This window comes from Furipterus horrens, unplaced genomic scaffold, assembly GCF_987537825.1.
Source record: "Furipterus horrens unplaced genomic scaffold, mFurHor1.1.pri manual_scaffold_6, whole genome shotgun sequence".
Lineage (NCBI taxonomy): Eukaryota > Metazoa > Chordata > Mammalia > Chiroptera > Furipteridae > Furipterus > Furipterus horrens.
Genome location: NW_028327176.1, coordinates 45800503 through 46088860, shown reverse-complemented (window position 1 = coordinate 46088860; position 288358 = coordinate 45800503). Strand labels below are relative to the sequence as shown.

At 41.9% G+C, this 288358-nt stretch overlaps 2 protein-coding genes, 1 long non-coding RNA gene and 2 pseudogenes across 8 annotated transcripts; 3 read left to right on the top strand and 2 right to left on the bottom strand.

Annotated features, from left to right (window-relative positions):
- Window positions 1-81548: 81548 nt before the first annotated feature.
- LOC150006083 (uncharacterized) lies at window positions 81549-84559 on the bottom strand. 4 transcript variants are annotated; one of them, XR_016511910.1, is made up of 4 exons: window positions 84398-84559; window positions 83975-84021; window positions 83331-83449; window positions 81549-81778 (listed from the first exon to the last, which is right to left on the bottom strand). It is a non-coding gene; the product is annotated as an uncharacterized LOC150006083 (long non-coding RNA). The 4 variants fall into 4 exon arrangements; XR_016511909.1 differs by lacking the exon at window positions 84398-84559 and having other exon boundaries at window positions 83975-84193; XR_016511911.1 differs by lacking the exons at window positions 83975-84021; window positions 84398-84559 and adding an exon at window positions 83689-83900.
- On the top strand, window positions 83918-203302 carry SPRED2 (sprouty related EVH1 domain containing 2). 2 transcript variants are annotated; one of them, XM_090281403.1, is made up of 6 exons: window positions 83918-84606; window positions 171351-171528; window positions 179628-179796; window positions 182212-182276; window positions 197580-197729; window positions 200115-203302. In XM_090281403.1, the coding sequence occupies exons 1-6, from the start codon at window positions 84581-84583 to the stop codon at window positions 200778-200780; spliced, it is 1254 nt and encodes a 417-aa protein (XP_090137529.1). In that variant the 5' UTR covers window positions 83918-84580; the 3' UTR covers window positions 200781-203302. The 2 variants fall into 2 exon arrangements, with proteins under 2 accessions (XP_090137529.1, XP_090137530.1); XM_090281404.1 differs by lacking the exon at window positions 83918-84606 and adding an exon at window positions 149005-149152.
- An 8976-nt stretch (window positions 203303-212278) lies between these two features.
- Window positions 212279-213710, top strand: LOC150006081 (cytochrome c oxidase subunit 6B1 pseudogene; annotated as a pseudogene).
- A 24587-nt stretch (window positions 213711-238297) lies between these two features.
- ACTR2 (actin related protein 2) lies at window positions 238298-272562 on the bottom strand. 2 transcript variants are annotated; one of them, XM_090281405.1, is made up of 10 exons: window positions 272377-272562; window positions 265452-265562; window positions 263401-263415; window positions 259427-259642; window positions 256324-256396; window positions 252694-252830; window positions 250419-250568; window positions 247727-247872; window positions 244200-244332; window positions 238298-240945 (listed from the first exon to the last, which is right to left on the bottom strand). In XM_090281405.1, exons 1-10 carry the CDS (start codon window positions 272422-272424, stop codon window positions 240775-240777), a joined length of 1200 nt encoding a protein of 399 aa, XP_090137531.1. In that variant the 5' UTR covers window positions 272425-272562; the 3' UTR covers window positions 238298-240774. The 2 variants fall into 2 exon arrangements, with proteins under 2 accessions (XP_090137531.1, XP_090137532.1); XM_090281406.1 differs by lacking the exon at window positions 263401-263415.
- Window positions 269998-270463, top strand: LOC150006080 (small ribosomal subunit protein eS25 pseudogene; annotated as a pseudogene).
- Window positions 272563-288358: the final 15796 nt, after the last annotated feature.

The window sequence follows — 288358 nt, the reverse complement described above, 5'->3', positions numbered from 1 at the left end:
CAACACAGAGCTGGTTAGGGACAGAATGGCACCTAAATGAAGAGGCTGGGTTTGGAATCTAAGAGAGGTGAGTCTCGTTCTGCTATTTATCATCTGTGTGCCCTTGGGCCACTAATTTCACCTTTCTGAGCCTTAATTTGTCTGTAAGATGAGAATAGGAACAATACCCACTTAACAAAGTTCTTGTTAAGATTAAATAATGTGTGTAAACTGCCTAACACAGTGCATGACACAACATAAGATTGTAACATCACTGTAGGTAAGCTGAAATTGGGTATGGTTTGACAAGCTTCTTTATCTCCCCAACAGTAAGTGCAGACAGAATGATATGGATTAAGCAGTGCTTTTCAAGTGTTTTGAGTACAATCTTCATAAGAAATACTTTTATATTGCAGCCCAGAACACATAAACAGATACATGACTTAAAACAAGTTTTACCAAACAATAATTACCCTTACTGCATGTAAGAGAGGACACACGCTGAGACGTGATTCTTCATCCATCTATTTTGTTTCCTTTATTTATTTCCTTTTGAAACTTTTCAAACCTCCAGAAAAGCTGAAAGAAATGATATGATAACACTCTGCAACAAGAGCAGGGTTTCTCAGCCTCAGCAATATTGATATTTTGGGCTATATAATTCTTTTTTGGAGGGGCTGTTCTCTGCATTGTGCAATATTTAACAGCATCTCTGGCCTCTACCTACTAGATGCCATTAGTACCCCACACATATACCTAGTGTGACAATTAAAATGTCTCAAGACATTGGCAAATGTCCTCTGATAGGCAAAATCACTCCCATTGAGAACTGTTGACCTAGACCCACCAACAGTTAACATTTTCCCGTATTACTTCATCTTTCTCTCCATACACATTCATGCATGCACACACACGGAGACAGAAATTTTGGTTGAACTTTTGAAAGTAAATTATAGACATCATGACACTTTACACCTAACTAGTTCAGCATGCATCTCCTAAGAATAAAGCGATTATCTTATACAACCACAATTCCATATTGCACCTAAACAATTAATGCTAATTCGATATATTTTTCTTCCTTTTTCTTTTATGTTATTTGTAATCCACTAAATGGATTTCATGCTCCACTTACGGGTCATGACTTACAGTTTGAAGATTAGAGGAGGATTACAGAAGTGAGCATAACTGTGTCCAAAAGACCTTTAAAAACCAGAACAGAAGGCCATCCTCATCAGCAGGAGAGTTGCACATGAAGTCACAGAGCCAAGTGCATGTTTACAGAAGTTTTACCAACACTGCTGTTTTTCCCTTCCTGGATGCTTCCACCTCACAGAGCATAACACCCATGGCAGCCCAGGGAGCAGATGACCCAGCCAGCCCCACCCGGCAGGGGACCCACGAGCTCTCCCAGGCGCCTGCGGTGTGTGCCCTGGCCTGTCTGCCCAGGGTTGGCAGGGCCTGCAGAGTTGGGCGCACAGCGACCTGACCACATCACAGGCTCAGGCTCAGGTTCAGGCGCAGCCAGGCCGCCCACCCCTTCCCTGTTTGCTAAGCTCCTTTCCTTAACCTGCACTGGATCCAGAAGAGTGGTTACAAGTTGATCCAGAAACTGCCAACAGGCAAAGGCTGAGACGCATGAAAGTGTATGAGTCATTGACCGTCTTTGATTTTCCTGACCTTATAAATCTGGCCTTTGAATCTAGCACCAGATCCAAAGAACAGTGAAACTTGAAAACTTAATACTATGCAACACAGAGAGAGAACTTGCCACCAGACTCCACTGTGAATCCCCCAGGAGGTCTGCAAAAATCAGTGAGGGACAAGAGTAAAGGAAAGCTTCTCAGACAGGCCCTGTGGAACACCTTCCATTGTCCTGGCAAAGTAGCTCCTTCTGTGTTTGGTCTTGCTTTTGTTTCTCACAAACACTTGAAACCTGTGCAGGCCTGACTTCCTTGAAAGTCAAAGCTTTCCACACCTTCAAGCTGAGAAGTAAAGGAGTTAGATCAGCTCTGGGTTTTGAAGAGAAGAAAAAAATTAATTACAGTCTGAAAAGCCAATGAAAAACCTCCAGGGGAACAGATCGTTGAGTCTAGGAGGCGGTTGCTATGGCAATAGCCCATTATCCCTAAGAAGACCCTAGAATACATGCTCTGTACCCCCAAGCCAAGAGTGTTGGAGAACATGTTACCTGACCAGGACAAAGATACAAATGGGGAAGTTCAGTGAGGGGCCGCAAAAGGAAACGATTATCCCAGAAACGAAGAAATGCCATCTCCTTGGCTTCTCCTACACTGCTCCACTGAATCAGGACAAAGGCAAAGAAGACATTTCCAAAGTGGGCAACAGAGCAAGAATGTTGATCAGAAGCTGCTTTGGGCCACAATGCCCCAGATATTTACTAATTACAAATTGCTTTCGCCTACTGTTGTTATGCGCACAGTATCTCCAAGGCAATTTCACAAAATTATCTCATTTATTTCGTTTTCTGTCTCCCCCACTGATTATAGGGATGTGAGAGACTTGTCTATTTTCCTATCCTCCTTTCTGAAAACAATGCTCAGAACACAAAGATATTTGAACAATGAGTGAGTGAGTGAGTGAACACTGTCTCTATCAAGTCAAGTGCAGTTCCCCACTTAAGAGAAAAAGGTAAAGCACAGAGATGTCAGATACACCCAGCTAAGCAGTGGTAAGTCTGGGCCTCAGAACCAGAACTCCTGACTCCAATTTCCACACTGCCTAAAACCAGCAGTGATATGAAAATCAACTGTGTCACTTATTTCTCCCATCCTCTTTGTCCTACAGTTTGGTAGGATTCACAGGACAGTCCCAGGGATGACAGCTTTGCTTTCATCAGCTTGAGTCCAAAGTCAACAGGACTCTTTCTCTAACTGTGGGGGACTTTCTTTGCACCTCTCTCTTAAAGGCTCTCCACAGGGAGCCCAGGGTCAGCTTTAGGATGTCTTGATGTCATCTTCATCATCCCCCACAACACTTTCCCCACCCACAGAGGTGGGCACTGAGCACCCTGTGATTGCTGAAGATGCCCACCCAGAGCCAACACCCAGATTGGTAACAATCTTCTACATTCAGAACAGAAAAGCTGGTTGGTGCTGCAGGTTAATTAGATAAATAACTAATCATAGGAGGCCCAGAGGGATAAAGTGACTCAAACAGGTCACAAGCAAGTTGGCCAGGGTGAATGACCTGGATGTGTAGTTAAATGGAAAGCAAAAAGGAAGGAAGGAAGGAAGAAAGGAAGGACGGAAGGAAGGAAGGAAGGAAGGAAGGAAGGAAGGAAACCAGAGGCAGGGAAAAAATACCCTGTGTTCTTTCATGCATTTCAGATTAGTACATGAGAGAAGAAACATTTAGGGACATTTAGGGACATGGGGCTCTTCCCAGAACCTCACCCACTACTGGCACAAGTGATCATTTCCCTACCTCCCCACATCCAGTTATGACATTTTATCAATTGATCTCATTCCATCCCTTTAAAACACTGAGTACTATGCTGATTTATCATTACAGAACCCAAGTCTCTGATATCACAATGCTGTACAAGAACAAACTTAGAAATAAATTCTGTGACTTCCCTCCAAATCCCTAAAATTTGATATGCACACACACACACACACACACACACACACACACCTCAGGGACTTCCACCAGTAATTCTCCTAGCCCAGCTAGAGAGTCATCTGCAAATGAGGGTCCCTGAGAGTTTACAATCCGAGGTGTTAACCTCCCTGCCACTGAGCCCTGTGCTGCTCTGGAGCACCTTTCCAGACACAGAGAAGAAGGGCATCCTCTGTTGATGTTGGCTGATCAAGCCCATGCTGGTGCTTTACAAATGGTATTTAATCTATCCAAGAACCCTACAAAAAATCCCTTTTAACAGATGAGGAAATTAAGTCTCAGAAAGGCAAAGTACTATATTGAGAACACAGCTAAAAATCTGACTCTGAAACTATTTCTTTTATTAAGCCAAACTCCCAACTCATCACTCTAATTTATTTCAAGCTGAAAATACACAGCTTTGTAGTCTCCAAAATAAAACTGAATAATTTACTTTAGACTAGAAAATAAAAACTTTTTAAAATAAATTAACTACAAATAAAATTAAAATTGCAAATTAGGGTGAAAAGTCAAGGGCAAATGCTAAGATTTTTATCTCAGTGTAAAGTGGACTCACATAGACAAAAGACGACTTCAGGACTTCCGGCCAAGATGGAGGCCTAGACTGACATGCTCTGTCTCCCTCGGCAACTAAGAAGGACTACAACTACTGCAAAACCAGAAGTAACCAGAAGTTCCAGAAAATAAAGCTACATGGAAGCCCAACGTATGAAGTTATAAACAAATGGTGCTCGTCCAGATGGGTAGGAGGGGCGAAGCTGGGGCGGAGAGGTCAAGCTGTGCTAGCCACGGCAGCTGCAGCGATGGGCGGCAGGACTGCGGTAAGCACAGGCACCCATATTTAAGGAGAGGAGAAAAGCGCCCAGGGAGCACCCCTGGCTGCAGACTGAACCCATCAGCTCTCGATTCCAATGCTAGGGAAGGCAGACCCCCATTGCCTCAGACTGTGAGGCCCAGAGGGCATGGGGAGGGGAGGAGAATGCTCCCAGTCTCTCAGCAGAGAGTGAATGGCAGGAATCCATCTTGGACCCCTGCCCCCATGCAAAGCACCACAGTGTGGTGAGAAGGGTCACCCAGTAATGAAGAGTGCACTGGGCTCTGCCCCCATAGTGTAGAAGGTATGGCAACTCCACCCAGGAAGCAAAGGTAAACACAAAACTGTCAGGATGGCGGGAATCATGATAGAGATCCCAATCATGCAGCTGACCAGACAGCAAATATATGATCTATCGGACCAGCAGATAGATAATCTTTCTGAGGCTCAGTTCAGAGCTCTGATTATAAGAAATCTTACAGACCTAACAGCGGATCTTAAACAAGACAGGGAAGGAAGGAAGGCTAGTCCTGCTGAAATTAATGAAAACACGTACAAAACAAGTGGTGAAGGAAGGAAATCCAGGGACCAAATCAACAAATTTGAACATAGGAAAGGAACAGTCAACCAGTGCAGAAAGAAGAAATGAAAAGTGAGGAAAATGAGAAGAGGCTCAAAAACCTATGGGACAGCTAAACACAGGCCAACATCTGAATCATAGGGTTGCCAGAAGGTGAAGAAGAAGAACTAGAAATTGAAAAATTATGTGAAAAAATAATGAAGCAGAACTTCCCGAACTTGGGGAAGGAATAGACTTACAGGTCCAGGAAGCACAGAGAGTTCCAGAAAAACTGGACCCAGGGAGAACCACTCCAAGACACATTATAATCAAAATGCCAGAAATTAAGGATAAAGAGAGAATCTTAAAAACAACAAGAGAAAAGAAGAGAATTGTGTACAAAGGGGTCCCAACAAGACTATCAGCTGATTTCTCATAAGAAACTCTGCAGGCAAGAAGGGACTGGCAAGAAATTTTCAAAGTAATGAAAATCAAAAACCTATAGCCATGATTACTCTATCCAGTGAAGCTGTCATTCAGAATAGAAGGACAGAGAAAGTGCTCCCAGGACAAAGTAAAACTGAAGAAGTTCATCAGATCCAAACCACTGTTATATGAAATGTTAAAGGGACTTGTTCAGGTGAAAGAGGATCAAAACTATGAACATTAAAATGAAAATTGTATCACAATAACCAACAACAGAAGCTAGGGAATTGAAACAAAGGCAAACTACGTAGGCAACGAGAGTGGAAAAAGAACTATAGGTATCGGGAACATATTGGGGGGAGGTCAGCGGAGGGGGGAATGGGAGAAAGGGAGGGAGATGGAATTAAGAAGCATAGTAGGAGGGAGTAGAGTAGACAGGAAGATGTTGAAAAGAACTACATGCACAACCAATGGACATGGACTAAGAGGGGGGGACAACTGAGGGGAGGGGGGTCACTGGGTGGAAGGGAACAAAGGGAAAAAAATTGGGACAACTATAACAGCATAATCAATAAAGCATTTTTTTTAAAGACTTACTTCAGCATACTCTCAGAAAGAGCCAGAATGTTATTCATTACCAAATCTGGCAGTTTCCCTGGCTATAGCTGTGTAGGGTTAGATACTTCAGGGGCTATAACTGTAGCTTTCCCACACTGGGCTGTGACAGCAAGACAGAAAGAATATATACAAGGGGGGACCCCCGAAAATGGCATTTATTTATTGAAAATTGTTATTTATTCTTACATGTTTAAATTCAGTCACCTTCAAAGTACTCTCAATTTGATGGAATACACCTATAAAGGTGTTTTTTCCAATGGTTCAAAACAGTTCTTCAACGCACTGATTTTGATGCCTTTTAGTACTTCTGCCGTTTTTTTCTCACCTCTTCGACATCAGCAAAACATTTCCCTTTGAGGATTTTCTTCATCCAGGGGGGGAAAAAAAATGTCGCTTGGGGTGAGATTGGGTGAATAGGGAGGGTGGGGCACAGGGGTCATGCTGTTTTTGATCAAAAACTACTGAACACTCAGCACGATGTGGGCAGGTGTGTTGGTAGACATGCATTATGAAATGGGCAAAAGCATTGAAAAGAGTCTTCAAAAAAAAAAAATTCACTGAAGCTGAATGCAGCCTCTCACAACAATACCAGCTGGTAACACTGTCACAGATGAGTTCCTAGGACACTGACCTAGTGGGGGAAGCCTGTACTACAAGGTAGGTGCCCATCCTTCAAAAGATAATTTCAGTTTTGGGGGGGGGGTCCTCCCTTGTAATTTATAAAGATTGACCTTTTTCATTACAAAATAGAGAGGACTCAAGATTTTCCTCTGTCTGGAAAGCATTCTTACACTCAGTATGCTGTTTGGGTGAAAGAAGAAAAAGTCACGGGGTAAGGGCAAGTGTGCCAGAGTTGAATATATCTCACAGAACATGCATGGGGCTGGCTCATCTTAATCAGAGGTCTCATTCATTAAAAATAAAAAGTTACCGACTGGGACAACTGTAATAGAAAAACAAACAAACAAACAAAAAGTTACAGACCATTAGTTTAGTATGGAAGTTCCTCAAAAAATTAAAAATAGAACTACTATATGACCCAACAATCCCACTTTTGGGGCATTTAGGAGAAGAAATTGAAAATATTAACTTGTAAAAGTAATGTACTCTTACGTTCATTGCAGAATTACTTACAATAGCCAAGATACAGAAGCAACCCAGGTATCCACTGATAGGTGAATTAATAAAGACGATGTGATACTTATGTAATGGTGAAATACTACTCAGCCATAGAAGAGAATGAAATCTTTCCACTTGCAACAACATGGATGGACCTAGAGGGTATTGTGCTAAGTGAAATAAGTCAGACAGAAAAGGACAAATACCATATGATTTCACTTATATGTGGAATCTGAAAACAATATAAATGAACAAGCAAAAACAAAAACAATAAACTCATAAATACAGAGAAAAACCAAAGGTTTCCAGATAGGAGAGGGCTGGGGGATAAGCAAAAAAGGTGAAAGGGATTAAGAAACACAAAATTCCAGTTATAAAATAACTCACAGAGATGTTAAGCACAGCATAGAAAATATAAGCAATAATGTTGTAATAGTTATGTATAGTGCCAAATGGGAACTAGACTTAACTGTGGTGATCATTTATAAATGTCTAATCCATTGTTTTCCTTTTAAAGTCAGGTTGTTCCTCAGCCCTTTAATAACAGTTATAGCCTAGTGTATAAAATTAGGTTACAAACATGCCGCCCTGGCTGGTGTAGTTCAGTGGATTCTGTGCCAGTCTGCAAACCAAAGGATCACCAGTTCGATTCCCAGTCAGGGCACATGCCTGGGTTACCGGCCAGGTCTCCAGTTGGGGGCGCTAGAGAGGCAACCACACATTGATGTTTCTCTCCCTCTCTTCTTCCCTCCCTTCCCCACTCTCTCTAAAAATAAAAAATAAAATCTTAAAAAAAAAAAAAGAAATATGCCAACTTACTGAGTGAGAGTAAATATACTACATGGATTCAAACACCATATTAACAAATCAAAATGCAGCCTCTGCACAATATCATTCTAAATTTCAGGACTAGGAGTATTCTTCAATTAATAGGTGGATGCAGAAAGCAAGTTTGCTGAGATGGTTTCATGTGGGAGAAGAGTGGTAAATAAGATTGAAAGAGGAATTTGGGGTTCCATTGAGGAGAGGCCTAAAGAGGATGTTCTTTCTCCCTTCATGCTAGATTTCCATTTTTGTACACATATGCAGGTTTATAGATCTTATTGTGCTTATTTATAAATAACTAGGGGTTGCATAGCATTTTGTTTTCTTAGACAATAATCTTCAGACAGTATTTGTTCCTGGATGAGGGTCAGTTCTATGCTCAGCTGTCATGGACCAAAGTCTATATCCTGATTGTCTCCTACAAGGCAACTCCATTATCATTCTTCCTCCTCCCTCCCTCCCTCTATTATCAATGAAATGGCCTGTCCTGGTTTTAGCTAAAAGAGAAATCTCTGAGCTGTTGAAAAATAAATAAAAATGAGATATAATTATGTATGGTTACAACCACAATCATAGGATTGGTTGGTGGTATAAATGTTGCAATATTTTATTGGTCAGCTTCTGATCCACCACATGAAACATCTTTTTATTTTTATTTTTTAATTTCAAGAACTTCTTCCCATCTCCACTGACTACATCATCATTCCAATCATTGTTTCCAATGGACAAGACAACATTTTTTTCTCAGCATCCCAATAGACGGGAGTGGTTTCGTTAGCATAGTGCTGCCTTTTGTTTTAAGAGAGGGAGCATTATGGTCGACTGCTTTAATATTAGTTCCAACTCATTTTCAGGCCTAGAACACCTCAGTTAATAATTAGTTTAGACTCAGTCCGGCCAAGATGGAGACTTAGACTGACATGCTCGGTCTCCCTCCACAACTAAGTAGGAATACAACTACCTCAAAACCAAAGATAAGGGACTTCCGGCCAAGATGGAGGCTTAGACGGACACGCTAAGTCTCCCTCTACAACTAGAGAGGAATACAACTACCTCAAAACAAAGGATAACTAGAAATTCCAGAAAATAAAACTACACGGAAGCCCAACATATGAAGTTATAAACCAGCGGTGCCATTCGGGCAGGTAAGAGTTAAAGAGGGCAAAGCTGTTGGCGGAGCGGCAGGGGGCGAAAAATCCCTGCGGCAGTCAAGCCCCTGGCAGTGCGCGACCCCAGCGCTGGGGAGAGCAGCCACCGCATGGCCTTGAACAGTGAGGCCCAGGGGGGCGGGAGGACGGATCCCGGTCTCCTAGCTGAATAACTGTGTGAATCCATTTTGGACCCCCGCCCCCAAAGAAAGAAAGCACCACAGGGCTGCGAAATAGGTCGCAGACAGGCGCCGGTCGCTGACTTGTGACGCCAAACGGCGCTGGTCGCTGGGTCATTACGAGTACACAGGCACTGCCCCCGACAGCCGGCCCAAGAAAACAAAACGCATCTGTCAAAATGAGGCAGACAACTATAGAAATCCCGGTGACACAGCTCACCAGGCAGCAGATAGAGAACCTGACAGATGAACAGATAAGAAACCTGTCAGAGGCTCAGTTCTGGGCCATTGTTATCAGGTGGCTTACAGAATTCACAAAAGAGCAGGAAAAAGATAAGAAAGAAGCGAAAAACTTCCATAACGAAAGGAACAAAACCGCATACGAGACAGATGGTGAGGAAAAAAAATCCAGAGTTCATTTCAACAAACTGGAATATGGAGAAGGAACAAGCAGTCAACCAATGCAGCGAGAGGAAATGGGAAGCAACAATGAGAGGATCAGAAACCTCTGGGACAGCTATAAAAGGCCCAACATAAGAATCATTGGTTTGCCAGAGAATGAGGAAGATGAACTAGAACTTGAAAAATTGAGTGAAAATATAATAAAGGAGAACTTCCCAGACTTGGGGAAGGGAATAGACTTGCAGGTCCAGGAAGCAAGGAGAGTTCCCAAGAGACTGGACCCAGGGAGAACCACTCCAAGACACATTATAATCAAAATGTCAAAAATTAAAGATAAAGAGAGAATCTTAAAAGCAGCAAGAGAGAAGAAAAGAATTATGTACAAAGGGGTCCCAATTAGACTATCAGCAGACTTCTCAAGGGAAACCCTACAGGCAAGAAGGGACTGGCAAGAAATATTCAAAGTAATGAAAATCCAAAACCTACAACCACGAATACTCTATCCAGCGAAATTGTCATTCAGAATAGAAGGACAGAGAAAGTGTTTCCAGGACAAAATAAAACTGAAAGAGTTCATTAGATCCAAACCACTGTTATATGAGATGTTAAAGGGACTGGTTTAAAAAAACAGAAGCTAAGGAGATGAAACAAAGGCAAACTAAATAGGCAACGAGAGTGGAAAAGGAACCGTGGGTACGGGAAGCATATTGGGGGGAGGTCAACAGGGAGGGGGAATGGGGAAAGGGAGGGAGATGATATAGGAATTGGGGATCAAGGTAGGAGGGAATGGAATAGACGGAGAGAGGTTGGGAGGAACTGTATGCACAACTAATGGACATAATCTAAAAGGGGGGGACAACTGGAGGGAGGGGGGCCACCGGGTGGAGGGGAGCAGAGGGAAGGGAAATTGGCACAAATGTAATATTTTAATCAATAAAACACATTAAATCTGAAAAAAAAAAAAAAAAAAAAACAAAGATAACCAGAAATTCCAGAAAATAAAACCACATGGAAGCCCAACGTATGAAATCATAAACCAGCGGTGCTCATCTGGACGGGTAGGAGGGGCGAAAATCTGAACGGAAAGGTCGGGCGGTGCTGTTTGTGGTAGCAGCGGGGATAGCGGCAGGACTGCGAGAAACACCAGGGGAGCAATCCCGGCTGCAGTTGAGACCCATCAGCTCTGGATTACAACACTGGGGAAGGCAGAACCCCCATTGCCTTGGACTCTGAGGCCCGATGGGGGGTGGGGACAGAGAAAGAAGATCCCGGTCTCTCAACAGAGAGTAACAGCAGGAATCCATGTTGGACCCCCGCCCCCACACAAAGCGCCACAGTGCGGCGAAAAAGGTCACCGATCGCTGCCTGTCGCTGATGGCCGCCGGTCACCAGGTAGTGACAAGTGCATGGGGCTCTGCCTCCTATTGCCTGCCCAGGAAGCAAAGCTAAACACAGAACTGTCAGGATGAAGCAGACCACAATTGAAATCCCGGTGATGCAGCTCACCAGGCAGCAGATGCGGGACCTGACCGATGAACAAATAGGAAATCTTTCTGAGGCTCAGTTCAGAGCTATAGTCATAAGGTAACTTACAGAATTAACAAGAGATTTGGAACAAGACGGGAAAGAAATAAAAGCTAGTCATACTGAAACAAATGAAAACACATACGAGACAAGTGGTGAGAAAATAAAATCCAGAGATCAAATCAACAAACCAGAACAAAGGGAAGGAACAAACAGTCAACCAGTGCAGAAAGAGGAAACAAAAGCAAAGAATGTGAGGAGAGGCTCAGAAACTGCTGGGACAGCTATAACCAAACAAATATTCGAATTACAGGATTGCTAGAGGGCGAAGAAGAAGAACTAGAAATTGAAAACTTATGTGAAAAAATGATGAAGCAGAACTTTCCGAACTTGGGGAAGGAAATAGACTTACAGGTCCGGGAAGCACAGAGAGTTCCAGAAAAACTGGACCCAGGGAGAACCACTCCAAGACACATTATAATCAAATTGTCAAAAATTAAAGATAAAGAGAGAATCTGAAAAGCAGCAAGAGAGAAGTAAAGAATTATGAACAAAGGGGTCCCAATTAGACTATCAGCTGATTTCTCAAAGAAGACCCTGCAGGCAAGAAGGGACTGGCAAGAAATATTCAAAGCAATGAAAATCAAAAACCTACAGCCACGAATACTCTATCCAGCGAAACTGTCATTCAAAATAGAAGGGCAGAGAAAGTGCTTCCAGGACAAAGTAAAACTGAAGGAATTCATTAGATCCAAACTGCTATTATATGAGATGTTAAAGGGACTGATTTAGAAGGAGAATCAAAACTATGAACATTAAAATGAAAACTGCATCACAATAACCAACAACAGAAGCTAGGGAATCGAAACAAAGGCAAACTAAGTAGGCAACGAGAGTGGAAAAAGAACTACAGGTATGGGGAACATATTGGGGGAGGTCAGCGGGGAGGGGCAATTGGGGAGAGGGAGGGAGATGGTACAGGAACTAAGAAGCATAGTAGGAGGGAATGGAGTAGACAGGAAGAGGTTGAGAAGAACTATATGCACAATCAATGGACACAGACTAAAAGGTAGGGACAACTGGAGGGAGGGGTGTCGCCAGGTGGAGGGGAGCAAAGGGAAAAGAAATTGGGACAACTGTAACAGCATAATCAATAAAACATATTTAAAAAATAATAATAATTAGTTCAACTCTTTCTGTGGCTTCATATACATGCCATATTTTAAAGTACATGAAACAAGGACTGTAAAGTATCTGTACAGTTTAAGGAAATTGAATTCCCAAATTTTTTTCCCTAGACCCAATTAGATTCCAGTAGCCTGAGATGTTCTTTCAACAAACAAAACTTTTTCCTCCCTGTTATAAATTCCATTCAATAAAAATGTTTGTCCAAAGAACGAAGAAAACTAGCTCTGGAAGGAAGGAAGGAAGGAAGGGAGGGAGGGAGGGAGAGAGGGAGGGAAGGAGGGAGGAAGAAAGGGAGGGAGGGAAGGAGGGAGGAAAGGAGAGAAGGGAGGAGAGGAGGAAGGAAATAATTGAGGTTCCCCACAAAAACCCAGAGGGAAGACTCTCCATGTGAGTGCAAAAATAACCCCCTCCCAGAGTAGCTTCTGAAAATAGACTACCCTCTTGCAAATGAAAGCTGTGCAGCTTGTCTTTCAAAAAATACCCCTTCGTGAAATAACACATGTGCCTAGGGTTGGTCAAAAAAAGAAAAAGACCATTTCTGGATTAGTCAACCCATATTTTGAAGACTCTGTAGACTGAAAAGACTGGAGACCTAACGGGGGAACTTCTGCCCCCAAGGAAAGATGGAATCCAAGCCAGGGATTCTTGGCCTCGTTTTAATAGCATATAGAAACCTCAGAGTTGGGAAGGAAAAGAAAACAAACAGCTGAAAAATCAGCTTTTTCTTTCCCCCTACTTAGATTTTTTTGAGCTAAAAAAGGAAAATATATCCTCCAATGTTTTTCAAGGTGTTTAGACCTCTAAACATACTGATTAATAGTTTTAGAAGCAAATCAACTTGTTCGTCACATAGAAATATATTCTTAAACTAACAATGACATTTTGAAGCTGTAATGATACATTGAGTTTTATGTTGTATACATTCAGATTTTCCCAAATTTTACACATCTAGCAATACCTCACATTGTTTCCAGTCATGCACTTATTCATTCAATAAACACTCATTGGGTTTCTGCTATGTGTCAGGTGCCTGTGCTAGAATCTGAAGATCAAATGGCGATCAGATAAAGGCACAGCCTCTGCCTTCATACACTGCACAGTCAAACAGAAGACATGGACTTTAAGCAATAATTATACAAAGAATTTGTTTTTTCTCCATTGATCTTAAACCCCGAGTCAATTTGAACCCACCTTGCTGTAAACACGTCACCGCCGTGTGATGCTCTGATGATGGACGTGGTGCCTCACACAGGTACGCAGACAGAGGGCATGTGGTAAGTGTACTCTAGCAGAAGCTGGGGTTGTCACACCTATTTCCTTCCCCCTTTTATTTTAGGGCCACTGCCCAGACTCCAGCTGCCAACCTGCCTCTCTTTGCTTAAAGGCTTTCACTGCCTGCTGGAGCTCACTCTACCAGCTCATTTACCCACCACTATCATCACCAGCAGCCCTCAACCAACAAGTGACAGCCTATGTCCATTGTAGCCTAAAAACCCCAAGGAACCAATCATCGGCCAAAACCATCAGGTGCCACCAGGTAGCAGAGTCATGGGTACATATGGCTGCTTCTGAGGGAAGCGTGTATATAAAGCGGTAGGGGATGAACAAGGGGGGGTGGCAGGCATACAAGATAATAAGTCATCACAAGATTCGTTGAAGACTATTTAGCTAATTGTTGGAGGATGCATATTAAAAAAATGTTTCAGTAAGCTGGGTGTCAACAAATATGGATCTCCCAAATAAGGGTGAATGTGGGGGAGTAGCTGGGACAAGCTTGGTACAGTAGCATAGTGTTTTTAGTATCAGACAGAATTAATATCTTTACTTCTCCACTTACTAACTATGTGATCACGGACAAGCCTTCTAACCACTCAGAGGTCAGTATTCTCTTTCACAAAATAATGATCATACCTACCCACAGCATTGTTGTGGAGCAAAAGGAGAGAAGACATGTAAAATGCAGCACAAGACGTGGCCCACAGTAGGTATGCAACATTGCTACTTCCCTCCTGCCTGCCTTCCTTGGGTAAGTAGAATGGGGCTAAATCATGGTAATGGTTTAGCTCATAGCAGCTTTATTCATAATAATCATAACTGAAAAGAACCCAAATGCCCACCAGCTGGTGAAAAAAATAAATAATTGTACATCCACACAGTGGAATACGACTCAGCAATAAAAAGGAATGGATTGTGATATACTGCAACATAGGTAAAGTTCAGATACATTATGCATATGGAAGAAGCCAAATTCAAAAGGCTATAAACTGTCTTTCCTTTATATAAAATTCCTTTTTAAAGGCCAAAGTAGGTGATAGAACCAGCTCAGTGTTGTCAGAGGCCAAGAGGTACAGAGGGGATTGACTATAAATGGGAAGAAAGGAACTTCTTTTTTTTAAAGATTTTATTTATTCTACATATTATTTTTAAGATTTTATTTTTTTAGAGCGAGGAAAGGGGAGGGAGAAAGAAAGGGACAGAAACACCAATGTGTGGTTGCTTCTTGTTCACTCCCAATTGAGGACCTAGCCTGCAACCCAGGCATGTGCCCAAACTGGGAATCGAACCAGCGACCCTTTGGTTCACAGGCCGCTGCTCAATCCACTGAACCACACCAGACAGGGCCTATTTATTTATTTTAGAAAGAGGTGAAGGGAGGGAGAAAGGGAAGGAGAGAATGATCGATCTGTTGCCTTTCACATGTGTTCCAGCCTGGGCAAGGCCCACACGCAGGCCTGTGCCCTGAACTGGCAACCTTTGACTTTAAGGGACCATGCTCAACGCACTGAGCCATACCACTCAGGACTGGAAAGGAACTTCTGAGGACGATGGACATGTTCTCTATCTTAATCATGATGGCAGTTACACAAACGTATATTCCTTTGTCAAAACTCATCAAGTCATGCACTTGAGATTGGTGAGGTTTTCATTATGTAAATTACACCTCAATAAAGCTGACAAAAATAAAGAAAAACAAAAAACCCTGCTCACTCTTTCCTGCCCTCTCTGAAGCCCTCTTGTTTCTGCATGTGCATTGTATGAAGAATGGGGTGTCCCCTTTTGAGTTGTGTTTTTTTCCAATTGTTATTCTACTCATTAACCTTTCTGACAAAAATTCAAATTCTCTGCTGGGAGAGAGTTCTTGAAAACTGACCTAAGGTAATTTGGTTATACACAACATTGCTTTTCTTTTGATGAAAATAGTAGCCACTGAAAAAGTTGAAAATGGGAGGGGATTAGGTGCTTCCCCACATCCTCCCTACCCCATTACATTAATGGGAAACCTCAGACCAAATTCTGCCACATATACAAACTTTTACTAAAAAACAACTTATTAAGAAGCAAACACAAAGCCATTCATAAAGCCTGTTCCATAAGTCCCATGAAATCTAAGCTGTCTACCTTGTAATCTTTCGCCCCCCCACCTCATATGAGACAGACAGGACAACATTCCAGAAACAATATTCTGTTGCCTACACAGGTGGCATTAGATAACCAGACATCCTTCTAAACCAGTGACTGTATATGAAATTATTTAGACATCAAGTGTCTGTTGCCTGCCTTAAGGGTGCAGGCTACCTACAAGAATCTTGTCAGATTCTTCTACCCTCCTGCAAGTGGCTCTGAAATTTTAGCCCATCCATACATGTTATATATGTTCAATATCATCAACTTGAGAGCCCACTTTCATTATACAGGCTACTGGCTTCCACTTTTAGCAATAAACCCTCTTTTGGCTTCACTATGCTAATTAGCAAAGCATAAGGTATTGACCAAGATATGAGTGTCATTAGTGCTTGCAGTGGCTGCTTGAACTTCCTGATGAGAATGAAGCTGGCCACACCCTGGACTCTATGTTCTTGGCAACAGCTGCTGTTGCCCTTGGAGTTGGAGCTTAAACCAAATAGTTCAAACTTAAGAGTCTCTGTCTATGTTGAATGTTTTGAAAGTGAAATAAAGGTCTTTATAAGAACATATCTTCTCTTCTTTTAACTCTTCATAGAATGTTTTACTTCTAATAGATGTTCAGTAACTATTAATGACTATAAGCCAAGCAAATTAAGAATGGAGGGTTTTTAAACAGAAAGGAAGGGACAGAGGGAGGCAGGGGTGGAAGGAAAAGGGAAGGGAAAGGAAGGGAAGGGAAGGGAAGGGAAGGGAAGGGAAGGGAAGGGAAGGGAAGGGAAGGGAAGGGAAGGGAAGGGAAGGGAAGGGAAGGGAAGGGAAGGGAAGGGAAGGAGGAAGAAGAATGGATAAGGCTTCTGGCCTCTAGCACCTCCTTGTCTCTGAAGGTGTAGACATTCAGCCCTGGGCTATGCCTCAGCTTCCAGCACAGCTTTTTGGGAGGTTTTGGGGGCTGGTGGTTTTTAAAAACAGATCCAAAAATAAGGAGATGATGTGGTCTGTGAAAAGGCTAAGTCACTCTGTAAATAAAACTGGGGAATTTCTGTAGTGAAAAATAATTGCCAGAGGCTAATTAACAACCTAAAATTAATCATATTAGCCCACAGAGACAAGGCTCCTCTACGTCAGAGTTTGCCATTTCAAGGAAGCTTACTCTCCGACCCATCCCAGTCACTCTCTAAGTCCTTTCTTCTATAGGACCAGTCCTAGTGGTTGATCACGGAGTTGGAGTCACTTGGGGCCAAGATCAAAGACAGGAAGAAGAAGTGATGGTGTGGCTACATAGAAGGCAAACCATTAAACCAAGCCTCTGTGAGAAGGTGAGCTTTGAGCATTTGGAGGAGTAGAGAGCATTAGACTTGAAAAATCTATGGGAAGTTTCCTGGGAACAGGGAACAGCCCATGCAGAGGTCCTGCCAGGCATTTCGGAGGAGCAGCTGGATTAGAGTGAGCAAAGTGGATTACTATGGGAGATGAGGGCCGAGGGGTAAACCAAGCCAGCCACAGGGGAGCCATGAGCCATGGTGAAGACTTCACTTTTTACTCTGCATGAAGCAAGGACCTAAAGCAGGGTTTCAAGCAAAGGAGTGACATCTGACTTTCGTTTTTCAAGATCACTCAAATTCTTGTGTTAAAGGCAGACATCAGTGAACAAAGGTAAGAAGCAGGGAGACAAGTCAGGAAGTTGTTCAGTATCCAGGGGAGAAATAATGCATCTTACTTTATGCTCTCAGACCAGCTTCCTGCTGATGAAGAAACAATGTCTGCTGTGGGCTTCAAAGCTCACATCCTCATAGTTTATAACCAGAGGACAAAGGCCTGCTTCCCTTTAATTCTCTTGAATTCCCTTAACAATAAATAAGTAAAGACCAGAGAAAGGTATGCTACTATGCTATGCTACATGCCGCTCACCACCCTGACATAGGCCTAGCACACAGTTAACACTCATTGAACGAGTTTGGAAATTAAATAAGTAGCATATAAACACAAAGACCTGCTACCTGGCTGTTATGTGGGATGGATTATAATGCATTGTTTACATCCTCTTGCCTTTTTAACTTCATGATCAATGGCCATATGTGCAAAGTGACGAGATGAATTCCATCAGGATGGCCAATGGCTACAAGAAGCATATGATCATACCCAGATAATTAAATTTCTTGCCTCATAATCATCATCTTCTTGTTGAATTATTCTTTCCTAGATAATGAGAAGAAATATAAAGGTTGAATCTTAGGCAATGTATTTTGATTGACGGGCAATAACATGATACCAATGAAAATAGGAAGCCACTCTCAAATATTTCATAATTTTTATTCAAAAGAAAAAGGGAGAATCAAGCAAAGCACAGAAGAGAACAAGAAGAATATGGAGAAAAGTGGAGCATTTAAATCAGACCCTGAAACCAGCAGCCCAAGAATCAGACCTATAGACATGCGTTGTTTGACCTGCACAGTAGTGACCAATTCATTTGTTTTAATTGTTTAAATTAGGGAATAATATGTAAAAATCAGGATTCTTCAAATGAACTCAGATCTTTAGTTTCTCATTAAAATACTGTATTATGCTGTATAGCAATGTTGAGCAATAGTTTCTCTGAAGCCCTGATTAGCTGCATTTCCTTTTAACAGGAATGGCTATCACTCCCAACACGTGTTCTGCTTCTGAAATTTATAATAGCTCTCTAGCCCCCACTAAAAAAAAAAAAAAAATGAAGTTGCAATCTCTAACATTCTGAGACACTATACAAATAAAATCCAGAGTAGTGCTCTAAAACTATTATGATAAAAGAAATCTCAAACCATGGAAATGTAAAACATGAGTAAGAACAAGGAAGTTTTAAATTGGGTGCATTTATATTGTAAAACAAGAATGAAACAGATGAATGTGTTGATTTTGGCATATCTATCATAAGTGAGACATTTAGCCATGCCAAGTCACAGAGATAAATTTAGAATCACTCAAACCATTAGGATTATTAGTTTCTACATATGAAAAACAGGATTAATAAACTCCTGCCTAGTGCCGGCTGGTATGGCTCGGTGGATTGAGTGCCGGTCTGCTAATGGAAAGGTCGTAGGTTTAATTCCCAGTCAGGGCACATGTCTGGGTTGCAGTCTGGGTCCCCAGTTGGGTGTGTGTGAGAGGCAACCAGTCGATATATCTCTCACACATCAATGTTTCTCTCCCTCTCTACCTCCCTTCCCTTCTCTCTAAAAATAAAAAAACAAAAAACAGTAGAAACCTCCTGCCTAAATGCAAATCAGCTCTTTGGCCTATGTGTGCTACTCTAAATGATAGCTGCAAAATTCCTAGTGTAGATACATTATAACCAGACCAAGCTATGAACCAAAAATTGGAAAGGGTCACACTAATTTGTGAAACCCAGTACTGAAGTGAAACCAAACATTTTCAAATTGTGGACATACCCAAAAAGATTTCTATGCAAACCAATAAAACCCTATTGAACTACTATTAACTATAATCAAAGCAATGTTTTCTAAAACAATTGAGCCAGAACTATAGAATATTATCATAACCAAACCAGTATGTTTTCTGTCTGTACCTCTTTTGATAAGTATTTTTAAAGACCTTCATATTTTTGTTCTGGTTATTGGGCAATTCAAAACTATAGGAAACATTTCAATTAGTTAGTTCTTTTTAATTCTGACAGAGTTAGATGTCTACCAAATACCCATTTCATCCTATTTCTTTAATAAAACCCAGATTTATTCAAGGAGACAATGCATCCAACATCCTTTTCCTAGTCTCTCTTGGAACCAAGTATAGCCACATGTCTGGTTTCAAACTATGAGATATAAGCAAAGTTGGGTGAAACTTCCAGAAAATCTTTTTGCCATAGACCCATTTTATATTCCTCCATCCCGGAATTCAAGTGTGTGACTTGGTCTCCAGTACCAAAAACAAATTTAGAGACAAAAGCTGTGTACTAAGGATGACAAAACAGGAATCAGGAGATAGAGATATTGTTGACATCCTACAGGTCCAACCCAGCTCCAGCCTTCTTTCACGTGAGAACTAAATAAGCATTTATTGTGTATGAGCTATTGTCTTGAGTATTTTCTATTATAAGTAGTTAAACCTAACCTAACTTATAAAGAAAATGGGCTAATGTTAAAGAAAACAACTCATTACATCATTTTATTCAACAAGTATTTATTTAGCAGAACAGTTCATATTCTGGGCCACAAAATAAGTTTCAATAAATTTAAAAGGACTCAAGCCATACAAAGTATGTTCCGAGACCAAAAGGAAATTAAATTAGAAGCCAATAAGAAAAATATATCTTAAAAATTCCAAATGTTTGTTTGCCCTGACCAGGTATCTCAGTTGGTTAGAGCATTATCCCAATACACCAATGTTGTTGGTTCAGTCCCTAGTCAAGGACATGCAAGAAACAGTCAATGAATGCATAAGTAATTGGAACAACAAATTGATCTCTTTCTCTCCCTTTCTCTAAAAGTCAATAAAAATTTTAAAATAATAATGAAATATAATACCATTTAAAGATATGAAATACCTAGGGATAAATCTGACAGAAGATGTGTAAGTTCTGTACAATAAAAACTACAAAACAGCATGGAGAGAAATGAAGGAATAGTTAAATAAATAGATATACTGTATTTTTGTGTTGAAATACTCAATATTGCTAAGATATAAATTTTCCCCAATGTGATCAATAAATACAATTTCAGTCAAAATCCAAGTAGGCTTTTTACATTATACATAATATAATTTTACATCATATTTTAAATTTTATACTAACAATATAAATGGTATTTTTTAATTGACAGGCTGATTCTATAATTCATTTGGAAATGCAAAATATCTAGAATAGCCAATTCACTTTGAAATGTGAAGGACTTATATTACCTAACTTCAAGATTTAGTATAAAACTACAATAATAAAGACAATGTAGTACTGAATTCAAGATAGAGAAGTAGAACAATGAAATAGAATAGAAAATACAAAAGTAAATCTTGCAAAAGTACAAAAACAACTTGATAGGAGCAAACACAGTCTTTCTCACAAATGGTGCTGAAACACTCGGATATCCACATACAAAATACAGACCTTTAACCCCTACCTCATACCACATAGGAAAATTTAACTCAAAATGGATCACAGAACTAAGTCTAAACCTAAATATATAAAATTTCTAGATGAAACAGTAGAAAATCTTTGCGGCCTTGGCTGTTGTTCTTATATACAACACCAAAAGCACAATTAATTTTAAAAATTCATAAGTTGGACTTCATCAAAATTAAGAGCATTTGCTCTTTGAATGACTTTGTTAAGAGAATGAAAAGACAAGCCACAAACTGGGAGTAAATATATACAAGTCACATATTTGATAAAGGATTCATATTCAGAACATGTAAATAAATCTTTAAACTTAATAAGAAAACAAAATAATCAAAATTTTTAAATGGGCAAGAGATATGAACAAACCATTGACCGAAGAAGATATACAAATGGCAAATAGCACATGAAGATGCTCAACATCATTAGCCCTTAAGAAATGCAAAGTACAATAAAATTATAATGAGATACTACTCTACACTTGCCAGAATGTCTAAAATGTAAAATGACTGAACAAATCCTGTGTTGGCAAGGATGTTGAGCAAATGGAATTTTCTCATCCATTGCTGGCAGGAATGTAAAACAGTACAACCACTTAGGAAAACAGTGTGGCAGTTTCATTAAGTTAGAACAAACATCTTCTATATGGCCCAGCCATTCCACTCCTAGGTGTTCACCCCCAAAACATGACAAACTTTATCCACACAACAACTTGCACATGAATGTTCATAACAGCTTTATTTGTAATAACCAGAAACTGGAAACAACCCTAATGCCCATGAACAAATGAATGGATTAAAAAATTATGGTATATCATTAGAATGGATACTACTTAGCAATAAAAATATATCATCTATTTATACACTCAACAACATGAGTGAATCTCAAAATAATTATATGGAGTGAACATAGCCAGAACTCCTCTCCCTAAAAAAAGAATACATAACATATGATTCTATTCACACAAAATTTTAGAAAATGCAAACTCATCTATAGTGACAGACAGCAAATCAGTAGTTGCCTGGAGGTGAAGAGGAAACTCTGGGGGGCGGTTAATATGCTCATTATCATGACTGTGGTGTTGACTTCACAGATGTATACAGATGTCAAAACTTACCTAATTGTATATTGTAATGAGGTGCTATTTATTTTATGTCAATTGTACCTAAATAAAGCTGTTTCAAATATATATAACAGTTTGATCCGTAGGTTCCTTCCCCAACTCTGTACAGCTGGGCTACTGCCCTTTCATAATCCTGCTATTAGACTCAGGTTTATTCTCCAGAGGAAGTTACAGAAGGTCTGTGGGCTGGAGGACTGCAGGCACAGTTGATGGCAAGAGAATTATAACAAAAACAGTAAAGTCCACATGATAAATGCTGAAACTCAAAGCCTTCTAGCCCCACTTGGCTCCTGGAACCCCGCACCCTCCAGGCATAACACTGGAAAACTCTTCTCTGAGCAATTTTATTGGATTGAAGAGAAAGACTTAAACATTCTGACACTGGGGTTCCTTAAAGGAAGAGCACAGCCAGACATAATTGCAGTGAAGCTGCAGCCAACAAGCCCTACTCGTGAGCTCAGAGCTTCTAATGGGCTTTTTAATGTCCTGCCCTTAAACATGAGCAGAGAGTGAAAATTAGCATTTATTCTGAGAATGTAAAGAGATAGAAAAGATGTTTGGAGAAATAGAGAAATTATCATATTCTTTAGGGAGAAGTCATTTTTAAAATGCCCAAAACTTAATTGCCCAAAAAGTAGCAATTTAAGCCCACCATTAAGATACACAAAGATAAATATTAAAAGAACCAGGTTAAAAATATTGGAAATGGTTGCGACTTGTGAGGAAAAAACGGGGAGGAACAAGGAAATTGCTATAGCAACAAGTCTAGGAGAATTATGGGACACTTTAAATTACGTATCCATGTAACTTTTTATAAAGCTGGGGGAAATATCAAAGAAAATCAATTAGAGCTGAATAAAGCTCTTAAAAAAAGTCAATGGATAGGATGATCACATGTCCCTGTTTGCCAAAGACATTCTCATTTTTTTGTTTTTGTTTTTGTTTTTTTGTTTTTGTTTTATGGTCTGTTAATAATGCTCTCCATTACTCTCTAAATATTTCAGTTTGGCTAACTTTATAATGGATGTCAAGTGGACACCTCCTGAACCCACCGATTAACCTTAACATCAGGGTTACTAAAAAGTCACATCTTGGGACATATAATTCCTTCTTGTGTGTCTAGGATGTCTAGCAGCATCCCTGGCCTCGACCCACTAGATGCTAACAGCACCACCCAGCTGTGACCATTAAAAATGTCTCCAACCCTGGTCGTGTTGCTCAGGTGGTTGGAGCAACCTCCAGTACACCAAAACATTGTTGATTCGATCCCTAGTCAGAGAAAGTCCGGGAGCCAATCAATTGATTTTTCTTTCTCATATTGATGTTTCTCTCTCAAGAGGATATTTTTTAATAAAAAATAAAATGTTCCCCACACATTGTCAGGTCCGGGGAGCAGTGGGGGGGGGGCAATGAATTTTCCCCAGGTAGTGTGTGTGGGGGGGGGCATGAATTTTCCCCAGGTGTGAACCACTGCTCTACAACTAAGTATCAATTTACAGGAAATAGGACGTAGAAATACGTTAAAAGACACCAGCAGGATACAATCAGCCAAATCCAGAATATGGGAAATTCTAAAGGGCAGATGAGCAGTTTTTCCAACAAACATGGCATGGGAGAAGAATGGGAGGAGGGACTCTTAGAGTTTAAAAGCCTTTAAAAATAAAAATTCAACAAATGCAGTGCATGGACTTTGTTTGGAATGCTGATGTAAATAAGCTACAAAAAGACCCTTTTTGACACAACTGGAGAAAATTGAGTATGGGTTATATATTATGATACTAAGAAACATTGTTAATTGTGTGAGTATGATAATGGAACTGTGGTTGCATTCTTTTTCAAAGCTTTCTGTTAAAGAAACATATTGCTATATTAACAGAATGGTGTGAAGTCTGTATGGTTGCAAAGGGCCAAGGTGTGGGGACAGGTAAAACAAGAATGTCAGGACAAGGATGATTACTGCCATGGAGTGATGGGTGCATAGGTCTTCACTATACTCTTCTCTCTACTTTTGTGTATGTTTACATTTTCCCATAATAAAAACATGAATGAAAGAAAATCCAAAAATTAATATAGCCTAGTTTAATGGGAGAGGATTGGGAATCCAGTTTTCAGGGTTACAGTCTCCATCCCTCCGCTAACCAGTCTGGTCCTGTTAAGCAGCAGAGTCGCTTGACCTATAGAATGGAGGTCTTGAGTTCCACGATCCCTTGCAGGTGAGGTTTTCAATGACTCCACAACACTACTTAAGGACCAGCAGTTTCAAAAGCCTGAATTGGTAGTGGAGACGCTGAATTGGTGCTGGCGTTCTGGCGTAGGCTTCCCGGATTCCCTCCTCGGCCCCTCGACTAGTTTAGAAGGAGCATGATGCAGACACTCAAACAGAAGGTGTAGATGAGGTTTTCATTCCCTCGTCTCTTTAGAATTAGAAAGCGCCTGCTGAAGAGGGCTGGTGTCAAATCCCTTTTTCAGCGGCTGTGGCTGCAGCTTGAGTGACTTGTCAGGAAAGTGTGAATTACAAGTCAGTATTACAAAAGTGCTTATTTTCAGTCTTTTCAAAAAACAGTGAGAAAGAGGGAAGCATGCATAATAAAGCAGCCGGTATCTGAGGCAAAAGTTTGCTTTCCTTATCCCCTCCCTCCCTCCTCGCTGCCTCTGAACTGAGTCTTTAACTACAGGTATCCCTTTCCTGCAAACCTGAATGCAGCTCTCTGTAAGCTTGGAGAGGAAGAGCGAACTGAAAGAGGGCAGGTAGAGGGGGGCAGAGGAAGGAGGTACCTACCACTCGCAGTGGGGGTGCAGAGCTCACAGCAGCAAAGGAACGACAGAGTCCTGTTCTCCCATCCCCCTGCCCAGACCTGCTGCAAAGAATGATTAACAGGAGACTGATTGCCAAATGCCACAAAGGAAACCCTTATTAGAGAGAGCTCCCTGAGACACCCTCAGAAAGAGCATCCCAAGGATCAGCACCCTTGCTTTGCAGAATGCATAAAACTTGCTTTCCCACCATGTGTAAAGCTTCACCCATGGTGAAGGGAAGAGGGGAACTCACACCCGTTCCCTCCCCCTGTACCCGCATCCTGGGTCCCAACTAAAACCTCAGCTTCTCTCCCTCAGCCTATCACAGGGGCCTCACAACCGTCTCCAGCCTCCAGGGTCACCTCACACAAATGCAAATCTGCCCAAACCATTCACTCTCCCCTTGAAGATATTTTCACAAGCCCCCATCACCATGGGGATCAAATCCAGTGTACAGAACCTCCAGCAGAAGCAGTGAACACGAGTGATTTTAAAACATCCTCAGATATCACCAGAGCTGCAAGACTTCCCTGGATAAACCTAGAAGGAGCTTCTTTATAGTCAATAATACACATACACCAGGCTTAGGGGCAGAATAAATCCTACTCTTGGCTTTAGGCCTCTCCCACTTGGCACGCACCTCTCCAGTCTCCCCAAACCTCCTGTTACCAAGTGGCAGGCCCCTCCCTGCAAAGAGTGCTGTGGGAAGGGCAACCCCAGTTAGTGTGCCCCCCAGCCTGAGGAGGCACAGGGGCTGCGGCAGCCCCAGGAGCTATAGAGGGTGTATTCCAAAAGTCTTGTTCACCTGAGTCATCAATCAAGCAGCTCAGCAGGCAACCCTGAGACAGGGGCAAACAAGGACCTGAAAGGTAGAGAGAGCCTTGGCAAACAGTGGTTTAAGCAATACGGGCATTTAATTATCTCCGGCAACAGGAGGTTTGAAGGAAAATGGCTTCTGCGTTGGAACAGCAAGATTTCAGGGTGCCGGAGTGATGTCTCTACAGTTTCCTGGCCTTTCCCTCATTGTTATAAGATGGTTGCCTTAGCTCCAAGCACCACACTTTCAAACATCACCCCAAGACAGAAAGAAAAGGGCGAGGCAGAACTCCTTGTCCACTATACTCTGTTATTACAGAAAAAAAAAAAAAAAAAAGACTAGATGTTGCCAGCAGTCCAGGTCACATGACTACCCCTAGACAAATCACAGGCAAAGAGGGATGATGTCAGTATACTTGGCTTAAAGCAATTATGATCTGACACCTGGACCCACTTTTCCTGAGCACAGTGCTCTCCTTTGATACTGGGATAAAAGTTGAATTGTTAGTATGGAAGAATAGGGGGAAGGTAGGGAATGGCTGCTATTAGGGAATTAATGGTATCTACCACACCTAAAGTCCCCTTTGACTATCACCTCAATCTTGGGCCTCCTCCACCTCTTTGGTGCAAACCACTATTATCATTCCAGATTGTACATGCATACGTATACTGTACACACACATATACACAATATACCATAATAGACAATAGACTTTAGGTATTTAATAGACTTATGGTAATGTGTGTGTGTGTGCACTCATGCGTGCTAAACACGCCATCGTATACTAGGCATCTTTCTGCAGTTTGCTTCGCCATCCAACAACATGTCTCAGTGATCCATCCACACCGGTACGTATTGATCTAGTCTGTCTTCGCAGCTGCTGCAGTGTTCTTTAGTGTGGATGTTGTATAGTTTATTTAGATACTTCCCTACTGCTAGCCTCTTGGTTTTTTTGGAGTAGCTTCTAAGCACTTCCGTGGACAAAGGCACTGGGTAGTCTCCATCTGGTCCTCCAGATCCATCTTTCTCGGCTCATAGAACGAGCTGGCTGTCCTACTCTCTGGCATTTGGTTGCATGAAACTTATGTGAGAGGCAGGAAGTCAGAGGGTACAAGAGAGCGAAGTTGGGATGTTAATCTTTTGGCTCACTTCCTGCCAAGCTGCAGGTTGGCAGTGGCTGTGTTTCTCCACCCTAGGCCATAGCTCCTCTCAAGGGGCCTGACCTCCAGCTAAAGGTCCCAGGGTGACCCAGTATCTGCCGTTGCTCCTTGCTGCTCCAGGCCAGGGATGCTAGCCTTGCCCTTACTGTGCTTCACCATCCAGTGTTGGTTTTCCTGATGTTTTAGTTGGAAAATAGCCCCTTTACTAAGCCCTCTTTGACCATCCCTGTCCAGGCACTGTCTGTTTCCTGCTCAGTTCTGACTGATGGAACTAATAACACTCATTTAGAAGCACAAGAACAATGAAGACCTGATCCTTCAATTCAAAGCTCCATTTGCACCCCAACCCCCAAGTCCACCTATTTTGCCCAGCATCTCCTGTCCTCAGGTGTGGAACCCTCAGTGATCTTTAAGTGGCTATTGCTAAATGAGAGCTGAAAAGTACTCTCAGTGCAAGATCAGAAAAAATGCACGTGGTCCCCAAATACAGGAACATCCCACAGGGACATGACAGGAGTCCAAAGGCCCCTGATCACTTCTCTGAGTACTCCCCATACTTCACCTCATGCCTTCTCTTAAACTCAACACTAAGTAGTTCTCTACTTTAGACCCCAAGATAAGTATGGCAATCAGTCAACAAGTTTCCTGAGTTCCCAGCATAGCACCTAAAGATGAGCTGTGAAGTCACTTAAATCAAGGCTCAAATTCGGACTCTACCACTCAACAGCCGAGAGAGTTTATGGGGGTTATTTAACTGCTCTGTGCCTCAATTCCCTCATTGTAAAATTCAAATTATAGCACTCCCTACCTCCTGGGGTTGTTTGAAATATCAGATAAGATATGTCTAAATATATATCTAAAACACCTCAACCCCAGAGAGAGTCCTCCATATATGGTAATAGATATGACTCATTTAACACCACAGAAGTTGCAATGCAAGGGAAGAGAAGCCTCGTCCTATCATCAGAGAGCCTACAGTCTACTTTGGAAGATGAGAAGAACATTCTTGTAATTATGAACCACATAGATGATGCTCTATTGTTAAGTGGCAAATTATCTGGTATGAGTTCCAGTGCAATAGTCATAGGATGATTCTTTCACATATCTGACTTTTTATATTGCCTGACAGGTTCTTGAGGGTAAGCACCAAGCGTTGTTGTTCCCTGTATGCCCAGAGCTCAGCACACAGTAGGCATTCAGACACAATGTGTCTAAACACCCAAGAAATGCTTGGATAGCATGTTAGAACAAGTGCTCTGTTCTTACAAAGCACTTAGAAAGTGAAGCATCATTTAATTCTCATAGCAACCCTCTGAGATAGTTACTATTATTATCATCTGCATTTTCCAAAAATAAGAAAATTGTGACTCAAAAAAGCTTAACATCTTTTTCAAGTCACACAGTCATCTTATGATCTGGTACCCCAGGCTTTTGACCATAAATGTGGAGCGTCCTCCTACGAGAGCCACAGAAGTCCATCAGCCAAAGGAATCTATCCTCTGCCAAATGGCTTTTTCTGGCCTCCAGTATGCTCTCTTTTTTTAGGCTTTTCCTTTGCTCTCTTGAGTTGAAACAAATGACTTCAGTTTTTTCTTTTAGCCAAAGGGAATTCAATTCATTAGCTTTTTTTTTTTTTTTCAGGGAGGCAGAGACTCTCCTGTTTATCCAAGCCCCTATCAGACACATTAATGTATGAATAGGTATTAAACTCTGGAGTACATGACACAGTCATAACCACACGCAAGCTATTAAAAAATGTGTTACCCCCAGTGGGAGATATATATTCACTATGCTTACTGCTCTCTCCTCTTCCCAGGGCAGAACATGGGTCTCTGGTTAGGGAAAATCTTTCATTTTTGCCTAGGAATCTTTCTATCAGCAGTTGTATTATTTGTATGCTTCTGAATGCATTGGAAGGCAATGTTTTAAAATATATTTTTAATCACACAAAGCACTGCATGCCCTTTTGGGGGAAAAACAAACAAAACTGATATGTATAAAATAAAAAGTGAAAATTCTCAAGAGAATGAGAAAACAAACCACAGACTGGGAAAAAAATACATGCAAGACATTTAATGAAGGATTACTACCCAAAATACATAAAGAATTTTTCTAACTCAACAATAAGAAAATAAACAGATTTTAAAATGGGCAAAAGCCTTGAGCAGACCCCTCATCAAAGAAGGTACACAGGAAGATGGAAGTGTAGGTAGACACTCTTCACCTCCTCACACAATGTGGAAATAATTACAACTAGATCTCAAAACAAATAACACTCAGAACTGTCAGAAAATCAAGCTGAATGGAAGTCTGACAACCAAGGATTTAAAGAAGCCACAGTCATCCAGACAGGTAGTAGGGGCAGAGTTGCAGAGAAGGATGGAGAGGCGCAAGGCATGGTGTGGCATGGAGAGGCGGTGGTGATGACAGTGGAATGGACAGTCCCACATTCACATATGGTGGATAAAAATTGGGAGGGATACCTTGGGAGCCAGTGATCCCAGCCCCAAGCCAGACTGCACAGCCCAGGGTTCCAGCACCATGAAAATAAATCCCCATAACTTCTATCTATAAAAACCAATGGGGGTTAGAGTGGTGGAAGAAAGTGCCAGATTTTCAGGAAACTTGACTTAAAGGGCCCGCATGGACTTAGAACATGAGCAAACCCATCTACTCTGGGAATCACCACAAAGGAATAGCTGGAAGGGTGCCAGCTGCATACAGGAAATGGGTGAAGTGGCTGGAAACAAGGCAAGTGCTGGGCAAACCTCCAGAAGCCAAGTATGGCACTGTCCCCTCTCCAAGCCCTCCCCATACACAGAACCACAAAGTGGTGAAGCTGGTTGCCCGGCCCTGGCAATTGCCTAAGGCTCAGCTCACACAATTTACAGGTACCCTTTCTATAATAGGCCATGCTACTAAGACAGGAAGTCAAAGCAGCTCTACCTAATACACAGAAACAAACACAGGGAGGCTGCCAAATTGAGGAAATAATGAAGTATGGCCCAAATGAAAGAACAGAACAAATCCCCAGAAAAAGAACTAAAAAAAATTAAAATAATCAACCCATCAGATGCAAAGTTCAAAACACTGGTGATCAGGATGCTCATAGAAATGCTTGAGTTTGGCCACAAAATAAAGGAGGAAGTGAAGGTTACACTATGTGAAATAAAGAAATACCTACAGGGAACCATCAGTGGAGGGGAGGAAGCCAGGATTCATATCAACAATTTGGAACTTAAGGAAGAAATAAGCATTCAACCAGAATGGCAAGAATAAAAAAAAATCAAAGCAATGAGGACAGTATAAGGATTCTCCGGGACATCTCCAAAAATACCAACATCCAAGTCGTTGGGACTCCAGAAGGAGAAGAGAAAGTGCAAGAAGTTGAAAACTTATTTGAAAAAATAATGAAAGAAAACTTCTCTAACTTGCTGAAGGAAATAGACATATAAGTCCAGGAAGCACAGAGAGTCCCAATCAAGTTGAACCCAAAGAGGACCACACCAAGACTCATCATAATTAAAATGCTAAAGGTTAACGATAAAGAGAGAATCTTAAATGCAACAAGAGAAAAGTGGAGAGTTGCCTACAAAGGAGTTCCCATAAGACTATCAGCTGATTTCTCAGAAGAAACTTTTCCGGCAAGAAGGGACTGGCAAGAAGTATTAAAGTGATGAAAGGCAAGGACCTACAACCAAGATTATTCTATCCAGCAAAGCTCTCATTTAGAGTGGAAGGGCAGATAAAGTACTTCTAAGACAAGGTAAAGCTGAAGGAGTTCATCACCACCAAGCACTTATTATATGAAATGTGAAAGGGACTTATTTAAGAAAAAGAAGATCAAAACTATGAACAGTAAAATGACAACAAACTCACAACTATCAACAACTGAATCTAAAAAACAAAAACAAACTAAGCAAACAATCAGAACAGAAACATAATCATAGGTATGGGGACCATTTGGAGGGTTATCAGTGGCAGGGGGAAGGGGGAGAATGGGGGAGTTGTTCAGGGATCAAAAAGCATATTAGTAGGAACAAAATAGACAGGGGGACACTAACAATAGTATAGGAAAAGGTGAAGCCAAAGAACTTATATGCGGGACCCATGGACGTGAACTAAGGTTGGGGGATTGCTGGAGGGAAAAGGGTACAAGGCAGAGAGGGGCAAAGTGGGGGGAAATTGGGACAACTGTAATAGAACAATCAATACATTTTTTTTTAAAGAAGGTACACAGATGGAAAATAAGCAGAGAGCATGACAGCATCACAAAGAACAACACATGCCCAGGGCAGTGGGGAGGGCAGGTCAGCATCACTGGAAGCCCCTTGGGAATTACCTCTTTGGTGCTGCAGGCAGCTGAGTTACCTGCGATGGTCCTTGCCCATTGCACAGGCCAGCTGAGGCTTCCCTGACCATCCACTGCGGTGGCAGCCTCTCACTCTCTCTAAATACATCTCATCCTGCTTGAAATCCCAAACTCTACACCATGTAGCTAAATATTTATTTTAAAAAGTTATAACGTTCTACTTCAGTTCAACTCAGCCAATGTTTATTTGACTGTACTTTTTTTCAGGTACTAAGTTAAGCTGCTGGGAAGCAATGATCACCAAGACAAGGTCTACCTTCGAGAAGGGTTCGTGGCTGACAGACTACCTATGAGGTGCCAGGCACTTTGCTGAGATCTCTCATTTAACCAACACAGCAAACCTTTGGGCAAGCACTAGTATTTTCGTGGTACAGGTGAAAAATTAAGATTTGGAGAGTGCTCACTACTTGTTTAAGTAGCAAGATGGGATATCAAATCTAGTTTTGTCTGACTCTATTCACTACTACTACTACTATTCTACTCTAACTACTTTGGAGTCCAAAGTACTTTCCATTATACAGTTCTCAGTTAGCACTATATCACAGTTTATTCTAACTATTCCTTATTTTGAACAACTGTATATGAAGGTCTGTCTGGAAAAAGACCAGCCATTATTAAAATAACGAGAACAGTTTGAACGACAGTGATATAACCTGGCAGCCAGGGAGAGTGGACTGGAATGCACATGTATGACAATGACAGCTTCACTGTACTCGTCAGTGGGGCGGTACATGCCACTGAGTGAGCATGTGTACTGTGTGGCTGTTGCATTCAAAATGACTGAGTGAGTAGAGCAATGAATTTGCATCAAATTTTGCATTAAGCTTGAACATTCCTCCACGGAAACTATTCGGATGACTCAGAAGGCCACAGCTATGGGCAACTGGTGATTGGCAGCTAAATCATGACAATGTGTCCACTCACGCATCACATCTCCTGCAGAGTTTTTCAGGCAAAACATCAAATCTCCCGGGTGACTCAGGCCCCCTACAGCCCAGATTTGGCGCCCTGTGACTTCTGGCTTTTCCCAAAACTAAAATCATCTTTGAAAGGGAAGAGATTTCAGATGGTCGATGAGATTCAGAAAAATGCAATGGGGCAGCTGATGGCAATTGGGAGAACTGTTTGAGGTCCCAAGGTACCTACTTTGAAGGGGACTGAGGTGTCATTGTCCTGTGTACAATATTTCTTGTATCTTCTTCAATAAATGTCTCTTTTTTGTATTACGTGGCTGGATACCTTCTGGACAAACCTCATACTTTTAAATATTTCTGCTATTATAAAGAGACACTGCTATAATTATGTGCATGTACATAGCTTTCACTGACCTTTAAAATAAAAATAAAGCTTACATATACACACACATTACGTTTGTGAGAAAAAAAGGCTGAAAGAAAATGTACTGAACATTTAACAGTTACACAGGGGGAGTGAGATAGAGCATGGGAGGCATAGGGAAAATAACTTTAAAAACTTAAGGCAATAGACCTTATTTTTTTAGACAAGTTTTAGGTTAACAACAAAAGTAAGGGGAAGGTGCAGAGTTTCCATATATCCCTCCTTCACACCTCCAGCCTCCACTACTATCAACATCTCCCACCAGAGGTACATTTGTTACAACTGATGAGTCCATTAATGAGTCCATTAACACATCATCACCCACATTCTACAGGTTTTGACAAATGTGTAATGATGTGTATCCATCATTGTAGTATCATACAAATTAGCTTCACCGTCCTGAAACTCCTCTGAGCTCTTCCTATTCATCCTTCCCCTCCCCCAACAATCCTTGGCAATCATCTTTTTACTGTCTCCAAAGTTTTGCCTTTTCCAAAATGTCCTAGAGTTGGAATTATACAGTATGTAGCTTTTTCTGATTGACTTCACTCACTTAGCAATATGCATATAAGTTTCCTCTGTGTCTTTTCATGGCTTGACAGCTCATTTATTTTTAGATCAGAATAATATTCCATTGCCTGGATCTATCACGGTCTATTTATCCATTCACTACTGAAGGACATCTCAGTTGCTTCCAAGTTCTGGCAAGGACATCTTGGTTTACTTCCAAGTTTAAATAAAGCTGCTATAAACATCCATGTGCAGGTTTTGTGCAAACATAAGTTTTAAACTCAATTAGGTAAATGTCAAGGGGTGCAGTTTCTGGATTGTATGGCGAGAGTATAATTTTGTAAGAAACTATCAAACTGCTTTCCAAATCTGCTGTACCATTTTTATATTCATCAGCACTGAATGAGAGTTTGTGTTGCTCCAGATCCCCGCCAACATTTGGTGCTGTTATCATTTTGGATTTGGCCATTCTAATCAGTGTGTAGTGCTATTTCATGGTTTTAATTTGCAGTTTCCTAATGACATATCGTGTTTTCATATGCTTATGTTTCATCTGTATACCTTCTTTGATGAGGTGTCTGTCTGTTCAGGTCGTTTGCCCATTTTGAAGTCAGCTCATGTTCAATCTATAACACTGCAAGGGCATTTTTGAAAAGTAAAAACAACTTTAGTTTTGTATTACAAACAAATATGTGCCCATAATCTCACGAGTCAGAGAAAACCTCTGTTGAAACCTCAATCTTACTTCTGTATGGGTCTTTTTCTATGCCTGCATGCATGTGTCATGCTTGTATCACATATGTAATGTATTCTATATCTGGGTATATTTTCCATATACAATATCCTTTTATTGTGTCAATAAACAATCATCTGTGATATCATTTTTAATGGCTGACTAGAATACCGTGTCTGGCTAAACCATACTTTATCTAACACAATCATCTAATGTCAGACATCTGGGTCATTTCCAAAATCTCACTATTATAAACAGAGCTGCCAGGAACTTCCTGAGAGCCATGCAGTGACCTTCTGCTCCTCTTTCACAGAAGGTTGAAAGAGAACAATGGGCTATTTGCTAAAGTTGACTGCAACCCCAAACCACCGCCCCCTGTTCCCCAGCCGTAGTGACACCCATCCTCTGGAGTCCAGCTGGAGGAATCCACGGTCAGGACCTCGGATTCTTGAGGATTTGCTCCTCTCCCGGGAGTATCGGAGCCTTTTTGAACCCACATAATTAGATATGAGGGCCTGGAACCAGGCCAGCTCTGGCCAAAACTGGGAAGCAGATGAAGGCAGTCTTAGCTCATTCTCAACCCCCTCTTAAGTTTTTCCCTTCCCTCGTGCTGACCAGTCATCCCAAGAGGCAACTGTCCAGTGCCCCAAACCCCTAATTTCTGCAGCTGTGACAGCAGCCAGGTGGTAAAGGGCCAGGTCTGCCAGTAATCTATACTTTTCAAAAAGTTCCCTTTAACATCTTGAGTCAACCAACATGTTTTGAACTAAAAACACTGAAGGAGGGCACAGGTGAGTAAGACATTATCCCTACCCTCCAGTAGTTTATACTCTGCATTATTTTCCTAAGGCTGCCATAACACAGTGCCACAAACTGGGTGGCTGCAAATAACAGAAATGTATTGTCTCACAGCTCCAGAGACTACAAGTCAAAAATCAAGGTGTTGGCAGGGCCCTGCTCTCTCTGATGACTTCAGGAAGATTCCTTCCTTGCCTCTTTCTGGCCTCTAACGGTGGTCAGCAATCCTTGGCTTGCAGCTTCACCACTCCTATCTCTTCCTCTGCCTTCCCATGGCTTTCTTCCCTGTGTATCTGTGTCTCTGTATTCCAATTTCTTTCCTTTTATTAGACACCAGTCATATTGGATTTAGGGCCACCCTAATCCCACATGACTTCATCTTAACAAATTGTATCTGCAAAGACCCTGTTTCCGAATAAGGTTGCATGCTGAGTTTTTTGGTAGACATGCAATTGGGGGTGGGGGGGTGGGCACTATTTAACCCAGTATACACTGATAGAGGCAACGGTGAAGATAAAAAATCAAAACCACAGACATGAAATTACTATTACAGTTTGAATGGAACCCTCAGGGATAAGATGTGGGGGCAAATATAGGATGCCAGGAATTATGAACCCAGGGGTATCCTAGGAGCACCTTTAAGTCCCCTGTCTCGCACCCCCTAGTCTAGCTGTGCCTTTGAGCTAGACTTGCTGTGAGCCCCCAATGGGACCACTGAAACTCCCTGTGGAATAAGAAGTACTTCTCGATTTCTCTCCAGCTCTACTCACAACCCCATTTCCTTTCAGCCACAACTCCTGCAGACAATCACCGCAGGGAGAAGACAAACGTAATGAGGAACGTTTAAAGGCAGAACTGCAACACCTTTACCTGACATTTGTTGTGCTTTTTGCACATTTTCCCTCTTTCCTCTACTATCTCAGGTTTAAAAGGCAGGAGAAGGTGCCAGAACAGAGCTATCCCTTTCGAATCCATGAGGTTGCTCTGTCCTGCCCACCCTGCTAACACAGCAGGGTGGGAAAGTCCCGGCAAGACAGGGCTGAACCCTTCTCTGGAGCACAGGCAGCGGTCTCTGCCTTTCCAGAGCTGACCATCAGTCCGGAAGAGCATGGTAGATGCTGGCATCTGACAGTCACCACCTCACAACAGTTCTTTGCAGAGGCAGCAGGTTCTCTTCAGAGGCATTTGTCCTGTATCTAAAGGCCCTTGCACCACTTCAAGGAGGTTTGTTCTTTCCTCACCAGCTCACACAGGTGACAGAAATAACTCATAACATGTGCTTTCATGGTTGATGCTCTACCCATAATCCCCTGGCACATTGTCCAGCAGAGCCTATGACCCTGACCCTGAGGTATCTTCTTTTAAAAAAAAAAAATTATTTATTTATTTGTTTGTTTGTTTGTTTGTTTTTAGAGAGACGGGAAGGAAAGGAGGGAGATAAACATCAATATGTGAGAGATACATCCATCGGTTGCCTCCCGCACACCCCCAGCCAGGGACCTGGCCTGTAACCCAGGCATGTGCCCTGACTGGGAATCACAGCCAACACTCAATCCACTGAGTCACACTAGCCAGGGCCCAGGGTGTCTTCTGAAGGCGCCTTTCACTCTTGGCCTGAGAACTGTCTCTGACTGCTGGTGGAGAGCAAGTTGAAAGTACAGGGGAGGTGAGTCTTTGGGAGCAGCCTTTAAGCAATGAATGATAGGGAATGATGTAAAACATCCCAACTCTTCTGCCCTTGGGGGCAGGGGAGACAACCTGAGTCTGCTTTCTGTCATCTCCCAGAGGTCCCAGCAGGACTGAACCCCAGTTCCCACAGTAGTAACTTGCTCATTCAAGGACCGTGTACTGTCTCCCTTCCCCACACCCCTCCCCATGCTCCCTAGGCTCACTTCCCAGATGGACTAGTTGCACTCCAACCCAAGTCTCCTGGTCAGCTTCTGGGCACCCACCTTAAAACACAGTTTTACATCCTGTGCATTTCTCTGTTTGGCAGCAAGCTCCCCAAGGACAGGTACCAAATTGTATTCCTCAGAGCACTCACTGTTTGGTCCCTGGCAAGTGCTTCATATGCATTATGTATGCACAACAGCCCTTAGAGATCACCTCTGTTACTATTCTCATTTCACAAATGAGAAAAATGAAGCTCTGAGAGCTTAAGTCACTTGTCCAAGGTCACACAGCCAGGATTTGCACAAAGGTAGACTCTCTTTGAAGCTGGCACTATTGATGATTACCATTAGGGCCATTAGGAATGGTACTCAATAAATGTTTATGGAAGGAAGCAATATACTAGCAAGCACACTCAACAGGCACTGTGAAGCGTTTGTTATTTGGATGCTGGCGATAGGGCCCAAGACCAGTCAATTTCTCAAACACATTCAAGACCTAGTGGAGAAGGAGGCCATCAGAGTGCCCTTCCTCAAATTTTCACACAAGTCCCTTTTTCTGTTCACTGATTGACTTAAATATTTATTGATCTTTACTGTGTCTAAGACATCCATCTAACCCTGTGGAGGTTACAAAGAAATTTAAAGCAAATTCAAGGAGCTTACAGTCTCCTGGGGAGAAGTTGTGGGAAGGGAGTGTAAGAAAGGGATAAAGATAAGACAGAAGTATCTGAAAAGATAAATTACAAAACCAGAGCTGTCATCAGGCAGAAGTGACGCAGGGCCCAGTGAGTTCAGCAGAAAAGCACTGTTTTCAGAGGAGAAGGTGACCTCTGGGAATGAATAGACAGACAACCTGGAGGAAGTAGGGCTTAAAGAATGCGGACAACTTTGTGACTAGCAGCAGGGACAGGGAAGGAGGATGAAAGGAAAAACGTGAGCAATGTGACAAAGCAAGGGAATTCCAGAGGATTCTCTTCATCATTCTACCCTGCCCCCTTCCTTAAGTCACAGCTATTGACAAGAAAAAAGGAGATGTTTACCAAGAGCAAAACCAAAGTTTAAAAGATAATCGTGGAGGATTATAGACACATACATAGTTATTCATAACTGCTTTTCAAGCCAAGACATGCATAAAGGAATCCAAGTCACATACTAACGAGGTCACCTTTCCTTCAGGTCTAAGGGCTGATTGAGCAAGATGACGCATGTGAACAATTGGCACCGGAGGACACTGCATAGCTGCCAGCTCTCACTGTTGTGCTTGGATCACACCACCTAGAGCCTGGGCGTCCCAGACTTCAGGGGTTGAGGATATTTCCCTGGAGGCTTGGCAACAGTGGCCTCATTTACAGTTCCTTTGCTGGGAGAGGATTTCTCCTTTGCTCGCCTTCACCTTCTCCCCAGTGTGGGAGTGGGCAGGCCAGACTGGAGGAGAAAGGAAAGGAGCACAGCCGAGCTTTCTGCACAGTTTTGTACAGAGATCAGGAATGGAAAGGCTGAAGACTCTGGACTATGTGGGCAGCACTTACCTTGGTGGCTGTGTCCTGAGCTAAGAGTCCCCATTATCTTTCAATCACCCCAGAATAAACCTACGGTCTAAATAAAAACAATGCCTGCTATGCAAACACAGTGTTAAGACCACCCCCAAGTCCCAACCAGACCGCCGCCCCCCAGGCCTCTCCCAAGTAAAAATTCCACAGCCACCATCTTGCCAGCTTTCTCAGAGGAACTACAGTTTTATAGCCAGCCTATAGGAAGACAATGGCTGGATTCAAGTCCTGGTCGGCTCCAAATAGCTTTTCCATCTACTCAGCAAGAGAGTCTGAAGTCCAACTAACACCAAGGGTTGTTGGAGCAATATTGTGTAGCCAACAGGCCTATGCGACGATCGTGCCCCTGGCTTTCCCCACATTTCATCACAGACCAGGTGAGTGCAGGGCTGGTGATGCCCATGGGGCAGCCATTGCCCACTAGGGCTGAGAGCAGGAGGATTAATGCTTCCCCATTACCTCTCCCCTACCCCTGGATGTTCCTGAGATGCATTTCACAAAGCTTCTTAGAAGGTCCAGCTTAGTGATGGCCAATTCAGTATTCATCACTGTATTGGCTCTCCTTCTTTCCTTGTTTCACTCTCAAACAGACTACTCACAGGTAAGCATTCCTATCAGGCTCTGCTTTGGGGAGAACCCAGTCTAAGGCACTCAGGAACCTCAAGAAATATCACTTGGCTTCTGAAAATGAGGGTACAGCGGTGAGGGTTTTCTGAATGCTTGCTTATATTTGTATTGAATGTGGACCTTCCTAGGGGAACCAGTCAGGCACGAATGAGAGAGGTTCTCAATACATCTAGCCCAAAGAAGAAGGACAACATGATCCCTCTACTTACCTTGGGGAGGTGTGGCAGGTGATTCTTCTTACCAAGTCCTATATTTTAGGGTCCATTCACTAGAACCCATCTTGTACCGGGCCAGTGAGTGCCTCACCTTGTAAAAATGGGAAGAACAGTTTCATTAGAAGTGAGATGTTTTGTACACTTCTTACAAGCTCACATCAGAACACAAAGTGGGTGGTGTGGTTTGGCTGATGTGTGGGTGCCCTCCACTTGATATAGAGATTTTAACAAATATAGCAAGGAGGCTTTTGTTTGAGAATCTAGCTTCCTCATCCAAAGAAACAGGTGATGGGTGAGGATAAGTGAGGGGACTGGAATTGTGGAGAAGAATGAAATTGGAGTTAAAATAAACCTAAAAGGAAAGAGCAGAATTCTAAAGAGAGGAGGGAATGAAAACCTCATCTACACCTTCTGTTTGAGTGTCTGGCTCTGGTCATAATGGCTCTCAAAGTGATATAAGAAACATCCAGAAATGTCATGGGGTAGGGTGTGGGGTATGTTTTGTTTGGGATGTAAAAATAAAGATTACAAATAGGAAAAAAAACAGAGTAGTGTTTAGTTATAGTACTCATCACAAATCAAAACGTATGTTTTAAGCTTTAGACTTTATTGTGATTATAACATTATTATTTCTTTCTACATTAAGAATGTGAAAACTAAGTTCCTGGCTGGGTAGCTCAGTTGGTTAGAGCATCATTCTTACATGCCAAGGTTGCAGGTTCAATCTCTGGTCAGGGCACAAACAAGAATCAACCAATAAATGCATAAATAAGTGGAACAACATAACGATGTTATTTTTTTCTCTCTTTTTCTCCCTTCCATTCTCTCTCTCTCTCTAAAATAAATACATAAAATTTTTTAAATGTGAAAACTACAACAAAAAAAATATTTCTGAGGTTTTTTGGAAGGGAGTAAATCAGAAAAACATATTTTCTCTGTACCCAGGGTTGTTAACATCTCTAGGGTCCTGAATATCCACTCCATAGCATCTTAGAACCTGGATAGACATATGAGATATGCAATCTCACTCCTAGATATTTATTTACCCAAGAGAAAATGAAAACTTATACTCATGAAAACCTGTACACAAATGTTCATGCATCTTTATTCATAATCCCCTCAAACTGGGCACCACCCAAATGTCCATGAACTAGAGAATGAAAATAAACTGTGGTACATCTATACAATGCAATTGTACTCACCAACAAAAAGGAACAAATGATAGCTGTGTGCAGCAACAAAAGAATGAATCTCAAATGCATTTTGCTAAGTGAAAGGAGCCAGTCTCAAAAGTCTGTGTGATTCCATTTATAGGACATTCTGGAAAAGGCAAAATAGACAGAAAGGGATTACTAGAAGTCCAGGGCTGAGGGTGAATGAAAGGAGGGGATTCATTACAAAGGGACAGCAGTGGACTTTTTAAGGTGATAAAACTGTTCTATGTGTTGACCGTGTTGGTGATTGTACAACTGTGTGCATTTGTCAATTCTTATGAATTATACTCCACTAAAAAAGGTAAATTTTGGACTTCCAGCCAAGATGGAGGCCTAGACAGACACACTGCATCTCCCTCCACAACTAAGAAGGAATACAACGACCTCATAACTAGAGACAACCAGAAGTTCCAGAAAATTGAGCTGCATGAAAGTCCAACAAACAAAGATATAAAGAAGAAATACTCATCCAGACAGGTAGGAGGGGCAGAGCCAGGGTAGAGAGGACACGATGTGGTGGTGGTGGCAGCAGCGGCAGTGGCAGGCCAGTAGAAAGCACAGTCAAACATTTTAAAAAGTCAAGAGGGACACCTGGGGATTGCAGAGCTCATGGTCCCAGCACCAGGGAAAATAAAGTCTCATCGCTTCTGACTGTGTAAACCAGTGGCGGTTGGGGTAGAGGCAGAAACTGTCAGTTTCTCAGCGGAGTCCACTTGTTTAAAGGGCCCCCACGATCCTACAACATCTGCAGACCCACCACTCCAGCAATAGCTAGAGGGGCACAGGTCCCATACAAAAGTGGGAAAAGTGCCTGGAAGAGGGGCAAGCGCTGAGCAAGCAGCATTGTTCCCTCTCAGACCACCCCCTCAAACACAGCACCACAACGTGGTGAAGGAGGTCACCCTGTACTGACCAATACCTAAGGCTCCTCCCCTTACAACGTAACAGGTGCAACAGCTCTATCTAAGACACAGAGGCAAACACAGGAACCTGTCAAGATGAAGAGACAGAGAAGTATGGCCCAAAATAGGGAACAGATCATGGATCCAGTGGGAGAGCTAAGCGACAAGGAGATAGCCAACCTAACAAATGAGGAGGTAGCCAACCTAACAGACAAGAAGATAGCCAACCTATCAGACATAGAGTTCAAACAGATATGCTTGACAGATATGCTTGAGTATGGCAGATGCATAAAGAAAGAAGTGAAGACTATGCTAAACAAAACGAAAGAAAATCCACACAAAACCAATGGTGAAGGGAAGGAAACAGGGCTTCAAATCAATGATTTGGAACATAAGGAAGAAAAAAACAGTCAACCAGTACAGAACGAGGAAACAAGAATTGGAAAAAATGAGGAGAGGCTTAGAAACCCGTGGGATAATTTTAAACGTGCCAACACCCAGATCATATGGGTGCCAGAAGGAGATGAGGAAGAGCAAGAAATCGAAAGCTTATGTGAGAAAATAATAAAGGAAAACTTCCCAAATGTGGTGAAGGAAATAGACATACAAGTCCAGGAAGCACAGAGAGTCCCAAACAAGCTAGACCCAAAGAGGACCACAACAAGACACATCATAATTAAAATGCCAAAGGTTCAAGATAAAGAAAGAATCTTAAAAGCAGCAAGAGAAAAGAAGACAGTTACATACAAAGAGTTGTCTATAAGACTATCAGCTGATTTCTCAGAAGAAACTTTTCAGACAAGAAGGGACTGGCAAGGAGTATTCAAAGTGATGAAAAGCAACCTACAACCAAGATTATTCTATCCAGCAAAGCTCTCATTTAGACTGGAAAGGCAGATTAAGTGCTTCCAAGACAAGGTAAAGCTAAAGGAATTCATAATCACCAAGCCATTATTATATGAAATATTAAAGGGACTTATTTAAGAAAAAGAAGATCAAAACTATGAACATTAAAATGACAACACACTCACAACTATCAACAATTGAATTTAAAAAATAAAAACAAAAACAAACTAAGCAAACAACCAGAACAGGAACAGAATCATAAGTATGGGGATCATTTGGAGGGTTATCAGCTGGGAGTGTGGAGGGGGTGAAATGGGGAAATGCTTCAGGGACTAAGAACCATAATTGGTTGGTACAAAATAGATAGGGGAAAGTTAAGAATAATATAGAAAATGGTGAGGCCAAAGAATTTATATGCATGACCCATGGACATGAACTAAGGGGGGTGGAATTGCTGGACGGAAGGGGCATACTGGGAAGAGAGGAGCAAAGGGAAAAGAAATTGGGACAGCTGTAACTACATAATCAATAAAATACTTTTTAAAAAAAGGATAAATTTTACTGTATGTAAATTATACCTCAATGTAAAAAGGAAAGGAAAAAAAAAAAAAAAAAAAAGACATGAGCTTTGGAGTCACCAGTCTGGGAAAGAACCTCAGCTCCACCACCTCCTTTTGTGTGACCTTGGGCAGTTGCTGAGGCTTTCAGGGCCAGCGCCTTGGTTTCCGCTTCTGTACATGAGGGTTTAATAGCTTCTACTTGGCAGGATTGTACAAGGATTTAGTGAGTAATGCAGTGCCTGCCACCCACTCAGCATTAGATCTCATTATGACCATCTACCAGGAGTCCTTCCTCAGGTGGTCCTGGTATTTGTGTGCCCTGCACCCCAGGCCTTCTGCCGCTTGTCCCCTGCCCAGCCTGGATCCTTGAGGAGAAATTCATGCCATACCCTGAGAACTCTGGGAAGCAGTCTGGGCTGGATTAGAGCTTGGTGTCCCTGAAACCTGGCTTTGAGCCCCAACCAATAAGCTGTTTCTGTTTTTGTTTTTAATATTAAAGTACAATTGGCGTACAATATTATATTAGTGTCAGGTGTACAATATAGTGATTCAACATTTCTATGCCTAATTAATACAGAGAGATCTGATCAGATCACTGTGGAGAAGTAGGAGGGCCGTAGGGGGAGTTTGCCGAGGCAATAGAAAGCAGTCTAGGACAGAATTGGCTGAAGAACTGAAAGCCTCCAGAGTGTATGGAATTATGGGAGAGAAGATTTGAAATAAAAGAAGCACTCTCAGCCTCTGGGGCAGGGGGAGGTTTGGCTCTCAGACTCTTCTTCCTAGAGGTTGCCTGGATGATGGTGCTGCAGCTGCCTGTGTTTTCCAACAGAGTATTTGGGATGGGAAGGAATTCTCTGCCTAGGATTGGGCTGGCCTGGCAGAGGGTGGCAGGGTTATTCTTCTTTGGGTGTTCTAGAGGGAACGACCTCTAAGGCAAAAACCTGCCATTCTTCCAAAACTGGTAGTTTTTGTATCTGATGTTGTTTTAGTTTCTAAACTAACTCCATAGAAATAATTTAATTAAAACTAACAGGGGGAGTGATAGAACTCAGGTCTTGAGAGTTTTGCCTTAACTGATAGGCTTAAGTGATTAAAGCTGTAACTGAAGAGTTAAAGAATTTCGTCTTAATTGATAAGCCTAAGTGACTACTTCGTGTGGAAAGCTGTTATTCCAGAATTGTGAGGCTTTTGAATAAAGACTCCTTTCCTTTATCACCAAAACTTTGCCTCTGGAATTTTGCCTGAAGGGTGGTGGGGGGCAGTGGGACCCCAACTGCTGTTCAGTAACATTAAGACATGATCACAATAAGTCTAGTAACCATCTGGGGGTTTTAAATCTTTCCTGTAACTACCAGCTGTGCCCCTCAGCCAAGCCAGTAACTCATAAATGCCCCACCAGGCAAAGACTGTGTGTTCACTCTCCCCTTCCCCTGTAGGGCTATGAGTTATCTATTCTTTATATTCTGGCACATAGTAAAATAGACACTGGATAAATGAAGAGGATGTACCTACCATCCCATGGCAACTAGCTTCTGGGCATTTCTTTGGACTATGCTAAACATAGTCTGAATGCAGGTTCTAATATGTTTCTTTCTTTCTTGTGTGTGCATGTGCATGTGTTTCTACTAGCTAACACCTTCTCTTGCAAATTAATTAAAACCTATCGCCCAACTAAATTGTTTCAAAGGTCCCAAGCAGACTTTTCTCTAGTTAGGAAGTTTTGTAAAACATACCATTCACTATATTAAGTAACAAGATGAACCCCCTCCTACATATTTTCATGGATTAGGATGAAGTTTAAAGCCATAACCATACGTGCACTGTGGGCAGGATTTGACTGCTTGTTCATTTATTAACAGAGGCACTCAAGCAATGAGCATTTATGGGGAGCCTGCTCTGTGCAGAGGTCTGTGCTAGGGGTGCTGGGCACTAGGAAGAGTCACGTGGCTCCTTCTCAGCTTCTGCACCTGAGGATGCACACTGTCAACATAGAGACTCCTGGCCTCTAAGAGTCTTGGTTTTCTCGACTGCAGTTTTTGAGGCCATCCCAGGCCCATTCCAGAACCAACGATCTATGACTTGGAGGTTGTATTGTAATCTATGGTGGGTATCAGAAATGATGACGATGATGGTGGAGTTGATGACCTTACTGACCTAAGAAGAGGAAGAAGTTAAAAGAATATTTTCGATGATAGTAGCTAATTTATAAGTTTTCATGTCTCTTACTGCTTTGAAATTGCTTATGATGGGCTAAAAGGATACACAGCCCCTCAGGTGGAGTAGGGTAGTGGGGAGGGCACAGGAGTGCTTCAACTGATATTTGTAATGCTTCATTTCTTAAAATTAATTAAAAAGGAATTCAGGACTTCCAGCCAAGATGGAGGCCTAGACTGACATACTCCGTCTCTCTCCACAACTAAGAAATACAAGTACTGCAAAACCAGAAATAATCAGAAGTTCCAGAAAATAAAGCTACATTGAAGTGCAACCTATGGAGTTATAAACAAGTGGTGCTTGTCTGGACAGGTAGGAGGGGTGAAGCTGGGGCGGAGAGGTCAAGCTGTGCTGGTGGCGGCAGCTGCAGTGATGGGCAGTGGGATGGCAGTAAGCACAGACACCCGTATTTAAAAAGATGCAAGAAACACCTGGGGAACACCCTCGGCTGCAATCCAGACCCGTCAGCTCACAATTTCAATGCCAGGGAAGGCAGACCCACATTGCCTTGGACTGTGAAGACCGGAGGAGATGGGGATGAAAGAAAAAGCTCCCAGTCTCCCAGTGGAGAGTAAACAGCAAGAATCCACGTTGGACCCCCACCCCCACACAAAACAGCACAGCATGGTGAGAAGGGTCATCCAGTAGTGACGAGTGCATGGGGCTCTGCCCCCTATAGCATAGGAAGTATGACAGCCCCACCCAAGAAGCAAAGGTAAACACAAAATTGTCAGGATGGCAGAGATCATGATAGAGATCCCAGTGATGCAACTGACTAGCCAGCAAATATCTGATCTAACAGATCAGTGGATAGAAAATCTTTCTGAGGCTCAGTTCAGAGTTTTGGTTATAAGAATGCTTACAGACCTGACAGCAAATCTTTAACAAGACAGGGAAGGAATGAAGGCTAGTCCTGCTGAAATGAATGAAAACACATACGAAACTAGTGGTGAGGGAAGGAAAACTAGGGATCAAATCAACAAATTGGAACATAGGCAAGGAACAAACAGTCAACCAGTGCAGAAAGAGGAATCAAAAAGTGAGGAAAATGAGTAGAGGCTCAGAAACCTATGGGACAGCTATAAGCGGGTCAACATTTGAATCATAGGGTTGCCAGAAGTTGAAGAAGAAGAACAAGAAATTGAAAAATTATGTGAAAAAATAATGAAGCAGAACTTCCCAAACTTGGGGAAGGAAATAGATTTACAGGTCCAGGAAGCACAGATAGGTCCAAAAAACTGGACCCAGGGAGAATCACACCAAGACACATTAGAATCAAAATGTCAAAAATTAAGGATAAAGAGAGAATCTTAAAAGCAGCAAGAGAGAAGAAGAGAATTACATACAAAGGGGTCCCAATAAGACCGTCAGCTGATTTCTCAAAAGAAACTCTGAAGGCAAGAAGGGACTGGCAAGAAATATTCAAAATAATGAAAAGCAAAAACCTACAACCGCGATTACTCTATCCAGCGAAGCTGTCATTCAGAGTAAAAGGGCAGAGAAAGTGCTTCCAGGACAAAGTAAAACTGAAGGAGTTCATCAGACCCAAACCACTGTTGTATAAAATGTAAAGGAACTTGTTTGGGAGAAAGATGATCAAAACTATGAACATTAAAATGAAAACTGTATCACAACAACCAACAACAGAAGCTAGGGAATCGAAACAAAGGCAAACTAAGTAGACAACAAGAGTGGGAAAAGAATTATAGGTATGGGGAACATATTGGTGGGAGGTCAGAAGGGAGGGGGAACGGGGGAGAGGGAGGGAGATGGTACAGGAATTAAGAAGCGTAGTAGGAGGGAGTAGAGTAGACAGGAAGATGCTGAGAAGAACTAATGCACAACCAATGGGCATGGACTAAAGTGGGGGGGGGCAACTGGAGAGAGGGGGGTCGCTGGGTAGAGAGCAACAAAGGGAAAAGAAATTGGGACAACTGTAACAGTATAATCAATAAAGCACATTAAAAAATAAAAATAAAAAGGAATTCATTAGCGCTAAATGGTAAATCAAGATATTAGAAGTTTATACTCATGAGTTGTAATATATGCTGTTTTTTCATGTTTGAAATATTTCTTGATAATTTTTAAAAGCTTTTATTTTTAGAAAGAGAGAGGAATGGGGAGAGAAAGAAATATCTATTTGATTTGGTGCTCCACACACTTATGCATTCATTGGTTAATTCTTCTATGTGCCCTGACTGTGGATCAAACTAGCAACCTTGGCGTAGGGGTCAGACACTCTAACTTACTGACCTACCCGGCCAAGGTCTTTCTTCATAATTTTTAAAAGGCATGCTTTTTTTTTTTTTTTTTTTTTTTTAAGTGTAGAAAAGCAAACAAACAAAAACCTGTGGCTGGGGGCATATTTTGTCATAGAAAGTGTATTGCTACGCTTACCTGAATAATGCATACTTCCTTTGAAATAATATCCTGCTACTGATCCTCTCTCTCTTTCTCCCCTCTCCCTTCTAAATGTTCTACGGGATCCTGCCTGTACTGCTCGGATGAACAAATGGAGCTCCCAGTTAAACCATGACAGCCAGAAGCCCCCGCAGCTCCACGCTCCCGCCTGCCGGACCTGGGCCCCCACATCCTGCTCACAGAGCAGCTTTGAGCTCATTTTGCTCAAGGACAGCTTGGTGAGAGCTCAGCGACCTAGCCCGCCTGGGAGCAAAAAGGACTCGGCATTTCAAAGGAAGGGGTGAGGGGAGGGGTGAATCAGCCTTTCCTCAAAAGCTAAAAATAATCTGCCTTTGTAGACCTCTTCCTAGGATAAATCCGGAAAAGGGGAGGGGGGAGGAGTGGGGAGAATCTTTGCTTAAGTCCTGACTGTGAAGCCTGTGCTGGCCAGAAAAGAGTTAACCTGGGAGTCTCTCTCCTAGGCTCTCTCCTAAGTCAACTTCTGACTAGAGTACATCACTCATCTCTTTGATAATAAATGTGATTGGAGCCAGGTAGGGATTCTGCCCTCTGCCCCAATGTTTAGAGGAAAACCCAGGTGGGCTGGGACGCAGGGCAGCCTCCCGGAGCTCTGTCCTCAGTGCACCTGAGCATGGGCACTAGGCCTCTCTGGATAGAGTCCCAGCTCCCTATAAAGGCTGCCAGGGCTGATGGGAAACCTCCCTCTTCCCCTAGATGGTTTCATAACAAAGGAATAATAGACAGGAAGTGCTTTTAGCCTCCTTGTGGAAACCCAAGTGATGTTCCAGCCTTCTTGTGGTCAGATGCAAGGTGTCCCCTGTGTCAGGGATGGATTTTTCTCTTCACTAGGTTCCCTTCACTCCTAGCCTGCCAATTTTTTCTTTCCTTTCTTTTCTCTTTAAAAAAAAAAAAAAAAAAAAAGTTTATCGATTTTAGAAAGAGAGAAACATCAATGAGAGATAAACGTTGATTGGTTACCTCCTACAAGCACCCTGACCAGGGATTGAAACACAACCTAGGTATGTGCTCTGACAGAGAATCGAACCCGCAGCCCTTTGGTATATGGGACGGTTCTCCAACCAACTGAGCCACATCTGCCAGGGCCTGGCCTGCCAATTTTCTCCCCAATCCAAACCTGTCCAGAGCAATGACTTCCTTTACAGAGAAAGATTAGAGGGGTACAAGAAGCCCACTAGCTGGACAGCACTGCAGAATGGGGGTGCTACAGTCTCGACAAAGATTCTTTGTTTGGCCAAATCTAGATTCCCGTACCTTCTCTTCAGCCCATCTGTTCACTTCCTTGTGAAATTCAGTTTTAGCAAGAACCCTGTTAATTCAGTTTAACCAGAATCCCCCCACCTTCAATATCTGATCACCCTCAATATCTGATCAGCTTCCTCATCCTCCATCATCCCTCAGGTGATGCCTGATCACCCTAAATAAAGTCTGCCTTACCATCGTTAACAAGTGTCCTTTTTTCTTTAATAACGTCCTCCCAGGTCTCTGGGGTGGGAGCAAGGATCGATTGAGGTTCTGCTCCTTTCAATCCATTGAGTTAAACCTTTTACCTACAAACAAGTTCTTCAGTGCAATGACCTGAGTGTGAAACCTCACACCAGCACTGTTCCAGTAATTCATCCTTCAAGGCGGAAATCTCACTCAGCGGGGCACAAAGCTGCCACAGAGCCAATTTCCTTTTTCAGGAAGAATATGCCACCCCCACTGATTTTAAAGGTATACATGAGGACCCCAGCTCCCACAACCCAGGTGTTCATTGCTAAATATTTACCAGGACTTCCTATGCTTTAGAAACATTTCTAGCCCTGGCTGATGTGGCTCAGTGAGTTGAACCTGCAAATCATAAGGGTCCCTGGTTCGATTCCCAGCCAGGGCATGTGCCTGGGTTTCCGGCCTGGTCCCCAGCTTGGGGCATGCGAGAGGCAACCAATCAATGCTTTTCTCTCACATTGAGGTTTCTCTCCCCCTCTTTCTCCCTTCCTTTCCCTCTCTCTAAAAATAAATAAATAAAATCTTTTAAAAAAAAGAAAGAAAGAAGCACTTCCACTTCATGGGGATAGTTCTGAATAAGGACAGTTTGTGCAGCTTCCCAGTGAGGTAAGAAGTTCAATGCATACCACCCTGAACATGCCCAATCTCTGATCTCAGAAGCTAAGCAGAGTCTGGCCTGCTCAGTACTTGGGTGAAAGAAGTTCATCACTGCCCAGATACAAATTTGAAAAACTGTGAGGTTCAGGTTCCTTAAATCCCCATATTCACTTCATTGAATTACTTCTAAGAGTGTGGTGATTGCTGGGTATAAGGGGACTAAATGGTAATGGGGGGAAAAATACAATAAAAATTAAATTAAAAAAAAGAATTACTTATTAGAAAGAATATTAATAGCTAATTTCTTCTGAGGGCTTACTCTCTGCCTGTCCCTGTGCTCAGCCTTTAAACAGGTCATTTAATCCCTGTATTTACAGGGGTGGGAACTGAAGCATAAACAGGGTCATGAAATGTCCCACTGACACACAGCTGGTAAGAGGTAGGGCTGGGATTCGAACTCCGTTCCGTCTAATTGAGACACTGTGGAGACAGTTAGCCTGTGGCTTCACCCCTCTTGAGCGTTATGGATGAGTGTCTTACCTTAGTTAAGGTTGTATGAACGTCTTTATTATTGTGCTTTTTAAAATATAAAAGTACATAATAAATATTATGGTAAATATAATTTCCTCATACTCTATACTTTTCTAAGACTGAGAAGTCCATCCCACCTCTCTGAGAATGCCTGAACCAGGAATTTATTTGCCTTGGATGTTGCATTATTTCAGATGAAGACTCAGTTTAAGTGGTCATTAAGCTGCTTGGACTCAAAGTGTGGGCTCAGGAGTTACAAATCCCCAAAAAGCCACTTCCCCCTCATGTGGTCCTGGACTGATCATTTACTCTCTCAGCCTCAGCCACTCACCTGAAGTTGGGGTTAATACAGGCAGACCTCATTTTATTGTGCTTCACTCTATTGCACTTCACAGATGTTGTGTTTTTTGCAAATGGAAGGCAAGACCCTTTACCAACAAAAAGATTATGACTCATTTATTGCTGTGGTCTGGAACCAACCCCAAAATATCTCCGAGGTGTGCCTTTAATAGGACCTGCCCATAGGGTTGTTGGGAGGATTCAGTGAATTAATACATACATAGCACCTGTCACAAAGTAAGTGATTGATAAGTATCAAATGTTTTTCTTATTTAAGAGATTTTGGGTGGAGATTGCTTTAAACAAGAACTTTTAGGCAACGATGCCTAAAACCACACTTCCAAAGTTGGGAAAAATATTGCCATTGATTTCAAATTCATCTTCAGATATCAGACCAGGTACAATGACATTTGGTTGTGGAAATGTGAGCCCTGAAACAATGTCTTTGATTCTGAGCACGGGAAGTGGTGTGACATAAAGTCTACTGACTCCTGCAAGATGGCTGCATTTCTTTAGGAACCTAAAAGCCATTTGAAAGGAAGAATGAGTCCATAGGGGACCAGTTCACTTCGAGAGTGATCCCTCTGAGACCATGCCAGCACTGAGTCTTAATGGCTGCAGATATAATGAGATCACAGCCCTGCCCTGAGAGGCAACCCTAATCACCCTCCACCCCGCCGCCACTCCGAGCTGACAGTGCCTCCTCTAACCCTGGGCTCCACCTCCCCTTCAGCCCCCACATTCTCATCTCTTTGTTGGACCAAGAACACACAGAGAGCGGGCCATGCAGGCTTCATATTTGTACACCCACCCCTGGCACACAGTTCACGTCCTATAAACCTTTCTAGAATGAATTCATGGGAGACTATAAAATTTCCTGTTCACTTTCCAGGATGTATCAGTGTAACTAGTGCTAGTTCTATGGCCTGCATACATGGCTCAAAACAAGTGCTTTTCAGTCCTTGCAACCTTCTGTTCCAGGACCTGGTACATATGGCTGCCCTTCTGCTAAGCGTCACCTCAAAGAGCTAGGTCACTCAGGCACAATCTTTATGTTCTTTAAATTTAACTGCATAAGGACCTTGGTCTCTCTGGTATCATCTTTCCCAAACATTTCTTAAGCTGGACAACTCAAGCCAGTGAAAGAGCTAGCCTGGTTTATGTTAATTCCCTTAGCTTTACTTTCTCGACCTACTTCCTGAATTGGGAGAAAGATGGGGAAGGGGTACCTTTCCATAGCCTTCTAGACCCTGCCTAAGGAGAGGACCTAGGTAGGATCTGTGATTCCTCTCCCATATTCTCATTTGATTGTGTCCTGTCTCTCCACCCCAATCCTGTATATGACGATAGCAGAGAGGTAACATACCTGGATAAACTTGGTGAGAACTTCTCTCCATAGACCTCATGGAGTCTGGATCAATAATCATTGGCCCTTTCTCTTGCTGGCTGTGATAGTTTGGATAATCACTTAACCTCTTTTAGCTCAGTTCTTCATTTATAAAAGCGGGACTGACCTAGAACTTTTTAATGTTCTCTGTAACACTGAAGACTAGACAGCCCTCTACAAACATGAGGAATGATTCCTCTCCCTGGAAAATGCCTTCCTTCCCCCAACATGAACCAATGGAAGGTTCTGAGAGCAAAGGTCACAGGTCCCATTCAGAACAAGAAAGAAGCAGCAAAACTCCTCAAACAACTCAGATTTAGGCAAAACATCTCCCAGAACCTTTTTTTGAGACATGAGACTCTCTGAAAGGCACCGTCCCATGGGAATGAATATAAGCATCAATTGTCCTCTAGTCATATCAATGGAAACCTTTGGCTTGAACCAGAAACTCCTAATATATTAACTGGCCCTTTTAGAGATCAGAATGTGCCAAGAGTTGCCTAAAGAACTAATAGTGCAATCTGTGTTCTATTGCCCAAGACTATTTTGGGTCTTATAAACCGTAAGTGCAATTAAAAAAACAAAAATCAATGCCCTCAACAACTGAAAGTCAATTGAGTTACTTAAGCTTTCCCCCAACATACAGAGCCATTGCCTCTCCAGGAGTCTGGCTACAGCATTTTAGCTTTATGCAGACACCGAACTACTTAGCTGGCAGATGAAAATGTAGGGAGCTCCAATCATCCAAACAAGAGCCTATTAAAATATGGGCCATAAATCTCTAGTTCTGCCATAGTTCACCTGAGACAAAGTCTGGCAACCTTCCAGCCTTGCTGAAAGGTAACTCCATGGGGTTGGGCTGGCTGAGGGTCCCGTTTGCTCCTCCTCTTTCTCTCAGGTGTATCCTAATCGTCGTCGGCAGCCGTCCGTCTCGAGAGACGATGGTGTAGCTTCTTAAGAGTCTATCTGCACTGCCGAGAATGGCTGTGCAGTCCGACTCGGGAGTGACACGGTATCTGTCTCCTCCCGTGTTGAATCGACATCTTGCGATGACGCTGGAGTGTCCTCTCCAGTGAAGCTGAAGCTACAGAGCCTGGGCAGGGTGATATGGAGGGTCTGCTGTTGCCCGTGCAGCAGACCCCCCCTCTCTTCGCAGCTGAAGGGTCCAAGGGAAAGACGGAGTCAATACAGCTTGGCTTCAGGTGCGCCGCAGGAGTTGCCGGTGTTGACTACGACGTCAAACCGCCTTAGGGACTCCGGCTCCGGATTTTCTGTCGGGGTTTACTCCCTTAGCCTTTCCCCTGAAGAGGTATGCCGCAAGGCAGCGGAGGTTTTTTGGAGTCAGAGTGTATCCTAATATGGTGGTGCTAAGTATCATCCAGGACCTTTTGTTTTGCTTACCAGAAGGGACTCTGTTCTTCCCAAAGTTACCTGACAGGTTTTTAGCCATTTAAGGCCTCAGCCTTAATTCTGGTACCTCTCCACTTCCAGGCACTCTGCAGTCAGTCCTTCGTCCTGCCCCTGCCCTCCAGAGCTGTATCAGAAGATGGAGGAGCAGTGTCAGCCGCTGGATCTGAGGTCACTGGAAGTCAGCCCTGCGTGCACAGCAACTTGGGGTGACCTGATGGGGCTGGAGGGAGGGGAGGTCTCTTCAGGAGGTGACTGAGGTACCTCAGGCTCCATGCTGGCGCCATTGGTGCTGGGGGCATTGATAACTCGGCGCACAGAACCCATTCCAGCACACTGATTGGGAAGCTCTGCTGTACACCCTCTGCCCTCTAAGCCAAGGTTTCCTCCAATACAAAATGGGGAAATAACATCACTCACACTGGGTGATTGACTCTCAGTGAAGACCAAGTGCTCGGTACAGGGCTTGGCACACAGCAGGCACTCCCCAATGGTAGAGGTTTTCCTTTCCTTCACCTCGATTCTGAGTCCAACTGCTGAGGCCCAGAAGAGCCAACCAGTTTTCCAACTCTAGGGTGGTATGACCTATCAATATCCAACCCTTGACAGAGAACTGTGTGCACGAGTTCCTTTCCACCTTTCCTCTCTTGAGGAGAAAATTATCCAGTGCCCTTTCAATGCTACACAAGAGCATTTCTAACAAGCTCACCTGAGGGTTATGGGACACTCTACAACAGACGTTCTCAAAGTATGACGCCGGCAACACCTGCACCTGTTAGAAAAGCAAAGTCTCAGGTCCCCCTCAGCCCTACTGAATTAACAGCTCTGGAGTTGGGGTCCTGCCATTTGTGCTGTTCAAGCTGCCCAGGACTGATATACTACTCTAAGGAAACACAATTTTGTGCTTACCAAAGTGCCTGACATCGCCCTGGCCAGATGGCTCAGTTGGTTACAGCATCGCCTCATACACCAAAAGGTTGAGAAAGTTCGATCCTCAGTCAGAGCAAGAGCAAGAGGCAAATGACTTAATATTTCTTGGATGTTTCTCCCTCAGACCAATACCTCTCTTTCTCTCTCATCAATAAACATATGCTCAGGTAAAGATTTTTTTTTAAGTGCCTGACAGAAAGTGAACACTATACAAGTGTTGACTCTTACCATAAGTTAGCATGTGTAAATATAAGATTGTGATGGTATACACATCACATACATATGCCTTGGAGCAAAAGTACAGTCAGAGGACTGGAGAACTCAGTACATGTTTCAGGGCTGACCAAGAACGGGCTGTTATCAGGAAGGCAGGCAGCAACCAGGAAGGCAGAAGGCAGCTCCGGTCATGTGTCCACAAGTGGTTGAATAGCAGAGGGAAATTAGAGGTAGGGTCTGGACAAGACAGACTCAACTGAGATGAGGTCTTAAGAGCATACCTGGGAGGCTCCGACCTGTCTGGGGACAACTTTAGCCTTTTAAGACTTTGGTCTCCATTAGCTGACACATTTAAGTTTTAAAGTTTCCAGACCTCCCTATCTGTCCTGCTCTGTTTTCCCCAGGTTTCTGGCTGTGTCCCATTTTCCACAGCCCTCCAAGTGACTCATGGTGGTGGCACTGTTGTGTCTGGGGTATGGGGAACGCGGCCCAGAGCAGCCGAGGCCTGATCCTGGAGCCACCCCCATCCTTCTCAGATCTACCTTTCTGGCTCCCACGGCTTCAGTTTCACTGCGTTGAGGCCAGTTCCTTCTGAGATCTGGGGCCAGAGAACTCCATCAGAGCATCCTCATTTATGTCAGAAATAGCTAACTAAATGATTATTCTGGACAATAGAAATACAAACATGAGGCTAGTTATACATCTGCTAGTTTTTCATGTGATAATATGCCAGGCTCTTGCAAAAAATTTAGCCCATTCACAACTGGGTCAATCCATTTACAAATTGCTGCATAGACAATTAAAACTGAATTTGGATCTTTACAATATAAGTTATTTTAGAAATATTTAAATTCCATTTGAAACATAAAATTTAGCCCTCACCGGTATGACTCAGTGAATTGGACGTGATCCCACAAACCAAAGGGTTGCCGGTTCTATTCCTGGTCAGGACACATGCCTGGATTGGTGCGAGAGGCAGCCAATCAATGTTTCTCTCCCTCTCTTTCTCACTCCCTTCCCCTCTCTCTAAAAATAAATAAATAAAATCTTTAAAAAAATAAAATAAACATCTATTTAAAGAGAAATCATGTTAAAAGAATCACTTTCTTAATGTTATGAAGTTTTTGTTTGTCATATTTTAAATCACTGCCAACTAAAGCAATAATGACAATGGTGTTACTTTTAAATGACTTTGCTGTTTTGTAACCACTGACAAGCATTTTTTAAAGTTTTTAATTATTTTTTAAAGCATTGACTGGGCCAAGCTGGTAATGTGAAAATATGTTCCACTTGGAGAGAAATGCAAGGGAAGAAAGGCAGAGAGGAGTGAGTGCATGAGCAAGTTGAGAATTTCCAGGCACAGTACCCAGGTACATCCTGCTATGGCCTCCCTAGGGGTCACCGAGGAGTAATTAACAAAGCTCTGTGGGTGAAGACTGTCTGTACAAAGCATGTATGATATATATAGTGAGAAAGAAGGAAACAGTAGAAATACTGATATAGGCGGTTCTTACTGGCATAGCGATGTGGATATAATGAGCATTTGTAACACGATTTTAGAGTGTTTCAGAGTTTTCCAAATACCCGTGCAGAACACTCAAGGAACACTTAGTGAGCTTTTACTATGTGAGAGGTGTTATGTCTACAAGAAAGACATAGAGAAAGGTCCCCAAGCACCTCACATTCTAGGTATTAGTAGGCAACATCCCCTATATCTGTCCTGTGGAATCCAAATGAAATGTTTGCTGTGGTCACTGTGAGAACATGCTGTATAATGGATAAACTTGTAGTGGAGAAGATAGGAAGATCCATTCATTTTAACCTATAAAGGGGATAACTGGGGGGATGTGACCGAGCGCACACAGTCTGAAATCAAATTATCCAAATTCCATTTGTATCGCTTATTAGCTATGTGATTCTGGGAAAGTAGCCTAACCTTTCTGTGCCTCAGTTTCCTCATCTGTAAAATGGGGGTAGTAATAGTACCTACCTGAGAGGGTAATTGTAAGGATTAAATGAGTTAATAATATAAGTAAGACACTTTGAAGAGGTCTTGCCATGTAATAAGCTCTACATGTGTTTTTTATTGCTATTTTTAGCTTATTTAAATTTGGAGCTCAACTTGAAAGGATATTTCATCCATCCCTAGTTAATAGAGACATAATATGTTGAGAAAATCCTGGCTGGTTTGGCTCAGTGAATTGAGCGTCGGCCTGCGAGCTAAGTGTCGCTGGTTCGATCTTCCAGTCAGGGCACATCAGAGAAGGAAAACTCTGACTCCAAAAAAACCTCCGCTGCCTTGCGGCATACCTCTTCAGGGGAAAGGCTAAGGGAGTAAACCCCGACAGAAAATCCGGAGCCGGAGTCCCTAAGGCGGTTTGACGTCGTAGTCAACACTGGCAACTCCTGCGGCGCACCTGAAGCCAAGCTGTATTGACTCCGTCTTTCCCTTGGACCCTTCAGCTGCGAAGAGAGGGGGGGTCTGCTGCATGGGCAACAGCAGACCCTCCATATCACCCTGCCCAGGCTCTGTAGCTTCAGCTTCACTGGAGAGGACACTCCAGCGTCATTGCAAGATGTCGATTCAACGCGGGAGGAGACAGATACCGTGTCACTCCCGAGTCGGACTGCACAGTCGGCGGTGCAGATACTCTTAAGAAGCTACACCATCGTCTCTCGAGATGGACGGCTGCCGACGACGATGTTGAGAAAATGGAAATGAAAAGGAGATAGATCTGCAAGGTCTTTCAGCCAATTCATTGCCCTAGAAAAATACACTGGCACCTTAAACTTAAAGAATCATAGGGCATTATTTCTTGGTGAGTCAGAAACTGGTCTTGACTGGCACCATTCATAATTTATGTTCTGGCATGGTGCCCACACCTTTACCCCTACATGGCACAACACCCCAGAGAGTAGTGGATGAATGCCATTATTTAGGCCAACCAAACTAGTTGGGAGTTATGTGAGGGAAAAATAAACAACAAAACTATAGGGTGGACCTGCAAATGGAACTTTTAACCTTGACAGCTATCTAGGGTAAGTGAGTTCCATGGCTGGAAACCATCACTCCTGTCTAATAAGTCATTCAAAGAAGTTTACCATCTTCAGGACTTGAAAGAGGAATGCCTATCAGCCCTAATGGCCCCAGCTGTGTGCAGAAGTCCCTCATCCCTGACTTCCCTTCCTGGTTCAGATGCCCCTTCTAAAAAGTCATCCAAGGAAGTCACTTAACCATTCAGTTTTCTTATCTGCAAAAAGGAGAAACCTTTCAGTGCCTTTGTTCCTATCTCCCTAGGGACTTTACGGTACCTGTGTAACTCAAAATCCTATCTAAAGTGTCCAATATTACAGAGACTAGCAAAATGCCTGATTCATTCACTTTGGACTCACTGATGTTTCAGGAATTTGACTCACTGGATGATGTGAAGGTGGACTTTAGGTCTGGCCCTGTCTTTTCAAGTAGTGTATTACTACTACCTTCTTGTGGGTGGACCTATTCATTTGCACAGTAAGTAGTAAGTGATGCTGCCACCGGAAGTGACAACTGCCTTATTGTAAACCAAGTCTGTCCAGCTTTGAAGCCATAGGGTGTGTTAAGAGGCACCCGCCTTCTTTACCACTTCAATAGGAGGAGGGTTTAGCCAGAATGAGTAGATTTGAAGCAATCAAAGAAAGTTAAAGCCAAAGAAGGACACAAATGGAATTATTTCTGTGGTCTGCTTTTTGGCTTTATCTCTTTACTTCCTGTTTGATCCAGCAGTGCTCAGGTTGACAGTGATTCTGACTTTGTCTGGTATCGGAGTCACCTGGAGAGCTTGCTATAATAAGGATTGCTGGGCCCACCCCCATAATGTTGGATTCAGTAGGACTAGGAAGGGGCCTGAAAGTTTTCCTGTTCCCTACACATGTTCTCCAGGAACTGCTGATGCTGCTGGTCTGGGGATCACACTTTGATAACCAACGGGTTGAAAGGTACATTCTTACAGGTGCAAGTCATATGTTCTGTGTCTAATTAGAGTGACCAGTTGTCAAGGTCTTCTTGAGATTAAAGGTTGTTTGTTAGTTTTTTTTTGGATACAGGACTTTTCAGTGCTCAGACAAGAACAGTCTTGAGCCAAAGAGGACAAGAGATGGTGACACCCTTAATCTTTTTAAAGTTTGGACTAATTCAGCAGGCTTACTAGTTAGTTAAGAATTTACTAAATTCCAAAAAGAAAAAAAGAATTTACTAAGTTCCAGAGGACACAGAAGAGGATATCAGACAAATTAAGACATATTTAAAAAGAATGTTTCTTTAAAAAAAAATTATAGTTCTTATTTTCAATTAATTTTCTATCTGAGTTAGTCTTCTATTCATTCATTTATTGACTCGACACATTTTTATTGACTACCTACTTATGCTAAGCACTAGGTATCGGGGGTATATCAATGAGTAAGATGGATGTAGAACTTGCCCTCAGGAAGTTATCTAATGGCGAAGGCGTTAAACCTGAGTGAAAAAAGGTGAAATGGAAAGAATTTTCACCTTGAAGTAGAGTTGTGAGGTTTAATAGAGTTAATGTCTGGAGACTCTATGAAAGGGAATAGTATGTTACAATTATAATAATCACATGACCAGAATCTTCTGAAAAGTCCCGATTTATGAGATCATATTTCCCAGTTTTTGCATGAGGGAAAAAAAATGCCATAAAATCAGAAGTCAGGAGAACTGAGACTCAGTTCTGGTTTGGCTACCAACGTCTGTTTGACCTTAAGGGAATCATTAATGTCTTTGTTCCTCAATTTCCTCACAATATCACTGTAAGAATCAAATCAAATATTATTATGGAAACACTTTAAATATCAGCAAACTGATTTATTTGGAAGGCAATTTATTTGGGAAGGTATCACAGAATTCTAACATCACAAATTCCCTACTGCAACAGAAGTGTTCAAATCAGAAATATGTCTGTGACCTGTGGTTCTTTTATGGAAATGTTTTCTAAAAAATAAACAGCCTCGGTGAGTATAAGATTTTCATTTTAAAGGGAGGAGTTTCCATTATTTAGGGCGAGAGATTTTTTAGGGCAAATGGAAAATTATCTGAAGTCTTGGAATTTAAATTAGCACCACTCTATTTGAATTCAAATGTCTAATGCTAGAGATTCTAACAAATACCTAAGTAACACTAGAGAAAAATGCACTATTATTGCCTCTATCTTTTCATCTTAAAAAAAAAATGTTGTTATTATAAACTTGAAAGCTATTTAATACTTTTTAAAAGACTTTTTTTTCTTCACTGGGTATACATATATACAGGCATCCTAGAGACACAAGATGTGTATCTGAATGTGTCATCCCTGTTATCAACAACTGAGTAGCTTCCCATAGACCTTAGATTAAGGATCAAATAACTTAGGCTAATGGTTCTCAATCCTGGCTGCATTACCTGGGAGACTTTTAAAAAATAGCTATATTTAATCCCTCCTTCTCTAAGTGAATCAGAATCTTTGTGGGTGAGGCGTGGCTTATAATTTTATAGGGTCTGACACTGGCCTCTCCAGTCTCGCCTGCCACTACCTTCCCTCTCTCACTGCCTCTGCTCAGTCTCAGTGGCGGAGTGCTTGGTACTGTAAACAGTCCAGGGCATTTGCACATGCTGTGCCCCCTCTTGGCTTAAGCATGACTTCCCTGACCTCCCAGGATATCCCAAATGGCTCTAGCACACACTCCCTGAGCACCTGACCCTACCTCCTTAGAGCATCTCACAGCTACATTGTACATTTATTTGTGAGATCCTTGGATTATCATCTACCTCCCCACTGGGCTGGGAGGTCTTTGAGCTCAGAGACCAGTTAGTTTCTGCTCACTGTTGTATATTTTCAGCTCCAGGGAAGGGCCTGGCAAAAAAAAAAGAGGCGCTCAATACTTATATCAAATGTGGGAAATGAATGACAGAATGGAAGATGATCCAATATTTTGTGTCACAGATTTTAAGAGATCAAAAAATATATATTTTTAAAAGGCATGTGTAAATCTAAGGAAGTATTATCACAAAACATTGAACCCCCTTTTATCTTAGCTGCAGCTCCCCCAGCCATGCTTCAAAGGCAAGCATCATTTGGAAAATAAAATTACAGAACTAATATAATGAGCCATATCCTGTTCAGAGTTATTTTGGGAGGTGCCTACAAAAGGAGGGTTGTATGCTGCCTCTTCAATGCCTGGATGGGAACCCATAGTTTGAGGCCTCCTTTCCAGAGAGATATTTTCTGAAAAAAAGAGGCCACTGCAAAGCCTGGCTTGCTCTCTCACCCTGCTCCCACTGGGGCCTCTCTGCCAGTCAGTCAGCTTGTTCAAAAATAATATCTTTTTAAATCCAGAAGTGCAAATCTACCGTGACTTTGGTTCACATATTTGTAGCTTGAAACATCAGACAGCTTGAATCTGCCAGAGTCACCTATTCGGAAAAGAGCCGAAGCTGGAAATCTCGAGGAGAGAAGTTTCCAGCCTAAACTGACAGACACAACAGATAAAGTTAATTCACAAAAAACAAAGAATGGATGTAAACAAGGAATAAACTAACAGTAACAAAGGGGGAGATGGGAGGGAGAGAAGGGGTAAGAAGGGGAAGGGTCTAGTCAAAGAACATGTATGAATGACCCATGGACATGGACAACTGGGTGGGGACTGACTGTCGGGGGGGGCAGGGTGCAGGGAAGCAAGAGGGGGAAAAAAAGTGAGACAACTGTAGTGGAAAAACAAACAAACAGAAAATTTTTTAGTGGGGGGGGAATAAAAATATAAAGAATAGAAATGCAAGTTCAGTGAATATTAGAAGGACAAGGATTTTCCTTCCGATAAGACAGTCCTACAGATTTAGAGACTTGTATGTGGGTTATGTTACATAAATTAACATGTGTTTTCTGTTTTCAAAGGGCATAAGCCTACAATCTCATTACCTGAGTGATTATCTGTATGCATAGGCCTCACTTAATCCTGTCTGCATTTCTGCCTCCTGAGACTCAATGGTTTGGCTGAACTAAGTGGCTGGGTTGGTGAAGAACGGGGTGGTCTGTGGGCTTCACTTTAAAACTGGTTTCTCTTTTCTATCCTAATGGCTTGGACAGAAAAAGCCCAGAGGCCTGAGATGGGGGAAACCTAAAATATTTCCCTCAGTCCAAAATAAGTATAATGGGCAAAAGGGTTTTGGACAGGTGAGATGTACCTGGCACACCTTCCTCCAAAGAAGCCCTTCTTTTCCCTAATGTGGGACATTGAAAAATTAATACCTGTCTTTTGTCATCTAGTGGTTACGGATTAAATGATGTCCTTTAACCCTGTTGCCCCCAGAATACAACAAGGATGCCAGCCTGTCAAACCAAGCATGCCGTTGTCCAGAGACAGCCAACCAACCTGGAGTCTGCACGATCCTTCCCCTTGTGGGAAGGCCACCCTCCCCTCCACATCCCCACTCTTATTAGGGATTTCTTGACCCACGGGTAGGTAGGACGACGACCATGTCCAGCTTGAAGCAGCTAGAGGAGCTCGAGACCTTCATCCATTGTCCTTTATAAGATTGTAAAGGGTCTTAAGTCTGAGAGGGAGGAATTGTTATTTTTTATTGTTAAAATATTTAACTAATTAATTAATTAATTTTAAAAAAAGAAGAAGAAGAATATATGAAAGGGTGAGGCGGGAGAGCTTGTATGTACGACCCATGGGCATGGACTTGGAGAGGGGATTGTTGGGGAAGGGGGGTGCTGGGCGGAGGGGAGCAAAGGGGAAAAAAAAAATTGGAACTATTGTAACAATATAATCAATAAAATATACTTAAAAAAAAAAAAAAAAACAAAGAATGGTCTGTGTAGGATGTGGTGGGCCTTAGATTTCAGATTCCAGATGCATATAAATTGACACATTCAGGATATTTGTATTCAAAAGACTAGAGGCCCTTTGACTTGTGTGGCTCAGTGGTTTGAGTGCTGGCCTGCGAGCCAAAGGGCCTGTGAGCTGAAAGGTCACTGGTTCGATTCCCAGTCAGGGCACATTCCCTGGTTGTGGGCCAGGCCCCTGGCAACTGATTATTGTTTCTCTCACACATCGATATTTCTCTCCCTCTCTTTCTCCCTTCCTTCTTCTCTTTCTAGAGATAAATAAAATCTAAAAAAAAAGAAGAAGACTGGAGGCAAATAACAAAAGTAATGACACATTTTAAAGTTATAAATTAGCTCCCGTCCTGTTTTCTCTGTCCTCAATCACTAAAATACCCCTGCTCAGAGGTGCAGGGTTCAGGTGGCCTGTGGCACTAATTTGCGATTACAGAGCACACTGCCATATCCTTTTCCTCCACCCTGGCACAAAAGCCGAGAGGTGGGGAGGTACTGGCTTGTCCCAATTGTTACCAATTAATAAAACCAGCTGTGTCTTCTAGGCCCAGAGCTACACAGAATGAGCATCCTGCTGCTCCCTTCCAGCAGGCTTTTCTGTTCTTCTAATCAGCCAAAGTGGGCCAGACAGGTCCTGTGCAGCCGCTGGGAATGCCCAGGGACCAAGCTTTGCTCCCACCTCGGAGTCCCCCACTTCCCTTCAATCTTAAAAGCAGGAAAATTCTCACCCGCCAGGGACACTTGGAGGGTTCTTTAAGTAACATATGCTGAATCCCAGTCAGTGCCCTGTAAATGTTAAATCCGTGTGTGAAGTGCTTCCTCCTTGATGTCAAAATGTCTAGTGTCTTGGGGATCTGCTCTCGTTCTCAAGTGGACAGGAAATCATCTAAGAATCTAAGTTACACAGCAGTGTGAATGATTGAAAAAGGATTTCCTATCAGTTTCTCAGTGTAGGTGGCTCCACTTAAGAGAAAAAAAAAAGATATTTAGAGAAGTAAATCTTAAATGCAGTGTCTAATTACCAGGGACAGAATAATGTAGCAAACACTGGCCTGGGCCCTAAAGCCAGACTTCCTGGGTTCAGATCCTGCTTCTGCCCCTGATTACCAGTGAGAGACCTTAGGCAAGTTACTTAATCTTTCTGTACCTAGTTTTCCTATTCCTAAAAAGGGTCTGATAGTAATAGTATCATACCTCATAGGATGGTTGGCAGGCTAAATGAATGACTGCTTGTATTCTAATAATACTTAGAACAGTGCCTGGCACGTAGTAACTACTCAGTGAACATTAGTTATTGTGATTGATAAGGGCATGTCAAGCACAGCTGTAGGCAAGGTGAGATTCCTGGGTGGGTGCTTTCTTTGCCAAGTGCAAGCCGAGTGCCGACACACTGGCTGGCCTCATGCGTACAGGGAGGGAGAACAATCTGCTTTGTCTGGAATCACAGGAGCATGGCTCACATTGAATGAGAAGCACCCCTGCCTTTGAAAAAGGGAAAAGTAGATACCAGAAGAAATATATTTTCACTTGTATTATTGCTGCCAGAAAGAAAACGATGGAGGGGGATGATGTGACCTACAGATGCCCTTATCTTTTAATCAAGGTGAATTTTGAAAGGGAACTAAGAAGCCATTTCCTGAAGCTCAAGCAACACTGATACCTAGCATTTGTATCCCGCTTTATACAGAGCAGAGGTCTCCTATATTCTTTACCTCTGTCTTCTTGGTTAGAGCAGAGGAAACACAATACCACATAAAAGAGGAAAGATCGCTGAAAGAAAATGGGAGGCTTGGGTCCTAGGTCTGGCATTATACCCTACTTCAATTTTCTTACGTGTAAAGTGCAGAAGACAGACTAAATACTCTTCAGGATTCCTTGAAAGAACACGACAAGAAAAAGTACTGTAAGACTTGGAAACTTTCCAGAAAGGGAAATTAAGGCATAGAGTAATTAAGTGGTTTGCACAGTGTTCAGTGACAGAGCCATTACAAATCCAAGGGTGTCCAAGACAACACTTGATCTTCCCCTACTCGGATGTACAGTCTGAGTCCCAGTCACACGCAAATCCATCCTCCCAGTCACTTTGCTTGAAAACCGGGGAGTTACCCTCATGCCTTTAGTTCTCTCATACTTGCCTCTCCATGTGTCAGCAAGTCCTGGTGACTCTGCCTTCAAAATACATCTGGTGTCTGAACACTTCTCACCACCTCAGTGCCACCGATATTGTGCTTCCATTTGCTAAACTGAGGAGCAAGGGGAAGCAGAAACATTCCTGCTGCAACCTCTTGGAGCCCCGGTGCCCCCACATATAAAATAAACATAGTTCTGGTCTTGCTGTTTTCCTGTTGAGGTAGCTGTCTTTCCCTTGTTGATTTTGTAGGAATTCGTTGTCCATTCTAGATATTAATCTCTGGTTTGCTTTTGACATTGCAGGTGATATCATCTTCCCTTCTGTCAGCTGTTTACTAATTTTGTCCTTGGTGCCCTTCACTGAACAGAAATTCTCTATATTAAGATGATACAATTTTTTGGATTGTTTTTTCTCAGGAGTTGTGCTTTTTACAAGTTGTTTAAGTAGTCTGTCCTTAACTCTAGGTCAAAAATGATCTATTACATTTTTTTTTCCTATTAACTTTCAAATACTACCATTCAGACCAAGATTTTTGATTTCTATAAATTAATGTGTATATGGAATTAAATACGAATTTAGCTTGATTTTCCTTCTATAAGGTAAAACAACTCCACCTAGGAGATTATTCATCCTTTGCCTACTTTGTGTGTCCAACTTTTAAGGTCGGTATACTGAGGAGCTGACCAAATGGGGTGCTGGCTCCCCTCCCTGCACCTTCCCCCAGCCTGGAGATTAGGATGATTATTTGCAGCTGGCTTTCATAGACAAGCAAATATTCCTGAGTTGCTGGGAGAGACTGGGAAGGAGATGAGGGGGCTGAGAGATGGGTTGTTTGCAGCCCAGAAACAACTCAGGGAATGTGTGGGAAATGTGGAGGAGGGGAGTCTGGGAAAGGGTGAAGGAGCAGGACCTTATCTAAAAACCTTTAATGCAAAAACAACAGGGGAAGGCTTATTTGGTCTTGTTTATTTACCTATCACAGGTTCCCACTGCGAGATAGGCTGACAGCATTTACCTGCATTTCCTTTCTTCCATATGCTTTCAGCCTAAGGTAGGAACTAAGAATTTTAGAGCTGGAGTGTGTGCAGAGACAGATTGTAGAGGGCAAGGGTACAAACGAGAAGATCAGTTTGGAAACTTTTACAATTGTTCCAGTGACTGATAATGGTGGCCTAGAACAGAGAGTTACAGAGGACATGGTAAAAAGCAGTCAGATTCTAGATGCCTTTGAAGGCAGAATTCAAGAATGTTCCATTCCTGCCTTTCCTACAACATCACTGGCCTCTCAGATTTCACTTTGGCATTCCCTCTCTTGGTGGTTTATATTCTTCTTTAACTGGAGGGTTCAGTTTCTTAGAGCCACAAGGCACGCTGGAGTATGCATAAATAAAGGCAAGTCCATCCCTGATCCTCAAAACACCTGATAAAGATTGGTCAGCAACATCAAAGGAAGTTGGAACCAGCTCAACATTCTACCTGTTCTAGGAAGGCTTCCTCCGCACACTATGATGTCTTGTGATGTCTGTCTCCTGTGAATTCAAGGGCAGTCTCCTTTCTGGTAATAGTATCCTACCAGACATGATTATTTTCCAAATGTCTCACACCATTTGGAGAGGTCTTTATTGACCCGTAGACTAGATTATGTACCCACCCCCCGTTCTATGTTCCCATGGTATCTTGTTTTCCCCAGTTATAATTCTCACTATATTTTATTGTAGATACTTGTTTAATTATCTGTCTTTCTTGCTAAATTGAAAAACTTTATGAGGAAAAGACAATGTTATATCCCTGGTACCTAACACGATGCCTGGTTAGTAAAAGTCATTCGGCACATCCCTGCAATTGAACAAATATATGGTCAGGAACTATTTTAATTTTTAGAACTATTCTTCCAAAGTGTGTGTTATTGTCTCCACTCATTGATAATGTGAAGGAGCTGTTGAGAGATTGTGGTCACAAAGTTAGTGGAAGAATGATACCCAGGTCTCAGCTCTTTTCCACTGTGCTTCACCTGAAACCTAGAAGGAACATCTATTTATTTAATCAGTCAGCAGACATTTATTGATTCTTCCCCATATGTCAGGCTCTACTACATGCTCATGAGAGACATACAAAAAGAAGTAAGATTTGCCTTCAGATGCTAGAAACCAAATGCAGGGAAATAGACATGCAAATACATAATTGCACTATAATGTGTCAATGGGAACTCCTAGGACGAATGTCTAACTCTGCCTGGGTAAGAGAAGGCTTAAATGGGTCCATTTGATCTGGATTTTGGGGGCAGGGGGAGAGTATTTAGCTAGGAACAGAACAGGGAAGATTACTAAAGGACAAGACTGATGGTTGGTGCCTCCAAAGCTGGATAACCTTGTTTGTTTCTCTGTTGCTTTAAGAAATCACCCATCTTCCAAGTTCTGGTTTTAAGAAATGGAAGAATCAGTCCCAGAAACCCATGCTTGCTTAACTCAAAGCAGTCAATGCAACAAAAGACCCACAGTGTGGTCAGGTTGTGTTATAAACACTCCTAGAGCTCACCTACCTGGGCCACCATGTACAGACTGAAATATCATCTATATGAACGGTGTTCAATGTGACCCCAATATCTCATTTCAGTCAACATATAATACCTATTTTTGCTACAAACGTAAGAACACTGCAGGTCATCTGACATGCAATAAAGTGAGGTATGACTTGCTGTGAGTAAGAGAGCATTGGAGCAAGGGAAGACCATTGGTTTACTGGAAACTGGGAGAAGTTGTCTCTTAAAAATATTACAAACCAGCCACAGTAGTCAGCAGTCCTTCTCTTGTAGACACATGGTGCTGAAGGACAGCCAAAATTATCTGTGGGCATTGTCATACCATATTAGGAATTTGGGGAGGCTATTACTATAAGCAGTTGAAGTGACAGGAAATTCTGAAGTAGGAAGTATGGTTATCATATTCACATTTTAGATAAGAGACAGCAGTATGTATTAGAGGAACAGATAAAAGAGACAGAGAGATTTGTTAGAAGGCTAATGAAAAAAAATACCAGTGAGAGATGATGAGGCATCTACCCAGATGATAAGAATGAAGAAAAGGAAATGGATTCAGAAACTTTAGGAGACAGAGTCATCAAGGTCTGGATGAGTAATTGCATGTAGTGGGTGAGAAAGTAGGAAGAGGAAAGAATGACTTCCGAGTTTCTGACTTGGGCAAGTGGTTGAATGGTGGTTGGACAGAGAGAGAGAGAGAGAGAGAGGAAGAGAGAGAGAGAGTCTGAAAAGTGAGTTCAGCTTTTAACTGTTTAAGTGGCTATGGACCATAGGCATAGGTTTCCAGTAGGTAGCTGGACATGTGGTCTTTCGTTCAGAAGAAAATTCCAGGCCGGAGATAGTAATTTGAGAGTCATCAGAGTTTAAATGGTAAGTAGGAGTAGGTGAGGTAACCCAAGGAGACCATGTAAAGAGAGGAGAAGGCTGAGAACCCAAAGTTAGGGAACATGAACATTTAAGGGACATTGGAAGCAGTTGCCTGTGAAGAAGACTGAGGAGCAAAGCCATACAAAATCTAAACACCATGGGAGGCTTAGATGTTCTAGCTCATTTGGAATTCCATTGGCTGCTTATAACAGAAACCCGAGTACAGCGGATTAATCAACTTCTTACTCAGAGGGCGTTCCAGGCAGGGTTTACTGGAGCCGTCAAGACTCAGCTCCTTCAGCTCCTTTATTCCTCGCGACTGGAGATGGCTGCTCCACATCCAGGCCTTCAGCTCTCATACCAAGCAGGAAGAAGGGGAAGGGCAAAGGCAAAATGCATTTACCAAATGCCTCCCTTTTCATCAGAAAAAACAATAGTTTTCTGAGAAGCCCCATCCATTAGACCAGAGATTTTCAACCTTTTTCATCTCATGGCTCACATATGCTAATTACTAAAATTCTGTAGCACACCAAAAAACATATTGTTTGCCTATCTAGAAAAAAATATATAATTTTGATTTTGTCACAGCAAATAGCTATTGTGTTGGCTGTTGTCATTTTTTTATTTGACAGTCTAAGGGAAAAGAGGTCAGTGCCCCTGACTAAATAGTCAGGTATTGCATGTTTTAAAAATTCTTGCAGCACACCAACTGAAAATCTCTGTATCAGACTAAAAACTACAACTCATTAGCCAGGATTAGGGATTCGAATATCTCACCACACTGGTATCTGGGGGAGATGAGTTTTATTTTTTAACTTTTTGTTTTGGAGTAATCTAAAACTGATAGAAAAATTGCAAAAATAATACAAAGAAGTCCTGTATACCCTTTACTCTAAATTTCCAAATATTGACATTTACCACATTTATTTTATCATTCACCATCTCTCTGTCAGGCACATTTACTCCTACATACTTCAGTGTGTGCTTCCTAAAAATAAGAATCTTCTCTTATGTAATCATAGTATAATGATCAAAATCCAAATATTAACATTGATACAATGCTATTATTTAGCCCACAACTCTTGCCAGTTGTCTCACTAATGTCTTTTATTGCAAAGAAAACAATTTCTTTCTGGTCCAGTAGCTGGTCCAGGATCACACATTGCATTTTGTTGTCATGTTGCTTTAGTCTACATTAATCTGGAAAGCTATGTCTTTATCTTTCATGTCATTGACATTTTTGAAGACCATATTGTAGAGCATCCTTTATTTGCATTTATCCAATATTTCCTCCAATTTTCAACTGGAACACTACAGAAATGATGTGGTATCCTCAGTACATCATATGGGGAGGCACCAATTTTCATTTGTCCTATTACTAGCGATATTAACTTTGATCACTTAGTTAAAGTGGTAGTACTGGTCAGGTTTCCCTACTACAAAGTTACTATTGGGTTGGCCAATAAGTCTGTATGGCTTTTTCCATAAAAGACACATTTTTCATTTTCACCAATAACTGTATTGATTTGGATATTTTGGGTGTGTCGGCTCTCTCCTGCATGGGATAATGTTGATAGTTCTCAATTAATGTCTCAATTTGATTGCTATCAACTTCAACTGATCTACCCAACCAGGCAGCATCATCCAACGAGAAATCTCCACACTAAACTTCACAAACCACTTTTGACATGGTCAGTCAGTCATAGCACCTTCTCCATTTGCTGCACAAATCTTTATTTGCTTTTTAGTTGTATTTTTACCTTTCTTGAAATAATAAAGCATAATATGCTAAAAATGGTATGTATTTTCTTCCATCTTCAATATTAAAATTGCTACACAAAAATACACCAATTTTGATGAGTTCTTCTAGATGCATGGTGATATACAGCTGTCAAAGTACAGTCTAACAAAATGATTTGAATAAAGTTAAAGACAACTAAGCACTACTAGAGCCATTTTATGGGGAAAAAATAAACGAATTTTCTGGCCAAGCCAATATTTTACACTTGGAAACTAAATTAAGAATCTGTGGGAGATGCATCAAGGCAATATAAACATCCTGTTTTTCATCAAAATTTCACCTGCTAGTTTTAGCATCTATTGATGATTCTTGCCTGAAATAATAATATGGTAATTGCAAAATGGTGATTTTCTAGTTCTGTCACTCATTCTATAATTTATTAGTTTGTCTTCCATCATACAGAAGAATTTTTCTTTCTCCTCTATTTACTTATCTGTTTGCTCATTTCAATGTGGACTCATAGATTCCTATTCTATTCAGTGGGTTATAGTGCACTCCTATTATATTTTACTTGGATGCTCAAATTGTCACAGATTGGCCACTAGGAGCCCCTTTAAGCAAGCTTCTGTGTACTTTTGACATGTCCCCATCATTCTTTGAGTACATATTTGAGATTATTATTATTTTTAATAGGGCACATCACCATCTTGATAAAATCAGCCTCCCATTAGTAAGAAACAGAGGAGAAATAGACTGTGTGGGCAACCAGCAGTGTCCACCACACCTATCTCTCCACCAGCCATGAAGAGCTTGTGGCTTGAATCCAGGCTGACAGCCTTGTTTTGTTCTAACAAAACAACTTTGTGTCCATATTCCAAAAAAGCCCGGAGGCCATGTAATTCCATCCATGCCTCTCCTCATCCTAATCCTTTATCTCTGTCCAAAATGAGTGCCCCTAGGGCCAGGTACCCCTATATTGCACAATTCCAGAGGGTGCCATTGTAGATTATGAATGATGTACTAGAGCAGGGGCTCGTAAACGTTTTCTATAAAGGACCAGATAGTAAATATTTTCAGCTGTGTGGGCCATTTGGCCTTTGTTGCAACTATTTAACTCTGCCACTTTAGTGACAAAGTAGCCATAGACCATATGTAAATGAATTGGCATAACTATGATCCAATAAACCTTTATTTATGGATACTGACATTGAATTTCATATCATTTTTGTGTCTTCTGAAATATTATTCTTACTTTCAATGTTAAAAAAAAACACATTTGAAAATGTAAAAACTGTTCTTAGCTCATGGACTTTACAAAACGAGGTAGCTGGCTGGATATGGCCAGTTTCCCACTACCTATCATGCTGAGCCTGAGTTGGCATGGTGGCCCCATCTCCAGCCAGGTCTTTTCTCCCCTGATCCTAGTCTTCAATATGCCATCTGCTCTGGGCTTTCTCTCCATCTTCTACCCTCTTCTTTCCCAGTGTTTCCTCTGTGCCCAAGGACCTCCATTCAATGATAAATAAATGTCTTTCTGTCTTTCCACCTCTAAGGTCCTTCTTGGCCTTAACTGCAAAATGAATGCATTACTTAAGAAACAGTTTTTTTTGCTGAATTCTAAAAAGGATGCTACTCATTATCCTATGCATCCCAACCCATGGGCATAGACGTGCTATTGACATTCTCCACATTCCTGAATCCTACATCCAAACCTTTACTCTTCCACCCTCTTGCAAAATCCTCTCCTCCTTTGAAGATCTTATCATCCACTCTTTGAACAATAGCCAACACACACTGAGGGATATTCTCACAATCACTGGGAGATAGGTATCATTATTATGCATCCCCATTTTGTGGAGAGGCACAGAGGTTAGGTTCAAAAAGCTAGTAAGTGGCAGAGGCAGGATTCTAATTCCAGCAGTGCATGCTTATTACCAAAATGGTACACTGCCCTTTCTCTATGACCATGAACAATCTAACTATCCTCCACCCAATCCTCACTATCCATTATCCTTTAGGCACCTGGGAAGAAACAGATGCACAGTCAACTTGAATCATATTAAAAGGATTTAAGAGAGGAACTATTTGTAAAGGTATAGGGCAATCATTCCCAACCTGTTTTCGTTATCATCCACCCTGAGGACAAAAATTAAATCGATTTACTAATTAATTTTACTAGTTAGATTAATTTAAATTAAGTAGTAAGGCATACAGCACTCCTCAACCCAATTCATTCTTCTCACTCTAAGTGAAAGTTGCCTTTCTGACTGGAAGCAGTGAGCACCCAGCGACAGGGAACTAGATGGCTGGAGGCCAATAGGAAGGCCTCAGATTTTGAATGTTGTACAATATGCATGCGTCACATAATTTTAAAATAAAATGCAACTTTAAAAATTGATCTAAAATGCAAATATGGTCATTCTTTCCCATGCTCAAAACACTTCTGTAGCCCATCTGCCACCAAGTTGAATTCAAATTGATCCAAATACCACACAAGGCCCCTGCATACATCTTTAGCCTCATCTTCACCACTTTTCACCTCAAATCCTGTGTCCAGAGGTGTAAATCACTGAGAAATGAACGCATTCTTCCTTTGCTGCCAGTTTGCTCACAATGCCATTTTGTATCAGGTGCCTGTTTTGGTATACCTGCAGTTTCCACATGCTAGAATACAAAGCCTCTCGCTCCCCTGTTCTTCCTGGTGAATTCTTCATTCTTCATGATGCAGTTGAAACAACCTCTCCAGGCTCCTCTGTGCCACCACTGTAGAGTGTGGGTGATTAAGAGCATAGGCTCTGATGCCAGAATCCATGGGTTTAGATCCTGAGTTTGTAACATACCAGTTGGTGACCTTGGGCATGTTATTTAACCTTTGTGCTTCATTTTCCTTGTTTGTAAAATGAAGATTAGAATAGTTCCTATTTTAGAAGAGTATTCATTTACCAAATATTTACTATTTCATATCAAAATAGACAAAAATTTCTACCCTGGTGGAACTTAGATTAGAATTTAGAGCAGGGGTTAGTAAACCACAACCCCTTGGCCAAATTTACCCACCTGCTTTATAAATCAAGAATATTTTTAATTAATTATTTATTTATTTATTAGAGAAAGGGGAAAGGAGTGAGAAAGATGAAGAGAAACATTGACATGAGAGAGAAACATCAGTGGATTGCCTCTTGTACTCCCCCAACTGGGGACCTGGCCCGCAACCCAGACATGTGCCTTGACCAGGAATCAAACCGATAACCTTTTGGTCTGCAGGCTGGTGCTCAATTCACACCAGCCAGAGCAATAAATAAAGTCTTATTGGAAAACAGCCACACTCATTTGTTTGTATATTGTCCATGGCCATGTCCATGTTACAATGGTAGAGTTGAGTGATTGCACAAAGACCACAGGGCCTGCAGAGTAAATAATATTTACCTTAAGAAAATTTTTGAAAAGAAAAAGTTTGCTAGCTCCTGCTCTGGTGAGATTAAATTCATACATGTAAAGTGTTTAAAATTTAAGAACATTGCCTGGTACTCGGTAAGCAAGCACTCAATAGATGTAGCTTTGTAATCTTATTGTATACCCTTATGATAACACTTAACACACGTATTCAATAACATTTTGCTGGATAAATGAATAAACAGATTGGTAAAAAGGAACCAGAAGTTGGGGTCATGGGAGCCACTAAAGAAAGAGTTTCAAGAAGGTGGAAGCGGTCAGCTATGTTAAGTGACATATCAATACTGAAGAAAGACTGCCAGATTTAGCAATCAGATGAAGTGAGCTAACCAAGGAGCAGCTTGTGTATGGTGGTGAGGACAAAAAGTAGACCATGGTGGGTTTGGGAGGGAACAGTCATAAAGAAGAAGAGATAGGAAAATAAAGATTACACATCTATTGACAGCAAGTATCAAGATAAAAGTGAATACAAAATAATATCGAATGTCAACTGTAATTGAAAAAAATAAAAATATTTGGTCTATTACCTGAATTTTAAAAATCTACTACCCAAAAATACCAGGGTTGTTAAAATACGAGGTATCTGATGGATTTTCCACTTATCTTTGAGCTGTTTGATGCTGGCTAAAATGCCAATAATTAAAATTTAAGTCTGGAACTAGCAGATAAACTTCATGTGGAATCTTCAAGTCCAGAACCATTAAACAACCTCATGATGGTGAAGCAGATGATGATGTTTCTTTTGAGATCATAATCACTATGTGATCTTAGATGAGAATTTCAATACAAACACCAGTGTAAATTTGCCTACAGAATATTTATTATAATCACAAAATAAAAGCTATACATTTTTTTATTTATTCCATAAACTTTTATGAGTAATTTGAATACACTATGCATTGTTTGATATAAATATGTGTGTATGGAACTTAGTTAATTTGGTCACTACCTTTCCCATCACCTCCAGGAACTTATGATTTAGTTGGTGAAGAAAGTTGGATGGGCAAATAGGTTCAATATTTGTTGTAGATGCAAAGGTAGAAGTTTAGATGTGTTATAACAGGGGCACGAAAGAATACAATAATTTACATGAAACTATGTTGCCATATTTCAACTATTTGCCAATATTTTTTGCCTCTATACATTTGTATATTAAGACTAAAGAGATTAATAGCAATTCACAGCTGGTTTCTGGAGAATGTGAATGAGACATTCAGGACTCTGATTACATTCATATCACTGCTGAGAGTTTTTTTTTTAAGGGCTATAAAAGGGTACTTGTTGTGATCTTATTTTATTAAAACATAAGCTATATAACTTTTTGTTAATTATATACTATAAATAGAAAGGTCTATAAAAATACAAATTTAAAATATTAACGGGGGGGAGATTATTTTCCTCCCTATACTCTTTTATACTTTAAACATTTGTTCAATAAAGAGGCCTTATTCTTATAATCACAAATAACAGTGTAACAAAACCATTGAGTTTCAACCACAAAATGTTACAAGCATACATGTTTGCTTGTAAGCACAGAGGCTGGAGATTTTTACATTTTTGTAAGTTCCAATATTTAGTTATTATATGAATAGCAACAAAATTTCTCAGCCTACAAATGTCAGAAGATGACATCACAAAGAGATGTGTCTAGAAGTCAGTCCTATTGGTCCTCTTCTGCAAGGTAGTAAATGAATCAGGCACCTGCTATTGAAACACTGGAATTTATTAAAAACAGGGAATGCTGTGCACACAACAAATGAATATGACAGGAATCACTTAGTTCGGCCATAAGTAACAGGACACTGGTCAAGTGTGGCTTAAGTAATAAATATTTACTATCTCACATAAGATGAAGTTCAGAAGTAGGTGGATTCCAATTCTGGTTAACTCAGTAGCTCAGCAAATGTAGAATTCTAGGTCAGCTTTTCTTTGACTTGCTTGGCTCTCCCCTCTTGGTAGCGCTGAACATCACTGCCTCACCCAAGAACATCTAAAGGCAGAAATGGGTGGGGGGCATCCCTCTCACCCCATCTTTTTATTTTTTAGGGATTCAGATCTTTCCCAGAATTTCCCTAGCAGACATCTTCCTGCATTTTATTGTTTACACTGTGACAGTTTAGTGTAAGGAAAAACAGGGGAGAAAACTATACTCAGTCGAAATTAAAAGCCACAGCCACTCCTAAACCAAGAACTGGGGATAGGCATTACCACTACTGCCCTAGATCAGTAGTGTCCAGTAGAATTTAAGGTGAGCCATGGTACAAGACTATATATAGCCCTGAATAGTCTTTGTTAAGCTAAAAGTCTTCATTTTCTCCTTCATGAATGAGCTACAATATTGATAAGCAACATTGCTTCCCACCAGCATAATTAGAAGTGCCAAGTGGCATTCCCCAAGTGCCAAGGGACCATCCAGTATTATTTCAGCAAAGGCACCTTGGTTATGGAATTTGAACTTCTAGTCTCTGAGTTATGGCTCTGGGTCTTAATCCATGTCATCTTAATTGAGTCACTTAGCTTACCTGGGCCCCAATTTCCTCATCTTAAAACAGGCGGTTCTTTAATGTCCTTTGAACTCTAGTACTCCATGATTTTATATAAATTGTTCAACTGGGGGGACCTTCCCAGCCATTATCTGACACTAGCAAGCTGGGGCAGCAAAACATGAGAAGTCATGCAGAAGGGTACTTTCTCTAATGCCATGGGGCAAAATGCACTTTTAGAGGAAAAGGAAGAAGGGAGCCATGGTGGCTTGTCATTCATATACTCAGGAAGTATTACAGGACATTCGCTATGTGCCACAGTGGTTGTAGATTGAATTAAAAATAAATAAGATGCGGTCCCTGCTCTCAGTGAGTTTACAGTCTGGTCGGAAGAGACTGTAGATAAGCAGACATACAATTACAAAAGGTGTAGAAAAAAACTCATTCGCCCTCCCAGCATTGTGGAAAATTGCTTGGCCTATAGGGCATCTCCTCCCACATTTTATCTTTTCTTTCTTAATTGCTTTTCTGTTCCTTTCTTCAGTGCATTTGCTCAGCTGTCTATACAGTCTGGAATCTGGTAAGAGAACACAGGGAAACACTTGTAGCAAATGGAAGGTTTCTATCTCAGATCCTTCTACCACCTTGTACACCACCATTTCCATAACCACCATCACCACCTCCACAACCTTCATAACCACTTCTCAATACCTCCATCCTCACAACTATCATTGTCATCACTACCACCTCTCAAACACCTCCATCATCACCACAAGCACCACCTTTGTCACCGACTAAAAAGTATACAAGTGAGGCTTGCTTTAATTAATCCCAAAACTATGTATAATCTCTGAGTTGATATAGTGAACAAATTAAGAGATAATTATTTGCTTTTCCAAATTACAGCAACCTTAGATAAAGTTTCCCTAGTATTTTTGTTCGTTTTGTTTTGTTTCATTTTTTAATATGTGCTTTAGTTTACAAACATTTTAATTACCCAGATCTTTTCAGGGATATACCGGTTTTAAGAACAGGGCATATTTGAGAATTTTCATGCTGAGAAAGAAAGGCAAGCATAATAAGAAGCTCATAAGATCTCTTTCTTTATTCATTAAATTAATTGTGAAGAGTTGTACAGCATGCACAAAGCTACTAACCATTAAGTAGATTTAGGTACCTAGCCATAAATCAATAATTGTAAAGGTAGAATTTTATCAATAGTACTCCTATATCTAAATGGTATACCTATATATAAATATATGATATTTATATATAAATATATGATCATTATATAAAATATGATACATACATTTATGTGCTTAGTGTATTTTATTAAAGTTATTATACATTTGTATACAGAAATATACAATACCTATCAAATATATGTGATCAATGTATATTATATCCTTCTCTGTGAAATGTGGGTTAGAGACTAAAGTCGATTGCAAAAATGCTCACAAAGTCCTCTCATCTTTGTATGCATATCCCTTGCCATGTGACTTTGCCACTCTTCTCATCAAGAAGGAGAGTCTATTGCACTGCTCCTTGACTCTTGACCCTGGGTTGGCCATGTGATTACTTTGGCTAATGAGATATTAACAAATGTGATGGAAAGCAGAGGCATGCACTTTGGGTTTTGCCTTCTCTTGCTGATCTGGGACACAGATGAGCTAGCACGGCTCAGGCCCTGCTAGACCGATTAGCCTGCCAATCACCAGATATGTGAGAGACCGTCCTAGATCATCCTGCCCCAGTTGAGCTGGCAGAAGCCAGAAGAGCCACCAAGTCGACCAGAGACTCATGAGAAATAATAAAGTGTTCATTCTTTTAAGCCACAGAATTCGGTGGTAGCTTGTTATACAGCAAAAGCTAACTGATACAAGGACCACATTGTAATGAGCTTTGTTCTCTTCTTTACTCTTTATCCATCCCAAAAAACTTGGGTAAAACATTTGGTTTACTGGAGCCATAGTTGCCACAAACATGTCTTTCGTTTTCTTCTAATTCTAAAAGTTCTGATTCTCTTACATTATTAAGCTTCCTTTCTCAGTTATGGTCTTTACAAAAGAAAGGGGCTGGGGAATAAAGGCAATAAAAATGAAGCATGATGGTAAAAGTGAGAAGGGAGCCGAAAATGTGAATGAAGGTGGTGATGGTGGGATGCTGAGGCGAAAAAGGGCCATCAGTACGGCTTGTAGTGTGTTGACTAACTTCCTGGGAGAAATTTGCTCTATTAAATCAAAATCTTTTATGCAACTCCCTAGCACTGACCCTAGATGTCCCTATCTTAAATTACAAACACACATTCTAAAATTCGTCTTATGTTCCATTCCTTAGTTCCTCTCAATGTTTTTTACTATCCACAATATGGCTTTCTATTTTGGTCGTTAGAATTACTTGAGCTGTAACTGACAGAAGCCCAACTTGATCTTAAAAATGCAGATCATCTCCAGGCTTCAGGCAAGACTGAATCCAATTGCTCAACTGATATCCACAGGACACCGTTTCTCCTGTCTCTCCATCTCTATCTTTAGGTACTGCTTTCCTCTGTTTTGGCCTCCCTAGATTCCTTGATCCCTGACCTATTTTGTGAGTCCCAGAGTTGAGTGGTGGCAACTATCTATAATGTCTTCATCTTGAGTGACCAAGCCCTTCTCCCTCTCCCCACCTGTTACGCTGTCATGTTAAAGGCACTAAGATCCATTCAATTTCCCAAGTCAAAAATTTGGAAGTCATCCCAGACCTCTCTATTAGTCCCCATATCTAATAGATCATAAAGCCAAGTCATTTCTACCCCATCTGTGTCTTTGGAATTGGTTTTCCTCCTACACAGCCAATGCGTCTGTGCTTTGTCATTCATTGTTATTCCTGTCATGAAAGAAAAAAATTTCTTTCTAACCAGTCTTTGCTTTGCTTCCTACAAACTATCCCCCATACCTGGAGTAATCTGTTAAAAAGGAAAACCGGAGTCTAGTATTTCCTGCTTAAAATCTTTGGTTATATAATTTGTATGAGCAGATCCACAAATTTGGGGTACATACATGATCCTATTTGGTGATTTTTCCAGTTGATCACTTGAACTCCCAGCTATCCTGTTGGCAGAGAGCCAAGTTATCTTAGGTTGAGTTCCCTAGAAACAGAGCCTAAACTGAGAATCAGTGTTAGCTGTTGTTTTAGAGGCCTCATTGCTCCTGCTACTGGCCTGGGGCTCAGCCCACTTTAATCCACCCTGCCTGGCTGGCCTAGCTAAGTGTAATACATAATCTTGGAGCAGAAGATTGGCAATTGTTTTTTTTCCTCCTAAGAAGCCCAGGGCCCCTCCAGCAAATTGTTGTACCCAGTGACAAGCTCTACCTACCTGGGTCTCAGAGGTCTTGATCTGGTCACAAAACTGGTCACAAAAGATTCTTTTATGCCAGAGGTCAAAAACTCAAATACCTACGGCAGCCTGATGACTGACAGACAGGCCAGCCACCGTTCAGCAACAATCAATTGTTATGGAACAGGAGCTTGGCACTCACAGTAGCCACATCTGTAGAGTTTTTTCAAGAGAAGTCCAAAATCTTGATTTTTATGTGAAATATTTGGATTTTAAACTGTTGGCTAGATTTTTAAAATAATAATAAAAGAGACAGCAAACAAAACTTGTCTTGGGGGCTTTATCTGTCCTAGGGGCTGTCAGTCTTGAATCTGGTTTTATGCCTTAATCCCATAACAATGGATGCCCACTTGCCCTACATTTACATAACTATGGGGCCACTGCAAAGAACTGGGACTAGACAAAGATCAGCTGTGAACTGGCTGCAAAAGTTTCCACGATTTCAACATAGTCTAACCTCCTTTAGGGTGGCCTGTGTGGCCTCCCTCACCCGGCTCCTACCCTCCTCCTTGACCCTTCTGTTACCTCCCTTGCCCCTACTGTTTCACACCTCCAGTATTTTTGTTTGCTGCGCTATCTCAGAGGACCTTCCACTTGCAGTTATATATCAGCACTCACCTTCCTTCAAGATTTGGCTCAAACACCCCTTCCTCTTCTGCTTACCCCATGTTTTAGAGCAGTTATCCCATTGCCCTAAAGCAGCGATTTTCAACCCGTGTGCCACAAGAATTTCTAAAACATGCAATATTTTATTACTTATAGGCACTGACCTCTTTTCCCTTAGACCGTCAAATAAAAAAATGACAACAGCCAACACAACAATAGACATCCGGTGTGAATGAATCAAAATTATACCTTTGTTGTTGCTGTTGTTAGATCAGTAATATATATATATATTTTTGGCACGGTGCAGTCTTTTAGTAATTAGTTTAAGTGTGCCATGAGATGAAAAAGGTGGAAAATTGCTGCCCTAAAGTTTTCTTTACAGGCCTGTTCCCCACCTGAGAGAACCCACGGAGGACAGGAACATGGCCTCAAAGAGTACCTGGTGCTTTAAATACAGATTAAAGGAATGGGTATTCAATTTGAAAAATAATGAGCCTGACAGTCTTTCACACACCAGAAAGCCATTTGTGAAGAACTACTAATTTTATTTTGAGAAATTAAGTTGAAGCTCGGTGTTTAAGAGAAGGGGGGAAAAACCCTCTGTATACTTTCATTTTTAAAAGGAGCACAAATTTGCGAAATACAGTAGGAAAGAATAAGTTTTTAGATTTTCTCAGCTTTGAACACAGTTGAGGCTTTTAAGAAGAGTTCTAGAACTAGAAAATGACTACACTGGCCATGCTAGTTTTACTCCCCAACCTCGAACGTCCCTACGGCTCTTAGCGTTGGGGGTGTTTGCTGCCTCCGAAAAGAGGGAACCAGCTCCTGTAAATGAAACGATACTTGCACAGAATCTGCGGCCCACCGGGGTTGGGGCGAGGCAAGCAACCACAGGCAAAAGACCCTTTGCATAATCTATTCTTAAATTGAATGAGGCTTGTAGAGTTACACACTGAAACTCTAGCGGCAAACCCTAAGCGGTTACATTTTCTCGACAAGGTTTCCCAGCCCTGTCAATCATTTCCTGCTTTCTCCCCCTCCCCAGCGTGTGCACACACACAAGCTTGGGTGGACAGCTGCCTTGACATTGAGCCTCTCTCCTACCTGAAGTGGAGCACCTCAGGAAGCCGCGAAGTTGGCATTTCATTCATAATATATGAACTCAAGGGAGGAGGGAGGGAGGGACAAGAGCCTTTCATCTCTGCTATTTAAAATCCCATCATTGCAGCTGGAAGGGAAAATGACCTGGGAGTGAATTGCATCGGGGCTGAAGTATTGCACGATAACGGTACGAGCTAGCGCGTCAGCGGCCCGCCCGCCGGCTATTTATACCCGGCAGATTATGCAATCTGGCTCCAGCCATTCATGCCCGGACTGGAACGATGTGCGCCGGGTGGGGGAGGGCACCATTCCCGGGCTTCGGGTCAGTTTCTAAGTTTGCATCATCCCCTTCATTACGAGACAGCTTCGGTTTCAATTCGTGCCAGCGGGTCTTGGGGGAGACAGCTGGGCTACAACCTCACTTGGCACACACGACTGCTTATTTAAACATAATAATAAAGTCGCCGGAGCGCCCGAGGCGCAGCCCGGCAGCGCGCAGGGCAGGGCTCCCGGCAGACCGGAAGGAACTGATAAACTGAGCGCTAATGACACCTTCTCCCTCCCCCGTCGGAAGTGTCCTCCAAGCGCCTGTCATTGAGAAATACCAAAGGGGCAGAATGGGGTGAGCTGAGGACAGGCCCCGACGCAACTGCGCGCGCCTCCCGTGCAGCGTCTGTGGGTGGCTGGGGAGGGGGTCGTCTGCAGACCGAGCCGCACAGTAGGGTCCTCTCCAAATCATTCCTCTCCCCAAGGGCGCCCCTGGTCGGGGGTGTTTTGGGGCGAGAGCATAAGGGTGAATGATTTGTTGGATTCCACCCTGCCACCTCACACCGGGGAGATCTACATTTCCAGCAGTAGTGGACCCCGACGGGCTAGAAGTGGGAGGACGCAGAGAGGGGACGAAGGGCACAAAGGAGAGAGCAGATTGCCAAGACGGATAAAATGTCCTCTTCTCCTGGCGCCCGTGCGGACTGGGAGGAGGCGGGGGCTGCGGCCCGCTTCCGAGTAGAACAAGACCTGCGGATCTACTGAGCATGCCCATCTCGGAGCCACCGAGGGTCGCTCCTGTTCTGCGCTCCGGGTTTTCTCGGCGGCCTGGGTGGGGGTGCTGCCCTTCTCTCCCTACTCCACTTGAGAGGCTGGGGGCCGGAGCGGGAGCAGGGGCAGGGGCAGGAATGGGGGTAGCGGGATCTTGCTGGGGGCTCCGCTAGGTTTGCGTGAAGTTGTGAGTAGATTGACATTACTTTTGAAGCTGTACGATCTCACTCTGAGTCAACAACCTTGATTTGATCCTGTACAGAGCTGCCTTCTCCCGTTTTGCAGGTTGTAGGGGATAGCCAGGGACGTAGGTGTTTAGCTCTTTCAGTAATGCCATTAAATTAAAGCCCTAAATCCATGATAGCCCCGATTCTGGTAACAATCTAGTAGACTTGATAACACCGTGATATTCAGATCAATAAACACATCTGAGTTATTAGCCCGATGTGTCATTTATTCCATGGAGTGGCACGAGTACAGTTAGTAATTGATGGGGGAGGACCAAGAGGTGACCTGCTAGGAACTTCCATCAGAAGGTCCCTTTTGGGTAATGAACAAGGCAGAAGAAAAGTGAAAGGTTGTCTTGAAAGGAACATGAAGTACTGAAGTGGAGGGGGTAGCATTTAGTAATCCAGTTGCCTAGAAAGAAGGGTTGCCATTAATTTTATATTTGCAGTATGGTTAACACAGTACCCTCACCTTATAGCCATCTAATCTTCCCAGCAACCCTATTTGTAGGTATTATCCTGACTCTACAGACTCCAAACCAGAGGCTCAGAGAACCTAAAAACCTGCTGGAGTCTGGCACAAGGGCAGGGCATCCACATGGGAACCTGGTGAATTCTGGACCTTGAATATTTTTCTTAGCTCCTCTGGCTACCTGGTCCAAGGGTGAGGGCCAGTCATTCGCTGCTATTAGCAGGGAGCCGGATGAAGAAGTAGTGATGGCACCACTTCTGCTTGCCTACCTATAGAAGTTAGTAATCACCTCAACTGCCATCTTGCCCTTTGGGCTCTCTGAAACTGGCTGATGGAGCCAAAGATGTGCCCACTGGGTGAGATAATTCTGATACGGGCAAATGTCTTTGTTCCCAGAAGTCCAGGAATGACTGAGTGGAATCTCTTTTGGTACCTCTAGGAGAAAAGCAACAATGGCCAAATGTGAGAGCTTGGTAGACATATTAGCTTTATGGAGTTAGAGACCAATGAGAACTTGCTCTGTTCAGTGCTTTCTCATAGACTCTCAATGGCCTCAAAAACTGAGAAAGACAACCTTGCCCCTTGTTCTCCCTGTTTTATAAAGAAACTGAAAAATTGCTAAAAACTTCACTCAGGGTCTCTAGACTGCTAGGGGAAAACAAGAACCCAGGTATTGCTTCCATCTAGTGCCCTTTTCACCACCATATAACATCACTCAGCATCAAAGGTGGGTCAAGCCCAATGCATAGCCACAACATTCATAGTTGTGATCAGCACGAAGCTAGAGTAAACCACTAGTTTCTCCTTGACTCGAGGTGAAACTCCTACTTTCTTTGGAGCACCTGTGGCTCTCCAATGTGTGTGTGTGTGTGTGTGTGTGTGTACCCTTTAAGTGAACTACATTTGAGATTGTGTTTAATCTACTTTTAATTTGTTCAATGATTACTATTTAGTTAAAATATCTGTGTAGTCTCTTAGCACACTCAAGAGAATGGAAAAGTCTACTGTGTTTGGAAGCAGAAGGGGCAGGGACTGTATCTCTTGCTTTCTAGCAAGATCCCAGAAGGAAATACCCAACACTTTGTAATCTGTGGGACCCACTGCAAAGTAAAAAATGTAGATCCCCTTGTTTGTTCAAACACTGTAAAGAATTTCAAGACTGCAATAGCAGAGCAAAGATCCCTGTGCAACTGTGCAGGATGCATGCCCAGGAAGCAAGCCCTGCCCATTGCCCAAATAGTACTGCTTTGGAGACTGTGCGCCCACCTAGACCACGGTCCTAGGCCAAGGCAGGAAAAATAATTTAAGGACAAAGGGTAGTGAGAGGGGGACTCGAGGAGCTCTCCATCTCCCCATTTCACTGTACCAAAGCTCAGTGGGCTGGCAACCTCTACCCCAGTAATAATGGCCTTCAAGGGCTGGGGACAGGGCCATCCTCCATCTAGATGAGAGAGATTTACTGAATAATTTTTTAAAATATATTTGGACTTACCTTTTAACCAGAAAAAGCCCATCATTTCTACTGAAATGCAAACGTTTCTGGGCTGCGTTGGACTTAACCTTTTCTTCTTTTTATGTACAAATAACGATTCCTTAAAAATGCCTGTCCTCCTACCAAGACAAAAAAAGATAAGATTCACGTGAAACTGAAAAGCTTCCGCCATTCAGAACCTTGGCAAAGGCACCTGTGCCGCCCTCACCCCCCTACCCCACGGTGTGGGGGTAGTTGGTCCGCAGATCCCGAGTGCCCCTCCGGCCCTAACCGGTGCTCCCAGTCTCCACCCTTCCTCCCCCTCCCCCCACCCCCCGATTTTTAATCCAGGGGTTTGATAGGAGGGAGGGAACTAAACGGGAGCCAGATGTGTGCGAGTCCCCCCGCTCTCGCCTCCTTCCTCCTTTCGGGCATATTAAAACCCGGAGCTCTGAGGAGAGAGGATCTGGAGCCACACAAACGCAGCGCAAACAACTCCGCTCCGCGGCTCCCCGGGGAGTGGAAGCCAGGAGGGAGGGCGATAGGAAGCCGGGCATGCTCAGTAGACGCGACAAAGTTGGTTTTGTTTTTTTTTTTCCCCCTCTCTTCTCGCTCTCTTTTTTTTTTTCTCGGTCGCAAGTAGGAAGCTTTTTGCACTCCACCACCTCTGGCCGCTGGGAAGACGTCATCGCTTCCGCCCTACTTCCTCCTCCTGTTGGCGGTGGTGAGAATCCAATATGGAGTAAATCGGTAGAGTCGAGAGATGGGGCTCGGACGGGGCGCCCTGCACCGCCTCCCAGGCGCACCTCCCCCGGCCTCCGACCGCTCCCCGGAACCGTGATTGGCCCGGCCCCCGGTGGCGACCCCGGACCGAGCCCCAACCCGCGGCCGGCCCTCCTCTCTTAGCAGTCCCCGCCGCTCCACGGCGCGCTTGTTTTTCTCCTCGTCTCCCTCACTGCCGTCCCCTGCCCAAACCTCTCCCCCGCCTTCTGCTCCCTAGCCCCTGGAGCCCCCGCCCGCCTCGCCCCTCGGCGCTGCGGCGCTCCTTAACCCCGCATCTTGCCTTTGCACCCCTTCCCCCAAACCACCCTGCGCCTTGGTTGTCCGGCTTCCCCTTCTGCCTTGTGCGGCGTCCCCTTCATCTCTAGCCGTCCCCCCTCCCCAACCAAATCAGGCGATCTCCGGAGATGTGAAGAAGGGGGGTGAGCGGACAGGAAGATGAAGGGAGCAAAGCTGCCCGCCGCGGGACAGGCGTCTAGGTGAACAGGAAAATGACCGAAGAAACACACCCGGACGAGTAAGTTTGGTAGCGGGGTGGGACGCGTGTGCCCCGCGGGGGTAGCGTGGGGGTCGGGACTGAGGACGCAGACGGGGACGCTGGTTGGGTGAACTTGGCGTGGGGTGCAGCGACTCGCTGGCCTGTGGGGTTTGGGACGCGAAATTTCCCCTCCCTTGTTGTTGAAGTGAGGAAGGGGCAAAAACTGCTGTGTGCCGGCGGGGGTGCGCCTGGGGTCGGCGGGCTGGTGGCTGCTGCGGGGACCAAGGGCGCACTGCTGACCTCGGGGAGGTCCCCGCTCCCTCTCCGGAGAGTTACAAACGTCCACCACCACCCCGAAGTCCTTGGCACCCTGAGCGGAAGACCTGACACCCCCGCTTCTGTTTCCTGGGTCGGTGGGTTTTTACAGGATGATTTTGTGACTCTTCCGCCCCGTTCCTCGCCCTGCGGTCTTGTTGGGAGCCCTCTTGGACCTAGGCTCCGCCATTTCGTTTTCTTGAATCGCTCTCATTTGCATACCACATTTTCATTCATAAAAAACACGGCCGAGCAAGGGGAGCACTAGGCGCGGGCTTGTGCGGGGGTCTGCGTGCGCCCGGGTCCCCACGCGAGCCGGCGTGCTGTAGCAGCCCCCGGGGTCCCGCGGCGCGTGCCAGTGTGTGTGCACGCGCTTGTGGGCCCAGGATGGGCGCCCCGCGGGGTCTGGATGGCTCGGGGGGCGGGTCCGAGGCGTGCGCAGCGGGGGCGGAGATCGTGCGGGGCAGTGTGCTGCTGGCGTGTGTGTGAGCGCGCGCGCGTGCGCGCGTTGTGTGTGTGTACAGGCGTGCGGGGCAATGCGCTGCGGGTGCACGCGCTAGTGTGTGTGTACAAGCGGCACTGGCGTGCGGGCCTGAGGGTAACAATGCTCGAGGTGCTCCGCCCTAAGAGCTCTTGCGCCAGACCCGGGGCCCACGGGGAACTTGGGACCCGTGCGGTTCTCCATCCCTGGGCCAAGCTATAGCTCCCTCCAGCTTCATGGTCCCAGAATCAGATTTGTTTTTTTTCCCACCCCCGCCGGAGGCAGTTCCAATCGCGGGCGCAATGGAACGTAGGCCGCTGGGCCCGGTGCCTGAGGTCGTCAGCCTCGGGGCCGAGCAATCACCGCACAGCGGCCACCGCTTCTCAGTTGCTGTGCTAGCCACCAGCCACTTTTTTTTTTTTTTTTTTTTTTTTTTTTGTGAATTAGACGCTCTCCTTTATTGTCACATGATAGCCTTCCCCTCCTCCCCTGCACATTCATAAATCCGGAGCCTGCCTCGGCTCTTTTCATTCAGAACTGCCTGCCATTAGCCAAGGTATTGGTGGCGCTGGCTTGGGCGCAAAGACCCTGTCCGCAGCGGCTGAGACTAGAGCTGGAGGGAGGCCCAGGGAGTGTCTGCGGGGGCGTGGGGCCTGCGGGTAGACAGCTCCTCCGGAGTCTTTTGCCTCCGTGAGCATTGAGACTCGGTGCAGAGAGGGGAAGTGACTCAGGGCTTGGGCGACTGAGAGGGCTTCTCTTGTAGCAGGTGACAGAATGCTGTGCTCTACTCTAAGAATCTGCTCACTTCTTTTTTTAATGCCCCTTTATCCTTTGGCGTCTACTGTTGCCAGGCTGGGCGGGAGGGGGTTTTCAGAGGGTTGGTCTTTGGGAAAGGGAATTTCCTTCCTGTGGGTCCCCAGGGAGCTTGATTGTAGTAACCCCTAGTCTGCCAGATACCCCTTCTATTTTAGACATTTTCCTTGGCCTTTGTAGACTATTTTGAAATGGGAAAGTGAAAAAAACTTGGATTTCTAGGGCTGAAATGTAGAGGTGGTATATGCTTCTGGGCCTTACCCCTTTAGGACTTGATCAGTAACAGGTATTTCTATGGGTCCTCTTTTGTCCCTGAACACACAAATAACAATAGTACCAGAGTGGAGTGGGGAGGGACACTTGCCTGGGCTTCAGAATCCCAAAGATTGGTTCAACCATCCTACATTGGGTTCCTGGGCTCCATCTCTTTTGAATACTTGCCTGGCCTCTCTTCATGGCAATATGTTATCCGGTATCCAAAGCAAAAGGACTTAGTGTGGGATCACCAGCAAGAAATAAATACCTCTATTCCAGGCTTTCAGAGTAGTTCAGCGTGGAACCGGCTACCCCCACTGCTGTCAGAAGCCCATTTGAGACAATGGATATTTGAGGACACGTTCTGGTTTCAGTTAGAGAATCAGAAGGCTGTGGCGCCTTAGCCCACTGCAGAAACAGCTTTCTCAGGATTGCTTTTAATATAATGACCTTGGCAGGAGACATGAAATGCCTGGTAAGAAGGCAGGCTGCATGGGCTGTAAGCTGGCATTTGTGGACACTGTCCATTTATTGTTCAAAGTTCTTATTTAATGATCCATCTGAAAAATTTCTTTTAAATATCCGTGCCAGGAAAAAGGTTTCTCTCTGAGTTACAGAGGTTCTTACTGCCCCCACTTTTTTTCCCTACTGCTGTCTGGAAGCTCAGAGCCAACATTATTGCTTGGTTAGGGTAGCCATATTAGCCTAGGTTTCTGCTAGACTTATTTACTTCTCTTTATGAATTTTGATCTTCTATTTTCTCTTCTTATGGTTTCAGGTTTGAGGTCCCTCAGATACCTTTGGAAAGTAGGCAAAGCGTGCAGTACTTATAAAGAGAAATAGTGATATTAAATGGAGACCTAGAGGAGTTACATTTCACATCAAAATACAATAAATCAGAATTTTACAACTCATAAAATTATGCTTAATTAAAAAAAATAAGTTTTGCCTTCTAATGTACCATGTCAATATAAAACTCCTCTCTAATATATAGTAATTAAGAAAAGTTTGCTTTTCACTGATCATCTTGAAAAATAGCTGTTGTATAGAAAATACATTGACTGATCCCACTCATTAGAGATGCATGTTAAGATTTATAATTCTACAAATTTTAAAAATAATTTAAAAAGTAAAGAGCATCAACTATTGAAAGTGGTCTTTGTATATAGGAATAGAAAAATTTTTAAAAAGTCATACTGTATTTTTAAAGTCTTTGATCATGGCTATGAATGGTTTGGAAATTTGCAGAAAAAAATAAAGAAATCCTTCTCAAGTGAGCTATAACCACAGAAACATCAGGTCGTCATTCAGTTTTTTTTTTTTTTTGGTTCCTCTCATAAATTATTCTCTGCAACACGTATCTTGCTGAGAGAATGGATTTGCAGCTTTGCTTGCAGTCATATTCCTAATGTTGAAAGGTTTCTTATTTAAAAGGGAGGGGGCTTAAATATTTTTGCAAAACCATTTTAGAATTAGATAGACATCAGAACTCTTAGATCTAAATACTTGAGCTTACTTCCCAAAAGATGAGAATATTCTTGGGTGAAATCACAATACCATCATCACACTTAACAAAATTAAGAATAATTCCCTAATGTCTTTAACACTCAGTCTCAGTTGTCTGAAAAATGTCTTTTATAAATGTCTTTTTCAGCCAGGATCCAGTCAAAGATCCTGCGTTAAATGCCATTTGTAAAACATACTTAAAGCTCAAGGCTTATCCATTTGCTCACTTTCTGATCTAAGGCAAGTTACTTATGTATAGCACCAAGGTTTTACCTGAGTGTGAATAAAATGGGAATAAATATTAGTGATTTTATGGAGCTGCTGTGAGAATTAAATGAGATAGCTTATGTAAAGCTTACAGTCCAGCACCAAACATAAAACAAGCGCTAGTGTGGCTCTTTAGGAATCAGTGAAGTAGGTTTTTTTAAAGGTTAGCTTGTTAATTTTCAAATAATCCTGGGGAAGATGTATAAAGTTACTTGCCTAAGGCAGCAAACATGTTTGTTTTTTTTTAAGCACGTTACTTAATTTAATCTTAACAATCATATGAGAGATGGGGAAACTGAGGCACAGCCCCACTAAGTAATGTGCCCAAGGTCATATCCTTAGTAACTGAAGGAACTGGGATATGAGCCTGCCAGCAGCCTGGCTCAGGAAAAACTGTGTTTTTAACCACTGTGTGATACTGTCTCAGAAGGCGAAAGAGTGGCCAACCTTGGTCATTCTGACTTCAGAGCTCATGCTATTTCTGCCAGTCATGCTGTTCCTAATTCTGTATTGGTGATAATCTGTCATTGCCATAATTTCTTGCACTTTCCTTATCGTTCCTGAAAATTCAATGAGGCACATACTGAATTAAAGTGAATTTAAGTAAACATGGGTTCAAGAATTCTGAGATGCACCTTAAGATAATAGGAGTGTGAATTCTCATCTACATTCCTTGAAATAACAGTTGTGGGAATTAGACCTGATAAAACAAACACTGACCCATTTTCTTTGCCTTAGCCTCAAAAAGAGGAGGTGTTTCACCCCTATGTTCATAGCAGCACTGTTTACAATAGCTAAGTGCTGGAAACAACCTAAGTGCCCATCTGTAGATGAGTGGATCAAAAAACTGTGGTACATTTACACAATGGAATACTATGTAGCAGAAAGAAAGAAGGAACTCCTACCATTTGCAACAACATGGATGGAACTAGAGAGAATTATGCTTAGTGAAATAAGCCAGGCAAAGAAAGAAAAATACCATATGATATCACCTAATACAGGAAACTAAAGAACAACACAAACAAAGGAACTAAATAGAACAAAGAGCAGAATAGCAGTCAATAGGGGGGAGGGGAGAGGGAGAGAAGGGGGATAAGTAAGGGAAGGGTTTAATTAAAGAGCCTGTATGGAAGACTCATGGACATGGACAACGGGGAGGGATGTGATTGCGGGAGGGGGGGTGGGCTGGGTGGGGGAGAGAAATTGGGGGAAGAGGGGACAACTGTAATTGAAAAACCAAAATAAAAAAAAAAAAAAAAAAAAGAGGAGGTGTTTCTGCTGTGTATGAGTAAAAGTCCTTAAATATTAAAAACATGGATTTCACTTTGCAGAATTGAAATCTTGGTTCATTTATCAGAAAATCTTGAAAGCCAGACAAAAATAATTTGGAATGACCTTAGCAAGCTTGTAATCGAGCACGTTATCAGTGTAGTCATTGTCATTGCATAAAGTCATTGTATAAAGTTAAGTTCCTACTACGAGGCCTTATGTCTCAGTAGGTGGTGGGCCTGGACTAATCTCCACCTGCTGAGTTTGTTTCCATAGGGATATTAGCAAATGCAACCCCCTTTCTAGCTATAGTTGATTCCCTCTGCTTTCCAGTTCCTTTAACCAATAAAATATATAAAAAGTGAATCAGTACAAATATCAAAGCTATTCTGCTTTAACCTGTTTACTCATGCACTTTATTCTGGAATTCTCTTCTTCCTTGCCGTCTCCAACAAGTGAAATTCTCATTCACCCAAACCAGCTTGGTCCTTTCATGAGATCCTCTTAGACTTTCCCCACCCCCATTTTCCAAGGCATAATTGAGGACTCTAGCATTTCTGCCCACACTGTATGGCAGCTACCACAATTTAGATTTGGGCTTAAACCCAGCTAAAGTCTGTCCCAGAATATGAGCTTTTTGGATTCAGGGTTACCTCTCAACTGCCTAGTTTTCTAGTTGTTGGACCAATACCATTAGGCACATTGTGGTTGCTGGATAAATCTACTGATTAAAAAAAAAAAAATGTTTAATTGTCTTAAAATGCTCTTTTGTCCCTGTCGACTAATGCAATAATTACAATTGTATTTGGTTAACTAAGGGCATGTAGAAGCCTCCTTCTGAGAAACCCCCATGTTCACATGAAGCCCTTGGAGTGCATTGTGGAAATCGGGTGCAGAATTTTCTGCTGGTGGTGAAATGTGACTGACAACTCAAAGCCATTTTGATTCCAATCACTGTTGTAGTAGGAACTGGGAATAGAATCAATAGAACTGGGAAATAGAGCACAATAGGCCAGGGCCTGTGTTTCTGCCTTTGCAGGAGAATCTCTGCAGAAATCACAATATTAACAATTTGCAGTAGCTGCAGGGTTCTGGTGGAGTCTTAATGCTTGAAGCTGGAGACAGCTGTGCTGATGAACTCCATTATTGGCATAGTTCCTCTGTTAACTGGACTGAACGAACACAAAAGCACAATCTAACAGTAAAATCCTCCCAAACTGAACAAGATGATAATAGAGGCAGAGCAGGAAGTTTTGGTGTGTGTGGTTGTTTGTTTTGGCTTATTTTCTCTTAAGTAAATTGGGCTGACTTTTTCTTTAAAGAGCCAGTCATATTGATAAACTTTATTTATTTTATTTTTATTTTTATTTTTTTTTAGATTTTATTGATTTTACTTTTCAGAGAGAGGAAAAGGGAGGGAGAAAAAAATCAATGGGTGAGAGAAAAATTCATCAGTTGCCTCTCTCACACTCTCAACCGGGTGCCTGGTCCACAACTCAGGCAAGTGCCCTGGCTAGGATCGAACTGGCAACTTTTTGGTTCGCAAGCTGGCACTCAGTCCACTGAGCCACACGAGCCAAGGTGATGGCTATTTTTTTTTTTTTAAGGAATATTTTATTGATTATGTTATTACAGTTGTCCCTTTTGCCCCAGTCTGCCTGGTGCCACCTTCCCTCCAGAAGTCCCCCCACTTAGTTCATGTCCATGTGTTGTGCATATAAGTTCTTTGGCTTCTCCATTTCCTTTGCTGTTCTTAACATCCCTCTGTCTATTTTGTGCCTACCAATTATGCTTCTTAGTCCCTGTACCTTTTCCCCCATTCTTTCCCTTCCTCCTCCCCACTGATAACCCTCCATATGATTTCCTTATCTATGATTCTGATCCTATTCTAGTTGTTTGCTTAGTTTGTTTTTTAGATTCAGTTTTTGATAGTTGGTGAGTTTCCTATTTTAACGTTCATAGTTTTGATCTTCTTCTTTTTCCTAAATAAGTCTCTTTAACATTTCATATAATAAGGGCTTGGTGATGATGAACTCTTTTAGCTTTACCTTGTCTGGGAAGCACTTTATCTGCCCTTCCATTCTAAACAATAGCTTTGCTGGATAGAGTAATTTTGGTTGTAGGTCCTTGCTTTTCATCACATTGAATACTTCTTGCCAGTCCCTTATTGCCTGCAAAGTTTCTTTTGAAAAATCAGCTGATAGTCTTATGATCACTCCTTTGTAGGTAAGTCTCTGTTTTTTCTTGCTGCTTTTAAGATTCTCTCTTTATCTTTAGCCTTTGGCACTTTAATTATGATGAGTCTTGGTGTGGTCCTCTTTGGGTCCAACTTGTTTGGGACTCTGCTTCCTGGACCTATATCTCTATTTCCTTTGCCAAATTAGGGAAGTTTCCTCCATTATTTTTTCAAGTAAGTTTTCAATTTCTTGCTTTTCCTGTTCTTCTTCTGGCATCCCTTTGATTTGGAAGTTGGCACTTTTGGAGACATCCTAGAATCTTCTTAAACTCTCCTTGCTATTTTGAATTCTTGTATCTTCATTTTGTTCTGGTTGAATGTTTATTTCTTCCTTATGTTCCAAATTATTGTTTTGAAGCCTGACTTCCTTCCCTTAACTGTTGGTTCCCTGTTTATTCTTCTTTATTTCACTTTGTATAACCTTCACTTTGTGGCCATACCCAATCATTTCTCTGAGCACCCTTATCACCAGTGTTTTGAACTCTGCATCTGGTAGGTTGTCTATTTTCTTTTCACTTAGTTCTCTTTCTTGAGTTTTGATCTGTCCTTTTTTTTTGGTTATACTTCTTTATCTCCTCAATTTGGCAGCCTCCCTGTGTTTGCTTCTGTGTATTAGGTAGAGCTGCCGCACCTGTTACATTGTAAGGGGCAGAGCCTTAGTTATTTGTCAGTGCAGGACAACCCATTTTACTGCTTTTTGACGCTATATGTGGGAGAGGAGTCTGAGAGGGAACAATGCCACTTGCTTGGCACTCTCCCACCTTTTCCAGTCGCTTTCGGTATGCAACTGGCGCTTCTCTAGCTGTGGCCCTGGTAATGGTTCCCAGAGTGGGTAGGTTTGCAGATGTTTTAGAACCGTGGGAGGCTCTAAATGGACTCTCCTGAGAGACTGGAAGTTTGTTCCGCTGCCCCAACCCCCACTGGTTTTCATGGTCAGAAGCAATGAGGCTTTATTTTCCTGGCACTGGAAACTTGAGCTGCGTGGTCTAGCCTGCGACTGTATTTGCACCCCAGGTGTCCCTCCCAGCTTTTATCCACCACACATGAATGCTGAAACACTCATGCCTTGCCACAGCTGCCTCGCCTCCGCCACACCGCATCCTCTCCACCTGGCTCCCTGGCTATGCCTCTCCTATGCGTCTCGATGAATATTTCTTCTTTAAATCTTTGGTTGTCCGACTTCCATACAGTTCGATTTTCTGGCAGTTCTGGTTTTATTTTGTTCTGCGGTAGTTGTTATCCTTCTTATGGTTCTGCAAGGAGGTGAGGAGTGTTTACTTCCATCTTGGCTGAAAGTTAATAAATATTTCGTTTTAATCAATATTTAAGGCTAGAACATTGATTTTTTTAGGCATTTTCTAGGTCTGTTAGTCACTGTAGTAGGAGGAATATTTTGCAGGGGTGTGTACAGTGCTCTGTAGAGCAAAATGCATTTTCTTGTGCTTGCCCTAGGTAGGCCTGAAGGATTGTTATCACAGTTTGACATGTCCCATGTGATGGGAAGGAAGTCTGGCCAGGGTCTTAGTAAAATCCTTGATAATAACTGGTATAAGAGTTAAGAACAACTGTTTCATAACTACTCGTTTCTCAGGTAATCTTTGTAAACAATATGTTCGTCGGCAGCCGTCCGTCTCGAGAGACGATGGTGTAGCTTCTTAAGAGTCTATCTGCACCCCCGAGAATGGCTGTGCAGTCCGACTCGGGAGTGACACGGTATCTGTCTCCTCCCGTGTTGAATCGACATCTTGCGATGACGCTGGAGTGTCCTCTCCAGTGAAGCTGAAGCTACAGAGCCTGGGCAGGGTGATAAGGAGGGTCTGCTGTTGCCCATGCAGCAGACCCCCCCTCTCTTCGCAGCTGAAGGATCCAAGGGAAAGACGGAGTCAATACAGCTTGGCTTCAGGTACGCCGCAGGAGTTGCCGGTGTTGACTACAACGTCAAACCGCCTTAGGGACTCCGGCTCCGGATTTTCTGTCGGGGTTTACTCCCTTAGCTTTTCCCCTGAAGAGCTATGCCGCAAGGCAGCGGAGGTTTTTTGGAATCAGAGTTTTCCTTCTCTGATGTGCCCTGACTGGAAGATCGAACCAGCGACACTTAGCTCGCAGGCCGACGCTCAATCCACTGAGCCAAACCAGCCAGGGTAAAACAATATGTTCACATGTGGCATATTACACCACACGTGATAGCAGATTGTGTTTACTTTATGCTACTCTCAAAGGGTAGTCAAATACTTATTCAGAAACAAAATTTCTGTTTACTTGCACTTAGAGTGTAGAGGTAAAGCCATAGATTTCAACTTGAACATTTGGCACTTGAGATTGAAGCACTTAGAATATGGACAGCCTCTAAAATGTATGGCTTTGGCTCCTCTGAGTACTGAAATAATGATTTTTGTAATCTGGTTGTTTTCATTCTTAGATACATTTATTCCCTGTGGGTCCATTTGTAAATGCTTAAAACTTAATTAGCAGGTTAAGTTTTTAAATTGTCTTTCAAAGTTCATCTAGGAATGACATCTTTGTCTTTTCATTTTCATTATTTATTTCTCTTATTTCTTCATCTCTTTGCATTGCTTAGGCTCTGGCCTCCAGCATTGATTTTTCAGATAAGCACTTTTTATTTTGTATTTGTATCCCACTCCGAGAACTACTTGAAAGCTTGATCTACCTGCCCTTCTAGGTGTGGGAATAATAGCTTATTAATCCTTTTAGGCTTGCTGAGCCCATAGTAGGCTTTCTGCAAACGTTTACTGATTGGTTAAAGTCAATAGTCATTAATTTAAAAGTCTTTTTACCTTATATAAAATTTTCAACAGTTATTCCTATTGTACTTACATCCAAAAACACATTGAGATTGCTTTTCAAAATTGCCATGATGGATAGCGACCTTTTGAGGCAAGAAATGGAGCTCTCACTTTATGCCTTAAAGAAAGAAAGGGACTTGCTCAAGGGGGTTTGTGCGAGAATCAGAGCCTAGAAGTCACATTCTGCTTTTCATTTGGTTTTCCAATGCTGTGCTGGTAGGCTCCTCTAGAACAACAGCTTAGTTTTTGTACTTAATCAGTAATGCCCAGCTTTGCCCCTTCATTCAATGATCCTAGATGGCTGTGCTTTTTGAGTGTTTTATGTCTTTCAGTAGCTTGTCTCTTTTCTTATTGTCAGTATTCTTACCTATAGTAGCTCCTTGGCTCTCTTGCCATCTTTGTCTGTGATCTAGAAATCATATTACCAGTGGCGTTCAAAGTATTTCTAAAATAGGAGTCAATAGTCTTGGTAGGAATGAGTGGGGCTTGGGGTTCTCTTAAGGAGTAAGGTGGCTTATGACTCGTTTTGTCTACTTGCATGCTCTATTGGTGTTTGCAATTAATATTTTCAGCCAAGGAATAAAAAATGGATGCTGTACCAGAGGTTTAATTTAATCAACAACATCTCAATAGTTTTACTCATTTTTCCAGACCTTTTAAAGCCACACAAGTGTGAATATAATCTTTATATAGTAATATAATTTCTCTCCTTTGCTTGATATGCTAAATCAAATCTGTGTCTTTCCTCAGGTTCAAAATTCCAAAACAAGTCTGCTCTGCCAGGATGGTGTGCACTCATTCAATGTTACTTCTGGCCCTGAAGGGCCTAATGGTTGCCTTCTCATTAATCTATGTGTGCACAAGTTTTAGATCAGGAGTCTGCTGTTCGTAAACCAGCTTTGCATCTTGCACCACGCATTCTTAGATGTCTTTTACGCTAAGGAAAATCAGAGGGTACTAAATTACAGTTGTCTGCTCGCAGTGTAGTAGATTCTGAATCTAAAGAACTTGATGTTAGAACTTAATTGGACTGTTAATTGCAAAGCCCCCAGGGAGCTTACTCTCTAGGGTTCTCTGCACTTTCATATGCCTTAAGGGTAGGAGAAGATAGCATCGCCTCCATGCTTGACTGATTGACTGCCAGAGTTGTTTTCCCCATCATTCTCCTCTTTCAGCAGTGTTCCTCCTAGAGCTGCAGGCATTGGAGTTCCTAGATTTGGGTCAAGGGTTAGAGTCCCCTAACAAGTTATATTTATGTTGAGTGTATGTTGTGTGGACATCTCGTCGGCAGCCGTCCGTCTCGAGAGACGATGGTGTAGCTTCTTAAGAGTCTATCTGCACCGCCGAGAATGGCTGTGCAGTCCGACTCGGGAATGACACGGTATCTGTCTCCTCCCATGTTGAATCGACATCTTGCGATGTCGCTGGAGTGTCCTCTCCAGTGAAGCTGAAGCTACAGAGCCTGGGCAGGGTGATATGGAGGGTCTGCTGTTGCCCATGCAGCAGACCCCCCCTCTCTTTGCAGCTGAAGGATCCAAGGGAAAGACGGAGTCAATACAGCTTGGCTTCAGGTGCGCCACAGGAGTTGCCGGTGTTGACTACAACGTCAAACCGCCTTAGGGACTCCGGCTCCGGATTTTCTGTCGGGGTTTACTCCCCTAGCCTTTCCCCTGAAGAGGTATGCCGCAAGGCAGCGGAGGTTTTTTGGAATCAGAGTTTTCCTTCTCTGGTTGTGTGGACAAGTACTTGCACATTTACACATGATGGGATATGTCTGCCACCCAAGCCTCCACAAACTACAGGCAAGGAAAAGATTCATCACAGAGCAGGATTTGTTATTTTTAACCCAGATCCTTTGACTTCAAATCCCATGTCTGAAGAACAACATTACGTATTATAATGTCACAGAGACTCTGTTTTCTCATTTAAAAAATTGTATTGTGTACAGGTTGATTTATATTGCTGTTGAGTGAGTGAAATTAGAACTCAGAATCCTGTAAATGTTTCAGAACCGTGAGGTGACATTTCTTCCTCATGTTCCTGTTTAGCATGGTGAGCAGGGAACCAGTGCCCACTGAGGTGGCCTTTTCTGTACCGAAACAAAGAGCAGCTCTACGGACACCTCTTTGGGAAAGAGCTCTAATCACCTTTTCCTTCATGGAAGAAGCGTGTATGAGCAGAAAGCTAACAAAGCACAATATTCTCCTGGACCTGCGATTCAGCCTACCTGTTTTGAGAGGAGGATCCAACTTGAACACACACAGGGGATCACCTGGGAATCTTGTAGAATGAGGGTTACAGTTTGGTAAGGCCTGAGATTCTGCATTTTTAACAGACTTGCTGGTGCTGCTGACCCTTGCAGCACACTTTGAATAGCAAGGGCCTATCTGTGGTTGTGATGATAGTGAGCTCACAGCTGCCAGGTTTGTGTCTTCAAAGGCGACTTCACATACCTGGCACTTGGGAGTCTGTCGAGGAAGCTCATTGGACAATATCAAGCTCTTGTCCTTCCCTGTCCCTGGCAGGACTTCCAGCTTTGAGGTACAGCTTGAATTTGGATGGGAATGTACTGGCGGGTTTTTGGTTTTTTTCCTTATGGCTTAAAAAAAGTTCCTGGTGAATGCCAGGAGACCCAAAAGTTCCATCACTTAAAAAGAAATATGACATCCCAGCACTTTGTGATGTCTGATAGTCAGCTGGCACTCTGTACCCTCCAGACAAATCAGCCTTGTGTGGAAAGCCTGCTGCCCTGGGAAGCAGGCACGCTCAGCCCTAGAAGAAATCACAGGAAGTAATTAAACAGAGAAGGTCAGAGAAAGAGGAAGCGGTTGTGTTGTTTCTGATGGGAATTGCATTGTTGTTCCTGGGGATCAAGATCGTGATGTTTAAGTCTTCTGGAATGTGGCTGCTTGGGGATTTGATTGTATTTAAATTGCAGTCCTTTTAGTTTATTCTTTTAGACAGCAATCTAGTTCGGAAATGAATTGCTTTTGGGTCTTATCAAGAATCCCCACGTGCCTAAGCAGAAGCCTGAAGCAGGGAGTTGCTTATAGCTTGGCAAATTGCACTTAAATGAAGTGAATGTCAAGACTATTAGAGGTTAATTTTAGGTGTCTGGAGTTCTTCCTAATTCTCCTGATTAAACACTTTAACATAATAGTTTTCCTAATTGGAATAATGATAGAATATTAGCACGCATATTAAACCATTTGCCCAATTTTGAATAGGGTTAAAATGCAAATGATCCATCACTTGTCAGTGGTTCCTCTTTAGTGATAATTCCTGGTGAAGGATGGGAAGAGACTGGAATACGAACCTGGAATAGGGCGTTGTTAGGGAAGCTAAGAATAGACCAGAGGACTGAAGTAAGAGATCCTTTGTTTCCCCCCAAAAGACATCCTAAAAATGCTAACGCCTGTGATAGTAATATCTCCAACATGGAGGTTGATGGCAGTGGGAAATCCAAAATGAGTTGACTGGACACTCTTTCTGGTTGTGTCTTCATTAGCCCGTAGTATTTTTCTTTCAGAGGAAGGTAATAGGAGACTTACAGCCCCTCCCCAGCATTTAGATACCCCCTCTGAAGTCTTGCACTGATGCCACCCACCACTCAGCAGTACCCAAACAAGTGGTTAGGAACACATAAGCACCCCAACTATTGTTTGTGAACCCAATACTTAAAGTCACCCAAATATATGTTATTATCTTTCGATGTATTTATGAAATAATAAAATATTACTGAATTCACCATGGATGTTTGTCATATTTTTCTCAGCTAACAGTTATTAAAAAGCACAACTATAATCCCTGGGGAGAAGAGGCTAGTCCCTGAATTTTCTCCCTTGGAGTACCTATGCTTAGAAAGTTGGAACTCATTGCTGTGATCCTCATTCTGGATGTAAGGAAAGTGTGGTCGTTCTGTAGGGGAGGTTGTGCAGGGTTGTATTCCTACTGCTGGGTGGATGGGGTAGAAGGTTGGAAGGAAAGCAGAGGACCGGTTTAGTTGGAGGTGGGTGCAGGGGACTTGAAAATGAGTCAGGACATCTCCCCTAGAGACTAGGCATCAGGCTGAGTCTTCTCATAAAAGGATGAAGAGCTGGAGGAGTGAGTCTTGGGACTGACCTTAGCAAGGTGTCGAGCTTTTTAGTTTTCTCATCTCTAAATTAAGGAGATTGAATAATATAACATTGAAGAACTCTTGTAGTTCCAAATATTATAAGTTAAAAAACTTATTTTTAGTATAATATTATTTTTTAAAATAGAAACAAATACAAAGAAGAAATTAAAATGGCTCTTGCTACATCAGCTCAGAGAATGTTCACTTTTAACACGGTGGACCTGAGTTTGGAAGGACTCATCTGATGATGGTATCTGTGGGAAGAGGAACAGATCAGGCAAGTTGGGGAGGAGGCATCTTGTGGCCGAAGGTTTCTTCCATGGACAGGGAAACTCCACCTCTGGGTTTATACTGGGGAAGTTCAGAGAAAGAGTTGGTCCAGTTGGCTGAAGTTATACTTGGGAGGCTAATCCATGCCAAGTTAACAGAGTAGGTGTTTGGATTTTTGTTCTTTGAATGGAGCTGTTTAAGGTTTTCAAGCTAAGAAATGATAAAGGGACATGTTGGTAAATTTGAACTAGTTAAAGGGTAGGGTGCAGACGAGGCTGGAGTCAGGAAGGCCACTAATAGCTGTGGCTCTGCCATATCTGGGCAGGACTTTTCTCTCTGGCTTTAGTGAAATGCAGTAGGCATTACTGTAGAAACTTTTGTTCCAAAGGTTGTCATTCTGTTTATTAGAAGATGGTCAAGGGGGCTGTGAAATTAGCCAACTTACTTTGTAGTTCAGACCAAATAGCTTGGTAATAACCCAAGTGAGATTTTTTGTTTGTTTTTGGTATTGTTAACTTCTGCAGGAACCAGCACTGGTCAACTGCAATTGCCCTTGTGAAGAAGAGGATACATTGCCCTTTCTCAGTAGAGTCAGATGGTTGCAACTTGACTATCAAATTGTAGAACTGGAAAACACCAGCTTAGCTCCCTTTTTTAACACATAAATTGCAGTCCAAAGAGGCTGAGTCATGAAGCCAGGTCACACGCTAGTTGGTGGTTTGGGATACATCAGTAAGCAGATGTCATCTGACTTTGGTCCCAGTCCTGTTGAAGGTACTGTGGTAAACATTTGTGACAATTGGTATCCTCAAGTTATTGAACCCTCAAGAGATGAGAAAAAGATGGTGGTAACTTACTCAATTCAGGTAAATGCGGCCCATGTTGACAGTGAATCGTCAACATTGAACAGAATGCTAGCCCTGGTGTGACACTGAGATGGCTCGCCTGTGGATGGCAGGTAGGTATGGCTTCCACGCATAATGTTTCAGGGACAGGAGGGTAGGGAGTGGAGGCAGAGTAGGGCCTCCTTCAGCTCACTAAGCTGGGGGAGAGATGAGTCCTTAGATGAAAAGTTGAAACACATGTGACATTCCCAGGTTTTTGCACCTGGGCACCAGCAAAAAAAAGTTTATGAAATATCTATGCTTGTTCTCCTCCTCAGCTCCCGCACCTTCTGTTCTCCCCTTGTGTTTGTTTTTGATGTTAACTGCCAAGGTGGTGTGGTCATAGATGGCAGGAAGTAATACTTGATATTCAGGTCTCTGTGGGTGGGGGTCGGTGGATGTCAGGATGGGAAGGGTGGTGGTTTTGGCACATTCATGTGAGAACTCTGAGCACTTCTAGGCAAACAGGTGCTTTTACAGCAAAGAGAGAAAGGGAAGAGTTGACTGGGTGGTCATACAATGAGCATTTTTTATGGTAGCTTTTTTCTTAAAGTATATTTTATTGGTTATGCTATTACAGTTGTCCCAATTTTTCCCTCTTTGTCCCATACCCCCCTTCCCTCCAGCAGTTCCTCCCTTAGTTCATGTCCATGGGTTGTGCATATAACTTCTTTGGCTTCTCCATTTCCTATACTATTCTTAACATCCCCCTGTCTATTCTGTATCTACCAGTTATGCTTCTTAGTCTCTGTACCCTTCCCCCCATCCTCCCCCTTCTCACCCCCAGCTGATAATCTTCCAAATGATCCCCATACCTATGATTCTGTTCCTGTTCTAGCTGTTGTTTTGTTTTTGTTTTTTAGATTCAGTTGTTGATAATTCTGAGTTTATTGTCATTTTACTGTTCATAGTTTTGATCTTTTTCTTAAATATGTCCCTTCAACATTTCATATAATAAGGGCTTGCTGATGATGAACTCCTTTAGCTTTACCTTGTCTGGGAAGCACTTTATCTGCCCTTCCATTCTAAATGAGAGCTTTGCTGGATAGAGTAATCTTGGTTATAGGTCCTTGCTTTTCTTCACTTTGAATACTTCTTGCCAGTCCCTTCTTGCCTGCAAAGTTTCTTTTGAGAAATCAGCTGATAGTCTTATGGGAACTCCTTTGTAGGAAGGTAACTCTCTGCTTTTTCTCTTGCTGTTTTTAAGATTCTCTCTTTATCTTAGCCTTTGGCATTTTAATTATGACGTGTTTTTGTGTGGTCCTCTTTGGGTCCAACTTGCTTGGAACTTTGCTTCCTGGACTTGTATGTCTGTTTCCTTTGCCAGATTAGAGAAGTTTTCTTTCATTATTATTTTCAAATATGTTTTCAATTTCTTGCTCTTCCTGTTCTCCTGGCATCTCTATGATTTGGACATTGGCACTTTTGGAGATGTCTCAGGATATTCTTAAACTCTCCTCTTTTTTTTTTTTTTTTTTTGCTTTCTTGTCTCTTCATTTTGTTCTGGTTGAATGTTTATTTCTTCCTTATGTTCCAAATTGTTTATCTTAATCCTGGCTTCCTTCCTTTCACTGTTGGTTCCCTGTGGTTTTAAAAAAAAAATTCACTTAATGTAGCCTTTATTTCTTCCTTTATGCTTTTGCAGTACTCAGTGAGTTCTCTGAGCATCCTTATTATCAGTGTTTTGAACTCTGTATCTGACAGGCTGGCTATCTCCATTTCATTTAATTCTTTTTCTGGGGTTTTGTTCTGTTCTTTCATTTGGACCATATTTCTTTGTCTCCTAAATTTGGCAGCCTCCCTGTGTTTGTTTCTGTGTATGTATTAGGTAGAGCTGTTTGACTCCCTGTCCTAGTGCATCTGTTAAGTTGTATGGGGTGGAGCCTTAGGTATTTGCCAGGGCAGAGCAACCCTCTTTATTGCTTTGTGGTTCTGTGTTGGGGAAGAGCTTGAGAGGGAACAATGCCGCTGTCTGGCTGCTGGAGGCCTGTTTGGCTCTCATCCTGTTTCTAGTCACCTTCCCCGCTTCCTGTATGTGACCGGTGCCCTTCTGGCTGTTGACGTGGTGGTGGTTCCCAGAGTGGGTGGGTTTGCATATGTTCTAGGACCATGTGAGCCTTTTAAACAGACTCTCCCGAGAGTCCAGCAGTTTCTTTTGCCGCCCCAACCTCCACTGTTTTTTTTTAAATTATATTTTATTGATTATGTTGTTACAGTTGTCCCAATATTTTCTTGCCTTTGCTCCCCTCTGCCCAGTACCCACCTTCCCTCCAGTAACACCCGCCCCCCCTTAGTTCATGTCCATGGATCATGCATATAAGTTCTTTGGCTTCACCCTTTCCTATATTATTCTTAACTTTCCTCTGTCTTATTTTGTACCAACCAATTATGCTTCTTAATCCCTGCATCATTTCCCCATTTCTCCCCTTTCCCCCTTCCAGCTGATAACCCTCCAAATGATCTCCATACCTGTGATTCTGTTCCTATTCTGGTTTGCTTAGTTGGATTTTGTTTTTATTTTTTCAGATTCAGTTGTTGATAGTTGTGAGTTTGTTATCATTTTAATGTTCATAATTTTTATCTTTTTCTTAAGTAAGTCCCTTAGACATTTCATATAACAATAGCTTGGTGATGATGAACTCCTTCAGCTTTACCTTGTCTGGGAAGCACTTTATCTGCCCTTCCATTCTAAATGAGAGCTTTGCTGGATAGAGTAATCTTGATTGTAGGTCCTTGCTTTTTATTAACTTGAATACTTCTTGCCAATCAGTCCCTTTTTGCCTGCAAAGTTTCTTTTTTTTTTATGTTTTTTATTGATTATATTGTTACAACAGTTCCAATTTTCTCCCCCTTGCTCCCCTCCACCCAGCACCCCCCTCCCCCAGCAAAGTTTCTTTTGAGAAATCAGCTGATAGTTTTGTAGGCACCCCTTTGTAGGAAACTCTCTGCTTTTTGCTTGCTGCTTTTAAGATTCTCTCTTTATCTTTAACCTTTGGCATTTTAATTATGATGTGTCTTGGTGTGGTCCTCTTTGGGTCTAGGTTGTTTGGGACTCTCTGTGCTTCCTGGACTTTTATGTCTATTTCCTTTGCCAAATTTGGAGAGTTTCCTCTCATTATTTTCTCACATAAATTTTCAATTTCTTGCTCCTCCTCTTCTTTTTCTGGCACCCTCTGTGGTTTGGATGTTTGCATGTTTAAAGTTGTCCCAGAGGTTCCTAAGCCTCTCCTCATTTTTTCCAATTCTTGTTTCCTCATTCTGCACTGGTTGATTGTTTTTTTTTCTTATGTTCCAAATCATTGATTTGAAGCCCTGTTTCCTTCCCTTCACCATTGGTTTTGTGTGGATTTTCCTTCATTTCATTTAACATAGCCTTCGATTCTTCCCTTATGCGTTTGCTGTACTTCAGCATATCTGTCAAGCCTGTGAGCATCTTTATCACCAGTGTTCTGAACTATGCATCTGTTAGGTTGGCTATCTCCGCGTTTGTGAGGTTGGCTATCTCTTTGTCACTTAGTTCTCCCACTAGAACCTTGACCCATTCCTTCTTTTGGGCCATACTTCTCTGTCTCCTCATCTTGACAGGCTCCTGTGTTTGTTTGCCTCTGTGTCTTAGGTAGAGCTTTTGCACCTCTCTGGATGAGTATTTCTTCTTTATATCTTTGTTTGTTGGACTTCCATGCAGTTCAATTTTCTGGAACTTCTGATTGTTTCTAATTTTGAGGTGGTTGTACTCCTTCTTAGTTGTTGGAGGGAGATGTAGTGTGTCTGTCTAGACTTCCATCTTGGCCGGATATTGCTGTATATCCCCCCACTGGTTTTTACAGTCAGAAGTTATGAGGCTTTATTTTCCTGGTGCTAGAACCCTGGGCTGCGTGGTCTATCCTGTGGCTGGGATCACTTGCTCCCAAATTATGTCTCCTGATTTTTATATACCACACATGAATGTGGGACTGCCCGTTCTGCCAGCTGGAACCTTGCCCCGACATACCACTTCCTTTCCACCCTGGCTCCCGATCTTCGTCTCTCCTACCCATCGGGATAAATATGGCTACTTTAAATCCTTGGTGACTGGACTTCCATATAGTTTGATGTCTCTCAACTCTGGGTGTTTTTAGTTTTGAGCTTAGTTGTGATCCTTCTTATGGTTGCTCAAGGAGGCGAAGTGTGTCTACCTACACTTCTATCTTGACCAGAACTCTAGGGTAGGTTTTTACTTTTAAGCTTTTATAAGGCTGCTGCCCTATAGGTTAACTCCAGATAAAGAATCACGATCATCCTCTATACTAAATCACCCAGCTTAGTAAGTTTTGTCGCCAAGGACATGTGGAAATCTAGGCTTGAGGGAGAATGAAAACAGCCTCCAGATCAAGACACAGTATCCCTGAGATCCAGCACACAGGCTGGGAGGACACACCTCACTTTGCTGTGGCGAGACTTGATCCATTTTCCAGTCCTGCTTTGACACTATAGTTCTCAGTCAGGACTTCTTGGGAGAACAAGATTCATACTGCTTGTGTAGGATAGGACACTCATAAAGAATTTTGCTTTTCTTGGCGTTCTACACCCCTTGCCTTTTGTTTCCCCTTGCTAATCCCCACCAGTTGGGCAACTCTCTTACTCATAGAGTAAAAGGGTCCTTTGGGAGCTTAAAGATTCCATTGTGGAATCTTTAGTACTTCTGGATCATCCACATGATCAGGGTGGTTTGGTTATAAATGGTTTACCTGCATATCCCCCCTTCCCCATTCCTTCTGTTCTGCATTCCACTGTGACCAGGAGAATTAGATAGGTAAGGTCAACCCCGCTCCTCTGACATTACAGCCTGAAATGGAAACCCTTCCTTCCAACTGTCCCCACAAGGACAATTTATCAATATTAACAGAAGGCCCTGAGAGAGGGCATGTTGGGGTTAGTTTGGGATGCTAACTAGGCCACCACACCCTTCTTTCTTTGCACATTTACCTTCCTCCTCCCTAGACCAGTTGAATTAGAATTTTGTTCCATTCCGTGTTAGTTTTTTTTTTAAAGATTTTATTTTTTATTTATTTTTAGAAAGAGGGGAAGGGAGGGAGAGAAACATTAATGAACCAAGCCCGCAACCCACACATGTGCCCTGACTGGGAATCAGAATTGAACCAGTGACCTTTCAGTTTGCAGGCTGGTGTTCAGTCCACTGAGCCATACCAACCAGGGTCTGTGTTTGTATTTTATAGTTCCAGGGGATTCTAATGTACCTTAGACTAATCAGAGTTTGCAAGAAGGTCGTATCCAACCAAGATGGCACTGACCAGGGAGCATTGACTGTTGTTTTTTAATCCTCACCCAAGGATATGTTTCATGATTTGAGAGAGAGAGAAACATTGATATGTGATAGAGAAACATTAATCAGTTGTCTCCCGCACTCACCCAGACTAGGGATCGAACCCACAACCTAGGTATGTGCCCTGACCAGGAATTAAACCCACAACCTTATGGCATATGGGATGATGCTCCAACCAACTGAGCCATCCAGCCAGGGTGGAGCATTGACTCTTTTTAAAGATCCCCCTGGGTGACGGATGTTAATTATACTTACTATGGTGGTCATTTCACAATACAGTATTCCCTCCCTTATCGCGGGTATTACTTTTTAGACCCCGCCCCCCCCCCGCCCCTGCGATAGATGAAAATCTGCAAAGTAGGAGCCTTACATTTATTTTAGTATTTATATATATTTTAAGGCTTTATAAACCCTTCCCATACACTTATAAACCGTTCCTATCCCTTATTCACCTTTTCCACACTTTTATAAACACTACTTATGTTCTTAAACATATTCTACACTCTTAAACCTACATAACTTTAACAACATACATATACGGTACTGCAAAATCCCGCGCTATAGTGAAAAATCCGCGATAAGTAATTAAATATAATATTTTTAAAAATCCCACGATACAGTGAGGCCGCGATAAGTGAACCGCAATATAGAGAGGGACTACTGTATACAAATAGTGAGTCATGTTCTACACCTGAAACTAATATAATGTTATATGTCAATTCTGATTAGTTTGTCATGTCAGAGGATGTTCTGAAGGCCACACACATTCATATCAGTGACTGGGAATGTTCTGGGGAATGTTGGTCCTTCCCTTCCCAGCCTTTCCTCTGGGTTCCATTTCATTCCAGTTAGCAAATAATCTCTTAGGGAGGAAGATACCAAATTGATGTTAACATGAAGTGAGATCATAAGAGATGATAAAAAATAAATTCTAACTGTTGATCCAAGATGTCTTTTATATTGAATTAAAAAAATCCTAAAGCACACCAAAAAATTGCCTACAGTTGTCCAAATTTATAACTTTTATTATAGTTTTAAAAGGTTTGGCTGAAACCTTGAAGGCCCTTTAATTTTTTTCAGAAGGTTTTCTTGGTGATCTAACACAGATGCCTTTAAGATACTAATTTAGCTATTTTAATGTGGGACTGGTATTTACTTGAATTTGAAGGAAAGCAGAGTTATAGAATCACATGCTTTTACCTAGAAATGAAAATACATTGACTTAAAACAGATGTCTTTAACAAAAACTGATGCCAGGTTTTAAAATTGTTACTTGCCACCCGGAAGTGTGGCACCTCATGCAAATGTGAGAAAGGCAGAAAAATTATTTTAATATCTTAGAAACTGTAAAGGACACACTTTAAAATGGGACAGTCTTGCACAACATTGTGACTACGCTAATCTCACTGAACCAAAGACATAAAAAAATGGTTAAAATGGCAAATTTTATATTATGTATAGTCTGCCATAATTAAAAACAAAAACAACATCAAATCAAAGAAATGAGACCAAAGTCAACTAATTATTTTTTAAGAACTTAAAGACTTCTTTGCAGGAAAATTGCATCCCACACACAACTGCCTGGGCCTATGTGCCTCAGATACCAAATCTGTTTCAAAATACATCTTCACCTGTAGATTGCTAGTTTCTTGAGGCAGAAGGACTTTGAGATAAGGCAGGAGTGCCCCAAAGTCATTTATCTCCTAAAGTTTCCTGCAATTGACCGAGTATGTGTGTTTCTCTACTAATGTGCCTTTTTTTTTTTTTTTTTTAAATTATTGATTTAAGAGAAAGAGAGAGAGGGAGGGAGGGTGGAAAAGAGAGAGAGGAACATCCATTTGTGTTCCATTTATTTATACATACATTCATTGGTTACTTCTTGGGTGTGCCCTGACCCAGCATAAAACCCGCAACCTTGGCATATTGGGATGATGCTCTAATCAACTGAGCTACCTGGCCAGGGCTACACCAAGTGTCTTGACAAGGGGTCAGAATCCCTTGAGAAAGTTCTAGAAGTCTGAACAGCTTCTTAGAGCTCACAGCGGAGCTGGTTGAGGGGACGTTTGCTCACTGGTGAACAACTGATGGCCTTGAGCAAACATTCATATCCACAGATCTCAGAAGTTCTCAGAGAAAGCAAAACACTGACTTCAGAGGTCAAGACTACTATGTTTTGTACTCACCTGTAAAAAAAAAAAAGACAAGCAAGTCAGCCCTTCCTCCCATTTGGAGCATTCATAATCTGACAGGTGAAATTAAGAATCAATTCAAACTAAGATGTAAGAATGAATATTTGCTGTAATGCGTGCCTGTGAGAAAAATACCAGCTTGTTTGAGAATCTCCTATTTCATATCCGTGTTTTTGTTTTTGAGACGTGATGTTTCTCTAAGTAGTTTTATGGATTGTTAGAGTGTCTGAAGTGGCATACCTTTAGAGTGGGAATATTAGCAACTTCTTATGTAGCTTTTGGTGAGTTTTTCAATACAACTACACAATAACTCTTACCAACAAGTAGTCATTCTTGAGTGTTGAAAATCTGTATTCATTCACAAACTGTTTATGGAGTTGACACTTTCTGGCCTTGGGCATACTTAAATCACCACATTTGATACTTAATTTCGCGATCTCTAGATGCAGTAGAAAAAAACATGTGGAAATGAACCTCTCTGGTAAGTTTTAGGAACAGGATTATTCATGACCGAGGGCGCATTTGTTCATGTGAAAGCACACAGGTGCCCACCCCACCCCATTGAAACACAGGATTTGAAGATTTTACAAATTCCGGAAGCTGAGACGTATGCCCTGTTCTGCCTCTCCGGATGGTCCTTCACTCTCTGCTTGGACAATTCTGCGATAAGGAACCCACGTCGTGCTGTGCAGCTCTGATTGTCAACAAGTTCTTCTAATAACCCACTGTTCTCTGCAGCAGTGACAACTGGTTCCCTGTTCTGACCTCCCTGCTGATATAAGAAGGCAGTGCTCCCTTTCTTCCTCAGGCCAGTCATCATCTTGGTCTCCTTATCAGTGTTCACATTCAACCATGTCTTTTGTCAAGTGGGGGCCCAGAACTGGAGGTGCTTTTCCAGATGCCAGACTCTTAGATACTGTGGGTATTTGCCTCTTCTCAGTGATGTCTAGGGTGGCTTCGGGTCTATGGCCAGTGCGAAGGCACCAGGTTGTCTGCATGGATAATATATGCTGCGTGTGCTGAGCCTGCACCTTTGTGTTTCCTTTTAATCTCTATGGCAGTTACCATCAGCTGCAATGGGCTGTAGAGGGCATCGTGTTGGCTCTTGGTGTGCTGGGCAGGGATGTTGAAGGGCATTCCTCCTGCTCCAGAGGAACTCTCCACTTGTAGGTGAAGGGCTCTAGTCTTCTGTATTCCTTGGAGGTAGTCTTTGGTAGGGTCACAGGAGGTCAGGCAAGAAGGTGAGTGAGCTGCTTGTGTCACTGAAATCGTCGTTTTAAGTTGTTTCTGGGCCACCTACTCAGAGTCAGTAGTCTGGAGAGCTTGTTAAAACACACGTCTGTGGCCCACCCAGGCCTCCTGGATCAGCCTCTCTGGCTGTGTGGCCCAGGGAATCTGCATTTTTGAAAAGCTCCCCAGGTGATTCCTCTGCCTGCAAGCCAGAGGTTGAGATCTGCTCCCTAAATTGTAATTACCTCTTTGATGTTCATTTTCTTAAATGTCCAAGGACTCAGTACTCAGGAATCTTAAAGGCCACCTTTGTGCCTTGCTCCAGCCACCCAGTGCTTTTAATAGTTCCTGAGTATGCGTTTACACAATCTGCATTTTATGAAGTCCATAAAGGCATATTTACACAACAAGTCACCAGCCCTCCAAAGGTCAGCTTTCCTCTATTTGTATGAAAGGCACTTAACTCAAAGTCAATTAACACCAAGATAGAAGCTAATTAAGGCGTGGAAGTGAGCTGTGCACGCCTATATTCCAGCTGTAATTTTTGTCCCCAGATGTAGCTTAGTTTTACAAGTCCCTTCAAGCTAGTTGCTTCACGTAACCTTTGCATGTGTGGCCCGGTACAGCATACAGGTAAAAGTGCCGTTTGTCATGTTATCATGTAAGAGTGCTGTTTAAAAGCATGTAATTTAAGTGGTGCCATGGTGGCCCTTTTGTAACGACCAAATTCCCCTCCCCACTGCAAGCACCAGGGATATCATAGGAAGGCTAGAGAAAGAGCAGGGGGACTGGGTCCCCCTCAGTGTTGCTTTCAGAGCCTGCTCTTGAATGAGCCTTTCCTGGGTCCAGAGCTGTGATTTCCTCCTCCACAGAGAGTAGTTCCTCCAAGAACTGCTGGAGGGTTAAGTGAGGGAATGTGGGTCACGTGCTCAAAGCCCAGCACCCGGCACACAGAAAACAGTTTTAAAAAGCGGATCTCCTGCAGCTGATGAGAATTATCACATAATATTGAAAACCCTGGGAGAGCACTAACCCTTAGGTTACCAGTTGCTGGAGGTCAGAAGCCTCAGTGGTAGGTGTCCTGGGGCAAACAGCGTCAGGTCCTCCAGCACTGCCGGTACCCACCCAGCCAGATGCCAGCGGATGCCCTGCGCTGAGAACCACTGCTGCCAGGAAAGGTATGGCAGCGCTGCACAGGCTCTTTCTGGTGTCACTGTACGGAGATCCAGCGATGACATCTTTCTGTCTATAAATGCCTCGTCCTTAGGGGAAAAAAGCGAGGCTCTCTTTTGATTTGGGAACCATGTTTTAATCTAGGGAGGTTAAGAACTGGGATGGTTAGTACAGTTAGTGATTCAAAAAAAAGAAACTCTGCCTGAGAAGTTTGGTCACATGCTGTGACTATGCTGAAGACCCCCCGCTGGCGTGAGCTGCGGAGAGGGAGTGCCCTGCCCTGTTTAGGCTCCTCTTGGGTCCTTTGGCATCAGCACATGAAGTTACACTTCTTTCATTTAAAACTATTCTTGAAGTCTTTATCGGGAAACTAAATTCTTGTTACTTGAAGTAAGGCTGTCAAGGTGGCTTTATTCTTTTTTAGTGTTACTGTAGGGAGGTAGTAGGGCTTCTTGGGGAAAACCATAGGATTTAGACCAGTGCTGTCCCATGGAAATACAATCCGAGCCACATATTATAAATGTTAAATGTTCTGGTAGTAGTTTTTTTAATAGAAACAAGTAAAAACAAACAAACAAACAAACTTGGAACAACTGTATTAGCATAAGCAATTTAAAAAACAAAGGTGAAATTAATTTTAACATTTTCATTTAAGTATATCCCAAAATTATCATTTCAACATGTAATCAGTATCAAAAAGTATTAAATATTCTGCATGGTTTTTGTACTACACCTTGGAATGTAGTGTGTGTTTACACTTAGGACATCCCATTCCAACCAGGTGTGCGTCCCGTGTTTGGTAGCCATGTGCTGCTAGTGCCCGCCATATTATACAGCACACCTCTAGACTGAGACAGACCTGGGTGTGAACTTCACTCTGCTGCTTATTGGTTGTGCAGTCAGGGGTAAATGACCAGAACAGTGCAAATGGGAAAAAAGGTCCCATAGCCCTGGCCGGCATGGCTCAGTGGGTTGAGTGTCATCCTGTAACAGAAAGGTCACTGGTTTGATTCCCAGTCAGTGCACATACCTGGGTTTTGGGCCCAATTCTCAGTTGGAGCGTGTGCAGGAGGCAGACCATAGGTATTTCTCTTTTGCATCAATGTTTCTCTCTGTATTAGTGATGAGTGTACGTAAGTGCATGGCTCCATGAAGAGGTCCTCTGTAAAGGACAGCTGTGATTTTTGAGATCACCATTGTTAATTATGTAGAGTATGGATTCAGGGATAAGAGTTATGAAGAAAGCCAATAATATTTTGACAATATTAAGACAATATTTATGGGCTAAAGAAGAATTTCAAGAAAACCTGACAATCCCAGGGACTGGTGACAAGGATCTTGTACAGAAGCGTTGGGCTCTGGTTCTGTTCAGAGCAATTTGCTTGGAGCTCTGACCAATTCAGAAAAGAAGGTGTACAGGGAATTCTATAGGACTCACGTGGCATTATCACAGAATCTGAGGTATGGGGAAGCTGGTTTCAGATTTGGACTCTACCCCTTCTATTGCATATTTCTCTTCCCAAACTAGTTATCTCGTCTGTCAAGTGGAACTAATAATAGGAGGTTTATGAGGATTCAATTAGACACAACCCCTGAAAGTGCCTGCTGCAGCATCTGGCCCGTTGTAGGTGCTTAATCCACACCAGGTGGCTGTTACTGGCACCTGGAAAGCAGTTTCAACTTAGGGCTTTGTTGAGAGGGCCTGAGGTCTAGACAGGAGGGGAGGATTGTGCCCCTCTGATAAGCAGCTTGAAATGGAACCAGAAAGAAAGGAGAGGAGCTCAAAAGACTGGTTTTGTGAGGAACTATCTTTGGAGCTGAAAACAGACTGATAAATCCTGTCTAAGCCAAGTGAAACGGAGGCTCTAGGGCCATTTACCCATTGTTCATTGAATACCAAGCTTCTCTTAGACTGTACTAAGGATTTGTGACTGAACTGGGTGCCAGAGGGGGCTCTTGAAGAGAAGGAAGAAAGGGGCATGGCCTGGGTGGGTGGACTATACCCCTGCACACAGGCTGTGTCATTAGCATTTTGATAACATTCTTTTTTCTTGAGTCCCTTTAGTCCTCTGGCTTCCTTGCCCAGCTTTCGATATTTTTGATTATTTATTCTGGAAGGTAAAATTATTTTTAAGAGTATCATACTCTCTTGTGTTAGTACTTTAAGACAGCCCCAAGAGCCAAGGGAGAACTGTCCTCAAAACGGAGTTCTGGGGAGTTACCTGTGCTCCGGAGGTGAAGCATGAGTGGATACAGTGTCTTCACAGGTAAAAGGACAAAAGGATCTAGCCAGAGCGAATTAATACAAGTTGGTCTTTTGATTTAAGCAAACCAGACACCAAACTCGAGCTTTGCAAAGCATGTGAATGAGGGTGTGACAGTCACTGTACACAAAGACAGCGTAGAATTGCTTTGAGGAGGCAGCATCCCCTCTCCTTACCCCCGCAAAGAGAAGCTTTGCACGCCACGCATCACCTCTTGGATTTACTCACAGTTCTGCGTCTGTGGCCCCCTAGCAACAGATGAGAGCCCCCTTGTGCTGAGTATTTACTACTTGATGAGGACAATTGAATGACCCTAAAGATTGTCATTTGATGGGTTTTCACTGCCTATAGTGTTTTCCTAGAATTCAGTCAGAGGTATTAATCATCCGCCAACACGTACACGCACATGGAGATGGCTAGCCATCTTTGAATTCCTGTTAAGAAGTTGTGATTTGAGGGTTTTCTTAAATTGTTAATTCACATTAGCTATGAGGTTATAGACTTTCTGTCGTGGGACTTTTAGCTATAAATGAAGGAGCTGAATGCCCCATTTGAAAAGGAAATGAAACTTTGTATTGCCCCAAGAAATGTCCAGTGACTTGGACCAGAAGCCCAGGCCGGTGGCTTGGTGTAGGGCCCTGCCTCACTGTGTGTCTCAGCTCTGGGTGGGGGCACAGGAAGTGGATCTCTAAGGAAGTGGTGGCTTTCTTTATCAGGCCATTCTAATGGAACAGATCCTCTCCCTGGTGTTAACTATTTCTAGCCTGTCTTTCACTTGCAGCAGGGAGGGTTGATTTGCCAAGCAGAAGGAAAGGGAAATAAGAAATTCTAAAGTGTGTTTCTACCTGCCCCTAACATTCCATTCTCCCCTCCCTAAAAAAAAAAAAAAAAAAAAAAAAAATTCCTCCCGGAGATAAAAAGTCAGAACATCCCAGGTGTGGTGCACAGAGATAAGGCCCCTTATCACTCACTGCCTCTGTAAAAGCTCCTTGCAATCTTGGAGACAAACTTGTCCACAGACAGGAGCTGATGAAATGCTGGGTTCACCTAGCAAAACTGGGCTCTTTGATTTGGGGGAGGATGGGAGGAGGTGAACCTGGTGTGGCTTTCTTTTTGACATTTCGATTCATTATTCTTGACTGCTGTGAGGAGTGAATTATAAGAAGGGGGTTAAAGGATTAGAAAGTTTGTGGGTGGAGAAGATTCGGAAATCCTGGTTTCTCATTTTTTTCTGGGGGCACAGGCTGTGGGATTTTCTGCTTCTGGGGTGGTTTGTGGCTCTGACATTTCCCCGGGCTCTGGAGGACTTGCTGGCTTGGTGTGGTTGATTTTCTGACCCCAGCGCAGCAATATTGGCAACACCGAGGCCAGAAAGAAGCACCATTTTACAGATGAGGACACTGGGGCCTGGGAATTAAACCCAAGCCACACGGTTGGGGAGCAGGTGGTTTTTTCTTCCCCCAGGGATCATCCAAATGAAGTCCAGGAAGAAAGAGGGGTGGTGCTGCTGTTGCAGGAGGGTCCCCTTGGAGAATTCATTTGTAATCTCCAAGAGTGCCTGAAGGAAAGAGGGCACCACTCAGCAATGAGGCCCTGGGTCTTCTTCAGCAGACATGCGCTGGGTGGGAGGGGGGTGGAGGACTTGCGGAGGAGCTCAGATAGAGCTGCTTAAATTAGTTCAAAGTGAGAGATGTAATTACTATACTTGCTCAAACCAAATGTCTGAACATTGTTATAAAATGAGGTGTAATCACAGAAAAGAAGATTGCAGCGCAGCATTACTCCCACAAAATAGCCTTTGTGTTCTCAGGAGCCTGTGGTGCTGATTAATCTTCTGGGGGTGTTGAAGTCCCATTAAGTTCAGGTGTGTGGATTGGACTTAATTGGGGAAGTTTTCGACCTGCTCATTTGGATAATTATTCACAGTTACTTCGTGTTTGTAACAAATTTGTGATGAAGGAGAAAAGAATCATTTAAAACATTTTAGCTAGAAATATTAGGGGTCAGAATAAACTAAAATCTAAGCCAAGAGGGAAAACTAAGGATGATTTGTGGCAACTGGCTCTTGTTAACTGCTATTTGAATGATAAAAGGAAAGATGAAAAAGCATGTTTCAGTAACTCCATGGAAAATGACTTCCTATAATATTTTTATGTTGGCTCCAGTTTCTTTCTCCACCAAGCTGAAGCAGTTTAAACTCTAAGCCTTAGTTTTCTCTTCTGGAAAATGGGCTAATGTAGATACACTTAAATGAGGTGTAACACCAGGCACAGAAGAAAGCAGATGGTAAATATTAGCAAGCTGCTATTATCATCGTTGTTTCTGATCATGTTCATAGCATTGTACTGCACCAAAGACAGCCACAGGACAGAAGGGAAAGTTGGGGAATGAAAGGTCTGTTGGGAAACAGATGCCAGGATCTAAGTGAGGTTGGTCCAAGAAAGGTTTCCTGTGCCAGTTGTTGCGGAGGGGGGAGTTGTTGGCGGAAGAGCAAGGTGATGTCTAAGCTGGGGGTGTGGTACATGGGATGACTGAACTGTGCCCACATTTGGAAGGGATGGACACACAGTTTTGTACGTGTGCAGCGTGTACCCTGAACCCTTTTGCTTCTCCCTAAGCTTGTGTACCAAACTTGGCGGGGGGAGGGTATGTCAACTCTCCAGTTCCCAGAAGCCCCAGGTCTATTTATCTGTGAACAGTAGGGTTTAGTTACAGAAGGGCAGGACATTTGCCTATTTTGTTTAATGCTGTTTCCAAAACCTGGCATAATAGGGATTCGAGTAGTACCTGCCGAATGAATGAATAGAGGTACTGTATAAATGATGAATATCTACAATCAATTATATGTGCTTCTTGAGAAAACTTATCAAGAAAACTATCATGACTGAGACTGTCAGGCCATGCAATAAAGAGAAGAGGGGACCTTTTAAAACAACTTGGTTTGATCATAGACAAGTTGTTTATACTTGTGTTTATACTTAGTTACCGTACAGTTCATTAATATGCTTAATATATTTGATTACAGATTTTAACTTTATTTTACATTAAAACAATTAAGGGTACGTTATTAGTATGAATGTTCCTTTTTCAAAAACTGAATATGCTGCTGCTTAAGGAGTGAAGTGTTTGAGTATTGTATTCACCTGATTATCTCTGTGACCAGTGACAATGAGCAAGTGTCCTGAGGTCCAGAGCTTTGAGGTGCATGCGAATTACCTGGCCTCTTGCAAAATTGCAGAGTAGGTGGAGGAGCAGAGAGCATGCATTTCTAAGAAGTTTGCTGCTGCTGCTGCTCTTTGGGCCACATTTTGAGTGGCAAGACTTCATTTTGTCTTAGTATGTTGGTATTTTTCTTTGTCTTCTAAAGATGCCTAGCCATATCTATTCTAAGTGTTGACTTTTCTTAATCCCTTAATAGTTACCTTGGGCTGCAGATGGTTAATACAGTATTGCCAAGTACAGCCGCTCCTTAGAAGCTTGGACATTTAAGGATTCACTGTAGACCTTGAGTGAAGTCTGATGCTTTATATTTGGGTTTTGGGAATGTATTTGGGCTTTTGGATGTTAATCAAATGTAATTGGGTTGAGTGTTGGCTAAAAGTATGGGTTGCGCCAATAAGTTCTTTGGCAGAAGCGTAAAATGCCCCAAACCTCGTAGATTCGTTTCTATTTATTACTCAATTTGACTATATGTGCTCATCATTGTCTAATCCTTTTTTGGTGAATACTAAAACAAGCCTTCTGTAGTCTTGCAAAATAAAAATCTTATGATTGTTTGCATGTCTGTACAATGCCTATTGATTTTAATAATGTAATTATAGAGCATTTCTTCAGATGCAGCTGCTTTACATTACTGTAATTCAGGCAATAACTGTAGGTGTGAGTTTACCTTCTAGTTTGTATTAAGATGCCGGAATTGCATACTTCACTAAGGCTTCACCTCCTTAGGTGCTAGAGCACCCCACCGGTTCAAATGCTTCTCTCTCTCTCTCTCTCTCTCTCTCTCTCTCTCTCTCTCTCTCTCTCTCTCTCTCTCTCTCCCTCTCCCCACCCCCCGCTCCCCCCCATCCCCTACTTCCTCCCTACCTCTCCCTTCCTCCCTCCCTCCTCCCTCCTCCCTCCCTCCCTGCCTGCCTGGGTACCATCTAGCCCCATGGCTTTCCTTGCCATCTGTGTGCAGATGACTCACAGATTGATTTCTCCAGGCGTGTATCAGCATTGCCACATGGACGTCTTAACATGCACCTAAACTTAAATGTCCAAAACAGAACTTTGAATCTTAATCCTCTAAAGTGGGCGGCCCCCTTCTCCAACCTCCCCTGTCCTGACACATGGCATTACCATTCACTCAGTGGTCCAGATCCCACATCTCACTGTATCTTTGATCCCACTTTCCTACACTGCCTGTCCGCATCTAATCCATCAACAAGGTTGTCTGTTGTTCCTCCCCAGGAATATAAAATTGTCCTTCTTTTCCCTCTTGGCAGTTCCCTCCCTTGGGCAGGCTGTCACAATCTCTCACCTGAAGCATTGCCATAGCCCTCTGGCACCCTCCCTCACTCTTGCTCCTGTGTAATACATTTTCGGCAGAGTAGCCAAATAATCTTTACAGAAACCACATCACTTCACATCTCTCATTGCTTAAAACCTTCTAGCAGTTTTATGTTGGAAACTCCTGACCTGGTTTACCAATCCCGTATTCTTGCCTTGGCCTGGATCACACCATCTGCTCATCCGGTGCCATCCTCCTGTGTGCCAGGAAAGCTCTTTCTTGTCTCAGGGTCTTTGTATTGGCCATTCCCTCTGACTGAAATGCTGTTCCTCCTGCTCTTCCTATCACTGCCTCCTTGGTAAGTGTATCTGAGTTTATTTATATATCTATTTTTAGGATTTGGTTTATTTTTAGAGGGAGAGGGCAAAGAGAGGGAGAAAGGGAGAGAACAAGAAACATTGATGTGTGAGAGAAACATTGATTGGTTGCCTCTCTAATGCACCCCAACTGGGGACCCGCCCACAACCCAGGCATGTGCCCTGACTGGACTTGAACTAGTGACCTCTTGCCTTGCAGGACGATGCTCAATCAACTGAACCGTGTCAGTCAGAGCAAGTGTATCTGAGTTTAAATGTCAGCTCCTGGGATGCCTTCCCTGACCCTAGTCACCTCCTATTATACATCACCTGACTTTAAATCTGTATAGGACTTACTACTTACTGTCTGTTGATTTATATATATGTTCTGTCTCCCTGTTTGTGAGCAGGAATCTCATCTGTCTTTTTTCTAGTGTATACTAGTGCCTAGAAAGTACCTGAACATAGTAGAATCTTAAGTACTGTGTTGAATAAATGAATGACTTTATCTGAAATGTGAAGAAATTGAGTTCTACCAGCATTAGTATTTATTTGCTGCTGCTTGAGCAAAAAGTAAAATCATAAAATAAACTATGTTATTCCTAAAGATTTTTTTGCTTTGTTTTGTTGTAAAGAAGCAACTTCCAGACTATGTTGAAAGGTAAGGTCCTGCAACTACAGGCTTGCATAAAGCACCTGATCCTCCTGGTGCTGTTTGGATTCCTCGGAAGCCCATGTGTCTTTAGAGTTACCTAAGAAAAATTAACAGATGTTTGTGTGTTTTAATATTCTTATTGTTTTACATTTTATAATCTGTGCATGCTCTAAAAATATTAGCGTTTAATTAGTTAAAACATTGACCCACCATTATTGACAAAGCCTTCTTGAGCTTTCAGGACATACTAAAGTTTTTGTACTTGAGGCTAGAAGGGAAAAAAAATGGTACAAGACATGGTGACTAACCTTGTAATTATGTTTATAAACGTTCAGTCCTTAACTTCTGGTTAAACATAGTAAACCGGACAAGTGTATATATCTCTGCTTCCTCCCAAAACTCAAATAAAAGGACAGTAAGGAATAAAAACAGTATAAACCCAGAAACCTCACAGAGAGAGATAGCAACCAAACTTTGCAAGATGGAATGCCAGTGTGTGAACACTGATTTAACAGAGCAGAGAAAGCTGAAACCAGACTGCCTGCCAGGGTGGCTGGTGCAAAGTTGGGGGTGGGGTGGATGTTAGTTTCTATTACAGAATCCTAGAGGCTGGGGTTGTAGATGCCGTTCTCCACCAAAAATGGGGTGTGTAAGAATGTTTTATCAGCAAGGGATAAAGAGAGAAGACCTTGAAGTTCAAGAAACGGGGTCCAGCACAGAACAGAAATGAAGGGAGGAAGCCCCAGCAATGCAGCCACACATTTAAACCCTGAGAACAGCCAGTCTATGCACGGCGCAGGATGGATGGTTCCAGAAGAGATGGCACTAAGACTAAAAGTGCTTTTGATCCTATTGAGAGAATGTTTTTCAGCTCTGGCCTAGTCTGTAGATGAAATAGTAATTAATGCATAAGAAAACCAAGCAAAAATTGTTACAGGAGGTCATTTTTAAGTGTAGGAATAAAACAAAAAGCTGTAAGAAGGAAAATATGACCATCAAATTTTACAAGATCAGCGCTAAGGATTTATATAATCATAGCTGTGTATCACCAAATCTTGATTTAATTAAAATGTCATATAACTATTTAAGAAGGAGGGATGAGGAGATATGTGGAGGAGCCAGAGTGATTTAAGAGTGCTAAACCTGAGCGAGCCAATAGATAATCGAGAAAATTGATGCCAGAAGGGTTTTCTTCAGTGGCCTCACTGGAGAAGTATTCACGCCTGTATATCCTCTACAATGCTGAGAACAGCCCTGTCAGGTGCTTCAGAGGAAGTGACATGTGTGAAGAAGTCTAGCCAAGACTCCTGTCTTCAAGAAGTTGTCAGTCTAGCAATACCTGACTATTTAGTCAGGGGCACTGACCTGTCTTCCCTTAGACTGTCAAAAAAAAAAAAAGAAAGAAAGAAAGAAAAAGAAAAGAAACAACAGCCAACACAACAATAGCTGTCTGGTATGACTGAATCAAAATCATACTTTTTTCGTGTGTGTCATATTGGAAAAATATATTTTTGGGTGTGCTGCAAATTTTAGTAATTAGTTTATTATGTGTGTCATGAGATGAAAAACATTGAAAATCGCTGGTGTAGGCAGTGGAGAGTAGCTTCACAGAAGATAAAGAAATTGAGTTTTGCCTGGATAGCTTGGTAATAGGATGAGTAAATGAGGAAAGAGAGATCATGTCCTAAGCCACAAACTAAGTCAATGAGCAAAGTTAATACTGCTTATTTGTTCAAGATGGTGGCAGTGAGGGCTGGGTTTATTTGGCTGATTTCTAGCAGGCCTAGGTCATCTCTGGGATGTGTGCCAGTATTAGGGTGAGGGTCTCAGAGGCCAGGCCATGCAGATCGCATAAGCCTGGCAAATGAGGGTGCCAGGATGTAGTGTGTATCTATTTCAATATTGAAATTATTCTACTTTGGTATTTCATTCAAAATAAAGAGAAAAGTCAAGTCTGTTTCCTTTTCTGATGGTCATGACTAAATTTTTCTTGCATGAACGGTTCTTGTGTTCTTATTTCAAAGAAGAATTTGGCATATGGCAGACCTCCTCACACTATATTTAGTGCTTGTGGGGTGTAAGTGATTAAGAATGCAGCTGTACTTGCTACCAACACATACTTTTAGGGAGTGAACTGCTAAGCAGACAGCCCTGGTTAGAAGTTTAGAATACCCTCTTGGGATCAAAAATATAACTTTTCAAGAACATGATATACATGAGTCCCTCTCCTCGGGGTTGAAGCATTGAGAGCTGTTTGTGCCCAGAGGCAGTGTGATGCGTTTAAAATGGTGGCCACTTTTGGCTCTGGAGGGAGCAGGTACACTTCACTTGGAGCAGACAGAAGGAGACTGACTTCACTTTGTGTAGTTCGGCTCCAGTGCCCCTTTGGAACAAAACTTTCTTTACTTCTCCAGCGTGTCCCAGGACAAATCCATCTCTGTCCTGTTGCTCAGTTACACTGCAGTGCTGGGTCCTTAGTCTTCAAAGCTTGGAACTCCCTCTTGCCTTTCCTCCAAAAATTTGTTCTTTCAGCAAATATTTACCAACTTTCTGCCATACGCAGGACTGTGTGGAGAGCACAAAGATGAATCAGACATGAGGCCTGTCCATACATGCTGTCAGTCAAGTCAAAGCAGGAGTCCCCAACCCCCCCCCACACACACGCATGCGCGCGCACGCACGTGCGCCCCATTAAGAACTTGACACCACAGCGGGAGGTGAGTGGTAAACCTCGCTAACATTACCTTCTAAGCTCTGCCTCTTGTTCCCCATCCTAACCTCCTGCCTCTGTCCCTGGTAAAGTTTTCCCTGGTGCCAAAAAGGTTGGGGACCACTTAAGTAAAGGACATCTTGCAGCAGGGCAAGCTTACAGAGCTCTTACCACGAAGTACACCAGAGTAGTGCCATGTACTGTAGGTAATTAGAAGGGGAAAATTAGTTAGAGGGGTGCGTTTCAGGTTCACCCTCACAGAGAAGGTGCTGTCTGAGTTGAGCCTTGAAGCATAGGCTCTGCTGTGCAGAGAGGGAGGTGTTTTAGACCGAGGTAGATAACACATGGGCTCTGTAAGGCAAAAGGGTGGATGGAGACTCGTAAGAAAGAGTACTCAATGCTTATTGAGTTTTCACTATGCCCCAGGCACCTGGCTAAGGTGGTACCCTGCTTATCTCATTTAATCCTCATAGCAACTTCTTTCCTGCTAAGAAAAATAAGGCCTGGAGCATTTAAATAACTTGCCCAAGGAAGCTCATAAGTGGTGAGAGTGGGGATTTTAACCCAAGACAGTCTGATTCCAAATCTTAAACTGTTGGCCTTTGAAACAGCAGGTGTCGGCCACAGCAAAAGCTATTCGAAGGGAAGTGGAGTATTACAGTTTCAAAGGTGAGGTTTAGAGAAACGTGATTTGTGGGCGGAGGGAAGAAAGAAACTTGAATGCCGACTAAGTACTCTGTAAGCAGCAAGGGGCCATTGAAGGTTCTTAATAGGGTGTGACATGGCCACAGCAGTGCTTCCGACTTAAGTTAAAAACATTTGAATTTATTACTGTGTGCCAGGCACCTGACACCCTGATGTCATTTAATCCTCTTAACAGCCCTATGAGGTAGGTGCTATCAATGCCCCCTTCTACTAATAAGGAAACTGAGTAAATGTGTAGAGAAGTTGACTTGCTAGAAGAGGAATTGAATATGATATGGGAGATGCAGTTGAGGTCAGAGGCAAAAAGGTCATCAGGCCACTGTAGGAGCCCATGAGACATAGCCACATGGTGACACAGAGAGGTGAGGAAAGGTAGTAGTGGATGTGAGAGAATTGGGGTGCAGATAAGGAGGTGAGAGATTCCATGTGGCAGAGCTTTCTGACTTCCGTCTTGTAGGGTGCAGGTGCTGGGGAGGGTAAGCAGTGCAGGGGGCAAGTCACCTTCCTTTCCAACCCCACAAACAAACTTGAAGGGACAGATCCGGACATTCCCCCCACAAGTGGGAAGAAGGCCTCTAAGGGTGAACTTCATGATGGGCATTCCAATTGGTAAGTGAAGGGTGTGTGGAGACAGCGGGGCTGGGGCCACAGGTGGAGCAACACTGAACACTTAGCTCTGAGACTGGAGAGGAAGCTGGGATGGAATGAGGATGGGCAGCCAGTGGGCTGGGTACGTACCTCAGGAGGAGCTGGCAAGGGAGAGAAATTGCTAGATATAGCAAGTCCTGGTCACTGTGCGTGTCTTGGACCCTTCAGGTGTGCTCCTTATTTCAAGTTCAAGTGGGTCAGGTGACTGTTTGATTCGTGTCTGTGAAACATACAGTGATAAGAAATCCGTCTTCAGGTAGTGCGTGTTCTTCAATCAGATTTGGCCCAGAGGTAATTATTGGTTTGGGGGTTTATTGAGGCTGCTTTGAAACAGAAGGTCCATTAAGCCCTTGTGTGTGTCATTCACAGCAGCAGCCTGGTTTCCGTCAGATGGGAGGCCTGTGCTGGGCGCCAGACCTCCAAAAGCAGCACCCTTTGCCAGATGCCTGTGAATTTTAAAAGCAGGGATTCATCTGCGGAATCATGTTTCTGAACCTAATGATGTGTAATTGCTTAGTAGTTGAGCTGTTATTGATCTGTTTCTAGCGGATAAGCTACCTGAGAGGAAATGAAAATTTAAATTGTTTGCTGGACTTTTAAAAATTTACTTATGAGGAGACGTCTCATCCACAGATGCACATGACATAGGGAAAGGTTTTATTCCCAAGCAGCAGACACTCTTGATTGACATTTTACAATTTTCTTGCCTGGATACTTTTCACACATTCTTAGTGGTTCTTAACAACAGTTTTTACTGTTTTGAACCTATTTTAGAGATGAGGAGCCCAAGGTCAGAGGGTAAGTAGCTTCCTCAAGATTTCCCAGCTGGTAAGTACCACATCTGGGATTGGAACCTGGATCTCTGATGCACCGTGGTTTTCTGCTCCCACTATCAGGAGTAGCCTAACAACTGGCAGTAACGATTACTGAATTCATTCATTCATTCTCCAAAAAGAATAGTCCATATTGTTCCCTAATAATAAAGAATAGCTGACATGGTTTTTTGGAGAAGGGGGCCACGAACCAAGAGACACTAAAAATCTTCCTTATAGCTGGTAATTCCCATTATTATTATTAATTATTATTACAAAGAAAAATATATAATTAGTCAGCACATAGATATTAGTTCAGTTGGACACTTCGCTCTAGATTTGGGAAAGAGTGTTTAGAGATGGATGTGAGGGGGCAGACTGGGGAGAGGTGCCACATTTCCCACATAAGGCGCTCCCCACAATAGCACCCCATCTGTGTGCAGGTGTCTAGAAGGTGGTTGAATGCTGCACTCAGGATTATTTTGAATTAAGTGCTGCCCTGTCTTTCTCTCTGTAGCAATAACCTTGTGTAGGAAAAATAGCTGGTGGCGAGATCTTTTGCCTTTTGATAAGGAGGCAGAGAAAGACATCTACGTATTCTGAACTCTTGACAGGCTCCTCTCGCAGTTCCTTTTTCCTGTTATGTATTGGCAGGTAGAATCTCATTCACTGAGGTCTGGGCCCAAGGGGCCCGCCAGACCACCAGTCCCCCTTCTCATTTTGCATTACACTCTTGCTTCTGTCCCTCATCCTCTAAAGCAGCACTCATGAAAGCTAGGGCCTGGGGAAGGAGGAGGATTGTGTGTCCCTGGCACAGTTCTGATTAATCCTATTCATTGTCAAGTACAGCTTTTTAATGAGCTGATTCATTACTGAGAGTAGGTCTCATGCAAATCCCCAGTTTATATCCTGCGGATTTAACTTCTAACAATTTCCTCATTTCAGCACAACTCCATTGTACCATGGGTTTTATGATTTCCGTCAAATGTAGAACCTCGCCTCACATTTTATTTCAAAACAATGAGGTAAATATTAACAAAATGAAAACCTTCAAAAAATAAGCTAGAACACATAGGTAAAGAAGCTCATCTCTCAAGGAAGGACTGTCGGGCACATAAAAGTATTGGAAGAAATTAGAGAGGAAATCACTGTTAAGTTTCTAAACTTCTGTTTGTGTAATATCACAGACAAATTTAACAAATAGGCAAAAAAAGTTTGCCTCAATTATGATATATAGACTTAATATAAAACTGTGAAGAGTTCAGGAAATTACAAAAGGAGACACTAAGATAGCCAGTAGAGATACAGACAACTTATACTTCAAAAAAGTGCTGAGCTAACTACTTAAGAGAAAAATATAGTTGGCTAAACATGGAACAAAATAGTTAACACAAAAATTATTAAAGCAATGCAATGGAAACATAATAGTAGTTTTACAGCAGTTATTCACAGATTATTAAAGTAATGCAAATGAAACAATAGCATTTTTTTTGGTTGTTATCAAATAGGAAAATATTTTTAAATGCTGATATGACTTTGGCAAGGGGACTGTTTTCATATTCCGCAGTTGGGAATAGAATTTAATGGGCCCTTTCTGGAAAGCAATTTGGTAATATAGATTACTTCTTTAAGTTCATCTTTATCTAAAACTTTCTCTTCTAGAAATATAAAGATAACAATTAGATGAAAACATTTTATGAGCAGTGGTGTTTAAAGTTATGCAAGTTGAAAATGTTGATGAGAGAACCTAAAGAGCAGTAACAGTTAAGCCGTATGGAACATCCATGTGACCAGATAGTGTGCAGCCTTAGCAAACAGTACTTTGAAGGAATTATTAATAATATGGAGAACATAGCATTGGGTGAAAACAGTATACAGAGCTCTGTACCTCAGAAACATGATCCAAACTTTGCCTAAAACATATGCATAGCAGAAGGACCAAGAGGAGCTCCACCAGACTGTTGGCACTGGTCGTGGTCATTTCTGAGCAGTGATGTTAAAGACAGGGCTCTTGTTTTCTTTATTCCTTTATGTATTAAGTTGACCAGCTGTTCCACTTTGCCTAGCACTGCCCTGGTTTTAGTGCTGAAATGCCTACCCTACACTATTGATTACTCTTGTGCCGTGATTTTCAGCCTTTTTCAGCTCATGGCACACGTAAACTAATTACTAAAGTTCTGTGGCACACCAGAAAATATATTTTTTGCCAATCTGGCAAAAAAAATAGGTATAATTTTGATTGATTTACAAAAAATAACAGTAATTATCTACCCTTTTTGCTCCAAGGTGACTTTTTGAAAAATCAGGTGCCTAGAGTTGTATATAAGCATTTCTGGTAACAAAAATTAACCAATCAGATGCAAACTAATCATGCAATGTGACCAATTAGATGCAGTTATATTATATGACCTATATATTTATGATTCAAGACAGGGCATTCACACCAGATGCTATAGTTGTGTTGGCTGTTGTCTTTGTTTTTTAACTTGACAATCTAAGGGAAAAGAGGTCAGTGTCCTGACTAAACAGTAAGGTATTGCATGTTTTAAAACTTCTTGCGGCACACCAGTTGAAAATCGCTGCTCTAGTGTATATGCATGCATATTGAGATGAGTTTGTACCATTTGGCAGAAAGGGCCAAAGATAGTGAGTGATAAGTGACAGGCTGATGGGGCCTGTGTGGGAGGAAAGCAGTCAATTTTCTGGTGATAAAATTAATATGGCTTATTTTAGAAAACAAAAAACAAATATGCAAAAACTTAAATAGTGCTTACATGTGCCCGATATTATTCAAAATGCTGTTGGTGCTTAACACTTTCTAATCATCCTAACCCTGTAAAGTAAGTACTGTTCCCGAATCCCCATTTACAGAGGCATAGAGAGATTAAGTAATTTGCCCAGGCGGTACTGCTCTCCAAAAAGAGTCTGAATTTGAACTCAGACAGTGTGGATCCAGATTCTGGACTGTAACCCCCACCTGCATCTCCATAGGTCCCCCACTCTAGCCACTCTTCTCGCTGCCCCTCCTGACAGCTTTGTCTTTATTGCCCACATGTGGGGCCACACCCCGCTGACTGCTGCTTCACTCCAGGCCCTGTCTGTCTGTGACCTTGAACAGAGGAAACAGAGTCCAGAGCCTGGGGTGGGGATTTCCATAGCGGAGTTGCTGGCCTCTGGTGATCGAGTTCTTTCAGTTTTACCACATGATCTTGTGGCAAAGGGCTGGGTCCAGGTGCAGCCTTGGTTATTTCTGGAAACACTTCTCCTTTTCCTTTATTTTGCCTAATCTGGCTCATCAGCCATCCTGCTCTCTGAACCTGATTTTGGCTCCTCTGCTCAGACCATCGGACATCTGTAGTTGTTGGAATCTTCCATGAGGGTTCTGGACTCGGTGCAAATTTCAGGATGCATCTTAACAGTGGGAGGTGATGTATATCAGGGTATTCATCCTCAGCTTTGCTCAACCAGTACCCCCCAGATCGCACGTTTCTTCGTTAGCAGTGGTGACCTCTCGTATTTATTCTTTTTGCTCGCCTGTTTTAAACATTTCTTCAAACTTCTTTACTTTCCAGATTTAAAAAATGTATTTCAGTTTTTTTCCCTTGTAATGCAATTTTCCTCTGGCAGAATTTCCAGCCTCCAAATCTGTGCATTCAAGTTCGAGCAACTCCATTTCTGTACCAAAAAGAAATACCTTCAGCTATTGTCTGAACTTGTAGCTTGCTGAGAACTCTGCCAGACTTTCTGGTTAATTGTTTGTTTTGTCACATTAGTTGAACAATGAGAGGGCACTGGCATTCCGCTCCCATGAGGTGGAGACACAAAATCTACATTTCTTTTTAGGTGTGTGTTAGGGAGGGCGGGGAATGTCCTACGCTTTTAAATCTCAGAAATTTGTTATTTGACAAGTAAAACAAAGTTTTAGATACTTCTTTATGAGACTGTGATGTTTACACTAGAACAGAGTTTAAATTTGGACTTTGTTCCTTATGTTTTCAAAGAATCTGTATTTCTTGATCCTTTTCCTTCCAAAAAGTTCTAAACTATGAGTCACCTTCCCTCCCCTTAACACACTTTTTTTTGAGAGGTAAGAGGGAAGTAATGTAGCAAAATTTGTTCTTAATTTTGAACATAGGGTGTCTTCAGAATATTTAGTGTTCAAAGGAAAGACTGCTTCCCAAGGCAAAATATTCCCTTGCAGGGAAATAAAAAAAGACTAATACATCATTTACAGTTTCTTGTCTGGAAGGGGAATGAGGCATCTGCCGGGGAGAAACTGAAGAGTTCCCAGGTGGATTCCTGAGGCTGGCCAAGGGTCTCCACCCTTAAGAGGAAAGATGAGGAATGGGATGGGATCCTGAGCAGCTAGAGCGAGGGGACAAGCCTGGACAGCCAGGATTCCTTGAGCCTGGGTGCTCACACCTGCCTCTGAAGGGCCAGCATCCCCGGGGAGTTGTTAGAAATGCAGTATCTCCACCCTCCACCTACTGAGCCAGAATCAGCTTCCCCAGGTGGTTTGCTCACACAGCCTGGAGGTGCAGGCTGAGCTGGAAAGCAGTTTACTCCTAAGCCAAGGAGAATGGGGAGAGGGTGGGCTAATATATTCTACATAAGTAATATAAATATATTCTAAACAATATTATAATGTGTAAATTTATAATAATGGATTACATGCTCAGTGTTTAGGTTTTGCTTTGGGTACCTAAGAAATCATCAAGAATAACAGGAACGTGTGTATGTGTTTTGAGGGGAAGAACTGCTTTCTTACCCTCAACTCCTAGATTTGGTCCCTCCCTCGTCTACACTGGTAGAGTCTTTGGAGGGGATGGAGGGACTTCCAGACCCATTCAAAACAGGCCCTAAGAGTATGTGGTAAACACCCCAGTGAGCAGACCAGGCTAGGTCCCTCTCCCAGTCACCCTCACCAAGGCAAACAATAGAGCTATTTGTGAGGGTCCTTGCTGCGGGCTCAAGAAATCACCAAATACGGAGTCACCAGTCCATGGGCCCTGGCTGATTTGGGCACTGCCTAGGACAGAGTAGGAACAGGTACCTTAGCTGGAAGGCAGGCGTGGGCCGGGCGGGGCAGCCTGCCCACGTGGCGCCCTGGGCTGGCATGACCTCATCCACCCATCAGCCATTTGTTGGGCACTGATAATGTCTTTGGCTCTGCCCCTAATGGAAGACACGCGATCCTTACCTTGAGGGCTCAGATTCAGAGTTTCATAAGCTCTGGATTCACTCAGGTTGAACTTCTCCCCCAGACATGTTGTAAGGGACTGAACACAGCTTGTGGGTGAGGCACTGGCCTGGTTCTTTCATCCTAGGTAATGCACTAAAACCTCCTGGTGTCCATAAGACCAGAGCCTTGTTGCTAACTCATGGTGGCTTATAGATATTTGCTCTCCCTCATTCTTCAGTGTTTATAAATTCCCCCCCTTTATATAAACTTTTATATATATATGTTTAGATTAAAATTTGCATTCTTAGTGAACAGTCTAAACTGTTAGATCTAAGTTGGAGAAAATATGCATTCTGTGTTGCATAGCGTTAAAATTTCTGATTTTGTTTAACCAAACGCTATAGTATTGATGCTCTGGAGTTCACATGTATACATTACCTAACCTTTCCAACAGCCTTACTTCAGAAATAAGGTTGAAGCATTTACCAACATGTTTTGAACCTTTTGTATTGTTTTTTACTTACTGGTATCAGAATTGAATATATTTAGCTGTAGCTCTTTGTTGAGTAAACTGAAACCTGTATGTGCTTACCATTATTTAGTGCAAAAACTAACCAGTCAGGGTTACAGATTATTAGATGTGAAAATTAGAATTCTGTCTTAGAGGGAGTTCATACTACTTATAGCTGGAGAACAGTGACTATACTTCTTAAAGAGAAAGCACGACCCAGGGGGTAAACAGAGACTAAGGAAGAGATTGTTCCGCAGCCGTTTGTGGAATTTCTGTCTTCAGTTCTGTGACTAAAACCGAGGGAGCCACCATACCACATACCCCACACCACACAAGGCATTTAGGGTTCTCCCCACAAAATCACCTTGTCACAGTGGGAGGGTCCCCTGAACCCCTCTTTGAGGTTTTAGGTGTTTATGGTATTGGCTAAATACTTCACGAAGTATTTTTATGTAACATTAAAACCAGCTTCAACTAAAAAGAAAAAAGTTCCTTAAAAGCCATATATGGGAATTGTTTGCTCCGTGACAGGTGGCAGGGAAAGCAGGTTTCTAAAGTGGACATTTTAAAAGATGCTTTTATGCCTGGGACTTCTGAAACAACAGAGTTCCCTAAACATACAGAGTGAGACCTGAAAAGTTTGTCCTTAGCCAGCCAGAGCCTGTTACTTGATTTCTCTTCCTCTCTAAAATGAAGACCATACTGTACAGATGGAGATAACATATTTTTGACAAGTTCATGATGACATTAAGACCGTCCTAGGTTGGCAGCACTGTTCTGGGTCTTGGGTGATCACAGGTGACCTTTCATTCTTAAGTGGGAGCTGCACAATTAAGCAGTAAAACCGGTCGACAGGAAAGGTACAGACAACCCCAGTGCCAGGAGAGGTGCGATGAAGAATAACTGATCCAGCCCTTACCTAGTGAGGACTGGCTCAGGAAATGTTAGCTGCTGCTATCACCATTGTTGTTACTGTTTATGAATGGTCTGTTGCAGGAGGAAGGTTCATTGACTAAGTTCAGTGAAGATCTAGTAGATAACAACTGTGCTTTCTGATACAATATCACCTCCCTCTTTGTATCACTGTCTCCCATGAGCATGATCAGTAGACAATTGCTGGAAAAATCAACTGTGCTGGAACATTTAGGAAGCTATTTGGGATTTCCAATGTTTTCCTTCCTCTTAAAGAATAATAAAGCAGGTCCTCGTTTCGAAGGTAGCCATACTCATCATTTATCCCTTTTGCTTCCTGCTGCATTCTGCTTCTTGCTCAAAAGGCACTTAAAGGGAAATGAGATCTCATTTAAAGTTTTTAGGTAAGAAAACCCAGGGTACTTATCTTTATCCTACATCCTTGAGGCAGGGATAGAGAATGAAAGAAGCATGGATCACCATCTTCCTCTCTGGGTTCTGCCCACTCCTGTGTCAGAGTAAGGAAGGTGAAAGAGGGTAATGTGGGCTCTCTCATTCCCCAGCCCTCTACCATCCCCCCCTTGGTGCAGGCAGCATCCAGGAAGATGGTGAAATTTCTGCCACTGCCAGCTAGGCCACCTGTGAAGTCACTGCCAAAGTCAACATGTGCAGCCTTTGTGTCTGGCCAGTAGGTTTCATAATGGCAGTTAATGGAGGTTCCTGTTCAGGTGGCCCTCTAGTTTCCGCAGGACTTGGGGTTCTCTTTTTATGCAAAAGCAAGACCTTCAGGGAATTTTTAATTTTGCCTTTATCTGGCTACTTGGCAGGATTGTAGGAGGCTTTATAAAGTGGCCACTGGAGGTGAAGAGCAATATTCTTAGCTGCCATTGAGAAGAAAATTACAGCAGAACTAATGTGTGCCAAGTTTTACTCCCAAAAGGTGGGAGGGGAGGGCACAGAATGACTTAAGCAATGGACACAAGGCCTTGGGACTCTTGGTCTGATTAAGGCGTGGAGAGCTAGGTAAATAACCGTACAGCAAATCAGGAGCAGAGAGGTCAGTGGGAGGGATAGCTGAATGGGCCATGCGAAAGGGAGGAAGCTGACTTCTTGTCTTGAAGTCCTCTTTGAGGGGCGGAATGAGTTTCAGTGAGGGTGAGGACAGGTGAGAAGAGTTCCTCCCAGTAGGAGCAGCATCTGTTGCCTTCTGTGGTCAGTCTGAGGGAGGCTAACGGAAAGGGCCTGCCTCAGCTGCACACAACCTCTGCAGTGGCATAGGGCCTCATGCTTAGAAGGGCTCCTTGAAATTCTCCGTTTTTGAGCAAAGTGCCCATAAGTTATTTTCATTTTATACTGGGTCCTGCAAATCACGTAGCCACTTCTGCCTGTGGTGATGGGGCTGTATAGGTGGATTGGGCCAGATTGTGAAGAGCTCTGTCACACTGTAGAACATCTGATTTTATTCTAGAAGCAGTGGGGAGCCACAGAAGGTATGGCGGCGCCAGGGGTTGCGAGAGGCTGGCGAGACCAGGGAGGCTGCAGTCCTTGGAGGGAGGCTCATCAAATCATGCTGGAACAGACAAGGCGGATTCCCAAGAGCTACTGTTGACACTCCTGGTGGAGGCGGGCTGGCTTTGGGCCCTGGGGGTGAAGGTGGAGAGAGGGTGGTTGGAGATGCCTGAGGTTTCTAGCTGGGCTGGAGATTCTGCTCAGCAACAGGAATGCAGGAGAAAGGAGTGCCCAAGCCAGGGACAGCGAGGCAGATGTTTTGCAGGAGTGGGACAAGGCCCTTTCCAAAAAGACCCGGAAATCTCTGGTGGGACAGCTTGTGGAAACATGCGCTGCAGCTGCTCAGCTGCAACAAATGACCTGCAGATCAAGGTTTTTGTCAGTATCGAGAGCTTCACTAGAACAAATATTCATCCAAAAATAAACTTCCCGTTCTTCCTGTTTTTATAACTTGCCTATTTCCTCCGAGTTTGAGGCTGGTCTTCAGTTCCGTGGGTTATTAATCTTCAGAGGATCAAGACCTCTATAGAAGTATTTCCTGTACATGTTTATCTACCCAGCCCTAAATTATTTTCTCCAAATGATAAGAGAATTTTTCCATACTGGTGTGTCAGACTTTTCCTTTGAGAGATTTCGGTTAGGCACCCCAATCAGGAAGGCTAAACCAGACAGACTTATTATCCCAGAGCATGGGAACCCAGGTAGTAGTGGGGAGCAGCCTGCAGGGGTCTGGTTGGGCACTTTCAGCCGCCACCTCCAGGTTAAAGGTGGCTGCTTCCTGGCCAGAGTCTGAGGGAGATAGAGTGACAGCTGCAAAAGGCCCTATGTGAGGAAATTTTAAACTCCCTACTGAATAACCACAGGGGAATAATAGCTCCAGAAATGTCTGCTCCTCTGACGAGCTCAAAATACACTTTTTGGGACCATAATTTGTCCTTGTATAATCTTTCAGGTGGAAACAGGGTCCCTTCCCTTCTCTCTTCCTCTCATAAATGGGGCAATTAGAGTACATTTGGTGCTCATGACTGTGCACAAAGCAAAAGGGAAAAGCCGTGTTGACGCTTGGACCAGATAGACAAATAGACTAGCTCGAGTAAGTAGGCCAGGGCGTTCTCCTCCGCGGCCCAGTAAGGCCACCTGCCTCTGGGAGACTTCCCTGGATCTCCTACTTGTTGTGCTTACAAATCCCAAGCTAGCACGCTGCTGGGTTATTTTTTAAATGTGAGCCTTCTGGTATGACTCTTGCAGAGAGGCGGTGGGGACCGGCTGCGTGGGTGGCGGCTTGTGCCGCAGCGGAACTTGGAAGGAAGCCAGCTGCCTTTTACTGAGGCCTTTTGAGGTGGGGCCGGGATGTCATATTTTGCAGGAGGCACCGTCCCTCCGCCCTTGGCAACTCAGGTGACTGGATTGGAAATGACCGCGCCGGAGCGTAGCTGCTGCTCTGACACCTGCACTGTCCAGTACCTCAGCCACTGGCCGTCTGGGCTGCTGTGCACCTGAAGTGAGGCTCCTGTGAGCCGAGATTGCTCTAACTGTAAAATGCATGTCGGATTTTGAAGCCTTGTTACGAAGGAAAAAGAACGTAAAATATCTCATTAGTAATTCTTTTCATTGGATGACTTGTTGACATGAAAATATTGTAGATATATTGGATTATGTCAGCTATATTATTCTAATTAATGTCGCCTGGTTTTTATTACTTTTTAAATGTGACTACTAAAATAATTAGGGCATCTGCATGTGGGGCTCGCGTTACATTTCTATAGGACAGAGCTGCTAGTCTCTGCTGCGAGATCAGCTGCCAGTTGTGGCTTTGAAGCAAAACACATTCCCAGAGGCAGAGGAGGTGGGGGAGGCCCCTTTCCCAGGTGGCCTGTTAGAGGGGGTGACCCAGCCTAACTGAAGACTGCCTGCGGCAAAGGGTGGGACAGCCTGCTTCTAGGCAAGAGTTAATAAACTTCGTAAGCAACAGCAGGAATTTTTAAAAATGCTTTCAGAAGCACCCCTCCTGGCTTAATTTTTTCCCGCATAGCCTGCTATGTGGCGCCGCCTCCTTCCTGGAAGCCTTTTTTTTTCAAATTCAGAGCTCTGTTCTGTCAGCATGGGACCTGCAGGCGTGGGGTTGTCCAGAGGGGCTTTTCATTCTGTTTTGTTTTCCTGTTTCCATCGTTCTTCTGCCCCCAGATCAGGCTGCGGTGGCTGTCAGCCTAGGAGCTATGCAGATAAGCCCAGAAAGCCAGGATTTCAGACAAGCCCTGGGTTCCCCCACCCTTTGGAGTGGTTACTCCAGTGTAAATAAATCTTGAGAAAACTTGAGGTGGATGTGAAGCTTAGGAAACTCCTGCTCTGAGAAGTGCAGGGGCACAGAACCACAGTCCACCTCCTGATGTTGGGGCGGCATTTCAGAAAAAAAGGGGCAACATTCCACTGGTATTTGGAAGCCCCTGTTGCAAGGAGGAGTTTCAGAGGTCCAGGAAGAACCTACTGGATTGTTACCATTTGCCACAGGATATTATGTGGTAGAATTTCCCTGCTTGGGCACCTGTGCTGGAGATTGGGGGTGGGGGTGATAGGGTTCTGTCGTCAGTGGCAGAGCAGCTCTGCTCCAAGGCACTTGGTACTTTGGCACATTATGCCCACACTGCTGTCTGTGGTATACTGAATCTTTACTGGAATAATCCACATGAGAACCAGCATTTATGAAGTGCTTACTTTGTGCCATGTTCTTTATTTATTACATGTACAGTTAATTGGCATCACAAACTCCAAGATGCCCCAGAGCAGGTGCCATTGTTTTTCTGTTCCGCAGACGGAGAAACTGCAGTTTAAAAAGATAAACTGGTAGATAGAAATTGGTGGGGCACAGAGTGCAACTTAGGGTGCGACTCCAGAGCCCAGTGTTTACCAGGTGTTATTCTGCGCTGCCCAGAAGACAGTCCGCGTGCGTATTGTTCATTCTGCACAGGCATTTGTTATCGGCACGTCTGCTGGTGCAGGCTGCAGCACGACGCCAGGGAGGGTTTGCTCCTGGGCTGCTGAACCATCTGAGCCAAGAGCTGAGACTTACGAGCACCTCTGAGCTGTGCTGGAAGGACACCCTCTCACAGGACTTCTAAAGTGCTATGGGCTACAGAACCTTCTTCCCGTGTGGCTGTTGTGTCCAGGGCTGTCTCCAAAGATGTCCCATTTGCCTGTGCAGAGTGCCTGCAGCTGTTGGGTTGATGCAGAACGCACAGGTGCGGAGGTGGCAGGCTTAGCTGGTGAGGTTTGGGAGTGAGCAGAGGGGTTAAGAGCTGTGTGCTCTGGAGTCAGAATGTCCTTTTGTTACAGAGGGAAAGGGGGTTCTTTCACGTGGTGCCTTGGTGTAAAACCCAAAAACTAGTGTTGAGGAAAACAGGTCTTTCTTTAGAATATTCCAGCCTGGGGAGGGCAGTGAGCACTTCAGCTTGGAGCCCTGTTCTCCCACGGGACCCAGCACTTCTCTTGTTCCCTAAAAGGCTAAAAGCCGAAAACATGCCCAGAAGTTCCCCACCCCGTAGCTGTCAGCTCTTTCTTTAAGGATCTGGGGTGCGATATCATAAGCCTCCGTATAGCAGTCCAGGAAAACATGTGCCATGTTGCATTGGTCACACATGGTTCTCTGCCCTTTCAAAGCTGCATGGGTCTTTCTTCTGTCTCCTTGCAAACTGCGTGGATCTCTTTCTCTCTCTTCCCTCTCTCCAAAAAAATGGTTGCTGCCTTATTTTTAAATCCCTGACCATGACCTGTGAGGCAGTGGGTGTAGTAACTGGTTCTGACCATTCACAGAACCTTGCGCAAGCCCTGTATGCCCTTTCCTCACCATTTTATGGTCAAAATCCCTCCCACCTCCTGGGCCCTTGGAAGAACCAAATCTATTTGCATAACTGAGATACTAGCTACCAGCCATAGATATGCAAAGGTATCTTGAAAGCTGTTCCCTTCCCCATCCCCCAACTGCAGGCTCTGGGGATTTGGGAGGTGAGGGGGCTGCTCTGTAACACTTTGGTTCTACCTCTTGATGGCTGCACAGGTGGGATTCTTGGTGCTCTGGACTGTAAAATGGGGATACTCATAGTTCCTGTCTCAGAGAACTGCAGTGGGAATTAAAGAGGACACATGAAGGCATAGTGTACTTGGCACATTGGGTAAATGTCAGCTGGTATTTCATTATGATTACCATTAATGCCATTTAATGCTACTTGATGGATTATAGTCGTACACAAAATGTACTGGAAGATCTGATCACGTGGCCTGAGTTTTTTGTTATTTAAAGGCAAACATATCAGAACACATCCCTTTGTATCTGAACATGTTCCTTTGTACTAGAGTGTTGTATCTTTCAAAGTCATGACCTCACTTCAGGAGGCACCATGCACACTTGCTCTCCAACCATCTGCTCGAAACATTCTCAGAAGCCTTTTTGGAGCTCTTCAGAAGGAAAAGGGTGGTCATGTTAACTATTTAAATTGTGAAGGTAGACTTTAAGTTTGGAAATGACCTTAAGGTCATTAGAGCTGAGTTTGATGAGTAAGTCAAAAACAAGCTTTGGTGATGGGTCCACTGTAAGTTAAAAATGAGTGCTTGCTTCACTAAAAAGTAGGCATTGATTTTCGTTTTTCAATTTTCATGGCTGGCTCGTTTATTGTAAGACTAGGCCTGTGGCAGATGCAGAAGAAGGGTCCCAGGCAGCTTTTCACTTGGGACAGCAACTTTGAAACACTAGTCAAGTCTCCCAGGGCAAAAGCTTCAGAGGCAGGAGTTTGGGGGTGAGTGGGCAACATTTACTAAGACATACGGTTCTGTTTCTAAAGTAAAAAATTAGTGTTATTTGCACCTACTGTATGAGTAACACCTGCAGCTGAGTTGGCCTTGGGGTTTGGGGTTTGTGTACGTGCTGGTAGGGCTCACAGCAGCAACAGGTTTTGTGCACCCAAGGAGTAGAGGCCAAACCTGGCTTTGGACCTAGGCTGACTTGCATTCCGGGTCTGTGTCTGCGCCTTGTGATGCACAGAGTTCAGATCCAAACGTGTGAGTGTGTTGAGGGAGGGGCCCTCAGGTTGGTGTCCTCAGCCAAGACTTTAAAGCTGGGCGTGTGAGAAGTACTCCCCCTTCCGCGTGGACTGCTGAGTGGCTAGAAAGCAGCAGTCAGCTTACAGGGGGTGGAGGAAAAATGCATGTCCTCGTGGAAAATGATGGTAGAAAGTTCAAGGGTTTTGTATCTTCAGGCTCTGGATGACTAATAGAGTCATCCAGGAGGGTTGGGCCCCCAAGAAACCTTTGGCTTCTTTCCGACAGGTGGAAACGAGAGGTGCTGTGTTCCGTATATCCTAATGTTTATCTTGGAGGACGTGACTGCGGAAAGCATGGGGCTTTGGATTTTGGTCGAACTCTAGTTCTGCTTTCTATTGCCTGGCTGGCTGTGGTGTCATAACTAGGATTGCCTGGGCCTCGTTTCTGTTACCTGTAAAATGGGAACACAATTACACTTTGGGGGGGTTGTGAGGGAAAGTCATAGGAGCTACATACAGAGGGAGGGCCTCAACAGATGTAAACTCTTTACCCCTCCCAAGGCCCTGTGAATGACATCAAAATGAACCCTAAAGCCACAAGAAAGTGGGCAGAGTCCCACAGTTGTACATCAGAAAATGTCACCTGCTCCAGGAAAACTTCCCGTGTCCCTTTGTGAGGTGAGGCTTGTGCTCCTAAGAGGATGTTAGCCAGTTGCTCTGTGCTCTGAATAAAGCCAGCTGGTAGGGCTCCAGCACTCCACAGCTATGACAAATTAGGTGGCCCAAGACCCCTCAGCCTCTTAAAACAGGAGCTTTTCTGTGTGGTTAACACAGGTGAGATGCACATTGGCACCTAATGCTCGAGTGGGTGAGCGGGAACCGCCAATGAAGTGCTTGATGTGAACTGCAGTCCTGATATTGATAACAGGTCATCTCCCATCTGGATTTTAAGCAGGACCACTTCTGGTTTTAATCTATTTGCCAAGTTCCTCGTTTCTGGTGTCATCCTTGATTGTACCAGTAGTTCAAGGGAGCTCGGCCTTTACCCCAAGACAGGTTGAGATAGGTTGTTGGGCCAACGGGGTTACAGGCAGGAGCACAGAACAATCCAGCTGCCACTGTCCTCTCACACTTACCCCTGACTCGTTCCTGAACCACTCTATTAGGTTCCTGGAGCACTGATTCTCAGGCCTTGCTGTACATTAGAATTACCTAGGGAACTTTGAAAAGATCCAGAAATTCAGGCTGCACCTCAGACAATTAAATCAGGAACCAATTTAAACACACAACACTCTCTCTCTCTCTCTCTCTCTCTCTCTCTCTCTCTCTCTCTCTCTCTCTCTCTCTCTCTCTCTCTCTCTCTCTTTTTATTGGTGAGAAAAGGTGGACGGGAGTGTTTTAAAACAAATCCCAGACATCGTTTCATCCATAAAGACTTCAATATGTACCCCTTAAGTGTTAAGGACCTTAAAAAATAACCACAATACCATTATCACATCTAAGAAAATTAACAGTAATTCCTTAATCTCATCTAATACCAAATCCATGTTCAGTTTTCTCCAATTTGTTTCAAAAATGCTTTGATACATTTGTTCCAATTAGGGTCCCAACAAGTATAATTTATTTTTAATAGTTTAACTTTAACCCCAATTTAATTAAGCTGGTCATTGTGCACACACAGGTAATGATGCATATGCAGGGCTGAAAAGAGGCATCAGTGGCATTTGACTCAGCTGATACTTATTTACAGGATGCTCTCTCTTCCTTACCTTAGCCCTTCTGTTCGGACCTTGACCTGTCATGGAGGAAATGTTCACTGAGGCCCCAGCCTCAACATTTGGCTGTGCTGCTGGCTTCTGCCTGCCTGAAGGCATGTTCCCTTTGGTAAACCTAGAACAGAACCATCAGGATGCTTGTGGAAAGGGTATGAGTCAGCTTAGTGGACAGCTTTGAATTTCCTGCTCCTTTGCTGGAGTGGCCTACTAGGCTCCACCCTGGGCTCTGCTGAGGTGTCCTGCTTTGCTGCTTACCTCTGGGCATTCACTGGGGGTTTGTGCTCTGACTGAGGCATCAGAGGGGCCAGCCAGTCCAGCAAACAGCAGCTCAGCCCTGCTTCCCTAAGGGCGCAGATGGCTCTGTGTGGCTTTACCTCCAGCTGGACCTCTGGGTTCAGGTCCAGAAAATGACCAGAGAAGGAGAGGGTTACTTTCTGTCCTGAGTGGCACCGGACAGTGTCACCATTTTGCCACAATGTCCCTTCTCTGTGGGATAGAATGCTGTCAGAATTTCATAATCGGGCAGATGCCTGAATGGTCCCTACAATGAATAGGGGGTGAGACTTCTGGGAGGTGAGCAGGAGGAAGACTGGGAGGTGAGCAGGAGGAAGACAAGGATGGGGAAAGAACAACCTAAATAATTGAACTCTGTCTCACTCCTTCCAGATATGTATCATACAAAATCAAAATCTCATTTTTCCATAACCATATTTTTGTATTAGTAGGGCTTTGTCTTGATTTCAGGTTGGATCTGCAGTTCTGAGGTTTTCTTCCTTCTTTCTCTGTATAATGGTCAGGTAAATTACAAAGCAGTAAGCACACATCTTAATATGTGAAGGCAATTCTGACATATAAAGTTGTTTACCACAGGTTTTCAATAGCAAAAAGTTTGGCAAAACCTAAATGTTCATTAAGACCAGTTACATAGATCATGCTATATCCTTATAGTGGAATATTGTACAAGTGTAAAAGGTAATGAATTAGTTGTGTGTTCCAATATGGAAAGATCTGAGGGGTAAACAGCAAGGTCCAGAACGTGAATAATATACTACCATTTTTGTGAGAAAGGGTGAGATGAGAGTGCATATTTATATTTGCATAAATCCTGGAAGGATACACAGAAAACTTTTAAAGGATGGTTACAGTTGGCTCATTGGCTGGGAGAAGGAACAGGGCAGATGGGATGTAGTGGGAGTATACCTTTTTATATTTTGATTACGAATCATGAAAGTATTACCTATGTAGAACAATTAAATGAAGAAGAACAAATGCATCTATATATGTATGTTGTGCAGATAAATTGGTGATCTGTTATGCTCAATCTGTTTTATAAGCTCCTGACCACTGCTTATCTGTACTTCAACACCCCAGGATCTGTTCTGAGTTGGACCAGTGAGGCTGTGACCAGCCCATGGAATGTGTGCCATGTTCTTCCCATGAAGCCTTGCTCAGCAGCAGATTATAAATACTTGGTTCTATTCTGAAGCCCGTGGGCTTTTCTCCTTGCTCACCCCGAAATATCAACTGAGCTGACAACATCTAAAGTTTAATGCAGGGGACAGGGAAGGTGGGCTGCCTCCAGCACAGCTAGCTGCTGTGTCTGTGGAGGAGGCCTGATGGAAGGCTGTGGCAGGAGGCATGGCCTCCCTTCCCATTCTTGTCTTTCTGGGCAGTCTTTTGCTTGCCCGCTGGCATCCTGTGAGCCATATTGTCTGTATGTTTGTATTTATTTCCAGCTTCTACAGAGTGGTAGTAAAATCCCTTTGAACTGAACTGGTCCCACCCTGGGAGCTTGGAATGTTCTAATGTTAAGACTTGCTCTTCACAATTTGGCACATTCTTAGTATCAGGGACAATTCCTCCAGGGCTCACAGGAAACAAACAAATGAAATCCATGGAACAGTTTTCTTCCCCTTGAGCAGAGAAAGTGGGGCAGAGAGGATCCTTGGAGAGACTTGAATTAAAGAGCATGTGAGAGTGAACCTTGTTTAAAAGTATTCTGAAAGATTAATTTTCAAGCGCACTTGGGACGTGTTCTTGACTCTGCCGCAAATACACCTTTTGTATTTGATTCGTTTGTACATTTGGAGCTTGTCTTTGCTTTTTAAGTCTACGAAATAGGTGGAGTCAGCATTCATTGTCTGTCGTCCTCTCCCCCCCACCCCACCCCCTTACCTCATAGCCATCTGATACTTATTGTAATAAAACTTGAAGAGTTTCTTTTGAAGTGGCAACCCAAGCCTTCCTCTTTCCCTCTTCTTCCTTGAATGAGGACTACAGTGAGTACTGATTAGGTTGGGGTTTGTTTGGAGACTTGTTATCTCCCACAGGTCTCTTCCTCTTTTGAGTAGAGCCGTACACACGGTGAAAATTGCATGTGGTTATACTTACCGTAGAGAGTTCTGTTGGAGACCAGCATACAGCCTTTCTCCTCTCCCTCCAGTCTTGGGAAGGATCACTCTTTTCATGATGGGGAACCAAATGAGCTAGTTGGCTATCATCATTGAGAGCTGTTCACATTAACAGATGAATATGTAGTGCATCTTTAAACACTAGAGTCACATCAAGGGTGGCGGTGGACCAGGAGAGGCCCGTGGATAGTGGATCCCCGAATGTCAGCCAGCTCCAGCAGATGTGTTCATTAAGAGGAAGTGCCTCTTCTCTCTCTCAGTGGACTCAGACTCTTGCTTCTGTTCTCATGCTGAGAGGGTGGCGTTGAACTTGGAGAGTTCACCTGTGCATCTGTTGGACTCCCTTGTAAGGCACTCATCTGAACTACCACTCAGAGCAAGTTCTTTTCTTGAGGAGGAGGTACTTTGTGTTCTCCCTTGTCCTCCCCTCTCTCCACGCAGGTGTTACTGTGACCACTCTTGGGGGCTCCAGAGAACAGGGAGAGACTTGAAGCAAGTTGGATGCTCACCAGCTGTGCCTTCGGGTAAAGCAGGGGGCGGAAGTCTGGGCCAGAGTCATTGATCAGTAAGCCCTGTCTGGTAGTTCTCCATCTACTGACCAATGAGCCCTAACTCAGATTCACGGCCCAGTTTTTTAAATTTCTGTTAGAACTAAAATGTTTATGGTGAAGTCAAACAATTTTCAAAATAACAGGTAACTTTGGCTGCCCTTCTAAATGATTTATTAATCTGGCACCTGAGAATTATAGTACAGGTACATATTCTGGACACCGTCATTTACTTTTCTTGTTCTGGAATCATCTCTGATTGCGTTTCAGAAACCAAAAGTCAACGGCGAGACAGAATTTGATTTTAGTTAGGTAGGTAATTCTTAGTAAGGAACAATGGACTTAGAATCAGAAGTGTTGGACCCAGTTCTGGCTCCTGTTTTTGAACAAGAAACGAGCAGTGGACTTAGTTTTCCTCATCTGTCAAGTGTGGTTGGTTTTAGAACTAGATATCTCTCAGGTTTGTTTTAGGATTCTAGGCTGCTCTCCTAGCTTTTTGTTAATATCTAAAGATCTATAATGTGTGAAACCCCCAAATTAATCATTTTGCCCCTCTGGGGTGCTGAACTAAAGCAGGGGGAAAAAACCATGCTAAGCCCTACTCATATTACCTTTTGTTTTTATCAGAAATGAAAAAAATAGGAAAATATTACTTGCCAATCATTTTTTAAATGGAATTCAAACAGTGGCAAAGCATACAATAAATTAGCAAGCATGCAACACATAACTGTAATGCCTGTAATGCTCTTAAATTCTACCTCCTAGATGTCATTAAAGGTGAATGTTTTTCTTTGCATTTCCTAAATATTCCACAGTAAACTTACTGTCATGAAGAAAATAGACACATTACAAGTTTGCTGCCACCTTGCTGTCATTTCCTTCCTTCATATAATCCTCACCTCCATTCCCTATTTAAGCCAATGAAGGGTTCATCTGTGTGTGTCTGTTGAATGGAAGAAAGGAATTTCTGTCATCCAAGGGTTTACCATTTATTAGGCCCTGAGCTCAGAAGTAAACAAGAAAAAGGAAGAAAACCTTTTCCTGAGAATCTCAAGTCCAGTGCAAAGGTGGCTTGCAAATCATAACAGAATGCTATAATCATACTAATTGCCATGAAGACAAGAGGATGTGCTGGACTCTGTGTCCCTGCCTCCCGTCTTTGGGATAAAAGTCCTGTGAGGTTGTAAGGCACAGTGCTTGCATATGATACAACCATAGTTAATGTTGATATTAGCTGATACTGTTGACTAATGATGTTTGTAAGGAAAAGTCAATTCTAGCTTTGGGGTGAGATCTGGTGTATGAGTTTAGGCCGGCCTCTTAGATCCAGGATCAGGAACAGAGCTTTGCCCTCAGTCCCCTGGTCTCGATCCACCAGCATTGCCCAGCTTTCTTTCCATTCCTCTATCATCTCTACTTGTATGATTTTTAGGCAGTTTTCTCACTGAGCTGTTACCAATCCATACCTTGTAGATTTTGGAGCTTCAGAAACTGAACTCGTTTCAGCCCTGCATTTTCTAGACAAGGAAATTGAGGCACCAAGAAGATAGGCGATTCTGTCCAAGGTCATATAAGTAGTGGTGAAGCCAAGGCCCAAGCTCCTGCCTCCCAACAGGATGAATTTGCAGGATTTCTGACTCCAATAATGTGCGCTATTTACATAGGTGAATGATTAAAGAGTACTGTTGAGAGTTCTCAGAGGAGCTTCCTGTATCCACAGCTGAATATCTGAATAGCCATCTGACAAACAGGTGGCTTCCACGTGGAAGGTTTGCTTAGCTAGAAAGCTACCATTCATTGTCTTCGATAAGGTTTTTGTGACCAACATCAAGGTGACTGGTAGATTGCTTTCCTGAAGACTGTTTCTGGGATTATACAGCCTTTGAGCCACTTCAGGTCTAACTCTGGCCTCAAGTTAGGGAAACAACAGAATGGGCTGAGCTAGGCTGATGGCATATTGGGTCCAGCACGCTGAGTGTGTGCAGTGATATTCATGGTACGAGTGCACCTTGATGAATTAACCATTTAACCGTGAGCAGTTTCCAAACACAGACCGCACGCACTATTCAGGTTGGCAGATATTAAATACACTATATGGTCACCCCTTAGGTACTCCCTGTGTTCCTTCCCTCTCCAGGTTTTGAGGCAGCATCATCCCTTGAACTTAAATTTTCACCTCTAGGCCCAGGTGTGGTTTCCCTCTGCAGCCCAGGCCAGCTCTCTAAGATCAGGCCCTGTTGCCCTGTCTGCTCTCCAGGCTTGAAGGATACAGTGGTCTTCTAATGGACACCCAGCCCCCAACTCAACCATACACAGGCATACCCTGGAGATAGTGCAGGTTTGGTTCTAGACCGTTGCAATAAAGCTAGTCGTAATCTTTGCTGGTGGAGCGTCTCGCCTGTGATTTCTTTAAAACAAACAAATAAACAAAAACAGCAACAACTGTGAAGCACAATAAAGCAAAGTGCAATAAAAGGAGGTACGCCTGTACCCAGAATCCCGAATGCTCTCACCTTTCCCTTTTCTGTCAGGCCATTGGCTCATTCCATAAGTTCTGAGTGACTTTCCATTTTCCTGATATATTTCAGAGCCCTTCTTCCTCTTTTATCTGTCCTGGCCTGCTTGTGGGACACCCTGTGCTGAAGAGGTTCAGACTGTAGACTACATCAACCTGCTAGTTCAGCCCCTATTTTTCCTCCACAAAGGCAAGGAACAAAATTGTGGGTGAATTGATATAACCCTACAGAACACCCCCCAACTTGTGGTTACCCAGTGTTGCAAGTTCCTTTTACCTTTCTCTGAAGAAACCTGGCTGAATCTACAAGCCTAGCTCTGGAAGGTCTCCTTCACATCATAAGGCCTCTTATTAATCTGCTTAGCATAATAGCCCGTATGCATTTAATCAGTGAAGGTCTTCTGACTCTGGCCAAGCTGAACATCCCCAAATTAACCATGAGCTTTGGAGGGAGCCTTATCTTACCCCTGTGCCAGCCATTTTCAATTGGGGGGGGGGGCGCTGCTGACAACTAACTTGGCTTCACGTGAGACTTTTGTGCTGTCTTTGATATTCTGTTGTAGATAACAACAGAAATTTTCTGCCTACCCCCCTCATCCTTAACCAGCCCCAGCCGTTATCATCCTCTTTAGTGTTTAATGTTTGTAATTTTTCTATTGGATTGGCTTTGCAAAGATGTTGACACTTTCCAGTAAGGCAACAGTGACCGCCGGAAAGACACTGTGTGTCTAAATGTACCCCAGATTTAATCTCTCGGAACAGCTGGCTAAGACTTTTTTTTGTAAGAGAACTAACTGAAGCAATTAGAATGGTTTCTTTTGTTCAAATTTCCTCTCCCAGAGACAAGTCCCAGGAGTTCCTTCACCTGCATTATCCATTAATGCTGTAGGTTCATTTTCCCCAAATAAACAAGTGTTTCTGCCAAAGAAAATAGGCAGCATGATTGGATGCAGGGATGCATCTTGGGATCTGCATTTGAGGCGATTTCTTCATTTTTCTGGGTTGGCCCCCAGGCTTCTTACTGGGCTCTCGTTGGCAGTGATGGTGGTGTAGCAACCCTCATCTGTAAAGGCCCCCCGTGCTGAATTAATCGTGCCCTGTCTGTCCAGCCCTCTTGAAAGCATCCTTCATTTCTGTTTGCTCGGTTTCCTGAATGCCTCTTTCAGATCATCTTTCACCTCTTGCTTCAAGCTCCAGGGACACATGTGGTTTTGACATAATGCACAGATGTGACTTGGGGGAGGGGAGGCAGGCTGTGGACTCCCACACATCAGCTGGGGTCACTGGACTCGGCAGTAGGGGAAACAGAAAGACCAGCAGGCAACCTCAGGCTCTGTAGATTTACCCACTGCCAAGAGACACAACGCTGTGATACGTGTTCCGTGTTGTAAGGGAAGCATGAGCTATAGCTCATGTGGACCAAATCACCATAAATAACACTTGTGTATCTGACTCTAAATTGAGGCATTAACAATAGAAATTTGTTTTGTAACACAAGTAATGGGCCAGTTTTAGCACATGGGCTGTGGGTTGCCTGACCCTGGTCTAGAACACAAACATCTTGATTTCCCTTTGGATACAACTGCATACTCTTGTGCAGGCAAAGGGGACTTTACTTCTATAGAAGAGTACAAGGGATTAAAATGTAATAGGTTAGGCATCAGTTTTTCTGCTCTTGGCAACTAATTTTGAAATATGTTTAAAAATAAGATGAACTGGTGAATAGATGAATGTGATAAGCAACTATGGTAAATGTTGATTTTGAAATCTGGGTGACAGGTATATGTATACACATATTTCCTCTATATTTCAGTTTTTCTCTATGCTTGAAAATGTTAATCTAATGTAGAAAGGTTTTAATATGGGACCAAATTCAAATTTCTTAAAATGTATAAGGTTCTCTATAAAAAGAAAAGGTATTCCTTGCTAATAAATGAATAAGTAAGTAAATAAATCGAGGAATTAAGCAGAATAAGGGACAAATGACCAAAACTATAGGGAAAAGAACTGGTTCTTTGTCTGATCAAATGTCAATCACCAGTGGACTACAGACTTTTTTCTGTAAAGGTCTAAATAGTAAATATTTTTAGCTTTGGGGATAATAATGGGTTGCTGTCACAACTGTTCAGCTCTGTCTTTGTAGCACTAGAGCAGCCATATATGATGTGTAAACACACCAGTGTGGTGGCTGGCCATAATTTGCCCACGCCTGACAATCTAAATTCATAAAACTTATAAACATCCTTATCACTATTTGCATAAATTAATGAGTGCTCTGTAAGTGGCCAGGCCCTATACCAAGTACTTGTGAATGATCACATTTATCCCATACAGAACAATTATGTGAGGTCATTAATAATATTGTACCCATTCTACAGATAAAGAAACAGAGACCTAGAGAAGGTAAACAATGTAAGGGCCAGGCTAGAATTTGAATGAAGACAGCTTGACTCCAGGATCATGCTCTTTACCATTAGTTCGTCGGCAGCCGTCCGTCTCGAGAGACAATGGTGTAGCTTCTTAAGAGTCTATCTGCACCGCCGAGAATGGTTGTGCAGTCCGACTCGGGAGTGACACGGTATCTGTCTCCTCCCGTGTTGAATCGACATCTTGCGATGTCGCTGGAGTGTCCTCTCCAGTGAAGCTGAAGCTACAGAGCCTGGGCAGGGTGATATGGAGGGTCTGCTGTTGCCCATGCAGCAGACCCCCCTCTCTTCGCAGCTGAAGGATCCAAGGGAAAGACGGAGTCAATACAGCTTGGCTTCAGGTGCGCCGCAGGAGTTGCCGGTGTTGACTACAACGTCAAACCGCCTTAGGGACTCCGGCTCCGGATTTTCTGTCGGGGTTTACTCCCTTAGCCTTTCCCCAGAAGAGGTATGCCGCAAGGCAGCGGAGGTTTTTTTGGAGTCAGAGTTTTCCTTCTCTGATGTGCCCTGACTGGAAGATCGAACCAGCGACACTTAGCTCGCAGGCCGACGCTCAATCCACTGAGCCAAACCAGCCTTATCACCCCTGGAATAAAACCCAGGCCTGTGATGGTCACGTCCCACCCACCCAGAGAGCAGGGACCTCCTGCCGCAGGGGCCCGCCCCTTAGGCCTCTGCACTGCATCTAAAGCACCTCAACGCTCCAGCGGGGGCCAGAGGGAGGCCAGAGAGGACCCAGGGTAGAGACCTGAAGAGGCCCTTGTCCCCTGCAGGAGCTCATGTCTCTCGGGGACAGAGGCAGAGTACAGCCTATATTACTAACATCATTGACACCCACATTTGCTTTTGTATCTTTACATTAGCCAGTATTTGGACTTAACCTCTCCCCTCCCCGCCCCCCCCAAAACAAAACATACAAATAGATAATTGCTTTAAAAAATCCCATGTACAAATTAATACATGGCAAAAATTTTAAAAATAGGAGTCCATTAGCAACTTAAAAGAAATGGGAAGCTATGTTCTGTTGTGTTTTCCAGGCTCATTTTGCTTCTTAACACCTGAGTATCAGTGCTAGGAGACTGGCCTGGGGAGCTTAGAGGTGAAAGATATCCAGAGTAGTTTCCAGGTTCCAAGACCCAGTGCTCTGAAAATGGCGAAGTGGAGCTGGGCCTAGAGCAAGCCACTGCTTCTAGGGATGGCCTCACCCAGAGCCAGCTGCTTCTTACTGGAAACAGCAACCCCAGCGTTAGCTGTCACCTCCATTGTACACACAGGCGCAGGCTCCTTGGCTGCCACCAATGGTGGCTTAGGCATGGGCCACTCTAGTGTGGTCAGGGGAGGCTAGTAATCACATAATACAAGTTGTTTGCTGACCTACCAGTGGTCGTTGGCATTCAAGTTAACCAAATAGAAATAAATGTCTATGAAACATAGCAGAAACCAAGTTTGGATGCTTTTTGTTGTGATAGTCAAGTGTATTCTGAAGAAAACCTAGAACAAAAGATCAGGAGAAAAGTATTCCATATTTCATCACCTACAACATTTTCCAAAGTGCTTTAACAGCCATGGAAGTGGGAGTTCCTATGTTCAAATAAGTTTGTGAAATACAAAATGAAATAGTATTTTAAAGTATATGGTCTCTTGTTTTCATGAAATGTTTATTTGGGTTTGTTGTTTTGTTTTGTTTTGTTTTGGAGCTTCTTATAAAATCGTTTGCAAGGAACACACTTTGAGAAACCCTAACCCAGAGGTATTTCTCAGTGTTTGCATTTTGGTCCACTTCTTTATGGTCAAGATTTTTTTAAATGGGTGAGGATGGCAGCAACAGCTCTAGTAGTTATTAAATCATAAAAATTGTTTTGAGGGTAGCAGAAGTCATGTAGTATTTGTGTTTAACTCTAGTTAAAAATATTTCATACTTATAGAAAAGTTGTAAGAATAGTACAAAGATCTCTTTGTACCCATTTCACCGTTTGTTAATATTTTATCACATTGCCTTTATTCTCATTCTGTGCGTGCATACATTATTGTTGCTATTACTTCTGTATTTTTAATTAGGAAAATATGAATTTAAAAATGTTAATGAGCTGTGGATTTACTTTTTAAAAATACTTAGAAACTCAAATTAGGCTGGAAGTTTATTACCCTATTTCTACCTGTTGCATTAGGTAAATCATTCTTTGCAAGTGTGTGACAGGTCATTATTAAATTGCCAGGGAACATTTTGATAAGCCTGTAGCTTGCAGTCCTTACTAGGAAAGTGTTTGTCAGAACAGAGAAAGGCTTCATTCAGTTCAGGCCCACACACAGTCCTAATCAGTGTGGATTTGTGAGGTGGTCACTTGATGTCGTGTAGAGACGGTCACAACCATTTGCAGCAGATTTGCAGTCCTTCTGGGCACTGTCCTTCGAGAATTGGGCTTGGTTGTTGGCTGAGTTGGGAGCCTTGGCCTGACACACAGCCTCCTGTCAAGACAAGAGGTCCCAGGGTTTAGTGGGACCTCTGTATTTCAAGTGTCCTGTGCTGACTTGTTATGCTTTCAGAACATAACAGCCCAGATGGTTTTTCTTAATGACAGCTAGTTTCAACAGCGGTTTCATTTAACATACCTTGGAGCTTCCATATCTGGGTTTTTTCTGACTGTGAAATCAAAGTTCTCTTCCTCATTCACATGGTTTTAGTAACCAATTTGTGCATAAAGTGAGTCGCGCTAACACTGTGCCACCTTACAAAAGAGATTTGTTGGTGTAAGGGGACTGTGGATGTGACTTACATAACCTCTCATGGAGCATTTCCAAACCATATAAGGAAGCTGGAAATAGTCATCTCTCCCTCATTGTGTCAACATTGAGCTCACAAATGAGGCTGGGGCTTGTGTCCTCAAAGAAAGCATAAGGAACAACAGCCAGGCAGTCCTGGGGGAAGATGGCACTGAGCATTTGTGTCTGCAGCCCTCACAGCGGCCTTGGGACATGTGTATCATACCTCCGAGCTGGAATCTCCCTTACCACAGAGCCTGTGCACTGCGTAAATGGTGCCCTGCTCACATGCATGGCAGGTTCATACCTAATCTGAAAAGTACGTACCTTGTTTGGGTACAAATTAGATATAGAGACTGGAAAAAAAATTTTTAACATTTTATATTATGAAAAATTTCAGAGATACTCAAAAGAGAGAATAATAAGTCTGTTATTATTAAGATGCGAAGTTATCAAGACTTTGCCTTATTTCCCTACCTCCATCCCTCCTTTTTCTGCTAAAATATTTCATGACAAATCCCAGGTAGCAAGCATATCATTTCACCCCTAATGTACTTTCTCTAAAAAAATAATCGTTTTATAAATACAATACCACTGTTCCACCTAAGAAAATTAATCCAGGGACCAAAATTTTGATGTTATTTTTACAAAGCTCCTGTAACTAGGTAACCTTACAACCTCAGAATCAATGAGGACCGTGCCTATAGTAATTTACTTATAGCTTCAGAGAGGGCAGGAGATCCCTATTCTCAACTCGGAACAAAATTATTTGATTAGGGGTGGGAAGCAGGTGAACAATTTGCACCGTGGTTCTGCGGACTATAATCCAGGCATTGAGCTGTGCCCTTTGCTTCCTGGACAGTTCATAGTATCATCAATGACTGTTAATTGTAACTTACAGGAATTTTTTTAAACAATATTTTAATTGGAAAAAGCATCTGTCAGCTGTCAGGCTTCCAGCTTCCACTTTTGAGAAGCAGGATGTTGAATGTGAGTAATGACACAACAGGCCTATAAAATGCGGACTAACCCTCGGATGACTCATCCAGTGCGATGCAGTATATTTGTCAAGGAGACTGAATCATATATGGGGGAAACCACTCCTCAAGCAGCCAGCTGGTTCTCAGGTCAGCAAGAGACGATCCATTTTTATCGGAAGCTTTATAGTAGCAAGAATGCTAATACCCAGCACTTGGGTTCTACAATGTAGAGGAAATGACACCCCCTGGCAGGTATGTGCTCACTGTTTATGTGGACTTTATTTTCTCGTTCTCGTCTGCCTAACCTTTCCAGGGTTTGCTTTCAATCGTTTTTAAGGGAGGGAAAAAATTATTCCATTTCTACAGAACTGAAATGTGTGGGTTTGTGTGTGGTGCACCCGCGTGCAAGGACACAGAGGTAACCCTGGTCTTCTGATGGTCACAGAGTTCTTGTCCACTTACCTCCTTTTCTGAAAACAAATTTCTCCTTAGGTATTAAGACAGAAATGGTCTTAACCCATCTCCTTTTTAAGCCTTTAGTTTAAAAGATGCTGCCTAGGAAACAGCTTGCAGAGGTGGTTATACCTTTTGGGAGGCTGGACAAAACTAAAAAAACAAAGAAACAACTAATAAGCAGAAATGAGCCAAAGGAGGTGGTCAGATTATAACCATTGTATTTACGATTTTGGATTAAAAAATATATATTGTGCTTTTTCTTGCCCTTCAAGGTGTATGACTTACTGCAAGAAAGCTTTCTTCCCCCACTGAATGACTATGTCTGGTCTTACAAATCATAATTTGTTCATACTGGATTCATGCATTAACTTTTTCTAGGTGGGAGAAGAGAGAGTGGGGGCTTGTTATCAACGTTTAATTATAGCTTTCGTGTGATCTGAGGGATTGCTCTGCATAATTGGAAGGCTGTGTCGCCTGTCTGACCCTCTGTCCCTTTCTTCACTCACTAAATTTAAACAATGCCTGATGAGTTAAGGCACATATCGTGTTTATTTGAGTACATCAAACATTCCTCAGTGTGTTGACAGTCCATTCAGTGTCGTCTCGTATGTTTAAGTACTTTTTGCATCCTACTTGTTAGGGACAGGAGCAGTACTATTTATGCTTTTCTGGTCTGTCTGTCCAGAATGGCTGGGTCAGGACCTGTAACACAGCTGCCCACAATTTTGCCTGAGATTTAGCATTTGTGGAGTAGCTCCATGTATGATGGCAAATTCTGTTATCACTCAGACAGCATTAAACATACCTGGGGTTACCAAGCAGGAAAAACAGGCCGTCTTTTCTTCTCTTCCCCTTTCTTATAAAGCCCATAGTAATGTCTTGTTTTCCTTAAGGTATCTGTATTTTAAACCATTGGTAAATGTATTAAATTTACTTATTTAAATACATTTAGAAATTCAGGTAATATGGAAAACCAGCGTGAAGGGAGTTTGTTTGGTTCTTTTCTGTTTGTTTTGTAGATTGAGGGGTACACTTTTTTAGAATGGCCAGTTTGTTTTTGGAGACAAGGCTATCTCCAAATTTCATTAATTTTGCATTCTATAAATGAAAGCCACCTGTTATGCTGTAATGCGCTAATTATGGTAGAGGACAATAATGAGGAAGAACAGTATTTGAAATATGTGGGGGTTTTGCTAAGAATTTTCCTGCCCACATCTGCAGTGCTTATTTTTGCATGTGTGCATATACATGCGTAGTGCATATTTAATAATGGCAATTGGTGATATTAAAAATACTTCAGGTTCAAAGTGAGGGTCCTTTTTATTCCTTCTCATTAACATTTTTTAAGTTGTAAAAGAAAAGCTACTTTAAAACAATGTTATCTTAGACTAAAGCCTACATTTTGTGACCTTATAGTAAATGGGGTTCTCATTCAAAGCTCTGGGTTCACTTGGTGAAAGGTAATCAGAAAAATAAAATAATGTGATTTAATATGGACTAAAGACAGAATAGCTAATTTGCTCCAATTTTGCTAACATCTTAGTTTCCATTATATCTTTTTTTTTTTCCTTCAGGCCTACAGAAAACAATTACAGGCAGGTATAAGAAAACATGTCTTTTAAAGTTCTTGATTTCTTGGCATTTTCTGTGAAAATGTCTTGCTTGCCTGTGATTTGTATAGTTGAGACTAACACAGGTCCTGTCCAGATGATTTCAGGGCAACGTAGACTTCGTTCAGCTTTGGTTAACATCACACATTCGGGGCATATGGATCATTGCGATTCAGCAGCGATAATCAGCCCTACTATTGGGGCTGCCACCCCTCAGAGGCCCCTTTGCTGCTAAGCACCATGAGCCATCAGTCCAGAGTGACCACATGGTTTTAGATCCCTCTTTTTCCTTTGAGGGCAGAGTAATACAGAGCTTCAGCCAGTACTAAGGGTCTCATCTCGTATCTTTCAACTTGGAAGTGATCAATAGATATTGAATGAGACGCTGCCTATGTTCAGAGCTACGTGCTGGGTAGTAGTAAGTTTATTAAGCTAAAAACTGCTTGGGATCCAGGCCTAGCCCTGTCCTTGCTTTAATTCCCTCTTCAGTGGGGATTTATTGTTACTGGCGATAGATTCCTCCTGGGTTTTCTTTTATTCATAGGTTTACTGAAGTCTATAATCTGGAGCCACTAATTGCTCTGTATAGAAGCAACTTTCAGCTATTCCCTTTTGGTTCTTCAGGGTCTAATTCTTCTTGGATGGTTATTAAGAAAGAACTGTCCTACTCAAAAATTCATTTGATAGTTTTGGTGGCCACATCTTCTGAGCCAAGTAAACTGACACCATCGTGGACAAAGGGTTTTTTTTTTCTCCTCTCTTCTTCCTTGAAGGGAATGAAAATCAGAGAGAGTATAGAGAAAGTGATCCCTGAAAGCTCAGAGTCCAGAATATTTTAGTGAAACAGATTAGTAAACAGCAGCATAGTCTTCCCAGTAACCCTGGCTGGTTTAGCTCAGTGGATTGAGCGTCGGCCTGCGAGCTAAGTGTCGCTGGTTCGATCTTCCAGTCAGGGTACATCAGAGAAGGAAAACTCTGACTCCAAAAAACCTCCGCTGCCTTGCGGCATACCTCTTCTGGGGAAAGGCTAAGGGAGTAAACCCCGACAGAAAATCCGGAGCCGGAGTCCCTAAGGCGGTTTGACGTTGTAGTCAACACCGGCAACTCCTGCGGCGCACCTGAAGCCAAGCTGTATTGACTCCGTCTTTCCCTTGGACCCTTCAGCTGCGAAGAGAGGGGGGGTCTGCTGCATGGGCAACAGCAGACCCTCCATATCACCCTGCCCAGGCTCTGTAGCTTCAGCTCCACTGGAGAGGACACTCCAGCGTCATCGCAAGATGTCGATTCAACACGGGAGGAGACAGATGCCGTGTCACTCCCGAGTCGGACTGCACAGCCATTCTCGGCGGTGCAGATAGACACTTAAGAAGCTACACCATCGTCTCTCGAGACGGACGGCTGCCGACGACGACGACGAGTCTTCCCAGTCTTTGAGATTTGAAGACCCCTCCCCTCTTTAGCATCTATTAACAGTCTATTCTAATGACTCAAAGCTATAACGAATTCAGTAACCATTTAATAAAAACAGGTTTATTTATAATCACTTTAGATTATCAACATTTAAAAATACTTGTGTTTAGAGAGATCTGTTTAGTGAATCTAGAGTCTGTCCCTGCTGTAGGGATGGGTGATTTATGGGTGTGTGGTGATACCCCGGGGAGCGCTGGACGTGTTCATTGCCTGTTGTCCATTGCCAACTCTTCTGCTGGTACACTATCCCCCCAACATCCAGGGTTTATGGTCACTCTGCCTACACAGTGGTGGGATTAATAGCACTTGTAGATAAATCTTGTAGCAATATCTGGAAATAATCAACTTTGGTGTGTAGCCCAGAAAAGCCAGAAACAAGTACAGAGCAGCCTTCCTATGGTACAAACCCCACATTTAAGGACACATAAACGGGGTGAATAACCACTCTTTTATCAAACCAGCATGGACTTCTATTAGTCCTGAGCATTCTTCCAGGTATACATTTGCTATCCACTTGTTGGCATTGACATCTGTGCCCAGATTGTCTTAGGATGCATGTGGGACAATTACAGAAGTTGTGCCCGTTCCCAGGTGGATTCTTAATCACCAGCATTTCTTCATGACTGATGATCACCACAGGGAAAGCAAATGCTTCAGAAGAAGGCTGACGCTTCAGCCCTCATAGAAAGATCTTTGGCTGACATGACACTCGGCGTTCCTTGCTGCACACTCTGAGAGCAGTGCAGGGACTTAGCTGCCTTCTCTTCGTAGAGCTCAGTGTGCAAGGAACTGTAACAAGATACTATCTCTTTCCACATTTCAGTCCAAGAGATGACGTTTAGTTTTCAGTATCGGTTCATTACAGTAGTAAAGATTTTCAGATCCGAGGTGTCTAAGCTGGGTTGGACTTTTTTGTGGTTTTCTTTTAAACACATGTTCCTTGTACCCATCCCGTGGAAGAGATGGGTTGCTCTGGCCCCAGGGGGCCTGCTGTTTGACTAGGCCTCTTGAATTCCATTAAACGGAGCACAGACAGCATGTGTCGGAAAGGCCGCCTGGGAAGGGTGAAGAGCAGAAGTAGTGTCTGTGGGTGGGCATGTGTTCTCATCACATCGCCAAAGAACTGCCATGTGCAAAATCTGGCAGGAACTTGTTCCAAGGAAAAATAAAACGGCCCCTTTTTCTGCTTTGAAAAATATTCAAAAAGCATCACCAACTCCCATGATGAAGAAATGGAACTCTTAGAAAAATCCTTGTGATTTGTGTGTTTTTCAAATAATCTTAAAACTGAGATTGGAATAGAAGAAATAAGGGACTAATCATAAAAAATATTTTTAGGGATTCTGTTGCCCATATTGTAAACATGATAAGCATGCTATTAGAATATAAGGCCTATTAAGGAGATTTCTAAAGATCACAATTAGGGGAAATTCTGTTATGCTTAACTTGGCTTCTGTTCTTTTTTGAGATGATTTTGTAAGAAAGGCCATTTTTATCTCAGTCAAACTTATGACAGGGTTAATGTTTGTATTTTTCATATATGCAATTTGTCTTTTAGCCCAAGAAACAGAATAGATGCCACATTTACATTTATATTTAAAGCACAAGGTCTCTCTTTTTCAGTTACCTTGAGATCTTGCAAATTTGTTAATTTTTTCTGATTGTAGAAGAGTATTTCTTTGATTAGGGGAGAGTTTTGTGGGGTGAGGGTGTGCATGTGTGTGCACACACGCATATGGTAAGTGTTTACTCTTAATGACTACAGAAATATTCTTTTGCCAAAGCCCAAAATTTATGAATTTGGGTCTTTCTTGAGTATACCCATTTCAAGTGGCCCCTTTTTGTTTTTCAAATTGTCTTTTCTGTGTGTGTGAGAGAAAAACACATAACATAAAATTTACCATCTTAACCATTTTTAAGCCTGCAGTACATTATTATTTCACTATACGCATATTGTGCAACAGATCTCTAGAACCTCTTCATCATACAGAACTGAAACTCTATACTCATGAAACAACTCACATGACCCCTCAACCCAGCCCTTTACAACCACTATTCCATTTTCTGTTTCTATGAGTTTGATTAATTTAGATAGCAGAATTTAAAAGTGGAATCATGCAGTATTGGTCTTTTTGTGACTGGATTATTTTACTAAGCATAAAGTCCTGAAGATTCTTCCATGTTGTAGCATACCACAGGATTCTTTTCTTTTTTAAGCTGAAAACTATTTTATTGTGTGTATTTTCTTTATCTGTTCATCCTTTGATGGACATTGAGGTTGTTTCTACCTCTTGGCTGTTGTGAATAATGGGATGTGAAATTAATTGCGTGTTTTTTTTTTAAATAATTATTTGTTTATTTTATTTTTAGAGAGAGGGGAAAGGAGAAAGAGTGGGAGAGAAACATCACTGTGTGGTTGCCTCTCACTTGCGTCCCCAACTGGGGACCTGATGTGCAACCTAGTCATGTTCTCTGACTGGGAATCAAACCAGCAACACTTGGCTCGAAGGCTTACGCTCAATCCACTGAGCCACAGCAGCCAGGGCAATTGCGTTTTGAGATAGGTGTTGACTTTCAATAAAGATCAGGGTTAATTGTCTATATGAAGCCACAGAAGAAAAAGTGCCATCATGTCATCACCCCTTGTATTTATCTAGACTTTTTGGTTTACACAAGAGCTTTCGTATACCAAGTTGTGCACTGTAGGAAATGGCCGGGTATGCGGCAGTTTTCAGATCGGGGATGGCATATTTACGGTGCCCTCATGAACTTAGTCTTGAGAGGTGGCTGAAGCACACCAGTGCATGAAATGAGCTGTGGGTAGTTCCCTTTTGATGAAACATTAAGACAGGACCATTTTATTCTTTCTTCTGATACTAAATGGCAGCCTGCAGTGACAGCATGGCTTCAGGGCAGTGTGATTACATCTGGTTGGCCGTACACAGTGCCACCAGGTCAGAAAAGCTCCCCGGTGGGAGAAATTGGCCGTGTGTACTTAGTTGTCCTTCATCGGGCAGTGGGTAGTCGTCTTTAGCCACCGCTGAGTGCATGACCGAAAGCTTGGTTGGACCTCCTGGTGTAAGCATGTTGGTGATGGGCAGGAAAGGCCTAATTCAGCAGCTTATTCTCCAAGAGTCTTGAAATCTGACAGCTTCTAGTCCTTCCACAAGCTGGTAGACTTAGTTATGTGGGAATAGCTCTAGTGTTCCCCAGAAGCTCTCTTTGAAATCAAGCTAGAATACTCTCCTACAAATGAAACTATTTTAAGAATATTATATTAAACTGTGAGCAAGCTTGATAACTAGTTGGCCTACACATTCACGGTACTGCCCAGCTGTTTCATGGGAGGAAAGTCATTTCATGGAAGCACGTGTACCAAGTGGATGACTCCGTTTTGTAACAACTCAGAAGGAAATGCCTCTCGCAGGTCAAATCCTGTTCCTCTCTGTAGTTGAGAGTCCACTGCTGCCTGACTATCCTGTGGGCCTGAAGCTTGCCTTGTTCCTACCCTTCTAACTGCTCACCAGCAGTCATTGCCACCATAAAAGAACAGAACAGTTGCCCCAGTGACCCTTATTTGGATTCCTAACCAGTAGTGTTGATACTAATACCATGGCTGTAACTTAGTGCTTTCCTTTTGATTTGACTGCTTGCTTGCTTCGGTGTAAATATTTCTCAGTCTTATTAGTGGATGATCATCAGGTTGGCTCTTTCAAGAGCTATTTAAGATCCAGTGGTATCGAATTCCAGGGTCCTCAAAATGAAGAGTAAATTGAGAGTTTACAAAATCCTCCTTGCTTGTCCTTTCTCCTCCACCTCATACCCAAGTAGGAATACTCTTGGCCAGAGCTGAATAGAAGGGGCCATTCCCACTGGAGTGGGGAAGAGGCTTCTGTTAAGGAGACTGTCAGCGGACAGTAAAAACCATGTGGGAATGGAACCTGTGATTCAAGTATTTTAGGAATTGATTAGGCTTTTCTGTTGCTCACCATTTTATGTTTTTCCGGGGGTTGGGGGGGAATACATTCTGATTTCAAACAAGTAATTTACAAGAACTCTTGGACCTGCTCATCTGTGTCATTGCGGCATCCTGGATCCACATGAAACTTGGAGTGCACAAAGTTGCTTTTCCAAAGGTCTATAAATAAGTGTTTCTTCCCATCTTTAAATTAAGGAATTGCTTCATGACCTTTTGCTACTGGAGCAGCTGTCTTGAGTCAATTGATAAAGCATACAGGATGAACTATTTGGGGGGAAAGAGGCAGATCCCTCTTCTTTGCCTGCATTTGTCCTATAAATATGTCTTAGGGTTTCCTCTATGTGGCTAGAGAGAGTCTCCCATTTGGGGATGGGTAAACCCAATTACATAGCAAAGTTGTACCTGTTTTATGCAAAGGATCTTATTAAACTTATTAAAACTCAACTTTCAACATTTTCTTGCTTTTTCAAAACACTTTGATAGACCGGTTTCACCCCTGAGAACTTTATAATTGCATAATAACACTTGCACTGATAGAACATATCTGTTCCTTTGTCATGGTTTCAGGTCTTTGTGGTTTTTTTGTGTTATTGTTTTTTCTTTCCGATTCAAAAGATATTTTCGGTTGCCATTTTACTGCTGAAAGTTTTCTGATCTGCTTTTGTAGAATATTTGTGTGGCTTAAGTTTGCTAAGTCCTCTGACACAGCTAAAGGACTTTAAGGGCATGCTTTTTTCTTATGTGTGTATGTGTGTGTGTGTTTTTACACGAAGTTTAAAAAGGGACCTCAGCCCTGGCCCAGTGTGGCTCAGTTGTTTGGGCGTCAGCCTGCAGAGCAAAGGGTCACCAGTTCGATTCCCAGTCAGGGCACATGCCTGAGTTGCAGGCCTGGTCCCTGGTCCTGGCGTGTGCAACAAGCAGCAGATCAGTGTATCTCTCACACATGGATGTTTCTTTCCTTCTCTTTCTCCCTCTCTTCCCCTTTCTCTAAGAATGAATAAATTTTAAAAAAAATTTTTTTTTAGAGGACCTCAAAGGTTATTCGGCTCCTACCCCTCATTTTACGTACAAAGAAACTGAGGCTGCCTAGCAGTCTGGGGTGCCTCAGCTAGCAGTGAGAAGGAGCTGTGCCTGTATAGAGGTTAAAATCTGCTGACTTATGGCACAACTTACACTGATGGATCCAAACTGAGCAGGACTCCCCAGCCCTGTTTTGTTTTTTGTTTTCTTTTGTTTTGTTTTGTTTCATGTGCTGTGTGATGAGTGATACTTCTTCATTTCTCCTTACGATTTCTTTGACAGTTGGTTGCCTATCCAGTAAGTTTTAAGGGACTAATGAGAATAACTTTTCTCATATCCTCTAGATCAGGGGTCCCCAACCTCTGGGCATTGGACTGGTACCTGTCCTGGCCTGTTTGGAACCAGGCACACAGCAGGAGGTAAACTTGAATGTAAAGTAATGCACTTGAGTCATCCCGAAACCATTCCCCCTACCCTAGTCTGTGGAAAAGTTGTCTTACAAGAGACCATTCCCTGGTCCCAAAAAGGTTGGGGACCACTGCCCTAGATCACCTAGCTTGAATATGGGAGGACTGCTGCCACAGCACAGGACCCCTTCTAAAGCAAAGTGCCAGGGAAGAGGGGCAGTTTACAGAGAGCAGAGTGTAGTGCTTTATTTGTTCCAAAGCCAGTAACCTTGAACAAGTTCCTTCTCTAAGTGAGGGGTCTAGGATAGATGGCTTCTACAGTTCTTTCTAGCTTAATGAGTGTATATCTAATTTGCTTGGGTGGCTCTTCTAGTGCTAATGGAAGATCATCTGTAGGCGCACCTCTATCTGGGCTTCTACCTGGGAAGTGAAGAGATCCAGAATTCTTCAGGGAGAACAAATGCCTCATCTGTGCTTTGTTTCTTTGTGTGTGTTCAGCTTTTCATCTCTGATGAGGGAGGTGGCAGAATCCTAGAAGAAAGGGAACTAAATGAATTCGTAATTCTTGCCAGCTGGAAGGCCATTCATGTCCACTGGAATATAGGCAGGGAGGCTCCTAAAATCCAGTCGGCCTGTTGCTAGCACAACATGCTGGCTTTCCTCCCTGTGGGCTAAATTATCACCTCCTTTTGTTTGAGAACAGGTCTTATTAAGGACTGGCTTATAAAGGGTTTTGTAGCTTTAGGATTTGGTATTAAGCAGTTTGGTAAAGTAATTTCCTGCCCTTTGGACCCTGGTTTGCTTTGGGGGATTAGGAGGGATGGCAGGTGGCAGGTTAAAAAATGGGAAATGTGTCCCAGATCACGTGAGGAGAAATACCCAGACTTCATACTGTTATAGCATCTTCTAGGTGTAGTGTTGATCTTCACTTAGACTGTTTCACTATAAGTTTTCTTTTTTTCTCCATATTGAAAGTCTTCAGTTTTTTCAACAAAAATTTTGCTGAAAGCGGTGTATGGTCAACACTCACCAGTCCTGTCTGCTACTAGCACTTTGCTGTTACTGCTTTATCACACAGGTACCTATCCCTCTGCCTGCCCTCAACCCCATCCAAGGCTCCCTGTTACTTTTTTATGCATTTCAAAGTGAGTTACAGACATTAAGTGTGCTGCTCCTTCAGCATTTCAGCATGTGGATCATTAAGTAAGCTCTTCCTTTGTTTTCTCCAGTTTTGAGAAGAAAAGAAGATGCTCTGAGAAAGTCAGGCACAGAAGTTCAAGGGTGGCAATTTAAAGATGTGAATTAGACATTATTAAGTTTTAAACAAACCTCCTTTGTTATTTTGTGTCTTGAAGTACCAATTTTTCTATTACACATATACTTTAATGTGGTGCAAGTTAATTTTGTTTAGTAATCTAACATTTCCATTCGCTGACCTTTGAGGGTTTAAATGTGTGGGTTGTACATGCCATTTTTGGAAGGGTGTGTTAAAACAGGGAAAACTGCCTTTGGAATAAAAAGGAGAAGACGGGGCTCTCCAGGGATAGGTTTTACGTTTAAGTTGGTAATCCTTTGATCTTGATTAGTTATGAACTCCACTGAACTCGGGGCTCAGCAAAGCAGCAGACAGTAACAGCAAAATCTTAAACCTGGATTTCAGACTTCGGCCCATCCTCCCAGGACTCCCTCGCCCCCACTGCACGCTGTCTTCACACTGTGTGCAGTGTGAAGGGCGGAACCATCTCACTTTATAAGTAGATTCATTCTGTTTTGGTTTAAATAAACTCATTTTTTAAAGTAGTTTACTTATGGCAAAGTTGTCTGTGTTTGGGTGATTTTTGACAAAATTAGACGTCTCCTATAAATGCCTTGAATGTTAATGGACTGTTGTATCTCATTATTTCCTAAAATCTTTTAGCTGATCTTAAAATATCCATGTTAACATTTAGAGAATTTGTGTACAACGCTACATAAGAACTCATATTTTAATGCAGACAATTACTTGATGCTAAATTTGTAAAAAGTAATCTTTTCCAAAGTTTTTTAACTTTCTTCAATTCAGTGGAATTGTAGTTTTAAAAAAATGTTTAAGTTGGATTATATTTACTTTTTTGTTGTTGTCAGAGGATAGTATGAGTTAATTTCCTGGAGCCACTGTTTTAAACCTCAAAAATAATTTTAAATCTTACCACAGCCTACTATTACAGAATTTACTTACTGAAAAGGTACTTACTAGATAAGCATACAGAGGTCCCATGTGGTTGACCAGGAAACCAACCTAGGATTTAAGGGGCAAATGACCAGGAATCTCTAGTTCCCTGGATCCCTTCTGCTGTGAATAGGAGTTAGAGCAAATGTTTTTCAGATTTCAAGAACAGAATGATTACTTTCTTCACTGATTGTGCCTGTGCGATAAACTACTAAGCCTGTCCTGCCCCACCTCTTCAGACTTGACCTCAGCTGGGCCTTTCTTCTCCTAGCCGGGTACATTACTCGCCTCAAGAGGTACTTGCTCAGGAAGGTTATATTGACACAGGGAGAGTTGCCAAAGAACCATTAAAAAAAGGGGCTGTCTTAGACACAACTTCTAAAATTGCCTTCTCAGGTGCTGAAGCTAAGATTTACTTCAGCAAACAGTTCATTGTTCTGGTCTAAAACTGCCCAGTGTTATGGTTTTGGGTTGTACATCCGCTGAACAGCCTTAATGCCTTGATTTTTATTGTGCCCTAGTTATAAGTGATCTGTCATCCTGGGTATTATGTATTTAGTATTCTTGTGGTTTCTGAATTTAAGTGGTGAATTTAAATGTCGGTGAGAAAAGTGTTGTTTTAAACTATAGCTCCATCCTTAAAACATTTGCTGTAGTAAATAAATAAAATCAAAAGATTTTTTGTGAAAAGATTTTTACAGAAAAGAAAAGAATTGAGAGTATTATAAGTAGAAGCCAGTTGAATCATTCTTTTCTTGTGAAGGGTTTCTGCTTGTTCACACTGCAGGTGATAAAAGCTTAGAGGTTAAATTAAAACTTTCAATTTAATCCCAGTACTGTAGAGTGGAGTGAGCTTCATATAACTTTCTAAACCCCCTGGAGAAGGAAACCCCAAAACCAGTGTTCTATGAGGCAGTTTCCAGCATGCCCAGCACTGCCATAGGCATCACCTCCTTTTCATTCGCAGCCTAGGAAGGTTTGCCCCTAGAACTGGGGCTCTCACTGAAGTTGGGGGCACTGGAGCCACTAGAACTCTGACTCTCCTTCCCTGTTGTAGATCTTAGAGATACAGGTCATTGCTCCAGGTTGCAGAGATAAGGAGATGGAGGCTCCCTCATGGCCTCTGGTATTTCCTTAATGGCCCCCTAAGCTTCTGTGTAAAGCTTACAAGTTTAACTTCCACTCTCAGTCTTTGTTCCTTTGTGTCTTTGCTTCATTTTCCTGCTTTTGCCCGTAAGGATTGCAGGACTCAGCAGCAAAGAAAGTGGGACCAGAGTCGTGAACAGCACTGCCCCGTACCCTCGACTGGGGACAGCTCTCTGGGTCTACATCTACACTCCAGGGCAGTGCCTTGGCCCATGTGGGAGAACATGTGCCGGAATAGTCACTGCAGTCCAGTACATGTGCATTCTGGCTCTTATGGCCTGAAAATGTACAGTAGCTCTTAGAAGATTAGAAGGTGCATCTATTTACAGTGCATTGTAGTTTAAAGGAAAGTATTAAGAGGCACACAGCATGCTAAGTCAGCACTGAGTGCTAAACAAGGTCTAGCCATGTATTTAGAAAAATAGGAGTTTGCAGTTACTCCTGTAGTTTGCAGGAGTAACTCCAATAGAGTATTTTTGTGTTTAAATTTTAATGGGAAAATAAAAATACTAGAGGCCATGTCTGATAAACTTACACGTGCTAGGATTGATTCTAAAGAATGATTTATACATTGTTACACTTAATAATCATGCCTATTTCAAGCATCCGCCGTGTTAACAGTGTCCTCCAGAATAACAGAGAAAGCAGCCCTTTCTCATGTGTGCACTTGAAAGTGGTGTGTGGGTGAGTAGGTCTGTTTATATGCTTCAGTGTAACTAGGTAGCATCCACAACAGAAATGCTGGTATTAAAGGCGGCATGCAAGGATGGGAACGGGCATGCCCCCCACCTCCGCCTCGGGTGAGGGTAGACTTTGCATTCAGAGGGCTGTCGTGACCTTGCAGTACTACAGAATTTACAGGTTTATGGTGCAAGGCTGAAGTGGGGATTCCTAAAACATTTTCCCAGATTCTGGCCCAGCATGTAATAACTAAGGAGAACCTATTCACACCCTCTCTGGGGCTCCTGCAGTATAAGCAGGACCCCTGACTTTCAGTCTCCTTGATTCCTGGGTAAAGGTTACATCCCCAGTCAGTGCAAGGCAAGCACTCACAACCACCACCGCCTTTGGGGTACCATCTAATACAATATATTGGAGTTCCATTCCTAGAAACTCATTACCATGTTAAAAATACGTAAATTGTGAAGATAAAACATGAAAGCTCTGTTGTAATGCTCTGGGGGAATTACTCTGCATGGGTGGGATGAACTGTGGCATCTCACAAAAAAGAGGGACCCAGGGGAGATTGGACTGCAGAGCCTGTTTTCTTCTCTTGGTAAATCTGGTCACTGCCAGTGCCTTGGCACCAAGAGGTCAAAATCATGGTGTTAGGACCTGTTCGAATACATGGATGGATTTTTCCCCCACTCCCAGATATGGGGGTGGGGCCGTTTCCAAAATGACTTTCCATCAAGTGTACTTTGTGGCTGATTTCATGGATATTAAGTTACTGTGGGAAGCCTTTTCTTACGTGACCTCAGCCCACTTTTGAGCTTCCCCAGTTCTGATGTCATGCAAACCAGTTCTCTTTATTGAAGCAATGTTTAATGTTCAGAAAGTTTCTTCTCCGCTTAGTAGTGCTTGCATATCAGCATTTGAGAGCAGAGCTGGGCTTCTGCAGAATCGGCTCCTGCCAGGTCTCGCATCTTTAGTGGGATTTTCCTACCGCCGTTGTCTGTAGTGCCCTACCCAGTACAAGCAGGGCTCACCTTTTCGGGAGACATGAAGGAGGCAGAGCGAGTGTTCTCCTCTGCCTTCAGTTGGTTCATACAGGCTGAAAATCACAGTCCCACCATGCACAAAACTGTTATGTATAACCTTCCCTGTAAAGTTCAGAATATATAAATTTCTAAAATCAGGGCAGTCAACTTAAAAAAAAATTCTTAAGTTGACACTTAATAATAAAACAGCCATTCACAGAGCCACCACCCACTTAAATAGAATGTGACCAATATCTTTGGCTTCTCAACACATTTGATTCTGCTGAAATATTTTGTTGATTCCTTTTTTAAAGATGGCTAGACATATTTCATATACACATATTTTATACAATGTAATATTTTATGTATACATATAAAGGTCAGTGAAGCCAAAGCCTTTAGAAGTCTACAGGCACAGGAAGAAGGCTGGGGTGGGTGGGCAGGGAGTGAGGGAGTGGGAGTGCCTGGCTCCCCTGGAGGACTTGGGGTTCTGTGTGGCCAGGCTGGCAGCTGGGGTCATTGCTGGTGGAAGAGGGAGCCTGAGAGGCTGGATCTTAGCTAATCCCTTTCAAGGCCTGCTGAAGTGGGGAAGGCTGGAAAGAGGGCTGGGAGGAAATGAATGTAATGTTTAGCATAATGCAGAGATAACAATGCCCTGTAATCAGATAAGGACTGACTGAGGAGAGGGTGTCGGGAAGTATTTATGGGGGATGTAAAAGTTCCATTCCCGGCCTCTGAAACAGAGGGGCAGGGGGAGGAGCGGAGGGCCTCTGCACAGATGGCAGATGGAATTATTTTCCTCTACAGGTGTGCCTGAAGGGTAGGCTCCAGCCTGGTCTTTATAAATCTGACTTGCATTGATCATTGCCCCAGGTCCGTTTTGGATTTTCTCCTGACAGCCTCCCTGCCACTCTGTTCTCAGGCAGCTGAAAAAGGCAGTCAGTGGCCAGGGAGGCTGGTCTTTAAAGGACCTGTTTTTGTCATCAAAGTCAGCCTTTCAGCAAAAATAATCATGATGGCTACAACTTCTCTGTATCAGACACTTGACCTCTATCACTGCTTTTAACCCTCCAGACTTCCCAGCAGGATAGATCGCCCCTCTCTCTGCATTCCCCACCACCACCACCCCGCCTCTCCCCCTACAAATAAAGAAACTGAAGCTCAAAAAGAGGCTGCTTCAGCTACTGAGAAGGTCAAGGCGCTGCTGACCTGTCTGCCTCTGAATATTATTTACAGACACAGCGTTGCCTCAGCACCATTTCCTACAATTCCTTTGTTTACTTCTGCAGCATGGCCCATACAGGGCCTGCTTTGAATCTAGAAAACTTAGAACATTAAGGCCTGGGATCCAAACCTTGCTGTGCTGCAGTAGAATCAGCACCGCCCCCGCCCCCCAATAAAAATCCAGCTTTGAGATTGTTCTTTCTTGCCTCCCCGTTCTGCTTTAGGGGACCACCTACCTCTTCTATATGTTGAGCGGTCACAGGACAGCAGGTCCTGTTTTTACAAATAAGGCCACATGTTGGGAACGCAAAACTTTTTTTATTAGAAAAGCCATATTTAAATGGCAGATCCCCAGCTTGATTTGTCAGTTTTACTCAAAATGCACCTGAATAATATGGTACTGTGTGGATGGTGATGGTCAAACACCATTTGTAGTGACATTGTTTCACTTAGGGGCAGTTTAGTTCCAATTCAGACACTAGGGCTCCATTCACTTGGTGCTTGGGCCCACATCTGGAACTTCACTAGGTCCTTAATTAGTTGCACTGTTTTAGCAGTTGGAGCTTCCAGAAGCATTTTTGTTGTTATTTTTGACAATAATATTTTTTTTGAAAAATTTCTAAGGCGTACTAGCAGCATTTTCCTTGTGCACATTAGAAAACAGATCTATCTACCTTTGCCCTTCCTGCTCTACCACCCCGCCCCCCCCCACCTCACCCCAGCCAACCCCACATCTGGTTAAAACATGTTGTTTAATTCTTTACAGAAAGAGAAGGAGGGAGGGAAGAAAGGTGGGAAGGCAGTTTTCCTCCTTTTATACTTTTTGGGAGTAGAGTTCATTGTCGTTTCTGTTCTGGGTGGGGTGAAATGCCTGAGTAACGTAAATACACCACAGATAGGAAGCAGTTGGCAGGGCGCCATGCAGCTGGATTATCCAGACGTCCTTCGCAGCTTTCAGTGCGACATGTTATCCCTCAGCCTTGTGTTAAATAGCCAGCTGCCTCAGTTAATGCTGGCTGGTGGAGATGTTGCCAGAGGAGATGGGAGGGTGGGGGGGGGGTGGAGGAGGGTATACTTCTGTCCCCCAGTCCCAAAACGGACACCCCATCCCAGAGAAGTCTGCCCTAGGGAAGGGGCTTAGGAGGAGTCAAGGCAGGAAAAGAGGATGCTGCAGACTGAATGAAAGTGAAGGCCAAAATGAGCAGTCTGGAAGGCAGGTGGTAGAATATTTTTTTAAAGCTTTAACAAATGAATAATTTTTGAAAATAAGTTTATGGCACTAACATGAGCAATACAGACTTCCTTTTTCATACTTAATCCCCTCAAAGGAAAGGAGACCAGCACACAGCTGCAACACAAAAAAAGTAAAAGCATATTTTAACAAGAGGTGTGCAGAGTTTCAGTTACTCACCTTGGCCATTTCCTGTTAGGATGAACCCAGAGTGTGTGCACAGATTTGAAAAAGCTGTATTTCACGCTAGAGAATTAATAGCCCGAGGACCCTTAGTTTTTCTAGAATAAATGGGGTAATGTGGGGGAGGGGGGAGATATTCTCAAGTTGTTTGTATGCAACTAATCTAAACAAATGTTCTGTATCATTTTTTAATGGTAGTCTCACATTTTTAGTTTTAATTTTTGTAGAACACAAAAATTATGGGAACAAAAAGATAGCTTCAAGTCAAGTTTCAGTGAGCTATTCTAAAATAAGGGAAGGCAAAATTTCACAAAGCCAATGACTCAGTTCAAGTCTGTGAGGTTTTGCCAATTCACCTGCAGGGAAGCCTTCGTGTGTGGAACAGATCCCTGGAAGCATGCATTTTTTTGAAGACGCTAAAAAATAATTTACTATGATAAAACAAAATCTCTCTGTAGCTCATGGACTGTGAAGCATTAAGAAAGTACAAGAAGTTGATGAAGCCCACCCAGTTTCTAACACACCTAGGAGTGAAATATGGAGAGGTGATAGGAGGCCTAGTGCTTGGAGAGCTTCCAGCATATTGTGCATCACGAACAGCCAACTGGGAAGCAAGTAGTCATAGAAGACAACAGGCAGGATGAACTCCATACACCTGCTCTTAATGAGACAGCACGGAAGTGAAGACACTCTTGTGACCAGAGGTATAAAAAGAGAGACACCCGTCTCCATCACTTAGATCCAGCTTTCTTCTGTTTTCCTTCTGTAAAAGTCCTTACAGAACCTCTCACACTTCTGGTCTCCATTTCTCATTTTTTCCTTCTTTTCCGAGCTACCCATGCTGCAGTTGGCTTTATAAGGTTTCTGCTGAAGCATTCTCCTTTTCAAGTGGCTTGCCTGCTTCCATGAGCGTTTTTAAATCACACCTGGTACTATAAGCTCACTTGCCCCGACTTAGGTTTTTTTTTTTTTTTTCTTTAGTAACTTTCTACATGCATTTACTGGTTCTATTCCATTTGTATTTCCTATCTGCCAATTTCAGCAATTCACATATGTGTGTGTGTATATACATATATGTGTATATATATATTTTTGCATATAAGTACCATATTTTTCGCTCCATAGATACAACTGACCATAAGATGCACCTAGGTTTAGAGAAGGAAAACAGGAAAAAAAGTATTCTGAACCAAATGGTGTACTAAAATATTTAATAAAATAAAACTAATATTTCAACCATATAAAGTGAACAGCAGTCAACAGTGGTATTAAGAACCATCATCACTGTCATTAACAAATGAGGAGAAACTTTAAGGTTCAAGTACTCTTCCAGTTTTCTGGAAACCCCAGGTCAAGTAATACACATCATGGTCTATGATGCAATATTTGCTCCAGGAGACGCACAGACATTTCCCCCCACTTTTTTGGGGGGGGGGGAGTGCATCTTATGGAGAGTGAAAAATACAGTAATTAAGGAGCCCATTCCAAACTTCCAGAATGTCAGTCCAAAGGATTTGTTCTAGCATTTGTTTCATCAGATGTTTCTTTGAAGCTCTGCTCCCTCTCAGCTTTCCATACAATAGTCTACTGGTTTTCTTACTTCCCAGGGTGGTCCTTCATTTCTGTTCTCTGGCACTTCTGAAGTACCTCGACCCAGCCACTGTGTTGTCCACTGGTAAATTTATCCACCTGAGTGTTTCATCGGCACCTCAGACTTTTAATGTAAACAAGCAGCCTCATTATCTCCCCTGTATTTGTTAAATACATCCATCAACCAAGCCAGAAAATGTAGGTGTCACCCTGTTCTTAATCTCTATGATCTAAAGAAATATGCATGTTGAATCCTGACATAAATGGATTAATGATTGAAACCAGGTAAACCACGTGATTTATTTTTTAATTCAGTGTTCCTGTTTAATGAAAAGGAAACCTTTACCCTATCCCAATTAAGCTGTTGTGGCTCATAAGGAAATGAGTATTGAACACTATATTTTCTCAGGGATTCTATTAGCTACAGATAATTTTTTAACCTGTTTATAAATATTATATATTTAACCCAATCACTCCACAACCTACTACATGTAGGATACTGCTCTAGGCTCTACAAATATAGCAATGAACAAAAAGGGCAAAGTCTCTGCCCTCGTGAAGTTTACACTCTAGTTGGGGAAGGTGGACACACAAATAGGACAGGTTGCTTCAGTAGCGTGTAGAAAGACAAAGCAGGGTGTAAAGATTTAAGAGGAATGGACAGTGCTACTTTATATAAAGTGGACAGAGAAGTCTTCTTTGATGAAATAACCTAGTTGGTGTGTAGGGAGACGAGCGGGGAATGGGTTTTAAGTGACAGAACTAGCATGTGCAGAGTCCCTGATGCAGGAGTGTGCCTAATGTGGAGGGCCATCAAGGACAAGGCGACTAAAGTGGAACGAGCAAGGAGGAGAGTGATAAGTGCTAGATTTTTTACTTTTACTCAGAGTAATAGAAGAAACTATAAGAGGGCTTGCTGGACTAGAGTGTCAACATCTGAGTTCCCTCCCAATTTTCTTAGAAAGTTGGGCAAGCATGGAAGTAAGGAGGCCAGTTAGGAAGCTATGGCAGTAGTCCCAGGTGTTGGCAGCTGGGCCATCAGGGCAGTGTTGACAAAGGCAGTAAAAAGTGGATTCTGTATATGTTTCAAAGGGAGAACCAGTAGGATAGGAAGGCCTTGGGATACAAGAGTTCAGCCTGAAAGGTGTTGATCGAAGTGCCTACTAGACAGTTGGTTTTACTGGTCTGAAGCTTAGGGAAGCAGTCTGCATAGATACATGAATTTGGGCACTGATGACACAGAGAGAGTATACCTAAGTTGCAGTTGTTGGCCCTGGCTTGGTTCATGGATGGTTTAGTCACAGTTACCAAAGGAGTGGCAGAGAATACTCGTACAGAGTAGTAGGCATGTGGGTGGGCACAGGTGCAAGGTCTCTTCTGATTGTGTTTATTTCCTCGGTGAAATTAAAGCAAGCTTATCTACCATCTGAGAGGGAGGTGATAGGAGGACATGTGAAATAATACTGGAGACGCATTGGGGAAAGGGGCAGGATGCCGGGTGGTACACAAGGACCCATGGAGATTAGTGGTTGTGATTTTCAAACTAGACCTCTAAGTTAAACAGTGGGGTTTTTCCTCTAACCATTTAGCAGCCTGGGTGGGAGCATGGAGTTAAGCAGATGGTGGGATCTCACCAGAGCTGGGGGTTCGCCAGGCAATTACAATGAGGAAAGAGAACAAACGCGTTAAGGTTTTGTGCAGAAGAGTGTGGTGATAGACCACGGAACTTAAGTTGGGTAGAGAATCAAGTGAGAGCACAGGGATGGGGGGTGTGGGGGGGAGGTGGTCAGAACAGTAGATTGTGGCCCCAGTGGGGTAGAAATACTGGAGTCTGGAGGGAGGGAGCCGCCAAGTCAGGAGGTGGTAGCTGGAGAGCAGGATTCTTAAAATTGAGATTTCTGTAAGTTGTGCGGGTTTTGGTTATGACAAGTTTAAGGGTTTGACCTCGGCATGGGTGGCAGTGGTTGAATGTGAGACCAGAGCATTGGAGTTCCAGAAACAGGCCAAAGAATTGGAAGGGTCCCCTGGGTGATGAATGAAATTACAAAGAATCATAACAGGGATCGTGGTAGAGGTAGAAGGGCAGTGAGCTCACTTGCTGATGTCTTCAAGGAATGAGGGGGAGTGACCCAGAGGTCGTAAGACTGAAGAAGAATGATAGGGGCTTGGTTCGCCTTGGGAGCTATGGAGGCGCTAAGAGGGGGCCACCTGCCTATGGCAGGGGTGAATACCCTGCTCCTCTTCTCGGCTCAGTGGGGAGGGATGTGAGAGAAGGCAGCCCTGCGTGCATGGGCCACAGAGGCTCAGCCTCCACTTTTAGGGTAAGAAAATGAAAAGAACTCAAGTGAGGTACCTGGAGTAGAATGGTGGTTGCCAGCGGCTGGAGATAGGGGAGAATCCGGAGTTAGTGTTTAATGAGTATGGACTTTTAGTCTGGGATGATGAAAAATGTTCTGGAGCCAGATGGCGGGGATGGTTGCAGAACACTGTGAATGTGTCTAATGCCATGGAATTGTACACTTAAAATGGCTAAAATGGTAAATTTTACATTATGTATTATTGTGTATTTTACCACACATACGCGCGCACAGACACACACATGCACAAATAGTCTATGGAAGAGATAGGAAGGTTAGGGGGGTGTTGGACCTTGAGTCTGGCGGGCACAATTGAGGGTAAGCTGTCGGAAGTCATGGAAAACCTAGGTGGCTTTTCCGTTTTGGGGGTGAGTGAGGTGATCAGAGATGTGGGGCAGGACTGTCTACATGGTCTCTGGCAGATTGCAAACTGCGTGGCCAGGCTCTGAGCTCTGGGCCTGGAGGGCAGGCAGAAGGAGGGGGTTCTGTGTTACTCCACATCTTTGTTGCCCTGGACTCTGGCCCAGTGCCTGGCCTATAGAAGATGGGAAAGTATGTTTGAATGAGTAGAAAAGGAATTCTTTCCAAAGAAAGAGAGCAGCAAGGGAAAATTTAATGGACTCGCTGAAAATCCAAATAAATTTCCTGCAATGGGATGAAGAATGAAAAGAAGCTAGAGTTGGTCTCTGGAGGAGAAAGAGGATGTTTGGCAAATGTGCAAAAGAACTCGTTGTGAAATTGAAACTTGGACCGGAAAAAATAGAATCAAACAAAAGGTTACACATGCATAAAGAGTATTCAAATTGAAATATTTACCCACCTTTATATGAGTAAGTGATTGCATGGTGAATTTGTGATTTGAAAATGGACTCTTCTATTGTTATGCTAAATCGGAGGATTCGTCGTCGGCAGCCGTCCGTCTCGAGAGACGATGGTGTAGCTTCTTAAGTGTCCATCTGCATCGCCGAGAATGGCTGTGCAGTCCAACTCGGGAGTGACATGGTATCTGTCTCCTCCCGTGTTGAATCGACATCTTGCGATGACGCTGAAGCTACAGAGCCTGGGCAGGGTGATATGGAGGGTCTGCTGTTGCCCATGCAGCAGACCCCCCCTCTCTTCGCAGCTGAAGGGTCCAAGGGAAAGACGGAGTCGATACAGCTTGGGTTCAGGTGCGCCGCAGGAGTTGCCGGTGTTGACTACAACGTCAAACCGCCTTAGGGACTCCGGCTCCGGATTTTCTGTCGGGGTTTACTCCCTTAGCCTTTCCCCTGAAGAGGTATGCCGCAAGGCAGCGGAGGTTTTTTGGAGTTAGAGTTTTCCTTCTCTGATGTACCCTGACTGGAAGATCGAACCAGCGACACTTAGCTCGCAGGCCGACGCTCAATCCACTGAGCTAAACCAGCCAGGGCCAAAATCGGAGGATTATTAGCTTTATAAAATGTTAAACTTTGGTCACTCATTATAAACAAAGTTTTAAGTGTTGAAACCATAATACCCTTTTAAGTAATAGATTTGTCTTTCCTAACTTAACGGATACCAAACTATAGAGATCAGCTCATTCATTTTATCATCAATGCTTACCACCTAGAAATTGGAGAATGTTGTGCCTGCATACATCTTAAGAGGCTCAGATATTTTTAGTTACAGCACATCTTTTAAAAAATGTCCTTTTATATTGAGTATTATAAGTGTTTTGGGTTTTTTTCCCTTAAAAGTTGAGACAGGCTACCTTTTAAGGTTGCTGCCACGCGTATTCTTTTGATGAATCCAGCAAATGCTGGCTGGTGGTCAGTGGGTCATCTTGCACTGTGAAACATGTCCTGCAGCTACCAGACCATTGTCATGCCCCATTCTTCTTGTCGTTTTAGTGACAGCTATATTGTGCGTGTCAAGGCTGTGGTTATGACCAGAGATGACTCCAGCGGGGGATGGTTCCCACAGGAAGGAGGCGGGATCAGTCGCGTGGGGGTCTGTAAGGTCATGCACCCCGAAGGCAATGGACGAAGCGGCTTTCTCATCCATGGTGAACGGCAGAAAGACAAACTGGTAATGGCAGACATGGAATGCGGGGGTTAAATCAACAACGACTGATTTCTTTACCTTAAATCATAGCCCTCTTGCCATAGGTTATTTTTTCCTTCTTTCTATGACTTCAAACTCCTGCGAAAGCTTCAAAAGTTAGACCTGTGGAGCTGGTGCCAAATTTCAGAACATAACCCTGGCTTTCCAGCAAAGTCACTTAGCTCGGATGCTAAGAAGTAGTATATATGACTGTCTTGTTTGCATCTTTGATTAATTAAACTGTCTTTCTGTCACTGTAACAAGATGTTCCAAACAAAAGTGTGTTCTTTATCATGAGTCAGATTACAGTGAGCTGCAAAGTCAGTTTTTTTAAAATACAAGGTGAGACAGCTGTAATAGAAAAACAGTAAAAAAAAAAAGAAAAAAATCGTAGGGTGAAAGATAAAATGGAAAGAAGAAGTGTCATCTGATATTTGGTCACGTCTCAATAAATGTTTATCTAAAAGATATTATAACTTTTATTTCATAAGGTAATAAATGATATATGTTTGGGAAAAGAAAGTAACAAAAATAGTGCTATCACACTTCTATAATTCTAAGTGCTTAAAAACGCACACTTTGGAGAGAAATCGTGATCTCACAGTGGTGGAGGCATGGGTCACCCATTCTGTTGCATGAAAGAACTTGAATGTTCAGTTCTGTGTTGTGAAGGAATCTAGGATATGAGGGAAAATCGAACGTCTAAATCTATTTTTAATTTGTGGCCGTGAACCTGGACAAACACTGCTCTTATCTGTATTTGATCATGGAATATGTACTCAAAACCCATTATGTGATTCAAAATGGGCAAGGTTTTACAGGATCTCAACAGAGAAGATACAGACACTACAGGACTATGTCAGTGGTACATCTGAGACCCTTAACTGTGGCCTCTGTTGAGTTTTATGTACTCCGTGTACAAGTATAATCTTTTGCAGACACTTCTTGTTTTAAAAAGCTGCAAAATGGCTAAGACAGAACAATTTGTAAAGCTATGTATGGATGAACAGAAATGCTGTTTTCACCCTTGATTCATTTCTGAAAATCAAATGAATGAAAATTTAAAGTGAGAATATAGCTTATTTTAAGAAAGTGTGTCTATTTAAGGAATTCCCTATTTAATTAGTCAAATAATTAAACATTCGTGTTTATAAGATATTCACAATAAAGACAGTGTGACCACACTACCAATATGAAATAAAATTACTACCCTTTACCCAGTGCTGACCCTGTGCTAGCCCTTTGGTTAGGTCGTAACACTGTGTCCTTCCAGCAGCCTGTATAGTTATACCTGAAGAAATTAAGATTCAGAGAGACTCCTTGTTCTTGGTGACTCATCTTGGGAGTCTGGAACCAGTATTTGATACCCTGTCACTCTGACCCCAGAACTGAGCCAAAGTCACAAGTGTGCAACCATCTTTTCCTCTTTGATGCAGTTTTCCCTCCCCGTGCACATGTTAATTTTTACATAGCTGTAATCAGAGCTCATAAATAGTTTTGTATCTCATTGGTTTTGCCCTAACATTCTTGTAAGAGATTTTCCATGTTGCTATTATCAGGTTGGTTGATGTTTTCTGTTTACTTGACAATCTCCTTAGTGTCAAATGTTAATTAAGTTTCTACCCCATCCCCAGTATTACCTATCTGCATTTGTTTTTGTTTTCTAAAGATTTTACTTCCCTTTAGAGAGAGAGGGGAAGGGAGGGAGAAAGAAGGAGAGAAACATCAATGTGTGAGAGAAATATAGATCTGTTGCCTCTCACATGCCCCCAGCCAGGAACCTGGCCCGCAACCCAGTCATGTGCCCTGATAGGGAATCAAACCAGTGACGCTGACCCCTTCATTTGTAGGATGATGCCCAGCCCACTGAGCCTCACCCAGTCAGGGCCTGTCTGCATTTGTATACCTACTGCATTTTTCACATTTATTATTTTCTTGAAATAATTTTGGGATCACATTTTTATGACTTTTGATTACTGTACAAAGAACTGCTACCAGTATATATAATTTCCTTTAACACAGTGAAGAGCCGATATTTTACATCTTTATCAATTTGATAGAGTATCAGTTACTGTTATTGTTGATCAGTATGTTATTATTGATTACTAGTAAGATCAAATGTTTTTCTGCTTGGTAAACAGTGGGAACTAAATTATTTGTTAATGTCCTTCCCATATTTACCTACTGAGACATTTTCCCCTTTATTTGTATGCCCTCTTGTATAACAAGGATATTAATATCCATCTGCTGTATTTGTTGCAAATATTTTTATAGTCTTTTGCTTGCCTTTTTATTTTGGTTGATGTTCTTTTTCTACAAAAATTAAGAAAACATTTTCCCTTTTCACGTTTTTATTTTTATTACTTCTTTTTTCTTTTATCCTCACCTGAGGACATGCTTATTGATTTCAAAGAGAGGAAGAGGAATCGGGGACCGAACCTGCAACCCAGGCATGTGCCCTGATTGGGAATCAAACCTGTGACCTTTGGGTTAAAGGACAACGCTCCAACGGAGCCACACCAGCCAGGGCTTGTTATTACTTTTTGTTAGCAAATTATCTTACCTGAATGGTTATATCTGTTTAGATCTTTTTTTTTCCTGGTATTTCTATGGTTTATGTCAATCTAAAAAGGCTTTTAGATTGTTTCATGCACCCCCTTCATTTTATAAATACATAAACTTGTATCTTACCACTGACAACATATAATAATTAAACGTTTGCCACTTTATTCAAGGCCCTTTATCTAAATAACCTCAGGTAAATTCCTGCAACGTTCTGTAGGAGGAAAATACTATTATGTCCACTTCGTAGTAGGCAAATGCAGTGCTGTGAGAAGTGATCCATTTTCTCTGTCTTAGCAGAGCCAGCATTGGGAACCACTCCATTGTGTAGCGAAACCTGGTCCCTTAATACTAACTTTGCACAGTGACAGGGCGGTGCTGGCTGTGGACCAACCACCTTCTGTTGTTGGATGCCCTTGTAGAAGGGTTGTGCGCCTCACTCCCTCCCCATCATGGTTCTCCATCACTCTGTCGCCTTCCTGACCCCTTTGCATTGACCCTTCACTTCTATATCCACTAGTACTTAAATCACACACTCTTACACCCAGTTGTGCTTCTGCATCTTTCCATCCTTCACCTTGCTTATGTCAACTCTGGGGACTTCTGCACTCCTGTACTCAGTGGTACTTAGCTCCCTCCCTCTGCCCTGTCCTATAACACAGGCATGCGCGCGCACACACACACCACCCCACCACAACCACCACCCCCTGTTTCGGAGATATGGTGTCTTTCTTTTGGCCTCCAAGCTTCCATAATGCAGCACTCTCACCCACTGGAGAGTATGAACCTACAAAGGACTTCTGCACACAGGTGGGTTGTTGAAGGAACCCCCCTCTAAATGGTGGGATTTTGAAGAAAGACTGGAGATCATTTTGGGAATACAGTAGATGGATGGTATCAGAGATGCCAGTATTCCACCTGGGATGCAAATTGCTTTTTTTGATAAAAAATCGTTTTGTCAACAGTTTATCCCATGCAGTGCAGTTCTAGAATTCAAAACATTGGTTTTTGTTGTGTGAATTACATGTGGGGGGCCTGTGAGCTTAACTGCCATTGTTTCTGTGGGAAAGTCTATGTTCCAGATCCATTCACGAGTTGTTATTTGGATGACATTTGTAAGTTGGGGGCAATCAAGTTTTTCTGAGCAACTATATGTAAATTTAAAATTTCTGAGTTCAGGGTGGAGGTGGAAGAGGGTGAATGTGGGGGGATAAATGGTAATGAAAAAAATACAACGAAAATACATATTAAAATATTTTTAATTTCTGAGTTCAGTCTCATTTTAGATGGATTAGAAGAGTGTAGTCCTAAAACAAATCCTGTGAGAACCACCTTAGATAGATGAACCACAAAATCTCAAAGGTCGATCATTCCGTGAGCAGGTCCTGAACTCTCCCATGTATTTGGTGGGAGTTCCAGCTGGCAAAGCTCTCTGAAAGGCAGTTTGGCAGGATATTGATGGATTTTAAATGTATATACCTTTTCACTTGGCAGTTCTACCTCTGAACTCCTATAAAAAGACTCACATGCAGAGATCTATGGACAGCAACAGTTCTCAAACATTTTTGGTCTCAAGCTGCCTTCACACTGAAAATTGATTGAAGACCCCAAAAAGCTTTTGTCTTTGTGAGTTATAGCTACAAATATTTACCATATTAGAAATTGAAATGGAAACTTCTTTTGAAATCTTAAATGATAGTTTTAGCATAAATGACATTCTTTATGAGAAATAACTATGTAACTACTTTCCATAATAAAGTTAGAAAAAGAGTACTATGGTTTTAAGTTTTTGCAAATCTCTTTAATATCAGGCTTAATAGAAAATAACTGGATTCTGATGTGTACTCCCACTTTCAATCTATTGCAGTATGTTGTTTTGGTTGAAGTATATGAAGAAAATCCAGCCTTACACAAGTATATAGTTGGAAAAGGGAGAATTATTTTAATAGCCTTTTCAGATAATTGTAGGTATACTTTGATACTAAACCAAAACTTAGCTTGTAGTTCTATGAATGTGGAAATCTGAAGCCATATCAATGAATTTTTCATACTTTCTACATTAAAACCCACTGGTTTATCTTTCACTTTGATGGGATCTTTTACTCATTCCTGATTTTGTAACATCATGCACTGGTGATTTGGAAAATAATGGTTTACTGATTTAAGCAAATTTTCCAAACATTGATACATTTAACTCTATAGTATCAAAACATCACATTTCTTAATATCACCAGTGATCTCATTAGAAGAGTCTTTAAATATTGGGAAGCTGTCCATAATTCTTTCACTTGAGTGTTCAAATTTTATTATTAACAACAAATACCTCCAGTTATTCTCGAAGTGACAGGCTCACTGTGTTCATAGTCAAGAAAGTATCTGCCAAATCCACAAGTCTGGATAACCATAGTTTGTCAGTGAGTCTTTCAAGTAAATCCATGAAAAAAACAGATAGTTCAATTCACAGCTGAAATCATTGCACAAGTCCTTTTCTTGAGACAGTCATCATTCTTCCATATGCAACTGAAGAGAAAAGGCTGTTAGACATCCGCTTCCCTTTTCCGTCCGTCTGTGCAGTTGTGCAAAGCCAGAGTTTCTGCATATACTCCAACCGAAGTATCATGTTACAGCAGACTGGATGCAGAAACAGAGATGAGAATCCAGTTATCTGTACTGCCAGTTCATCACACAAAATAAAAGGTGTGCATTCTAGGGTCAAGATTTAACCATTTTAGTGGCTTCATAAGGATCAATCTGACATAAAACTGGCCCTTTTTACTTGGACCGTGTGATAGTGATGAATCTGGTGACCAGTGCACGTGGGTGCCACCACGCTGCCTTGATTCATGCCGCAGCACAGCAGTTTTCCCCACCGGTCCTTTTGCACCATTAGTAGAAATGGCAACACAATGAAAAGGCAAAAAGCAGTCTTCTTATATGAAAACAGTTCTGCCATACTGGAAACCCTACAAGGCAGGGGCATGGAGCCAAGGGCATCTGAGAGCTGCAGACTAAACTTAGAGAACATGTATTAGGATGTTCATTCCAGCATTGTCTGTAAAAGTGACCAATTAGAAATAACCTAAAAATCCCCATTAGTGTGGGGAATGGCTGACTGATTCTAATGTATCCACACTGAAGAATGTTATGGAGCTATTAAAGAGAATACCTTTTTCCGTCCTATATCTCTTAAGACATGCTTTTAAGGAAAATAATAGGCAAGTAGCAGAGTCATTCGTAGCCGTGGCCACATTTAAACACACACTTACACACAAACGTATATACTCAAGCCACCAAAAGGGAATTGGGATTGTGTCCACCACTGACAGTGGGTAACTCGGAACGGACAGGCAGTGAGGGGAGAAGGGAAAGATGAGTGAGAATGAAACCTTAACATAATTCATCGAAATTACTTAAAATCTTTTACCACTTGTATTTCTTTTGTAGTGTTTTTAAAGCCTCCAACAAAAATATACAATCACTTGTTTTCTCCCCATCTCATTTAAAAAGACATTTTTAAAAGCCTTTCTCAAGTTTTAAGTTAATATCAGAACTTCACTAGACAGTTTATACCTGTTGGTAAGTAAGATTAAAGTGTCTGAACTTTTTTACACTAAAACATGTAATGATGTTATTTTGCTGAAGAGGACATAGGGAGATGGTTTCTGATCCCTTCCCCCTCACTTAACTTAGATGGGTAAACTTATTTTTCTGCAAATTTATTAAACTTCTGTAAGACAATGTATGGTTGTAGTAATTTTGAACTTGAAAAATGTCAAATGAAGACTTTTTTTTTTTTCGCCCTAAAGTGAAGAAACTGGAAGTCTTCATTTTTACAAAGAGTTTATTTTGAGACTTTGAATTGAGACTATTAAATTCTAAAATAGATAACATTTGTCAGTTAAAGCCTTGGTTATTTGGATTTCCCCAGTTTGGAATGGGGCTGGGCTGACATTTAGCCATTGCACTATTCTTAGGGGGAAATGGCCATAATAAGCAATTTAATCATAAATAGAACTGTGTGAAGGGACTATTGTCTTCTTTCAATACAATGCAATAAAATTAACTGCTTGGGACTACTGCTTGATATACCCATTTGCCTGTTATTCTCATTTTATAGGGAGCACTTAATTTCTATTTGCTTAGATGTGTCTTTGAAACCCGTATTCATTTAAAAATATTCTCTAGTTTGAATTTTTACTAATTTAGGCAAGCCTTTACTCTTTCCCTTCACTTAGTTAAGATTTCATTTTGTTAAATGAAGAGCTTTGCCAGAACAAGATCAAAGTCACTTAACACTTAGCAAAATTATTTTGGTGTACATAGGAATAAATATTGTTGATATTTCAGAGATTATTTTTGTGAATAGAGAATGGAATTTACATTCACGTGATTGCAAATGTTTCTTGGATGCTGTAATATTATATTCTGGTATCTTTATGAACAATAACACTGTGCTAGCCATACTGATCTTTCACAGTCTAATTAGGGGAATAAGACTAAGGCACAAGCACTGTTAGAGCATAATGCAAAATCTAGTACTAAATTGTGAAGATGCCAAGAATTGGAGTAAATCAAAGTAGAACTTCATGGTGCAGATGTACTAGAAAATGAGTGTGAAGTTTCTCTTAATTCAGTGTAATTCAGTGTTTCTAGAGCACATTCATGTATATGTTCTCATTGATAATATTAGTGTTATTTCCATTTTAGAGACAAAAAGACTGAGGGTCTGAGACAATCTGCTCAAAGTTATTGCTTAGTTAAAGGCAATCCTGAAACTAGATTGCTAGAAACTTGGAGAATGTTTTAATAACCCAGGTAAAGGTTAATAGAGACCCAGATCAGGGTAGTAGCAACTGAAATGGATTGATTTAAAAGATATTGAAGGGAAAATGAAACAGACTTGGTGATGAATAGCACAGGAGGTAGAGAAAGCAGAAGAGGCCAAGATAATTATGGAGATTTTAAACCAAATGGAATGAACAGAGAGGGGCTGGCTGGCATTGCTAAATGCGGGGAGCTAGGAGAGGAAACTGTTGGCAGAAACTTCAGAGCAGATGAAGCTAATTTTTCAACGTGTTGTATTTGAGGTCACAGGGAAACACCTGTTAGGAGTGAGGAGGGAAGGTTGAGAGCCACTGATACAGAGACTCTGATACAGAAGCAATAAACCTGGAACAGACCAAAGTTCCAAGACATGGGCCTCAGCTTAGTGCCCCCAGGCAGGGGATGTGGAGAAGAATGGGTGAGGTGAAGAGCGTGGGTAAGGACTATCACAGTACAGTGGGGGACACCGAAGGCAAGGGGGTGGGGTGGGGTGGGGTGGCAGATCAACAAAGAGTGGCTGGTCCACAGAGGTGAGCAAAGGCCTTTCAAGATGGAGAGACTCACAGACAGCTGAAGGCAGGGGTGGCGGGTTTTCATTAGTTGCCACTGATGATGGATAGTTCCTAGTTAGATTTTTGTAACCAGACTCCATCATGACTGTTTCACAAGTAACCAGTCTGTGTGCTTCGATCCTTCAGGTGGTGTTGGAATGCTATGTAAGAAAGGACTTGGTCTACACCAAAGCCAACCCTACCTTTCATCATTGGAAGGTCGACAACAGGAAATTTGGGCTTACTTTTCAAAGTCCTGCTGATGCTCGAGCCTTTGACAGAGGAGTAAGGAAAGCAATTGAAGACCTCATAGAAGGTACTGAATTTGTCACAGCATTCTTTTTATTTTTTAACTATTTATTTGTTTATTTTTGAGAGAGAGGGAGAGAAACATCACTGTGTGGTTGCCTCTCACTCGCACCCCCAACTGGGGACCTGACGTGCAACCTAGTCATGTGCCCTGACTGGGAATCGAACCAGCGACACTTGGCTCGCAGGCCGACGCTCAAGCCACTGAGCCACAGCAGCCAGGGCTTTGTCACAGCATTCTTAGTGGGACTGTTAATTTTCTGAGTTCTTAATAAATCCAGTTGTCCGCCATCATATAATTGTGGTTTATTTGCAAGAGGGTTGGGGGCCACGTCAGTAGATGCCAAAACGTTAGGACAGCCAAGGAGAACAATTATAAAGTGGAGAATAGAGGGGGAAAAGGAGATGGGTTTCAGAGGAGGGAGTGGTCCCAACTGGTTTTTGGACTTCACTCTGAGAAGACAAGTTCTAGACATCCATGTGGATGAGTTTTTGACGAAGTTCACTTTTCCCTAACTACTAAAACAGCTTTGGTCTGATCTGTCCTGGCCCCAAGTGGAGAACAGATTCAAATGGGCTCAGATGGCTCTAGGCCCATCCATTGGCCTCTTGTAATCAGCCCAGGTGTAGGGCTGCCGCTGAACCGGGAAGGGGTCTGTGGCTCCTTGGGCCCTGGTTCGGTGTAGTCCTCAGTCTGTGGTGAGTGGTCAGTAGACGTTGCATTGCATTCGATCCTGGCCTGGGAGGCTCTTAGGCCATCAGATCTCATGGGCTTTTCTGGAGTCCACAGATGCAAACACTCAAGTTGTCCACTTTGACACATTAAGTTATCAGATCAGAGGGGTGATGGTACCACAGCCTTGTGATGAAAAAAATAGCAATCTAATAACTCAGAATTAATTAATTAATTATAAATTAATTAATTACAAAAATTATATAAAGTTAATCATAAAGGAATGTGTGTTTTATTTGTTTAAGAAATAAAAGTATTTAGAAGTCATTTTACTCATTGTGGATCTGCGGGAAGAAAGAAAAGCAAATCTTCAGTGAAAAATTGCTTAACATCAGTAGTAAGACAATTCTATATGATAGCCTATAAAAACTAGTGTTCACATCATTGGCCTTAGATAAGTAACAAATGTGTAAAATATTGTTAAACGTAGCTTTTAAATATTTAGAGCGAAAATAGCCCCTGTATACTGATAGCAGTTTGCAGTATGTCCATATACTTAATTATGGAATCTACAAATGAAATAGATTACTTGCAATTCACACACACACATATATATATATACACTCTTACCTAGTTGTTTTCTATCAAACTTGCCTTAAACATTGATTGACTAGAATAATTCAAATAGTAGAGAAAAATCCTGAAAGATCAATAGGGATTGCACAGAGGATATTATAGCACTTATTCTTCCTCCTGTGATTCCTTGTTGGAAATTTAAATATTCCTCTTCCCTTTCTGAGCAATACTTTTAATTTCTATTTTGTCGTAGCAAAATATTTTCTAAATTCATATTTTTTAAGACCTAATCAAGAAAAGGGGAAGATAGAGAATAATTTTTTTCTTTTGGTATATCTATCACTTATGCAAATTTAAATACTTTTCCTTTTGGCCATTAACTGTCTGTTGTTGAGCCACATGATACTAGTTACTATTAATGGGGGAAGGGGGAAGTTCTATTGGTTTGCATACCAGAATGAAGAAAGAGATGAAAAAGTAAATAAAATGCACCCTAAATGATCAATTCATTCCATGATAGAATAAACAGGGTTTTCTGACCTGAGCCTGATTTTTGGCCTGCAGAAACAGAAAACTCACTGATGCCCTGGGATTGCAAGAGAAAACTTACTTGCCCTGGGATCTGCTGAGAAGGTCGCTCACAGTCTGGGTTTTAGAGTACAGTGTCTGAACTTCAAAACAGGAGGTCATCACGCAAGCTGTTTAGTTGAACCCCCTTTTCAGTCGATGAAAAGACCAGAAAGCTAAGTCCAGTTTACACAGTGAAATGATGGCAGGTCTAACCTGAGGGTTCTCCACTCGGTGCTTTTCCCACTATACACAGTTGGAACCCGGGGGATCGCTGGCGGAGGCTGGTCTTGACCATGTCCCTCAGAGCAGTGGGCAGCTCGCCTCGTGCCTCTTCCCTGTTGCCTCTCTGTGTGCTTGTTCTCTATGGCCAGTGCAGAGTTTAAGGGGTTAATTGGGAACAACAGTCTGCAAAGTTCATTTAGGGAGCATCCTGGCAAGAGTCAGTGAACGAAGATTAACTTAAAAGCATTAATTCCCAGGTAACATATTTCTGCTAGTGATCCAATTATGAAAGGAATGGAATTTTTTTTAATACCTTTTAAATGATTGGATTTGACTTGTCCTCTTTGAAAACACTTCTTATTGCATTTTTTGTTGTTTTAGGCTCAACCACATCATCTTCCACCATCCATAATGAAGCTGAGCTTGGGGATGATGATGTTTTTACGGTAAGCTCTCTTTGTCCTTTGCTTTCCAGGTTAGTGGGAACGACTAGGAGAGGTTCTGTTTAAGGGTATGAGAGATACTTTGCACTTTAGCATTTGCTGTTTGTTGCTGTTGGGATGCTGTCAGAGAGATCTCTTGTCACAATTTTTTCTGTGCTGGGTTTGCCTTTGTTTTTCATGTTACTGTGGTAACATCACCACATGACATGACGGTGTCAACTCTTCCGGCCTGTCTCAGGTTCTCTGGCACTCCTTCCTCAGATTTATGGTGAACAACTATCTGGTTTGCCTGGACTGTCCTAGTTTTAGCACTGAAAGTCCAGAGTCCTGCAAACACCTCAATCCCAGGCATACCAGGACAGCTGGTCGCCCTACTGACTCTTGAACACAGTCACCTCCGTGGCATCAAGGGGCGAAAGCCAGAGTAGCCTTGCTGATGAGTAATTAAACATCCAGTAAGACAGGCCTAAAGGCTGAATTTAGGTTGGGCCCAAGTGTGCTAAGGCAGGAAAGGGCTTGGATATTTTGACACAGTTTGAGTTAATAGGATATAATTGGAGACAAATGATTTCTCAGCTTGGTGCTTCATTTAAGTCCTGGGCTTCTAGAAGTTAATTAACAAATAGTTTATTGCACACCTGCTGTGTGCTTGTGCAGTGAGGGCAGCATTTTCAAACTCTTGGCCTTGACCTACAGTATGAAATGCATGTATGCTGTAACCTAGGACACTCACATCCAGGAACACCTAAAACCAGATTGTACTTCATGCTCTGCATTGTGATTTTTTTCTATTCTTTTTCACTTTTTTTCTACTTTTAGTTATGAAACTTTTCAAGCACATGGAGAATTTAAGGAATAATATAATGAATACTGTATTGGCAGTTGTAACATTTTGCCCCATTTGCTTTATCTGTGCATGTGGGTGTACTTAACAGACTTGTGTGTACACACACACACACACACGCACGCATATATTTTTGCTGATCAGGTGAAAGTAAATCACTTCTAATTACTCCAGCATCCACCTCCTAAAAATAAGGCATTCTGCTTACCTACTATACCTAAGAAAATTAATAAGAATCTGATACCATCTAATAGCTTCCCAATCATTCCTCAGTTGTCCCAAGAGTATCTTTTATAAACTAGTTTTTGTTTCATATTTTAAAATATTGGTTGCAACCCTTTAAACTTGCTTTTCAATAGACTCATCATGCAGCTAGTGATTTGAAAAACATTACTTTGGGAACACAGAAGTGTGTGAGCCATGGCTCCAGCCCTTGTGCAGATAACAGGATAGTTTGGACAGAGATGAGATTGACCATGAAAGGCTTAGAGACTGGCACAGGCTGTAGAGTACTCAGAACCAGAGTACTTTCAGGGGAAGGGTTGGGGGTCAGAGAAGACCACGAAGAGGTAAGGCTGGACTGGACCTCCGGGGCTTCCAGGCTGGGAACCACAGGGAGGAAGGTGGAAGCAGGGACATGCTTATGAGTTGCCTGAGCATGGCGGGTCCCAACCTGCCGTGAACAGAGCGTGCAGAGGGGTTTCAGGAAATGAACTCAGTTGTCCTCCCATGAGCGGGTGGTGTGATGTGGCTCTGAACAGGCTTCCTATGGTGCTCCGAGCAGATCCTCTCAACAGTTGGCGTGTTGCTTACATCTGTTCCTTTGTCACGTTTCGAGAGACAAACAACAGCAGGCGGGTTAAAAGGTGGCTTCCTGTGCTCCAGAGCAAAACTGTCATTCGCAGCTGCTTCCCAGCTACCTGCCAGAAGTGATTTATAGAATTGGGAGAGGGCAAGAGGCAGAGGGGTGATGGAAGCCAGCATCCCTCCTGGTTTTGTCCTTTACTCCACAGGGGATCAACATGCTGTTCTAGGGTAAGGCCAAATGCCTGGAAGGAAGTGTAGAAACAGGCCTGCTGCTCCCAGACACTTGGAAGTCACTGGAAAAGGAGCTCCACTTAATTGCCTTCCATGTAGCCCTAATGTATATGACCAGTTGCCTTCAATCTATTTGTTTACAAACAAGGGACTGTTAATAATAGGTCCTCCCTCCTCAAGACAGCCCCAGTCCTTAGGCCACTGACTACTAGAAACACATCCTGTGTAATGATGGGAGTGTCATCAGGGGCTTACGCACCAGGTTTCCCATTTGTTCACGAGCTCCCTGTCGTTAGACTTTCCATAAATGAGACGTCTGAAAGCTGGAGCCAAGAAAATGAGCGGCTGCAGCAACCCCTGTATAGTCCACAGCTGCCCACAGTTTGCTGCCTTCCAAAGCTTTTACTGGGAAGACAGACATTTAGAACTTGGAACTCATTTGTCACTGAAAGGGTTTAAGTGGTGATAAGACCCTCTTACAATTTATGCTGGACTGGAATTAGAATTTTCTAAGAGAACAGCATGCGTGTGGGAAAGCTTATGGGGGTTTCCTTTGAGGAACCAGAAGTGTATGTTCTGTGTCTGCTGGTGGAGCTTGGGTTTCCCTGTTTGAGGGGATTCCTTGGGGTTAGGAAGGAAGCAGGACGTTGTGGACACGGTATTGACGCACATCCTACGTTAGGGAATGAAGGGGAGGAGGGGGCATCCCGGTTCCCTGTGGAGTAGTTTTCTGGCATGGGTGCTCACAAAGCATGAGCTGTTTCTGCTCACACTTCCCAACCTGAATGGGTATCCTCCAAAGCAGTTTATCTGCCTGACTTCTCAGGATGGTACAACCATGTTGCAATTCCTCAGCGTTAGATTAGTGTGCTCCTTAGCGTGCACACACGTACACACCTGCCCTGCCCATGCACCTGTTGCCAGTTCCCATGGCGCTCTGTCCCGTTTCACTGCCACCAGCCTGGTATGTGCCCTGCCAGCACCACCACCAGAGACTGACTCCTGATTAGCAACCGTTCCGACTTTGTGAGTTTACCCTTTCATTTGTCCTCATATTTCTCTCTCGGCCAGTTGTGATTGTTCTTTCATGTTTAAAATTCCAGAGCACTCTGTTGTCTATTTCTCTCTTGCCACTTGAAAGCCTGCACCTTTTTTGACTTTCATATCTTTTTTGCTGAGTGAATGAATCTTCATCCAATTAGAAGCAAGTTATCATTTCAGTCTCTGCAACCCTATAAAGCTTTGTTCTATCAATGCCTGATAAATGGGTGACCTAAACCTCAGATAAAATAGGTCCTCAAATAATATCATTTCGTTCAGTGTCATTTCATTATAACATTGATGGGATGGTGTAGGAACTTAACTCTTACGGATGTCAGTTTAGCCTGTGGTAAAATGGGCTTCATTACACATCATTTTGCTTAAAGTTGCAGAACCTATCGACGGCGTTATGTGAGGCTAGTGTGTAAAACCATAGGTGGTTCTATTTTATTCATTTGTTTTATGTCATTTTTTTTAACTGTTCTGTGCTCAGTCTACAACCTGGAACTGAGCCCTAGCTTGGTCACCCACTATAAGCTTTGGCTCCTCATGCTTCTTGCTCTCTCGTCAGCTCTCTGTGTGGCAGCACAGCCCTTCCACGGCCCCTCCGCTGCCTTCGGACCTCAGTTATAATGACTGATCCAGGTGAACACCGACACCTAGGTGGCAAGGGTGTGTGTAGCATTCAATAGGGACGTCTGAGGGAATTCCAGTGCCTGAGCCATTGGGTACAAATTTGTAAGATGAGTTCGTCGGCAGCCGTCCGTCTCGAGAGACGATGGTGTAGCTTCTTAGAGTCTATCTGCACCGCCGAGAATGGCTGTGCAGTCCGACTCGGGAGTGACACGGTATCTGTCTCCTCCCGTGTTGAATCGACATCTTGCGATGACGCTGGAGTGTCCTCTCCAGTGAAGCTGAAGCTACAGAGCCTGGGCAGGGTGATATGGAGGGTCTGCTGTTGCCCATGCAGCAGACCCCCCTCTCTTCGCAGCTGAAGGATCCAAGGGAAAGACGGAGTCAATACAGCTTGGCTTCAGGTGCGCCGCAGGAGTTGCCGGTGTTGACTACAACGTCAAACCGCCTTAGGGACTCCGGCTCCGGATTTTCTGTTGGGGTTTACTCCCTTAGCCTTTCCCCTGAAGAGGTATGCCGCAAGGCAGCGGAGGTTTTTTGGAATCAGAGTTTTCCTTCTCTGATGTGCCCTGACTGGAAGATCGAACCAGCGACACTTAGCTCGCAGACCGACGCTCAATCCACTGAGCCAAACCAGCCAGGGAATGTAAGATGAGTGATGCAAAGAATATAAAACAACAAAAATGGTTAGCATTCTGTAAATTGCTAAGAGCACACTCTTGTTGGTACATCTGATGGACAGCTTTTCATTTCTGTCCCTTCCTGGTCAAGGAGACTGAAGAGAGACAGAATGGAAGAACCCTCGAGTCTGTTCCCTCCATTGTGCTTTTGTCTCTGTGGAGGAGGCCCATATAAACTTGCGATAGGAACAGTTCAGCTCTGTGGATAGCTGCACTGCTTTGCTCCCCAGCTTAGAGCTGACTTCCTCCCAGAGCACTGTAGGCCAGAGGGTTTGAACCTGCCAGGAAGATTCTTGGGCAGAGAAAGTTTTCTGGTCATTTAATGAACAATTTTCCAAATTCCTGTTGTGTAGGGTTTGGTCCATTCAAACCCGATGATTTATTTACTCCTGCAGAATTCTAAAGTAATTTAAAAATGTCGTTAGCATATTCACAGCCCGACAAGGATCATTTTAATATGAACTTGGGAGAATGCATTTGCAGTGCATACATACTTCTAGAGGAGGCGGACCTAGAATCTAGTCAAGTGTTGTCGGGGCTTCAGCTGTCATTGTGCTGAGTGGCTGGATTCTGGCTCTAAAGCTGGGGGATTAGGGAAATATTTGCTTCATAGAAAGATACTTGAGAGTGTATAAAATAGCTAAATCTTCGTCTTCCATAATAAGTAGTCCTTAAATAATATCTAAATCTGCAAATCAGGAAATAGTTTTAACCCCATGGGACTGAAAAAATGGAGACAAATACAAGAAGAGGAGCCACAAGAGTTCAAAGCGTGTTTATTTCTCTGGGGAGTGAGAGGCTGAGATGGAGAAGAGTGAGGCTGCTATTGGAGATGTTAAATGATATATGCACATGTGTTGATTTTTTTTTTTTTTTAAGAAAAGAATAAGAGGGGTTTTCTCAGAAAGGGAGGGTGAGAGGTCAAGGAAGATGGAGGTATCAAAATGAACACCTTAGTTAGAGCAACTAATCCTGACTCCCCAGCTGAGGGGTTAGAGATTAAAGAGACGTGACAGAGGTTGACTTGTGTGGCCCTAGGTGCTCTTCTTCTCTCTCTGTATTGTATTCTTTGCCTAGTGTTAGGAAGCAGTGTGTCCACTGTGGAAATAATGGCAAGTTAAAGGTAAGATAAACTGCAGGAGTTAGCTGAACATTTATTGGCCTTGCTGGGTGGTCAGGATAGCTCTAAACAAGCCAACTCCTAAGAAGTATAGATCTTGGAATTGGAAGGGATTTTTGAGTTCTAATCCGGTGAGTCAGACAGGTGACTTGCCTAAGATCTCACAGTAGTTCATAGTGGAGGGGTAGTGAACACTGTCTCCTGACCTTTGCAGTTCACCACTGCTATTTTCTCTTCCTCTATTGAATAATTATATTCAGGGTCTCTCAGCTGTTCTTTTTTTTTTAAAACAACCACCAAATATAAGAGTTCCAATTTAGGGTTCTTGCGGACCCAAGTTGGAAAAGGGAGAGATAAGAGAATAAATATGTGACTAATGCCCGTGTGGCCCATTCATGTGATGGAGTATTGCAGTCGAGTGGTCCCCAAGGTGGAAGTCGAAGCTTGGCCATAGCAAGGCCTACCCTCCACATACAAGGTTTGATGGGGTTTTTTTCCCACCCTCTAGGTTTACTACCACCCCAGTATTGTTTCTAGATTTGGGCAGCCCTTCTCAATCAATTATACCTAGTTAAGCCCTAGCACCTTAAAGTATCCATCCTTATATAATGAGTTAACTTGTCCTGTGCACCTAGAATGTGTACTGTCCTTGGCAGAATTGAGAAGAGGATTTATTCAATCATTTTGTTTGGGTCTGAATTCTCTCATAGAACCCAGTTAAAAAGGCTGTTACTTGGGTTATGTTTTGATGTTTCATTGTATTTTATTTCTTTGGGTAGGCAGTCCTCCTTTACATAGGAAAAATGTCATGTCTATAAGAGTATCATCTGCTTCTAGCCCTATTTTGCCCAGACTGGAAAACTTGGTCCTTCCTCATGCCCTGCACGTGAACCTTTGACATCCTGTTTATTACAAGCTGCATTTTATTATTTTCTGGCTATTCAGAACAGTTGTCCCTAACGATACCTCAAACCCCTCCCAACCCACCCCAGGTGTTTTCTAAAGTGTGGTTAGATCAAGTGGTTGAAACCAAAATACTGAGAAGCAGTTAGTTTTATCCTCGATGGGCTTTTGAGTATTTGTAAGTTGTACTTGTTTTCGTTCTGGATTAAGTAGAAAAAACCAAATTCATTGAATTTTATAATTATCAAGGTTTCAGTTATAGAAGTGGAAGAGTGTAGAATGCCACCAAATGTTCCTTTTTGTAGTTTTTCCACTTCATCTAGCCCCAACAAGCATTAAAACTGAAGGCCTTTCTACCACTTTTGTACTGAAATGGGGTTCACTTACTAAGAGAATGTTTTTAAAAGCTGAAGCGGAATGTGACCCGAGTGTGTGGAGTTTGGAGGTGAGGGAGAGGCCTGGATTCTGAACTTCGTTCTGGCGTTAGTCAGCTGTGATCCTTGATCCTGTGAACACAAAACCTTTCCAGGCCAGACACATTTCCTTTGAGTCTCTATTTGCTGGCCCCAGGGAGGGGCAGGGAAGGGGCCATGGTGTGGAGCCGTCCCTGGCACTGCGCCTGCACTTCCACATACATTGCTGGCTCTGGGCCTCACAGCCACGCCGTGGTCCATATTGACACTTACTTCTGCAGATGAAGTCACCCAAGCCCAGGGAGGTGAAGGGACTAGTGCTCACCTCCACCTTCTGCTCATCCTGGAATGCAAACTCCAGATCTGCTCGCTGCCTTTCAGAGAACTTTAAGGAAAGGAAATATTTATTCAATAAAGTTTAATAAAGCTTACCTATCAAACATACCAGATTCCCCCTTCATGGCGCCAAAAAAAAAGCCACCTAAATGGTGGACTTTTCAGCCAGGGCATTGGCTGAAATCCTCAGCCATCTGTTCAGCAGACGCATAACCCTCCTTGAAAGCCCCAGTCTCCTTTTAGAGCATCACCTGATTCAAAATGTTTCTGTTGTCTCTCCCTTTGGAATTAAGGGACTGGGATAGAGTGGGGTGAGGGGATGATAAATAGAAAATAGTTTGGAAATGTAAATTCTATGCAGTTTAACTAGTGAAATTGGTCTATGGTGGTTTATTAAGAAAGGCACAAATGTTTTTGGAGGGGCAGCCCTATGCTTTGTGATTGACACCAGGGAGCAGCGCCCCAAAAACTGCTTCTGGCAGAGACCCAGCACTGCATGGATGCCGACTGTCTCCAAAGATGGATGGGAGCTGCTTTATCTTCTAAATGACAGTTATCAAGGTCACATTCCATAGTTAGAAGAGGATCTTTTTATTCAACACGTAGTACCTTCCAGTGGCCAAATGAAAAGAATTAAATGTGTAAGGCTCAAACAGAAGCTTTGAAATGCCCTCAGTTTTGCTCACTCTTCCACTTGTGTTTTTTTTTTCATTTACACATGTATCACCTCATCTTTTTAAGCTGTGGCTAGTAGGATACTGACATTTCCGTTTTACTAATTCACACAGAGTAGATAGTTGGGGTTACCTGAAACCCGGCCTTCCTGCTCCTGACCCGCAGCCCTTCCTGTGCAGCTACGCTGTGGCTGATCAGCGGCCTTTCCTTTCCTCTCAAAATTTCTCTCACCTAACTTCAGAATTTAGAATCATCAAATTTTTTAAACATGTGGGCACTTTGTTGTTGTTGTTTTCCCAGTGAAAGAATGCTCGCTTCATCTGTTCTCTGGGTCCCAGAGAGGGTAATGCCTTAGCGTCTAGGACAAAGTTATCTAGCCCCCCCCCCCCCCCCAACAACTGCCTCTTAACACCCAAATTGCCTGCTACCTGGGACCATAAAGGAGCATGCACCTGGCTAATTTTGTGCTCTACATGCCTCTTGGAAACAGGACACCCTTAGGACAGGTGAGCCAGTGTTACCTGCTCCCAAAGACTGTTGACAAAATGGTGACAACTCCTGTTTACCAGAGGGAAAAGGATTGGCCACAGGCCTGTCAGTCTGAATAGGTACTGAGGAGAAGGTACACTTTGCCAAAGAGTTAGAAACACCAACTGACCCAAACCCCCTCAGCCAGGAGCCTTCCGAGGCTCCCAGCTGTCCAGCTCACTATCTCCTGAGAGGCAGAAGCAGCCCAGAGTTTCATGTGGTCAGTCTAGTCTCCCAGCACAGTGTCGAGAGGAATGGCATATATTTATATTTATATATACTGTGTGTATGCATACTTTTAAAAAAAATAATAAAACAAGAAGCCCTTGAATAGGAAGAATGCATCAGATGTTGAGATCTATTTTAGTGGTGGATTGCAGCAAAAATAATACAAATTGTGGTCATAACTACTAGTAAGCCATCTAAAATTCAAAATAGTAGCATCTACAGACAGCAGAAATTCTACTTAATCATCTGAGTGAATCCTATCTTTGGGGGAGAAATATGAGGACATATTTTTATTTTTATTGAGGTAGAGTTGACATATATCCTGTGGCTCTTGAAGCAACTAAGCAGTAGTCTTAGTCAAACCCCTCTGGCCTATATTCTTAGGCAGAGAAGAAAAGGATTATACATAAAAGTGCTAGAGCTCAGATAAGCCTTGGAGACCATCTGGTGCAGCCCCTTTATACACATGAGGAAACTGAGGCCCAAAAACATTAAGCAGCTTGTCTAAGACGAAGGGCCTAACCTGGCCTGGTATCGATGTTTCCCATGTCTCTCTGTATAGAGCTATTTTGGATTAACATTGCTGTATGATTCCCAGATGATGTGGTTTGGGCTCCTTAAGCAATTTCTAAACTTTATTTTCTGTGCCTTATTGAAAACATCTAGACCTGCTGGCCTCCTGCAGTGGGCTTGGTGCCATGCTTTCTTCTGTCAGCTCCTGTGTTCTGGGGACACACGCGTGGGGAAGTGACTGGGCTTCTCTGGAGGTGGAAAAGGAGAAAATTGACGGTTGTCAGCCTTTTCAGGGTGTCATCACTATGCTCAGTAGGACTGTCCTACCCAGAAAAGCTGTAAACCAAGTACCCCTTAATAGTTCCAAGTGTCCTTGGAAGAGGAGCCCTGGGCACACCTTTCTCTCAGTAGCCACCATCTGCCAGCTGCTGCTGCCTTCCTTCTCTACCCGCAGCCCCTTCTGGAAAACAAAGATTTAGCAGGAAATCCCAGGGGGTAGTTGGAAGGTTGCGCATAGTTCTAAAAACACTTGTTTTACTTGGAAATGTGTAGTCTGACCCACCCTGAATGCCCCCAAAAGCCAGGACTCTACCCCAAGATGAGTAACTTAATTTCAGCAAATTGCCTCCTCAGCTGGTCTAGCCTCTTGGTTCTTTCCTTCCCTCCCTGAGCTTCCCTTGGTCAAAGAGGTTAGCCTTCCAAATGAAGGAGGCACATTCCCAGACCCAGGGCATGCGAACAGAGCCATGTGCTTCTTTAAGAACCTCCAGGTAAACTCAAGGGCCATCTGGAGGTCGAGGAAGAACAGTCAAGTGTCCAGAGGAGGGAATCCTTTCTTACAAAATATGCCCATACAAAAGGAGGGAGCCAGCCACTGCGTTGACGTTGGGCATCGATCTCGTAGTCTCCTCCAGGCAGAACATTTCTAACCCCAGCCAGGCAGCTCCAGCCTTGGGGGAACAGGCGGCTCCGCGCAGTGTCTTCTGTGCTTCAGATTTTGATTTATTGTCAAGATATCATGACATTGAAGACAGTTACTCAAAAGGAAAGCCTGTCAACTTTTGAAGCTCCATGGTTTTCCTCTCATTTGGTAAATTAAATTAAGTTCTGGAGAATTGTAGGAAACACCTGAATTCTCGAAGTATGTACAACTTATGTCTGCAGAGTCTAGGCATTGGAAGCTTGCTGTTATTAAAGAAGTTTATCTGATGTTCACTGATAAACCTGAGCCTCCTTTTTCTTCCTCTGGGCCTTGGTCTGGGTTGCCCACCCATCTAGAATGCCCCTCTTCAGGGAAGCCACCTGGTCTTACCCCTGCCCATGTCACCTGTATCTGAACCCACATGCCACAAAGCAGCCAGCCCAAACCCAGAAACCCTTCAGGGAATGGCTGGGTGTTGGTACAACCAGAGTGGATCTGGCCAGGCTGGTGGTGGCTCTGTTTTGTGTTTTTAAGGTTGGCAGTGCCCTCGACTCCGGCTTCCACCTCCCTTCCCTTCCCTTTTCTCACCTTCTTGTTCTTTCTCTGTTCTTCCTTATCAAGCTCTTGTCTCAGCTTACTGCGCTGTTGGAGGGCTTTAGAACCAGTCACACAAAGCATGTTAGTTACTCAACATATTTGCGTTTTAACAGTAATCATAGGAAAATTGAAAATGTAGTTAAAGGTCTACCCCTTAAAAGGGGACCAAACTTAGGTGGTTAAGAAACACAGCTCCCGTGTTATAGATACTGTTCCAAAGTACAGAAAAAGGCAAAAGGCTGCCTAGCTTGGTCTACAGGCCTAGCATGACCGTACTACAAAACTGGGCGAGGAGAGCTGAGGTAGAGAAACAGAAACCAAATTTACTTATGAATCTGGATGCAAAGTTTCTAACTAAAATATTAACAAATTACATCAAATATTTGTAAAAACATTTAATGAAAGCCCAGTACAGTACATACCAGGCATGCAAAGATAGTTTATATTGGAAAAGCTAACTGTTTGATTCATACATTAATAAAATAAATTAAAGGTGAAAGATAATGTAATCATCTCAACAGATGTAGAAAAAACATCTGGTGATATCTAACATTTTTGGTGAGAACCTTAGCAATCTAGAACACAAGGCAACTTTTGGAACTTCACTTTATAGTCACTCCAGTTACCTAGAAATATAATTTTAATAGAGAAGCATTAGGAGTTGTCCCATTAAAGTCATCAAGTTAAGGACAAGCAGGGCCACTGTCACCTCTGTTTTTCTACTTCATGCTGAAATACCTGGCAAAACTTGCAGAAGCAAGAAAAAGAAGGTATAAATATTGGAAAAGAGACCAGATTGTTTTGTGGGTGATATGATTTACTTAGAAAAATATAGAGTCACTGGATAAAATATTTGAACTTGTATAAGGAATCAGTAACTTTTCTGTAATAAGCCTCAGTAACAGCTTAGAAAATGGAAATGTTTAAACTCATTTCATTTTTGCAATAACTCTGAGGACAGTTTTAGCTCTGTTTTGCAGGTGTGAAAACTAGAGTTAGAGGGTTACCTTGACCAAAATCACTCTATAACTAGCAGGGAATGATTCCAATCCAGCCAGCATGAGCTGAGACCCTGGTATTTAACATAATACTCCATTGCATTTCTTTTGTCCAGTGCCTCATATTGAGTTGCAGACTTCTTAATTGGGCACTGACATTGAGTCAGAGTCAAACCCAGACCCAGAGGCATGTTTTGGAGGCTCCATAGCAGGCAACCGAGGTCGTGCTGGCAGCATCCCAGCACAGAGACCTCCCTCAGTTCGATAGCCGTGCCCGCGGCCTCGCTGTCCCTAGCAAGCAGCACTGAAGGCTTGCTGTGACTGCTCTCTCCGACTCCGGGAAGCCTATTGCTGAAGCCGCCCCTTTTAGGAGGCTGAGGTACCCAAACACAGAGTAGCTCCAAAGGACTTCTGCTTTTGTTCTTCTTGAGTTCAAACCCGCAACCATTCAGAGACACCCTCTGGAGAGCAAGGCAAGTTTAAAATACAGCTGGAGTCTTTCCAGGGTGAAGGTGAAGGTGTAGGTGTCAGGTTGGTCTGTTGGTAGGTGTCATGAGCTGCATTCAAATAACAGTGATGTACAAGAAGCTTGCTTGTCAATATGTGTGTGCGCACAGCTTGGGTGGCTGCTCCCCTCTGGCTGTGTGTGGAAACCACGAGCAGGGCTAGGTCAGAGGTGCACGTGGGTAGGAAATATTTCCCCTCGCTGTTCTTGGCGATGCCTCGATAGTACATTCCTCTTGTTTGTAGGTCACACTCACCACTTTGCACGATTTGTCTGATAGAGTAGCTGTGAAATAAGCCGAACCTTTCAATGGAGCCTCTCTGGCAAGCTCCCCTTTCCAGAGTTCAGACCAATGCAGAGCAGTTCAGCGGGGAGAGCTGTGGGCTGGGCCAGGCTGGACCCTCAGCATGGCCTGCGGGAGGCAGTGAACTGTGGGCATACCTCAGAGTTTCCTGGCTTCCCTGCCCTTTTGTACAAACCTGTCATTAGATAAGGAGATATTGAAAGGCCTTTATCAGGGTCATGTTCAGGAAGTTTTGCACTTGACTCTGCAGTGGGAATGGGCTGAGGGCATTTCTGATTGGCTCACATATACTAGGAAAACTGGGTGTGCCTCAATTTTCAGAATGACTTGCTACACATTGTTAACCTGGACATGCAGTGGATTAGGGTAGCAGCTGACTAATGCAGAGGTGACCATGATGGAGTAGCAGCTGACTAACACAGAGATAGCCATGATGTGTTGACTGGTTTCCGAGAACTAAATGCTGAGTGCACATTAGCATGGTCAATACAAGGGTAGCTTCTCACCTCAGAGAGATGACTGTCATGTGGGTGTTGGTTAAGAGTTTAACCCTCGACATTTGAATCATACTGAAGGACCCTTTTCTGCTCATTCAGGAAGTATTTGTTGAGATCTTTGGAAACCTTTGTATTGTGACATGCCATCCCCTTATGTCCTGGGTTTGTATCAAGCAAGGTGCTCCTTCTTACTTGGAGAAGTTGTACTTTTGTTGAGATGAACACAATACCTCTCAGAGTAGGCACTGGAATGGGCTCACTGAGCTTGGGAAGCAGTCATGTGGGGGTGCAGAAATCCCAGTGGGCTTGGTGCTCAGGGGCCACCCTGCGCCTCTCTGAATCTCCCTTTTCCTGTGTGTGACGCAGAGATGATATTTCACCTCAGGCCATGTCCACACATAGTCAGGGCCTGGCTCATTGTACGCACTCACACAACATTAGACTATTAAAAAAGAGTTCTTGGCTTTGTTGTTCTGTCTGATCAACAACAATCCATGTGTTGAAGTGGGTGAGGACAGGCAGAGTTTTGGAAGAAAGGAAAAAGTCTTGTGTGTCACTTTGGTCTTTTAGTTACTGGGATTGAATAGTAATTCTGCCCTGAGTTCTGAACCAGTTTGGGGGGTGGGGGAGCTACTAGACCCTTTATGGTCCTGGCTTAGCATCTGTGGGAAGTAGATGTCTCCAGACCTGCCCCACCAGGCATGGTGGTGCTGGATCTCTACAGCCTCCCGACAAGGGACCGCACAACCCCAAGAATGGCTGCCAGCACATGCTATTTGCCAGTTGGGTGGCTCCCAGGGGGCAGAGGAGGGAGGTAGCAGACTGCACGCTCAGTTTCATTCCACCCATGTGAAGAGGAGTGAGGTCAAAGGTGTGTCACCGGTGGAGCTGCTGCCTCAGAGCAGGGATCGGGAGGGAGGAACAGTGCACCCACGCGGTGAACCCAGCACTTCTGGCTTACGGTACCAAAGAGTGGATCAGGATTCAGGCTTGGCTGAATTCAGAAGCTCAGATAGTGTCTGTGGGGGCCGCCTTCTCTTGGTTTTGCTTCACATCATCCTCAGGAGGTGCTTTTCCTGTGCCCTCACCACCATTCCAGGCTGTGGGACCCTTAGATCTTGAGATAATGGCAGCATTTTTTCTGACCTCTCTGTCAGAAATCTTCCTCTTTTGCCAGAAAGGACCATGTGTATCTGGGTGAGTCACTGTGGCCTGAGGGATTGGGAACAGGCATCAGCCCCGCATCACTTGGACCAAACCAATCAGAAAAATCCAGGAGAGTTAGGTCCCCAAAGGGCTGCTGCACGTGTCCACCAACTTTAAAAAATTAACAGTAGTTGTCTTGCAAAATGGAAATGAGCCTTTTCTTTCCTAAATACCTGCAGTCCCATTTTTCTGAGCATTTATTACTTTACAAATGGGAAGAGGGAAGTAAAAACTTCTGTAAGTCTATTTGTTTTACCTTGCTTTGCCCCTAAAAGGATTTATGACACTAACAAAAGACATATTAAAAAAAAGATAAGCAAATGAGATAAGGGGGATATAAGAGCAACAGCCAAGGAGGAAGGAGTTCCTAGATATTTGTCAGAAAGAGGACACCTAGAGAAATCTTCTCATTTGTATTGGTATTGTATTTGTATTGGTATTGCGGGAGGGTCTCCGACTGTATGAAGGTGAGAGGTGGTTGCCAGTTGCATTTAACCAAGTCTTTTATGAGTGTGGGGCATGGGAGTGGTTGTAGAAAGTGACCCTCACCTGGGATCACCTGGCCCCCTTCATTGCGTCTCAGGTGGGACCGTGAAGCACCTAGGGGGTAAGTATTGGGAGGCAGCAGGGCCTCCTGTGCTCTGGCCACAGTCCATCCCAGTCCCACCTTCCAAAGACACCATCAGGTGGGCTCCACTCTGAACTTGTTGCCTCTGTTGGGAAAACAGCTCTGCACTCACCTCCTCCATGGATGGGGGCCCTTCGTCCCTCTGTGCAGTCATCCATCTTGCTTCCAGTTCAAAGTGAACCCCAAATCTTTCCTCCAACCCAGAGATTTCTTCCTACAAAATTTCTTTCTGGAAAGCCAGTACCCGTAATACCCTGGGGTATCCTGATCTCCTGAGTCTCTCTCAGGCCGGGATTAGCCCCACATATAAACATTTGGGTTCGATTTTGACATGTCTGCACCTCCCCTGCTTGCCAGAGTGCCTCGGAACCACAGCTGCAAATGGGTCAACCATTCTCGATCAAACTGGGGTGCATCAGCAGGAGGCTCGGCGCAGTGAACCCTTCCCCAGAGTCTGGTCGCTTCCCACATTTGAGAAAACAAACCCAACTTTACAGGGTCTGCTGCTGGGTTTCTCTGCCCGGTGAGCCAGCCACATCATGTTTAGACAGTCTTGCCCTTCCCACCTCCCACAGCCAGGATAAACTCAAGATTTCGGGAAATCCAGCAAGTGGGGGGCGACGGCATGTTAGGATTTGGTGTGTGGGTTTGGTTTTTGTTTTTCCAAATTAACTCTTGGTTGCTTCCCTCTAAACAGACAGCTACAGACAGTTCTTCTAATTCCTCTCAGAAGAGGGAGCAACCTACCCGGACAATCTCCTCTCCCACATCCTGTGAGCACCGGAGGATTTATACCCTGGGCCACCTCCACGACCCATACCCCACGGACCACTATCACCTCGAACAGGTGAGTGGCAGCCTCGGTCCCCTGAGGTCGTCAGGGTGTGTGGCACCCGATTCTGGGATGGCCTCCTTTCTGCCCTAGCCCAGGCCCCTCTTGTGCTGCTTTGTCCCACCCCACCTGTTTCGGGGGTGGTGGTGGCAGCTCACCCTTGCTTAAGAGTGTTCCATGTGCCGGATACCTTGTACTTCATCTCATTCAATCCTCACAAACTGCCCCACAGGCAGTTCCTCAGCATCCCCAGTTTATAGACGAGGAAGGTAAGGCTTAGAAAGGTAGAGTCCCTGGTGGAACAAAACTTAAGTGCAGGTCTGTGCTGCTGCCTGCACTCCTCTCTCCAAAGGGTTCCCGATGGGTGTGAGAACACAGAGCCCGATGCAGCCTGGAGAGCGCCGCACACCTGGAGCGCGTGCCCCGGCAGCTCGGCTGCAGGCCCAGGCTTGCTCAGAGACATGTAGCTGGAGTCTGGAATTCAATAATTCAAATATTTACCAAGAGGCTGTTTTGCAGAGCAGGTTCCCAAACTGTGGGCATGGACTGGTGCCTGTGGAGGGTGATGTGGCCACTAGTCTGCTTCGAAAACAGAAACAAGGAGCACAATGAACATTGAGGTAGATTTATATGACTTTTTAAAACTCATTTTATTTTATGCTGCTTGATAGTTGGGCATTAAAATCTCTTTTTTTTACAATCACGGTATGATAGCAATAGATAGGAACTGACATTTTGACTTTCCTTACTTTGCAAAATAAAACGTTAGCAAAGTCTGTGTCAGCTCCCAAGATTTGTTCTGAAATTCTGATGCCAAGAATCTTGACAGGAATTAGAGAAAAGCATGTGAGACTTGGCCCCCGCTCACAGTCCAGTGGGGAGCGATGAGTAAATCTAATTGCCGTGTGAAAGTTCTGTAACAATGGCAACAGGTATTGAGCGCATCCTGTGTGACAGGCTCAGTGCTGACACTGCACAGATTCTTTCTCTTCAATCTCACAACAGCCCTATACAGTTTGAGAGTCGGGGAAACTGAGTCTGAGGCTTAGCAACTTGCTAATAAATTGCACGGCCCAAATTTGACTCCAGTGGGTTTGCTCAGAGCCATGCTCTTTCTCTTTAAAAAGCTGTCGTGCCCAGAGGACTTCTAAGGTATAAAATCTCATTCTCTTCCACTGAGACATCCTCTGGGAGGCAGGCTAACCTGTATCTAGTCAGTAACCGTTGACTCAGCACCTGCCACTCTGGACAAGGTGCTGTTGTGAACAGCAGGAGAACTACCTACAGAGACCACTCTGTACCCTCAGGGAGACTGCAGTTGGGTTTGAAGGCTGGAGGGCGTGGCTCTGGGCCCAGATTCCAGCTCTGCCGCTCACTATCTATGAGGTCCTGGCAGGGTTCAAAGCCAGGCAGCTGGCCTCTGGAGCCTGCCCTCTTACCCTTTTCTTATCTGGCATCTTATCTTCCCAGATTACAAGGTTCTTGTGAACCTTAGAGTTCCTGGTATCCCCCTTTTGCTTTTTGGAGCATGACTCACAGTGAGCAACGCATTTTATATGGTGACCACAGTACTTACCTGTATAACATGTAGTGCACTCCAGCACCCGCATGTTTCATTGTGGGATGGGGGAGGGGGAGCTGCTCTTACAGAAGAGAACATACTGTACAAAACCAGGCGACACTAAACATAAACTGTTAGACCTCAGGCCAGTAGTCACTGTCCCCTGAGGGGTGGACAGTGAGTGGAAGGGACATGGGGGTGTCCTAGGAAGGCCTCTCACCTCTGCTGGACCTGGGTGTGTCCAGCTTCTGGAAATCCGAACTGTTCTTATAGTGTACCCCCTTTCCTGTACAGTGTGCCCCCTTTCCCGCGGATATGGTAATCCTTCAGCAAAAATGGGGGGCAAAAGCTGGTCTCCACTCACTCAGTTGTTTCCGGACCCAGGAATGGATTGAGACTCACAAGTTGAGATACATCTTTGACCTACAGGGTGTTCAGTCAGTACAGGACGGGTCAGTCTCTTCAAGAAATGCCTTTGTCGAGGGGACTCCTACGGGCCCTCAAGGTAGACTGAGAGTCCTTTCCCCTTTCCTTCTCCTTCCCCCTGTTCCTATTCCCTTGCTCCTACGGGCCCTCGAGTTGGACCTGAGGTTTCCCTCTTACCTCTAACCCCTTTCCCTCCCTCCCTTCCTTCAACAAACCTGGTGTAAAATCCCAGAGTGTTCTCTAGGTGATTTCTCAGAGCAAAAGCAGCCTGATAGTAATAAAGTCTCCATGAAAAAGAAAAGAAAGAAAGAAACGCCTTTGTCAAGGAGAAAGGTGCTTACAGGATTTTTTTTTGGGGGGGGGAGGGCGGGGTTGCCATTGCTCTGAATACTGTCGCTTTTCTCCTGCGGCAGCCGATGCCCAGGCCCTACCGCCAGGTGAGCTTCCCGGACGACGACGAGGAGATCGTGCGCATCAACCCCCGGGAGAAGATCTGGATGACGGGCTATGAGGACTACCGGCACGCACCTGTGCGGGGCAAGCACCTGGACCCCTCGGAGGACGCGGACTCCTACGTGCGCTTCGCCAAGGGCGAGGTCCCCAAGCATGACTACAACTACCCCTACGTGGACTCTTCAGACTTTGGCCTTGGTGAGGACCCCAAAGGGCGCGGGGTGGGCGTGATCAAGACGCAGCCCTTGCGGGGCAAGTCCCGACGGCGGAAGGAGGATGGAGAGCGCTCTCGGTGCGAGTACTGCAGGGACATGTTCAACCACGAGGAGAACCGGCGGGGCCACTGCCAGGATGCTCCCGACTCCGTGAGAACTTGCATCCGCCGGGTGAGCTGTATGTGGTGCGCGGACAGCATGCTCTATCACTGTATGTCAGACCCCGAGGGCGACTATACAGACCCCTGCTCGTGCGACACTAGCGACGAGAAGTTTTGCCTCCGGTGGATGGCTCTTATTGCCTTGTCTTTCTTGGCCCCCTGTATGTGCTGTTACCTGCCCCTTCGGGCCTGCTACCACTGCGGAGTGATGTGCAGGTGCTGTGGGGGGAAGCACAAAGCGGCCGTGTGACTGCGTGTCCCTCCCTCCCCTCCATCCACAGCCACAAGGGAACTTGTCACCTACACACAATCATCCTCTCCCGTGCTCCCTGGGACCTGGAGGTGCTATTCCAGCCCAGGGAACCTGCCTGGTGGACTCTGCACCCCATCCATCCGTCCCTGCACACAGTGTTCAAAAGAAAGGAACCTCCCCATTGACTCCCGTGTATTAACAATCTGTAATCAATCTGTCTTATATCTGTGTTGATTTCCTGCCTTTCCTCCCCACCTCTTCCAGTTTAAAGGTGACTGCAGTCGGAACTGCTGATTTCTTTGGTGGGTTGTGTAGTTGGTTTTTCCAGGAACTTGGAAGACCATCTTTCTCTTGGCCAAGTGCCTATTGCTAATGGCATCACTAGGTTCCTGAGGAAGCCTGTTGTCCAAGTGATGAAACCCAACCGGAAGCATTTTAACCTGCAGTTAGTTATCATATCTAGGACGTGAGCTAGTTAACAAACTTCTACCACAAAACAAGATCGCTTTAACTTTTCTAAAGCCAAATTCCCCATGTAAGCTGCGGTTTCTGTCTTGGGCCCATCGTCATTTTCTGCCCCTACCCCAAACCTGTCAGTTCTTCATGATGCAAATCACTTACCCGTATAAAATGATTGGGAATTGAGCCTTAACTTGTGAGAATCAGGAAAATTCCTTAAACCGCATTGCATCCTCGGGCCAGGGCTAGAAAGGGGATTTCAGATTTCTCTGAGCCTCCCCAGTTCCCCCTAAGGTAGAACTTTTTAAAATTATGTTGCCACCACTTCTGAACATTAGCAATATTGGAAGAAAATGCTACTAAAGTAAGAAATTTTGTTCATTATTTTGGAAACCAAATACTCTTTCAAACACAAGCCAGTGTTGAGAAACACAGAGTTTGTGGTAAATAAAACTATAGGAGCTTCCCTCCCACCCCGGCCGCTGTGGGTCTTTTCTCTTATCGGGAGGAAATTATAAATGTCATAAATTTGAGGAGTAGTGAGTTGCATTTCATTCGTGGGTCTGTGTTTTTGTTTTCCTTTTGGACTCAAGTTCATGTCACCAAATTCTTCATTTGTACTTGGGAAAAAACAAGGCCATATGTAAAAACCCTTCCAATGCCTAAGTGTCTTTCTCTTGCAACTCCAAACCCAGACTTGCCACTTTGCGTGCACAAGTGGTTGAGTTAGCAGGCTGAGTCTACCTGTCACCTTGCCACATAGGACGCTTTAATTAGCTGGAAAGAGTATTTTTCTAATCGATTGTAAGGCATAGGCAAGTCTTAGGGCAGAAGGAAGAAAAGTGAAAAGTGGTTGACCTGTAACTAGCATAGTACAATCAGAACATCGTGGAGAACATAGGGGACAGGCTCGTCGGCACTGGCTTTGCTTCCCACCAGGGTCTTCCTGTGGTAACTGCCAGCTGATGGCATGGCCTGATCCCTCTCCCCTACTGCCCCCGTCCCTTTCTCTGTTGCACACAGAACATCAGTCTTCGAGGAAGGGGACTTTTTCCAGTCTGCCGGTTTTACTGGGCAAGTGCTGACCACGCTTACCTTCATGGAATGTTTTCAGCTTGTCTGAGAGCCCGTTCAGTTTCTTTAGTCAGATCATCGGTGTAAATACCCAGTGTGCTTATGAGTTAGTTGGTAGATGTTTTCATTCATTGGAATGCCTGGTTTGGGCCTCTCAGTCTGGAAAAGGAGCGGAGAGCTGTCAATCTGGTGATGGAAGAACCACTTCCCTGCCTGGAGAACATGTAGAAAACCTCAACCAGCCTCCAAATGTTGTTGAGAGACCAACCCGCCCCTCCACACCCAGTCCCCCTGAGGTTTGTCCTCAAGGTCTTTCTCAAGGTCTCCTCTCTACAAAGCACAACACTAATGTATGTTTTGTCAGACCTCAGTTCAAGTGCCCCTATTTATTTCAGTGAGAATACACATATCCCAGATACTTTTGTTTGTTGTCTGTTTAGTTATTTGTTTCTATCTTTCTTCACCCCTCGTCCTGTTCTACCCATTTGAAGAGTTATGCTATGAATCCTACTCCGCGCATACTTTTTGGTTTGTGAAGGCAGCAGTTAAGGGCACAAGAACAGCCATGGGGACATTTATGTAAATATGTCTAATTGCCACACTGCAGCTGAACAGTGTGTAGTATTTTCCCAGTCAGCTTTGCCATACTGACGTCAATCATTTGAGAAAAATTATTCAGATTTTATTTTTGTATCTGTGGTAACAACAATTAACCAAAAGATTGTTTGGAAGCTTCCCCCGGCCCCCAAAGCTATTTGCTCACATTAACAAATTAAAGTGCCTGAAGCATAATTCATTCTTGACCTGTATACTAAAAACCCTGTTGTATTGATTTTTTTATAATAACCCTTTTTACCTCTGTGTAAAAAATATATATACAAGTGTATGATGTACATTTTAAGTTCTTAACTTTTTTTATGGTTTCTAATATGTATGACCAATGTAGCCATTGCTTTCCAATGTACCGTGTAAATATAAACACATCCTATGAGATCGCTGACTTTGGACTGTTTGTCTGGTGGAGATGGGATGGCATTTGAGCCTCTGCAGACCTGGGAGTTCTTGCACACAGGATGGGAAGAGGATTCTTTTGGAGAAAGACGTGCAGACACAGGTCTGTTTTTGTGAGGCTCTTCCACACTAAGGTTATGTCATATTCCCAAGGGGAGACTGCTGCTCCTCGGGCTCAGATGCCTCAAGTGAAAGGAATGCTGTATGTCACCACCCAGGGAACACCCCCTCTTCCTAGGCCTGGCTTCCCCCATGTGTGCTCCTCAGAGGGAACAGCTGTACTTCCTCTGAGTTGTTTTCCACCAATTCTTGCTGAACTGTGCGTGCGCGTGTGTGTGTGCAGTTTGGAAGACAGTTTCTTACTGAAAACAACTTAAAACTGCAAGATCCTTGGTCTCCTTAGAGTGGTTCTATTTCACTGATATTTGGTCCACTTTCCCTATCAGTTGGGCTCTGGATGCTCAGAAGTAGTGATAGTCCTCTGAGGAGATAAAGTGTGGAGTCTTTTTAAGGGTCACAGAGGAAAGACAGTTTTGGCTTCTTTAGAGAACTGAGTAGGGTCCTTTAAAAGAGATGTGTAGAGGGGCCCCTCGATCTTTGTCTTAACTCCTCTAGAAAGGAATGACTTTTAGGCCACTGGCAAAGGTGAAAAGCAGTAGGAGATACTGTATGTTAGCAAGAGGTAGGTAAGAGATTACTGGAGAACCTAACAAAAGCTATTTCATTAGAGTAAGAGGGGCATTAACCAGATTATGGTGGAATAAAGAGTCATCATCCAATCCTAAATATTTTTTCAAGAAGTTCAATAGTAAAGGAATAATGGGATTGCTCTGAAGTAGAATTGGTGAATTAAAAGAGTAAGTTAATATGTATGTATTTACTTATAACAATTGTCCTGGCTGGTTTGGCTCAGTGGATTGAGCGTCGGCCTGCGAGCTAAGTGTCGCTGGTTCGATCTTCCAGTCAGGGCACATCAGAGAAGGAAAACTCTGACTCCAAAAAACCTCCGCTGCCTTGCGGCATACCTCTTCAGGGGAAAGGCTAAGGGAGTAAACCCCGACAGAAAATCCGGAGCCGGAGTCCCTAAGGCGGTTTGACATTGTAGTCAACACCGGCAACTCCTGCGGCGCACCTGAAGCCAAGCTGTATTGACTCCGTCTTTCCCTTGGACCCTTCAGCTGCGAAGAGAGGGGGGGTCTGCTGCATGGGCAACAGCAGACCCTCCATATCACCCTGCCCAGGCTCTGTAGCTTCAGCTTCACTGGAGAGGACACTCCAGCGTCATCGCAAGATGTTGATTCAACACGGGAGGAGACAGATACCGTGTCACTCCCGAGTCGGACTGCACAACCATTCTCGGCGGTGCAGATAGACTCTTAGGAAGCTACACCATCGTCTCTCGAGACGGACGGCTGCCGACGACGACTTATAACAATCCTGAGTAGTAAGTTCAGATTTTTTTTTTTTAATAGGGGAAATCTGGAGGACACCTCCAGATCTACAGTGGAGAAAGAGCCCTAAAATCTTATTTGATCCTCATGCGCCCCAAGGTATATTTCTACTGCTATCCCTGTTTACAGTTGAGGAATTGATGCTTAGGAAGTGTAAGTAACCAAGGCAATGTGCAGTCAAGAGGCAAGGACTGAACCAGGACTCGCCTCCAGTGACTGACATAGCCTCTTAACCAGGCCTCGCTCTGAAACTTGCCCCCTTTCCTGTTTTTAGGCTTGAAAATGGACACCCATCAAGAGCCTTTTCCTGTCTTCCCAGTTCTCTCAGTCCCCTCTGGCTGCCTCAGGAGTAGCTCCTCATGTTTAATGCCCTTTGTTCCCAGCCAGGTGTACAGAGACTATGTTAATTCAGTCAAAGTCACTGGACAGTCACTGTCATTACTAGCCATTAGCCCTTGGGCAAGACACCACCTTTTTGAGCCTCGGTTTCCTCAGGTATAACAAGTGAAATAATACCTACCCTCAGCACAACACAAAAGTTAAATGATGTGCTATAGTTAAGAGTGTAGTACACAGGAGATGCTTCCAAAATGCTAAAGGAGGCTGAAGCCATTGTGGATATTTTATACATATTTAGGCCTACAACTTACAGTTGATATTTCTTTAACTTCTCTGCAATTCAAAATTAGGTTTTAATTCCTTGCTGATCCTCCCAGACATGTTCAGTGAGAGCCACAGAAGTGTACTAGGCTGCTGGAGTCCTCGGGAGCAGAAGAGACAGGAAGGGAATTACATAGCGATAAAGGTGTCAACCAAAGAGAATATAACATTTGTAAATAATTACCCAACATAGAGACACCTGAATATATATAAAGCAGGTATTAACAGACCTAAAGGGAGGAACAGATAGCAGTACAGTAACAGTAGGGAACTTGGAATACCCCAATTTCATCAATGGGTAGACCATTTAGCAAGAAAATCAATAAGGAAACAGTGATCTTAAATGATACATTAGATCAGATGGACTTAAGAGATATAGTGGACTTCTGACTAAGATGGAGGCCTAGACAGACATGCTGCATCTCCCTCCACAACTAAGAAGGAATACAACTACCTCAAAACTAGAGACAATCAGAAGTTCCAGAAAATTGAGCTGCATGGAAGTCCAACAAACAAAAATATAAAGAAGAAATACTTATCCAGACAGGTAGGAGGGGCAGAAGTGGGGTGGAAAGGATGCGGTGTAGTGGCAGCAGCAGGCCAGCTGAAAGCGCATTCACGTGTTTTTAAAAGTTTGGAGGGACACCTGGGGAGCACTCCCAGGACCAGACCAGACTGCACAGCTCACAGTTCCAGCACCGGGGAAAATAAAGCCTCATTGCTGCTGACTGCAAACCAGTGGGGGTTGGGGTGGAGGAAGAAACTGCTGGTCTCTCAGTAGAGTCCGCTTGTTTAAAGGGCCCCCATGGTCCTAGAACATCTGCAGACCAACCCACTAAGAACGATGGCCTGAGCAACAGTTAGAGAGGCGCCAGTCCCATATGGAAGTGGGAGAAGTGCCTGGAAAAGGAGCAAGTGCTGAGCAAGCAGCATTGTTCCCTCTCAGACCCCTCCCCCACTACAGCACCACAACATGGTGAAACGGGTCACCTGTACTGATGAAAACCTAAGTCTCTGTCCCTTACAACATAACAGGTGTGACAGCTCTACCTAAGATACAGAGGCAAACAAACACAGGAATCTGTCAAGAAGAAGAGACAGAGAAGTATGGCCCAAAAGAGGAAACGGATCAAGGTTCCAGGGGGAGAACTAAGTGACAAAGAGATAGCCAACCTAACAGACATAGAGTTTAAAACACTGGTGATAAGGATGCTCACAGGCTTGACAGATATGCTTAAGTACGGCAAACACATAAGGGAAGAAGAGAAGGTTATGCTAAATGAAATGAAGGAAAATCCATACAAAATTGATGGTGAAGGGAAGGAAACAGGTTCAAATCAATGATTTGGAACATAAGGAATAAAAAAGTCAACCAGTACAGAATGAGGAAACAAGAATTGAAAAAAATGAAGAGAGGCATAGGAACCTCTGGGACAACTTTAAATATACCAACATCTGAATCATAGGGGTGCCAGAAGGAGAAGAGGAAGAGCAAAAAATTAAAAGCTTATGTGAAAAAATAATGAAGGAAAACTTCCCAAATGTGGCGAAGGAAATAGACATACAAGTCCAGGAAGCACAGAGTCCCAAAGAAGACCACACCAAGACATATCATAATTAAAATGCCAAAGGTTCAAGATAAAAGAAAGAATCTTAAAAGCAGCAAGAGAAAAGCAGAGTTAGTTACAAAGGGGTGCCTATAAGACTCCCAGCTGATTTCTCAAAAGAAACTTCGCAGGCAAAAAGGGACTGGTAAGAAGTATTCAATGTGATAAAAAGCAAGGACCCACAACCAAGATTACTCTATCCAGCAAAGCTATCATTTAGAATGGAAGGGCAGATAGAATTCTTCCAAGACAAGGTAAAGCTAAAGGAGTTCATCATCACCAAGCCATATTATATGAAACGTCAAAGGGACTTACTTAAGAAAAAGATCAAGACTATGAACACTAAAATGAAAAACTCACAACTGTCAACAACTGAATCTAAAAAATAAAAACAAAATCTAACCAAGCAAACCAGAATAGGAACAGAATCATAGGTATGGGGATCATTTGGAGGGTTATCAGCTGGAAAGGGGAAGGGAGAGAAGTGGGGAAATGGTGCAGGGATTAAGAAGCATAATCCATTGGTACAAAATAGATGGGGAAGTTAAGCATAATATAGGAAAGGGTGAAGCCGAAGAACTTATATGCATGTCCCATGGACATGAACTAAGGGGGGGTGGGATTGCTGAAGGGAAGGGGGGTACTGGGCAGAGGGGTGCAAAGGGAAAATAAACTGGAACTACTGTAACAATATAATCAATGAAATATACTTAAAAAGAAATTAGCAAACTAAATTCAACAGGACATTAAAAGGATCATACATTATGATCAAGTGGGATTTATTCCAAGGATGCAAGCATAGCTCAACACGAGCAAATCCATGTGCTTCACCACATTAACAAAGTGAAGGATAAAAATCATATGGTCATTTCAATAGATACATAAAAAGCATTTCACAAAATTCACCATCTATTTATGATTAAAAAATACTCAGGAAGTCGATATAGAAGAAACAACACAATAAAAGCCATATATGACAAACCCATGGCTAATGTCATACTCAAAGTGAAAAGATGAAAGCTTTTCCTCTAAGATTAGGAACAAAACAAAAATGCACATTCTCTTCTCACTGCTTTTAATCAACATAGTATTGGAAATCCTAGTGAAAGCAATTAGGCAGGAAAAAGAAATAAAAGGCATACAAATTGGAAAGGAAAAAGTAAAACTGTCACTACCTATAATCTATAAAGAGATACAGATATAGATGTAGATACAGGTATTTCTAAAGATTCCATCAAAAAACAGTTGAAACTAATAAAAAATTTTAGTTAAGTTGCAGGATGCAAAAATAATCAGTATAAAAAATCTTGTGTTTTTATACACTAAGGAAGAACTAACAGAAGGAGAAATTAAGGAAATCCCCTTTACAATTACACCAAAAAGAATATAGTACCTAGGAATAAATTTAACCAAAGAGGTGAAAGACCTGTACAATGAAAACAAAAGACATTGCTGAAAGAGACTAAAGACACAAATAAAGGGAAAAAGATTTTGTGCTCATAGGTTGGAAGAATTAATATTGTTAAGTGGTCTATACTACCCAAAGCACTCTACAGGTTTAGTGCAATCTTCATCAAAATTCCAATGGCTTTTTTCACAGAAATAGAACAAAGCAGTCCTAAAATTTATTTAGAACCACAAAAGATCCTGAATAGCCAGAGCAACCTTAAGAAAGAACAAAGCTAGATGCATCACACTTTTTTATTTCAAATTGTATTATAATGCTATTGTAATCAGAACAGTATCGTATTGGCATAAAAACATATAAATCAATGGAACAGAATGTAGAACCCAGAAATAAGCCCACACTTATATGGTAGATTAATTTACAACAAAGAACATACATGGGGAAAGGACAGTCTTTTGTATAAATGGTGCTGGAAAAACTGGACAGATGCAAAATAATACACAAATTACTAGAATTATACCACTATCTTACACCATATACAAAATTGAACTCAAAATAGATTAAATAATTGAAGGTAAGCGCTGGAACCATAAAACTCCTACAAGAAAACTGGCATTAAGCTCCTTGACATTTATCTCAGTGATGATTTTTTTTGGTTTTGACACCAAAAGCAAAGGCAAGAAAAACAAAAATAAGCAAGTGGTACTCCATCAAACTAAAAGCTTCTGCACAGCAAAAGAAACAAGCAACAAAATGAAAAGTCAACCCACTGAATGGGAGTAAATATTTGCAAATCATATATCTGATAGGAGGTTAATATTCAAAATATGTTTTAAAAACATACAATTTAATAACAAAAACACAGAAGATGAATAGCCTTTTTTTAAAAGATTTTTTTTCATTTTTAGTAAAAGAAAGGGAGGGAGAAAGAGGAAGAGAAACACCTATGTGAGAGAGGAACATTAATCGGTTGCCTCTCACACGCGCCTCAACCAGGGACTGAGCCCGCCACCTAGGCATGTGTCCTGACTGGGAATCAGATCAGTGACCCCTCACTTTGTGGAACAGTGCCCAAGCAACTGAGCCACACTGGTCAGGGCAGACTTTTTTTTCTTTTTTAAGGAGACATATAGGCGGCCAACAGGTACATGAAAGGTGCTCATCACTGATCATCAAGAAAATGCAAATCAAAACCACAATGAGATATCACCTCATACCTGTTAGAATGATTATTATCAAAAAGGCAAGAAGTAACAAGTGTTGGTGGAGATGTGGAGAAAAGGGAGCCCCTGTGCACTGTGGGTGGGAGTGTCAATTGGTGTTGCCACTACAGAAAACAGTATGAAGAGTCCTCAAAAAATAAAAAAGAGAACTACCATATGATCCAGCATTTCTACTTCTGGGCATTTATCCAAAGGAAAAAAAAAACACTAACTCAGCAAGATATATGCACCCCAATATTCATCACAGCATTATTTACAATAGTCAAGACATGGAAGCAACCTAAGTGTCCATAGATGGATGTATGGATTTTTTTTTAATGTGTATATATACAATGGAATACTATTCAACCATTTAAAAAAAAAAAGAAATCTTGCCATTTGCAACAACATGAATGGACCTTGAGGGCATTATGCTAAGTGAAATAAATTAGACATAGAAAGATAAATACTGTATGATCTCACACATATGTGGAATCTAAAAACAAAAACAAGTTCATAGATACAGAGAACAGAAAACAAATTGGTGGTTGCCAGAGGAGGAGGTTAGGAGTAGGCAAAATGGGTGAAAGTGGTCAAAGCTACAAACTTCTGGTTATAAGTCCTGGGGATGTAATACACAGCATGGTCATTCCAGTTAATAATACTATATTATACATTTGAAATTTGCTGAGAGAGTAGATCTTAAAAGTTCTCATAAGAAAAAAATAATTGTAACTATGTGTGGTGATAGATGTTAGCTAGACTTATTCTGGTGATCACTTTGCAATATATACAAATACCTAATTATTATGTTGAATCTGAAACTAATATAATGTCAATTATATCTCATTAAAGAAATAGAGAAGCAGGTATGAGAATACTCCTGTCTTCTATTTAGTCAGACAATAAAGAGATTTGGAAAATATAAACTAGTGATTCTTTTCTCACTAAAATATTTTCTGTTTGGGACTTCCGGCTTAGATGGAGGCGTAAGTACACACGCTGCATCTCGTCACAACTAAGAAAGAATTTACAACCACTTCAAAACTAAAAAAAGAACAGAAAATCCAGAAAACCAAAATTACAGGGAGATTCAGCAAATAAATAAAGAAGAAATAATCAGCCAGAAAGGTAGGAGGGGCGGAGCCAGGACAGAGAGAAAGAGGAGTGGAGCAGCGGCTGCAGGGGCAGTGCTTGGCAGGCAGCAGCAGCGAGGTGAAGAGGGAAAGCAAGATATTGGGAAATTATGTGAAAAATAATGAAGGAAAACATCCCTAATTTGGCAAAGGAAATAGACATACAAGTCCAAGAAGCGAGTCCCAAATAGGCTAGACCCAAAGAGGACCACACCAAGACGTATCATCTTTAAAATGCCAAAGGATAAAGAGAGGATCTTCAGAGAGTTACCTACTAAGGGGTGCCTATAAGACTGTCAGCTAATTTCTCAAAAGAAACTTTGCAGGCAAGAAGGGACTGGCCAGAAATATTCAAAGTGATGAAAAGCAAAAACCTACAACCAAGATTACTCTATCCAGCAAAGCTATCATTTAGAATGGAAGGGCAGATGAAGTGCTTCCCAGACAAGTAAAGCTAAAGAAGTTCATTATCACCAAGGCATTATTATATATAATGTCAAAGAGACTTATTTAAGAAAAAGATAAAAACTATGAACATTAAAGTGAAAACAGTATCACAACTATCAACAGAAACTAGGGAATGGAAACAAAGGCAAACTAAGCAGACAGCCAGAGCAGGAACAGAATCATAGGTATGAGGAGCATGTGGGAGGAGGTCAGCTGAGAGGGGGAAGGGGGAAGAGGGAGGGAAATGGTGCAGGAATTAAGAAGCATAATAGGAGGGTGCAGAATGGACAGGGGGATGTTGAGAACTTTATGCACGACCCATGGACATGGACTAAGGGTGGGGGACTGCTGGAGGGAGGGGGCGTTGCTGGGTAGAGGGGAGCAAAGGGAAAAGAAATCGGGACAACTAACATCATAACCAATAAAACATACAAAAATAATAAAATATTTTCTACTTGGAAAAAGTTATTTTTTATTAACAGTTTTATTTAGAGTATAAAAGGATCCTGAGAACAAGAAAGTCTGTGGCCTTTTCCTCTCATTGGTTAACAGGTTATTTTTCAGTCAAGTCTGCTCTTAGTCTCTTGAAATACAGCTTTGGCTCTGGCTCTTCTCTTTTTGGGTTACTTTATGTTATCTTATGTAGCCAGCTCTCTTTGTATCTCTTTCTCTTATATCTGACTTGTTTTGTCCCCTAGTTCCTTCTCTGGCCGGTTCCATTGAGGCCTTATCTTCTTGCATCTTTTGGAGGACACAGAATAGCAGTTATCAAAGATTGGCATTTGTTTCTTGTGGAACGGTAATGTTCAAAGAGATCTGCTGCCTCTGGATGTTGAGAGCAGTTGTCTTCTCCTTGAGACTCTATTATTTTCTTTGGCCCCTTATTGGTATTTTTCCATTGAATGGAGAGCCCTCTGTCCGGACCCAGCCTTGGCATTCAGACAAAGCAAAAGCAGTATCCTTAGCCTCCCATCTGGGTGCTGGCAGCTTCCTCTCATGGATCTAAGCCTGCTTACCTCAGATGTTCGTGCCTGGTGAGCATGATCTGCAGTATCTCTGAGCCCATGGCTGCATCTTCTGCTCAGCTCTTGGGATCTGATATCAGGCTGGAGAAGCAAATGCAGTTTGCAGATCTCTGAGGAGCCTCTCCCAGCACCCTTCCCTGCCCTGGCCCTGTTACTGATACTTCCTCTAGTGATTAAACCTCTCAAGATGGTGCAAGCCTTCAGCCTTCCTTTGCCCTCTCACTGTGTTGCGCGCTGGAATTGCAGTCTTTGTTGCCTTGGAGAGAGGCAGAAAAAAAGAATGAAACTGTCTGACCTAGAAGATAATTCCTGCCTGTGCAGGTGAAAGATCATCGCAGACAGAGGGACCAAGTAAAACAAAACTACTTCCTTACTTCCTGGGGGCTCTCTGTCCTATTCGGCTCAGAGCTGGCAACACCAATAGCATGCAATCAAAGTATGTTCTTCTAAATGCATCCCAGAAGACAATGTGGGTAGTAGAAATTCAGCCATGATTTTGGCTCCTGGCCTTATCTTTTTGGCGATAGGGCTGTTGCCAGCTTTCCGGTCTGTGTGAGACTTCTGGGAATCTCAGGGGATGCTGCAAAGAGGGTGTCAGGTGTGTCTGGTCTGCTTCTGCTCTCACCGGGGAGCCTTTGACTCTTGCTCTTCTATTTGGGGATTACTTTATATTATCTTTTTATTTTAGCAAATTCTCTTTGTATCTCTTTGACCATTTTGTCAAATAAGTATTTGTGATTTGATGCAGAAACCATCCCCCATTTTTTTCCTCTTGTCAAGCCTAGGTAATAACTACTTATGTCTCATGCTTGCCCTGCTCCATTAGTAACTATGGTTGCCTTTTGAGTGTCTTTCAAAAAAGGCTTTCACTGTCAAAAGGGAAAACTGATCTTGTCTGCCCCGCCCTAAAAGCTGACATTGTAGGCTGTCACCAAACCATCCTGTGCAGCATGCAGCAAGGGCAAAGGGCCAGAAGGAGAGACACGAAACCCAGGGCTATGGCCCCTTTCTGGGTCTGGGGCCAGAAAGTTGCGGTGCGGTTCCTGCGTGCTTTTGTATGAATTGCCTCTGCTTCCTTGCTTGCTGGATGCGCTGGTGCGACAAGCAGAAGCCACTTTGACAATGCCTTGTCCTAGGGTCAAACTAAGCTGCAGTCAGCTTCAGGGGTATCTTTAGGAATCAGCAAGTGGCGGAAGACCTCAAGAGCAAAATCAAGAACTACAAGACTGCCCCGTTTAACAGCCCCTTCCCCAACCAGAACCAGACCAGGAACTATTGGCAGAACGACCCAGATTACCACTGCTGTGAGACGGCAATGACCGCTAAAGGGGGTGACATCTCCATGTATGAACGGTACCAGCCTGTGTACAAGTCCCTCTGCCCCACATCTGGGGTGTCGGCCTGGCATGGCTGCTGGGCAGAAGGCACATTTCCTGGGAAGATCTGAACTGGCTGCACCCCACCTGTCCTCTGTCCTCCACCCTTCTCCCAGGGAGGTGAAGGGGGACCTGAGTACATCACACCCTGGGATCCTAAATCATGGCTTAACTGATGATAAATACTTGCTGGAAGGTGTAAACAAAAGAAAAGAAAATGCCTCACCCTGCGAGGGCCCAGATATTTCCATAGTGACTTTTCATTCTGTGAACAGAGTGTGTGCCTGTGTGGATATTTCATGCGTCCCTGTGTGCTTGCAGGCCCCTAAGTGCCATTCACCAGCTTTTCAGTTTGTTCTGCAGGCAGTGAGCCACCGACAGAGAGGCCTGACTCAGAGCACAGGGGCCGGGCCGTCTGCCGCCACCACCTCCTACCATCGCAGACTTGGCGGGGAAGGAAGCAGTGGGTTTTACAGCTGGTGTTTTTGGTTTAGAAAAAGACAGAGAAAGAGAGAAAATTTTTTTCAAAAATACCTTGGCCATGTAAAATGACACCAAATATAAGTATACATGCAGTATTTTGGGCTGGGAGAAACTGCCTGTTTTACTTGATTCATCATTCTTCTTGATGACAGCAGAGGAGGCTTATACTCAGCCTCCGGTATATGGGGAGTTTGTTCTGAACGCTCTGAAAAGGGTGAGAAAGTCCAAGTTCCTACCCCCTTTCTCAGAAATAGGGTCATGTCTGGGCTGGATTAGGACAAGATGGCGTGTACTTCCTCTCGTCTGACTACGAAGATTCTCATTTTTCTATCAAAAACTAGGTCAGTTGCTTCACGGGTGCAGGGGGACGAGGGTGTGGGGAGGGGAGAAGGCCATGCATTGCCGAGTCTGACTTGAGCCTAGAAATATGTGTTGACAGACTAGACGGGAGGGCCCTGCCTGAGCTGTCCCCCAACAGGTGCGTCGGGCTCCCTTGGAGGCTGGTGGAGCACCGCCAAGGTTGGACGGCCTGCGGCCAGGGACACGCAGTCTTTCTAGGATTCAGCTTTTGCAGTTCCCCAAAACATGGTGTGCTTCTTCGAGGCTGACACATACCTTGGCAGGGGTGATGGGGCTTCTGCCCAGAGCTGGGAGTCCCCAGGGGCAGGCTGACCTCCAGGCTGCAGTTTGGCCTGGAGGAGGGGCCGTACGGTGGGTGTGGTGGCTTCACTGGGCCTCAGGACCACAAGAAGCAGGCTGACCCAGGGACCAAGTGCACAGTGAGGGCACACGGGGAGGAACCCACAGTCCTTTCCTAACATTCGCTGGGAGATGGGAGGACTTCCTCATTCCGTCCTTACAGGCATACTGCAAGTTCATTGCCAGATTAGATAGCCCTTTGTATAAAAGCGGAGCATTATACCTCTGAAATTCAAAGCTTCAGTGTTTCAGAACTGCATTAGACTCCAGTTTGGTGAAATAGAATGCTAAGTCCAAAAGTTAAAACAATGAACTCTACTGTTAAGTTCTGTTTCTTGCTTTGGGAGGCAGTTTCAGAAGTGTTCGCCTAATAATAATTTACTAAGGTTAAGCTGTACATCTGTTGGGAGGGGGGTTTTGTATGTGTGTTTTATTTGATAATAAGATGGTTACAAAAAGTAAAAGTCCTCTGCAGCTGAATTAGCAATTGAGTAGCCCCTAAAAGCTGATATTGGTCTCCAAATCTACTATTTCTAACAACAGCCCCACAGGCCTGTGGTCACTGGACTCCTTAATGCAGCCCAGAGTCACTGGCCCACTAGCCTGTGGACTTGGCAGAGACACTTACATACAGCTCAGGATCATCCTATGACCCCCTCACCCCTGCCCCACTCCCAGCATTGCCCAGTGTCTTGCGATTAGGTGTGGCCACTTGCCTAGTTCTTGCCAGTGGGCTACGAGTGGAAGTGAAGTGACAGAGAGGCATTGAAGAGTCCATGTCAATCCTCTCTCACTCTCCTCCCCTGAGGCTATCACAAAGGCCACCACTGAGGCGATAAGCCACAAGATGAAAGCAGACTGGGTCACTGAGTCACTACAGAGCAGCTGGCATTGGGGGGGGGGCACCTGAGTCAGGGATTGTTGAGTAAGTAAACAGTAAATCTTGGTACTAAGCCAATATAATTTTGGGTTTGTTACCATCAAAGGCCATCTTAACTGATTCAAAGAGCAGAAGCTGATAAGAAAGACATCAGCCTCATGAGACAAAAAGCCAGCTTCACTCTAGTGAAGGGAAGGCAAAAAGGTGACAAGAGGTGACCCTTCCCGCTGCACACAGGGCAGGCATGCACATCAGTCCTGCACCCTCTACCCCAGGCCCAAAAGTGGCTTCAGGATCTTCTCCCTGTTCTCCCCACCATCTGTCTCCTATGTGACCTTGGGCAATCTGCTTCATCTCTCTGGACTTCAGCCCATGCCTCCTTAAGTGAGCCAGAATTGATGGGTCTCTACCTGCCCAGAGCAGCAGGCTTAACAGATGAGCTTTAAAGGTCCTGGCAGCCCCAAGGGCCCCAAGGGGGAGGGATGAGATGGTGACTGAAAAGAGGAACTTCTGCTATCCACCTTTTGTTTTCATTCAGAAATGTCCCTGGTGCACTGGGTGCTGCTGAAGTCTGTTGCTATAAAACCTGGAGGATTGGTATGTATAGGATGACCCAAAGCCAAGAGTATGCATGGCCCACTGGGTGCCATCCCCCACGCCCTGGAGATGGTACAAGTATAATCTCTGAGCCAGTGACCTAGTGAGTGATCCCCAACTGTCCCTGGATGCCATCTTGCTCTTATGGTCAAAAAGCATGATGTTGCTCACACAGATTTGCAGAGCCACCTGCCTAAGGATACTTATTGCAACATTTTTTTGCTTATTGCAAAAAAGAATCTAGAAAGACCAAAGAAAATATCTAGAAAGTCCTAAATGTCCCTAAGGAGTGCACTGGTTAAGTTTTTATATATTCATACTATGAACCACTGTGCATACATTCAAAAGTTAGTCAGCTCTCTTTGTACTGACACCAAAGCCTTCCGAGACGTTTTAATGAAGAAAGCAAGGTGCAGACAGTGTAGAGAGTACACAACCATTTGTAGATGCACACATGCAGACACACAAACATGTACACACCTGTGTGTGTGTGTTCTGTGTAGCTGGAAGGCAACATAAGAAACCAGTAATGGTGGCTGCATCTGGGCTGGGGTCTGGTGGAACAGAGAGTTTGCTTTCATTATAAATTCTTTTGTTCTGTCTTTTGCCATATATGGATGTATTCTGTTTTCCTTTAAGTTTTTTTTTAATCAAAGCAGTAAAGAAAGGAGGCACTGCTTTGGAATTCCAATCTTAGACTTCCAGCCAAGCTTCACTATATCATTAACTGTGTGATCTTGGGCAAGCCTGTTTCTTCATCTGTAAAATGGAGATAGTAACAGAGCCTCCCTTGTGCGATTGTTGTGAGGATTAAATGAGATAATGCATGACAGTGTAGCACAGGGCCTGGCACCCATAAAGTATTCTTGGCATCCATTCACGGCACCCATTAAGCTATTCTGATGAAGCCCAAAGCTCACTGTCCATTTGACCACAGGGCCCAGGTATCTGACAGAATCATTAAGACCAATCCTTGAAGAGTGCACGTTGGTATTGGTTTTAATATTTTATCACCTGGCAGCATCTTGTGGAAAACACTCATTTGCAGCCTCTTCCTGTGCCCTGCCCAGCCTGCTATTAACAGTCCCCAAAGCCTTCTTAAAACGTGTGCTTCTCCAGCCGGTTTCCCAAAACTCCTGCTCAATAGACAAGGTTGATACATAGGTAGGCGAACATCCTTTTCTCCTTGAGCTTTACGGAAGATGTGAAGGAAAGGGCTTTTCCTATCAAAATGAGGGAGAAAAGACTCTGGAAGCCATTATGTGTCTGACACCGATTCAGTTACACTATCCATGCCCTTTTCAGTTAAGCTCTTCCTGAACTTCATCGGAGCTGCAGGCCTGTACCAGTGACGTCCACCCTTGCGGGCAGTGCTATCCACAGCAGAGGGCAAACCCCCACTGCGGCAGGTCAGGCCACTGCAGCACTCTTGTCTCCTGAACCAAGGGGACTTGGGTACATCCCGGGCTATGTGGAGGGTCCAGTTGAGATTGTGGGCCCAGTAGTAACCTACCCCAGCCTGATTCCCATCACCCAGAGTTTTGCATGACCTTTTTTTTTTCAATCTTTACCCAAGGATATGTTTATTAATTTTAGAGACAGGGAAGAAAGAAAGAGAGAAATATTGTTGTTAGAGAGAAACATTGATCAGTTCCCTCCCATACACCCATCAATGGGGGGGGGGGGGATTTGAACCTGCAGCTTCGGTGTGTGCCCTGACAGGGAATTGAACCTGCAACCTTTCGATGTGAGGGATAATGCTCCAATAATTAAGCTACCCAGCCAGGATAGAGTTTTGCGTGATCTTAAAAACAAAACAAAACAAAACACCTTTGAGCTTGTGGGTTGGTGAATGCATCCACATGCAGAGAGTGTGACACACCCCAGTTCCCTGGGACAGAAGCTCCTGCAGTTGGGGCGCTCCACACCTCACACTATGTACCTCTTTGGATGTTCATCTGTGTGCCCTTTATCATATCCCTTATAATAAACTGGTAAATAAGCAAAAGGCAGGGAGGCAAGAATAAAAAAGGAGGGGCAGAGAGTGAGAAGGAAGCGAGTTGAAGGAGAGAGAGATTTTCCTCAAGTTACTAGAGAATGAAGCAAAAGTGGAATAGACAAACAAAATTCTGTTCAACCAGTTATTGTTTCTAGTGAAAGAATGACAGTGATATATGATATTCTCTAGCCTAAAAGTACTTCAGTCTTCAAAAATAAAATAAAAAAATAGACCTGTTTCTGTTCTAGTCATAATAAACCTAGCATCTCTCACAGCCTGTTGAACACCTTTTCTTGTAGCACAAAACTGAAAATGAATAATTTTTGTATTAATCATATTAAAAACTGAACATCACACTAAAAAAACAACTTAAGCTCAGGGATTGTGTAACCTCTCCTGGCTCATCCCTTTTAAGAAAAACAGCTCCAGAGTCTATCCCAATGGCCTGACAGAGCCCAACCTCACTAACCATAAACACTGGTTTACTTGTCTGTTGGACCAAAAGTTATAAAAGGCTTGAGGAAAGGTGTCTTATGGATGCATCCACGCAGCATCCGTTAATGACTGGATTGCTGAGAGTCATAAATAGAAACCAAGGAGACTCAGTTTTTACAAGCTGTGATTCTAGAATCAAAGGAAGGATCTTGGAAATCCTGGTTGGTACAGAGGGATGGAGCTGCTTGCCTTTGAAAAAACCATCAGGCTTGGACTATGAACATCTTCGTGTCATCCATGACAGATGGAGGCCAGAGACACCTTCCCCTCCCAGACACCTGTGAGTTACTGGGTTCATATGGAACCACAGAGGAAAGGGAGGACAGTGCCTCCTGAAATAGGACTAAGATAAAACTCCATGCAACCATGACAAGTGGGAGCTTGGAGTTCTATTTAATTAAATGGACAGAGTAACTGATTTTTTTGTATCAAAATTTGGGAACTAAAATTTATATCAACTACATTTGTATCCCTGCTGCTCAGCACAGAACCTGGTACATAGTAGATGCTCATTAAATATATAATGAATGAATGACAAATCCTGAGTCCTTACAAGATCTTCAACCATCAAATGAAAATTCAATTACTTTTCGTAAGGTTCATTATTTTCAAAGGCAGAGAATGGGCTCTTACCACGTAGAAAATTGTTCATCCCCGTGAGAAAGCAAAAATTCTTCCTTGTGTCACATGTCACTCCCCTGCTTAGTCCCTCCAAAGGCTTCCCGTCTCACTGAATAAAATCCAAAGTTCTTATTGTGACCTTCATAGTTCCCCACTATCTCTCTGACTTCATTTTTTTCTTTTTACCTCATCTTCTAACACTCTCCCCCTCTTTTTCTCCCTTAAGCCACACAGGCCTCCTCGTTATTCCTCAAACATGTTCCTACCTCAAGACCTTTGCACTTGCTATTCCCACCACCTGATATGCTCTGCCCTGAGATCTCGGCACAGCAGCGTCCTTGCTTCCTTTGGTTCTCTGTTCAAGTGCCACCTCTTTAGAAAAGCCTTCCCAATTCACCCTCTCTCAGTCCCCCCATCCCACACTCTTTGCTTACACTACCCAATTTCTCCCCATAGCTCTTAATATGACAAATATGAGATACAGTTATTTATCGTCTGTTTCCTCACTAGAGCAATAGAAGAAAAGATCTTATCATATTCATACCTGAATCCCCAATGCCTAGAACAGTACCAGGTACATCGTAGGAATGCAAGAAATATTTGTTGGGTAAATGAGTGAATTTAACCAACAAATTTGAATGTCTAGGTCATCACACCCTTTAGGTATTCTCTTAAGTGAGATTCCATTGGCATGAATTTCAAAAACAGAAAGTTCAAGCTGGAGAAGACCTTTTCAGGGACCTACAGGGGCCGTGTATGGGCACCTGACACTTGCCAGGCTGGGGACTTTCCACTGATTATAAGGAAGTCGCCTTAATTAAGGGAGACTCCCAGCCCAGCGGCTCTGTGGTGTCTTCTCCAACATCACTGGGCTTGGAGCAAGAGGGGGAATGCCTAGGAGAGCCATTCTGAGAAAATATATTGGGAACCTTGGGTTAAGATCTGTCCTCGCAGGGCCGCAGGTGAGCTCCTCTGCACTGTGATTCTCCAAGGTGAGGTGACTGTCTATCACATTTCTCAACTCTGTGTAAAGCTTTTTCTGGAGAACGCTTTTTGTTGGATTAGTATTCCCTGAGCACATTTTGGGAAATACTGGTTTCACGCTTTCTTCCCCGCTGAAATGCCTTCTGAAGGAGTTTGTGGGAAGCACCCAAAGATGGGCCTTTCCTTTCCACAAAGCCAAGCTCACCAGCCCCACTTACCTCTCCTGGGAGCCCCTTGGCCCATTCTTCCCTACACTGCGCCTCCTCTGCAGCCCTCTAGAGCCGAACTGCCCTGCTCAGCAACTCTAATCCTACCACACAGCTCTCACTAGGCTCACCTTTTCCCCTCCAGGTGCCACCCCCTCCTCCTGCCTCCCAAGGCCCTGCAGAGAGGGCTTTCCTCCCTCCTGGAGCCCACCGCTGCCTGCCAGGGAGAACCACCTTGCGGAAGCACCCCCTCTCTGTGCCCTTGGGCAGCCCCCTTCCAAGGAACCACTGCATGATCCAAGTCTGTAAAATAATGACACATGTGGTGGACATGGGCATGTACTTCTGTGGGAGAGAGAGGCTGTGGTTATCTCTGGACAGGGGGACTTAAGGTGGTGTTTTCCTCCTTTTGTGCTTAGCTTTATTTTGGGGGCTGGCCAAAAAGTCAGTTACATTTTTTCTGTACAGTGGCTCTAGTAGTGCCTGGTTGTCTTTAACTTCATTTGAAATAATTTTGTTAGATCGTATTGTGACAGCTGTCATATCAGCGTGCATTAAAAAAAACTTGGCAAAATTGGTGTATTTTTGTGCAGCCATGTTAATATTAAAGATGGAAGAAAATACACATTTTCAGCATATTATGCTTTATTATTTCAAGAAAGGTTAAAAACACAACTGAAGTGCAAAAGATGTGTGCAGTGTATGGAGAAGGTGCTGTGACTGATCGAATGTGTTAAAGGTGGTTTGTGAAGTTTCTTGGCACTACTGACATTTTGGCCAAATAGTTCTTTGCTGTGGGGCTGTCTATGCATTGGAAGATGTTTAGCAGCACCCCTGTCCTCTACCCACTAGAAGCTGATAGTGGGAGATAGCTGACATACCCAAAGTATCCAAATCAATAAAATTATTGGTGAAAATGAAAAAAGTGTCTTTCAGTTCATGGAAAAAAACTAAACTGACCTTTTGGCCAACCCAATAATTTTTTAAATTCTCATTCAAGTGTATGTTCACTGACTTCAGAGAGTGAGAGAGAAAAGGAGAGGGAGAGAGAAATGTCCACTGGTGCCTCCATACACGCCCTGACCGGGGACCAAACCCACAACCTAGGTATATACCCTGACTAGGAATCGAATCAGAAAACTTTTGGTGTAGATGACAATGCTCCAACCTACTAAACCACCTGGCTGGGGTCCTTAGCTTTATTTTCAAATTTTATTTTACACGTGTGCTTTGGAAGAAAAAAGAAAGCTTGTGTGTCACAGAATCTGCAGATCATTCGGTTCCTCTCTAGCTGTGTGACCTCTCAGGTTCTTTATCTCAGAGATGCCCCACTTGTTCCTGCCTGAGGTTCTCCCAGAACCATCTCTGGCCTATACCTAGATTGCAAGCAGCTAGTGAGCAAGTGCCTGCACCTCCTCTCTGTCCTCCCGCCTGCCCACGTGGTGCCTTGCACACTGCAGCGTTCTCAATTTTTTATTACTGCAGGTGCTAAATAAATCCTTAGTGACTGAGCCCAGAGCCAAACACATTTATCCTTGTCATCGCTCCAATTCTGCGAGCCTGGGATGGAGCCCAAGGTGCTGGAGACACAATAAATCTGCTCTCTGAGTCCCACCCACTTCTCCACCAAGCAGATGTGGCAGCTGGGAGCCAAGGCTTGCGGCCTCCCCCCGCCCTCGTCGTTGAGCGGAGAGCAGCAGCCAGCTGGAGGCCCCGTGAGCTGGGAGTCCCCGGGAAGGGCTAGCTGACCTCACAAAGCCTCCCCTCCCAGAGCTGTGCGAGTCAGCTTTTGGCAGTGATTTCCCCAGAAGGAAGGGATGGGGCCTGATCAGGTACAAAGGCAGCCTACGGTAACAGCCATGCCTGGGCTCAATCCTGCATCCGCCCCTTGGCCCCTGCCACCATGAGCTGAGCAAGTTGCTGCTTTGTTACTCAGGGCCTCCCTTTCCTCATCCACTAAATGGAAAAACACCTATATTTTGGATTATTTTGAGAATAAAATGAGATCATGCATGTATAACCTGGCACATAGCAAGCGCTCATAATGACCAACGGATGCCTCTTCAGATGGTATGAGGGTACAGAGCTGGTCTCTAATTTAGTAAGTAGCTCCTAGGTGGCTCCCCACTCAGGGCTGGCTTAATGCCTGGGACCCTGCCCCGCTGCTAAATGTAACTCATTTAAAGCAAGCTCCAGTTGTGGCATGGGTGGGGCCTGTCTTCCTCCTGGACTCTGCAGCCTTAAGTGGATTCACTAAGCAAAAGCAGCTTGTGGTGCATCTTTTGTGTGCCAGACGTCTGCTAGGTGCTTCGTATCTTTAAAGGAAGGACATTTATTGTGGTGCAGAAGAAGGTTGCGTCCAAAGCCATCCAACACGATAAACGGTAGAACAGGGCTCCAATGCTGCCAAGTTACTGCACCAGAGAGAATAAGAACCTCTTCCGAGGTCTGCTCCCCTCTATGTCGTTTTGCAGACTGTGGAACGTGCCGTTCCACTTGTTTAACACATTTGTAGCGAAGGCCTCCTAATGCATCTTGGGAAGGAATGTGCTAGATGGTACTATATACAAACTTGTTTCTCCCACATTTTAGCCACGCCTCTAAATAATTCTAAGACATTCTTCTCAGGCTATTTGTAGCCTTGGGGGATGGGGGGGTGCAGAGTCCTAGTGCCTTCTTGTAGCTGCATTCCTCTAGTTTGGGAATGGTGAAGGAGGTCCAGAGCTGGGTGCTGTCTGCAGGGAAGTGCTTCTGCCAAATACTGGGGGTGACTTAGACCCTATCTGGTGTTCCCTGAAAACTCGCCATTAAATGAGAGGGTAGGAGACTGGATTCACTGGGTACTGAACAAGCATTACTCAAAACAAGTCTGCTTGGTGACAGATGTTCGAGAAATAAAGCCAGAAAGGTGGGTGCACAATGACTTAGATACACTGGAGTTTCGCACTTGACCTTTGGCTTCCACATAAGATTAAGGGACAGAAAAGTTTTCCAGAGTCATTTTCTATTTTCAGAACTAGTTCAAAAGCTGGGGTGGAAGTGGGAAATCTAATATCTACCCACACTACTTCCTCTTATTTTGATTTATGCCAGTGGTTTATAGCTTGTTTGTATTAAAAATATTTCGTAAACTCCCTTTAGTATCCCTAATGAAATTCATGGATTATATAAGCTATTTATACATGGGTTTTGTTTTTATGTGGTTTTTTTTTTTTAATTCTTACCTAAAGATATGTTTATTGATCTTGGAGAGAGAGGAAGGGAGGGGGAGAGAAACATCGATGTGAGAGAGAAACATTGATCAGCTGCCTCCTGTACACGCCCCAACAGGGGATCAAACCCGTTACCTAAGTATGTGCCCTGACTGGAGATTGAACCTGCAACCTTTTGGTGTATGGGACTATGCTACAACCAACTGAGCCACCTGGCCAGGGCTATACACATTTAAAAAATTAATGTAATACCCTAACCCTAACAGGATTTTTTTTTTTTTTTTTTAACCTCAGAACTACTTACACGAGGCTGTCCTGTATCTTGTAGGATGTTGAGCAGCATCCCAGGCCTCTAGCTTCTGGATGCCAGTAGCACCTCGCCCGCAGATGTGACAACCAAAAATGTCCCCAGAACTTGCCAAATGTCCCCTTGGGGGGCAAAACTGTTCCCCATTGAGAACCACTCCTCTAACATAAAGGAAAAATTAAAAGATGATAATGTATAATAAAGTAGTGTGTACTTCAAAATATAAATGCTCAAGCATAGCTGCACTGGAGGACAAACTGAAGCATGAGTGGCCTCCACCTACTGGTAATAAAAAGGGCTGAGTTTAAAAGAAGGAAGATCATAAACTGTTTAGACAAGAATAAAAAAATATAAGAGCAAAGGTAGGATCAACATTAGACTAAGTAATAATAGAACATAAATGTATATAAGAGAAAGAATAAAATAACCATTTAAAAACAGCATAGTAAGTCACAGATGAGCTGGGACTTATTTATAAGTATAGCATCAGGATGGTTTCCTATGTTATGACCTGGGGTTATTGTTCTAGTGATAGGGTGTCTAGTACTTAAAAGGAACTTGAGTCTGTATCCTATGAGAGGACAGAATTAAAGAGGCCAAATGGCTGGGCAGACCAGTAGTAAAGGAACCAGAATAATGTTGAAAAGGAACAGGCAATTGGAAAATAAATTTTAAGGTGTTAATTTCACAGCATAACTTTCTTATTATCATGCTACTAAATTAATATAGATATGTATGTAGAATAGCAATATTACAACAATATTTTTAAAAAACATTAATGAAACTCACAGAGTTCCTTGCATGAGTCTGCTAACTATTTGGTATAAGGTCTGTTGAAAGAAATCTCAAATCTCTGTTACATATTTTCAGTTGGCTTCATTGTACCGTAACTGCCCTATTGCACTGAAACCCTTTTTAGGAAAATTTGTAGTTAGAAGGCTTAACGCATAAAGCCAGAACCTGCACCACGTGAGCAAATTACTCGGTAATTTCCAGACAAGATCTTCCTTCCATTTAAGTTTCTTTCTGTGGAATGGTCTCCTAAATTACTGGGCTTTTCAAGTAATTTCTTGGAACTTATTTTCAGGATTGTCAGGTTCTAGGTATTGCTGATATACACTTGTAAATGTGAGTTTAGTTTGGGGAACATTCGAAGGTCATGTGGGACATGAGACAATTCTTCATATTGTAGGACATCTAGCTGTCCTCTCCATCCCCAAATGCCAGAGTGGTGTTAGCCAAAAACTGCTCCCATCAATCTCCTGTTGAGTACCCTAAGCTTACATGACCACATCCCAGATGGGGGTCGCGGCCACCCAAGACGACATGACAACACCACTTTAGAAAGACACAGATTCGTATGTCCTTTCCGCCAGCTGGTGTTGGGACACAATATAGATGTTTTTGTTATCTCTGCCACTTCTAACACATCTATGCAATTCTGATTTACAACTCACTTACTAAAACCCTCTAGGAGTGCGATTAACAAGGTAAATCGGTAGCATTTATGGAGACTTCCCTGGGGGGCAACAGCACATGGGTGTTCAGTCTGTTATTTAATTTGAACTCCACAATAGCCCTGTTATGTAGATACTGTTACTGAGGCACGAAGAGGAGAGTTTGGTAACTCATCCAAAGTGACCAACTAGTGATTAGCGGAATCAGGATTTGAACCCTGGCTATACTATTTCCCCAGAACTGGCTTCTCTGTATTCAAGTAAAAGAAGCAAATGGCAGCAAAGCATAATTTGATTAAAATTTATATCTATTTATACCCAAGGTTTATCCAGACTCAGCATACATTCAGCCCAGCCTCCTGTACCCTGTTCTAAAGTCCTATTCACTGGAGTTGGGGTGGAGGAAGGGCTGTTGGGAGTCTTTCCTTTCCTTGGAGGCCCTGAAAGATACCCCATTATAAAAGAAATATTGACCTAAATTCACCACACACAAATTAGCAAACAGGTCTTATCTCAAGTGTTAGTTGATTGATTGGTCATGGCTAACTAGGATTGAGAAGGATTTTAAAGGCAAGTCAGAGGTCAGTATCATCACCAATTAATTAGTAATGTCTGCCCTGGCTCGGGATGGGGCATGTGGTGGCCCCCATGTTGTCAAGTTATTGACCCTCTTTCCCTAGGCAGGAAATTGTAATTTTGAAGAGTTTTAAAAAAATAGGAATAAAAATGAAAAAGAATTCTTGGTGGAATTCTAAATTTACTAAAAAGCCCCAGTTCTCAGAATTTCCTTCTCATTTCTTTCTCATGTGGTCATAGACACGTTAAGGTAGGAAAGACCTTCAAGGTTATTTTGACTTACTCATTTTGGAAATGTTTTTAGAAATAGGAATAGAAACAAGAAGGAATTTCTGGTGGTAAATTCTAAAAAACACAGTTCCTCAGAACAGTCCATTCATGGACACATAGAAACCTAAGCCTAGGAAGAACATTTAGGATTAGTTAGGCCTGTGGTTCTCAAATTTGACTTACAGTAGAACCATCTGGGGAACTTCTGAAAAATTCTGATGTCTGGGTTCTGATTTAATTGGTCTGGGGATGGGCCCAAGAACTGACATTTTCTTAAAATTCCCCTACTGATTCTAATGCCCAATGTGGACTGAGAACTCCAGATTTGGTCAAACCACTCATTCTTCAGATGAGGAAATGGGGGCTGCGATGAGATTGGTGGTTTTCCTCAGGGACACACAGTGAGCAGGGGCGGAGTGGATTCTGCTGCATCCTTGGCCTCTGGTCTGGTGTGTGTGAAACCCTGGAGTCCTTGATGTTGCAAAGCTGGAGTCCTGGAGCCCCAGTCAGTCTCAGAGTCTGTGTCCCATTGGCCATTGTCCTTACGGCTGAGTCTCAAGCTGAGCCTGACCATGCACCTCAAGATGGCTGGTGTGTTGCTACTTCCACCACCTGCTCCTGGCATTTCCAATGAGAATGTCCCACTTTTCCCTCTGGGTCTCTGTTGTACGTCTGGTTTTTCCTGCCTTTTTCCATACGTGTGGCATTGTATGACTTGCTTATCCTTTGTGTCCCTTCAGAGCACTGGACACAATAGGAAGAGATCAACATACCACTGCCCTCAAAGTAGCTTTTAAAAGGTGGAGGAGCCCTGGCTGGTGCAACTCAGTGGATTGAGCACCAGCCTGTGAACCAAAAGGTCACCCATTCAATTCCCAGTCAGGGTACATGCCTGGGTTGGGGGCGTGCAAGAGGCAACCACACATTGGAGTTTCTCTCCCTCTCTTTATCCCTCTCTTCCCCTCTTTCTAAAAATAAATAAACAAAATCTTTTTAAAAAATAAATAAAAGGTGGAGGAAGAGAAGTGCCCTGACATTTGTGGACTACCTCCTATGCACCAAGCACCTTATATATGTAGTTAGTTATCCTCTCAACAACACTGGAAGGGAATTATTATCCCATTTTACAGATAAGAAAAGGTGGATTTGGGAGGCTAATTGACTCGCCCAAGATCACTCAGCTAGTGAATGGCATAGTTGGGATGCAAGCCAGTTCTCACCACTGCCCTCTGCAGTCTCCTCCATTAACGTGGGTCCCTGAAAAGCCAAGGGTATATCGCCCTACGGATGGCTTCTCAGTGATGAGAAAATAATAACTATACAGTGGTGGAGAAACCAGACCACACATCGGCCAGGTGATCAGAATGAACATAAGCAGATGGACATCATCCAATATCATGTCTTCTGGCCGGGACTATGTAACCTGAACCTCGTTGTGAGGAAACAACAGAGGTGCCCACACTGCGGAATGTTCTATAGGATAACTGGTTTCCGTCATATAAGACAAAGGCTGAAAGCCCCTGGCTGCTGAGGCTCAGTGGATTGGGCGTTGGCCTACGAACCAAGTGTCGCTGGTTCAATTCACAGTCAGGGCACATGACTAGGTTGCACATCAGGTCCCCAGTTGGGGGCAAGAGAGAGAGGCAACCACACAGTGATGCTTCTCTCCCTCTCTTTCTCCTTTCCCCTCTCTCTAAAAATAAATAAATAAATTAGTTAAAAAAAAAAAAGACAAAGGCTGAGGAGCTGTTCCTGAGTACAGAACACAAGACACGTGACATCCAACTGCTGTATGTGGTGCTGGATTTGATTCTGCACCGGAGTCTGGGAAATGCCAATTGACCAACTTGGAAGATGGAGTATAGAATAATTATTGTAACAGTGTTAAACTGCTTGAATTTGATAACTGCACTGTGGCTATGTAAGAGAATAATATCCTGTTCTTAGGAAATACGCACTGAGGTAGTAAGAGATAAAGGGGCGTGAATGTCTCAAGCTACTCTCAACTGGTTCAGAAAATATCAATATTGCTGCAATTTTCTGCACAGCACTCAGCAGAGAGCTCGGCCCATAGCAGAATGGGTTAAAAATCTGCTTTGCAAGGGCTGGTGTCGCTCAGGTGGCTGCAGCATCATCCCACAAAGGCAAAGCGAAAGGTCACTGTAGGTTGCCAGTGCGGTCCCCCGCTGGGGTGCTTCCAAGAAGCAACTGATGGTTATTTCTCTCCCTCTTTCTCCCTCCCATCCCTTCTCTCTAAAAAAATAAGAAAGGAAGGAAGGAAGGAACAGGTCTAATTTTTAAAATCTGTTTTTGATTAAATAATTCCAGATTCCTGACATCAAGGAAAATACTTTCCAAAGCGGCTTTCTTGACTTTGGAGAAGGCACAGATAAAATTCTCATCCTTCAACCCAACCCCCACTCTACCCCCCAGGTTCTCTAAGAAAGGGGAAAAAACCGTACCGAGAATTCACCTTACTTCATTATAATTTATAAATTCCTCTATATTTCCTGGAAATTTATTTGGGATTTTATTACTCTTACCATATTTGTAGGGTAAAGGAGAAAGAAAACCTCAGCAGGATATGCTGAGTGTATTTTCTGCTCTTCTTCTGACCTTCTGCTCCTATTAAAATCTTAAGTAGATTCTTGCTCTGCCAGATGGAAGGGACTGAGTAGGCCTGTCACTTAAACAAGGAAGTTGTCTTTAATTTCACACTATTGAGCCAGCCTCTGCTATGTGTGGCATACAGACAGAGCTCTTATCCCAGACATTTGAGAGAACGAACACATCCTATATTACTGAACTGTTTTTGAACTACCTCCAGTGTCCTTCCTTGCTAAGTACCAGTTCCATTAAGTCAGAATTGTCCCCACACCTAGATAGATTCAACTTTAAAAAAAGAATTACTTTTCCCAAAGGGAAAATAAAAAGACAGAATTGCACTGCTGCCATTTTTGAAGGATGTACCTATATTAGTCAGGCACTTCATTGCAAACAACCACCTGCCCTTGATGGTTTAAGCACAAAAGAAAAGAAATGACTGAGCTCACAGAAGTGCTAGGAAGGCCAGAGTACAGCTGAAGAGCATCCAGGCCGGAGCAAGGCCTTCAGCTGGGACTCCTGCCTCCTCCCCTTCTGGACATGGCCTCTGCTGCCCACACCTCTGACACTGGGCTGGACACTAGGTGCCCTGCCTGGCTGTGCCTGAAAGCCCTAGGTCTTTGCTGCCCCCTGCCAAGGAAGGCCTGGCTGCAAGAAATGCTGAGGGTGAGTCAGTGATTTCTGGCTCGAGGAGGCAGCACTTAACAACGTAGAAAAGCCCCTAAATAAGAGAAGGGAATGGAGAGAAGCTTGGTGGCCACAAGCATCATGACCCATGTCCACTAAATACAGCACCAATGGGAACAGTCAACTTAAGGAAAAACCCGTTTCTAGGTTTTCTTTGCATTGATTAATCTGCATTTGTTTGAATTTCAGTCAGTCTTCTCTATCCCCCTAGCTGTTGTCCTGGTATCCTAAAGTGTATGCTGAATATAGAAAAAAAGAAAGATCTGTAAATCCTTAAATCTTGGTTCTAAATGAACCTTTGCAGAAGAGACTAGAACTAATCACTACTCCAAGCACCTTAAACCAGGTTGTTTACTGATAAGAAAAAGGGGCCCAGAAATGTGGGACCTGTAAGGCATCTGACTGGGACTTGGGTTTCACACAGTTCCCTTGGGGAATGCCACATTACCCCACGCCTGTTCTCACTTGGGTTAGAACCCCCCAGAACACTTACTGTCTTCAGATTCAAAATTCGGAGACTTGCATGCAAATACAAGTGGTTTTAAATGTTACTGGTTTCAGACCAATTTTGAAGGAAAGGGGGCAACACATTCTGCAGAGTTCAGTCCCTTTCAAGTTCTCCTGAAAGTCTTGGGAACCTGCTTTGCCTGTCACCATTTCATTTAGGAACTGCAGCTTGAGACCTTTAAACAAGGGGACCCTGACCTTGCATGCAAACTTTATGGCCAAACAATGGGAACTAACACAGGATGATAACATGCTCTCCAGTGAAGGATTAAAAGATTCGTTTCCTACAAAGTCAATTTAATACACATGTGCTTATTTTGCACAAACAGAAACTAATATTGGAGGGAGTTGATTTTTGTTGTCATTTTTTGTTTTTTGTTTTTGGTTCACCGTCAAGTTCAACTTGACAGAACATCTCCAAATTAACACATATACATGGACAAAACTTGCAAAAACTTTGGCTCCCACACAACCTGGCCCTCAAGCCCCTCACAGAACAGCTGCACAAGGCTGACAATTCCAACCGCAACATACCATTTGGCTTTGTAATCCTTGGCCCACTTTATATCGAGACAATTTAGCGAGCTATTAAAATGCCCACCACTCCTCCTTTTCGGAGGTGTTTGGTCCTATCTAAAGGGCCATTAAGATGCTGAAAATTCCCCATCTCTGAGGTGTGGCACACAATGTCAATCCCTACGAATCTCCTCTTTGATACTGACTATAAAAGCAGTGAATTGTGAAGGTCACCAGGCACCAGCCCAGTCACTCTAAAATAGTGTCTGCCAGAGGCGCCTTCATTTGGAATGGGTTTTAATGAATACTCAAGAGATCATTTTGTACTTCCTCTCTGCATGTTCACTTCTTTTAAACCACAGTTTTTCAAAAAGTGATGAACACTTTTCAACAAGATCATAAAACCTATTTAATCCTGTCATAGAACACTAAAGGCAAGTTGGCGATATGAATGACCTTACGGTAACACTTGCTAGATATATTTTTAAATAAATTTATTTCTAGCCCTTCATGTGTGTAAACATCCAGAAATATAAGAGAAAACTGTTTCCAAGGCCTCTCTAGAGCAAGCCAGGCACTCCACCCTCCCAATTCCTTTTTTCTTGGTATTCTCATTTCATGTGAAAACATTTAACCCAGGTCCTAACCCTCAGCTACCCCATGAGTATGTGAATTACAGATTCTTGCACATCTGAAGTACTTTCTGGGCCTTTTTATTTTTATTTTTTGGTTTTGCTCTGTTTTGTTTATCCTACACAACTTCCTTCCTTCCTTCCTACCCTTTGCTCCCGGGGCTTTTAGAGATAGGCTGACTGCTAATTGTGTCCTTCTGCAGCAGCGCCAGGGGACCCATCCCAGGCCCCCTCCCTCCCTCAGCTCCCAGCCAGAGCGGGACGTGAGCAATAATAACCACCTTAAACAACACTGCTGTTCATGGCCTGGAGATCTGGGAGACATCCTTGAATTCAGATCAGGAACGTAGCTGCTGCTTAAGTGACACACAGGTGCTCTGCCTGGGAGCACTTACTGTCTCCCAGGAGGCAACATCGTCTTGCACTTTTTAGCATCTTTAGCCACCATTAGGTTGTCCCATTCGATGACAGTCATCTGAGAGCTTGCTCCTGCACTCGCCATGCTCAGAGCATTCCACACAGTGCAAGTTCTTAGCGGATTTAAGCGCTTCAAATGTTTCCCCTCTCCAAGTGTCATTTCCAAGGGCCATTTGGACTCCAGGGGCCACGGCAACTGTAATAACTGGCATTCTTTCCATTTCTCGCCTTCCTGTTGTGAGTGGAGATTTTGAAAACTCCATTGACTAATTTGTCAAGTTCTGATCTAAATTAGGAGCCTTGGAACCAGAACGGGCACCTGCTATGCAAAAACTAAGCCTACCAAAAAAGTCCCAACTTGACAAATCCTTAAAAGTGTGACAAGCTCCTCTGGATATAAATGCCTATGGCCAACAGGCCATTCATTGGTTGGCTCCCAGAGCTTCCACTTAATTTTCTTCATGGGAATGGTTTGCTATAAACAGAAAAAGCAAGCTCTTATGGGCACTTCATATCAAAGCACTTCTCTAATGGCACTTGGGACGTCAGCCACTCCAGGCTGGGGGCACTGGACTCACCTGCCTGAGTTAAATTCGGACACACAAGACAAGTGCTTTCCCCATAGCCTCCAAGTGAGAGGTGAAGTCAAGATGAAGGCTTTGAAAGACGGACAGACTCGACTTGGAATAACCATCTCAGAGAGACATCATAGGGTGTTGCAGCAAAGGTTATGTTGCCAGAGAGATCTTTGAGTTCAACTCTGCCTCTGCCACTTCCTGGCTCTGAGTCCTTGTTCTGGTTACTTCACCTTTGCAGTCCGTTTTCTCATCTATAAAATGAAGATAATAACTCCTGCTTGAATTAACATGAGAATGCTGGTAAAGTGCTTCAAGTACAGCAGCTGGTACTTGGTGGGCGCTCAGTAAATAATGACCATTACAGCTTTCTGTTGTTTTGTCATCATTATTGGTGTTTTCTATGTGACTCCTTCAACTGATGTAGGGCCTGAAGACCCCTGTTGTCTCAGCTCACAAAAAGTCAGGGAACTTTAAAAGTTCACTGAACACTTAAAAAGCCTTCTTGTTCTCTGAAAGGCAGTAAAAAGCAGTGCAGAAAAATGCACTCCAGCAAAGTCCCTTTGAAACAGATGACCCTGGCAACATTTTGCTTTATGAGTAAAATGAAGGCACAATAATAAAGGAAGCTGACTTTCTCAAGGTACACAGTAGCACCAGAGATATCAGACCAGAGAAACCTGGAGACCGAGAGTCCCTGGTGGCTAAGTTATAGGTGACAAGCCTTCGCCTTCATTCTCATAGAAAACTCCCAGTTAAGAGGAACCTTTGGAAAAATATACCCTCGTTCTTATTATTTAGGCTGTAGCTTAAGTCTACAAAATTCTCTGGTTTCTGATTCATGTTTTTCCAAGTGTGAAGCGTGTCACTTCAACTTCTGGAAGTGGGGGCTGGTATCTGTGTTCTAATTAGTTCTTTACGAGATTCTCAGGCACCCTGATGTTTGACAAATCCTGGCCGGAGGTGCTGGAAACGCTAGGAGAGAACCAGAGTGAGGGAGCACCTCGGGGACTAAGAATTCTCTCATGGTCTAAATGGAAATAGTTTACAGCGACACTGTCACAAATCCAAGGTATCTGGGGTAAATGGTTTCCTCATTTCTCCTCCATAAATCAGTGTGGATATTCTTGGCAAGCTCTGCTCCTTGCAGGGTGGGCAGCTGTGAGTCAAGTGAGGGGTTTATCCCCTCCTCTTTTCCTAACCCTGTCCTGCCTTTGCAGATGCAATTCTTTCCCTGTCTGCCCCACAGTTAATTATTTTTGCAGACAAGCCCTGAGCCTGAAGAAAACAGGATATATTCTTGAAAGTAATAACTGTATTGAAATTGAGTGAAAAAAGTCCCTCCTTTGGTCCCAGCTTCTGGATAAAATCAGCTGGTGGACCAAGCTACCATTCAGTTTAGTTTGCAGTTAGCCAATCTTGCCTTCCAAGAGTGTAAGGTGCTCTTTAGTTTTATCCTGTCATTTTAGGGAACTTAGGAACAGCAAAGGTTTTTGTGATCTGGGTCATATTCAAAAGTTCTCCAGGCTCAAGGATTCCACGGCGGGGGGTAGGGGTAGGAGCCAGCTCCATAAATCCAAACCTCTTTAGACTCTTAAAACATGGGAATTTCATTACATAAATCTTTCCCTTCACATATTTGTTCAAGAGACCCATGAATGCAACAAAACAAAGAAAACATTCATTTAGAAAGCTCAAGGAGGCCTTTCTCATTGTTTTTAAAGCACCTAAGAGGGATTTTTGTTGGCTCATGCCACAAATCCTAGCTTCTTTTCAATGGTATGAACCGAAAAAATTTAAAAAAGTTGAAGACATAAAAGGGTGCTCCATAATATGAAATGGAAAAGAGAAAGATAATTTTCAGCCAACTCTTTTTTGGGACTGGTAGATTTAACCAAAACTAAAGAAATAAATGTAAAATTGCCTCACCATTTTAAAAGAACGGAAGCTTAAAGTCAGAAAGAAGATAGTTTTCCTAGCACCACCTCCACCTGTTTGAGAAACGCAAATAGCAAACACTGATACCCAAGGATACGCCTTATGAACAGCAGTCTACTTTAAGGGACCTTGCGAGTTTTCAGTTTTTAAGTCATAAGAAATTTATTTATAGCAGTCATTAAAACACCTGTTAGTTGTGATGTACAATTAAACACTTCCATTTTTGGACAAATTTCATGAAAACAAGGCTTTAAAAAAAGAGGTGATGCCCAAAAGGCTGGAGGCCATTTGCTACTTGCTCTAGAGTGAAATGGGAAATTTAAGACACTTTCATGGCGAAAAAGAATGAGACATGCAGGCGAACAAAGAGCAAGAAAATGCATCCAGCATCAACAACACACTCCTCACGTAGAATACCAAAGCTTTACTTGTATGGTTGTAGAATTAAGTTCCGAAGATAAGTTATTTTCTACTCACCCAGAGGATCCATCCAACTCCTTCTTAGAGAGGGTTTGCACACTAGAAATCCAGCCACCTCACCTGCAGCTGGTTACTTCATTTTAATATTTATATAGTAGCAGCATGCCCCCCTTTCCATTCAAATCTCTGGCTAAAATTATCCTTGCCTAAAAGAGCAAATGCAGGGGGTAAGCTTTTGTTTCTGTTTAACAGCTATCAAGTGAAATTTTAAAAATCACAAACTTTCAAAGTTTGGAATCAACTGGGGCTTCTTTTTAAAAAATTAGAATTTAAAGAATTGTATATGTAAACAGGCAGTCTCCAAGTTGCATCCAAAAGTTCATTTGTATCTCAGTTGAGTGGAAATCGAAACACATATTTTCTCTCAAGTAAAGCTTTATCTAGCAGGTGGGTTCCTTGGCCAGACTACAAATCATTTTAATCCATCAAGTGGCTGAATTGCAGCAGGAGCTGTACTAAGTCCGAAGTGAGAAAACATCTCTAAGAATGATTTTGAAATCAGCAGTTTGCTCTAGTTACTTCACCACTTCCAGCACCCAACACCACCTTCACAAGAGTCCCTAAAAGGTGATCTTGCTCTACTGAGTCTACTTAATTCTGTCCTTTTCCTCTGGAGTCTGCCTGTTGTCTCCAATGCACTCCTAAAGCCAAACTTGCAGACCTTCCCTCCATTTGAACCAGAGTTGCTAATCTTCATTAGGTGTCTGAGTCACTGAAATTCCTTGCAGTTGACACAAATGTGTCAATGACTGATGGCGCTTTAACCTTCCCAGAGGCATTTGCATTTTGAGTCAAGGATAGTATCACCCACCGGAACTGAGGATTTGTTTGGGGAGGCTCAGTGGAGGTGAGCATGCTGGCCAATCAATGCTGCTCAGTTGGTTTGCAGGGCTGGTTCCCAATGCACTGCTGAGTCTATTTGCTAAAAGCTCCACGAGTTTTCAGAAGAGCGAGGAAAGGGCACACAGGTGTGGACCAGAGGAAGTGGGTTTTACTATGGAGCCTGTTTGTCCTGTTACTATCCTACCACAGGAGAGTGAGAGCTTTGGCGGGGTCAGGCCCATCAGTGCAGCCAGAGCACAGGCAAACCCTCAGGCCTGAGTCAGATTTAGTAGGTCCACAGTGGGGCTCAGGAACTTGCACTTTCAAACACTCTATGTGATTTGGACTTCATACTGGGAAGACATTGAGGCAAATAATTTTACTATTTTTAAAGATTTTACTTATTTGCTTTTGGAGAGAGGGGAAGAGAGGGAAAGAGACAGCAATGTGCAAGAGATACATCGAATGGTTGCCTCTTGCACTCCCTCAACCGGGGACCTGGCCAGCAACCCAGGCATGTGCCCCAACCAGGAATCAAACCAGCGACAGTTTGGCTTGAAGGTCAGCACTCAGTCCACTGAGCCACACCAGCCAGGGCAATTTTACTGTTTTTTAAATTTAAGTAATTATACTCTAGCTACATCATTTCCTGTAGGATACTTACCATATTAAATCCTACCTAAGCCGCTAAGTAAGAACACAATAAGCAAGATGACCTCCCTACCTGATCATCCAGGTCCTTTGAATTGTACTTAATCATCATAGTTTTAGGTTTCAAACCTACATTCCTTTACAATTCTTAAATTTAATGCCAGAAGCCTTCATATATAAACCTAAGAAAACAAACACATTTATTTGTAGGAATTATTGATGGTTTCAAATCAAAGGCTCAAGTGTGTATTATCAACTTATTTTTGACATTTGAGCCTCAGTTAAGGCCCAAATTTCTTACTCTTCAAACACTAAGCTGGCATAAAATATGTAACTATAAGAGCTGTTAATAGAATTCTCACTTGGGAAATCATTAGATTTTGTTTCATAAGTTGCATTTATCTTGTGCATATTTTTTTGATAGGTATAAAAGCAAAAATCCCAACCCCTGCACAATATCAAGGTACTCACTTAACAAAAAGACAAAATTAATATTGTGGCAGGTCTTAACTTCAAAATTTTCTGAACTAATTGCTTAAAATGTCAATCTTTTATTTGATAATAATATTTCAAATATTTCTTTTTTATGAATAGAACTATTATTATTGATAGTCAGAGTCTACTTTTTCAAGCCCCCATTCAAGGAAGGGCAAAGCAGCTCACTAGTTTTCTTTTTACTAATTTTGGAAAAAAAACAAAAAAAGCATCCACTATACAAAAGCTCAACTTCATGTTAACAGAACGAAGGCACTGTTCTCAGGAGTCTACCATGGACTTGAAAATTATACTGTATTATCCTTGTGATTGGTTTCTGCACTTCCCAAATCAAACCTGTCAAGTGATCAACCCAAACATACTTAAAGTACTACTTTTTCTATTTCAAGTAAAATTATTTGTAGTCCTTTTTTTTTCTCTAGTGGGTGGAAGAAGCTGAGTATAGAAATGAGGCAGGACAGGAATTGCTCTGCCAAAGAGAAGTAAGAAATTAGGATCCTCCCCCTACCCAGTTACATATCTTCCATCTGTACATGATAGAAATCAGAATATTTACAATAGATAGAAATATGTTTTCCCAGGTACTCCTCACTTCCCCTACTTACCTCTGATGTAGCATTTTCAATCTTTTAATAGGTCACATAATTTGAGCTGAAGTTAAAAAAAAAAAACCCTACAAAACCCCAGGTACTGTGGACAGTTGGCCAATTTGTCTAAGGTTAGATAACACGTTAAATACTGAACTAAAATCAATCCTTGAGTTTTTCGTAAACTTTAATCGAATACTTTCTTTGATGGTTATAAAATCAGTATAATTAATAAATGCTTTCAACTGTACAGTGGGTGAAGAAAAAAAGAGACTTTCATTCCACCCACAAGGACACTTTACGCAGTGCCCAGTATTTTCTTCCCCTGTAACACATGGAGAAAGCTGTCACACTATACTTCCAGCAACTAAGGAGAGACTGGATAAGACACCAGAGGCAAACCTCAGGAGGTCCTGGGGGGCTCTGCCTTGAAGGGAACAATGAGGTTCAAGCATCCAAGTTCCTAAAGGAAAGACAAAAACACTCGAGTCTACTCCTCAGGCCCCATCCTCAAAGACAAGAAAAAAGCAAGAAAGGGTCTGTTTAATAAATTTTCATCCTTCTATTAGTTTTTTTTTTTTTTAAAGCCTAAAAGTCTGCAGATGAGCTGAAATATCCGTGAAAAGAGGCACATTACATACATGTCTATCTACCTACTATTGTAAAAGCCAATGTATCTTCTGGGAAACAACAGTCTCTGCTTGAGGGGAAAAAAAAATTTCTTATATAGCTATCGCTCTAATGTGCTCTTATTTAATTTGTCCCCCTGCCCCTTATGTATTTAAAATCATACCAGAAATAAAGAGGTTTTTTGGTCAAATAATAGAACACTAAACTGAACTTGGCCTAACAACTAGCATACAGTTGTCGATCTATCTGCATTAATAAAAATAAAAATAGAAATAAGAAAATGAAACTAAAGAGAAAAACTATTAAGAGAAAAACAAAGACAAAATTCAAATTTACTTTGAAAAATCTGATTTTATTTTCTGAATCAAAAAGTATTCATGTTAAATTCAGAATATTTAACTTGCCACTGAGCTCTCAAATACTTTCCTGATATTGCTAACAGTGCTCAGGAACTGTGTAAAAGTTAACATCCAATACTACATTTTAAAGAAAAAGATTTAAACAGGATATCAGCAAATCTAATAAAAAAAAAAATAGAATTTTAATCATCTTGGAAATTTCAATGACAATGATTTAAGAGCTAAAAATCAGATCTTTTTTAAAACAGAAATAATTTTAATTTGAGAACTTCATACCAGACAACTCCAATTATACACAATACTCCCCCACCCTCAAAACTACTAACTGCATTATTTCATCTTGGAATAGGAAAATTATAAAGTGAAAATTTAAAATTATGCTATATATATTAATACACCATTTTAATGTCATGTTTGCTAGCAGATTATGAAATTAAAACCAAATTCTACATCCAAGGAACAGATGATAAATGCTCTTCCACTATTTTATTTAAGAGCCTATCCCATTCTTTGTTGTTTTCTGCCCCCATTTTATAAAATCATGACCAAAGGCCAAGAGTCAATCCATTTACCTGAAATGAACAGCTTAATAGGTACTGGTCCTACATTTGTGTCCTTTAGAAGTCCAGTACTCCAAAGGCTGGGGGGATTTATAAGAACATGATTTAGGAACACTTTAGAATTCTAAAGTACTCTGACATCCAGGTCCCTAAAATCTGGTAGATGTTATTCATAGGTTATTCACATGTACTGAAGCATGTCCAGCATGCAGGCAAACTTCTTTTATTTGTTCAAATTGAGGTAAAACAGAGAAAAAATACTTAATATTAACAGAAGCTGCATAATGAAAACTAACCTCCTTTTGCTGCTTATTTCATATAACCTGACTTTAAGTTTTCTCATGAGACTTTCTAAAGCCAATGATTTCTACAATTTCAGTTATTTAAAAAAAAAAAAGCTTCTACTTTCAAAGCAAAGCCTTCTTTTTTCATTATAAACAACATTTTTTCTGGAATCTGCGTTTTGTACTTAGTGCACTATTTATTACTTTATTTTTCAAATTTAGAAAAAATTCCGGCCTGAGTACTCTCTGATATTTTTCAGATACCAAGCAATTCTGACACAACTCATAAATATGACTTTCTGACACGGGGAGGAAAGCCTGTTAACATTTAAAAATTACCAACAACCCTTTCTTTCAAGTGTAAGATAGATGGCTGAGATTTAGTTGTTATGGTTAATTTTTCAATAGATACAAATTTAAATCTTGATTTCTTTTTTCCTGACCAACACTTTAAATAGTCAAATTTTACTCCACTCCCAGGTTTCAAATCAAAACAGAAAACTAATAAAAATTACCCAACTGGCAACAAGTCCCGTATTTCAATGTTATTTTTAATTCTACAATATTACCTACTGCCAGTAATTATTTATATGTATCTACTTGTTTTTATTAAATAAGCACTGGTCAGTTATCTACTAAAAGAATAATTTGTTTGCAAGAATAATTTGCTTACTTGGCACTGGGTTACCTTAATGCTTCTGGTGTAAGCAGAAGCACTTAGAAAATATCAACTCTTAAGCACTTTTTAAATCTGTAATTTAAATGTCCAATAGCATTTTTTTAAATATTACTTTTCTACTGATAGATTTTAGGGAGTCTAGTTCCAGATAACACCGGCTGAAGTTAAAAAACCAAATCTCTAAGCCACATGGTAATGGGTACTATCCTTGTTTTTTGTATCATATGGAAACAGTTCCAGGCAGACCAAGAGTAGAAGAAAACCTGCCAAATCAAAGTACTGTAAATAAAGTTCATCATTTGAGCAACAAAGCTCAAAAAAAAAAAAAAAAAAAATCAAAATCAAAAGACAACCTCCCCTCACCCTTACACAAAAACCCACACAAAACACTTTAGTTCAGAGCCTAATAGTTCCCTAAAATGTTAATACTAGAGCTTGAAGGTACTTAAATCTGTACCAGAAACTGTTGAAAGCGTCACACTACAGAGGAAATGCCATAAAGGGTTCAGCAGCTGCCCTCCCATCCCTTACCACCCCCACCCCAATAACATGTAAAAGCTCCTGGTAGTTTTTTTCTTATGCTAATAAAGGCATACCACCTAGTGTGCTAAAACTAGCAGCATTAGAGCAGTAAAGTGAAAATAGGAAGCCTACAGGAATGATGTAAATGCCTACAGGAAGAAACAAAGCAGCAGACAGGACCCTTTGCCCTCTCCTTGTGTTTGTAAGGAAGTGGTTGAATTAAACAGATTTACCCAATGAACAAAAATTTAACAAAGCTTCCCCAAGACACCAGAATAAAACCTGACCTTTCCAGTCAAAGGGCAAAGAGAGGTCTCTTCCATGTCCTGGAGTTTAGTGAGTTCAAAGATTGGCAGTAAAGGAAAAAAGAGTGTTAGGGGTATGATGGGAACAAGCTTTGGAGTTTATCGAACAGTCACACCAAGTTTCTCCAGCACACGGACCCCCTTTTCTTGGTACTCCTGTCGGGTCATCCAGAAGTTGTCTTTGTCTTTCATGATATCTGCTAGCACTGCACCGCCCAAGAATACCATGTGCTTTCTGCGGGGTGGGTCTTCAATGCGGATCTTAAATTTCTAAAGAAGAAAGAGATGATAAAATGTCACATGTGCACGGTGCTTTCTGCTTTATAAAAATAAAAATGACTTTTCATATATTCTCTTGTTGAATTATCAGTCCTGGGACATAAGCAGACCAGCAGAATTTAGTGTCTGAGACATTCTGTAATTTGCCCAAAACTCATAGCCAGTGTGCTTAGAACAGTCCGGACTTAAACCTGTTATACCATCATATCAACAGAACCTACCAAAAGTGTCCTACTGGGAGCCCCAATACCCGAGTTCTGATTGTGGCAGCTTTTCCCATCAAACAGTGAATGAACAGATGGGTCAATCACTGAACTAGCTAGCTATGAAACGAAGAGTTTGGATAAGAGGACCTCTATGGGTTCTTCAAGGCCTAACGCTGTTATCATCCAGTCTCATGCAATAAAGATTGAAATTCTTTTCTTATAAACAAAACCCATTTTCTACTGTCCCAAATTCAAATAAAATATTCTCAAAATAAAAAAAGACCAAATACAGTCAAAATAAATCATGGGAATATTAGAAAAAATGAACACAGAAAAAATGAAATACAAGTTGGAAAAGTTTATAGTCACAGCCAGTATTAACCGTCCAACAAGGACACACCTCAATCTGTATGGTTAGTTAACACTTAAAAAGAGAAACCTTAAAATAATGTAGCAGTTTTGTTAACAGTGTCTCAAATCCTGAAAAAGGACTCAAAATAACTATGTTATTCTAAACTGTTTATGTCACATCAATAAACTGTAGGATCTGATAATGTATGACATAGAAAAACAGCAGTTATCAACTCTGAGGCTAACCTCCTGCTTTGTTTGAATCACTATTTTGCTCCTAGGCAGAGGTCAGCAAACTTTACCTATAAAGGGCCACTTAGTAAATACTTGAAGCTTTGCGGGTCTCTCTTACAGCTGTAGACAAAGTATGTAACAATAGGTAACACCATACAAAAGAATTGTCCTGGCTGTGTTCCCAAAAGACTATGACAAAACAGCTGGTTCTGGCACAGGGCTGGAGTTTGGCCACTCCTGCTCTAAGGGAGGTTTGGCCTGCCTTTAAGACACTGTCACCCTTGAAGCTTTCTCAGCTGGCTGCTGTTTCTCTCTCACACAATAAATACCTTCCTGACTCTGGAGATTTGGTAACAGGAATTTTCTTACTCTTCACTGCTGCTTCACTCTCAGCGCTCCCGACAACTCCACAGCCCCTCTGACTCCGATCAGGCTACTCCATCCACCACTCCATGCCCAAGTCATCCACAGATCCCCAGGGGACTTTTCCTCACACCTGCTCTTATTGCTTGAGTGTGTAAGTGCCCTCTCTATCATTTCCTGGCATTATCCTTGGTGACTCTGTCCTCTCTCTCATACTCACATGGCAAAACTGCAACTCAGGTGATAAACTCTACTTGCACCTGCCCTAAAGCAACTGAACACTATAGGAGAGAAACAGCATCTTACTTCAAATGTATCATTTACATCAATTGTGCCCCTTAGTCTGTCAGCAATCCCATTACATTTCTCCTCTCTCTTCCACTCTCTAAGACATTACATTTCACTCTTCTTCGATTTGATGAACCTCTACCACCTCCTCCCTCCTCTCAGAACCTCTTAACCTGTCTTTCTCCCTCCCTTTCATTCACCTTTCTCCTTCCCCTCAACAGCCTATTCAAACCAGACTTAACAATCCTTTAAAAACAAATCACATTCTATCATTTCTCTGCTCAAAATCCAAGACTTTCTATTTCAGTAAAGCCAAACTCTACTGTGGCTGACAAAGCCCCCGTCCCCACTGCCTTTCTGACGTCACATCCTAGGCCTGCCCATTGCTCACTCAGCTCCAGCCCTGCCTGTCCACCCCCACCAACATGATGAGGCTTTTCCACTTGCTGTTCCCACCTAGAAGGTTCTTCCTGCAGTCACATGGCTCACTTTCTCACTCCATTCAGGTCTCTGCTCCAAAGTTTTCTCATCTGAGAGGCCCTCCCTGATCACACTAGATGACAGAACACACCATCTCCCCAACACCTACCACCTTCCAGCCCCGGCCTTACTTTACTTCTCTTCTTAGTGCTTATTACTACTGATATTATTCTTCATAAACAGGGATTTCATTTTCATTCACCACTGCTTTATCTCAGCATCTAGGCCAGTGTCTGGCTCCCAGGAGTTCAACAAATACAGGGTGGGGCTAAAGGGCAAAAGTAGGTTTGTTTAGTTGTTCACATGAAAAATACACGAAAAATAATTAACAAATAATAATACAAGAATAAACTATGTTTCACACACTCACAACTTTGCCCCACCCTATTTATGTGGAATAAATGATCACCTGAAACTGATTTATATTTATAACCTAATAAAAGAAGACAAGTGATGAAGTACTTAAGACAATATGGCTCCTTTTCTGTCTTTTAATTTGTTTAATGCATGTGTGTTCATACTCAATTTAATTTCAACAATTTTGAGTCACATATGAGAAATGTAACATTAGTGTCTCCAATGTGTATTCCTCTAATGTATAATCTCATTAGCTAATACAACTGATCAAAGTCAGTGAGACAAATCTCAGAGATTAATTCACAATGAAATGACTGCTGGTTGCAAGCACAGTATATAGCATACTTCACACAGTCCGGTTTACAGGATAAAGTCAATGTCAAACAACCATTAATGATTACATAGTAGTTTAAAAATTTCTTTCTACTCTACCCATCAACAACTACTAATTAAAATTTGTTTCAGGAGCTATGATAGTTGTTGGGGATGCAGAAGAATTACAGACAAAACATTTCATAACCTGGGGAGTTAAGACATATGTAAGTAATAGCCATAAAATAACTGAGGATCAAAAATATGAGACTCTCCAAGAGTAGCACTGAAGGCTGATTACATACCCCCCCCCAAAAAAAACCCCCACCAACTGGGGCATTTATCCCTTCACAGTTCAGCAAGTTCTTCCCATGCATTTAGAGACACCTCTATTCTAGGCTACCTGTCAAACAATCCAGAATATTTGAACCTGGACCTAGTCATTTTCATCTACTGAATACATAAGTGACCACAGAGTATGACCATTCTGGGACACAGCTTATGACCTTGAACCATTTAGTTTTTCCTGTCTCTTCAAGGCTGTACTTGACTGCATTAGAAATTTGTTTGAAAAGATTTCTGCGCCCTCTGGTGGCTGCAGATGCAAAAGCTACTCTACAGGGTTTTACAGTTGGATTATTGACTGATACTTACAGAAAGTTTTTCCACATCTCCCTTTAAAACTCGTTCTAAGTAAAGCTGTTTTAGTTCTCTCTCCAACCGTGATGGCAGCCCAGGGTACATAGTAGACCCTCCAGAAAGCACAATGTGCTTATAGAATTCAGATCTAGAAAGATACAATAGGTATTCATTTGGGGTTTTGGGTTAGGAAAACAGTATTTCAGAGTTTTTGTTATTTATGTCAGCCTTAGGAGGTTGCCAGGATAATTAAATAAAATTCAACATGTAAAGAGTTGAATGTTTGCAATTACTGTTGTTATTTGAGAACAAATCCTCTTTTCACATGAAATGTTATAATTTTGATGAAAATACTTCTAAAGCATGACATGTTTTCTTGCAAATGTAACCAAGTTTTTTAATAACGACCACAGTTTATATTACAAACTTTCAGCATTTGGACTGTGTTATCACAGTGTTTCCCTGGAGCCTCTGAGATGTGGTTGTTTAATAACCATATTCTACTATGTTTCCAGTTCTTGCTTTTCAATTTTTCCATTTGCCTTTTGTAGTTTCCCCTTTTGTCCCTTTGCCTTGAGGCTGTTGCTGGTTAGATCGATGTGTTTGCTATAGTCCTCTTCTTTCCTTAAATACGCTGTTGGTTATAATATCAAATAATTAAATCTAAAATAATTGCTTATATATTAGAAGTAATATACTCTGAGTGAGGGACTGAGGTACTCCTCTCATAGTAAAGTTCAGGAGCTGAGTCACATTTCTTTTGGCTTCAACCAAGCTGGCTTCCATGTTTCTACTTACTCCCAGGTTCTTAGTGGCTCAGGCTACTGTAATTCTAGCTTCTAGAAAAAGTGTTTTTGTTTTTAATTGCAAAAGCAGGCACTTGAGTGTAGCATAAGCCAAGCAGTTGAAATATGGCTACATGTGATGTGTACCCATGAGCATTTACATGTATACTTGCAATATGTAGAACACACAAAGAAACAAGATTCTGCGTTATGCTCCTTTCCCTTGCCGGGTCTATGGAGAGGATACTGAACTTGACTCCAATGTTAGGAGTGCCTAACTCCTAAACAGGAATGCACTTTTTAATGTAATTTTGCTATTAATGATCATTAAATCAAAGGACAAAACCATCTATCTAATTCCTATTATGAGAATTTCCATTATGACATGTAGAATAGATTTTTATCATCTTCCATTAGATTTATAGATTTATTTTATGAGTCAATTGCTATTTTTATTAATTTCCATTGCTATCCTGTTCCCCAGTCATCCCACAAAAATTAGGTGGGTATTTAATTCAGGGTTAAACAAGTAAGCAAACGCTTGCTTTACAAAATGCTTCAGTGAATTCTTCATAACCTTAGTGTAGAGAAGGGCTTTCTAACTATGACTCAAACTCCACATGCAATAAAAGATTATATATTTTTTTATATGACTAAATAAAAACAAATTACTGTATAGCTAAAAACACCATAAGCAAGAGACAAATAGTAAATTAGAACAATATATCTGTAACAGATAAATAGAGCTAATATAAAACCAGAGGGAAAATAATTACAAAAATTCTACAGAACAGGCAAAAGCCAAGAACAGAAAATTCACCAGAAAAAGATATAAAAATGCCCCTAAACATACAAAAATTATGTTCAACTTCCCTCTTAAGAGAGATGAAAATTAAAACTACACTGAGTTATCATTTCTCACTCATCAGACCAGCATAAAAGTAAAAAAGTTGACAAACTGAACAAGCCGGGGGACAGAGGTGCCCTTGTATGTTATTGATGGGAATGATGAGCAATAACAAAACTACAAGCATTTACCCTTCAACTCCAAAATTACCCCTCTAGAAGTATTTTCAGACTATACATGCCCAATACTACAAAACAATAGTGTGCACAAGGTTATTAATTGTAGCATTATTTGTCAACACAAGTACTGGAATCTATGAATAACTAAGATTCACTGAATAAACCATGGTACATATACACTGAAAAAAAGAATGCAACTGAGAAAAAGAATGAAGACAATCTCTTAGGAAATAGTATAGGGTTGTTTAGAATATCTTAAGCAACAACGGCAACAAAAAGCAAAGTGCAAGAGTATTTATAGTATACTACCTTTTGTGTAAGAGAAAATAAGAACCACAGAAAAGATAAATCTGAAACTATTGAGACCATTTACCTATATGAGGGAGGAGAGGACTAGGGTGGAGGACAGGGAGTAGGGAGAGCACTACTTCTACATATACTTTTTAATGTAGCTTTTACTTTACTGTTAATGTCTACCTATTCAAAAAACAAAATTAAAGATAAGCCAGGAATATCCTCTGCCCCAAAATAGAAAGTGCTCAACAAAAGACACAAAGGCTGTTTGAAGGAGCTCCAATTGGCCAAATAAGGGACAATTTGAGCAGCAAAATCAAAACATTATAATCCACTAGAAAAAATCATGAACCCATACTGATAATAAACAAAATAAAGGGGAAGGAAAGCACTTCCTTTTTTGCTATAATGGCCAACTAATAAATACAGAGGAATGATGGAATTAGAAAATCGTCTACTTGCAAAAATCACAATAAAAATAGATTGAGGCAAGAATCATCAATACATACAAAAAGAGATGGAGGGCAGAGTCTGGAGAGGAACAGGAGATTTACAAAATCTCAGTCTTTTCCCACAAATTACTTATAAATTAGGAAAGGAAAAAGAGACAACTACAGAGTGGAACAAAAAGGAAACTTCATTAAGAGCTTAACAATAACATCTCCAATAAGGAACAGACAGATATCACCTCTGGATGTGATACCCTGAGAAAGACATATCCCAGAAACACTATTTTTGCCCAAAATGCATAACCTGAATCTAATCATGAGAAATCATTCAAACCTAAATTGGGAAAAATTCTCTAAAATACCTGGCCTGCACTCTGCAAAGACATCAATGTTATATGAAAGGCTGACTTGACACCTGGTAGCAGAAAAAATGTGACTAAGAGATGTGCCAACTATTATTACAATGTATGATGCTTTGCTGGAGAAAATAAAAAAACATATCAAAGGACACTGTTAGGACCGTGGACAAAACTGAAATATGAAAGGTAGATAAAAGTATTACTAGTAATCAATCTCCTATACTTGATAACTACACTATGGCTATATGAGGGAATATTTTCATTCGTAGAAACTACTAAGTGAATTAAGGAGTAAAAAGGATTTATACATTCATCCTAGCCCCAGAAAAGAGAGAGGGAACAATAAAGCAAAGGTGTAGATTAGTAAAATGGAGAAGTGGAAAAATAGTATGCATGAGTTCTCTTTATTATTCTAGCAACTTTAAGTTTTAAATTATCTCAAAATAAAAGTTTAAAATGGCTTCTGAGACAATGATATAATGTAAACATCGACTGCCACTCTATCAAAAAATTATTTTGCCTCATCTATTCAAAAACATGAATGAGATAACAGGCAACTTAGTCATTCCAACTATTTATGTTCCATCTATTTCCAATAAATAATTCTGAAATCACCATTTCTAACGTACCTGGTATCAATGTCAGCTGCCTGGATTGTGTTAAAAAGCAATTCAGCAACACCCACTCCCTCAACATTGATCAAGTGAGGCTGAAATAAAGCTTCTGGTGCTTCAAATCTCTCTCCCCCAACTTTGATAATGCGGCCATCTGGGAGCTAGAAACCAAGATTACCCAGGTATTAGTCAGCAAAGATTAAAATTTTTCCAGTGCTCTCAAGAGAACACTGATACTTTTAAACATGTATCAGCCACACATTTTTCCCAAAATACATTTTTGAAAAAAAGGTAAAATAAAATACATGTAGATAATTGTTATTATCATCATACTCTGTTCTGCTTTTTTAAATGGAATGTCTTGCCCCAATATATCAGGAATTTCTTGGAGAAATCATCAACACGTGAGTGTAGGATGTTCCTTTCTTTGGCGTGCCGCTATGCATTACCAGGCAGCATTAATCAACCACTGCATTGCTATTACACCCATGTCAATGCTGCTTATGCCTCACATTTTTTAAACACATTTGTAATTTTATAAATATTTTTACCATGTAGATAAGTATTTTTACCATGTAGCATAAACACATTTAATTAAAGATTTTTAATAATTTCTCACACCGAATAATTACTGTGAAACTTTAAATTGCTAACAAAATACTTTATGCCATGTGTGAAACTTCTGTTAAATCACTGAATCTGAAAAATATTTTATGATCAAAAAAGTTTAAGGAACACTGATCTAGACTATTTTTTATTAGGTAATTCTGTCATATCCTACTTACTAGGTCCTATTAAATTTTAAATAATTATGGAGAGAATATTAATTTAAGCAAATAAAACTGAAACACAGGTCAGAAATCATTACATGACCTTGTGCAGAAAACTCTGAAGTCACATCTTGTTTAAAGGAGAAATGTTAAAGAAAAACTCCCTCTCTTAAAACTATTTCATAACTCATTGGACTGACCTAAGTAACAAGCATGCTCGTATATGCTCCATCTGACAATTTCTTTTTGAGATAATAGAATTAGTTTCACACTAACATTTCAAACAGTGTATTTATTTATAATAATTATAATTATATTTAGATTCCAAAACTGACTTTCCAATACAACAAACACACAAGGCAAGTTCTTTAAAACATTTACTCCATGTTTACTGTAATTGTTTACAGATATGTTCAAAGTGATCATTTTGCAGAAACTCCAGATCTAAATACTTACCCTTAAAAAAATAAAACCATCAGGTGAGTTTAAAAACCACATGAAATCACTCAAGATATTTAGAAAAATTTCATATGGCAGACTGTTTTTAGCAAAACCTCTTTACCTTACACTTCCAGCCTCTCTGATGGTGTGACTTCTCTGGACACTCTGGCTACTGGCCACATTGGAGCCACATACCTTAGGAACTGCCTACCCCTAGGAACTGTTAAGACTGTATGTTTCCCATTTCTTTGCATCAAATCTTACCCTGTCCTTTATTTGTTCACCCATATCCCCTTCACTTATGAATTTGCTGTTTCTTTTCTGTTATATGTATGTATTTTTATAACCCACCTCGAATTCTTTGAGAAAGGAGGAAATTTTATAACATGTTTTACAATTTTAGTCCGTTCCCCCCCCCCCATCCTTAGCCTCATGCCACTTTCTTCCAAATAAGTCAGGGAGATAAAATAATTATAACTCTAGAGGTACTGTCAAGAAAGCTTTAGTAAAGAATCCCCAGGGCAAATCTGGAGAGCATTAGGTTACAAAATATTGGGTTACTATTTGGATCACTATCTTAAAAATAAAACAATATAACTTATACAAATTTATAAGTATTTTTAAAATGATTATTTCATGCATATCTGTGATACATAAAGCCTACATGAATTAAATGGTTTAAGAATACTTGCTTTTACTGACTATTAATTTCAATTTAGTAATAACTAGATCAAAGATGAGATCTGGAAGTACTTGATACCCAGATGAATGATAAGACTTAAGATAGCAATACATTAAAAATTCAGGTAGGATCAACTACCCTGGTGCAACCTATAACAAAATTCTAACTCTCATTAGTTACAATTTCAAGTTCACATTTGTTTTCAATATCTAATTAAGAAAATACTAAGTCAGGAAAAGACTGCCACCTTCTGAATAATTAAAGCAACACTACTCCATTATGACCACTTCCCAAAAAATGTTTCTAGTCCCATGAAATGCTCAAGATTCTGCAGTCTAATAAGATTGAGAAACAGGTCAATTATTCTTGTAGTCATGCACATTAACAGATCAAAAGCTTTGAGAAGCCCTGAGGTACAGCAAAAGTGACTCTCTCCCAATTTATTTGACAATGTAACCCCCACTTTAATTTCCTGTAAAATACATATTAACATTTTAGGGATATAACATTCTGTAAAACACATTTTGAAAATGCTATTCCAAATAACAGACTCTCAAAATAACATCTCATAACTAACTGTATCCTAAGGGAGAAAAGCAATTTATGTTTCTTGCTTTATTTCACATTGCATGGCATCCTAGAATGATTAAATCATAGACTCTTAATGTAGAAAGACATTAAAGGTCACATGTATACATATTAGAACAACCCAAAACAAAAATACTGGATTCCAAGAAAACCTCCTTTAGCAAACACCAATAATCATGGTTGTTCATTTTAAATCACATATATAGTATGCACTGGAAATACTTACCGTGTAAGATTCAACTAATACTGTGGTTTCTAAGGCCAGTTTCTGCTCTTGCTCAATATTATACCCCACATAACACAATTTTTCTTTAATCATGCGAACCGTTTCAAAATCTGCAGAATGGTTGAAGGCGTATCCTCGCAACAGAAGCAGCTGAAAGAAAAAAATAGCAGTAAATTCACAATTACTCTGAATGAGTTCAAGTCTGCAAAGCTATTATTACTCACTAAACATGTCACATCAATAACAAACGCAATAGAGTGGATCCTTAGTTCTTACGGAATATTTCAGAAGCAAGGATATTACACTGCCATAGAAGAGTTTATATTTCAGTTTCACAGAGTAACAAAATCAAAAGTTCATGAATAATAAACAGGTAAAACAAGCTAGATTTTAAAAAGAGTACTGTTTGAGGACTAATGTTTAGACGGTTTGGAGAAACAAAAAAAAACTACTAACAAATATTATTTTAGTACTGAATTTCTATTACCTGCAACTTGCTCAATCAATACCATATTCATGACATCCGTAGGTCTTAGGAAGTTCTACCCCTAGCTTCTATTGAAATACTGTAATGTCTGAGACATATTAGACAGGCAACAGCACGTCAACCTGCTGACAGGAAAAAAAAACCACAGGGAGCACTGAGATTGTGTCTGCCCCGCACATCATTAGTTTGACTCAAATAAACTTACAAAACCTTTTAAAAATTCCAAAAAAGAAAGAAAAAAAAAAAGCCACAATATACACATAAACACAACTGAACTTTTCATATAAAAACTCTTAAAATATAAATCCCCTTTTCTTTGTCTTTATGTTCAGAACACCACCCTTGGAAATTCCTTTGGTGGTGACCCTAAGAAAGAACTTTGGCCTAGAATGAGTGCATTATAACTCCCATTAATTTAATCTCATTATTACTCTAAACTGAGACTAAGGGAACCAATGTCAAAATGAAGACTTAATATAACCCAATTTGTTGCACAGACATCACTATACACCAAAGTTTCTGAACAGCAGCACCAATGACATTTTGGACATTATTTGTTTTTTAGAAAAAAGTTATTTATTTTTAGAGAGAGGGAAAAGGAGAAAGAGAGGGAGAAAAACATCCATGTGCAAGAGATACATCAACTGCTTGCCTCTTGCATGCCCCTAATTGGGGACCTGGCCTACAACCCAGGCATGTGCCCTGATGGAGAACTGAACTATTAACCTTTTGTTTTGCAGGGCATCACTCAATCCACGTAGCCACACCAGCCAGGGCCACATTTTAGACATTATTAATTCTTTGTTGTGGAGATGTTCATTGTAGGATGCCTTGTTCATTATAGGATATTGAATAGTATTCCTGCAGTTGTAACATCCAAAAAATATCTCCAGACATTGTGAAATGTCCCTGTAAAGGAGCATTGTCCCTGGTTGAGAGCCACTGACCCACGGAAGATATACTAACTACAGAATTATGGTACAGACAATACTCTATAAACTTTTTTTGTAAATTAAAAAAATACACATGCCTCTAAACAGCAGCCTCACACAGTTTCTCCAGAAATGTTTTAAAGAAAATTATAACTAATTACAGCCAAAAGTAAACTTTAAAATAGTAAACACTGAAAACTGAATATATTCCATGAAAGCTACTAAATATTAAAGTCAGGCACATCTGATTGCTGTTTTTAATCAAGTATCATTAATTTGCTATCAGTATTTTTGTGGGGAAGGACAAGAACAGTCAACCCAACCAAGATTACAACCTTAACATATATCTATTCAAAGAAATCTTTTACGGAAGAAAAAGGCTGCCTAAACTGTTAAAGGCAGCTTTAGGGTCTTTTCTACCTTTGAAATACCTCCCTACACCTTCCTTAGGAATAGCAATATAATTATGTAATGAAATAATATATTCCCATTAGTATACCAGAGATCACATGTATAAATCTCATATGGCTTTTTATACGAATAACGGAGTAGTTGGGCCATTTCTCTAGTGATGTAGATTTGCTAGAATCCTGAGATGACACATTCAACTTTGTGTTAAGTTAGTAACACAAAGGAAGAGAAGCATCAATGTGTATGAGAAACATCAATGTGTGAGAGAAATAGCCATTGGCTGCCTCTCACCCACCCCCAACTGGGGACCTGGCCTGTAACCAAGGCATGTTTCCTGACTGGGAATCAAACTGGTGACCTTTTAGTTCACAGGCTGGCACTCAATCCATTGAGCCACACCAGCCAGGGACAAAATCTAAATTCTACAACATTTTCTTTTACTTACCTTGATAAGATATCTGGTAATATCCCTCCCAGCAATATCCAGTCTTCTGGTAAGGTGAGGGAGAGAAAAGCCTTCATAAACTGGGCAAATGTGAGTTACACCATCTCCAGAGTCCACTACTACTCCAGTCAATAAACCTGTATAAGAATCATGATGTTTTAAATAAAGCCAATTCAGAAAACCAAAGCCAGCAAATTTCAAGTACTAGTATAGAAGCCAAACTAGCAACTTCACCAGTCGTAATGGTCTAGAAGCCAGCATTTATTCAGTTATTCTGAAGTGTGTTACTAATACAGACACTAAAATCAGTATTCTCTCACATGTCTCTTGTGTTACCCCAGGAAATAGGAAGAAACAGACCCTGATAACTAGGACTAAAAAACACCCGTTCTTAATACTCAGTGCAATTCTTTATTTTTCTTTCCATCTTTATTTTGATCCCCACATCTAGCTTACACATTGCCCTATCCTCTACACTAAACAGTGTAAGATACATGCCACACTTAGTTCCCCGTAAGTTTTTCTAAGTATCTATATGTAGTACTAAAGACAACTTTTAAAATCCTAGTATGTATATATGTATTTTTACAAGGTCATTTTTACTAATCCACGGATACAATCGAATTTAACATTAAAGTGTGTTTTCTAAGTACATCATACACAACTGCTTAAGTACTATGGCTTGGGACTTAGCTCAGGTATCACCTCCTTCAGAAACCTTCTCTAATTTGCTGAATCAAAATTCTCTGTTTCTCTATCTTTTTCCCAGACAAACCTGAAGTTAGCTTTACATTCAAAGTGTCTAATAGGGAACTTCCAGCCAGATGGAGGCCTAGACTGACACGCTCCGTCTCCCTCCACAACTAAGGACTACAACTACTGCAAAACCAGATATAACCAGAAGTTCCAGAAAATAAAGCGACATGGAAGTCCAATGTATAAAGTTATAATAAACAAGTGGTGCTTGTCCGGATGGGTAGGAGGGGTGAAGCCAGGGTGGAGAGGTCAAGCTGTGCTGCCGGTGGCGGCTGCAGCGACAGTGGCGGGACAGTGGTAAGCACAGACACCCGTACTTAAGGGGAGGCGAGAAGCACCAGGGGAGCACCTCCGGCTGCAGTCCAGACCTGTCAGCTCACGATTCCAACACTGGGGATGGCAGATCCCCATTGCCTTGGACTGTGAGGCCCGGAGGGGGTGGGAGGGTGTGGGGATGGAGGAGGAGGCTCCCAGTCTCTCAGCAGAGAGTGAACGGCAGGAATCCATCTTGGACCCCCATCCCCACACAAAGCACCACAGAGTAGTGAGAAAGGTCACCAGGTAGTGATGAGTGCACAGGGCTCTGCCCCCTATAGCATAGGAGGTGTGACAGCCCCACCTAAGAAGGAAAGGTAAACAAACCTGTCAGGATGGCAGGGATAATGATAGAGATCCCAATCACGCAGCTGACCAGAAAGCAAATAAACGAATTAAGGGATGAACAGCCTCTTTCTGAGGCTCAGTTCAGAGTTATAGTTATAAGACAGCTTACAGAAATAACAGTGGGACTTAAGACGGGGAAGGAATAAAGACTAGTCCTGCTGAAATGAACAAAAACACATACGAAACAAGTGGTGAGGGAAGGAAAACTGGGGATCAAATCAACAAATCGGAACGTAAGGAAGGAACAAACAGTCAACCAGTGCAGAAAGAGGAAACAAAAAGTGAGGAAAATGAGGAAAAGCTCAGAAACCTCTGGGACAACTATAAGAGAGCGAACATCCGAATTATAGGGTTGCCAGAAGGTGAAGAAGAACTAGAAATTGAAAAATTATGTGAAAAAATAATGAAGCAGAACTTCCCGAACTTGGGGAAGGAAATAGACTTACAGGTCCAGGAACCACAGAGAGTTCCAAAAAAACTGGACCCAGGGAGAACCACACCAAGACACATTATAATCAAAATGTCAAAAATTAAAAATAAACAGAGAATCTTAAAAGCAGCAAGAGAGAAGAAGAAAATTATGTACAAAGGGTCCCAATAAGACTATCAGCTGATTTCTCAAAGGAGATTCTGCAGGCAAGAAGGGACTGGCAAGAAATATTCAAAGTAATGAAAAGCAAAAACCTACAGACACGAATACTCTATCCAATGAAGCTGTCATTCAGAATAGAAGGGCAGAGAAAGTGCTTCCAGGACAAAGTAAAACTGAAGGAGTTCATTAGATCCAAACCACTGTTACATGAGATGTTAAAGGGACTTGTTTAGAAGAAGAAGAATCAAACCTATGAACATTAAAATGAAAACTGTAGCACAGCAACCAACAACAGAAGCTAGGGAATTGAAACAAAGGCAAACTTAAGTAGGCAATGAGAGTGGAAGAATTATAGGTATGGAGAACATTGGGGGGAGGTCAGCAGGGAGGAGGAAGGGGGAAAGGGAGGGAGATGGTACATGAATTAAGAAGCATAGTAGGAGGGAGTGAAGCAGACAGGAAGATGCTGAGAAGAACTATGTGCATAACCAATGGGCATGGACTAAGGAGGGGGACAGCTAGAGGGAGTGGGGTCACTGGGTGGAGGGGAGAAGAAGGAAAAATAATTGGGACAACTGTAACAGCATAATCAATAAAACATATTTTTTTTTTAAATTTTAAAAAAATAAAAAAATAAAAAAAGTGCCTGACAGACTTGTGGCACCTATCCAACAGTCTCACAATTCTCAGTAAGACCATCAAAACATAGAGCAGCCCCCACCCCTGATGGCCAGTATTTTAATCCTCAACTAAGGACATGTTTTTAAAAATTGATTTGAGGGAGGGAGAGAAGGGGGTAAGTAGGGAAGGGTCTAGTCAAGGAACTAGTAAACCATCCATGGATATGGACAACTGGGTGGGGATTGACTGCGGGAGAAGGGGTAGGCAGAATGGGGGAAAAAGTGGGACAACTGTAACAGAAAAACAATAAATAAATAAATGACTTGAGAGTTGGGGGGAGGGGGAGGGAGGGAGGAAGGGAGAAACATTGATCGGTTGCCTCCTATATGTGCCCTGACGAGGAATCAAACCCTCAACCATTTTGGCATATGGAACAATGCTCCAATCAACTGAGCCACCCAGCCAGGGCAGCCCATATTTTATTCCCGATATAGGGAGGCAGTTACTATTAGCAGTCCCAAGAAAACATAGTAATCCCCTCCATTAAATCTACACCTCAAAAGTTAGGAAGGTATTCCTATAATGCCAACCTTCTTCTTTGTATTTATTATGTATATCACAAGAAGGCATGCTTTTATATTAACCTTTTTAGGTCCTTTTTTTTTTTTTTCAACTGCCAATTCTGAGGGCAAATTCCATGTTCATTCATTCTCCTCTCCATAGAAAATTTTTACTACAACAAAACCTAAAAGAGGGAAACTGCTTTTTTAAAAATTGAGAAATCCTTTTTACTTAGGAAATTAAAATGTGTGTATTTTATTTGACAAATTTTAGAAATTGTGAAAATATTTGAATAAATATTTGAAAGTATCTAAATAAATATATAAACACTGCGCTTTTCGGGGGATGTACCACTTACTGAAAAACGAAATTTCTTTGATATAAAACATAATAAATGTTTGCTGAATTGATTATTCTAAAAGTTAAGCTTTACCCACCTTGAGCATATAAAGTCAGAACTGCTTGGATAGCTACATACACACCAGAAAACTGGTAAGTTTCAAACATTACCTGGAAATGCAAAAGGAAAAAAAATATTGGTTTTTACAAGTTACACATCTAATTATCTATGGTCTTGGCCAAAAGAGAATCAAGAGACCGAAGACAGTCCTCCATTCTCTTCAGCTCTCTTCGCCTCTATTAACTTCTGCTATCACAGAGAGGGACAGATTTTTAGATACATCCTGAGTCCCCAAGCATTTCATAAGTGCTACAAAAGCAAAGATTTCTGAATGTTTTAGTTAATGGCTAATTAAAGTGAAAGAAACCTTTCTGCATTTTATGTCCCTTAAGGGAATTATCTTTTAATTCAAAGATGAACTACCCCCAGCAGTTAAAAAAAAAAAAGTAGTAGTAAAATAGTAGGGCTGAAAGACCAAATAAATAAATAAATGCAGTCATTTTCCTGAATGTTGGCAGATACAGAACTGCCTAGCTGCTGAGCCTGCCCTCTCCACTCGAGCCAAGGCTGTAGATCGGCTCTCAGCTGAACTACACTGGAGGGAAAAGGAGTTTCCCAGTGTCCTCTCTGGTTGAAACCATGCCTCACTCCCTGTAGTTGTCAAGGAATACCATGCAGGATTTTTTCTGTCACCTATACTGAGCATTCCTTGACTAGCAGGGATGATTACCACTCTGAATATCTAGATATTTAGAAATTTTACAACTGATCACAATCACAATTATACAGAATTTTAAATTTATAACTCAAACACATCCTCATCAGTTAGCAACTAGATATTCTAACTAGTACTCTATTTCATCATCCTTTTATTTCCTCTCCACAGGGATTAAAATGGCTTCTTGCACTTATCAACTTGAAAGTCTTTTAGAATTTGTTTTTATTTGCAAGTCATTAAAAAGTATTTGCAGTACTAAAACATTTTGGATGAGATTAAAGTATGGCATTTTAGTCATAGTCAAATTTGCACTCTCAAGGGGAAAAAAGAGGTATTAAAATAAGGTAAGACCTTAGAGCACAGTGAGACCAATTCTTATCATTTTTGCACATATATATCTTAGTCAAGTAATAAAAGGGATCCATGTATAATGTCACCTCCTTAACTTTTTATCTGAAAGACATTTTGGTTTTCATTTAGATATTATGTTGCTTTCCTAAAAGAGTGTTCTGTGTTTAGAAACCTTTTGGTTTAAAGCAAAAATATCTCCACACTCTGATTTTGTAATGTGTTGATAAAAAATGAATAACAATTACAAATGACCACTTATCCATAATAATGTCAATAATTCAGAAAGTGTAAAATATAAACAAATACAATAAGCCCATATTTCACATTTTTAGGGGTAGCTGGAAGGAAAAAAAATTGAGTTTTAATCCAGACTTTAAAAATACTGTCTAAAAACAATCTCTTCCAAACCCTTTCCAAATTTTTATCAACATCTAAACATAGATATAGAATACAAAATATTTACATTAAGTAGTAACTGAAAGCTATTGAAATACAAAGTTATTAAGTTTCTACCTCGTACAATGAAATTAAAGACACCTTGAAAACTTACTTATCCAAACTACTAAGAATGTAGATTTCTTACTCTCTGTAACTGCTTACTTCAGTAACATTTTCTTTCTTTCTTTTTTTAAAGATTTTATTTATTTATTTTTTAGAGATAGGGGAAGGGAGGGAGAAAGAGAGGAAAAGCAATGTGGGTGTGTGAGAGATACATCAGTTGGTTGTCTCTCCCATGTCCCCAATCAGGGACATGGCCATCAAACCCAGGCATGTGCCCCAACTGGGAATCCAACCAGGGACCCTTTGGTTTGCAGGCTGGCACCCAATCCACTGAGCCACACCAGCCAGGGCCTCAGTAACCTCTTCAATTGCTCCTCCTGTCTCCTATGTCCTTAGCCCTCTTATCACTGTCCACTCTCACTTCCTTGGTGAGCCATATTATCTATATCCCGATGACTCCCAAGTTTATATCCTCAGCCTCATACTTTTCTCTTGAACTTAAATCATTCACATACATATATAACCATCTATTTGACAGTTTTGCTTAGATATCTAATAAGGACCTAACATATCCAAAACCAAACTCCTAATCCATCTCTGCCCCCCACCCCCAATCCTGTTCTACTTACCTCAGTCTTTTCCAACTAACTTATGATGGTAACCCATTGTCCATTTGCTCAAGTCCAAATCTTTGGCACCATTCCCTCTCTTACCCATATCTAATATATCAGAAAATTCTTGGCCCTACCTTCAAAACAGATCCACATCTGGCCACTTCTCATTACTTCCACTGCTATTACCCCTAATCCTCACAATGATTATCTTTTGCCTAGATAGTTAAAAAAGTCTCCAAACTGGTCTCTCTTCCCACCCTTGCCTTCCTATGACCTACTCTCAACACAGCAGCCAACACAAAAACCTAAATCTAAACATGTCCCTTCCCTGTAATAGCACTTCATTTTACTTAAAAGTAAAATGTCTTACTTCCCTGTAAGAGCCTCCAAGGCCCTAGATGATCTGGACCCATTACTTCTTTGACCTCATCTCCTACTGCTCTCCCACACTGGCCTCCTTGCTGACTTTAATATGCCAGCTTGCACTCATTTTCAGACCTTTACTCTGACTCCTCCCTCTGCCTGAAATGCTCTTCCCCATATATCCTGGCTAACTCCCTCACTGTCTTTGTTTAAACATCACTTTCTCACACAGGGCTACTATACCACACCCTATGTACAAATGCAACCTTCCCCCACGCCCCATCTCCCTTAACCTGCTCTTTCCCCCTATTATCTTCTAACAAACCACTCAGTTAAGTCTGTTTCTTTCCGTCTGTTCTTCCCTGCTAAAATGTAAGCTCTATAGCAGCAGGGTTTTGTTTCATTTACCAATATAGCCTACTTACAAATAATGATTAGCACATAGTTAGGTGCTCGGTAAATAGGATCTGGGAGAAAACAATAGTTATTTTTATTCCCTTTATCCTTTACAACAACAGTAAAAAAAAAAAAAAAGAACATTTTCAGAAAAAAGAAGAAAAAGAAACACAGACATATTCTATCTAAAATCTTACCTCTACAATCTTCTCTCTGTTTTTGGTTGGGTTCATAGGAGGTTCTGTGAGTAAGATTTTACAATTTCTGGTATCTATGTTAAGTTTCTCTGGTCCAAATGTATAGTCCCACAGGTGTTTCATGTCATCCCAGTTTCGTACAATGCCATTTTCCATAGGGTAGTTAACTTCTAACATTGAGCGTAACTCACTTGCCTCATCACCAACCATAAGATCCTAAAAAATTATAATACCAAAGCTTTAAACCAAATTTTGCATAAAATACCTTCAGAAAATTATATTCCCATATTTCAAGAATTTGGGAATTATTAATTTAAAAAATTTTTTTTCTTTCAAGAACAATGCCTTGCAAAGTTTAGGGCATTTTTATGTACAATGTAGTTTAAATCAATAAATGGACCTTACCTTTAATACATATGTTTCCAAAAGAAGAGCAATAGCACAAATAAACCCCACATTTTCATATTTTGGAGGCTTTTGTATGAGGTTTCATCTGTTTCTTTTGCCCAAATATTCAAAAAATAAGGCCTGTGATATGTGAGATAGCATATCAGGGAAAAAAAACTTGTAGAAAAATGCTCAATGCATGCAGCACATTTCTTTGTACTAAATATCAAAATGATAACTGTATTATAAAGCATAATGAAAGAAGCAAAAAAAGAATGACTTTCTTACACTACAATAATGCATATATGTACCATATAGCTTGTAAATTTAGAACTGAAATTAAGTTCTTTTACTTGCCTCATCAAAAGGAATGAAAATTTTTAGATACAAAAATATAAGACACAGGGAAACAACTCTTTAAAATTAGAACTCATGAGCAAAATTTTTTATCTTAAAGTGTAAGACTAGAAAACTATGCTATTACACACAAAGCAGAATACTCACAAGTCTTGTCTCCAATGAGCGCACACTTAAGATGACCCACATTTGAAAAGCCAAATTTTGTTATGTATAATAAGGCTAATGATGTCTTAGAACTTAAACTTCTTTTAGAAATCAGCTGATAAGGATATTAAGTAATCCTACCTTCTACATCCACTGATGAATTTTTAAAAATTAGCATCAGACATAGTAATTATTTCTTACAATACTTTAAATTTAAAACATGGGGAAATGACAAGAAACAGCAAAATTAACATAAGATGTCTTAAAACAGGTTTAAAAATATATGAGTTAAAAACTTTTAAAAGTAACAATTTTAGCCCTGGCTGGTGTGGCTCAGTGGATTGAGAGCCAGCTGTGAATCAAAGGGTTGCCAGTTCAATTCCCAGTCAGGACACATGCTTGGGTTGCACATCAGGTCCCCATTTAGGGGCATGTGAGAGAGAGGCAACCATACACTGATGTTTCTCTCCCTCTTTCTCCCTCCCTGTTTCTAAAAAATAAATAAAATCTTCAAAAAATAATAAAAATAAAAGTAACAATTTTTTTAAAGATCAGAGGTAAAACCATAGTGAGGACTCTATTTTTAAAAAAAGATTTCTACAATATCCACTGAGGCAACAACAAAAAGGGAAAACAAAGTTAAAGCGATCCTAGAAATGTTCTCTAAAGCTTCTGCATTGCAACTAGTTTTTTCATAAAGATAATTTACCACAATAGTCAAATTTAAAAAAAAAATTTTTTAATTTTTATTTATTTCTTTTTAGAGAGAAGAGAAGAAAGAGAGAAAGGAGGGAGAGAAACATCAATGTGTGAGAGAAATATTGATTTGGTTGCCTCTCGCATACCCCTAACCAGAGACAGCCTGCAACCCTGGCATGTGTCCTGATTGGGAACTGAACCAGTGACCTGTCAGTTCACAGGCTGGAACTCAACCACTGAGCCACACTAAGTAAGAGCTACTCAAATGTCTTAAATATTAACTATTTAGAATCATCTGGTAGAAAAATGCAAAAGTAAAAATCTCTATTTGTGAACTCTACTTAATGACATGCATATGGTAAATTTTTTACAGAGAAGTATACTGATACTTTGAAATACATAAAAAAACAAGACAGACTACTGGGTGGATAGATGGATAAATATGTGCTATATCAGTAGGGCAAATATTAATGTCAGAATCTAAGTGATGGGTGCATGGGTTTTATTGTAAAATTCTTTCAACCTTGTTCTATATTCTAAACACTTCTTAATAAAATGTTAAGGGAAATATCTATGCCTGCAAGTATATATATTACTTGTGGCCATTAACAAATATAATTTAATACAAAATTTGTTACTTTCCTTTAGACTATATCTTTGTGTTGTACAAGGTAATAACTAGATAATTAGATGGTTTGAATAAATCAGTATACATTCACAACTTCATTGTAACAGATTTTATCAGAATATTTACTTTTTATTCCACGCAAGAATAGGGGCTTACATATGTCTGACCCAATGCCAACTAAAAACAAAAGCCTCATGTATCTACTTCTAAAACATACATACTCTAAAGCAGGGGTTCCCAATCCCCAGGCCACAGATCCATAAAACATTTCGACGAAACCAGTTCCTGGTGCCAAAAAAGTTAGAGACCACTGTTCTAAAGGTACTAATTTAAAGAAATGTCTGGCATTGAGTATCTTACCACCCCTCTGAACAAGACAACATTTAAAATGGAAGAAAATTATTTTTAACTTACTAGGTTAGTGCCAAGTTTGAGTAGCTCAAGCTACCTAAATGTATCCGTATCTTAAAATTATAATTAAAAAATCCTAAAACATATAATCTTCCTTAGAACATTTCAACTTCCAAAAAACCAAAAATTTTAAGTGCTTTATGAAGCTTGCCCTCATACCTCAGAACCAGGTTATAAGCAATTAGATCAGGCCTCAGATTTTTACCACCCACCTCATCAATGGACCTCAAGCCTAAACTATCACCTATTACCTGAAAGAATGAAAAATTACAGTAACTGTTCTGAGAGGCTGTTTCAAAATCCTTTATGTGTTACTAAATGCAAGCAGTATAGATTGTATTTGCTAAGAATCATTTGAACAATGTCACTTCAAATTAAAAAATACAGTAAACACACTTTAAAACCACAATTAAATTCCTAGAAATTCCTTAAAAAACATTTGTGAAATTAAATCTATACTGTTCTCTACAAGCAGACTCTCAAATCTCCTTAGGATTTTAAGAGAAAGGTACGATGTTTTATTTAGAATAAATATAGGAATTTCTACTTTTAAATGTTTTTGCTTGTTCAAAAGAAAACTCCTCAAAGTTACTGTTACTAGTTAAAATATATATCACTAGAAATGTCTGATACTCAGCTCTGTCAAAGCTGTTTACGAATATCGCACTTAGACCAATACAAAAAGATAATGCAAGAGTAAATTGTCTGGGATACACCCCGTAAGTGTCTAGTTCAAAAGAAAAATGTGCTCCATTTATTTAGGAGGGAAAGCTGTTATTTATGAAAAAGCCTTGTAAGACTTTCATCTTTTTCTTATTTATCCTCAGATCATATTATAAAATCTGCTCATGAATAAGGATAGTATAGGAAATCCCCCTGCTTTACTATCTATATTTCATTTGCATATTAAAATTATACTCAGTTTATTAAAAACACATGATGCTGCACTGGATGCATACACACACACGCTATGATAGGCAATGTTCAAGTTAACATTGGTCAACATAGTGAATTTATCCAAATGTAACAACTTCACCCCAATTTTATGGATCACACATATCCTATATAAAGCCACTTGGTTTCTAATGTTATGCACACACCACATTCCATTTTAATTATAACATTTACCAATAGGAAACACAAAGAAAACAGTTCAAAACTATGTTAGTAATAAGTTCTGGTTTGGTCCATTGTATGCAATCAGGAAAGTACAGAATCAAAGTACTTAAAATTAAAATATGGAAATACCCCCCTCCCCAATACTAAAGGGACACAATACAACAACTACTGTCCCACCAAGCAAAAGTGGAAAACAAACAGAGAGCATGTGTGTAACCTCACTTACCATCTTTTTGTTATTCTACTTCAACAGGTCAAGAAAGGTGAAGAGAGAGAAGGTAGAAGTAAGAGTCAGAAAAGGCCTAAATAAAATCCTCACTGAAATTTTTAAACATACAAGCAATAGAGAAAAATTAGGTCTAGGTCAGATGCAGTACCACTTTATTTTATGGAATTAATAATTAGGGCCATATTAATATGGACAGTTATTATTCCTGAATGAAAACAATTAACTTATTAAACAATTTAAATTTCCATGTTTTTAGTCTACCACCACATTTTAGCTAACAAGACACAAAAAGTATAAGTCAATCCACTAGACAGAAATTCCAAAAAGTCAAGTTTCTTTAAATTCATTACTAAATTTAAGAACCTTAGTTAAGGAAAATAAATGATAACAGGAAAGATCTAGCTGGGTAAGCAGAGGGTAAATTAGGGCTGTTTTTCCAAGCTCAAGTAATCAAGTTAAATTTGACACAGGTCTCTGTTTTCTATTGGAAGAACAACTTAACTAAAAAGACTTAAAAGACTAAGCAGATTGAACAGAACTGAGACAACAGAACATAGAATGACAAACCATACAACTAATGCTATTGGGAATTCCTTAGTAAAAAATGTTTCATTAGTATATTGACTAGTTCATTTCTATTACTTGGCTTTAAGAAGCAAGAAAGTGGGAGTTAAAAGCTATATAATTATTTGTGCCTATGTTGAAGAATAAAAATAGCTACATGTGATATATCTTAATACCTCAAAAATGTTAACATCAATAAAGTACATTAAAAAACAATTCTTCTTTAAAAGTCTGATTCTGAATAAAAAGACTTTCAATTCCATTTAAAGTTTACCCTTATCACTACAATTAACTAAATTTTAAGTCAAAGTTGTTTTAAGATTGAATTCAATCAGAATGAAAGGTGTTCACAAAAACAAAATGAGGACTCCTGTAAGTCCCCTTCACCAAAGACTTTAAAATAAAAACACTCATATTGAGTATCCCATTTGATAATCTGTAACAAAACAAGAGGCCAGAATAATTCAGTATTTTAAGTCTTTAAATAATTAACACAGAATCTAAATTTCAATTTGTATTTTTATTCATTACATAATTTAACTCTCTCATCCCAAGAGCAGAGAGCTAGCTATCAGGTAGCAAAACTCTACCATCTATTACCACCTTCCTGGAGTTCAAACAAATGTTCCAAAGAGGTTCATTTTAATTCATATTTCAAATGACTCAATCTAACAGTTCACTGAAGTCTTGCCAAAGACCGTCCAGATAGGACCAACAATGCTAGTTTGTTTACAAATAATTCAGTTTGCCCCAAAACTCTACTGTATTTTGTATAACCTGACCCCTAAGCTATCTAAAGAATGTAAGTCAGTTGGTGACCACAGTCCTTTTGATTGATGTTTCTTTTTTCTTCTAAAATATAACTCCCACTTGATTTCCAATCCCTTTAATATGGAAGAAAAACCCATCATCCTTAATGTTGAGTCTCCCATGTCAAGTACAGTGACTGGGCAACGATAAAGTTCCTTCCTCTTTCTGGTAAATAATGCAAGGCCAAATAAAGACTTGCAAGGCTTCTTCCTGCACATTATGGAAATCAGTTATTATATTAGTGAAAAGAAGAAACACTAAGATTTAAATCTGTGTTTTCCTGACTAGCTATATAAAAAAGTACAGGGATCAGACCATGAGAACATGGAAAGAAAAAGTCTAAGGTCCCAAAGGAACACTAACATATATAATGACAAATATATGGAATTGAAAAACATAAAAATGCCAGGCTAATTTCTCTTAAAAATTATAATTCACATTCATATAAAAATCTTAAGTATTTTACTCCATTCAAAGAGTACTGGTATCAAGCCATACTTAAAGTCAGATGAAATTAACTTCGGTTTTTGTGCCTTTCTTCACATGTTAATATAAATTAAAAAATAAGAAATTCTGCCCACCCCCTTTGCTTTTCATGGCATATTTTAAAACTACTTAATTCAAAGAACATTTCATAGGTTTTGATCCTCATTTATCAATAAATAAAATATTACCTTGATCTCAATGTTTCCCACTTTGGTGGTTGATCTGATAATAGGTCTTCCAACCAAAGCTGGGAAGATGTGTTCTGGAAAGTTAGAACCTGCATATCCACACTTCACAAACTGGAAGAGAACAGAAAGAGTGGGTTAGTCAAAGTATTTACTATATCCATTTAAAAACAGCATCTGAAAAATACTACTTTGCATTTATATAAAATTGTACACTTTTAGTGATTTCAAATTATCCAGACTAGTCGTCCAATCTATCATATCTCATTTTATATCCTGTATGGCAATGACTACTACTGGAGCTCATGTTTATTTTCCAGCAAAACCGCTTATTTAGTGCCTAAGTCCCCCACTGCAGGGAAAGCCTTAGGAGAGTAGTTCATTCTGGAACCTGATGCTGCGAAGAGGTCCTGGTACACAGTGGTCACGCAAGAAGTATTTGGGGAATGGACAAATGCACCCAACAAATGCTAAGTATTTTTAAAACAGAAATGTTAGAAAATGAACAGGTTGAAGTTTTAATTCTAAACCACACTTTCATTCATCTCTGGCAATTCATTTAAGCAATCTTATTTTCCAAAATGGAAGAAATCAAATAGCATCTGGACTAGCATCATGTTAAAATAAACATTTATTAGGTATTCTGAGCTATTTGTAGTTTTATATTTACATAAATGTTATTCGGTAATACCAGGTAACATAATTTCATATTCTGATAGTGTATTTCTCCAATGAGGGCACATCATTGACTTTAATGATATTTCCATTTTATGCATAAGAAACTGATATACTAGATTTAACTAGTAAAACTGAAAATAGAACCAAGGGTTTTAAAATTCTTATACCAATAATATAGCCTGTTTAGTCTTACTTTTAAGAGCACACATTAAAAGAAAAATGCAATTAAAATGTCCAGGAGGGGGAGGAAGGCTTAGCAGGGAGGCTGCTGAGAAACGTTTCAGCTTCAGCTGCTGCCTTTTGGCAGCACAGAAATACTAGTTATGTCCTCTCAGTCCACCAGGACCCCATCTTTTGACACAGTTTACCACTGCTTTTTGGTGCTGTGTGGTCCTGGTGGAGAGGGTTCTGAAAACCTGGTACCCACCCATGAAGTGATTCTCCTCCCTGCAGGGGCCTAAATTTGGAAGCTTTTAGGTTACCTCTCCTGTGTACTGCCCCTCCCCACTCCAGAATGTAGGCCTCTGGAGTGTGTGGAGGAGCTCTGGGTAAGTGTTCAGGCCAGCTGCAATATAGGCTGGGAAGAGGGTTCAGGAGATGAGTTGAGCTAGGTTCTACATCTTTGGCATTTGGAACCATGTCTTCTGTTTCTGGTGAGGAGTATGGCTCCTTGTCTTCACTGCCTCCTGATGGAGAAGGTGAAGAACTCCTTGTTCCTGCGAGGGCCATGCTGGGCTCTGCCCTGATTGGGACTGAGGCCTAAGCTCTAAGACGTGCTCTGAAAACCAAGTATCAGAGCCCCATCTCCCTCTTTTTATTTTATTATAATTACTAACATCCTTGTAATAGAAATAAAGTTTGTACACAGGGGAAAAAAATCTTCAGGGTAGGAGGAAAAAGCTATATAAGAAAGGCAAGTAATCATAGTCTCCACTCTCCCCTTAACAAGTCTAATCAATGTAGGCACATTGTGCAAGGATTTTTTTTTTTTTGGTCTTCTGATGACTCCCTGGTGACTAGAACAGTGTCTGGCATAGTAAATGCATATTAAATAAATTACTCATAAATATTAAAAGTTTTGCTGATTTCAGAGTATGATGCCATGATCATTTTCATAGAGAAAATATGTTTAATATTGAAAATAAGTCTAGCTTCATGGCACGAGGCACCATACATTCTCTCAGAACTCAAGAAAAACAGTATCTGAATGTGACCCATGACAGTTTAGTAACACAAAAGTGGACAGAAACTATTAACCTACCCTTTGACAGAAACCTACTATGTACAAGGAACTGTTCTGTGAACCAACGGAGTTGTGAACCAAATTTAATTATAAATTTTTTGTTTGTGAACCAAATTTAATTATAAATAGCCAAGCACATTCTACTATCCAGAATGTCAAGTGAATTTCAAGTCTTGTAAACAAGGCTTTTAAAATACATACTCATGACTTAAGCAAATTATAGCTATTTTTATGAAAAAAATCTCTGAAATTAGTAAATGTCATATTCTCAATACCACCTGAATTCCTATCCTCTCAGTTCACATTTATATTTAATAACCTACATAAAGCATACTATTCAGATATGTTTTCTTCCAAACCCACAAAACCTAGTCCTGGTCAGTTTACCCTTGAGCCACAAAGGCCAGGTCATTTTTTAGGTATAGCTATCCATTTCTAAAACTATAATACAATTCTTACTGAATGACCTTTCAAGGCAGAACTTAGTGTGATATGAGGGCATATTCAGTAATACCTAGTATTTTCTAGTATATTCAAACTAAAAGAAAAAGAAACCTCTCACCCTTCTCTTCTAAATCATTAACTCTCTTTAGTCCTTAAGTCAAAATCCAGCTCACTTGATATAAAACTAAATGATATGGAAGGGTAGAGAATCTCATTATCCCAACCATACTGAAATTCCTACATAAATAACATTTATCATGATCACCAGCCTAATATAAGCATTAGTCATAATTTACACATGTATTCCAAATACATAAAGTAAATACTATCTGGATATTAAGTTTTTATGTTTACCTCAAAGATACGAACACTGGGTGGGTTGAAAGTGTCCATACTCCACGCTAAAAATGCTCATTTATATGAATATTATCAAGGAAAATTATAAAATGACTGAAAAAAAGAATCAGTAAGTGTGTAAAGGCCATTTTTGGCATATTAAGTGTAAACTAATGATTTAAAAAAGGAATCATAATAGAAGTTGAAGGTGGAAGGTAGAGCTTGGGAAGGGGCATAAGTTAAGTCCTGGGGCAGGAAGGAGGCTGGAAGGTGGACATCCCTCTCCTCTTATCCTGAGCCACACATTCAAAAACATGCAACATGGAAAATCTGGAAACAATCACATCACTCAATGTTTTCTGATTATAATTCTTCAGATAGGTAGTCCATATTTTAAAATTCTTGTTTGAGTATATTTTAAGGGACAAAAATATTTGCCAAGCACCTGAGGTAGACAAAAATTGAGACACCCCCTGCCCCCGACAAAACAAAAACAAAAACCTACCATGCCTGTGCTTTACAAAAAAGGGAAATATGGCCTTTAATTCAAATTAAAGATATCACTCACTTGTTAATGAAATTATTCTGCTTAACTAGTAGTTTATTGGAAGCATTTGCTGCCATACTAATCTAGTGCTGGCTTTTTTACAGGGTATTAGATATTCATTAGGTCACAATGAGAATAAGTGCACTTATTTCACATTATTTTAAATGTGAAAGCACTGACAGCTATAATAAGAGGAATATAATTAAAATAACCTATTTCTCAATATAAATAGTCTGGCATTTCCTTTCTTGCAAGAACAAAACAGCATTTTAAAAATCTAAATGATTATGTGATAAAATGCAAAATAAAATTTCTTTTCTGAACTACTCATTTGGTATTATTTTAATTCTTGAAATTCCTCCCCTAGTCATGATTTTAAGACTTGGAGACTTAGTTCTCTCATTGTGTGCAGTAAGGCTATGTTTAAGAAATAGGTTTTTACCATATATAGTTTCCTCTTCATAGCACTGTGGTTAAACTGGCTCTTACTTCCTACTGAGTCATCAAATGGCAAGAACATGAACAGTACAATGTTCTTACAAGCAAAAATGAAAAATGTTCATCTATATTTTCTCTAAAAGTACCTTTCTCCTCTTAAAAAATAAAGAGATTTATAAAGCTTCACTTGGGCTTATTGTATTTGTATCTGATGGTACTGATGCATTAATTTAATTGCATAGTGATTATTCTGATCTTACACAATCAAAATATTTATTCTATTTATTCCAAAGCATTTTGCAGTGTAAAACCAAACTTCTGATTTATTTCTATTCCAAACATTTCTGAATTCAACATATAAATTAGCATATGCCTAATAAAGCAGGCCATACACAACTACAAATGTGAATTACAAATGAAAATAATTATCCTAGCACTATAAGCTACTTTGTATCACTAGACCCTAAAAACTACCAGTCACACAGTAGGCGGTTGTCTTCACTGTTAGTGAAATCACCTAAGTTTGGTAACAATACACAACACCAGACATGGGGTGAACACCTGGAAGGCACCTAAACCTAAGCAAAGTCCCAGTTTTTCACCTATCTGGCCACTTTCAGTGGTTTTATTTTAGGTGGTAGGTTTGAACAGTTATGAGAATGAAGCAAATAAATTACTGGAATTGGATGAGTTTTCCTCCTCTAGGCTGCTCTAATGAGAGAACCTGGTCCTGGGCTCATGAGGACCAACATCTGGGATGTGATCATAAGCACTCACCTACCCTCACAGAATTTGACTTAGGGCCTACCACAGGAGTTTTTAAAAATTCAACTTCTCTCTTTTCGTCCAACATCTTTCCAGGAAAAGGTGGTAGCAGCTGCTCCAGAACTTTCGCTATGCCGCCCAAGGACGACAAGAAGAAAGATGTTGGAAAGTCAGCCAAGAAAGACAAAGATCCAGTGAACAAATCTGGGGGCAAGGCCAAAAAGAAGAAGTGGTCCAAAGGCAAAGTTCGGGACAAACTCAATAACCTAGTCTTGTTTGACAAAGCAACATACGACAAACTCTGTAAGGAAGTTCCCAACTACAAGCTTATAACCCCGGCTGTTGTCTCTGAGGGACTGAAGATCCGCGGTTCCTTGGTCAGGGCAGCCCTTTAGGAGGCTCCTTAGTAAAGGACTTATTAAATTAGTTTCAAAGCACAGAGCTCAAGTAATTTACACCAGAAACACCAAAGGTGGGGATGCCCCAGCTGTTGGTGAAGATGCATGAATAACAGGTCCCACAAGCTGTACATTTTGAAAAATAAAACTTTATTAAATCAGTAAAAAAAAAAAAAAAAAAATTCAACTTCTCAAATTGCCTATAATTAAAATTTTAAAACCTAAAACGTGTAAGAGGCAAGTTGCTTTAGGGTAACAACTATTCCCACAAGTTTTTAGAAATTAAATTTGAAAATCTTGTTTAATATTTAATTGTAAAGGAATCATTATACCTTCAGGTAACTAAATACATATCTTGTTAAAAAACAAAGAACATTTCCCCAATAATTTGGAAGAGTCACGAAGTCCTCATCTACCATCACTCCATTATCTCGTCTCACAGGTAACCACTATGAACATTTCATGTATCCCTCCAAACTTTCATATACACATACAAGTTTGGGAACACATAAGTATTTTTAATAAAGAGCACACACATAAATGGGATTATTTTTTAACTTAACAATAAATCTTTCCATAGCAATGGATCTCCCTCTTTTTTCTAAGTATTCCATTTTGTATGGATGTCCCAATCTATGATAACGCTCTTATAACTCGAGCTCATTTTTAACTAAGTTCAGATAAAGCTAGTATAATTATTGCTTGCAAAAGTCTAACAAATTCCAGCCCTGGCTGGTGTGGCTCAGTGACTGAGCTCCGGCCTGCGAACCAAAGGGTCGCAGGTTGATTTCCAATCAGGGCACATGCCTGGCTGGGTTGCAGGCCAGGTCCCCAGCTGGGAGCATGTGAGAAGCAACCACACATTGATGTTTCTCTCCCTCTCTTTTCCCCCTCTTCCCCTCTCTAACAGTAAATAAATAAATTAAAATATATATTTTTAAAAAGTCTAACAAATTCCATCAAGAGAAGTACTATTATGGCAGTGAATATTAGAGGTCTTTTTCCTCTTCAACAATGCCGTTTGTAAAAGGGTTTTCAAGTTCCAGTAAATTTTTTTTACAATTTATGTCACGGAAGGAGGGGGAGGAAAATAAAAAAAATGCAACTCCAAAATGGTCAGACTAGACATCACTGTAATGTAGGAGAAAATTATCACTATGGAACTCATCCAAAGTTAAGTAACATTTGTCTTCTAATTTGCTGACCTTGATATCCAAAATAGATTTTTTAAAAAGGGGGCCGGCATTTGAAAGAAACAACTTTCAAATAATTTCTGAATTAATGTTTTACTCGTATTTTTACAATTTTTTGCATTTTAGAATCTTAAATTCTAACATTATCTGTAATCTGTACCTAAGGGGGAAAAGGAGGGGGGTGCCAAAACTGATTAACTTCCCCCAAGGTCAGCAAAATTAACACTTGGACCCTTGAGGGGTGCTAGAAGTCCAAGATCATTCAATGGAACATGCTGGTCCCTGCGGGGCTGCCCGTGAGCCAAATTCCAGGCGTGCAGAACAAAATGTAAATTATGCACTGCCGATCCGGCCTTCACTTCCCTCAAAAAAAAAAAAAAAAGAAAAGAAAAAAACCTCAAAACCACGTAAGGGCTGAGGCTTGCATTGACAACGCTTCCCTTTTTTTCTTTACACCCGTTTCCTGCCTCCCGTTCGGTATCTATACAGGAAGAGGAAGGCCTCTGAGTCTTTCCCCTTTTTACACACCGGCGACCCTGGGAAACGAAGCCCTTCTCAAACACACAAACCCAGTCTTTTACCCCTCCGACCCTTCAGCCGAACTGCCCCGGGCAGAGCGAGGGGCCGGCCCCTGTCGGGTAGCAGGCGAGATCCTCGGGCAGTGCCGGCCTCGCCTACCGCCCCGACCCGGAGGGCTGAGGGGGTAGCAGGCTCGCGGAGATCAAGGTCCTTGCACCCCTTGCTCACGGAAGTAGAATGGGCTGCCAGTGTCGCTTGGCCCCGACGGCCCGAAGGCCCACGGGTGCATCCCCTGGCGCCGAGAGCCCGCGCGTCCCCCGCACCTTCCCGCCCGTACGCCGCCGCGGCCTCCCCGTGAAGATCATACCCCGGTGCCGTTGTCGCACACCACCACCTTCCTGCCCTGGCTGTCCATCGTCTGCCCAGAAGAGAGTCGCCGGTGCCGCCGAACAACCTACAGCAGCCGCCACCCGTCCCTTTTCTCTTCCTCCTCCTCCCTGTCCGTAGACCCTCCTTGGGTTCAACTTTCTCGCTCTCCCGGAAGACGCCACTCGACCCCGCCCGCCCATTATTTAACAAGCGGCAGGCACGGAAAAGGTGGGTACGGAAAAGAGGAGACAGAGACTGACAGTGGTCATTTCCAATAAGAGACGGAGGAGCGCCGGAGCCCCGCCCTCAGCTCGGGCTCCTGTTCTGCTCTCACAGTCACCGCCCAGCTGAGTGACGCTCTCTGCTTCTGGTTTCCGGCGCTTCGCTGGGCGTTTCTGCGAGCTGACTAGAGGGGCGCTGCCACCTTATCCGTAAAGCGTCTTTGGAGTATGGAGCGCTGCTTACACCTCTGCAGAAGGCTCACGCAGGACACAGGGCCTGTTGGGAGATGGCAGTGGAATGTGGAGAAGCCAGCCGGGATGGGGAGCAAACTTGGAGGTCCTTGGAGGTCACACTATTGAACATGGCTTCGTGTACTCTTGCTTTTAGGCCTTTTCATTGAACAGAGCTGGAATAGATACACACATAATTGAAATCATGCCTTTATACAGATAACTCCAATTTTAGTCCAACCCTTCTTTGCCCAAATTGCACTTAGTCAAGTGAGAGTGGGTGCCTACATTTCTGGCCTCATCGCACACCACTTTCTTCTAGCAACACCACCTTGTATCACAAGTGTCTTCAGTATATGCACCTATTTAAACGCAGAGCTTCAGCTTTGAAATCAGATAACCTCGGTTTCAAATCTGGCCCTGCCACTCAAGAGTTCTCTGATTTGGACATACCCTTGTCTGTGCATGGGGATAATCTATTTCCGTATGTTGTAAGGATAAAATTATGTGCATAGAAAAAGCATCTAATCAGTGGTAGCAATTGTCAATCTCACAAAAGAGTCAGGAGGCTTTTGCTAGGAATGAAGAAAAAAGATTTTCTCAAGGGTCTTAGGGTTTGCAAAAAACAGCTAGTTAATTTCCAGTGTGTTTCAAAGAAGAAAGAAAAGCTGAGAGTTCTTAGGGTAAAAAGGGACATTCTTGAGAAGAATCAGTCCTGCATTCTTAGCTGCTGGGTTGGTCCAAGATGGTAATCTTCCAAGTGTCTAGTGGTCTGGATAATGGGACATTCTTTCTTAAGTCCTTGAGATAGTTATCTATGTAATTAATATACATCCAGACATGGACGCACAACTGAAAAGTTTAAAAGTTTAAGTCCCCAGGCTAGTTAAGGCAAGAATAGAATCATTTCCTCCTGCCTCAGCCTACTTAGCAGCTTAACCATAATGACTCCATTTTATTTCTTTATTCCTCACTATTTATTAATTCCTTACTTTTAAACGTACTCTCTACCTGTAATGCACCTACCTTTTTTCTTTTGAATACTAATTTTGACTTCTTCAAATAAAGATTTCATTTACTTATTTTGAGAGAGAGGGGAAGGGAGGGAGAAAGAGGGAGAGAAACATCAATGTGTGCGAGAAAAGCATCAATCAGTTGCCTATCACACACCCAGGACTGGGAACCTGGCCTGTCCTGGCCCCTAACTGCGAATTAAATGGGTGACCTTTCGGTTTGCGGGATGATGCTCAACCCACTGAACCACACCAGTCAGGGCTTAATTTTTACTTTTTAAGAAATAACACCTGTTGTTTTCTTCTGATTATAAAAACAATACGTGCAGATGGTAGAAAATATCAACAATCATCTCTTCATTACAGTAATGAAAATGCAGCAAAACCCCTTGATTATGCAAATTCAGGTATAATACTATTGGTGACTGTTTCCTGCCTCTGCGCCAGGTGCATTGTAATCATCTCACTTTTCTCTAAATAGTGCGGCCCCACATTTTAGGTGCTTGAGTTTTTTTTGATGGGGGACCTTCGTTTCCAGACTTCTGATGAGGTTTTATGTATATTATGCCACACGAAAACCTTACCAGTTGGGTATACCCATTTTACACATGAGGAAATGGGGTTTTTTAAAAATTAAGTCTAGCAAAAGTCATAAGATATGAGATCTACATATGGAAATTAATATATTTATATATGTCATCAGTGAACAATCTGAAAATGAGATTAGGAGAACAATTTCATTCACAAGAGCATCAGAAAATCTGAATAGCCCTTACTGTACTGGGCATCATCCCACAAACCAAAGGGTTGTTGGTTTGATTCCTGGTCAAGGCACATGCCTGGATTGTGGGCCAGTCCCTGGTTGGGGGCTGGTGAGAGACAATGAGTCAATGTTTCTCTCTCACATTGCTTTTTTAAAATTTATTGATTTGAGAGAGGGGAGGAGGAAGTGGGTTAGAGAGAGAAAGAGTAAGAGAAACATCGATTTGTTGTTCCACTTATTGATGTGTTCATTGGTTGGTTCCTGTATGTGCCCTGACCAGGGATTGAACCAGCAACTTTGGTGTTTGAGATGATGCCAAGACACATCAGTATTTCTTTTCCTCTCTTTCTCCCTCCCTTCCCCTCTCTCTAGAAATGAATAAATTAAATTTAAAAAAAAGAAAACAAAACAAAAAGACAAGTCACAGAACAGGAGAAAAATATTTGCAAATCCCATGTCGAACAAAGGACTTATATCCAGAATACGTTAAGAGCACATTAAGACAAACTGTCTAATTTAAAAGTGGGCAACATATTTGAATGTATGTTTTACCAAAGAAGATTTATGAATGGCTAATAAGCACAAGAAAAGGTGCTCAACATCATTAATCATTAGGAAATGTAAAATTAAAATCATAACAAGATACTGCTCAATACTCAGTAGAATGACTAATCAAGAAGACAGAAAATAACACATTGGTAAAGGTGTGGAGAAACTGGAACCCTCATACATTACTGATGAAAATGTAGAATAATACAGGCACTTTAGAAAACAGTGTGGTCATTTCAAAAAGTTAATCATAAAATTATCATACCCAGCATTTCACTCCTAGGTATATACCCAAAAGAAATGAAAACATATATCCACAGACTGTAAACAAATACTCATAGTGATTTTATTTGTAACAGGCAAAAAGTGGAAACAATTCAAATGTCCAACAATCTATGAATGAGTAAACTATGTGGTATATCCATGTAATGAAATAGTATTTGGCAGTAAAAAGAATACGTAATACAACATGGATGAAGCTAAAAAACATTATATTAGACACAAAAATTACATACTGTACAATTCCATTTATATGAAATTTCTGAAAAAGGCAAATTTGTAGATACAGAAAGCAGATCAGTGATTGCTGGGCCTGGGAGCCGGGTTTGACTGCAAACAGGCATGAAAGAACTTTATGCGGTGACATTCTAAAACTAGATTTTGGTGATAGTTGCACAGCTATATAAATTTTAAAAATCATCAAACTGTAACTTCAACAAAGTTTTTTAAAAAAATTAAGCCATCTGTCCAAATTTACCTATCACGTATCAGAACTAGGATTAGGCATAAGTATGCCTAACTCCAAAGCTCAAGCTCTGTTTACTTGGGATTTTGGAAACTCCAGAAAAACTGAGCCCCAACTGGTATCCCAGTTAGGATGACTCCTGGAGGAATAATAGCATTCATTTGGGCCTGATTTAGCTTCTATGCTTCTATGGAAAGAGATCAGTTTGGTTTTATGGTTATGGAGTAATACAATGACTTTTAATATACACCCCTGTTCATAGCTATGCATCATACTTGAGAAGGAAAATAATGTCTACCAGTAATTGAAGTAAAACAATAAAAATAATTAACTCTTTTCTCTCCAGAATTTATAGTTAAGAATGACTTCCTCGAATTCCCTTAAAATGCAATTATTTGTATCTGCAATCTTTTAGTTAATGAGCACAATGGCACCTTGGGGATGTTTTGAGTAGAACTTTAATTTACTCCAAAGGTCACTCGTTTCAAAAATTGATAATGTTACCACATATATTATACCTTATTCTGTACCTGAAGAACTCAGGAAGCGGACAGCCAGATCATTTATTTAATTATTTGCTTTAAAAAATCACTAAGTCACACTGGCTGATGTGGATCAGTGGATCGAGTACTGGCCTATGAACCAAAAGGTCACCAGTTCCATACCTTGGCCAGGCACAAGTGTGGGTTGCAGGCTAGGTTCCCAGTTGGTCCCCAGTTGGTCCCCAGTCGGGGGCGTGAGAGAGGCAACTAATCTGTGTATCTCCCACACATGGATGTTACTCTTCTTCTCTTTCTCCCTCCCTTCCCCTCTCTCTAAAAGTAAATTTAAAAAATCTTAGTTAAAAAGTCACTAAGTCAAAAGACTTTTACTTATGCCATAAAAGTACTTCTCTATCTTGTCAATTATCTAAAAATGTCGAAGTTTTTCTAATTTTTGTTCCTAAGATAAAGTTTACATTAGCAGTGTTAAGTTAGTTGGAAGCAGGTTAATCTATTTGAAAGTGTTTTGACCTCGGTCGCTTTGCTCCTAAATTATTCAGCATGGTCATCCTAAGATTAAGTGCAATTGCTTACAAAACCATAATAACACTAACATACCTAAGGAAATTAGCCATAATTCCATATCATCTAATATATAGTCCATATTCATATTTCCCCAGTTGTTACTAAAGTGTTTATAGTTGTTTTTCCTCCTGAACTGAGATTCAGTCAGGGTTCATATATTTTGTTGTTGTCTCTTAACCTAAATAGACTTCTCATCTTTAATAAAATATTTTTATTGACATTGACTTTTTAAAGAGTTCAGTTCATTTGGCTGTAGAAATAGTCCATGTTCTGGATTTGTCTGATTGTTTCCTCATGGTAATTAAAAATTTAAGTGACATTTATAAATAATATTATGGCATTCGATGGTACTATAAACAGGCTGTGTTACATGAATATTCTTTGCTTTTGGTAATACCAAATTAACATTGTATTGACATCAGAACCAAGTAAGATCTTGCTATTCTGTAAATATTGCTATTATCCTGATTTAAATCTAGCCTAGGAAGAGTACAGTTAGTATGCAAAAGAAAAACAGAGAGGTATCTGTGTTCTGTGATTTGGTGTCTTTGCTTGGAAAAGGAAATAACTATTATAAAAGTTAATAAATTAAATGAAATGTTTTACTATCCAATGTCCTGACTTCATTAGCCTCTTGCTTGCTTTTAGATTCTGAAGACTTTATGTATGTCTGATAGTTTAATAGCTTTAAATTACTTTTTAATGTAATAATGAATTTACTATTTTTGACTTATTGTGGAAAATTTTTTAAATAATTTATTTATTTGTTTGTTTGTTTTTAGAGAGAGGGGAAAAGAGAAAGAAATATCACTGTGTTGCAATTGCCTCTCACTTATGCCCCCAACTGAGGGCCTGACATGTAACCTAGTCATGTGCTGTAACTGGGAATTGAACCAGTGACACTTGGTTCACAGGCTGACACTCAATCCACTGAGCCACAGCAGCCAGGGCTAGGAATTTTCAAACACATATAAGTGTCAAACCAAGAAGCTCATCACCTAACTTCAGCAGGCATCAGCTTTCTGCTGCTTTTCCTTTCATCTATTTCCCTTCCCACAATTTTGTTGTTATTCTTGTTTGCAGTACTGTTTTAATGCAAATCTCTGGCAGCATGCCCTTTTTCATTTAAATAGTTATGTATATGTTACTAACAGACTTTAAAAAGCAATCCTACCCTTAAATGGTGTGGCTCAGTGGATTGAGTGCTGGCCTGTGAACCAAAAGGTTGCCAGTTCAATTCCCAGTCAGGGCACATCTTGGATTGCTTGTCAGGTCCCCATTTAGGGGCATGTGAGAGGCAATCATACATTGATGTTTCTCTCCTTTTCTTTCTCCCTCCCTTCCACTCTCTCTAAAAATAAATAAAATGTTAAAAAAAATCCCAATACCATTATTATAGCCAACAAAATCAATAACTTCTTATTTTTTCTGATACTTCATGTTCAGTTTCCCTCAATTTTCTCCAAAAAGTCCTCTTACAGTTTGTCTTTATTAAAGATCTAAGCAAGGTCCACACATAGCATTTGGTTGATATGTCTGTTAAGACTATTTTAGTCTATAACACTTCCCTCTGCTTTTTCTTATACCATTTTTGTTGTTGTTAAAGAAACTTGGCCTTGACCAGTGTGATTCAGTTGGTTGGGCATCACCTACCAAAGTGGAAAGTCACCTGTTGGATTTCCAGACAGGGCCATGTCAGGGTTACAAATCAGCCCCAGTCAGGGTTCATGTGAAAAGCAGCTGACTGATGTTTGTCTCCCTTTCTTTCTCCCTCCCTCCCCTCTCTCTAAAAAAATATGAATAAAATCTATTTTTAAAAAAACTGGATTATTTGTCCTTAGAATTTCACATATTCTCTACTAACTGATTGTATCCACACAGTGCTATTTATCTCATTCCTCTAGCCTCTATATTTTTTGTAAGCTTGTAATTAGATCTACAAGTTTGATTAGATTTAGATTCAATTATTTTGGCAAAAGTATTTCATAGCAGTAGTATGTGATTTTTATTGTAACACATTTGAAGGAACATAATGTCTGGGTGTCCCATGTTTAGTGCTGTTAAGATTATTCAGTGGATTTTGATATTATTGGATGATCTATTACAGAGTTTCCCATGAACTTGTCACTTAATAGTTTAGGAATGCAAAAAAAAAAAAAAAATGAGAGGCTTAGAAATATCAGGGACAACTTTAAACGTACCAACATGCAAATCATAGGAGTGCCAGAAGATTAAGAGGAAGAGCGAGAAATTGAAAACTTACTTGAAAAAATAATGAAATAGAACTGCCCCAATTTGACAAAGAAAATAGGCATACAAGTCCAGGAAGCAGAGAGTCCCAAACAAGTTGGACACAAAGAGGACCACACCAAGACACCTCATCATTAAAATGCCAAAGGTTAAAGATAAAGAGAGAATCTTAAAAGCAACAACAGAAGAGCAGAGTTACCTACAAAAGAGTTCCTGTTACAGAATAGGGGTCTCCAAAAATCCCCAGAGCCTGCGGGTTGGGGGATGGAGAAAGGAAACAGCTTTTAAGATGCCTTCACATGCCTCTGGCTAGTGGCTAGCGTCTTTGTTACGCAAATGGCTTGGTTCTTCCAAGGCCCCAAGAAGATGGGAGGGGTTTTGGACCATGAATGGTACAGAAAGAGCACACGGAGCTTGCATAAGATTCTGAAAATGGTCAGAACTGGTTACCATGCCCACTTCATTACAGGACGCAGTCAGGGATTTAAAAATAAGTGGCAGACATTTTAGGGGAGAACACCATGCATCTTTGAGAAGGGGAGAACACCATGTGGCTTTGAGAAGGGGAGAACACCTTGCGGCTTTCAAAGGAAAGGGAGAGAACACCATGTGGCTTTGAAAGGGCAGAGGAGAACATCATGCAGCCTTGAAAGAAAAAGGAGAACTCCATGCAATTTACAGGGAGGCTGGTAACTCCACGCGCTTCTGTATTAGAAGCTGGAGAGCACCACAACACAGGCAAAACCTCCCCAATCAGGATTGAATGGTTGGGAGCTGCCGGTAAAGCTGAACTGTGTCTGGGAAGTAGGTAGACTATATCTCTGACTTTTCTAAAACTAGCCTGATTTGGTAGGGGGAGGCAGAACTATGTGTTTGTTGTAAAGAAAATAAGACTTAATGGCAAAAATGCGCAAATAATCTAAATCTATATAACTATTAAGTGAACAATTATTTTTCTTTTCACTAATCTCTGATATTGAGAGTTATGCTTCTGGTGGCAGGCAATCGGGCCCCTAATAACTGAACAGCCTATGGGTTCTGTTACATTCCCACAAGACTATCAGCTGATTTCTCAAAAGAAACTCTGCAGATAAGAAGGGACTGGCAAGAAGTAGTCAAAGTGATGAAAAGCAAGGACCTACAACCAAGATTACTCTCTGCAACAAAGCTATCATTTAGAATGGAAGAGAAGATAGTGTTTCTCAGACAAGGTCAAGCTAAAAGAATTCATCATCACCAAGCCATTATTACATGAAATGTTAAAGGAACTTATTTAAGCAAATTAAGAAGACCAAACGATGAACATTAAAATCACAACAAACACAACTATCAACAACTGAATCTGAAAAACAAAAACAAACTAAGCAAACAACTAGAACAGGAACAGAATCATAGGTGTGGAGATCATTTAGAAGGTTATCAGCTGGGAGTGGGAAGGGGAAGAATGAGAGAAATGGTGCAGAGATTAAGAAGTATAACTGGTAGGAACAAAATAGACAGGGGGATGTTAAGGATAGCAAAGGACCAATCAATCAAGGAAAAGAAAATCTTTGTACCAATAAAAAAAAAAAAAAAAAAAAAAAAAAAAGGAATAGTAAAGGAAAGGGAGAAGTCAAAGAACTTGCATGCATGACCCACTGACATGTATTAATAGGCCATTGCTTGAGGGAAGGGGATACTGAGTGGAAGGGGCAATTGGGACAACTGGAACAGCATAATGAATAAAATATAATTTTAAAGAAAAGAAAAGAAACACAAGGGTTGTGGGAGCAGTGGTAGACTTCCATCTCTAAAGAAAAATTAAAAAGGGATATATTCATGGCCAAATTCCCCAACAGCAAAGTGTGGAACAGCATAAGCTTCTGTCCCAGCTGTTTTAGACCTCGAAGCCTAAGAAACAAGTCTAAAACAAAAATATGTGAATTTATGGAAAAAGAATAAAACCTAATAAGACCAAGCACAGGCTGTTTTGGCCTGGAGGCCTAAGAGTCTGTTTCTTCTGCCTTCCCGGATGACTTCTTATCTATATTATGATCTTTATGAGTCCAGCTATTTTAACCTATAATTTCCAGATAAAGCTGTGAACCCTTTTCAAACTCTTACTCATCTCCTAGGTCTGGCTTTTCAGATAAGATGTAGACAGCAAGAAAAGTGAACACAGAGTTAACTCTGCCACAGCTAAAGCAACATAGCCACCTAGTCCACTGGTTTCCAATCTTTTCAGCATGAGGATTCCATTGAGTATCCATTGCTGCTTGATTCTGGCTGTTGCCCTGAACTGTTGCCAGGCAGAATACATACTCTATGTGTCTGACATGTGCTGCAATAACATTTGGGGCACACCCCGTAACAATCAGTATCATTATTGTGAAATAGCAGTATCAATGTTCTTTTGCAGAATATTAAAAATAACCCTCAGATGCCCATAATCACCTTCCAATTTGTTACAACAACCTTATTTTAAGGGTGAGTAGACTGGATGCAGAGAAGTTAAATGATAAATAATTAATATACTTACATCACAGAATAATGAATCTAATGGAAAACATATTGAACCCCTAATTAGAATACTTGGGTTTTAGTCTTCACTTGAAGAAGAATTAGCTTTCTTACCTTGGCCACTTTTAAAACTTTTCTCACTTTATACAATTCTGTTTTTGTTTTTGTTTCTTTTTTTTTATCCTAATACATTATTCTTTTGATTTATAAAAGATATTTTTTATTACTATAGTTATTATTTTATAGTTATTCCTGAGACTTCCATTCAAGATGGTGCATAGGTAAACATGGCTTGCCTCATCACACAACCACATAAAAATTACAACTAAAATATAGAACAACCATCACTCAGAACCATCAGATATTAAGTTGAAAGAGAGTTTGACAACTATGGAATTAAAGAAACCTCAGTCATCCAGACTGGTAGGAGGGGCAGATATGTAAAATGGGCTGATCCCACATCCACTTGAGGTGGATAAAAATATGGGAGGAGTGTCTTGGGAGCAAGGAGTCCCAGCCCTCTAGCCCAGGGTTCTAGTGCCAGGAAGATAAGTTGCCAAAATTTTGGTTGCAAAAACCAGTGAGGACTCAGTTAGTGGAAGAAACTGCTGGAGTCCTAAGAGGTTCCTCTTAAAGAACTCACACATGGACTCACGTACTCAGACTCACTCCATTTGAGTTTCAGCATTGGGGGAGCACCTTGAAAGGCACCTGTGGCATCAAGGCAGAGCTGGGGGATATCTTTTTCCCAGAAAGAATGGTGGGGAGAGGCCATTGTCCCTTTCCTGAACTCTCTCCCCACAGAGCCAGAGAGCCAGCAGGCTGGTGCCATATTTGAGACTCCATCAACCTGGCTAACATTGTTTGCCCCACCCTAGAGATCCCCAGAAAACCCATCCCACCCAACTTACAGGCCCACCGAAACTGCTTTTCCATATGAATGGCTTGTCTTGGCTCATGCTTCACATCTTCCTAAATCCTCTCAAACAAGCAACAGCCAGACTCAGTGAGCCCCCAGCCCCCAAACTTCTTGCTAAGGGACCCCAAGCCTGGCAATAACAGTGACCAGTCTAAATTCACAGCTTAGCTTTGCCTGGGAATCTCTGAACCCTGCAGAAGTAGCAGGCATCTTAGATTGCTGTATAGCTTGGGCAGGGTGACTGCAGGCAAAAAACAGGTGGGGGCTGACCTTGGCCTGCCCCCCTGAGAAACCCCAGAGCCTGTGCACCCAGTGGACAACTACAGACCATGATGGATCACTACCTTTCTGCCCCTGCATAGCTGATCCTCCACAAAGGGTGGCGGTTGGTGGTCAGTGGTCACAGCTAATCCTTGCAACTGACTGGCCTGAGTAAGTCCTTCCCATTGGTCTGCCAACAGCAACCAAGACTCAACTACAAGAGCAGGTGTACTCAGCCCACAAGAGGGGCACACCTTGAGTACCCAGCTTGGGTGATAAGAGATGCTGTGCCCCTGTACCCTACAGGACACATACTACATTAAGCCACACTACCAAGACAGGGAGTCCTAGCAGCTCTACCAAAATAAAGGCTGCCAAAATTAGTAGACAAAGAAACATGGCCTAAATGAAAGAAAAGATCAAAATCCAGAAAAAGAACTAAACAAAATGAAGATAAGTAATCTATCAGATGCAGACCTCAAAACATTGGTTATAAGGATGCTCAATGAAATTAGTGAGAACCTCAACAGCATAAAAAATATCCAGTCAGAAATGAAGGATACACTAATTAAAATCAAGAACAATTCATAAGGGAACAACAATAGAGTGGATGAAGCTGAGAATCAAATCAATGATTTGGAACATAAGGAAGCAAAAAGCAACCAAACATTAAAAAGAAAAAAGAATCAAAAAAATAATAATAATAAGCAAAGTGTGAGCATCCCCTTGGACAATTTCAAGTAATCCAATATTCACATCATAGGGATGCCAGAAGGAGAAGAGAAAAAACAAGAAATAAAAAATCTATTTTAAAAAATAATGAAAGAAACCTTCCCTAGCCTGGTGAAAGAAATAGACATGCAACTCCAGGAAGCACAGAGTCCCAAACAAGTTGGATGGAAAGAGGCCCACTCCAAGACACATCATAATTAAAATGCTAAAGGTTAAAGATAAAGAGAAAATCTTAAAAGCAGCAAGAGAAAAGCAGTAAGTTACCTACAGGGGAATTTCCATAAGGCTGTCAGCTGATTTCTCAAAAGGAACTTTGCAAGCTGGAAGGGATCAGCAAGAAATATTGAACAAGTCATGAAAAGCAGGGACCTACAGCCAAGATTGCTCTACCCAGCAAAGCTATCATTTAGAATTGAAGGGAAGATCTAAGGAGCTTCCCAGAGAATAAAAAACCAAAGGTATTCATCATCACCAAGCCATTATTACATAAAATGCTAAAGGGACTTAATTAAGAAAAAAAAAAAGATCAAAACTATGAACAAATAAATGGCAAAAAGTATATTTCCATCTTAATTGAGTCCAAAAAACAAACTAAGCAAAGAAGAAGAACAGAGACAGAATTATAAATAAAGAGAGCATTTTGATGGTTGCCAAATGGGAAGGAGGTGTAGGGAAATGGGCAAAGAGGTAAAGAGATTAAGAAGTACAAATAAATAGTTACAGAATATTCATGGGGACATAAAATACAGTATAGGAAATGGAGTACTCAAAGAACCTATGACCAAAGGCCATGAACAATAGTGTGGGGATTGCCTGAGGCAGTGGGGGGTGCTAGGTGGAGAGGGGTCAAAGGGGGAAAATTGCAACAACTGTAATAGCATAATCAATAAAATAAAAAAAGAATTAAAAAATTATTATTTTACAAATCACAGTTATAATGTTGAAATTCATGTTTCTTTTTGTTTTTCCATTGGCGATATTCTAACTAGGGTGCTCATTAAGATGATTAGATAGTCTTACCTCTTGTTTCTTTTTAATTTTTTTAAAAATATTTTTTAAATTTATTTTTAGAGAGGGGGGAAGGGAGGGAGAAAGAGAGGGAGAAAAACATCCATGTGTGATTGCCTCTAACACGACCCCACCTGGGGACCTGGCCCACAACCCAGGCATGTGCCCAGACTAGGAATCAAACCATCGACCCTTTGGCTCACAGGCCAGTGCATAACCCACTAAGCCACACCAGCCAGGACTTGTTTCCTTCTTATTTTCCTTCCCTTGTTTCTTTTTTTTCTCTTTAATTACCAGAATAAGATTCACCATGTTCATCCCCATAATCTACACTAATATTTCTAGAAATGAGATCAGTTATATTTGTTCAGGTAAACATAGATAACTGACACATTACAGTTTAAGTTCCCACTGTAAATTATAAATGTGATGTCTTGCCACCTAAAATAATGTCATCGATGACAGTCCAGTCATCTCCAACAGCAAAGAAATCTCAGTATGCTAGAGTGGACTAACTCATATAGGAGACCTATAACATAATTTTGGTAACATGACATCTTCATTTGCACATAATGCAAAGTTCCTTTTGAACATCTGAATGAGATTTTATCTTGAAATGTAAAGGTGCCTCAGAGAAACGGAGAGTCCTGCTCAAACCCGTTTGGTCATTCTTAAGGTTAAATTATTGCTCTTTACTCTTTGGTTGAGATTATGAGACAGGAATACTTTCCACTGTTGATTTGACCTGACAATCACAGTGATATAGAAAAAAAGCTTTTTAAGCATTATAGTTATTTTCATAAATTTTGAGAACTTCAAAGAACAAGAGTTTACTAGGGATTTACTAGTGTTGACTTTGTACAACCTGAAAGTGTAATAATCTATTACTCATCTAGGAAGCATGGAATGACATCACTAAGCATGATATAGCATGACACTATTTCTAAAAATGAGCACTAGTCCATTTACTAGAGGTCGAGAGGAGTCAAAAAGGTCTAAATAAAACAAGCAGTAAAAAAAATAATGAGGTATCATTTTTATTGGAACAATAGTTCACTATTTATTAAGTAACTCTTGTCACTATACTAAGCCCTTTTAATATATTATCTAATTTAATTAAATCCTCACAACAATTGTATGAGGTGGGTACTATTATTACCATTTTACAAGTAAAAGAAGTGAGACTAAGAGAAGTTAAAACCAACTACCTAAAGTCTCACACCAGATGGAACATCAGAATTTAAATCCACGTGTGTCTGATTTGAAGTCTGAGTTCTTCCCACAATAAATACTGCTTCTGTTTATCATTCTATGTTTTTTTTAGTTAACAGTTAATTACATAAATAATACATGGATACTTTTTCTACAATATCACATATTACAAATACACGTTGAGTTTCATTTTATGCTAATCATTAATATTAGTTCCCTCCCACCTTCCCCAGAAGTAATATTGCTTTAAGTTTGGGTGGATTTTTAAAGATCATCTTTAAAATAACTGTTAGATACACAATGAAAGTTACTCAACATTATTAGCCACTATGAGAGTATAAATTAAAACCACAATAGTTACCACCACACATCAATTACAAATTAAATAATTAAAATAAAAAATAGTAATCACATCAAATGCTGATAAGAGTGCAGAAACTGGATCTCTAATATTTACATAGCTGGTAAGAATGTAAAATGATACCCTTAGTCTGGAAAAACATCTGTCTATTTCTTATAAAACTAAACATCACTTATCATACAATCCAGAAATTGTATGCTTATGCATTTACTCCAGAGAAATGAAAACATGCATTCACAAAGAAACCCCTACAAGAATGTTCACAGCAATTTTATTTGCAATAGCCTCAAACTGGAAACAACCCAATGTTGTGAGGCCTGAGATGGGTGAGAGGCCCAGATCTTTATTAGGGTTTTTGTGGGAAGAAATGGGTAAAGTAGGGCAGGTATGCCGAGTAAGTTTAGGATTGGATAGTTAGATTAATTTCAGTCGTCGTCGGCAGCCGTCCGTCTCGAGAGACGATGGTGTAGCTTCCTAAGAGTCCATCTGCACCGCCGAAAATGGCTGTGCAGTCCGACTCGGGAGTGACACGGTATCTGTCTCCTCCCGTGTTGAATCGACATCGCAATGACGCTGAAGCTACAGAGCCTGGGCAGGGTAATATGGAGGGTCTGCTGTTGCCCATGCAGCAGACCCCCCCTCTCTTCGCAGCTGAAGGGTCCAAGGGAAAGACGGAGTCAATACAGCTTGGCTTCAGGTGCGCCGCAGGAGTTGCCGGTGTTGACTACAACGTCAAACCGCCTTAGGGACTCCGGCTCCGGATTTTCTGTCGGGGTTTACTCCCTTAGCCTTTCCCCTGAAGAGGTATGCCGCAAGGCAGCGGAGGTTTTTTGGAGTCAGAGTTTTCCTTCTCTGATGTACCCTGACTGGAAGATCGAACCAGCGACACTTAGCTCGCAGGCCGACGCTCAATCCACTGAGCTAAACCAGCCAGGGCCGATTAATTTCAGTAGGCTGTAGATTATATAGTGGTCTCCAGTGGTCTGTTACTTGGCCCTGGGGTGATTTAGGGGAATATTGGCTTTGTGTATAAGAGTTTGATAAAGGAAATAATTAGGGATGTGGTCTCTGAATTTGATGATTTGTATTCAATATATTAAAGGCATGTTGGAGGCAGGGAGGCTGAGGGAGTCATTTGCGATCTCTAGGACTTAGCTGCTAGCCCTGTGAGGGGAACCCTCTCCAGGATCAAAGCCCCAAATGCCAGAGCATCAAGAATACAGAAAATAAGAATGTACAGTCAACACAGTTTTCATAACTGAAAAGTCCAGGGAAATAAGTTTTCCGGTGTAACTAGATATGACACATACAATGTTATCTCTCCGACTTGTGGCTCCTGGCAGTTCCAGATTCCACTGCTCCCCCTTTCACCCCACACCAACCTCAGGGTGCCTAAATGACCACAGCTGCTCTTTTCTACATCCATTCAGCTTCAAACCCAGAAGGAAACCGGTTTTTTTTCCTTCAATAGCCAAACAAATATCCTGATCCTCATTCTTATTGGCCAGATTTGTACCAATCACTGCAGCCAAGGGGATGGAAATTGCTTAGTGACTTAGGAAGCACCCTTAGTTCTCCAATCACATGGATTGAGAAGAGAGGAGAGGTGGTTCTCTGCGGGTGTTCTGGGGTGCTGTTTTCCCAGAAGAATGAAGAATAGATTCTGGCTGTCCACTACACATTGAATGTCATACATGTTTATCCTGGAGTAGCTACTACCTTGTAATTATTGCTTACTTGCTTAGTGTAACTTTAAGTCTTTCAATCCAGTCATATATACCATCAATAACTGTGGTATTTAAAAATGTCTGTTCTTGGCCCCGTAGTTCAGATGGTTAGAGCATTATCCAGATATGTCAAAGGCCAAGGTTGCAAGTTCAACCCTTGGTCAGGGTACATATAAGAATCAACCAATGAATGTATAAGTAAGTGGAATAACAAATTTCTCTCTCTCTCTCTCTCTTTATCGCTTATCAATAAGTAAAAATCTCCCTACTCATAGATATATAGAAAGGAGGGTGTTAATAGCAAGGTGATAACTATGAAGAAATTAAGCAGTACAAACTGGTAGTTACAGAATAGTCACAGAGATGTAAGTTACAGCCTCAGAAATATACTCAATAATATCATGATAAATATGGATCGGGCC

What these genes read in the sequence shown, in the direction of transcription:
- ACTR2 (XM_090281405.1), bottom strand. Translation starts at nt 272,424, where the DNA reads ATGGACAGCCAGGGCAGGAAGGTGGTGGTGTGCGACAACGGCACCGGG. An exon ending in TCTGACTTTATATGCTCAAG is followed by an intron (nt 252,831 to 256,323) that starts GTGGGTAAAGCT and finishes ATTCTTATACAG; the next exon opens with GTTTATTGACTGGAGTAGTA. An exon ending in TATTAGTTGAATCTTACACG is followed by an intron (nt 247,873 to 250,418) that starts GTAAGTATTTCC and finishes CTTGGTTTCTAG; the next exon opens with CTCCCAGATGGCCGCATTAT.
- SPRED2 (XM_090281403.1), top strand. Translation starts at nt 84,581, where the DNA reads ATGACCGAAGAAACACACCCGGACGA. An exon ending in AACGGCAGAAAGACAAACTG is followed by an intron (nt 171,529 to 179,627) that starts GTAATGGCAGAC and finishes TCGATCCTTCAG; the next exon opens with GTGGTGTTGGAATGCTATGT. An exon ending in ACCACTATCACCTCGAACAG is followed by an intron (nt 197,730 to 200,114) that starts GTGAGTGGCAGC and finishes CTCCTGCGGCAG; the next exon opens with CCGATGCCCAGGCCCTACCG.